Genomic DNA, 288,358 nt, shown 5'->3' with positions numbered 1-288,358 from the left:
AATTAGATTGCAATTACTTATATTTATTTAAAGGATGAGTATAGAATATGTCAGCTTTTGTGTATATCAAGTTTAATGAACCTTTTCAGTGAAAAATATTTGTACATACCACATTGGTTTTCATGCAATTCTTTGCACTGATTAAGAAGACATTTTTCCCTCTGTAGTCTGGTGTCTCAGTCATCCAATGAGGCTTAGCATGGGCTTGCATTTTTCCATGGACGGATTCACATCAGTTAATACAGATTAGGCATTTTCTTTTATATCTTCTCCAGAAGAGAGCAAAGGGAAGACTGTTGGATGTATGTATCTAACTTTTGTTTCTCTAATTAAGGAACTTTTACATCACCTAAATGCTACATCTGTGACTCCTTTGAATTCCCAGTGGCTGTGTAGATCTTAAGGAGATGATCTCATCCCAGAAGCAAAGTGTTTTGCCATTTATTTGGGAGAAAGGTTCTTCTCACAAATACCACCAACAGATGAAGCTGTATAACTTTTAACATGTAAATCACAGTGGAAGAATTTTCACAATCTTTTTCACTATCATGAAATGTTTTTCTTTAGTCATGGAAATATTGACAATGAAAGCTTCAAAAATACAAAAATGGCTAACGGAAACCAGAAGCTGACCTCCTGCCTTCACTGATATTTACAAAATACCACTCCTCACCATTTCAAACCAAAAGCCACAGTTGTCATCTCCCACCCATTCAAATAAACAAAATAGTACTTTGAGAGAATACAATTTTAAATACAAATTTTAAATAAAATTTTAATATAACTTTAAAGTGAAAATAAGTAGAGAACATATTTTATCCTTTGGTGCTATGAAGTAAAAATTTTCCTAGTCTCATAAGCTATGAGTTAAATTTAAACCACCCTTTATTTATTTTCTCTGTGATTAAAATCAGGAGATCTCAATGTGCCAGTATTATTTACGAGTCTTAGGGAACCACAAAGAGGGTTAAACAAGTGAACTGTTCTGTGCGAAGTCACATGAGTCCAAACTACAATATCAAATTCAGAATTTTAGTTGTAACTCTATTAGTTAATAAAATGTCCAAGGGTCATTACCTGTCCCTAAGTGTGAGTGGCATGGAACAGAGCACATCTTCACAGCTAAGCTGCCTTAACAGCCCGTCTATATGACCTCTTGGGAAAGATCCATGGACCATGATATATCTTTGACAGTGGTCAAGCTTTACCAGTGTTTGCTGGCATCTAGTAGAAACTGAGCCGAAGAACATGGTACGCTTATAAGCCAGACTGATGATCACAGGATAGTGCTGAAGTGCCTGGGTCTGTTAATTTATTGTTATAGTTATAGCCCTTGTGTCCCAGTGCAAAGCATTAGGTATTAGGTTATCTTACCTCAAAAGTTATCCTATAAGATAATAAAAATACCTAGTTCATGGATCAGAGTTCTGGTCTGTAACTAGAATTTGCAGGTATAGAAGAATTTAGATGTTTCCCCAGATTGATACAGTTTCTCTGAACCTGCCTTTTATGTTGGACATAATACAATTGATGGCAATTTTCTTGTCACTGGAAGTTTTTCACTGGGAGTTTCTTATGTGCCATATGCATCCTATTCTCACAAAACAAAAGAATTAACAAGGATTTTATTTTTTGTATATGTGGGGTTTTTTTATCACTCCTGGTAAAAGAAAATAACAAAAACACAACACAGTAAATTTATGCAACTTTTATTTTGAACATGTAGTATATCTGGTGCATGATAATTACTATTAAACTTGAGTTTCATTTCAGTTTAGTCTTAGTTCAGTTGTAGAAATTGTGAAAAAAATCCCAAAGATCAGATTGTGAAGCACATCTTCTAACATCTTTTAAACCAACTTAACTCTTTAAGCAAATTGTCTTTGAAAGGACATGCCACTTGCTGAGCAGACTGTTCTTCCTTACACTGCCCACTGATATTTACACTAAGGTGATCTTACTGTAGTGTTTCTTTGATGACCAAGACCCCTGTGATGATGGTGGCAGAAGCAGTGACCTTTGAACTTGACATTGGTTATAGCCTGTAAGGCAAGCTTGATCTCCACAACATTTGTCCCATTAATCTTTTGTTTGTGATTCTTCTGTCTGGGCATGTGCTTTCATTTTGTTTTGGTATGATGCTGTTTCTGTTGTATCTTTTATACATAACAGTTGGCAAGGAAGTCTTGAGAGATACAGAGATCACACAAAGCATGGGGGGATGGAGGAATGGGAATGCTGTGGTGGGTTGCTGGTTTGAGTTGAATCGACTATGCTATCAATCACAGCTTTCACTGACACCGATCCACTAAAATACTTTCTATGACATCACTGAATTTCATTCAAAAGAAGCAAAATTTTAACAATGAAACTGAAAAAAGAGCTACCATGGACAACTATAATTTTGTGGGGACCAATAGGAGAGATCTACATGGGAGATGATATCCTGAACAAGAATTTTTGGACTGGACAAATGTAAAGCAAGATATCAGAATTAGAAATCTTAACACAAAATGCATAACAGTACTGAATTTGCTAGTAAACATATAACACTAGAACTATTCTGGTAAGCTCTCCCAGCCAACACACAACAGAACTTTTCTTCAAAAAAAGTCAGTCACTTCCTGAATAAAATGCATTATTTTGCCTTATTTTATGAAGATCTAGACTGTATAGTTTTGTGACCTGTACAATTTTGTCCACATTTTTAAATTAAGATAGTTCAGCTTGCAAAACTTATGAACATGGATCATGGTTGAGAGAGAGACAGGAGACCAAACAGTCCTTCCATTATAGGTACCAGCTGCAGAGTGATAGTGTTGACGTCAATAAGACTGGGAAACTGCTAAAGCAGAAGAACACAGATTTAGAAATTAAATCCATATGATTAAATCCATACACTCTTGAACAATGGATGAGACACAAGGAGCCTAAAATATGAACTGAAAATCTTTAAGATGAAAATGGGAGGTCTTAATATTTTCACTACTTGAGATCACCCTGTGCCCCGCAAAAAAAGAAAAAAGGACATAAGGAAACCAGTTGGCAATGTGTAGAATGCAATGCATAATGAAGAAAGTATTCCACAAAAACAATTAATAAATAAGTGCTTAGAGACAAAAGACAAATGAGTTAAAAATATCAAAAGGACATCCATTTATCCAGTTTAATGAAAGACTGAGCAAGAATGTTGAAAACCAGCAGGGTGGACAAGGAGAAGGAAGGAGTATGGGTCGTGAGATGCTGTTAGAGGCATTTCAAACAGCAGCTTCAGTGCATGAAAATGACAGGAACTGGTTTGGAAGTAGCCCAGATAAACTTGGTAAAAAGAAATTTGAGACAACAGCTATAATCAGAATGTTAAGTGATCTTACAAATGAAAGGCAGGGCACTCCTAAGGTGCAGGGTTAAATCTAAAAGGGGAAAACTTAGGAGAAATCTATGTGAATGCTAAAGGCCAAGAAACAGCAAGAAAGTCCAAATGAAGAAGTGCTGTAAGTCTGAACTCTGCAACAGCAGAATTGAAGAGGTCTCAGGAAAAATGATATACATCTTTTGGAATTAGTGTAATCACAGAAGATTATGAACTGATTTACATGAATTATTACTCTGTAATGTGACCAGTTCATGGAGTAAAAAAGCCCTTTTTTGCATACAGGGGGGAAAGAAGAGCTGGCATAATGAAACAACATAAGGGGTACTAAGCTGTTTTCAGGACAAAGCAGAGACTAACATAGCTGTTGTGCGACTGTAAGATGACCTCCTCTGAGACTGGGCTAACTGCTAATTTAAAGCACCGGACAGGTGGTTGCTTATTATTAAACGTATGTTCTTTTCTGTGCATATAGGTAAATCTATCATTTTTCTAGTTGAGTATCATCGGGTTATTTAGAAAAATTATGGTAAATCTAATAAAAATAGCATACTCTCTTTAAGGGAAGAGAACTACTTTTACTGTGATTCACCTACATTTATTTGCATTTCTGTATGTTATTTCAATGGCTTTAACAGTAGTCAAAAGCTCTTTCTGCTGCATTGCTTGGAGGGAAATGTAGGAATACAGAGGGAAGCGCTGAGGCCCTGAGAACAGGAGGAATAGGAACAGAGCTTACATAGCAGGTTACAAGGCCCCAGGAGAGCCTGCTCATGAATGCAGCATGGCTGGTATTACGCAGGTTGAGAGGCTGTCAGCTTGAAGAAGGAGCGAGCCTAGGGACAGTCACTTAAGTTAAATGCTGGAGAAGCCATTAGCAGCAAAGCTCTTGAGTTTGTGCTGCCAGGAGTAAAGGAAGGATGGGAACTAATCCTTGCACAGATACTCTACAATCAGAACTTGATTTTTCATAGATCTTTTATGCTTAGCAGGCATTGCTCCCTCTGCTTATCCATAAATATCCTCTCCCTTTTATTTCCCCCTGCTCACTTACATTCTTCTCTTGACCTTCACTCCATTGAAAACTCTTTCAGAGCCATGCAAGATCACACTGACTAAGAAGTATTTAGGGGAGAAAAATACATTTGTTGCAATAGACAGTAATTCCCCCCAGAAGACTAAAATATGTGTACCACTTTTTGTTCCACAAATACCCTTGTGAATGTCATTAAGAGAGTCTCTAAAGGAAGAAGGGGTTAACAGGTATCTGGCTGAGATCAGTATTCTGAAACATTTTCTAATCAGTTAACCAGTGCAAAAAGATAAAACTGTTCATCTGCATATACCATTACAGAAAAAAAGCAGAACCCTTTTACTGTACTACACAGTTATGGGTCACCTTCCAACTTTAAACACACACCTCCATGTTTCTTGAAAATTTCCAACATAACCACAAAGCCATATGTTTAGAGATTCACAGAAATATTCAGCTTAGATTAGAATGTGTTCCTTAATACCTCAAGTACATCAAACCATGTTCATTGTAGCTAAATGCCATATGAAACTAAATCTGAAATAAGGTAAGACTCTGTGAGTATTTCCATATATTGGAATATGACAAATCTTACATTGAGGGTATGCTTATAGCTTAAGTTTACCTTGTGTCCCTGTTTTCTGATTACAAAACAATGAGTTTCTACAAGAAATTCTCTGGTGCAGCAAGAGTGAAATCTCAGTGATTGTTCATGCGAGTAATAGTTCACTTGCATGAGGGTAAGATTTACAAACTGACTTTTCTCTGTTAATTTCTGATCTGTTAGCAAGAACTCTATGTGCGAAGTATCACCAGTTTAAAATACTTTTAGCATGAGCTTAAATACATTTGCAATAAGTATAATTTCCTTCAACAAATAGTCTGAAGGCTGCATTGCATTCTAGGTATGTCATATTCTTAGAAGAAAATAAATAGGAATGCAATAATTGCTAAGCTGGCCAGATGAAAAGGGTATATAACTCAAAAAGCTGTCTCAAGTAATGTCCAGTAATCGGTGTTCTGGGAAAGAGCATGAGAATTAGTCAGCCTGAGAGTGGCCATTTCCTGGTATAGCATTTTAGCTTCCATCTAGACACAATTATAGTCTCTTTTGTTTGTTCAATTACATAACTAGAAGTCTTAATTAAAAACAATAAGAAAATAAGTTTTCCCTCGTTGTTTGGTTTGGGTTTTTTTGTTTTTCTTTTTTTAATGGAGCATGTTTTCAGAACATAGAATTAACTAATTAGAGAAGTCTTACAGTTGTTCTCCCCCAATAAAGATGGAAAATTTCTTCTTTTGAAATTCTGTTTCATTTTCAAATCATTCTGACACAAACAGACATATTGACAATGAAATGGAAGAGTGTTATTCACTGTGCTCTGCTTCCTGTCATTCAACTGAGAAAATGTATGCAGCCCACTAGGGTCTCCAACTTAGAGAAAGTCTCAAATTGGGATAGAGCAGAGAAATAGGGAGAAGTGATATTTCTAACATAAATACAAAGTCTTACCAAGCAGATCAAAACACGAGAAAATTGCCAATAACTTTTATTTTGTTTCTGTAAATTTAAACATTTTAACTACTCTAAATGTGGCAGTATATCTTGAATGTTCCAATTCTATTTCCACTGTATTTTTCAAAAGATGTCAATCACTTCCATAAAAACAAATGCTGTTCCAAAGGGCCTGGTCTTGTCAAATATGCTCTGATAGGACATCTTCACCACTCTTTTTAGTCTCTGGTTCCAATGAGGTATAGGCAATGATAAGTACACATCTACAGGAATTGACTGCCGAGTTTCTTCAAAAATACAGATGTCAGAAATTTCAGATGGGGAGGCACCAGGAGTTTAGGCAGCTACTTGAATGGATTAAAAAAGGATTTCTTTGCCCAGGAGAGGAGATGACCTCTGTGAGCCTCCAGATGTTCCTCCCAAGGTCAATTATTCTGTGATTCTGAGGAAGGAACTGTGGGTAGCAGTTATGGACTTTGGGTTTTTTTAGAAGTTTAAGTATTTTTCAATGTGTCAAATAACTTGTAGTCAAATTCTACTTCAGACATCTGTCTACATATCTTCTGCTTTCCTAGCTTAGAGTTCTCTTCCATGTTCTGTCACACTCTTGAATATGCTATGATGTTACAAAAAGAGAAAGAGACCTAACAACCAATAGAGAAGTTTTAAAGATGAATGGGAAAGTACCAGAGTCTTTAGATAATGATAGTCCTTTAAGTGAACTCTAGCACTCAGGTGTCAAATCAGAAGATAAGAAAAGGCATGCTGGATCAGAAAAACGGTCATACAGTCCAGTAGAGAAAAAGCCCATGCTTAACTACATCTGCCATATTCCCAACTACTGTACTGCAAGGTACACTAACTGATTCTCACAAGTAAAAAAACAAACTCTGTTGGGTAACGGTTATGGAAAGACAACTATAATGCTCAGAAACTGTTCTTAAATATGGTAAGTGCTCTTAGCAATCTTACACAAATTTCATCATTTTTAGATATCAGGGAAAGAATTGTCAAGTTTAAATGTAAAGCTATATCAATATTTTCATCATCTACTAACTGATTGTTATTCAATTATAGTTCATCTTTTAGTGAAGGCAGTACATTTCTACTTAATTATTTCAGGTTCTGGCAGACTTACAAACAGCATACTTGTTCCAAGAAAACTGTACTACCTCTTTCAGCAGTCTTTTTTTTAGACGGTTCAGGTTTTTCATGATTTTTCAGTCAACTGTTAATTATCAAAATACAGTGAAGGATAACAAGCAGTACTTAAATTTATTAATTATTCATTTTAGAAAGATTATCTAAACAAAACATAAGCCTGATTTCATATAATATAGACTTCATCTTTGTATCCCATTACATTTGAGATTGAAGAATGAATGAGAAGAAAATATGTATTTTGAATAAAAGGCTAATTTACTAAAAGCAAAAAGACATAATACACTGTCATTAATAAATAACTTTCACAATATTGAGAACATTGTATTTAAGAAACAAATACTAAGTACAGAGAATTACCTTTTTATGTAACTTCAGACTAACATTTTAGAACTGGATGCAAAATTACTAATTAAATAACAGTATATATTTGAAAAGCAAGAAATATAATTTACAAAGTAAGGGCATAAGCATATAAATAAGATAGTACGGAGAAATCCCAGCTAATTTAAATGAACGGTTCCAGCTACATAATGAAGGCTACTGAGCTGCGGTAAATCTGCCTTAAACCAAGAAACTTTACTTCATTTCCAGTCCAAGGGAATTTAATCCTGAGGCAAGGAAGTCTCTTCCCAGAAAAGTCCTTCATTTGCACGCTGTTGCCCTGAGGCATTTATCTCTAGACTTTTGTCTTGAGATTCCCTATTTTGAGTTACTTCACTGGTGTATTCCTACCCTCAGTCTCAATTGACAGAAATAACAATATAAGAAATATTACTTAAAGAGACTCAATAGCAGTTGATAGAGTGTAAGGTTGGAAGCCAACAAGCTATAAAGTGTAATCTCAGTTATTCCACAGATTTGACATTACATAAATCTTTAGAAGTCCAGTACTTCAAATTTCTGTTTTTATATGGAGCTAATGCCTCACATAACTCCATGAAGAGTAACTGGAGTGTTTAGTAGTAAGTGACTGACAGACATCTGATTTCCTTACTTTATTACCCTGAACGAGTTAAACATTAGTTTTAGTCATTCCAAATGTTTAAAGGAGAAGACCAAAAACTCATGTAGCTCCTCATTATTTTTCCTTTTGAAGTACCTTATTTTCATATTTTTTTGCCATGTTGCAAATAACTAGAAAACCAACTGAGCCCCAGCATTATGCTGCTGTACACACGGCTGGTAGACATTTTTGGATTGTGAGATGGAGTGATGAAGGACAATTAAATAATCATGGGTTTTATGATACCACACTGATGACCTACCAACATCACAGCTGGCTGTAGAAATGGACATGCATTCTGTCATGACAAAAAACATACTGGTTTATGTACAATAGTTCTCTATGAGAAGGATGCTAGTTATCAGTGACAGTGAATTATGTGCAAATGTCTAAATTTACAAAGCAATTTTTACATTTTCAATTACATAGAGCATTTGACAATTAACATTGTTAATCATCAAGTTTCCAGTTTTGACTTTTAAAGCAAATAGGTTACTCATTACCTAAGTAAAATGATTTATCAGCTGTATCCCTAGTCATTCTCCAGTTTTATATCTGTCTTACTAGTGTGGACTCCTGCCAGTTAATTCATTCACCTCAGCCAAATTAAGTGACTTTTTCCTACATTGCTTGGCTTATTTGCAGACAAGGCCCCTAAGTGATTCTGATTCCAGACATCTTTCTAATATATTTCCTTCTCTTTTTTCTTTTTTTCATTCCCATCTCAGAATTTATATTACTTAATTTGGGCAGTTACTTTGACGTTGTACTCTTTGAATTACCTTTTTGCACTGTTATCTGCCTATATCCAATAGGGAGCATTATATCCCAGTGTATCAGAGCACTGAAAATCGTAAGTTGAGTTAGCTCCAAAAATAGTAGATATCAGGAGCAGAATTTTAAAAACAAACTCCCATATCTTGTTTGACATTCACAGATCTTGGCAGAATGGTTATGCACTTCAAGCCAGATGTAGGCATTGTTTTTGTATCACAGCAGACCACATGGCTGGAAAAGTCTACAGTCTCTGTTCCCTACCCAACATCTCTTGTTTCTGAAAAAAACTAGAAATTACATCAACAGTAGCATAATCAGAAGCCCTCAGTGTTGGCAATGCCCAAAAAAGCATCCTCTGGACAGGCTCCATCTTCCAACACAGCAGACCATCTCACTTTGCTGTACTTTAGACTTATCAACATTACCCACCCACCTCCTCAACAACTAGCTACTCTAGCCACAGCTAAGTCGTTGTCTTGTACTTAGCCACAATCTAGAACAAGAAGAATGTATGTGTAGGTGAGGAAACTGATGACTTTTACCTGTGAGAATGATTTATCCAGGAGCTAGTTTTGTAGCCCAGACCTCATGGTTTTGTACTGCAACCAGAAGACTAACCTGCCAATTTTCACCTTCACAAAAAATGTTTATGCATTTCATAGCTGTCTATGTGACAGATGCTGCGATTTAGCTGACTCCATCTGTTTCTGCTGCTGAGTTAGACACCCACTAGTGATAAGAGGTGTCAGGTTTCTCATCAGAGAAGTTGTCCTTACCACAGTAGTATGCAGAAGTCAAATGGGATGAAATCATCTGAAAACTTTTTACTCTGATACACAGAGCAATTTTTCCAGACATGTAACCACCTTTCCTGAATGCAAATTTCAAAATTCATTCCTTTCCTGCAGAATTGGCAGGTGGGTAGTTAGGCATTTTTTTCTCTGTAGTCTTACTATAGCAACTGGAACCGCATGTAATACTATGTCATGTCAAGGTAATTGAGTTATTCATTGCAGATCAGATTATCTGATTAATTTCACCATTTTTTGCAAAATAAATTATTCAGAGATGCATTAGATGAACAGATCTAATTTCAGGTACAAGTGTTCTATAAATTTTATTCTTTTTCCCCTTTTGAGAAGCTCACAGTCTAATAACTCCATACTTGAAGATAAGAGTAAATCTATGACTCACACCTTAAACATCACAATTTAAAGGACACGGGTATATATCCAAGTGAGGCAAAGGACTCCTATAAAAAAGCAGTGGGTAAAACACTTAAATTTGTCTAAATGTTTAACTGCTCAGGCATTCCGCAGGCTTCTTGTATGCAAGAGAATATTATTTTATTAATCATTATCATGAATATGAGATTAGACCCACCAAACAACTGAGGCACCAAATGTTGCCTAATTTCCCCCTCTTCATCAGATGAAATAAACAGTTCAAATAGGCAAGTAGCTACTGTTACAAGTAGCAGTGACCAGGACAGAGACCATCATTCAGCCTAACCATCATAAAAAGACATACAAAAATGAATGGAAGTTTTTCTGAAGGAGGTAGAAGCATGAGGCAAAGATAGTCAGTGTGGAAATGATTTGCATTCTGAATTAACAGCCCATGTTAAGAGTATGCTTGCAGTTTGTTCAAGGAGTTTTAATCAGAAAAGCAAACTCTAAGAAACCTAACAAGGAATTTATTGCAATGTTCCCTCAAAGAATCAAAACTTTTTGTTTATGAGATAGGGTTTTTTTAAAAAAGGGGGAAATTGATTTTTTAATGAAAAGAGGGGCATCTGAAGTGTTGCATGTTAAGGAACAACTAATTAAAGAGACATAAAAAGGACCTCTGAATTGTTTTCAATTTACAAGGAGAATGACTCAATCAAGTGGTCTTGGCCTTAAAATTTCAGTTATGTTAATTTGTCTCTTATCTTGGGAGTGAACATAATATGAATTCAAATATTGAATATTTCTGTTTCAGATTGATTCAAGTCAGATACTTTTTGGCAATAAAAATGTATAAATTGAATATTTTTTTTATTCTCCTGCTCCCATAGAAAAACTACTTCACAAATATTTCAATATTTTAAAAAATAAGGTAGTTGATATATTTTAAAATTCATAAATCTTAAAGATGGTCAAATCATTAAAAACAAGTTTCAATATTTACATGATTTTTAATTAGTTATAATAACTACATTTTAAATTTTATATTTTTTAATTTTCGCTTGATTTTTAAGGAAGAATGAGAATGCAAACAGAAATTAACATTGTGCATAGCTCATCTTTTATTACAGTCTAAAAAGCAGCTTTCCTTGTTGCACTTCTGGTTGAATATTTTAAGAAAAAGAAAATACAAACTCTACCATTGAGGGGAAATTAATGCACATTTCAAGACTCTTTGTTGCATAATATCTTATTTGACAATAAGATAAAAGTTATTTCATGATGTAAAAAATCCCTTATTGTACTTTAAATTTGAGGTATTATAAAGTTTTCATACACACAAATCATAGGAATATTAAAGTATAAATTAGCTAGCAATTGAAAACTGTATTAAGGATTGGTCTCTCAATGACCTAAAATGGAAAGATGGGACTAAAATATCACATAATACTTTTCAATTTACTTTGTGGAATGGGATTTCTGATAGATATTTTATAACAAAGTCATGAAATTCTGTTGGTCTTCTGTCCTTGGTTGCTTTCGTGCAGTGTCCCAAAAACTAGAAATTTTGCATTTCCTTCAAACAAGTTATAATTTATGAAGCAAAATATAGACTTAAATATCCAGTGAAAGAACTTAAGCATCTAGAAGAAGGTCAAAGTGCACAAACTGAAATACAGGACATTCAACTTAAAAGAAAAAACAAAACAACCAAAGTATTTTATTGTGAGGGTGGTCAAACACTGGAACAGGCTGCCAAGATATGAGCCTGTGGACTCTCCATCATTGGAGATATACAAGCTAAATTCCCCTTGCTACTCAAATAAATTCTTCACCTTTCAATCCCTATAGAAACAGACAACAGGCTATTTCCCTAAGCAATTTTATTACATATTTTTCTGTTGTCATTCATTCTCTCATATCAAGATGTAATGATTCACTCCTTTCAAACTTTTCTTCTATATCTATTATTTTCTAAACTTCTGGTCATTTTCACAATCCTCTGGATTGTGCCTAATAAAGACCATTTGTGGTCAGTGGAAGGATTATTTTATTTCTTACATATACTTTTCTATTTATGTATCACAGAAAAATGTTTTTCACAACTGTGTGACACTGTTGACTGATTATCATTTTAAGAATTAAAGTATCTCCAGGATTACATTCTGCAAAACTATTTAGAAAATCATTCCACATGTTGGAGGTGCAGACTATTCTTATTAGATGTAATACCTTGCTTTCTTTCTTACTATATTTTTTCCTATTTTTCAAGCATTTATGCAGCTTGTCATGGTCATTTTGAATTATAATCATGCCCTCCAAACTACATATAACTTTTTCAGCTTGTTATCATTAAATAAAAATACACCAATTATTGTTAAAAAAGAAATTGTATCAGACCCAGAAGAGATATCTGCACATCCCAGCTTCATAAAGTCTTTGATAGCAAGCAGAACAAAACTATACTTTTTCTGGTTCTCTGTCCACCCACTTTAAATTGTTTCATGGATGAATTTCATGAAACAATTGTTTTGTCCATACCATATCTAACCTACTTTGATTATGATGTCAACTAAAATTGTATTAGAAGCCTTAAAGCAACCAAGAAAAACTACATATTTCACTTTTCTCTCTTCAAGTAATTGTTGGAAATTGTATTGATTTAACATAATAGTTCTTAACAAATCTATGTTGGCTGTTACTTTCTGCCTTATTATCTTCTAAATGTTTACATTATTTTTTTTTCAGAGCCTGAAATTCAGTATACACACATCATCTTACCACCTGACATTAGGCACTCTTTTTCCAGTTCTCTGATAATTCATTTGTCCTTCTTCATTTCCCAAAGATGACTGTTAAGTAGTCTGAAATTATTTCAGCCAATTCCCTAAGGCAAAGTAAATTCAAACTCTAGTTTATCTAAGAAGATGTAAAATTTTTGCTATTATAACCTGAATTTTCATCCTTATATGATTGATGCCAATTGTTAGTCATATGCTACAGTTAAACTTTATGAGAAAAAAGTACAGAAGACAATGGCACTTCTGGTGTTGTTACAGATGCCCTCAAATAAACAACCAAGCACCAAAAATTAAAAAAAAAATATTATTAACACAGTTAACTAGCTCTCCATAAATTACACGTTGTAATGTTTGTGAGAGGAGAACAAAACAGATTTCTAGGTTTTAACGGCAACCCAGAATGCAGAACAAATCCCCACTCCCTGGGGCTTAAAGGCAACCCCAAACACTATACAAAGCCCTGCTACCTAGGGTTTAACAACAACCCAAAACACTTTATCACTCACCTGACAAGTGAGGACTCTCAACCTTGAGGACCTGCTCAGGGCAGTGTCCCAACTCAAGGCACCTCGAGGAGTTTACTTGGGTGGCATCCCGACCCAAGGGAAGAGTCCTCAACCACAGGGTACTGCTCCAGGGGACAAGCTCAAAATGGCTCCCCAGGCGACTCCATTTATCCCCAGGCCGAATGTGACCTGTAGTCAATAGCGGCTCCCATTGGCCAAAAGCTCCAATTGCCATGAGGCCCTGAGGGCAAAGGAAGCCCCGAGCTGCTGCTCTTCAGCAGCCAAGAAGCTCTGCTTTCATTGGTCGGGTGCCCCTGCCACAGGTGTTCTCAGTGGTTTTTCTTACTCGCTTTCCACCCTGCTTACTAAATGACCAATTTCTTTTACTGCTAGTGTACTGAATCAGAGAATTTTTATCTTTGTTTAAAATTCTGTTAAGCTGTAACTTTCAGTTTCCAAGTGCATTTTCATTTTTGATTTGAGCCTTTTCTCCTCTTGGATAAACACTTTGGATTCCACATTTCTGTGTTGCTCCATTAAAATCAGTGGAAAGATGAAGATTTAGTCCATAACATCATATTCATCTCACCTAACATTAGCTATTCAGAAATCCAGGTTACTCTAGGATAGTTCCATATATTCTTCCTACAATAAATGATGAGAAGTAGACTGAGATGAGGAGATAATTTTATGACACATCTCATCCTAAATTTGGTCTCCAAGATAGGGAGGATAAATTGTCCTTTGGAAACGCTCATCGCTGTTGCTAGTCACAAACTGTGCTCATCACACCCACGACATGGTTCTGAACTTCAGCAAATGTGAGGGATCCAGATCCAGTGTTTTATTTCTGCACTCGCTGTGTAAGTCTCATGAAATTATCTTAAACTGCCTTACAAATATTAGTTAACTTAGGTCACAATATCTCTGTGAAAGAAGGAAATAAAAACTGAAGAACCCATCTGTTCTGCATCATAAAACAATGCCACTCAGTACTTCAGGACAAGAAATATTTTGCATCTAACTCAATATATAAACAGAATACAGGAGAGCTGTTCAGAAAACTACCTGAAATACAGTGAGAAAGACCCAAAATAAAACATAATTATTATTTAAACCTTAAGTACTTTGTTCTGAAGAATGTAATCTGTGATTTCTAATGCAAAATTACTTTTGGGATTTTGTTTTTCTGCTGTTCCTTAGCTAGGCAGTTCTAACAATGTACAAGCACTTGGTATCATTTTTTAAAAGCATTTTTGTTTTAATGCCTGTATTTTCATAGTTACTCACTCCATGTCACTAATAAAGCAGTTAGAAATTAATTGCTTTAGTGAACCTGTCTTCTTGATTCATGCAGATATGGGAAGATGTGTATACTATACCACCAGTATAAAATTTTGTCATGCCTGCATGATCTTTATGGAACTTTCATGATTGGAACATCACATTTTTCTTTTCAGAAAAAAAAAAACAGAAAAGCAAAAGACTATATGTCTGTTCCCACCATTTCTAAATGCTCACTAGTAAAGAAACATGACACATAATTCCCTAAACAGGTAAATTACAAAGTATGTCAGAGTACAAAATCAATGGTTCCCAAGTGTAGGACAATGTATTTGCTGCCGAGCATTATGATGAAGCACCTGATATGAGTATCTAGCTGTTGTTGACATAGCTGTCTTATTTAAGATAAGGTTTTATTAAAATATCCTACTTTTGTCTGTTCTGCTGATTAATAGTTCTTTTGAAGGTTTCATGCTTAGGAACTGGTTATTTACAAGAGAAAGACATGTACATATCTATGCTATAACATATACAAAATTCTATAACCTATTTAAAATATTTTACAGAGGAGGACTCTGGCTATATACTCAAGACACAGCTAAATGCAGTAGAACTCATGAGTCAAAACTTTCCATTTGCACCTCTATAAAATTAGATTATAAAACTTCTAAGTTTCTGATATGTTCTACAAGGCTCAATTGCTGTTTGCAAAGTGCTTTGAGATACTGTGATTTAAACAAAGACTCATATACATTTCACTACTTGTTATTATCTCAGTGAATTTTCTTGAATTTTATGTATGGGAATATTTTCTTACAGTCCTGGCACAAAATATATAGAAAAACCCAGATCAAATATAATAAATTTTTAAAAATATAAACTACAGTGGGTGTTTGGAACATCAAATGATGGCAGAATTTAGACTTTTCAGCTTGAAGCTGATAAACATATGTACAGATTTTTAGAAGGAGGATTCATAATTCAGAAAGAATGCTTAGATATCAAACCCAAACAAACAGAAAACACAGTTAACTGATCCGCATGCTGCAATGGTGGATCTGAAGTGGTATGTGTCTGTCCACCCACTATTGTACTGGCACTCAAGATACTAGTCATGAAACTATTTTTACTATCATGAGCTTCGTCTTTTAACCACCCACATTTGTCTTTTAGGTTTTCACCTGTCAATGATGTAATTCACGCCTTTACTTACAGACCTGACCTAAAGCCAAGAATAATATGAAAGTAACAACATTTTTTTTTTTTATTTCATTATTTCTTCTTAGGATTTATTTTCCTCTTTACTTTTTTGAGAATATTTACATTAAATTAGTCTTGCAACAGCATTTCTAAGAAAACCGAGATTTTTAAGAAAAAGAAAAAATAATTATGTTTCAAATATTCCTGAGGAAATAAATTGAGTACTTTCTTTTGAGTTGCAGCCTGAAAGAAAAGAGATAATTTTTATTCCTGTTTACAGCATGATTCCTACTTTGCACTGATTCTGCAGGGGAACTCTTCAAGAATGAAAGTAGCTGCTTCACCCTAGTGTCTGTCCACTTTTCAGAACATGGTAGCTATCAGGATCCTTTGTTCACTTGTCCAAATTAATATGCTTTCCAACTGATCCATTTTCCAAGTCTCTAGAGAACCTTTTATATTCTGTGTTGTGTTCAGATATCCTTTTCATAGCTCTTCATCTATCTTTCAAGTGGATCGAATCCATTAGCTCAGGGGTAGGAAGTTCTGTTAACATTTATACAAAGGGATCATTAATTAGGACTGAGTTTTCTTGGAAAGAAGGTTACTTGACAACTGCGCCCTAATTATGCTCTTGAACTTTATCCTGGCCTTTCTGTCCTCAACACTGATAATCACAGATTATGATATCATAAAGAACCATTGAGATTATCCAGTCTGACCTTAAGGTAGAAGTCATCCATGAATTAATTTTTGAACTAGGACAGCAGGTAGTAACTGTAGTCTGAAAAGTGCTAATGGCCAACAAGGCTAAATCAGGTAATATATATAGTATTTGCAGAAAAATTAATTTATATATAGTAACATATTGCAATAGACAAAAAACATGTTGATTGGCTACAAAAGCCAAAAGCTCAGCAACTTCTGAACCACAGTTAAAAAAAAAAAAAAAAAAAGCCTTGATTTGAAAATTCAGTCATGCAACATCTACCATAAAATTCAGAAAGTTAGTGTACCAGTCAGTTACTTCATTGATTATTCTGCTGCTGTCACTGTTAAAAAACTGTGTCTTGTTTCTAGTGTAAATGCATGTAGTTTAAACTTCCAACCATAGGCAAAAAGCCCTAGTGATGTCTAATTATGTTAAATGTAGCAATCAGCTATGAGCATGTTCTTATATCTCAAAGGAGTTCATTCAGATGTTCCGACTGAGTACGCACTGCCTCTATTTTTGCTGAGTACATGGGTAGCTTGTGCAGAACTCTTACATTTATCTCATTAATTTCTCTTACTAGAAATAATTTTTAAGAGGCTCAAGATTCTTTCCAGCTACTATGAAGATCCAGAACTGTAGCTGCTACAAACTGCTTTAGAAAAATTTACAGAAGAAATTGCCATCTGGATTACGTTGGAGGCTCCGTTGTTCAGTTAAATACATGTATAGCAAACATTGCATGTCTTTGCCCTTCTACCCAATGTGTGTTAGTTCTAAGGTGAATCCAAGCTATTATAATAACTTTCCACATTGTACAAGATGTCCTGTTACCACCCCTAGCCTGGGGTTGAGTGACATCTATAAGAAACAACTATATTACTTAGGGAGGAAAGCAACTCAGTTGCTATCCTGCAGCTTCCAGGCACATCATAGCTTTCAGAGTGGACAGAAACATGGCATAATATTAATATATTTCTGATGATACCTGTGCAACCATCAAGGAGCTACATTTACTAATAGCAGCACAAGCACTTTGTCAATCACTGCACACAGACTCATCCACAAATCTTGATGGTTCCATGTCAACAACACTCCTTTAGAAGGGATATGTAAAGATTTACTGTCACCATAAAAACACTTTTGCATGAATTACAATCTATATGCTTACTTACCAGTCATTCACCGTTGTCAGGTGATTTGAGAAGTCTGTCCTTTAAGTCTGACATGTGAAATATGAATACAGAAGAAAATAGCCCTAGGGAGAGTGTACAAACAACATGAATCCCACATGCTGTGAATCCTCTGCATGATGGCTTATGGTGTGGATTCATGCATGTTTATGTTAGAGACAATGTAGTGCAGGTGAAATGCAATATGTGGGATTCAGTGCTCAGTAATCTGATACTTTGGGCTAATAAATGTAAAACCCAAGTTCAATATCCCATTCAAAAAATGAACATTTCCACCTTTTACAACCACAAAACTATCCACTTCTAACACTGCAAAATGCCAAGAGACTGAAATGTTGTTACATTTTACTTTTTCAAAAGCCATAACTCACCTAGCACACAACCTTATTCATGTGTAAAGACAGAGCGAGTTGCAGGGAAAACTTCATGAAAATACATCCAAATAGTATTTTAAATATGCCTGCTTACTCTAGAAATGGGACCCCTAATAATATACAATTATCTAGTCATATATAGTTACTTATTTTGATTTCCTCCAAGCCTATTAATTACCTCTCAGCTTTCAAATGCCTCACTGCTTCCCACAAAACTTTGCAGCCTCTCTATAGCACATTGCATAATGAATGTCTCTTTTGGCACTTTCTTCACCTTCACTCTGCAGCTCCAGGCCTGCCATTACTGAGTTTTCAGCTGGAAAACACTCTTCCTTCATGGCCTGCCTCTACCAGGGACTAGCCTAAGATTCCGTTCACCAAACTTTGACATCTACTCTAACTTATTCAATAAGTATCCTTCCAAAGTCAACATGTCATGTAATCTTTCTAATTAAGACAGTGATATTAAGTCAGCTTGAACCCCCTACTGGCAATGACTGTCTCTACTGAGATGAGAGAGACTGGACGAGGAGGCTAAGACTACAGGTATATCAGTTAAAAAAAAGGATATGGACTGTTTTCTGACCTGCGCCCAACAAGTATGGCAGTTTTGAGTCCTTCATTCAATTATACACAACTTCTTGCTTGCTAAAACTGGGGACCTGCACCCAGACTGCTACTGGAATGATATCTGACCCAGGCCGTCCCCCAGCAGTGCCTGGATATTGTCTGGGAAAGAAACAGCTGGCATGAAAAAAAAACCTGTGCCAGGATCCATGCTTACAGCTGGACACTGTGGATGATTGCATGCTGGTAGTAAGGCCCATATCCTGGTCTTCTGTGATTTACCAATATAGGTATATACATGTAAGTAATGTCTACACAGCTTAAAATTAATCAAATTAATATACATTTTGGTTTTGAATATATTCTGTATTAAACAGGTGAATTATGGTAAAGGAAACATTTATTTTTTTTTACATATAACAAAAAGAATTACTGAAACCTCACTAACCAATCCACCCACTGTGCTAAAGACATCACTTAGAGAGCATTTAGCCAAAAGCTACATATCTGAGTCTTGTGTACACCAGAAGAGCCTCTGCCACTATAATCATGCCAGTTACCAAGGCTGGCTCTGTAATCATGTCAGATAACAAGGTTGACACTGCTGCTACAGTAACTCTTTAATGGAGACCTGGTTTTACTGACAGGCAATCACTAAAGATAAAATTCTATATTCTGGACAAAATTAAGAAAGTTTGTCTTATCGATGATTAAACTGAATCTGCATAGGGATTCTTATTTGAAAAATAAAAATTAATTCTAAGATATATTTGCATCTAAAGGGCAATCGAGATACACTAAAGTTTATATATTGTAATAAAATAAATGTTTTTATTATATAATTGTAAATCTTCTCATACACACCTATTCTTTGAACCTTTTTATCTTTTCCTATTGACACAGCTATAGATGCCTTCTATGAATAACTATTATGAAAATTATATTGTCTGATTAACAGCTGTGTAGCTTCCCAATAACCTAAGAGCTCATCATGTAATCACAGAAATAGTCTTTCTGAGTGCAATGGGGCTATTTGCATGAATAAAGACTTGCAGCCTCAGTCCCTAAATTTGTATTTATAGTATCTTTAAGTATAATAAAATTAAATTACAAATGACTCACTGATTAAGTGTCCCTTCAAGTGCTATAAAATCTTGCATTGAGCTAGAGCTCCCTATTGTTCCTGCGATAAATAAATGTTCAGAAACATAACACCGGAGGGTCCAGAAGGCATGCAGATTGTGGGATCTGCTTTATCCCAGTTTTTGATAGAAAATGGCTTTTCAGGTTTACATATCATCTGAAAAGATATCCAGGGACACCAAACCTCATTCTAGTTCCTCTTCAGACACTGCAACTACAGCTTTGAAAATGAGGTTTGGAAGGATTTGAGGAGATCAGTTCTCCTCTGGCACCAAATAGGGGACAGTTGGGCAAGTCACAAGCCCCAGAGAAACAATAGGCTCTTGACAGGACACGTTAGTTACAAATAGTTACAAAGACATCTGTTGAGAAAAGAAAATTTGAAGGAGATTTTGAAGCTGTTGTGAAAACATCCCACCAGAAAAACGAGGTAGGCAGTGAGGACCATGATACTGTGCTGGAAGGGCTGCTGTCAGTATTGCATTTGGTTAAAGCACAAGTGCTCCTTAGTTTCCTTTTTATTTCCTATCAACTTTTACCCCTCAAATATCTCTGTATTTCCTGCTCTTAAAGTAGCTGCCCGTCCATTCCATATCTGAGATGATGCACGTCTCATTTCTTTTGTCTGACTCCAAAACATCTTTCTTTTCCCTCTCACATAGCGGAAGGTACAGAGAGATGGTTTTCCCAGCTACACCCACCATTACCACCCAGCATTTTTCCCTGGCCCTCAGCTGGAGCAGGCTTTGGGGAGGAAGAATGCTTGAAGAGAAGGAATGAAGTGTGTTTCATTCTTCTTACCCCCTGCCTTTTCCTGCCGGCTGTATGTCTGTCCCATACCCCTTAAACAGTTCCCATCTAAGAAAACACTGATCAGTTGTTTAAGTGGTAATTTTTTCTGTATTTAACCAAAACCTATAGAGTTCTAATTTTTATAACCTTGGTTCTTGTATTCAGAAAGTATCATGTTCTATCCGATGAATTGGAAAAATCCTAGTTGCTTAGGGTCTCAGTATGTCCATAAGAAGACACCCCCACAACCAATTTACTTTTTACAGTGATTCATGAAAACAAAACAAAACAAAACAAAACAGTCAGAAAAGCGGTTCTATACTAATGCTTCTCATATTAATTGAAAAAATACCCAATCTGTTTCAAGGCAAAAAAAGAAAAGTTGGGAAAAATATCTGCACAATATAGAAGTATACAAAATGCATGCATAGGAAACATACATAAATCAAGCTAGACTCTTCTTCCCCTCTGTTTGGAATCTTACAGCTGTAAAAACATATTAGCCTGAAGTCTATAACTGGGATTTCTGGTTGGAGAGGGGGACACTAGGCACACAAAAATTTATGAAGCTTTTCAGTAAGAATCTGATTCAAGGCCTGTCATTATCATTTCAGAGCCTGTCAGCAATTTTAGTGGTATTTAGATATGTTACAAGAGAATAAATACTGTATTTATTTAGTTTACTTCAGGATGTTGTAGAAGATCACTCCTTGGATTGTACTAATGCTGTTAGACAAATATATATATATATATATATGTAAAAGCATTTATCTCAGAAAGGATTGTGCAAATGAATAGTCATTTGTTGCTGAAGAAGTCCCACTGCCTCAAAAATTAGTTCTGTAATAGCAGAGCCCTGAGATGTGAAGGAGCTGCTTCCTAAGGCTAGCAGGACTTAGCACTTTGCCATCTTTTAACTGGAAAAGGTAAGCAGGGAAGATTCAAAAAATTACTTTCCTGTGACTGATAAATGCCTTGCACTCCCAAAATTCAAGAAAGGTAAAAGCTAGAGTGAACAACATGTCACTGCTCAACATGTCACCGTAAATTTTACCTTGAATATCACCTCACTCCATCTTGGGGTTGACAGATGAGCACAAGTAGATTAAACTTGTCTGGCTGAAGCAGCTATTTCCTGCTGTTATTCACCTTGCCTCTTGCAGAGGTGGCCAGTTGCAGACGGGAAGGATAGTCCAACTCCAATGCTATTTCTTGAACAACTTAACACTGGCAGAGTAAGGCAGAAGGCCAGCTGTTCAGTGATGCCATATACAGAAGCAGCCTCACATGGAGTCAGCTGTCCTAGCCAAGGGGACAGAGCCCACAGAGAAAAGGTTAAAGCAGAGTGCTTTAACATTTCAGCCACCTGAGTTTAATCGTCCTGTGAGTCGACACCCTCAATCACCCTGAATATCCTTTGGACTTGTTGCTCCTATTATTTCATTTATGCACTACGCTATTTTCTATGTCCTGCTCTGAAAACCCTTGCACATGCAATTTCTCTGGTGTTTCCACTTTCAGGCTTAGCAGAGACCACAAAATTTACTCTCTGTTATTTAGCACCTCAAGCTAGACAGCAACTTGGCCATAGAAAGGAACAGTCAGTGTTTTATTCACCATTAAACAGAGACACCTCTTAAACTGTTCACAATGCATTTTTATTAAATAAAAGGCATATTATTGGCTTAAAGCCATTTCACATAAATATTTCTTGGTCAAGATCTAATAATGTAAAACATCCTGAAAAACATTAAAAGAATCGTATAACAAGATTTGTATGTCAGATCACATAAAACTCAAGAAATTTAATGTTGATTAGTGGGAAATTATTGTACTGTATGAACTGAATGTTGCTGAAATCTATAAAAAAAACATAACACGAATATATAAGCAGAAGTTCTGATATATATTCCAGATGTATCATTTTAGTCTGGTTTCTTGGTGTAGTAGGGCTTATGCTGCCATGCTGTCTGTCCTACAAATAACTTCTGGAGTCACTCATCTATTTCAAACAGTTTAATAAAGAATTTAACTTTTCAAACTTCATACAATAATTGGAATCTGGATAGAGGGAAGACCCCCAAATTATTGTCTTCCCTGAGGGAAAAGTAAATACAACTTATCCCTTTACCTCTGAGAAGAATCAGATATCTGGCCATTCAGCATCAGCATATTGGCAAGCAGTCATAACAAACATAACATTAAACCACCTATAGCAAGTAAAAAAAGCCCGCTGAAATGAAGGTGAGGAGGAGGGAAATACTGTCTGTGGCAAGAAGAAAGGATAAAATTCACAGGATAGAATTCAAATGAAAGAAGGCTTTGCTCCTTCCACTATCTGTTAGAACAACATTTTCCTTCAATTGTTTCATTTTGGTTTGGGTTTTAAGGAGAAGGAGTTTGCATTTACAAGCTAGTAAACAGCAACCATCAAATAGGGGGCAAAATTAGGGGCTCTTCTGTGTGTGTATATGTATGTCTTGCTATGAGTGATGGGAAGATCTTAACAAATTACATAGTATTAGAGACGCAAACCAGAAAGAGGTTCAGGATGTTATTCATGGATATAGTGAAACAAGATTTTAACTTGGTTGAATCTATCATGGTTAGTTGGAAAAAAATGTCAGGTTGACCAAGTTAAAATATTTTTCTCATGAAGATTAAGAATGAACCAACCTTTTCAGAGTTTCAAGGACAAACACTGAAGATGTTTGTTCCAGGTTTGGGATACTTCCATGAATCACTCTTTGAAGTGATAACAGCAATCTCCATCTCTTCAATGGCACAGATACCTAATCGCTTTCTAGATTCACCAGAAAATATTGGGTACTTACTGGGTTTCTTATGCTTTTACTAATAGATGATCTCCTCCATCTCCAGTCCTAGTAAAAGACCTCAACAGAAAGGACAGTGAAATGAAAAGCAGAAAGTGAATCACTGGCCACCAAACGACTTGATTTTTCTCAAGGACTATGCTCCAAGGTAAAACTAATTCTGGAAGCTGTGCTGGAGAGCAGAACTAAGTAGGCACTACAGGTACCTACACATAGACACATCATCATGCCACACAAACATTTACTGCAGACCTTTAAACTATATCATATTAAATTCAGTCATGTCTGGGAGTGTTTCCAGATGCTGGAAGACAATTGTCTGTATGAGTAAATGCTTAACTGTTCCTTGGCACTAATTTCGCTCATGCCAACTAGCACGGTCTAGATCATGCCCAGAGATAGTTCAGAGATAGATCTCATTTCCAATAAACAGTATATGTGCAACACCGTGTTCTGGAGCTAAGAGTTTGCTACCAGAGATGTAGGCAGCATCATGTCAGTTGACCTCAGCACCCAAAAGTGTTCTCATGCACATTATAATTCACTAGTATAGACATAGCATTAGTAAGAATGACAAATAATGTTGTGTGTAATAGCTACACCATCTTGAATAGTGAGTAGCTGGCTGCAGGAAGAGAAGTCATTTAATACATCCACAGCAGGAACTAATGAAGAGCAGATATTATTCCTATACTTGATTCTTGCTCTGTGACTCTTCTGTGTATACAGGTCCTAAATCGTGACATGAGCATACACAAGTTAAAGCATACATTGCCATGCAATTTCTTGTATTTCAAGAGAAAAATGGTAATCAAGGATTTCTACAGTAGCTTTTTAATGAAAACTGGAATATTCATTTTAAAATTATCTTCTCACTAGTAATCAGTAAACATAAAAAATAAGGCTCATCCAGTAAATTAGTCACTACAAATTATTCTTCCACTCTGGTATTAATGATTCAACATCAGCTTGGCAGAAGTTATTAAGCTGGGTCTCTCAGGGATCTATTCTGGCTTCAATATCATTCAATATTTTCATTAATGACTTGGAGGCTAAAGTTGGAAATATGTTAATTGCATTTGTAGATAAATACAGTGCTGAAAGTAATCAAAATATCATGGTGGTACAGGGCAGATGTAAATGGCAGAGCTTCTGTCTACTCATCAGTGTAGAGTATGGCAGAAGCCTGATAACCATGACCAGAGATTCTGGATATGGCTGTCCTACCAATAATAAAAAGTAACTACAACAATGATAAATAGGATAGAATTGCTGAAAAATAACACAGACTCAAATGAGATTACATGAAGTATTCCTGATAGGCAGAAACAAACAAATGCACACATATAAAACATGAGAAACAGTAACTTCACAGTTAGAGAGAAGGATCTAAGTACTTTAGCAGATGATGAATTAAATGAGTCAACAACATGACATATTTCAAATACCGCAAATGCTATCTGGGTTGTATTATTAGGAGTGTCATGTTAAACAAGCTAGGCAATTATGCTGCATTGCTTAGCAGTACATCAGTGCACTTTAGAGTACTATTTTCAGTTCCAGTTACTCCTCAAAAAAGTGCAGGAAAAAAAGGAGAAAAATTGGAGCAGCTTTCCTAAGCAACAATTTAATCAAATTTGGAAGAAAGACTCAAGTGGAGGAGTTTGGAAATCAGTAAAATACACAGATTTAATAAATGTTAAGTTAAATAAATTGATTCTGTAAATACTACATGGCTCAACTATCTTTGCATTAACCAGAACTTAACATAATGTTACATGATTAAATTTAAGGATTAAGACAGAAATATGAGCATAAATATTTTGTAAAGCTTTGACTTCAATTTGGCAGTGAAAAAAACCTGCCAGTTGAGGCAATGAAAACACCAATCAGTGTGAGAAAATAGGCACATTATGTGGGGTTAATGGGAAAATCATTCCTTTGCTACAGAGTTTGGGAATCCTGGGACCATAAGCAGATATGTGTCGTTTGCGAAGAAGCCACAGCCATTCCCAGCAGAAGGGCTAGAAACAGTGTTAGCCATGAACCTCATTGATACTGAAAGTGTCCCTGAAGGAAGTGCATTAACACGTATAGTGAAAGACATTTCTAGTCAAAATGCATAGAGAAAACTTTACATCACCAGTGAAGAAGGTAGAACAGAGGCAGAGCAATCCAGAGGATTGCAACTAAGAAAAACAAAAAAAAAATCAGGAAATGTGACCCACAGTGCTCCATGTCGGATCAGAAGAAAGGGTAGATGATAAACAGGAATAAGAAGCAGTTTGAGAGAGGTAGTCGAGTACACCTAGTCCTATGAGAAGTCTCACAAAAGTTTGTTTCGGGAGTGGGGGCTGTGGGGAAGGGAAGAGACAGTGTAGCAGTGCAGAAGTGAAGACAATTCCTAGGAGAAGAAAAAGATTTTTTCCTAAAGAATCTAAGTGTAATGTTGTAATTTGACAAAGATATTTTAAGACAGGATGTGGGGAAGGATTCAGATAGTGTGCCTGTGTATAATCTTTCTACAGGGCTCTGCGGTCCATTGCAATTACAAATAATTTTACCATGCTATACAGGACAAGGAGCTCCAGAACATATGATCATGTGGTCTACTGCAATGCAAAATAATGGATCTAAACACACTTCTTTTATCTCGCGTCTGAACACTATTCCACAAAGACTGAAAATTATCTCATATTTTTTTAGCTGTCTACCAATCAGTTATCTATAGTTAGTTAATTGTTTGGAACCCTCTCTAGTCAGCAAAGAAAAATAAACTCTCAGAGGACCTTCCTTTTCTCATTTTCTCATTTTCTCAATTTCTCTCTTTCCCTCCTCCCCTCTTTACCACTTTCTCTCTTTTTCCTTTCTTCCCTTCTACCTTTCTGTCCTTCTTATTTGGTATAGTTTTCTGCACCCTCTGTGTATTGAACTGGCTCCAAAATTATCTGATGAACACCATAGCTGGGTGCAGTTCTGAGTGAGAAGTGAAGAAAAATGGGTATGTATCTGTCAGTCCACAGATAGCTACCCAACAGAAACTCATGACACCACTAAGTAAAAGCTACTTTTACTTTTTTCTTTAAATACTTACTGAATGCTTCCCAAAACCACAATATACCCCACAATGTCCTCTCCTCATTAACCAGAAAAGCCCATTCATTTTTTTTCCTAGTATCTTCATTATGTTTTCTCTTTCTTTTTCGTGCTGTCGTCTGCATATAACATTCTCCCTAGACTGGAAACTTGCTATTATAGACAGTTCACTAGGTGGCACATAGGAAAGTCTTGCACACATAATTATATGTTTTAATTAATACTAAAGGGAATTATTATACATGTATAAATACCACATACTTCTGGAACTCTGTTTAACGCAAAGCTGGAAAGTTACTGAACTTCTCCTCTACTAAAACAAATGAATTCTTTCAAGAACAAAAGGAAGATATGTTTTCCTTTTGATGTTAAAAATTTTTACATCTTTGTTACAGTCCCTAATCCAATAATCTGTATTAAAGTAATGATTCTATGAGGAAGAAAGGGACTCAGCTTCTCACAGGAACAGGTTATATTTTTGCATTTCTTATCAACTGATGAATTATTTCTTTATATCCATTTAAAAAAACAAAAACAAAAAAAAAAAAAACAAACAAAACCAAACCCCAAAAAACAAAACCAAACATGGAAAGGTCTGATTTACTAAGTGAATAAACACATACTTGAAAAATCCTTATGCTCCCTTAGAATTTTTATGATTCTTATTTATTGCAACCAGAAACATAATTTATTGCTTACAGTATTTAGAGGTCATGACATGGGAGAAGACAAATGCAAGTTGACAGAAACATCAATGTAATCTGAATATAATGGCAGTCTTGTGTACCGTAAACTAACAGAAAGGATTGATTAGTTATACCATACCATTTGAAACCTTGTTTGTTCTACATAGAAAAACAAAATAATAATAGAAAGAAAAATATAATTTTAAGCAACATATGTGATGAATGATAGAGAGCAATTTAGTTCTTCAGTGATATTTGATCACTCATTTGGAGAGAAATCTTAAAATTCCGAGAGGAAAAAAAATTCTCATTTATTTGATGGTTGTTTATTTAAAGTTAGAAATTGAATATTAATCAGAAACATAAGTATGTTTAATAACTGATAAATTCAGACATTTAATGGAACTTTCATGAGCAATATGAAGAGAGGAAAATAATTCTATGATTTCAGAATAAAACTTACAAATTTCCTCTTACAAGTTTCTGAAAGAAAACAAGTCCTTTCATGACTGATTATACCTTGAGATCTCTTAATGAGCATCTACAGAAAGCAATTGATTTTACAAACTAATCTTTCTGTATGTATTCCATAATCTATGAAAGGAAATGCTTGGATATATCATAAAAAGATCCAATATACCAAGCTGTAGATGCATTGTTAACTTTAATCACAGTACTCACATACACAAATGTTTACAAGATCAACACTCAATTAAGTATTTAAAACTACAAGGACTGAAGCCATATGATTTTCAAACACTAATTATTTTTCATTTACAATTGTGAAATCCAATATTTTCTCAATTAATGTGGATAGCTCATTACACTGGTAAAAAAAAAAATAAAAAGAATTTTTTTTTTAAATGTCTTTCTCTTGTTAAAAGAAATATGAAAGAACTCAGCACTGGAATTTCACTGAGCTTAATAGATAAGTGACATGGTTAAATCACACCTGTCATTTTACAGATGAAAGGATTTGCCAGGATGTGAATTGCAACTATAAATCTTCTATGTATGAATAGGATAGTAGACAGTCTCAGGTTCAGATTTCTAAGCCATGATTTGTTGACAATAATGGCCTGATAATTAGCAGCAAGATTTTATAATATTTAAGCAGCAAACTTCGAGGGTCACTGCTTTTAAATCAAACCTCAGGGTTATTTGAGTTACCTTGTGTTGGGGAATCAGAAGGCTGGCACCTCATAAATCCTTTTGTATTCTTAACTGGTATTGACAGGACTCTGTTGAAGTATTACATGACTTCTGATTTATTTTGTACTTGCTGTGGAAGTATTGCAATACTGGAAATTCTCAGAGGGTGGCTTTATTGTATTAATAGAGCAATACAAATAGAGTTTAAATTGTCTATTGTTCCATAACCTGCAAAAGAGGAGCCTGAAAGGGTACTAAATGTTTCTTTATACCAGACGTGGAAGAAAGCTTATTTTTATGACTACAGGCTGACAGATAGATCCTGCATTTTGAAAGCTACACTTATAGCAGATCAGCACCAAATCAGGCAATAAGAACTTTTTTCCTTCAATGTTCGATACGCCAGGAACTGCTTCCTCCTACACAGCCTTCTCTCAGGGGCCTAGGTTCATCCACTTTAGCATCAGAGAGAAAGAAGCTATTTCCAGAATTAATAAATCACTCTTTGAAAGTGCCTCTCCCTAAACCAGCTATAAAGGGATTTTATAAAGGGGTAAAATATGGTGAGAGGACTTCAAGCAAAAATATCAGGACTGCCAAGCTTAGACTAGAAGCTTTATCTAACTGACATTGCTGTTCCCAACAGCACATGCCGATAAGACCTTTAATCTCTTTGGGGTAACTATGTTCCCTATTGCCACCAAAAAGAGAAGTCTTGCAGAACTTCTGCTGCGCTACCCTTACCTACATGTGTAGATGGCAGAGTTCTTCTTGACATATGGAAGAATGGTGTCAGCAAGACTGGAGACTTCCTGGACTACAGTCAGTGAGTATGCATGGGCCCATACTGCCTGATGTCTGGCACACAGCATTTCCGCATTTCCCACTCTCTGCTCCAGAATATGAGTCCCTTGAATCCCTTGATCCCCTCCTCCCTCAGGCAAGTCTTGTAGGAGAGTAGCCTCCAGGCACGTGTGACTCTTGGCTACACAGGTCTCTTTACTGGGTTTCTGCCCTTATACACCTTTCCAGACAGCATGAGCACACCACAACCCCACATGAGCAGGCCTCATGAGATGTAGCTTCTCAGTCTCTAAACTGCACCGTGAAAACACTTCCTCACACGCATAATTCTTTCACTCTGTTTCCTTACTTTAGTGCATCATCTAGACACTAATTGATAGGCTCTTTAACTATCAAGTTGGTAAAATATGCCTGTGGGGTAGCATGCTCCACATTTCACTGCGAGTAATTGGAAAATTGTCCACACATGGACATGTCCATGGACATGGAAAAGTTCTTGGTGTCCCCTGCATTTCTTGCAGCAAAAGGGAGACCCTTGTGCAAACGTACACCATGTACACCAGCTGCAGTCCCTCTTCCACCTCTTCAAGAACCCCTTGTTCATGTTATCTTTTTCTCTTTTTCCTTTCTTATATATCTGTGAGGCTTGAGGCCCCACCATGCCCTGGCCTTCTCTTCATCACCTTCCTGTTGGCCCTGGCCACTCCTAGCACCAGGAAAAGGAAGATGGACAGGAAAAGGGGACAACTGCAGACTTTATTTCTGTTGACTTGTCCTGTCACATCTCCAAGCATTGTATCAGCAGACAGTGCCTGCCTGTCCTTGGATGATACTTTCAAGGAATGATGAGTGCTTCTGGAGGATTCTGTCTGGTGTCTCCTGCTGTTTCTTTGCTGTTTCCTGCTGTGTTCTTATTTTCCTCTTTTCTTCATAAGTTGCCTCTCCTACCTGCTACCTGGATTCTGGAAGTCATCAAAGTTAGAGATTTTCAGATTTGACATCTATGCTACCATGATTAAAACTGTCAGTTGACCTCTTCCTCATTTTGACCAACCTACACTTCAGCTTTACAACTGTGTATAGCAAAAAGTAGTGTAATATGACAATATTTTGTGTAGAAAACGTCTTCCTTTTCTTTGCTTTATACTTGCTATTACATCATTTCATTGGATTGTCCCTAACTGCTGCATTATGAGACTTGGTGAATAACAATTCCTGATTTATTTTGCTATACGATGTATGTATTTATAAGTGTCCTTTACATATTTTTCTTTATATACCATCCTCAGTTCCCATAATTTGTCTTCCAAATGAGGAATTAAAAAGTATTTATTTTATTGCATGTGGTACTGATAGGTTGGGGTTTTTTGGGTTGGGTTTTTTTTTTTGTTTTTTTGTTTGTTTGTTTGTTTGGTGGGGTTTTTTGGTGGTTTTGTTTGTTTGTTTGTTTGTTTTTCCCCAGATGGGATAATGCTAGAAATGAATGTGGTATTCATTTTGGAGTCTCATTATTCATTTTTGCAATACATGATATTTCCTGTTTATTTTCTTCCCTTCTCTGAATAATTACCCCCTTCTTGTTCTAGGATTTTCCTGAATCATCTCAATCACTGTTAACTCCTTGATTAATGTGAAGAGAGATGACCTTTGCATATAATCGCTGTCCTATTGGTAGGCTAAATCTCCTATGTAATTATAAAATTACAAACAAAATAATTCTGTGCCAGTGATATATATTTATTTGCCTTTCAAGTCATTACCAAAAATTTTTCTTACCTTCTTGTTGGTATTTTCTCTTCTTTGTTCACTTCTTTATGTTCTTGTTTCATATATTATCTTATTTGTCTCTATTTACTTTTGGCCATATTTTGCCACATTTGTTCCTAGTGAGTACTCATACTGAGTAAGATGTTACTTCTCAATCCTACTAATTTACCTCATCGGAGCACATGTATAAGCATTGAAATAATGATATTGTTTGGTCCCTACGTTGTATGTTCTTGGACTCATAGAAAATCTCTCTCTCTGTTTTTGTTAAGTACTATATCAGTTTTCAGAACTTTAAAAAATAATAAACAGTATATTTTTTAAAAATTACATCAATTTATAAATAGAAATAAAGACAATTAGTATCATTAGTCATTATCCTGATGGTCTAAAGAAAACAGCTTAAGACAAAAGCATGAGTTTTTTCTCTCACAAGCCTAAAATTTGTGAAGCAGTATACTGCATCTCCTGAAAGAGTTTAGGAACGGTTGCTTTCCTCTGGGGCATTGCAACTTCATACCACTTTCTTCCTCTGAGCTGTGCCTAAATGGAATAATTGAACCCATAATTTGCAGTTATACTAGCGGGAATACAATTATAAAGATTCTCACTCCTAAAACAGGTCTTTTTTTCATTTGATTTAGGCACTTAGGAGTCTAATTCCTATTGACTTTCAAATGTGATTTAGCCTCTTGTGCCAGATTTGTAAAGGTATTTAGGTTCCTAATTCCTGTAATCAATGGAAGATAGTAGCCTTTAAAAATCTGGCCCCGAGGTGCATAATTTCTATTGACTTTCCTAAGTGTCTAAGCCACTTTCAAACTTCTGAGTCACGCAGGTGTTTTTGAAAAGTCACTAAGTAGTGTCGACCAGAACACCCTCTCCAGTCACTGGGTGAGTGGTGACTGCAGTTACAGTGCAAATACTCTTAGCCTTTTATGGAGGAAGCTGACACCGCCTGCAGATGGAGAGATGGCACAGAAATAAGTGATTCATTGATTGGATGTAACTACTATATAAGGCATGACTCCCAGACTTAATCTTGCTCATATACCATGATCACCATTACTGCTGTTGCAGCTAATGACATTCATGTAAGCAGCAACTTTTACCCTTGTCTATACAGGAAACAGAACTGGAGTTTAAGGCATCAGTGATATTTTGCTCTGGTAAATTTAGTTCTTTGTCAGCAGTTTATTTTATGCAAAATGTTACTTAGTACTCTCCCTGAATGCTCAGTTAAAAAACAACTAAATCTTTCTGGGTAGGGATCCAGATTAAAATTAAGAATATAAAAAAGATATTTGCTAATTAAATTTCTTACATTTTGCAGCTGGCAGAAGTACAAAGCATAGGCTTCGTGTGTGTGTGTCTTTTAAGAAAACTGTGGGCAGAACACTTGTTTTCCACAAACTGTGGACCATATGCTAATTTTAGTGCATGTACTTACACTGATGTCAAATGGATTTTCTGATTCCTATCTGAAGATGTCTGTGGCTCTTTATATGCAAATAAGAATAGACATTGTCCATTTTTTATATAAATTATGCTCCGAATGAGTCAGTATGCTTTGAAGCCATATGTGTCTTCAGGCATTGATGTAGAGGCACATATTCCATAGCAATATGTTGGTAAGACTCTATACAAAAAGGTGGTGTGGATGGAAGGTTAGGCTATAAAACTTAATAAATTTAAACATTCTGTGTTAAACATTTTATAATAAATATGGCTCTGAAAACTGAATAAAAATTTTGTTTCAGACACATTTCTCTTTTCTCAAAAAACAACCAACCAAACAAAATCCCACGCACACGTGCACCAGAAAACAGCTGTGATTTTTATAATGAAATTTTGCAGGCAATTAGCCTGGAATGTAGAATAATCAGTTTAAGTAATTTAAATTGGGCAAGATGTTGTGGTTTTAAAGCAACTACTGCGCATTCTCAGAAGCTACTTGCCATTGGGATATTTACTTTGCATTGAGTACTGCAGGTTCATAATATGCAATCTGTAGTATTATTATCACAGTGTGTCCATGTTCAAAGGAGCCATTACCTTAATGCTGCAAAGTAACAAAAGTAGTGATTGCTTTTCATATATATAAATCATAAAAGATACTGATGTTGGAAAAGTGTTCAGTGAGCTTGCTTTGTAACTGCAGTAGAATCTTCAGAGCCCCTATAGCTATTTTAAATTATTGTGCATACACCTTCATACTATACGTGATAATGACCCTTGGGAAGAGCATGAAAAATATGACTCCATATTATAGAAAATATTGACATTGAAGAAGCCTGCAAACCTAATGCATTGTAACAGAACATCCCTATGTCTTTTTTTTTCTATTTCCATGATAAAAGAGATAAAATAAACAATAAATAATTACTTTAAAATCACATTGACAAGTGTGACACATTTCCCGCACAAGACAGAGAATGCAAAATACGCAATTTATTTTCATGCACTACTTCATTGTTAACTATTCTGATTGTACTAATGTTTCCATGCGTCCAGGTTTTTCCCGACATGTCCTCTTTTTCCTCCCAGAAATGGTGTCCAGGTGGAATTCAAGTATTTTGGACACTTTTTTTGAGAATTCCAGATGCTTAGCAGCTCAGTTGGAGGAGCAGCACAGACATATCAGCTACATATGGGCAGGTCAATGCATCTGATTTTATGCACACATGCAGGCCATCTGTATAGCTCAGGTGCAGCAAGTCCGGTGCTTTCTGGATGTATTTCTTCTGGGAAATCCTGCAGAAAAAGAACGTCAACCTATAAATTACTCAGGCTGAAAGCATACCTCCATTTATACTAAGTTAGAGAACTTCAGAAACGAAGGATTCAGTCCCAACCAATGATCTGGACTGCTGCCATACTATAGAGCTCCTCACCAAATAAATTGTCATCTCCTGCAGTGTTGTCTCTGCAGCCTTGTTGGGGTGCTTACAAAAAGATGAAGATTGTCGCTCAGGGCCAAAAAAGTTGACCTTTGTAAAGCAGTGGATGGCCTTTTAAAGCCGTCATAGCAGAAGGACACAGCTCGGATAGCTCAGACACAGCTGAGAGCATACCCTAACTGGTAATTCACTGTTTAGCATCTTCACTGTACTCCACTGTAAGGTGTTACAGCAAAGACTGAATACAATATACTACTGTTCAAGATGACTTCAGTACTCAGTCACAACAGTGTGAGAAAATTATTTATAAACTTTAGATCTTCTGCTCCAAAGAAATCTAAATCAGGTTATATATAAAGTTAGGAATCTATTCACCACTGACAACCTGTCCCAAATCTAGTCTGAACTTTAACATTCCTGACTATAATGGGTTAACACCAGCTTAACACAACTTTTTTAACTTAGTGATTTAATAACCCATGGGGTCTTCAACTCCAAAATTAGTAACAGATGGTGAGGCGGGATTCATTCCCAGTCCTGAGGAACACTTTGCTATACCTTCTTTGCTCCAAAAGTGATTGAGAATGAAGCCCAGAAATATAGGTGTGCAGACTGCTTCTCACGGGGAAAGCCTGGTTTGTGCAGAATCCCCTTAACCATTGCTGTGCCTCACTGTTTTCTAATATGTAGATCTAAGCTCAATACAGTTGTAGATGAAAATTAAAGAGATGATTTCAAAAAATGTTAGATACTTCAATATTTATAGCTACCTCTGTGTCAGTAACATACATTCTCAGTGCAGCTACAGCACTCCAAGAAATGCTTTAGCACATTGCTATGAATAAATGTTTTTCTAAAGAATTACCTGGTTATGTGTTATATATAAGTGGGAAGTAAAAGTTAGTATTCTTTTTTTCTCTTTTTGTAGAATTTTTTCCAAAATACTTCATGATACCACGCAAGAAAATTGTTACAACTCAAGGGAGTATTTTAAGGTAAACTGTTTTTGAAGAAAAAGATTAAACATATATACATAATTTTGAACCAGTATCTATACAGAATATCATCTGATAAAATACAGCATCACTTCCTACCTATCTTCTTTCCACTATCTTGTCTCAAAAGAAGCCCCTTTCTTCTGTTCACCTTCTGAAACACAGGCATGCTCCGATCCCATAAGCCTATCATTCATTTCTCTTTCTTCCTGTTATCCACAAGCTCTCAATTCCATTTTGTTTTTCTCCTAATGACACAAACATTAATCTTTCCACTAAAAGAAAAAAATCAATCTCTTCTTGTACTCTTCCTGAACTTTCTTCTACTTTTGAGTTAATTGATCATTGTTTGTAAGATCTCTCTTAATTTTTTTTTCTCTAACCTAAACTCTGTATTTTCCAGCTTTTCCTCTTACGTACAGTGAAAAAATTCTTACTACAGTTTCTAATTATTCTTTTTTGCCAGACCCTGTTCTATCTTAATCTGTCAAATATGTTTGATATTACTGACCTTTCCTTAAACCTTGTCTCGCTTAACTTCTCTGATGTTTTCCTGTATCCTCTTCTGCTTCTAACAACTGTCCTTTCAGTACATTCATCAAAGGAGAAACCTCAGTATGGTATATCTACACTGTGTCCTAGATTACCTCTTTTTCTCTATCATTCTCTATCTACAGGTAATTTTATCTTCAGATGCCAACTGATTTTACTCTTTCTTTGCTATGACAAATCACAGTTTTATTTTGGTCAAACCTATTTTCTGCTGTACAAATCAAAACACTATTTAATCTCTCGTACATTCTTGAAGAGTCCATATGGGTAAAATAGGATCTTATTCTTCCTCTTAAAGACTTCCTCCACTTTTTCCTTTCTATTCAAAAAAGCAACCAAAGACATATGTCTCAATCAGATCTATTATCAAACCATCACAGACACTGGTATGAACAATTAAAGCTGAGCAGTCATTTAGACATCCTTAATAGCTAATGAAGATTAATAGATACTTCTAGGTCAACTTTGACTTTTCTCTAGATCTTTGTTTCCAGACTGTGTCTAAAGCTTTTGAAATATCTCTTGGTTGCAGCCTTTTCTATCCTTTCTATCAATTTCAGCAAGTTCCTGTCATCTTGCATTTCAGTTAGCATAACATGCTTTTCCCAGGCCCTAAGACAGGTAATTTTTCTCTTTCAATATGTTCAAAATGGTTCTGTAAAGATTTTTTTGATAGCTTGGCACTTCGACCGACTCAACCCATCCCTGTGTCCCATCCCTGTGTCTTTCTCATGGCTTTCCCTTCCTTCTTACACTGAACTCTGGCTACCTGCTTTCACATTCAAAGGGCCTTTCATGGCTTATCTTAACCTTTTTCGTTCTGTGAAACGCAGTTGTTTAATTTCTCTGCCAGGTCCTTTATGTTTATTTCTTTCTTTTTTTTTTTTTTTTTTTTTTTAACTCATATTTAAAAAGGTATTATAGTGAACATCTGCGATCTTAATTCACTATCTTCCTTTCAAAGAATCACAGAATCAACTATGTTAGAAAGGACCTTGAAGGTTTGAAGGTCATCTAGTCCAACTGTTAACTGAACATTGACAGTTCCCAACTACACCATATCCCTCAGCTCTATGTCAAACCAACTCTTAAACCCCTCCAGGGATGGGGACTCCACCACCTCCCTGGCAGCCCATTCCAACGCCTAACAACCCCTTCTGGAAAGAAATGCTTCCTAATATCGAGTCTAAACCTTCCCTGGTGCAATTTGAGGCCATTACCTCTAGTCCTATCACTTGTTACTTGGTTAAAGAGACTCATCCCCAGCTCTCTGCAAACTCCTTTCAGGGAGCTGTAGAGGGCGATGAGGTCTCCCCTCAGCCTCCTCTTCTCCAGACTAAACACCCCCAGTTCCCTCAGCCGCTCCTCGTATGACCTGTGCTCCAGACCCTGCATCAGCTGCGTTGCCCTTCTCTGGACACGCTTGAGTCATTCAATGTCCTTTTTGGAGTGAGAGGCCCAAAAAGGAACACAAGAATCGAGGGGCGGCCTCACCAGTGCCGAGGACAGGGGTCAGATCCCTTCCCTGTCCCTGCTGGCCACGCTATTGCTGACACAAGCCAGGATGCCATTGGCCTTCTTGGCCACCTGGGCACACTGCTGGCTCCTGTTCAGCCGGCTGTCAATCAACACCCCCAGGTCCCTCTCTGACTGGCAGCTCTCCAGCCACTCCTCCCCAAGCCTGTAGCGCTGCTGGGGGTTGTTGTGGCCCAAGGGCAGCCCCCGGCATTTGGCCTTATGGAAACTCCTCCAGTTGGCCTCAGCCCATGGCTCCAGCCTGTCCAGGTCTCTCTGCAGAGCCTCCCTACCCTCGAGCAGATCAACACTCCCACCCAACTGGGTGTCATCTGCAAACTGACTGAGGGTGCACTCGATCCCCTCGTCTAGATCATCAATAAAGATGTTAAACAGGAGTGGCCCCAAAACCGAGCCGTGGGGGACACCACTCGTGACCAGCCACCTACTGGATTTAACTCCATTCACCACAACTCTTTGGGCCCGGCCATCCAGACAGTTTTTTAACCAGCAAAGCGTGTGCCCATCCAAGACATAAGCAGTCAGTTTCACCAGGAGAATGCTGTGGGAAATGGTGTCCAAGGCCTTACTGAAGTCAAGGTAGACAACGTCCACAGCCTTTGGCTCATCCAATAAGCAGGTCACCCTGTGGTAGAAGGAGATCAGGTTTGTCAAGCAGGACCTGCCTTTCATAAACCCATGCTGACTGGGCCTGATCATCTGGTTGTCCCACATGTTTTATATGACGATACTCAGGATGAGCTGCTCCATCAGCTTCCCGGGTACCAAAGTCAAGCTGACAGGCCTGTAATTTCCCAGATCATCCTTCCGACCCTTCTTATAGATGGACTTCACATTGGCCGATTTCCAATCTTTTGGGACCTCCCTGGTCAGCCAGGACTGCTGGTAAATGATGGAAAGAGGCTTTGCGAGCACCCCAGCCAGCTCCTTCAGCATCCTCGGGTGTATCCCTTCTGGTCCCATAGACTTGTGTGTGTCTGTGTGATGCAGCAGGTCACTGACTGTCTCCTCCTGGATTGTGGGGGGGTCATTCTCCCAGTCTCTGTCTTCTGGCTGAGGAGGCTGGATTCCCTCAGTACAACTAATCTTGTTATTAAAGACTGAGGCAAAGAAGGCATTAAGCACCTCAGCCTTCTTCTCATCACTTGTTACCATGTTTCCTCCTGTTTCTATCAGGGGATGGAGGCTCTCCCTGGTCCTTCTTTTGCTGTTGACATAGAAACATTTCTCATTGTCCTTGATTGCTGAAGCCAGATCAATTTCTAGCTGGGCTTTAGACCTCCTGATTTCCGCCCTGTAAACCCTCACAGCCTCTTTGTAATCACTCTGTGTGGCTAGCCCCTTCTTCCAAAGGCTGTAAACTCTCCTTTTCTCCCTGAGTTGCAGCCAAAGTTCCCTGTTTAGCCCGGGTGGTTTTCTCTGGTGCTGGCTTATTTTACAGCACCTGGGGACCGCCTGCTCCTGAGCCATTAACACTTCCTTCTTAAAGAGTGCCCAGCCTTCCTGGACCCCTATAGCCTTCAGGATCATCTCCCAAGGGATCCTTTGAAGCAGGTGCCTAAACAAGACAAAGTCAGCACTTTTGAAGTCCAGGATGTCAGTTCTGCTTAGCCCTCTCCTGGCCTCTCTAAGAATAGAGAAGACTAGTATTTTGTGATCATTGTGCCCTAGTCATCCTCCATCTACCCCATCATCCACCAGTCTTTCTCTGTTCACAAAGAGGAGGTCCAGCAGGGCACCTTCTCTGGTCGGTTCTCTCACCAGCTGTGTCAGGAGGTTGTGTCCCACACATTCCAGGAATGTCTGGGACTGGTCCCGCTCTGCTGTGTTGTATTTCCAGCAGATATCTGGGAAGTTAAAGTCTCCCACAAGAACAAGGGAAAGCAATCATGAGATTTATCCTAAGTGCCTATAGAATATTTCATCCACCTCTCTGTGTTTAGGTGGCCAATAGTAGACTCCTACTACAACATCTGCCCTGTTGGCCTTCTCCCTGATTCTAACACAAAGACATTCTACCCTGTATTCACTACGCTTATACTAAAAGCAATCATAACAGTCCCTAACATACAGAGCCACCCCACCGCCTCTCCTTCCTTGTCTGTCCCTCCTAAAGAGCTTGTAGCCATCAATTGGCACACTCCAGTCATGGCAGACATCCCACCATGTTTCCGTGATAGCCATGACCTCATAATTTTCCTGTTTCATCATGACTACAAGTTCCTCCTGTTTGTTACCCATGCTGTGTGCATTGGTGTACATGCACTTCAGATGAGCTGATGTTTTGCCCCCTTCAAATCTAGTTTAAAGCTGTGTCAGTGAGGGCAGCTAACTCTTGCCCAAGATCCTCTTCCCCCTCTGGGAGAGGTTCATTCCATCTAATGCCAAAAGGTCTGGTGCCCTGTGTACCAACCCACGATGGAAAAATCCAAACCCCTGACAGTAACACCCGTCTTGGAGCCACAAGTTCATCTGCTGAGTTCTCCGCTATTCATCTTCATCCATCCCCCCAACTGAAGGGATGGAGGAGAACAAAATTTGTGCCCCCAACCCCTTAATCAGTTTCCCCAAGAACCTGAAATCTCTCTTCATTGCTTCAGGATTTCTCCTGGTAATGTCGTGACTACCTACCTGAAAAAAACAGGATGTAAAATGTTTTTAAAGAGTATTAAATGTTAAAACTCTCCTTCTCCCTGATGCCTTCAAAACACTTCCCAATGGTCTGGCTACTAGTCCTGAGCCAACTGCCTGCAATGCCGTTCAGTATGCCTTATTGTTTCTTTATTTTTTATTATAAAAATATGAGCTTGAACATTTTCCCCAATGGTGAGTTTAGTTGTTCAAAGTGGTAAAAAATTCAATATATTAACTGTTTGAGGAAAATGGTATGAAAGTGGGGAAAAAGTAAGTTATTCAAATGACAAGGAATTTTTATAAAGCTCAGCACTTATGTGAAGACTGGTCTTATTAAATACAAGGATTATAAGACTGAAATGAACCAAAACTAATTTTACAAAAAAAAAAGAGTCTAAATATTTAGTGAAATAGTCGGATAGCATATGCCCTCTGTAACCTCACTTCTCAAAGCTTTGAAAAGAAAATTTTTTCTTTGGAAAGAAAATCTTTCTCTGACTCAGTAGAGAGCTGTTGTTGTTATTGTCATCACCAAGACTCTTCCATTAAGCACTCATGATCAGCAGGATGTCCACATTAATGACACCTGACCAGTGGTTGTCGTGGTTCGAACTCAGCCGGTAGCCAATCACCACATGGTCAGTTGTTTAACATACCCCCACCTCACCCCCCACCCCGGGTGAAATAGGGGAGGGACAAAAAAATAAATTCATAGGTTAAATAAATTTTAAAAATTTAGTAATAGTAAAAACCCAACAGCAACAATAGTAAGGCCAAACAGGTAATATACAATGTAGTGGCTCACCAATCAGGAGGCAGCCTGCCCCCAGCAGCAATCCTGACCACACCAAAAATCCCGCCACACTGATTGGGAAATGGAAATGGAAATGGAAATGGAAATGGAAATGGAAATGAGAGAGCATGTGTCACCTTATATACTGAGTATGACATAACATGATATGGAATACTCCAATGACCTGTCCAGCCTGGCCCTCTAGCTGTGCTCCCTCTGAGCCCAAGGAAAGTTAACTCTATCCTGGCCAAAACCCAGACAGTGGTCCACACAGTTACAAACAGACAGAAAAAGAGATACTCATACTCTTTCATTCCTTCAGCATATTTCTGTGTTTTCCCTGGACTCCTCTCATTGCTGTCCTTCCTTTTTTTCACTCCCTTTCTGCTTTTCAGTCTTGAAAGCAATCACAATGGCAGCAGAAGTGGAAAGGGCCCAGATGTTTCAGCCCAGCCTCAGCAAGAGCAGTGAAGGAGATGAACCTGGCCAGATCACTCACACAACATCCTGGAGCAGCTAATAAGTGTCTGAAGCAGAAACTGTGATATTAGAACTTATAACCTCTTGAAAACATTTTGTAAAGATGAACCTCTAAAAGATCTATTATGCCCAGCTTTTACTGTCCCATCTCTATTTTCATTTGTGTCTTTTTAAAAGAGGAAAATAGGAATTATCACACTGATTAATTCAAGATTCACAAGCAGAGAGAGTACTATGTTTTCCAACATGAAAGAATGAGGCTACAGCTAACTTATTGAAGGTATTCACCCTAGAGAGCAATTCGTGATCTGCAAGTCAAACCATGCAGAGTGCCTCACATCCACCCAGCTCAAAGCTAGCTTCCTCTAAAGCAGACTAGTCTTGTTCACACAATGTTACACTTCGTCTGAATTTCCTGTGGGTCCTATTTTGTATACCTCAGAATGAACAGTGAAAAAGGCTATTATTTTCTTCCTTTTTTGTGTGTGTGGTGTTGGGTTATTTTCTGTTGTTTGGAGTATTTGTTTTTGCTTTTGATTTGTTTGTTGGGTTTTTTGTTTGTTTGTTTGTTTTTCTGGAACAAAGAGCTTTAAATAATGTAAAGGTCTTATTGCACTGGTGATTTTTATAATGTAAATCAAGACTGTGTTAGGTCTTTTCTAAATATTAACTGCTTTTTAGTGACTGGATTATGTTAACATACTTGATTTTCTGAGCCCATTCATTCATTTAAAATGAAACCAGTGGGTATTATTTGTTGTTCCTTGGTTCTAGACCTTGATTCTTGGTGCTGTCTTTGAGGCACAGACCTTCACTTATGATCATGCAGTGCCTTACCATGGAGGTCCTGCTCCACAATAATAAAAATTGTTACAAATGGCAGTTAATGATAGCTAACTTGTTTAGCCTTGTTTAGCCTGCTACAGGATTAATGTTATTGGCATTGTGGGAACAACTTTCAATTACAATCAGAGCCTGTGTGTTTTGTTCTTTACAAACAGTCCCAAACCTTACTACAGAGAGTCAACACCTTCTTCCCTGATGGAAAGGTCCCTCCATCTCTCCTCAGCAGGCAGGGACATATATACAAAGCCAAGGCTACAAAGGAACAAGCTGAAATAACTCTCTTGAGCTAAGCAGCCCCAGGTTAAGGAACAGGTGTTTCCAGGAATTAGGAATTTGGGAATGGAGGAAGAGGTGAGCTCATTTCCATGAAGAGAGCTTGCCTTAGGCAGTCCTGTAACTCACTGTTGAAGGCTTTCTGAGGGACTAGCCATCTGTCTAAGGCTGACCTATACACTGAGTATGTCAGTCTCCCACAGAGCCATGTGTCTAGCCATTGAGGGCTTGCTTGTACAACCCAAAATATATTGCTGTATCTGACTCATCTGATTCCTTTTCCATAGGAAAAGTGAAATTTTAGTTTTTGGATTACTTTGAGGCCCAATAATAGAACAGAACAACATTATTTTATATGTTACCAAAGGCAGATAAATCTATTAGGCAAATATTGAACATGTAATTATATTGTTATGTTTATTATATAACCTTATTTTAACAGAAAAGCTGTGAAATGGAAGACTGGAGGAAGGGAAATGGATTGCTAATATCCACAGAGTTTGCATTTCTGCTTCATTTCAAAGAGATAATGCATCAAAACCTTGACCTCCTAGGTCCCAGATGGGGTTTCAGCAGTAGACTGACCAGAAGCAAGTATCACCACTTCTGCCATAAGGGGGCTTTCTTGATTTTCTGAATGTTGCTCACACACAAAAAAGTTTGTGTCAGGAATGCTAAACTGGACTGTCATAGGGTCTCTTTTTTCTCCTTTTTTTCCTTTTAAATTTTTTGTTTGCTTCAGCAAAAAAAAAATAAAAATAAACTTAATCCAAGTTCAAATGTTTTCCAATGCCCTAAGGTCTTACTTTTTGTTAGAAAAAAGATCCACTAAAATACTTCACCTACCTCTGAAAATAAGTGTGCCAAACATAGCTGAAAGATGACCAAAAATATGTTCTGTCTTGGAGACTTTCCACTGTCCAAGTGAAAACATGGAGATAATATCTAAGATCGTATCACTTTTTCCATCCCTTTAGCAAAAATGATTTCCCCTTAGTCTGATGCAACCTGGTAGCATTTTGGTAGTTTGTATTCTTTCTTACCTTTTGAACCATTGGAGCTTTTAAAATCCTTTGCTTCCCTTGTCACTTGTCCATGAAAGATCTTGAATTATTCCTTATGACTTCTTCCTTGAGCAAAAGACTTACTGGTGGCATATCTGATAGATGGACTCAAATGCTGGAAATTAGTAATAGAAAGAGCAATCTGAACACGTCGGTTTAATCATCCTCAGGAGAAGCAGACCATGCTTTGAGCCCTGCTCAGTGATCATTAGCTCAGCAATCCCAAATTTGGAATACCTTCTAAGCTGTAGACCTCAGTCTTAATGTTCTTATGATCCTGCCATAATCCATCACAGCTAATTATATTCACTTTCTCAATTACATGCCATATGCTTCACTATTTCCATAAGAGAAGTCAAGATTTCCAAAGGTCAGACTCTTATTTAAGGTTGAATGTACTCAAGTTGGGTTTTGTTTATTTTTTTAAATCATTGTATCCCACTTAACATATCCATTTAATGATATAGTCACATTACCATCAGTACCTAACAAGAAAACTATTTTCTTCTGGCTTTTTATTTGTCCTCCTTTTGTACAACTCAGTTAAAGAGTGTTTTCCCTTTCACAGCTGAGAGCCCTGCCCAATGACATGGCTGAAGTTAAAACTAGTTGAAAGGAGTGTGAGTTTTTGTCGGGATCTGGATGGAAATCGTTGCTTAGTGGAAGGCAAAAGTGTTCCTACTTTTTCCACAAACACTTTACCAGGCAAGGAACTTTAAAGAAGAATGACAGCAAAAACTATTGGAAGATTAATGAGGATCCCTGCAGCCTGGTCTTTTATGGATCACCAGCTTTTCTTTCATCAGCTATATTTACTCAGCAAGTAAATCTACTGCTAAAAAATATGAAAAGCTCTTCCACAAGCCTCCTTAAAGGTAAGAGACCCCAAACAAAAGAGTTAACAGCATTCTACCAACAAAGAAAGCCTTGAGGGCGGGGAGAGGGAAAAAACCCTTAGGGAAACCCTCATTTTGCCTGTCAATTAGTCATTTTGCTATTCACTGCCCTGCAGCTCCTGAACTATCTTTTCTCACAAATGGAAAGAAAGCAACACAGGGTGGTTAATCATATTACTGCATCGATCTTTCATTAGGCAATATGCTGAACCTCTTGGATTGTTATTAAAACTAAAATGCATTTATGGCATACAGCATGTATATCTAGGCTTTTGATTCAAAATGTCTCCTGACGCTGTCATATACTAATGAGGGGAGTTGAGCCTAGCAAACTTAACATTTATCAGGGGAAACAAAATTGTGTGTATTATACATTTTTAATGACTTGTCTCAGTCTTGATGTTAACTTGTAATAAATTACATTTGTAACTTATTACAGCAAATGCGATTTGTAATGATAGAAAATAGTTCATGGAAATAGCATTCTATTGACAGAATTTTCTCATGCGTTTCTGCTATATTCTTGATGACATGGTGGTGATTCACACTCTATTAAAAATGATCATTCAGAACAGACCCCTCCTATTTCAGGTCAAAAGCTATTTCCTGTGCTCTGCTCATCAGCCACCAGGCTCCCCAACATGATAAAATCTCTCTAATCGCTGAGGATCAAGACCAGCAGGTAAATTAAGCTCTTAGCAAAATTTTAGCAGAAATCCAGTCCCTTTGCTACATCCTTACTAAGAAACTAAGCAGGGCCAGGGCAAGGCTTTAAGCAGGGAGCTGTAATTGCCAGCAGGGGCTGAGAGATGGGGTTGCTGGGAGTGGCCAGTACTAGCTCAGGTGGGTGACAAGGCAGCCGGGACTGGTTGAAGGGGTTACTAGTTCCACCCTTTTTTAGGAGGGAGGAGATGCGAGCCACGTCATGACACTTAATTTCAGGAGCAAAGAATAGGCCATGGCCCATTTTATTTATTGTGTGGATGTAGCTTCTGTTTCTTTTCTGCCATACATAAAAATACATATGTATTTGGTGATGTTGCTTCAGTTTTCAAATCACCTTTATACCTATTTAGCCTTTCTTTTCGCAGTATTTTCCCCATAATAATGCTCAATAAATAAATAGAGTTGGTTAGGGGTTTTTTGTGGTGGGTTTTTGGGGGGTTTTTTTTTGGTTGGTTGGTTTGGTTTTGTTTTTGTTTTCTGAAACAAACCTTCTTTATTAAAATTAACAAATAAGCAGATAAATAGTTTCTACCTAAGGTATTTCTCTGGAAAAAATCCGATTTTATTTTTCTCATTTCTCTTTGGAAGAAAATAAAATTCCACCACCATCAAAACACTTCAAATATAAAAATATTTTCGTTTTTTTCTTTTGAGTTTTCCTACAGAAAATATGAGAAAGCCAAAAGCGTGGAATTTTCAGCACAAACTAAAGCTTCATTTTTATGCACAACCATCACCCAGGTGACTTTGAAGATAGAAAATCCTGCAGAGTACCAGGTTCCCTACAAATATGCCACCATAAGATACAAAAAGCTATGTTTGTGCTTAGGTCCAATGGTCTGTGACAAAGACAATGTGAGATAAACAAGCCAGCAGAGTTTATAATGTAACATTTTCAGTTACATCACGTGGCTGGTGAGACTCGTGTAAAAGCTATGGCTATTTAAACATTTTTTGTTGTTCAAAATGTGCAACGGAAGGCACAATCAGAGAATCTACTGCATTGTCTTCAAAGGCACATCAGAGTTTCTCTCTTCTCTAGACTGCCTTCAGTCAGCACAGTGGCAGTGCTGTACCCACAGACATGCACAAGTGTGCATACCAGAGAAGAGTGGCAAATTAGGCACAGCCTACTAGTTATGGATCAAAATCAGCTGAAAATAGACATCTCACAAGCTAATATCGTGCTTTCCTATCACCCCAAGCTACCCCATAGGGCTTTTTTAATTCCGGTTTTGCCCTTAACTTTAGTCCTATTCATAGGCAAGAAAACCTTTAACATATGTTCATTGATGCTTTCAGGTTGAAACAGTGAGCCTGATAAATAATACAAGTAAAGATTCAAAGAAACACAAGTCAGCAGCCACTCATACAACCAGGCTGGGGACAACACAGATGAATGTGGTCAAGCCTGCTGAATCTCCAGGGTCTTGTAATTTTTCCTCTATGTCTGTAAGAAGAAATTTCACCATCAATATTTTAGGCACACTTATGTTTCTATCCCCAAAGACTTGCTATCACAGACAGCAAGTACTGGACCAGTCCTGACTACTCACATGCTATTACTATGTAATATACACCTTCAGTCAAGCTAGGCTAATCAAAAAAAAAAAAAAAAAAAAAAGAGTAATTCAAATGCAGCTTTCAAATGAACTCTGCAGTGAAAGAATGAGCTAAATGACCTTTCTGATAACATTTTCGTGTGAGTCATTAAGTGGCTGCAATGCTTAGAAGGAACATTGCTCTTTATTTCCACTGATTAGACTACTGGTTAACAATAGTCCACAAACATTTAGGTGCGTTTTGACTAATGAATCACTGACTGCTTTTGTAGAAGTTTGTATGGATAGATAATTTTCAGGCCAGAAGTGATGTGTGTGAACTTCACCCATTATGAAGTTACTTCTATTAGACGATATTGTCAGTAAGTGACTGGTCATCTAAGTCCCACAGTATTAATTTGAGTCCATGACAGACATAGCTGAAAAAACAGAATCAAGGGAAATAATCCTCTTTTCATGAATACTTATATGTGTTAAAATATATGTAACATCTGAAATCAGTAAGGATCTGCACAAATAACCTTTACATTTTTCACATATCACATCTTCTAGTCTCAAAATCATCAGCTATCACAAGTTAGGGCATGTTTACCTTTGAATGTTTATGAAAATTTACTGTTTCACCACTCTACTTCTGGTTACACCCCAAAACACAGAAGACACCCACTGCATACTGCAAACAGGCCTGTGTTCCAATTTTGACTTTTACAGATGTTCACTAAGTTTATCTTCTTAATGAAATACTACTGTTTAAATGCCTGGAAAAGAAGAGAATACTTGCTAAAGAAAATTCTATTAAATACTCACTGATCTGTTCACTGGACCCACTTCCCATTACTATCATTTTATTTGCTTTCACCCCTTTTTGATTTAGTTTTTATATTCTCATGTTATAACATAATATTTTAGATTGTTTGTACTGTCCTCAGCATGGCCAATATTATATAAAGACAAAGAGCAAATGAGAAAAAAATAACACAACATAATTACTCTCCACCTGCAGAGAAACTGTAAAATTAAGTAACTTATTCGTAAATAAAATAAAAAGGGGTTTTTTTCCTATTTCTCTACAATACCTTAAACACAACTGTTCAAATGAATCAAGTTATTAGACTAGATTTTAGCCTTCAAAAATGTTACTTCCTCGGTAAACTACAAGATTATACATTTTGTTCTTTACATCTTCTGTCTTATACAAAAACAACAGGTTTCCAATTTTCAGTACAACAGTAATGATGCCATCAATAATAATGCCAATATATTTTTAATATCTTCCTTCTGTGAGTATTCTTTTCTTTTTTGCTACCTATTAAAATCTAGTTTCTTCCTAATTCAGCTTGAATCTTGGCTCTAGGGTTCCTATTTCCCATCAGCCGGCCAAATTTACCACACAAGAGGAAGTGAGGGATGTGTTTAGTGGAAGCACATACCATATGGGTTTACACATAAATTACACAGGCCAGTCTCTTATTCAGTCACTCAGGAGGTTGTCAGGTTCACTTGTGGTAGTCAGTAGGTTCATTTGCAGGCTGATTTGCTAGGTAGCAGGCAGTGATCTTTAGTTTGTGCCTATTCCAAGGCTACTCCTACAAATTTTTCAGCAGTAGTGGATGAAAGAGTATCTTATTTTTCTCTTATGAAAGCACACCCAGGACAGCCAGACACATACTGTATCTTTCCTGGAACAGTGTTTTTGCCTGATAATATACCAGGAATTTGTGAGATATATGACATGCAGATATCAGCATATGTCTATGCACTAGTCATTCAAGGCTACCGGCTCTAGAGGTAACTCAGCTTGAAGGTCTGGCCTTCTGAAGGTGGATTGCCCCCCATTTAGTGCTGGCAAACTTCAACTTGACTGCAGATTTCAGTTCAGTCCAAAACAACCTCTAGTTGTTTCACCAGTTTGAATGGCCTCAATGTCTATGTCTGTATTAGTAAATAAAACAACACTGGGGAATGTTGCCCAACACTGATTAATTACGCTGTTAGAGCAGAATCTGGCCAGACCAGCTAGCACTTTCCTAAATGACTCCTGGGCATGGGCGGGTACAATTCCCCATGGGCAGCCTGGATGTGTCTGCCTAATTTGGTGGTTCAGCCAGCTGAGGAGTGGGGTACAGAAGCTCCTCAACCAGACTAGTTCCAGAGAACAGTCACAGATATGGCTTACCAAGACAGACACAGCCAAAGTGGCTAAAAAACATTGCCAGATCCCAGAAAACTGAGATCTCCTTATTGTCTTCTCCATATCACAGAAACATAGAATCATAGAATCATAAAATAGTTTGGGTTGGAAGGGATCATTAACATTCATCTAGTCCAACCCCATATGCAAGAAGCAGGGACACCTTCAACTGGACCAGGTTGCTCAGAGCCCCATCCAACCTGACCTTGAATGTTTCCAGGGATGGGGCATCTACCACCTCTCTGGGAAACCTGTTCCAGTGTCCCACCACCCTCATCATAAAAAATTAATTTCTTCTATCTAGTCTGAATCTACCCTCTTTTAGTTTAAAAGCACTAGCCCTTGTCCTATCAAAGGACATATATTGTGGGTATCCTGTCTCACAGGTAGGGAACAGTAACAAAGAAATACTGCAACACCTCTAACATCCTTGAGTAGTGAGTACGTACTCATGGGTCTCAAAACATGGTTCTGATCCTCCTCAAAATGCCCTTAAGGAATTCTTGCCATCTCTGCCTGAGACTTCAAAAGCCTAACAGGACATCTACCTTCCTGAGCCATAATTCTAAAGAACCACAGCACTTCTGAGCTTTACACTGGCCGGACTTTCTAGCAATACTTATTTTGCACCCTACAGAATAGCTTCAACTTTCAAAGGGGAGATAGATGAAAAAAGTTAACTTAATCAAAACATCAAGAACTGCTAACCTTATTTTAGATTGTCAGTTCCGCTGAAATAGTAGACTCTGCTTTAAAGCCCTTTGCAATCCCAGTGGCAGAACATGTTCTGGGCTAGCATAAATTTGAATGAGCTGGAAAACAGGTGTCAGATCCCTGATTAGTAATGAAATTGGAAGAAATAACCCAAAGGAGTTAAAAGACTGAGTACAGAATTTCAGCAGCCCTATTACAAACTAAATATACACTAAAATGGGTGATCCTTTCAAAGACAGAAGGAAAAAAAAAAAAAAAGTGAGTTAGACCCTTTATGCCATTGAATCTTAGTCTTCCTAAAATATTAAACTGTGTCTTTTTTTAAAGTTCTACAAACAAACAAGTCATCCCAAAGGTTTTACTTCTGGTCCCTTTGCAGCTGTCCAAATCAAAAAGATAAAATGGATTTTCTTAAAGTTTTGTGAGGAATATATGATCCCATAGTGAACAGTGAGAACACCAAATTTCATCCCAGACTTAATTTTTATAGCCCATTTATAACTCTTTGTAATATAGGTTTGTAATGGAAATACTGACAGACCCTTAGCAATAGTGTTACTATAATAAGATTGTCATTTATGATTAATTGAGGAGTCTTAAAACATCTTTTCTGAAAGCATCTTCTTTACATCTGCTTTATTTCCGATAGAACTATATAATAAAAATAAGTTCTTCAATTTTGTCAAGTGCCAGAGACATTCTGTTTATTTACCCTTAATGATAATCCAAGCTTCTGAAACATAATAATTTCCTGTGTGATACTTCAATCAAACTGATTTCATTGAAAACCTACAAAAGCAGGGTCTAGGAATCTGCAGGGGTTTTAATAATGTATTTCAAAATGCTATATTGTGTTTAAATCTGTGAAATATAAATGGATTTAAAATAGATGTGTGCCTAATTACATGATTGAACTAAGAATACAAAACAAAAAAGAATGGTTAGCTGAAGACTATTTAAAAAAAATGTTTCATTCTAAATGTTTCACTTAGTGCATTAATACCACTTCGTGAATGCAGTTCGTTTACTCTAGTGTAATTGAATTTGCTTGTTAATCTGTTTCCAAAAGGTGTTTAGAGATACGGGTGTACAAGCAAATGGAATCTTACAAAAATGAATATTGATGAAGATCCAGATTTCCTTATTCCCAAAGGAATGTTAAAATTTTACCCTAAATCTTTAAAAAGATTTTTTATCTTGCTTCTTGCGTGTATTAGTGATGCGGGCTGCTTATTAATCAATGTTTAACAATGTAATTACAGCTGGTTTTAGTCTTACCAGATAACACAGATTAATAAATGACCTGCAACTAGTGAAGTGTGTAGAAAGGGTAATGAATTCCTTCCATCAGCACATTAATTTATTAGTAATAAACAAAGACTATGATGAATTAGAAGAATTTGTAGAGTTTCTGAATACTGCAACGAAATTTCCAGATGAAAGCATTTAATCATGCAGTTTTCATTCATTTATTTCACTTTGCATGCTATACTGTGCTGGGATTTGCTTTTCTGAGCTGCATTAAGTATCCATTGAAAGCTAGGTTTCCAGAATTTTTTATCAGTTCACATTGATTCAGCTCATACTGCTACACACCAATTTCACCTGTCACTGAAGGTGGTATAACTTTGATGTGAACTAATTAAATTCTTTCCTTATAGCAAAACAACTTAATGCAGCTGAGCAAAGCACCGTTGCATTAGCCCCGTCTCTCCACTGGCCATAAATGTGTGGAATTCCTTTGGAGAATGATATGCAGTTGAAGGTAGAAAGAAGCAGTTATGGAAGCAGCCTGATTAATGTGACCGAAATGTCAGTTAAGTGGGGTTATCACACATATCTGCGTGCTAGAGAGACATAACAGTTAAAACCATAAACAAATGTCATTTGAAAATAATCTTGTTATTTTAGCCTCCTTATGAACTTTTCTGACTTTCCATCATTTGGATACAGATAAATGCCTTTTGAAATCAAAGTTATACTTTTGCGAGGATTGGATAATTCCCTATGAATAGCAGAACTGAAGGTGAGAATAGAAGATAAGGCATGAATAATACACCATACACAATGGCATCATCAAAAATTACAACAGTATCAAAACTGTTTAAGTGACTATTAAAGTATCCACAGTGATAATCCAGTACATCCCTCTGCTCCGCACAGTACAGCACAGCAGCCTCCCCTTTTTGATGCTTTACTCCTGCTACTCCCCTTCCTTGAGCTGTCCCTCTGAAACAGAGCCAGAACAGGGAGCAAGTGGAGTCACACAGATCTGCCATGCCCTTAGGTGAGAGAGGGTGCTTCCCAGGGACACGCAGTACTATATCTCAATGAGGATGTGCAGAAGAAGGCAGTTCTACCATCTCAAATCTTACTGTAGATTACTGTCTCAACTGCAGGGCAAATTTCCCCAGGAACAAGTCCCAGCCTCCTAGCAAAATCAGACTGGTGGGAATTTAATGGGAGAAGAGGTGGAGAGAGAGCTCCCTATTCCCACAAAACCCCGCAGAATTTTTGTTCGCCCCCCCCCAATCTAATATTATCCGGGTTCTTGATATTGTAGATTTTTTTGTTATATCTGTATAAGCACAGTTTGAAAGATTTAAATGGTATAAGTCATCTTAGCAGGTGCATGCAGACACTAACTCCAGGGACTTACATCAGGAAAGGCTCAGGCTCGCAGCGGTTAGTAATCGGAAGCATGTGCAGAGGACTATTAGAAGAGCTCAGAATCTACCGTGCTTTGACCAACATCCAGCCCCATTACCTATGTGCATCTAATCCTGCACTGACTTCTGTGAGAACTGCATAGATGGAAGAATTGCAGCCGTGAGTCTAAGTGACACAACAACAGAAGCATATCCACAGGGAACCTGAAGGCATGTCTAAAGGGAATTCACAAGCAGAAATCACTGGAACTGTACAAGCTATGCCTAAGAATATGCATAGATTTCAGTAGGTTAGAATATGTTGTAATGAATTATGTAACTGCCATGAATTCATGCCAAAAAGCCCCAACTAGCATAATGTTGTTGCAATTATGTCAATTCACAGGAGATAAGGGACTGGCCTCCTGCACACACTATTGTGTACATGGAACTGTATTATCTCTACATTTCCTTTTTCTACAACTATTGAATTTATGAGGAAATTATGTATGTAGACAAATACATATGCATATTTGACAAATAAACATACTGAGAAGTCTCAGTCTGAACAGATATAGTACAGTACTTGTTTTGAAAGAAAAGTATCTTAATCTCCTACCGAATCTGTATTCACATGAAGCTCTTGCCAGCTGACAGCAGTTACTCACAGGTACAGTAGAGGCAGTGCAGACTTAAAGCTATGTACTGATTTCAGCTGGAAGGAATGTGACAAACTATGTTATTTTGCTGAGCCTGATTAAGCACATAAAATCTAGCTTAATTATGCTACAGCTGGTTATATGCAAGGCACATTATATGGCAGGACAAAGAGGCCGGAATAGCCTTGACATCCTACAATCACCGTTTCTGTCTGAGAGAGACACGCTAGAAGACAGCCTTCAAAGCACTGTCTTGCAAATCATAGCAAAGGGCAAAGCTAGGAGCAAGCTGGGGGACGGAAGAGTGGGTTGGTACAGGGCTGCAGAAGGCAGAGACTGAAACTGGTCTTGCAGCAACCAGGCAGCCTTAGGAGTGTGCCATAATTTCACAGGCCCTCAGAGCACTTTTGGATACACTAAGGGCATTTTCAGCTTACCAAATCGTATGACACGGATGACAATGCTCTCTCAGCCTGCCATGCCCCTTGACTGTAAATGTTAAGAGGTACACTATGGTTTTGTTGGTTTGGGTTTGGGTTTTTTTTTTTTTTTTTTGTGTGTAGCAATATTCATTGAGAGCTCTGTGCCCATTCTGGGGAAAAACAAACTCCCACTACCCATATGGGATGATTATGAAGATATGTGTTAACTCTGAAGAAGGAAAAAGTAGCGTGAAGTTTTTCTCCTAAAATTCAGGAAGCTGATTTCTGCTGAAAAGTCCTTGGCAGATGCTCTGGTCCGGAAGACTATCTTTTCTCTTTTTTCTTAACACTGGGCATTCAATTACTTAAGCTGATTTCTTACTATGGGGCTTACTACTGTAATACAACAGCTGCAGAAATTTGCCTGGTAGTTTGTGCACCAGTAAAATACATGAAAAAAAAAAAAAATCGTATTACCTCAAGGAGAGCATAAATCTGAATTCTTTGTTTTTAAGGGTCAGTCTGCAAGTTATACTAATTAATTTCCTTTCATGTAATGTTATTTGAATATTTGGTTATATTTGAAAATGGGATAAAGGACAAAATTTAAAAGCAAAGGGAAAAAAGTGATGTTGTTAATTAATGTATTACATTTGTCTTTCAGTGTTTTGGATTGTACTATTAAAAAGGGAAAAATAACATTTCAAATAAAACGATGCAAGGTAGTCTGTTCAGTTGCCCCAGAGATGACTGTTAAAACCTAAATAATTGCAGAGTGTAACGTAGATATCTGTCAAGAATTACAGTCTGGCTGTGAGATGGAAAACAAAGTGCACTAACAAATAGATGGTTGATTTCATCATAAAAACAAACAAATTATAGGACGTTTCAAGATATGTTCTATGAGTAGCACAGTTTAATATATTTATTACATACTGTAGAACTTGTGGACAGCAATGTGGCAAAAGATTATTCAAGTTAGCCAGGATTAAGAAAGGTTATACAGTGGATTAGAAGGCCTACCTAATGACAAATGAATTACTGTAGACAGCTTCAGTGTTACTCACTAGAAAGAAGAAGAGAAAAAAAAAAAAAAAAGAAAAAAAGAACTATTCAATCACATTGAAGGGCTTTAAATTTATTGCAGCCACTTAAGAGAAGGACCTAGATATCACTGGCAGCACTACAGCTCGGTGACAATTGCTTATTGTGCCATCACTGGGGGAAAAATCAAAACAAAACAAAACAATCCCAAACAGAAAAAAATCCCCAAACCAATACCAACAAAAAATTTTTAGAAAATCAAAGTTATGGTCTTAAAAAGAATTGATGTCCAAAAAAGCACCCCCACTGCATCAGTTAACTCTGCTTACTGCTTACAGTTCAGATCACCTCCACAAGAAAAACATGTCCAAAAGGACAAATAAAGGATTTCTTAAAATGAAGTGTTTTCCATCTGAAGGAGCTTTAAAGATACTTAGTGTTTACCTCATTCAGCTTGAGTAGTACCTAACTCTCACCTAGATCAATGGAACCACTTACAAGAGGAAAACATTATCTGAACAGAGGCTTTAGACAGGAGACAACTAAGAAATTACTTGGTAAATGTACGTGAAATAATAATTATTAAAAGAAAATAACCTACTCAGTGGTAACTTGGCTGAAATTATCCATTTTGTGCCGCACATTATCACGGGAACAGAAACAGCTAATCTGTTTGTATGAGGAACAGAAGGGGTCCAGAGGCAGTGTTGCAATACTGTGGTTTATTTCCATCTGCATTTACTGATTCAGAGAGGTGTTAGCTTGCCCTTTAGGGTCAAATATAGCAAAACCTTTTTTCTTCATTATACAGTCATGTAGCTTAATTTTACAGAGGATTTACATCATCCCTACATTTGTATTACAAGATTGTAACTCTAGATAAACCAGACTCGACTGTACAGTCTGTTACGTACTTTTACTAATCTTTGTTACACTACAGTAAATATTAAAGAAATCACATCCTGAAACCACAGTTGGCAAATTCAAGTCAAAAGTAAATGCATTCTGAATAAAGCATTACTTACACATGAAACTCACTATCACATGAATTTCCACATTTGGAGGAGATAAAATTAAGTATGTAAGGTCTTGTGATTTAGCATATCTGCTAAGCATCAACTATCTTAGGATAAAACAAACTTTCACAAATTAGTATGTGTATTACTTGTCAGAAATCTGGTTTACTTGCAGTGGATAATGAGAGATCGGGGAGGTAAATCTACAGACCAGGATAGAAGTGGCAGTATATGTGCATGGAAACTTGAGAGTATGAGAATATGTGAAAGATGGCAAAGAGGGAAATCTGCAGAGGGTTGTACTCCTGAGGGATGCAATCCTTAAGTTATTCTACTTCAAGGAACACCTTCTCCCATACACTTTGGCAGCTTTCCTCTAAGTAGTGATGCTCCACATCACTACACTTCCTGGATCTAGAGGTGAAATCACTGGAACTCCTGCCATTGCAATCTGTAGTTTATCTTTCAGAACTAAATAAGGGTTATTGCATCTGTTCTTTCATCCTTCCCCCTCCTACCTCCTAACACAGAAGGGAGATTGAGAGGAGAGATGCTTCCATGCGCTTTCACAGAACCATAAGGAAATCGGGAGATTGAGACTGACTGTAAAAGGAGGTAATACATGGAAACAGGAAATCTACTGGGTCTGATTTTTCACCTCAGCTGGGCTGAAAGAAGAATCTATGACTGTCACAGATGGAAGTGATCAGATGTTACTTTTACTAAGGAAGAACAGGAAGATAGTAACCTTACTGGAGCAGATTGTTAGAGTTCATCTGCTACTTACAACTAGTTAACTAAAATAAGTATTAGCTACACTTATGATAAGGCTCTTCTGTGCATAATTTTTAGTATGACAAACATCCTAGGAAAACTGGAACTTTGAATCTTACAGTGTTGAAATCAACAATGTGCTTATGTGTGTGGTTACTTCTTGTTGCATCTGGGCACAAAGGCTTTCCTTTAATTCATAGATGAAATGGAAATTATCTCCTTTGAGAATATCTCCAGATGCTACTGCAGGGTGATGGCACTGTCTTGCCCTGCTCAGGCTTCCCAGGGAAAGTCCACAGCACAATGAGATATACTAACAGACTCTGAAGAGTGATCAACACAGAGACAGTATACTCTCCAAAGGCTCTTGTTCCTCAATAAAACAGTTTTCAAATTCAGATTTATCAGGGGAAGCAGTCTTATAGGACCAGATGCAACATATTTTTGGATCCCGTACAACTCTTTGCTACTGTTTCTTGGGAAAGGCAGAGGCATTTCATGTTCACATATATAATTAATGTGAATTTAATTTGTATTGTTCTATAGAATATATTTCATTTCCATTAAATGACAAGATTACACACCGTCTTACCTCTATTTCTGGACAGTGTTTTTCAAGTGTATTGAAAATGCATAGATTTAGAAAACAGAATCTAAGTAACTATTTAGCATAGTGTATATCACTAAATCCCCTGAGAGAAAATTTGACAGTGAATTGTTATTACCATTCTGATGTATATGAAGACTTTAAAGTGTGAAGGTTTATAGCACTATTTTTGATTTGTTCTAACTAAAATAGTTTTTATAAAAACAAAACAAACCAGAAATTTCAACTATAGACAAGACTTTTTTATGAGCATGCTTTTCAAACAAGCCAGTCTCAATTCTCTACAATTTCTTTATGAATCAGTAACATTTATTTAATGCATTGACTTTCTTAATATAATAGAGCTACTCTCACTTATAAATAACCAGAAGATCTGAAATTGACACCATACAGAAAATTAATCTCGTCCAGATTCGGAATGTAAATGCCATACATCTGGAAGACTAAACGCAAAGTCTCATACACATATTACTTAAAAGTCAATTTTCATGACCACACTGCATTTTTATGTTAAAAATTCTGCAAAAATTGTACAAAAATGTGTACTGCATATTTCACAGAAAACCTTGTGCACAGGTAAAGGATTGCTTAGAGATTACTTAGATTATGGCCACAAATGACCAAATTCAGGGTTCAAAAAATCTTCTGTTACTTAAGTCTAATTTCTACTTTTACTACTGTAAAACACAGTAGTAAATGGTTTTGGTCAAAATCGGTTTGAAGGATGATTCTTGTGTGGACAGAACCAAGACTCAATATCATTTTCATAAACTATGTCTGAGACTAACCTTCAACACCTTTTTGAAGCTATTGAAATTCTGCTTCAGCCCTGCACAGGGTAGCCAAGAAGAGATGTTTGAATTCTACAAAAAGGGAGTTTGTGAAAATGGAATTTTTAAACTACTTTCAAACCATGCTAATTTCTTTATGTAATCTTGTATAGCCTTAGAATTCATTCCATATTTCTTGTATCACAATTTCAGATTGAGTTATGTGGTAAAGATAGAGTAAGCCAGTTTTAAGGAGAAAATTCTTTAAATGTTTCTCCAAAGTCTGCTTAGACAACTGCAATTCAATATCGGGAAACTCGGCTAGTATCAAGATAGTAACAGTATAGGAAATCCAGGTATATCAAGAAAGCCATTCTAACTACATACAAGTTTAAATAAAAGGCAGAATCTGGTCTACAGATTTGGAGTAAGAGAATATGACAAAACAGAATAAAACGAAAAAGCAACATTAGTATCTTTGATGACATTGTTCTGTTCCAGTTAACCATTTACTTTGATGGTGTCTGAATTGTAACACGTTGAGTTGAATGAAGTTCCCAGTTGCTTTTTTTTTTTTGCTTTGCTTTTTTTTTTTTTTCTTTTCTTCTTCTCTCAGAGATTTTGATACCAAATCTGAGGGCTGTAGTGCATTTAACTTGAGTATTTTGGTTCAGTTGTAATATCTCTCTTTTCTGTTTTTGTTCACAGAAGATCCAACACTCAGCTGGATGAGATGCAATACAGGCTGTGCATCCTACAGAATACAATGAAGTATTAGAAAACACTACAAAGAAGCACAGAAAAAGGAAAAAAAAAAATGATAAAAAGGATTTCAATTTCTGAATCAATTTCACAAAGATTTAATGTGCAAGAAGCACAATTAAAAAACCCCACACTAATATACTCTCTCAATGTATATGGATTGTTTTGGTGTAACTGAATACATGAATACATCCATGACTCTTTTAAGGAAGCAGTACACGTGTCATCTTTAGCTCAATTATGATTATCAGGAAGACGGGGCACTTAAAATGAGTTGATCGGAAAGAGAAATATACACTTTTTTTTTAAAAAAAAAAATCTCTTAGTTTCTTTATACACTCAGTCATGTGCACATATATTCTTTGTGTGGTTAATATATTTACATAATTTTAAGTATCCTTGCATGTGCACAGTCCCTATATACATATAATATTAGATTATACAATATAGTAAAATATAGCCTGTGTAAATGCAGGTGATGATGGAAGTAAGTGTCTGGCCTAATACTATATGCAGGACATGGTTATATCTTATCACCATTTGAGCCTTTCTCCTGTCAGTTTGTTTATTTAGTAAGTTCTTGCATTTTTATAAACATAGTCATTCAGTGTCCCAATACAAATCACTTTTAAAAATAGAAAAGCATTCTGTAGCTTAAAAATTGTCTTTTGGGGTTAATGATGTTGTAGTGAAATACCTGCACTTTCTGCTAGGAAATCGTAGAGGACTAACTAGGTTAAAGAGTTCCTACATCTGCTTTAATCACTGCTACAACATATGCCGCATGAAAACGAAGTTTACCTATGAAAATTTGCAAGGAAGTTACCAAATACTGCATGTAAGTATTCAAAATAAAAGTCTTTTTAAAAGAAGATAAGCAAACTCACGGTTCTGTACAGCTCTCCTTTCTGAGTACACACGTATGAGGATGGGAGTGACAGATGAGAGAGATTGAGAATCAAGAGCGCATACTCTGCCTCCACTCATCATGGTATCCAGAGTATCAAAAGAGCGTTCTGAATGAAATGCAAAACCTGTCATATTCTAAGCCGTGAATATTAATTATTCAGCAAGTGAAAGGAATACAGGACATTTCTGAGGCTACCTACACACTATTCTCAGAAGTAACGAGGAGACCACAGGGAAAGTGCTCAAAGACCGAAGTATGGTGGCTGTTGAGCCGACAATGCTGAGCATGTTATTATCATTCATTCTAATTTTGCTTTATCTACTTGAAGGTCGCATAAACAAATCCCTCGAATTTAAATTTCCATTGGTGGCATAACATTTTCTGTATCAGCGTCCCCCTTTTGCGCGAGGATGGTTTCAGATTCATCTTGCCACCGAGTTACGATGACACCCCCTGCTCTCCTCTGCCCTTCGCCTGCTTCCAAGACAGTAACCACTTATTCCCTTTACATCGCATTTCTATCCTCCGACAGGGCACAGAGATGCACTTTTGGCGGAGCTGTACGAAGCCCCAGGAAGGTGCGCAGGGAAGAGTTTGGGACAGGAGCCGGGCCGGGGCTCCGCAGGGGGCGCGGAGCGGGGAGCGCAGCCGGAGCCGCCGCCTTCCGCCGCGTGGGCTGCGCGGCCACGGCCCCGGCCCGGAGCGCTCCCACCGAGGCCGCCGGGGCACCGTGCCCGTCGCAGCGCCCCGGGCTCTGCAGCCTCCTTCGGGGAACGGTCAGCTCTTGTGTCGCTCTGTTGTTTCACTCGTGGAAGGACCAAGGGTGGGCTTGGGGAGTGGAGAGCGGAGGGGTGGAGGCATAACGGATCCCCGGGGAAAACACTCCCGGGCCCGTAGGGTGAGCGCTGACAAAAGAGATTTGCCAAGTTCCTCTCCCCCTTATTTCCCCCCCCCCCTCCTCCACCTCCTGTTTAAATTGTCTCATTGTTAACAGATTACCCTCGCTTCAGGTTACACCCGACGGGGAGGGGGGGAAGCAACCGCCCCTTCCCAGCCCCCCCCCCCGAATACCTATCCTGTCATTAACCTGTTCTTCGTATTTGGGGAAAATCGGAGACGCAGGACGGAAAACCCAGATAAAACAAAGGGAAGGGAAGGGAGGGAGCCCAACTGATGTCAGCCCTGAGCAACTTGACTTTTGGCAGAGGACTGTCTCGGCGCTCCCTCCCGCAGCTCCTGCCGAAGTTTCCCTTTCGGTGGCAGCGGCCCAGGTGCGCTCTCGGGCCGGCCACGGGCGGGCATCGCGCCGGGGGCAGCGCCGGGACCCGCCGGGGGCGGCTCGGGCTGGGGCCGGGCCGCGGCTGGGACAATCCTCGCTCCCTACCCCGGCAGCTGCGGCACGGGGAGGGCACACAGAGCCCTGGGAGCCGCTCGGCCGCCACGCTCACTCGGAGGACAAGCCCGCCGGTCGGCCGCCTCCAGGCGTGCGGGGCAGCCCCGGGGGCCGACAGGGCCCAGGGCCCGGCTCCCGGCTCGGCCCCACCGCCGTCGCCCCGCGCACAGCCAGCGGCTCCCCGGCACCGGGAGCAACCCGACACCGCCACACGCTCATTGGGTAACACCGGCGACCCCGCCTCCCCGGCCGCGACGACTCAGGCTCCTGCTCGGCCTGCCGGGCGCTGAGGACTGCTGTTGTTTGGCCGACGGTGGCTGTCAGTCAGGTTGAGGGACGGGCCACCCTGCCGCTCCGGTCCCGCCCCCTCGCCCTAATTGATATTATCGGAGCGCGGCGCGGGCGGCCGGGCTGCAGTCGGGGCTGGCGGGCGGCCGGCCCGGTGCGGGAGCCGGGCAGCCGCGCGGAGGAGGAGGCAGAGGAGGAGAAGAAGGAGGAGGAGGAGGAGGAGGAAGAAAAGGAGGAGAAAGGCAGCCGGGAGGGAGGGAGCGAGCGAGCGCCGAGCCAGAGACTAGCAGAGCAAATTCTCCACCGTCCTCTAGCACCCACCAAGCGGCGGCAGCGGCAGTGTCTAGAAATATATAGCTAGAAATATAAAATCACCCCGCTCCTGCACCATGATTTTCCAAAGTAGGCTCCCTTCTTGGATTATTTTGTGCTCAGTCTGGCTGTTCCGCTTTGCACACACGGGGGAGGCACAGGCTGCAAAAGAAGGTAAGGTGATGCGGAAAACAAAAGTTTGGGCTTATTTATTGCTTTTGCACACGAAGTCTGTGTGGCGGTTTAGCGGAGGACCTGCCTGCCACGGCGAGCTGCTTGTCAGCCCCCCCGGCCCGCTGAAAAAAAAAAAAACCAACATTTTTTTAGTTGAGGTGGGAGGGAGGAAAGAGCAAGGCATTTGCTGGGGTGTGTGTGTGTGAGAGAGAGAGAGAGAGATCGGGACAACTGCTTTTGCTCTCAGGAATGAGGTTTGCGAGGCATCTGCACGTGATGAAAAGGCACGGGGCTGGGGAGACAGCCCCCGGCCCGGGATCCGTGCAGGGATGCCTCACGCTCCTGTGGCAGCCTCAGTCCTCCCGACGAGGCGCAGGGAGGGCGGCTTACCCCGCTGCTGCCCGAGCGGGGGCTGCGGGGGCCGAGGGCCGAGTTTCAGGGCTCGGGACGTCTGGTGGGAGGCGAAGCACGGCGCGGGGCGGAGGCTGCGGGACAGACCCTGCGGGGCAGCTCCGCGCCACTGCCCACCGGGGGCCTGCGGCGCTCCGGCCCCGCGGGGCCGTGCACGGACCGCGGGAAGGAGCGTCGGGGTGCAGTTGTGCACCTCCTGGCCATGCAAGCTGGGCGTGCATTTAGGGGGTACATGCAGCCTGGCGTCGTGTGCCTGCAACGTGTGTGCTCTCCCCCGGCATCGCGGGAGAGAGAGAGAGGTTTAGGGATGGATGTTTAACACCATCTGCGTTATCACAACGGGGCTTCCAGATTCCCATCCATCCAACACCGGTACCTGTGTAAGGCGAACCCCGGACGTTTGTTTCCCCCGCGCACAGAGACAAAACAGGCAGTTTTTTTATCAGAGGCTGATGGAGGTGCATAAAATCATTCACAAAGTCCATCTGAGAATCTCTTTTCTCACGCTGAGGAAATCCGAAATGATTTAAAGGAGCGCCCTGCTCGCGTTTGACAGCCAAAGGCGAAGGTCCATCTTCGGGGGAGGGGTGGGGGGGGAACGGACGACGACGGGGGAGTCCGTGTTTTTTTTCGGTGTCTCCATATATGTATGCGTTTGGGGTTTCCCCCCCTCAGCTGAATACGTCAATATTTTTCATCAAACCGTTGGCATGCAGTAAAATGCCATATCGAGCTTGTAACCGGAGCTTAAATAAAATATTCCTTCAATTAAAATGTCCTCTGCCCTTAAGAGAAGGCGGCGATGGCGAGGTTAGAGAGGGAAAGAGGAGAGAGCCTTTCGTATAGCAGCCTTTCGAAAGTTTATTTGGAGGGGCTGTAAAGCACAGAGACCCCCACACGGGGTGTACTAACGCGTGGCCGTAGGGCGGGGAGCGGGGCAGGGCCGGGCAGGGAGGGTGCGGGGTCCCTGCCCCGCTCTACCCTGCGGATTGCGCCGCGATCGGGGCTGCGCCGGTGCCTCCCGGCGGTTGTCTGCCTCGTGTTGGTGTGTGCAACGGCTGTGTATAGATATGCGTCTATACATAGTCTGTGTGTGTCTAATGTGTGAATGCTTGGGGAAAATCAACCTAGCCTAGGGAGGGTCAGGAGGGGGCGAGCGGCAGACAGGGATTGATAGCGGCTACCTGCTGCAAGCGCAGAAAACTCGCGCGTAAGAAAGAGCGAGGGGAAGGAAAAAAAAAGTAAGTTTGCAGCTTCGCCCCCGCCAGCCTTGCCAAAGGGCCGGTGGCGGGAGCAGCCCCTCGTGGTTTCCCACCGCTCCCCGCTGGGTACGGCAGAGGGATGGGAAAAGTTTTCCGAGTTTCCTTTCTGTAGCTAAACAAAAGCCGCGGTGAGATGCCGGAGAGGAGCGGGACAGGGTCTGCCCGCTTCTCCGAGCGAGGGGGTGGCCGCGTTACCTGCGGAGCCCTGCGGAGCCCTTCGCCAGCGCCGCGGCCGGGACCCTCGGGGCGAGCGCGGGGCCGCTGCGGCCGCTGCCCCGGGGAAGGGGGGGGTGTCGGTCCTGTCCCTCCGCCCCTTGGCTACGAGAGCTCGGGGCTCTGCTCCGGGGCCGCTGTCCCGGGCGCTCCCTCTCGAGAGCGGCGGCCGCCGGGCTGGGTGTGCGTGCCGGCGGTGACCGCCCTGCCCCGCTTCTCAGCGCGAAGGCGCGGCCGCCTGCGCTCAGCCCCGCGCAGCGCCCGGAGCCGGTGCGCGGCTGCGGCTCCCCGCGGAGGCGAGAGACACGCTCCTCCTCACCTGCGCGGGGCCTCTCGGAGCCCCTTCCCCGCGGCTGCGCCCCCGCGCTTCGCCCGCCTGTTTTACGCCTCCTTCCGCGCTCTGTCCCGCCGCGCCGCCGAGAGGGGCCCTCAGCGGCGTCTTCTCCCCTCGCCTCGCGCGGAGCGCGGCCAGCTGCGCCCCCGCGGAGGGACCGCGCCCGGGGGCTCGGCGTGCTCCGCACGCGGGAGCCCCATATCCGCGGGAGCCTGCGTATCCTCGCGCGGCTGCGGACAGGGTGCGCGGAGCTCGGCGCCGTCCTCCGCATCTCTTCCCAGCGCCGCACAGCCCGGGCTGGGAGCAGCGCGCCAGCCGCTGGCCTGGAATGCTCTTCCCCAGCAACTTTCGGTGCCACGCGGAAACGCCACGTTTTCTTTGCAGAGCAGGGTTTGATGTTTGTTTGTTGCCTTTTCTTTCTGGGATGTGCCCACCCGTTGCTATGGGATGGAGAATAGCTGCCAAATAAAAAGTGTAATGAATTGCAGCCACGGGACGTTGCGCTGGTGCTGAAACGGTTAAATTTTTCGTGGTACCTTTTTTTCCAGGACCATTATAAATGTTCGTGTTTAACAAACCACCACATACACCACCTGTTTTTCTATAGAAAGTGTTACAAAGTAAAATCCCTTGAATCCAAGCTTGACGAAATAAGCAGATAATTATTCTAAGAGAGAGACTATCAAACTTCTTTAATGAGTAGTTGCGCTTTATTACTGAAATACAGGCCTGGAAGCTACCGTTTTGTGTTCAGCTAGCATTCCGGATATTATTGTATGAATCTTTAAATAACTTTTGTAGTCATCTCATCTTTCTAGTAATTCACTGTTTTTGTTAAATGCTACTAGGAGAAAGGGCTGAAGCCAGAATTATAATCATTTCAAAAGACCTAACAAAAGTTACTTCAAGTTATGGCCTTAAATTATGCGCTGAAATATCAGTGCTTCAGTGCTGTGTATAAAGTTATAAATAGCTTTATAGCTAAAAATATACTGAATAGATTTAAATTAGAAATATTACTTTTTATTTAATCAAGTAGAAATACGAAGTTAAGTGTGCAGCTTTGAAGGAATCTTCAAAGTGTACCAAACCTAGATATATGGTTGATCACTCTACAGCTTTGATTGTTTGAAAGAAGGTATTACAGCAAACTATTTCACTTTTTAAAATTTTATTTGAGCAATTCAGATTAACATATGTACCATTTGAAAGTCTTACAGAAACTTACAATAATATGCTAAGAAAGAAGCTTATAGCTATAACTGAAATATAAGACATATAGAAATGTATGTTCGGAGGTAACAGAACATCGGTAATGTAACCTCCAATATGTACTCTAAAATATGTAAGACTTGGTTTATTAGACTGTGATTACATTTAGCTGTAAATAACTGTGGTGCTACTAGAACTGATCTCTTTTTGTATAGAAGTGTCACTGGATATGATGACGTGAAGATTTTAGCAAGCCATTACCATAAAGTGAATTAGTCTGATTATTAGTCTGAGTATTTTAGGTATGCAAAGTGTGAAGTAATTGCAGAGTCTTTTATTTTCTCTATTCCTGGTTGTCATTTGTTTATAGAATTACTGCTTTATCACGTAAGGGACATATTTTTTCCTTTCAAACTCAAAAAGACCATTGCTTTTGCAGTGCAACTGCCGGTAAGGTACAGACTAGTCCCATCTAAATCAGTTTGGAAAAGTGTTGATATGTATTTGTTTTAATCTCATTGTAATAACCTGCATATGGGAAATGTCCTTCTTATGACAAAGGAGATGAAGAGAGCATGTATCTTAATGACTGATTACTAACAGTTTAGAGCACTAAGAAAAACAATACACTTTAAGCAATCAGATGGCTAAGATTAATGTATATCTGCTTGTATGTGGATAGTACATAATAATTTAATAATTTCTGCACAAGTAAATGCATAGTTGTGGTTGCAGATAATTTTTTTAATAGTATGAAGAAAAATATTAATTTGTACAAAGGTTGTAATTTTGTAATCGCTTTTCTATTCAGACTTTGTTTTTTGGTTTTATATTCCCACTTATTTAACAAACAGTGGATTTTTTTTTTTCTTTTTTAGTAATATTGCTGGACTCTAAAGCACAACAGACAGAGTTGGAATGGATTTCCTCTCCTCCCAATGGGGTAGGTACTCCAGGCAAAAGTTGAATTTCTAAAGATGTGTAGTTATTTTACCAAAGCAATTAAACTAGCTTCCCCTCATAGTTCTATCAATAATTGTACTAAATGTTTACAGCTTTTTCATTTTTAGAATGGAAAGAAGTGTACCTCAGGTTACAGTGTACAAATGTACAGGCTAATTAAAAGGAAGACTCTCTTCAGAAACTCACCTAAATGTTCTCCGTACCTTTATATTTCGTAGTGTAATCCTTTGTGCTGTACCAGAAAGCTCTGTATATTTATGACATGGTATTTTAAATCACTTTTTCCTTCTTCTTTTAGAAACTGCAGATTTAATTCTGTGTGGAAACTTTCTAAAAATATGTTTTTCATTTTCTGTATAATGGGTGATCATAAATTTGTTTACGATGTTTTCTTTGTAATTGAATAGCACAGATTGAAGTGCTCTAAAATAAAAACATTTATACTGCAGATGTGTTTGAAATGACATTCCAAACTTGAAATGTCCCCAAGTCTCGAGGAGCTTGCTATCCGGAACTAGGCATGAATTATGTGGTTAAGGCCTCCTCCAGCTTGCTTACAAATTATTCTCATGGTACTCCACGAGATGTACCATTGTAAACTACATCATTATAAAAAATAAGAAGTTGAGAAACAGCAGTGTTATTGTCTTATTTACTATTTATGTAAAATTGATAAATACTGCTTTCAATCTGAATTTGAATCCTCAAGCCTCGAGGAAGAACATTTTCAGAAAGATATAATAGGTATATTTTCCTACCATAGCTCAGTCCTACCTTAATTCAGTCTGGAAAATCATAAATAATATGGACAGTTTTTACTCATGGAAGCGGTCTCGCTGAATCCATTGCAACTCATTCCATGAACAAGGACTTGGGGGGATCAGGCCCTTAATCTTCAGTGCATTAAGAAATCTGGAGCCAGAAGAGCGTGAAGTGTGAGTGGGGATATAAAAGTGTAACAAATCCTTTAAATAAGAAGAATGAAAATCCGAAAGTGTCTTTCTTTAAAAGCAAGATCGTAAAATCAATACAAGCATAAACTGGAAACGAATCTAAGGACTTTAGAAAGAATGTAATGTGAGCTCAACACATATGATGGCTAATAATCTCGGCATTAGCGTTTTGCACTGATTGAAGCCTTCACCAGAGGTGTTTGAAAGATTAGCTTGGTGGCAATTATATTAGGCTAACCTGTAGATAATGGAAGACATGTCAACACATGTTACACATGTCAGCATACTGAAAGATGAAAGTAGAGTCCAATTCAACAAATAGTAAAAGTCAGTTTTCAGAGGTAGAAGCCAATTACAGTCAGTAATTAAAAGTGAATCAAAACTAATAGCTGGATTTGTATGCATGAAGATGTTCAGAAAGTTACTTGTAAACTAACATAAAAGTGCCATTTTAATAATGTAATTTTGAAAAGAAATGTTTTTCTAGTGAATTTGCTACTACGCAGTAAAGACTTCATGGAAATAAACACAGAAAATCTTTTTCTGGAGAGAAACTACTGCACCATCACAGTACAGAATATATCAGCCAAGCAGTTGTTAAAAACCTCATTCAGCTGCAAATGTTACATCTAACAATGATCTCAAACATTGTTAAGATAACTAAGAAGTTAAAATATCATATATTGAAATCAATAGAACAAGACATATTCAAATGGAATTAGATGTATATTACCATGTGTTGCAGCAGGACAAAGAAAAGTTGAGTTTTCTTGCTATAAAAGCTATCATGGAATTGATCACTTGAAAAATACTTTAATGATACATGACCTCAGATGGCATAGATGAAAACATATCTTGAAATACTGATGTATTTTTTTCCCTGCAGAGAAGCAGGTACACCTCCAGTGGACTACTTGCAGTAATAGTTCAGTATTATATAATTGAATCATAAGCCCTATTTCCTTATGTTTTTAGGAAAAATCTTATTCCATGGCTTTGGGAAAATATGGAGGAAGGACATTAGTATTCAGTGTTAGGGGTAACGTAAAGTAGGGCTTATCTGAATTTAGTGTTTTGTATTGTCTTCCTTGACTGTAGCATAAGAATCTCTCTGATACTCAAGTATTGGGCTTTTGACTCCAAGAAGACTCATTTGTGTTGTATTACAAAAAATGTTAAATATATTTTGTTTGTTTGTTGTTTGTGTTTTTTTTTTTTTTTTCTTTCTGGTTTGTTTGTTTGTTTTTTTTGAGGGGGTTGTGATTGGGAGTTGTTTTGATGGAGTAGTCCACACCAAAACACGAGGAGTCACATTCTGTTGTGTGGTGTTTTAGAGTTACTTTCACTTCAAAGATACGATACGTCATCTGACTGGAATATCTCCAGCAGAATCTGGCTTGATGTTTTGAGGGAAGACTGCTTACATAAGATAAAAAAATAAACAAAAATCCCAATCCAACTCAAAAAACAGCCCCAGCCCAACACTACCTGATGTGAAAAGGAGAATATAAAAATCAGTAAAATTTAAGGCTGCATGCCTTCTTTGTCATCTTTGTGTTTAGGGGTTATTTGTTTTCTTTTCTTTTTGTTTGTTTTGTTGTTTTTTTGTTTGTTTTTCTTTTCCAATGTGGCAGAACCAAATTCTCAGTCCAGGGCCCTTTTTTTTTTTTTTTTTTTTCCTTTTACTTGCTTGTATTAGTTCTTATAGAGGGGGAAAAAAAATCTTACTCATTCAGATATAATACATCTATTACGAAGATGGACTTTATTCTGTTCTGAGGTTAATACAGTTCTGTATGTGATCAGTTCAATTAAATCCATGAGCATTTAATAATATATTTCAATCATTTAATATCATATGCATATATAATACCATACATACCATGTCTAAATTAACTGTAGGTCTTTGAAATGCACTTTGATATTTACAACTTCTGTGCATTTCAGCATCTGCAGCCGTGAAATATTTTGTGGTGATAACTTCCAGCATCCGTTCAACCACATCTGCTTTTTCTTGGAGCAGTAGACCAACATTAAAATGATCTCATTTGCTGTCAAATAGGCTTGCAAAGTATTGTATACTGCATGACTCCTAGTCTGGGAAACCAATGCCTGCCACGCTTGGTTACTCGTGTCAGGAATGTCACTGGGTGCTCCATCCTGCAGAGGTGCCGAGTATGCTAGTCCCACAAAGCATTTAAGCATATGCTTACCATTAAGCTTATAAGTACTGTCATTGATCTTAAGCGTGAGCTTAAGTGCATTATTGACACAAGGCCAGAGGGCTAAGTGCCATACGGAGAAGTTATGGTTGCCTCTATCATCGGGAGAGGATAGCTCAAACCCACCCTCCCCTAATTTATTACAGCTGTGGTTTCTTCAGTGAATTAGTTGTTACAAGAAATATAAAAAAAGGTGGGAGACAGATAGTTTTGGTTACACGTGAACAAATCCGCCTGGTTGATTTCAGTGAAAGGTTTGCCATTGCCAGAGGTGCAAATTCCCACGCCACCAAAGGCTGTTAAAGAATATGGGACTGTTACAGGCTTACCAGTTTGTTATGTAGTTGGTATCCTAAAGAGGGAACAACAACAAAACCCAGTCTTTGAACCAGTGAACTTTCAGTCATGTGGGTTGTTCTTAATTACGTATGTAATCTCATGGTTCATTTGAACTCTCAACTAAATGAAGTTTACTCCTTTTAATGTGGATGCAGCCACTAAACAAAATCTGAGGTGAGGAACTCTGCTTGCCGCCTTTGATTTGTAAGTAGAACTGAAGGTGGACTGAACAAAAAGGGGACAATCAAAATGTTTTCTTGATTTCAGATTTTTAATTCTGTCTGTTTTCTGTTGCACACTCTCTCTATGCCATTTTCATTGTATAGGAGTGAAAATTGTCTGACTCAGAAGTTTCAATACTCGGTGCCATGCTTTCTGTACAACTGAAAGTTCCACTGGAAGTTTTATGTACTGTAACACTAGGCAATTTCGGTTTCTAAGACTTCACTGACCTTATGTTCTTCTGGAAGTGAACCTGCCTCTCTTCTTCTGGTCTTTGCTTATCCAAAACTGTCATGATCTTAATGAAATGTGGGAGAGCCCAGTGTGTAATAAGAACTTGGTACACTGAACCGCCTTCTCTGAAGCTTCCCCCTTACAACTGTGTTGATGATGTGCCAATGTTTTTTATTTATTTATATGTGGGAAAGAGATGAAGTGAGAGAGAGCCTGCAGCTGCTTTAATATGTATTCATCTGGGTGCTTAAGAGCATTTTAACAATAACCTATGTTTTATGAAGCAGTACTGTTAAAAAGGAGGGAAACTTGTATGAGGCCTTTTAAAACACACACAGTAGTTACATCTGGTGGTGTACTTGTTTTATATTACTAACTGTTTGTTATTGTTTTAGTGGGAAGAAATTAGTGGACTGGATGAAAACTACACTCCCATACGAACATACCAGGTATGCCAGGTGATGGAATCAAACCAAAACAACTGGCTTCGGACTAACTGGATTGCAAAAAGCAATGCACAAAGGATTTTTGTAGAACTGAAATTCACTCTGAGGGATTGTAACAGTCTTCCTGGAGTTCTGGGGACTTGTAAAGAAACTTTTAACTTGTATTATTATGAAACAGACTACGACACTGGCAGGAATATCCGAGAAAACCAGTATGTAAAAATAGACACGATTGCAGCAGATGAAAGTTTTACCCAGGGTGATCTTGGGGAGAGAAAAATGAAACTTAATACAGAGGTGAGAGAAATTGGACCTTTGTCCAAAAAAGGATTCTATCTTGCATTTCAGGATGTAGGGGCCTGCATTGCTTTGGTCTCTGTCAAAGTCTACTACAAGAAGTGCTGGTCCATCATTGAGAACTTAGCTATTTTTCCTGACACAGTGACTGGCTCCGAGTTTTCCTCTTTAGTTGAAGTACGAGGAACTTGTGTCAGTAGCGCGGAGGAGGAGGCAGAGAACTCACCGAAGATGCATTGTAGTGCAGAGGGAGAATGGTTAGTGCCTATTGGAAAATGTATCTGCAAAGCAGGATACCAACAAAAAGGAGACACGTGTGAACGTAAGTAAACGTACAGCTTGCTGTAATATATACATTATAGGTCATGTTCTACCAGCTTATTAATATTTTTGCAAGATAAATACATCATCAGTCTGCTGTTAAAGTTTTTGAATCCTTAATCTGTAAACTTCACACTGGCTAATTTAAAGCAGTCAGCCCTTCTGGATATGGAAATCAGTGGTTGCATACTGCATTTTTAAATTTAAACAAGAAAAGTTAAAGGTGTATAAATATAGATTCAGGACTAACATTTTAAACTGGTTGAGATGATGTTCCTTGTACCTCTTGGTAATGCTGAGGTACAGTGCTTGGAAATACGGAACATTGTATCAATAATCTCAGATATGAGTAGTCAAACTATTTGTTCTTTCACTTGATCTGTGACAGAATTATAAAGAAACTAACACTGAGGTTAGTTCTTTCTAAACTAACTAATTTTTCTTTCTAAAGAAAATTAATCGTTCTAAACTAATTCTAAACTAACATTTAGAATGAGGTGTGATTAGTAATGGAAAGAATACACACACAATCAAAACTGAGTTAGAGGTTTGTGTTGTGTAAAAATTCAATCACAAGATAGATCTTTCAAACAGAATACCAAGTTTTCCAAACAGAATAAAGTATGTTTTCCTTTCTACGATATCTTTTTGTATAAAACTAATTCTAGACTTCTGGCCCGCTGTGGGATCATGGTGGTTAGTATAAAACACTAGCAAATCAGAGACTACTCGGTTCTAATTCAGACTGATTCAGTTATTCTTATTCTTAGAATGATACTTACCCTTAACATTGTTGTCACTGGGGCTACACGTGTAATAAATTTTTGCTTACCATGAGAAAGGATATTTCATTGTCTTTTCTTACAGTAAAATCAAGAGAATAGGCAGTTTGTTAGAAGTCAGGTGTTTTCATGTACATGTAACACAAGGTCTATAATTTTTATCACAAGATAACACAAGGAGTTAATATAGGACCATATTTTTATTGTAAGATAGGCAGACGCTTGTTGGTGAGAAATGTTGTTAAGTCAAAAGCTGAACAAAGCCTGTGAAGAGGAAAAACCTACATAATCTCAAAAACAAAGCTGGCAGCAGTTACGGAGTCTGAGATGTCTGTGTGAGGATTTACAAATCTGTGTAGGATTAGGGACACCCTAAACCAAAGTAAATGAGTCTCCTTATTAATAATTTTTCCTCAGAAAAAAGCATGATTGTGTTCTTGATGAGTTTTTACAAGGTGAAGTGAGTGGAGTTGATCTGAGGCCTTTGTAGCTTTGCACACAAGTCTTTCATTGTTCTGTTGGGAAAGGATGAGGGTTTATACACTGTGGAGAGTGATCTCATTAGGTGTAATTGTAATGTGAAAAACTGCCCCCACAAAACCAGTAGACTGTATTAAAGCTCTGTTAAAAATATTAAGCTCTGTGTCCCGTAGAAGACTGTTTTGAGGTTTTCAAATGTGGTTTTTTGAGTGACTGACTTTTTTCCTTTTCTTAGTTAACTTGCTCTTGGTTACAGACCTAGTCATGGTTGATGTCACTAATCTACTAATTTTATTTGACTTTCAATAAAGGAGAGAAAGTATTCAAAAAAAGGAAGCAATGTATTTTGGGAAGTGGGTGGGGGACAGGACCTGAGTGAGCATGAGGAGGATGGATAGAGAAGAAATTGTTGTTTGTTAACTGGAATTCAAGTAACCTGTTTATTAAATAGGCTTCTTAATTTCTAACTGTGCTGATGTTGACAAAAGAATTAAATGATAACTTGTACTCGAGTATAGTATCGTGCTCATTTGCAAGAACACTTCCCATTTTTTGGCTTGCTTCCAAAGCAATTGCTAAGAGAATACGCTATCCTGGAAACAGTCCAGAGGATCATTTATGGTATTTTTCCTCTTTTCTTTCAGTGATCCCGTTAAGAGTTTCAAAACAAACTCTGGCTCTATATTGAGGCAAGTTAATGTATTGGAGAGGGAAAAGGTGGGAGGCAGGCACTCGCCCAATGCATGCTGTTGGCAGCTCCCGAGTCAGAACAATCTGTGTGACTGTGGCACACGATAGTAATTGCCGTCTGTGATACTTGTTAGCCGTGTCTGTGCTTGAGGATGTTATTAGGTATGATCAGCTATGTAGTGACCGATAATACAGCTGGCACACTGATACTGCGTCTGTTTTTTGTGACAGATATTGAGAGAAACTTATCTGAACGTTGACACTAATGCAACTGGCTATCTGTTACTGTCAAGCTGTGTAACAGATCAAGCAGAAGCAAGTTGGCGTGTGCTTCCTTAACCCAGAGCTTTTATAGCCCTGTCTGAGGGCTCACTTCTGCAAATACTTTGTACGTGGCATGCTGCGTGACTTCTTTGGGACTACTCATGGCAGAAAGCATTGTGCTCTGTCAGGACGGGCAGAAGCCTGTGATTCCTCTCTCACACTTGCTAAAGCTCAGCTGAATTAACTTAACACAATAGGAAGGTCCTTTAAAGATACAGAATAATACCTTATCTGGCTGCATTGTAGCAAAGGTAGGAGTAGATGGCCACATTGTAGTTCCAAATAGCTCTTCAGCCTGTAACTCAGTGGGGATTTTCATTTGTGTTATGCTAGCTTGATTGGCTGGCTGTGATTGAAGAATGTGTGCCTTTTGCATACAGCTTCTCTCCTGTGTGTGAAATTTATTGAGTTCAGATAATAAAACAATTGAATTTTGATTTATAGACAACTCTGCACTGGATGTGTTGCCAGATTTTTTTGTTGCATGAATGTAAGTAACTGGTAATGCTAGGAAGGATAAGGAAGAAAACAGTTGTGAGCAGTGAAACGCATGACCTGGGAAATGAGCTCCCCTGTGTTCCTTCTTCAGTGATCAATCTTTCAAACTGAATTAATCTTTTATTTTTTTGGATGTATGCCAATTACTTTTCACTGTAGATGTGCTGAGGAGTCAGCGCCATCTCAGTGATCTATCGTGATAACACACATACATAAGAGAGCCAAATTCCAAAAGCTCACAGTTGTAATTTAAAGCAAAATCTTAAATCTGAACTTTGAATTGCAGATTCTTTTGCTTATGTGCAAGGACACTATCTTCTCAGTCTTGATCTTATGTTTGTTGGTGCGTGGCACTAGGCTTAAGTGTGGAAGTTGTACATTCTAAAGGATTGTCTTGAAAGGTACCTAGCAAAGGTACCAGAAAGGTACTTAGAAATAACCAGTTTTTACAACATCATTTACTGCATTTCTTCTGGGGGGAAAACAAAACAAAACAAAACCCATGAAAAAAAAACCAAAACACAACCCAAAAAAACCCAACCACAAAAACCCAATAAAGTTCTCAGTAACTGTGGTGGATTCCAAGTAGGTCTAACTTTGATTTTTTTTCTCACAGTGGAGTTCAGTCGATACGTCGTACATGTAAGGAGAACACTGTGATCAGTGATTGGTATTCAAAGGAGAAAATAATTCTTTGAGAATTTCTAATGTGATGCATTTTCCATCTGTTTCATGTTAGTTGGAGGTGGGGAGGAAAATAATTAAATTTATTCAGTTGGACTAGTAGAGTGATATTTCAGAAGGTAGGAAGCATCTCTTAATATGACTGAACTGAGAAATTACGTAGATGATTGGGCACCAAGTCCAAAAATTCAGATTTCTAGGGAAAGCCAAATGGGTGCATTTTACTGTTAAACATTTTACAATACCATATGCATTAACAGTTGTTTCATTGCCCACAAAATGGTGAGGGGATTATAGCTATTTGCACATTTTGTCGTGGTGAGGTAAAAAGGGAGCTACAGGCTTTTCCTTCCAAACTTTGTCATGTGCTGTACACAGTGCTAGACTGCCAGCTGCATCTGTTCCTTCTTTTTTTCCTTCTTGGGATAAACTTTTATCTCTTGACTTTATTAAATATTACTTGATAATGTATCCAGAAACTGAATTTGCCTTATACTTGGCATATTCGTGGTAAAGTATGTGTGGTTGTGTGTGTGTGCTTGTTTGTTTTTTAATTTTGCTCCACTTAGGAGCTGATGTGCCACAAGTTTATTAGTAGAGGGTGATGAATTAAGGGGGGGAATGTGAATAAGTTGTCATTAAAGAAATGTTACCACGCTTCAAGAAGCCCAAGTTATGCATACTGTGAATTGGATGTAGAGTTTAGCCCAGGTAGTGTCCCAAAAGCTTTGGGTGACCTGCAGCTTGAGTCACCTATACTGACATTCCTGCATGTTCAACTTGAAAATGTTTTGCTTTGTGGAGAAGGGGAGAAATGGTAGAAAACTTTTTCAGTGGCATTTATATCATTAAGACTGTAAATGTTTCTTTTTTGGAAGAAGAATTCCCTTCCATTTGCCTCCAAATTTACTCTAGGGAAGAGAATGTAATTATTTTCAGCAAATTGAACCAGAGCAGAGAATGGGGATATCTTTGGGTATTCTAATTTTCTCTGAAGTCAGTGGACATTCAACAGAGTGTGTCTACATCCTTCCCTTTTTATCTCCTAACTTTAAATAAAGGTCAGTGTGATCTGAATCAGGTCCCATATACAGCTCCATAGGAGCTATTTGATTAAAAAAAAGTAAATATCTTTCCAAAGGATCCTAGCAGGGTTCAGAAAAATATACCAGATACTTACTTTTAAGGTAAAAGTAAGACCTTCTAGCCAAAAGGTTAGGGATACTGAAGGTGTTTCTATTATGAAATGCACAGCTGTGATTCCTGCTTCCATCCCCATTTGGAGTTTCTAGAAAGTTGAATGTCTTGGCTTTCTTTCACCTTGGAGTCTTCTGACTGCCCTTCTTGTCAGAGACATGTGGTAGAAAGATATTTTCTTGTTATATCTTTCAGAGCAGACTAGCTAGCGTTCATAAGAGGATGATTTTCACAAATTTGTCAGTCTTCCTGTGTTATTCGGGTTTTTTTGACCTAGTTTGTTCATGTCCTTCAGCCTTTTGGATAACACAGAGAAGAGAAGGGGAGAGGAACTATGTCTACCATTAAACATGTCCTCTTTGAAAAGTCATTTCCAAATTAAATCATACAAAATGGCTTGTGCTTTCAGTGATGCGGACTAGCCATCAACTGAAGAAATTGGTGCCTTTGTGCTTCATAGCATTTTTTCAAGGTCTCCTCGGGTTGCCTTTTGTCCCTAAGATACAATTATATTTTTGTAGTGTTCCTTTGCCTGAAGAGATAGAATTAGTTTGATTAGTATGATTATAGGCTATCATAGTTTCGGTGATACATCATCCCCTCTCAAGTGTGACATGAATGTATGTGAGAAGTAAGGTGGTGTTAAATTAAAGTGGTCAAGTGGTAGGGGCAGTTGAAACTGGTTCTCATCCATAATGCCATCAGAGTGATCCCTCAAATGAATTAACTGCAGAGATACTGATGGGTTTAGTTTCCAATGAACTAGTTGTTTTGCTCCAGAAGAGCTGACAGGAGTGAAATGGCACATGCAGGTGGGCAATCAAGAGCTCAGATCCTAGAAGTGAAATTGTTGGATAATCCAGTTGAATGTAGAGCTCTTCCCCTTCTCCAGCCTCTCTTCCCTGCCCCCTGCCCCACCATCTCTTTGTTCCTCTTCCCAAATTCAGTCGTCTCTAGGAATTAATTTTATTTTTGCATTGTGCTAGACGCTTACTGAATATCAAGTTCTTAAACTAAATTTGTTGTACTTTTTTTTTTTTTTTGTGTCAGATTCACTGCTGTGCACAGATTTTGAAATCAAAACAAAGACAGCAATGAAATCTAACAGAATCTTAGTAATTTCTCCTTTAGTTACAGAGGAAGCACTAAAGCTGTCTTTTTATGGGCCTGGGATGCCACTGCTGAATTAGCTGTGGTTGCTCAACAGCTGGGCCATTAACTCCTTAGCCATAAAGTCTATCTTCTGTTTGTTCTAAATGAAGCTTTAGTTGGTATTTAGAAATTGAATCTCATCGTGTCAATTCTGTTACCCAAAACCATACATCTTACTTCTGTAACAAACTTTTCTGCCCAGAAATCTTTAGTAAAAGGTGAAATAGGCATGATATTAATAACATGAATATTCATAGGCTTTGTTATAACTTTCTAAGTATAAAAGATTTTCATAGATGAAAAAGTAAATGGCTTGCTCGGAAATCTTGGAAATTCTTGGGTGTTTTTCTGCTTTCTTTTTGATTTGTTTTTGTCCAGGGTTTCTGTCAACCTCTGAGAATTAAGCCACTAAAAAGAAATTTAAATATTCTTTAATTTCTGAGTACAAATAGGAGCAGTTACACATTTAATCCTTGTTAGGGGAATCTCCAGTGTACATGCATTCCATTAAATATGAGTGTTAGTTTTTTAAGAATAAAAAACCCCTAAACAAAACACACCCCTCACACCCCTCACTGCCTGCCCCCCCCCCCCCCCCCCCCCCCCCCCCCCCCAACAAGGTTCCAGGAACTGAAAAAAATAGTAGGTTACAGAGAAACTGAAACTAGAGATCATTTAATGGAAGAAGTGATCACAGAAGAGAGAGGAACATGTCAATAAGTCTTTAACTAATCTACTTTATGTATCTGTAAGACATCTATTATATGGATGGTGAAATGCTGTTCAAAGTTGTTCAAAGTATAAATTGTTCTCTGAAAACAAGGAGCCTTAATCAAAGGCAGAAAGAGGAGGCTCTTATATGAGAAGTGGGACAACCATAAAGAGAGAACCATGTTTGGTACTGAAGTTGAAAGAAAATAAAATTATGTGAGCAAAATGTTTGCTTAACTAATTAGCTTTTGAATTTTGCTTCATCCCAAACTTCCCTTGTTATTGTGAAAATATTTGCTCCCCGCCCCCTCGTTGGTTCATCTATATTAAGCACTATTAAATCTCTGAGAATGTGTTTCTGTTTTTTACTTGGGAAACTGTGGAGATAGTTTTCTCTTTATGTGGGTTTTCAGTTAGTATCATGCATTTTATGACTTGAACTACAGTGTAAAAATTAATTGTTGCTTCTTGACTTCTCAGCATTAAATCTCGGTGTTTCCCCTGTACTCTGCAAGGTCTGTCTGCGATGCCAATTTAGTTATTAAAAACAATAAACTGTACACAGTTTGCAGATTAACACTTTTTAAACTGAAAACAGGTAAAACATTTTCAAATTAATATCTGCAAACCCAAAATGAATCTTTTAAAGTGTACTCAATACATATACTTTGTTTACATAATGATTGTGTTGGTTCCCCTCTACCCCCAAATACTATAAATACTACTTTATTAATAAAAACTCAAGGCTGGAACCAAATTAAGAATAAAACAATTTGTAATAAGTTCCCTTAAAAAAAATCAGAAAAGTATGTTCAGGGAGCTTACTAAAAGCCAAACACAGTTCACATGGCAGGAAAAATATGTAGGTGTTTTCAACTGTAACCCTTCACAGAATATTGTGGCATCAAGCAGAAAAAAAAAAAAAGAAAAACACAAAAAAACCCAAACAAACAAAAAAAGGCAGGCTCACTGTTTAATTCATCATTATCCATCTTTAATTTCATACAAAGTAACCTCTCTTTACGGGATGATGTATCTAATTTCTTCTATCACCTTACATTATTGAGAAGAGAGCAGCAATAGCAAATTTATTTAAGACATTTTTATGAACAGTCTTTTCCATACTTAAAGAAGCTTTTATCCCTGTGCGCTTCCTAATCTTTCTGTTGCCTGTATCTGTCACAGTGAATTCGCTTGTCCCTAATATTAATGAAAAATATGTTATATATGAAAGCAAATAGTATCCTAGTTAATAGTTCACAGCAGAAACTTTCTTTTCGGTGGGAATCTCATATTTAATTTTTGGTTCTCAGACATATGTCTGGTGTCTGGTGAAGGAATATTCTTGCATACTTTTCCGTTAACAACTCTTTCTGACTTCATCAAGTCCCCCTAATAAACACAACATGTCAAGATGCTGGAGAGTGTTCAGTATTTAATGCTTTTTTCCTTTCTTCTATTTTTAACCATTAGGAAGAGATTTCCTTTTAGGAAAAATTATCTTTCAGAAGCTATATGCATTTTAGGAAATTTTGCTTAGTATTAAGCTAATTTATAAATATAATTCAGAGTAGCAGAGGCAGTTAAGTATAAAACTTGTGAGATAAGAACTGGGCTCAATTATACTTCTAGAGTCCTGATCCTGTCAATGCGTGTACCTGTATAGCTTTATTTAGCTGGGTGGCCCTGCTGCCTATCCTAAGGAGGATAAAGTTGCTCACATCTGTAAGAAACATCAGGGTTTTTTTACCCAAGGTAAATCAATACTTTAACTTCTTAATTTTTATGGTTTGGATTAGTTACATGTGACTCTTGGCAAGACATGGCTCTCCTGAAATAATGATCAGGCATTTTTCTAATAAAAGTCTAATTAATTATTATTGTATTCTGACACCTGACATACCTTAAATGTGTGTGATTGATGGATAAAAAGGAAGTACATGATTAAGGAATATAATTACTGTTATTATTTTGCAACGTATTTAATATACATAAATGCAAAGATTATTTCTTGCTGTAATTGTGAAATAAGTTAAGGGTTCAATTTTGAGAAATTGGTGAAGTCTAGAGCCCTGGCTTGCTGGTTGGCTACTGATTTTTTCATTTTGAACAAAAAAAATTTGATAATATATATCATAAACATGCTGTACAAAAATGGGGCTCTTACTGTTCAGTGAACAAGTTATGACTATTTTAAGGAAGTAATGCCTGATGCAGAAAACTATAGGACTGTGGGCAGAGGTATCATCCCTAGAATTTAATGGCAAGAATCCCATTAACCTGATGAGAATAACATCATGTGTTAATATTTTCCTGCTGAGGAAAGTGCTAATGTTTTAAGTAACTGTAAGCATATACATAAACCTAAAACTTCTACATTGATGAAATATATTTAAATGTATGTTTGATTAGATGTGCTTTTCTGAGTTGTTGGTATTGTCCTGGTACAAATATGTACAGAGAAGCAAATATAAACAGGACCCAAAAATTCCACCTATGGTAGATGAGGTATATATTCTCTATCATAATTAGTGGCTATAAATTAGTACTATTCTTTCCTTACATTTAGTGAATGTGAAATATCACCCGGTCTAGATGACTGGCATTTATTTTTCCATTAGATTGAACACAGTGGATTGAACTGGGGTTGCCCTTGAAAGTGATACTGAGTTCTTTTGGCAGATGACTAATATGGTGGCTTGATGTAGCCATATACATGTGACCTGCTGTACATTCCCTTCACCTTACTGGATATGTCCTCATGATGTGACTAAATATCAAGTGTCCCCTGATGCTTGACAGAGGTGTTTTTTTACTTGAATGACCATGTTATATGCTTTTGTTCTAGTCTTGGGACATAGTGTACATGTGCATATTTCTCTGTAGAAGTTTAACCCCCTGTGTAGGAGAGGGGCAGGATGTCAGAGTTCTCCATCCATTTCTGATGAACCATCGAGGAAAAACTCAAGAATTGCCTGGAGCTTGGCTTAATGACCTGATCCATTCCACCCGAAAAGTTAATACTGCCTGTTACCTCCAACCCTCCAAACCCCCCGTTTTCTCAGTTTAGTATCTAGTCTTCATTTATGAGAGGTAAACATAGAATTCTTTGAATTTCTTGAATGTATCATTGTCATGGTTTAAGCCCAGAGGGAAACTGGGCACCATGTGACCGCTTGCTCACTCCTCCCACCCAGTGGGATGGGGAGGAAGAAATACAACAAAAGGCTTGAGGTGTGGAGACAAGGATAGGGAGGGATGACTCACCAATTATGGTCATGGGCAAAAACCAGATTTGACTGGGGAAGAAATATTTAACTTCAATTTAATTTGAACACCACCACCACTAATTTACCAATAAAATCAGAGCAGGATAGTGAGAAATTAAGCCACATCTTAAAAACAGCCTCCCCCGACCCCGCTCTTCTTCCCAGGCTCAGCTTTGTTCCCAGTTTCTCTACCTCCTCCCTCCCAGCAGCGCAGGGGGGCAGGGAGTGGAGGTTGCGGTCAGTTCATCACCTGTTGTTTGTGCCAATCCTTTCTCTTTCATGGGAGGACTCATCACACTCTTCCCCTACTCCAGTGTGGTGTCCCTGCCATGGGAGACAGTCCTCCATGAACTTCTCTGATGTGAGTCCTTCCCATAGGGCTGCAGCTCTTCACAAACTTCTCCAGCATGGGTCACTTCTGTGGGCTGCAGTCCTCTCAGCAACAAACTGCTCCAGTGCAGGCTTCCCTCAGCGTTCTGGCCTTCTTTGGATACAGCCACCTGCTCCAGCATGGGGTCCTCCATGGGCTGCAGGTGGGCATCTGCTCCACTGATGACCTCCATGGGCTGCAGGGGCACAGCCTGCCTGCTCACCATGGACTGCAAGGGAAACTGCTCCAGCACACCTCCCCCAATCCTTCTTTACTGACCTTGGTGTCTGCAGACACTTCCCTCACTCCTCCTCCTTCTCCGCTGCAGGTTCCCCTTCTTAAATATGTTTTCACAGAGGCACAGCCACCATTTCTAATTGGCTTGGCCTTGGCCAGAGATGGGCCTGACTTGGAGCTGGGACAGCTTTGAGAAGCTTCTTACAGAGGCCACCCCTGTAGCCCTTCCCCCACTACCAAACCCCCACCACACACAAACCCAATACAACCACATTTTATTACACTAAACTATTTTATGGGTAGATTTTGATAACAAATTATATATTTCATGAATGACTATGTAGTATCTATTTGAATCTATTCATTTTATATCCACAGAGGGACATAGTTGGTGTTGAGAATCATTAAAACTCTAATTTAAACCCTTGGAGCCCTTGCTTAGCTACCACGAAAGTGCTTGAAGAATGTTGATAATTGAGATTCTGTAAGTAAAGTTTGTTGTATTCCTAAAAGTTTGGCAGTTTGCATGCCAAACAGCTCAGCTCTGTTGACGCTGGAATGAATTACTGTACAAAAATCTGTCTGTGGAACATGGTCTGAGTGGGCAACATGTGGCTGTGATCACTGATCATATTTACATGATCTCATTTAACTCAAGTTTTCCAGACTTAGGTCAATTGTTTTTCTTACTGAGGAGAATCTGAACTCAGATCTCTTCCTTCAAATAGGACATGCCTATTAACCAACATGCAGTCACTGTTAGAAGGTTTTATTAGCCCCTGCTGAAACTTGCTCTTCCCATAGTTTAGCAGTTAGAACCATTCATATGGAGCGATGGGTTCTGGTATCTTAGGTTGTGAACTTTTTCACACACACACAAACATATATAAAAAATATAAAACATTTAATCTTGGATGTTTGAGCTCTCGTGCTTCAGAATGTTAATGTATTTTTGTCTTGATTGATTTTGGGTTTTTTGCACAACATATATGTATACATTTCTGAGGTGAATGATTGAACTGGAGAAAACTTTCTACTGATTTTTCATTTGTTTATAAGGGTGATGTGTTTGTATGTCAAAGCAAATGAAGACATTGATCTTTTTTCGTGTTTCTGTTAGACTGTATAGTTTTGTTTGAAGTCTTAAAATATCAAATAAGAAAATGTAATTAGAAAGAAAAAGATTGCATGGAACAGATTTATGTTTCTTAAAAACATCTTTGGTATTTCTTTTTTAATTGCTGCATACAGATAATTTTGAAATGTGATTGGAATCCGGTTGGGGAGACGGTATTCTTACTTGATTTTGTTGTGGTGGATGAGGCCCATGATACAGTCTCTTAGCTGAAAGCAAACACTGGATCTTGGATGCTTGATTTCTCATGTTTCAAAATGTCAGCATGTTTTCTCTTGATCAATTTATTTTCACATATAATAATTCACATCTAATAAATTAGATAGCTCTCCATTTTCATTTTTGTCCAACTTACTGAACAGTTATGTTCCATACCAGTAGTTTTTCAGTAAAAATTAACATTTTTTTTTTCTTGAGAATATTATAATTGTGATGTTGTTTTGTGCTGACTGTGTAAGGCCAATATGTTTATACAGACAAATGGAAAACTTTCAAAATGAGTGCAGTTTTATTGACACTAACTAGAAAAAAGTACTGATAAAGTCCCCTCCAAATGCTACCTAAAGTAAATGGACATTGTTTTAACTGTTAGCAAATCCCAAGGCTCCACATTGTCACCTAATTATCTCACCTATGGAAGCCTCAGCCAGATTTAATCTGCAGTCTGCTACTGGGAAGTGTGAAAGTATCATGTGCTTAAAATTATAAGCAGTGTTGAAAATCATGTCCCCCAGTGCAGACTGAATATTCTAATATGTGACTGTCTCTTCTGTTCACCTTCACTTATCATGTTGCGTATCACTTAATTTTCTGATTAAAAAGGGCAATTCTTTGGCTTTACAATGTATATGCTTGTCTGTCTGCTTTAGTTTGTCAGTTGAAATAAGTCTCTATTTGGCCTATTATTAAAAAAGTCTTGTCAGTGGAATTGCTAGGGAATAATGTCAGTGAAGAAGGGAGAGAAATAACATCTTTTTAAAACACACTTTTCCCTTTTCCTGGATGAGTGCGACAGAGGAGGAGACAATGACATACCTACTTTTGATCTTTTATCTTAAAGATTTTCTGTCATATGTAGAGCTACACACTGTATTGTGCATTACTGTTGTAAAAATCATGTATCTAGGAACATGAGATTCATAATTTCATGACATGAGTAGACATGAGTGGTTTTTAGAAAATAAAGCACATGTTGATAGCACAAATGATGTGCAATCTTTAAATGAGGAATTTCATTTCTCTCCTTAATACAAGGACTTAATGAAAATACAGTCCTTGTTCTCACAGAACAAACCTCATTTTTTAAATTCCACCATTTAAAGACATTTTGTGTATTTAAGCAGTGACAAGGGTATTCATTATTAATTAACATTCAGGAGATAACTGACTGTCAGTTGCCAGTCAAAGTGGATCTTGGAAGAATATTGACATTGATTGATGGATATGTTCTGGAACTATGCACAAATAGGCTGCTCAGGTCATCTGAACACATAAAAACATTACAGATTGGCTCCACATACACAAAAAGATCTTTTGCTCGGGCTGCCCTTCTTTAGAAAAGAAGGATATCCTTTTATGTATCCTTGTTTCACTTGATTTGTAACTTAAACCTTAACTTTCTAGCACCATGGTCACCACTTAGGAAGAGCTTAGTTTAGTCTGGTAAATATTGGTAACGTGTCATTGTGCTGTTTCTAGTTGTGAGTGACTGAGGTGCTTAAGCATTCAGGTTGAAACAATATTTTTGATGTTGCTTTATAAAGTACTATATGTACTTACCTAATGCATATATACTAATGTAATTTATTCTTTAGGTAGTAGAAAATCCCCAGACTCTAGTTTGTTACACTGAAATGCAGAGATGGATAAGGCTTTTCAATCTTGCAATCTGTACAATCTCTTCGGAAGCAAGTTTTAAATATCTGTGGTCGTACCAGTTGCCTCCATTTCCCTGACTTGGTAGTGAAATGAAGAACCAGATTCTGGTACCCTCACATATCCTTTTAGAGGAGGATATAACAAGCCCTTTGTGTGTCACATACAAATTACACTTGCACTAGGCTGGGTAGCCTATGCCCTGTGGGAAGGCTCAGCTCCTCCTGCTTCTTGCGCTGGGCATGTGATCATAAAACAGTGGTAGTCGTTAGATAAACACAGTATGGCAGTTTATGGACCGTATATCCCATATAGAGAGATGATACTTTCCTGTGCAGGTGAACACCCTGGTCACATTCAGCATATGATAAGCACCTGCTTCACAGGTACTTATTTCTCATAATTTTTCTTCATTTTAATTTTCAGAATATGCTTACAAATATATGATGGTTGACTTGGATTTGTTAACTAAAGGAGAGTTGTTCATTAAGGTGATGGAAGAGAAGAATATCTTCTGACTGGAGCCCTTTTCCTGTGATTATCCATGGGGGGAAAGCTCTGTAGGTTAAAAAATGGATCTGTCATATCTGTCTCTCTAAAATCCCTGTAGCTATCTGCTTTTGGAGATGCTATAGTTCCACCAGTCCAGATGGAAGTAGTGTGATGCTGGGGATCCCTTGCCAATCTCCATCCCTGATAGCGGTTTCTAAAGCATATTGGGGAAATCTGTTGAGAGCTGTCATCATTTCATACTTATGTGCCAGTTCCCTCTATCCCTGTTCCTTCCAAGTACCTGCAACTGGGGTGCCTTAATGTTTCCTTCAAGGCTTGCAGGATGCACTGAAGAGGCAGAGCTCCCTACTTTTTTTTACTCAGTGGAAAAGGGGACTGCAAAAGTCTTTGTTGCAAAACTGCTTATTTTCCCCTGGGTAGTATCTTGCTTGCTTTATTAGTAAAAAAAAATAAAAAATAATTAGCCCCTTGAGACTACTTGTGAGAGTAAGAAAAACAGGAATTGGCCCCATGTCATAACCATCTGTTATTAACACAAAGAGCAAAGGCCCAGTCTTGCAGTCCTTGCTAAAAGCAGTTTGTTTAATAGGAGTTACTACAAATATGAAAAATGTGTGTTTTCCTCATTACTGTGGCAAAATTTTCTACCAGCAGTGTAAAAAAAGAGAAAAAAAGTCATCATGAGTCTTGGTGTACAATCACACAATTGCATTATTTTATACTGCAATAGGCTGTATGCAATAAACATATCATTCCAAGAAATATGTGTATTGCTGTATTTTCAAAAATCACTTCAGCTACTTTCACACATATTTTTTCATAGTACATCTTTTCATTTTATGGCTGAATTATGACTGGGTTTTCTTTTCTACTATTTTTATGACTGAGGTAAACTTCCTTTCTGATTGCAGTTAGTTTGAAAATGGTGCCATTTTCCCTCTCCCCCAACAGAAAATGTTTGCCTTTTTAACGTGATGACCTACCACTCCTTCCAACCCCCTCCCTTAATTATAACTACAAACATTGAAAAACTGAAATAATTTGATGCATCCTGTCACACTACGTCATGGCAGAGAGGTAGTTTTGGTGGCTGATAGTTCCATTCACTGTTATGGGCTGTACTGCCAGGCTGGATTATGTTTTTTTCCCCACCTTTGTGAACTCCCCTATATCTGGCATTTCTACTTTAATATTTGAGAGAATTACTCCATAATGTTTACTACAAAACCCATAGCTCTGTAAAAAATAAGTTTTGGTGCCCTGTCACCTTCTCCCTGCCCCCCCCCCCCCTTTTTTTTTTTTTTTTCCCCACTAGTTTTTATATGAATGGTTTTTAGATCATCCTTAGTTCTGAGAGTTGTGCCAGTCCCTGCTAGATAACTTGAACCATAGGCTTTAACAGGGGTGTTTCATCCATGTTCCTTCACTTCTGGCTATAAACCTATGTCAGGCAGAGCAAGGGTTACTATAATCCTGTTGATTGCACCTAGTGGGAGACCAGTTCTCTGGGCAGCTGTAATACCTTTAAGGGTGGCTTTGCACAATCAGCCTGGCACAGAGTACATGCAGTGCAGCCCAGAATCTGGGCAAATATATAAATTATGATAGAAGGCTGGGTGTTTCCATGGTGTATTCAGAAAGACAGGAATTGCTGTATTGGATCAAACGAGTACCATGTCAAATCCATTACTTTTTTTGCCAGCAATGTCCAGTAGCAGATGTTTAAAAAAGAAAATAAAACAACATTAGTTTTGTTTTTCTTCAACACGAAAGTATTCTATTCAGCCCTGTTACGTTTCCTTTATATCCTTTCTTTGGTCATTCTGTCATTCAAATGTTAGAAGAGGTCTGATTGTTTTCGTTCCATGTAATAGATATGTTCTAATCCATTTAAGGTCCCAAGGTATTTTTTGTGATTTTTATTAAATTTGAGGCCTCAGATTTAAATAGGCTGGAAATTCTACAAATGTTTACATTATTAACTATTCAAGTCTTATTATTTATAAAATGTATACTTTGAACTTGACTGAGAAGCCCCTTGAGGATTTGGCATAGAAGCATACACAGTAATAACACTAAACTGATTTCTGTGCATTTAGATATGTGTATCTCAAATAGTTTGATTGGAAAAAAATAATTCATAATTTGTGAACTGTGTGTAGGGCAAATGCACTAGAATTTTATTACCACCACATTACAGCAACTTCTTTTTCTGCATCTAGACACTTTGAGCCGTTGAAGGGTTAAACATCCCCCCGCCCCCCCCAGCAAACAGCGTATCACTTTCCTTAAAATGCCATTGGGAAACTGAGATAAATGCTGAAGCATTTTCTGTGTTGACATGATGTTCGCCTGTCCGATTGCATCCTTCCCAACAGACAGCAGAGAAGCAATTACAAAAAAAGACATCTGTGCCAAGGTTTGGCTAGCCAGGAAGGGCAAGCTCTTGTGTTTAAGAGGTAGGGAATCCAATCGATGAAAATGTCTGGGCCTGTTAGCACCAATAAAGCTGAAGGCCACTGGGAAGCTCAGAGAGGGTCTTTTGTTGTGGAGATAGAAAAGAGGCCAAAGCTGTGACACTTGGGGAGGAATAGGGTCAGCTAGTAGGATCATCCATCTTCCTCAATGGCAGCTTTCTGTCAGTTTTTAACCCTGCTCAGCAGAGGATCTAAACCTCTATTGTTGGCACCAGCCAATTCTCAGCCAAGTGTAAATGAAGTTAATATTCACTGACCTTATGCATAGCCAATGAAGGCCCTTGATGTCATCCTGGAAATAATGTTATCTGACACTTCAAAAAGCAGATGTTGGCAGGTTGTTTGTGGTTTTTTGCTGAGCCAGTACGCAAAGACACATTGTTTAGCCACCTCGCATTTAAACTGATTTCCATAATAACCACAAATAGGCCTTTTTGACCTTAAATTGACATAGTTATGGTTTTAGTTTGCATATCATTATACGCTGCTCACAAAGCCTGGCTAACCTGCACTAAATGATCTGGGAGAAGTAGCTCAGTTCAGTCAGATAAGAAATATATGGGTCAGTGAGCAAATTTTATTTATGCTGATAAAACAGTGAGTAATTAAAAGTTTAAATAGTTCAAAGCAGACATTTTTAGAACACAATGAAGAATGGTGTTTATTTTGCAATGTACATTCATGAAAGGAAATATATCACAGAAGTAGAAAAAAATATCACTTTCATGGATATCATTTTTATTTTGAAAGGCCTGTTACAAGCAATGGTTAAGGTTTTCTTTTGTCTCCAGTAATATTTTGTCATGGTGAAACATGATTATTCTAATATTTTTTTAATTACAGAAAGTTAAACAGTTTTCATAGGTTCCACTTTGCCAGAAATTTTTCTAAGACAGAAGCATACTGATGATAACTGTATATTTATACAGCACATTTAATCCAGATAGATCCCCAAACCTTCCACAGACTTTTATGAACAGATGCATCCACGCTCCTCCTGTGTAAAAGCCGATGTCAAACATCTGTTGTAACTCTGGGTTGACACACTATGGCTCTTTTTAAGGCACAGTGGTGTTTCTCCGCAGCCTGTGTATATGATTCAAGGAAGCACATAAACATGTATCATGCATGGGAGGAAAAATGTACTTTGATTTTTTATTTTTTATTTTTTTTCCCTGTAAATTAGCTGTAATTCTGGCTCATGTGTGCTTACCTTATGAAAGATGAGCATAATGACTTATGGTAATAAAGTGCAGATGCAGGATGAGTCGTCATTATTAATCAAAATTTTCAGCTGTATCCAGCAATGAACTTCATACAACCATGTTTTTCCCTGCTGTGTACAGAATACAACAGCAGGTAACAGAAAACTAGAAAACTCTCTATTATGCTACAGTATTGGTTTTAAAAATACATTTGAATGATGACTGTAGTATGTTTAGCACCTTTCAGGCTTCAATCCATAACTGTCATTTTGAAAAAGATCTCCAAGTGCCATGGCTTTAATTTTTTTTCCCTTCAAAGAATGAGTTAATGGTTGAACTGAGAAAACCTGCTCACCGGAGTTACTTGGGAGGCAATTATCTGACAAGCTGGCAAAGATGAGAAATACCAGAACAGTTCTTCATCTGATTGAAATCATTCAGATCTGATCTTAATATAAACAGTTTTAGGATTTTTGGAAACTATTTTATTGATTATTTTCTTCCCATCAGTTGTGTTTGTTTGTACCTATTAAAGATGTGAACATGTTTCATGTAGTAACAGATTTACTTAGCAACTCATCAGCAAGAGATTTTTCTGTGTGCCTTTGCTTGATATTAACTTTCATTAGATGGGATTTAAAAAAAAAAAAAAAAAAAAAAAGAAATAAGTTTGCTAGTTTTCTGGATGAAATTTTAAGAAATTAGTGATTGATTTTGTTTGAAGTGCAGCACTGTATTTCATCAGCTTCTGGTTACTGGTGTGCTGGATGTGACGTATGATGGCTCAGTCATGTAGCTCAGATGATTAAAAGGGTGCTTTTAGTTTGTACTGATTTTAATGGGGTATCTGATAGGACTAATTTGTCCAGATAGATTAACTCAGATTTTCCCTCCACCCCCCACAAATCCTATATTCAGTCCATTCTGCAATCATTCTGAAATTCCTTGAAGTTAGAAGAAAATTTCTGAAATACAGAATCTCAGCCAGCTACTGAACAGTGTGGAAAGAGCAATGAGCCAGAGCATTGAAAGCAATGAGCACCTTAGTGGGCCTTTAACAAGCCCTAAAACTGCTAAGCAAGCAAATTAATATGTTTAAGATTTTACAAAGACCCATTTCTTTCGTAAGTTATATTGAGCAATAACCAGATTGAGCCACATTTTGATTTTACTGCACTGCTGTAAATCGATTTATTTCTGGCTCAGTTTTGATAGTCTGTCCCTTTGTCAGGCTTTACCCTATGAAAAGTGTAGAATGCAAAAAAACCCCACCAAACTGACCCAATTCTGCCCTCTCCTCCAGCTGAAGTACAGAAGTTTGTTTCCCATTTCTGGGACAAGTCTGAAAGAAATTTGCCTTTGTGAATTAAGCCATGGGCAGATTGATTCATTTCATCCTGTTGCTATTGAATATTGTTCTTGATCTAGTTGAAAGTTTGCAAAATGCTAGCTTTGCATTGCCAGGTCGCCGAGGAAGTGATCCAAAAATAATATAAAATGAAAGTCTTTGGTTTAATGTACCTTCCTGTTTGTTTGTGGGTTGTTTTGTTGTGTGGTGGTTTTGTGTTTTTTTTTTTTTGTTTGTTTTTTGTTTTGTTTTGTTTGGTTTTGTTTTTCCCCTTTAAAACAAAAGATGCTTTGGACTAAATGTCAGCAGAAGATTTGTTAGGAGGGTAGTGACACAGCTAGCTGTGAGCTGTGGGGGTGTGGGGAGGTGGTTGGTGGTGTCTCTCTTGCTGTCTGAAGGCAAGAATAAGCCCGGTGATACCAACAGCTGGCTTGCTAGTGACATTATTGCCGTGTTTGGCGGCTCTCGTGGGGGAAACCTGGCAGGGACTGGGAATCTGATGTTCTTGCTTGGAGCTAGGTTGATTTTGCCTCTGATTAATCTCATCCGTAAGGGGTGAGGTCTTCAACAGCAGAATTTTTTGGCCAGTTCTGTTGTTTATAATAATGGATAATTTTCACCTCTGGACTCTGGGCCTCTGCAGAAATAGTCTGTATGGATCTGAGTTCATTCTGTATTGCGCTGTCAGCATAGCTGTGATTTTCTTTGACAGTTACATCAGTGGGGAAGAGAAGAATGGAATTAGGTATGAAAAATTGCTTTCTTCTCCAGAGTTTCTAGAAAAAGGTCTTTGAAGCTGTAGTGTGAAATCTCTAGCACATCTGCAGATGATTTATACTAATAAAGACTAGCCAGCAAAACTCTGTTGGAGAAAATAATATTGGAAGAAAAAAAGCACAAAAAAATCAATTGTATGAGGAGACAGAATATTTAGTACTGAGTCATCTTCCCCAATCAGTGGGAGAATGGATTACATGACTAATAAAAAATCACCTCAAAGAGAACAGTTAAACCATGTACCATTTTGTTGGGCAGATCAGAAATACTGTAAATAACCTACCAATAATGGAATATGTGATTTTACAACAAACAAAATTTGCCATATGTGGAAAAAAAATATCTCAATTAAATGTATCACTTTATTCTTTTGTATACTAACAAGGCTATCCATTTGGCTTTTTTTTTTTTTTTTTTTTAAGTCAGTAATATAAATTGGTCCACCCACACAAAACATTGAACCGCTTAAAACACCTGCTGTCAAACTGAAGCCTGGGGATATATCCTTGAGGAGAAGGAATAGGAGGGTATGTTGATGATTAAGGATGGCAGACACATGAGGAGATGCAATCTGAGGGCAAAATTTTGGACGGTGGCTGAGCTTGAGGATGAAGATGTTTCTCTGCCTCTGCACTGTACTCCAGAGTGCCAAGCAGTGGATGTGTCAACACATGAACATACGTGTAAAGCAGGAGTTTTCATCACTGTGGTAGGCACAGCATTTAATGTTTCACATACCACAGCAAAGTGGTATCTGAATGCTGTGTAAATAGCCAGTGTCTTAGCCAGTGTGTGGTGCATGGCTGGGAGCTGCCATCACTCATGACACAGGATCATGAAGGCATCCTTGGTTTGCATGATGAGTTCTTTACTTAGGGCTTTGCCTTTGTTTCATAAAGTCAATAATGCAAATGCATGAGAATAAAGGTGAGGCCTGACCTTGTCCCCTTCAAGTGACTGGGAGAATGTCTTTGTCTTTCATAAGAGCTAAGGTCTACTTCCTGCTTCTGTTTTGTTCTTTTCATAACAGTTTTCAAAGTGCCTTTCACACACAAAAAGATAACAATTTTAATAGATTAAATATCAATAGTAAATGTTGTAGAAATAACTTTCATAAATAATAAAAAAAGGCTCATTTGTAAGTGTGTCCATATTCTTATTTAGTGGAGGACAATAAGGTGAGTTCTTCCTCTTCCCTGATGCATGCTGCTCCTCTTTCTCCTCAAATGGCAGAGGGTATGACAAAGCTTAGATTTTTGTACTACTCAGACAAAAGGCTTCACTGTGTTTTATCCACATGGCAAGAGAAGCAGAAACTGTGTAATATTACTTTGGAAAAAAAAAAAGACACAATTTAAATTTATGATCCGGACCTAAGGTGATTGAGCTCTGTGCTTCACATTAAGCAAGTTCGAATATCTCTTTTCTCTCTCCACCATCCTGAAGCACCTGCAAAACTGGAGATTAAAAGATGAGTTCAGTAGAAGAAGGGTTCTGAATCTGGGAATTTACTGGGGTTTTTTGTTTCGTTTTGATCTGGTTTTGTAATTTCTTAACCTTTAGATAGGTTTGCATAGCTCATGTAGCTGAAATTAATTTGCTCCTCACAAAATCAGGAATATCTGAAATCATCATTACTCTTTAACCTCTGTGAATGCATCTTTCCAGTCTCTGAAATGTAGTTGGATCATCTTTCCAAACTGTTTTCTACCATTGCAAGGACTAGAAGCCATTTTTCCTCAAGCTAGAGTTTATATGCTCGTTCAGAAACAACACTGACAACAAAACCATGTGATTCTTAGAACTGGAATTTAAAATAGGCTGTCAATTGTGTTAGGATTAAGAATTAAAAAAAAAAAAAAAAAAAAAAAAAGGAATTGGCAATTTACTATGAACGAGCATACTTTGATTCTGAAGCCCGCATTAAAACCCACAGTTAAAACAACTGCAAAGTTATCTTTTCCGTATTCAGTCAGATCAGTTTGGGATTCTTTTGCTGATTTTTAAAAAACATGCCTTCAGTTCTGATGAATCAGTGTATCTCAAAAGAGTAAACCAAGGATCCTAGCTCATCCCATACACCAGCCACAGGATTGCTTAGGAAGTTGTGATAGCATAGCCATAATGACTTTGAGTATCTTAAAACCATCATAGACAAAGTGTCTCAAAGTGTGGGAGAATGTGTGTTTGTTGCATAGGTGTGATCAAGGACATAATTTAACTTGTGGAAACACTGTTACCACTGATGAGGAATGGGGCGGAGAGAAGCCTCTTGGGGCTTTGAAATTCCAAAAAGCATGAAGTAAAGACTGAGTTTGTATGGCTGGTGAATAGCAAAACCATTCTTTTTCTTGCAAACTAAGTATATTTGCTACCGAATTCATCAAGCAGACCATAAGCATGGACGGTTGTCTCTCTCCCATATGACTGTAGAGGCCATTTTGGAGTGAAATCTTGCTACAGCCTGGGTGTGTAAAATACCCTCAATGGCCGGACTGCGGAGGACATTGAGTGCATGAGGTACGGCTCTTTCACAGCTCCTTGTATGCAGCACATCAGGGAGCACAGGACATGAATTCCAACGTCTGTGTAATTGGAGTCTCCCTATGGGCAAAATTTAGGTTAAGAGTAAGGAAATACCCTTCTACAATGAGCAGCAGGTTTCTAGTCAGGGCACACCTGTTCCTCCATGCTGAAGAGTGCAGGATAAAACAGGAATTGTTGGTGGAGAACAAGCATGTCAAGGAGAATCTAGGTTTAAAAGCAATTTAAACTAAACAGGAACAAGTCTTATTCTGTTTGCATGGATTTAATCAGGAACAACTACATGTGAAAACCACGATGATCCTCAGCTTGCAAATGAGATGTTTAACTATGAGTTGCAAAGTCTGGTCTCTTTACCACTGACTGCTAAATGGGAATAAATTGTTGGATATGCAATACCGATCTCATTATTTCAGAACTGTATTCCACTGCATTTTCTACTTTGCATGTAATTTTTTACTTCCACTTAAGTAATGCACAGTACTCTCAGTATACAGCCCTAGAAGTTTACAGCCTTGCTGCTGCTGCTCATTTATGTTATGACATCTAACACTGCTGGAATGATCAGCTCCTGCTCTGCTGTATTAACTAAAATGCTCTATCCTGGTGATACCCCATCATTCACTGAATTTCTTTGTACCACTGGGGAGAAACAGAAAGGGTAACTTTTAATTCTGTGCTAAAAATAAAGTACAGGATTTCAGTAAAGTTATGCTGGACAATAAAATAAATCTGAATTTGTCTCATTGTGTGAAGTGCCAGCTCTTGTAGTGTTATCATGAGCTTTATGCCTATTTGCTGCTGCACAGTATCAGCTCCTGCAGAAATATATTTCAGTTTTCTTTTCTTGAATTTTTTAAAGGGTAAGCTGTCAAACACTTCTGATGTTTGACAAATGCTGTGTAGTTAAGGATACTAAAATAAGATAATAACTGATAAGGGATAATCAAAAAGGAAAATGGAAATGGTCATATTTTAAAGTCTCCAGTGCAAATAAGTAGAAATCGACCTCCTGTTGTTAACCTTTCTGTATGCCCATCGTTCATTAGGCAGGGAGTTTAAAGTTTTTTGTTGAGATGTGTTTTTCAGATGTGGGCTATTTGTTTGGGGCTGTGGGAGAGTCCAAAGTAATCTGCTTGCTCCAGAGGAAGAAAGTAATGCCTTCTAGGGAGTATTCTTTTAGGGCTAAGAGAATGTCTTTCTATTTTTGTCGCAAAGCTATCACCTATGGTGTACTTCAGACCTTAAGAGGATCATCTTGATGGAGGAAAAAATGCTTGTTCTTTTATTAATAAAACACAGTGTATTATGTTTGTGCGGGTCCTTGCTGCTGCACAGAGGCATCCATTAAAGTCATTAAAAACTCATTGATACGTTTATTCTCACCACAATACACTAATAGCATTCAAAGCCATTAGTATCTGGCTATTGTGTATTTGCAAAAAGTTGCAGTGCTAGGTCAGCACACATGCTACTTTTCTGTGATAAATGAGCAATATTAATGTATCAGGCCAGAAACAGATTAAAAATATCTGTAGCGTCAGCTTTCTGTCTTACGTTTCACTTTTTTCTTTTCTCTTGCTACAGTTCTGAGGTAGGTGCTAATTAGTGTATCATAGGTATAGTAATTTTACATTATTATTTTCAATTTGAAATAATGATTAAATGTAGTTTGATAAACTTAGAAAATGAAGTGATGTAGTAAAAGATAGCTCCCTAACATGGTCAAAAGTCTCATATTCCTCCTTGCTGCTTCAGTAAACACAAAGAGTTAATATCTCACAGCACATTGCTAGAAATTGAGAACAAAACAAAATAATGTGTAATTCAGCAACAAACAAAATAATTTTCTATTTGTAGAGTGATCCCTTCTAATTTGGCCACTGGAACAACTAATAAATTCCTAAAATCATAAGTTTTCTCTGGAAAGCATCACTTTCTACAAAATATCCCAATGTATGCATGCTCTTCTGCCTCCACAGCTTATTTGCATGAGGTAGGTTTGTCCATGTTTCCATGAAAACAAATGCCAAACCTCCTGCTGAATTTATTTATCAAATGTTGCATAAAAACTGGATGCCATATTCTGTTCATTTATTCCCACTGGATTTTCATTGGCTGAAGTTAAAAGGTGGAATTTTAGCCTGGCTGAAGTGAATAACATGTATCTTAGTTTAATTGCTCCAGGATTTGACCCCAAGTATTCTGCTTATTATCTCATATTCATTTCCATGACAGCTAATTGTGATGTCACAAATCAGAGGCATCGTGGATAAGACAGACATCAAGAAGAGGTACATTTCAAAGCAACATAGGTAGTGATTTATTTTAAACATGTCCTGTAATAAAATAAATGGTGGAAAATCAGTGATGTTTAAAGATATTTCACAACCTTCTGTTAGAAAGAGTTGGTATTTTTATTAGGTAGAGGTGAAAATGAAAAGGAAGTTTATAAATTTCATCACGATTTTTAGCATAATTGTAACTACATGTATCACTTTGCTATGCTAAATTTTGATCTGAACGATGTGCAGGCACCAACCGATACAAGATCAAGGTTTTTCTTTCTATTTTGATTCCAAAAGTGTTGTCCACTGTCACAGGAGAAGTGAACTTAATCAGATGTGACTTGACTTTACATCTGCACAGGAGGTTATCTCTTGTAAAAGGGTAGAGTTGTGAATGAAACCTTTGTCTTCAGCTTCCTTGTAATCCTGCAATACAGGTGAGCATGTTAGCTCAGTTGGAATAATGGGCTGATTTTCTAAAGATGAAAAATAATATTAACCCCCTTCCTCTTTTTAAGTTCTCAGTTCTGTACTTCCTTAGATTTCACACTACCTGCCTTGGTTTTAGCAACTCTGATTTCAGTCTGTCACCTTCCCTGGCTAAATACAAAAACCGATACTCTTCTCTCCTCGAAGAAGAATATTCAAGAAATACAATCCCAGTGAGAGTGCTGGTTTGTAGCAGCAGGGATTCTTTTTTCTTGTCATTTTCTTAATTCGGTCTCTGTTTCAAATCTTTATCAGCACCTGTCCTTTTAAGGAAACAGATTAAAATGTCTGAGGGTAAATGGAGGATTGATTTGGTGTGAATGTACAGCTCCTGTGCTTTTACAATACATGCAATTATGAACAGGCATACCACATGCTTTAACATTCTTACCGACTCTACCTGCTTTGCTCCCTTGCCTTTGTGCATGCTGATTTTAGTTCTCCTTGAACCATATTAAGCATAACTTAAATGTATATTTGAAAATAAATTATATATTTTTTTTCTAAGAAAAGGGAGCAGGTGAGGTTGTTGTATGAAATTTTGGATCATCCAGTCAGTGCTGGAGAGAGCTTATCTGCTAGGAAACTATGGAGGTATACAAGGAGTAAATACTAAAGATACTTGGTTTAATAAAATGATAACAATATTCTGAAATATTACAGAATATATTGCTGTAGCTCAAATATATTGATGACTGTCTGACTAGGTTAGAGATAAAAGCAGTAGACATGCATTTGCTCTGTTTGCTCTCATTTAATTTCATCATAGTGAGTCACATAGGCATCAAGATTTATATGTGTCTGATAAGTAGTCAGGATAGAGAGTGCTAATGATGGTTGTAATGCTTTCTAGAATTCTATTTCTTCTGACTTTGGTTGACATTGTGACTCTAAATACTGCAGACTCTGTAAATTAGAAAGTGGAAGACAGGGGAGGGGAGAACCTGCCTCAGAATTCACACCATATTCATCAATATTTAGTCATCCATAGGCTGATTTTTAAAATTTATTTATTTCCCTGTGTGTCTGGACAGGCAAAATGCATGGTGCTCCTCAGGGAATATTTATCAGATTGGTGTGCATTATCAGGAAAAATTCAGGGAAAGTAAGTCATAAAACATGCTGAGGTTTTTTGTACACTTATAACATTTATCCTTCAATTCAAAGAAAATCCTTTTCGCCAGCGATCAGTACAGAATGGAAAGAATTGGCTGAGTCTTACTGATTCACGTGGGACAACTGTCTCTAGCACAATCTGTTTATGCTGATGGCCCTAGCGCTGACACGACAGATGCTTGGAAAGCTGCTGTCTCTACTGCCGCTGTTGTTGACACCATTGCAAATTCTTAAAAGAGACTTGCAATGAGTCTTACTCTGGTTGAAAAAAAGACCCACAGTTAAAAACAAGGCAGTCTTTTACAGCCTGATCCTATGGGATCTCTCTTGCCATCTATGAGCTTTTGGACGGTCTTAATTGTAGGTATTGTGGGTTGGAGGTCTTCACCTTTTTAAGTGTCTGTGGTGTTGATTAATAGGAGAATTCAGAATATTGTGAAGTTTTTACACATTTCTTACTGTCTTCATTTATATGACTTGTGTGTCTGCTGCTGTTGTAGCAGTGGTCCTTGGAGGAACTGCTTTTCCAGGAGATGAACAAAGACAGGAGCAGCCAAAAAAACCATGGAAAAAGATAGCTATGGGCAGTTTCCACGGCTCTTAATAAGTAGCAAGTATAGCACACAAAATCAATAAAAGCCCCTTGTCTACCCTCTTACTTCCACAACCCTCTCCTGAAATCCAAAAGAAAAAAGATGGAAGAATAAAATGTTTATCTTCAATGTGCCTGTCTGTTAGGTATATCCTATGGCTGACAGCAAGGTTCTTTTCCACTTTATCATTTCATGCTTGTTTAGGTGGAGGTGTAGAGAAGTCAGTACTTCCATTTAATTCTATCGGCTGTTAGAAAGTATTCTCTATCCTCGTGATATTTTCCTTTGAGCAGTGTAAATTTTTCTGAAATTGCACAGATTTTGCTGAAGGCTGTTGTTGCTGTTTAGTGTATTAATGCCTACAAGTTTCAGCCAGACTCGAGAAGAGGAATCACTTGATTCTGAGATGCTAGTGTGAATGGGAATGTATCCCCCTTTGCTCCTATTGCTCATTATCTAACCAGAGAAGATAGAGAAAACAAGAGAAATTAAGTGAGTTGTCTATGGCCACAAAGCTCTTAAGTGCCAAAGTGGGAGATAGATCCCAAATACAAATTTCAACTTAGTACCCTTATTCCTGAGCAATGCTACTTCTAAATTTTCTTCTATGAATAAAACTGTTTAGCTTGCAAAAATGGCCAATTATCTACTGTAGTTAACAGAGTAGTAGAATGACATTTCAAAGTGAAATAAAATCAGGTGTGGTTTTGTCCCACTTTTACTTCAATGTCTGTTTAGAACAGAACAGAGGTCAGAAAAACTAAATTTTTGGGCTGTACCATACCTCATCATGACTAATGAAAGTTGAAAGAGTATCCACCTTTCTGCAACTCTTCCTATGAAAGCTACTTCAAGTCTGATTGTTACCATTGCAAAGAGAAGGATACAAAATAGACATTAGGCTTATAGACATTTGAATAAATTAATTTTCAAGAAAAGCCAGTATTTCGAGTTTTGCTCATATTTAAACATACACAACCAGCTGGAACAATGTCTGAAAATAATGACTAAATTTATCTTTTCAAACACTTTTCATGATGTGACATAAGGACATTGTACACATATTGTTGTCAACTCAGTTTCTTCAGAACAAGGGCCTATGAAGACAGACACAGTGAAAAATTATATTATGTTCCCTGGTGAGGGAATAGTCATTTAAAATTGGCAGACAGGTTCAGTGTACTCAGTGACAGGAAGTCAGTCTGAAGAAGATGAGGCAGTAAGATGCTAGAAAGCCTGGAAGAACAGTATACAGATCCTCTGATATAAAAATGAGAAGCTAGAAAAGATAAAATGAATTATTATGAGAGCAAGTTAGTATGGTCATCTTCTTTCAAGAAATAGGTACTTCAATGGAAAACTTACTCAAGTTCTTTGAAAATGTAATATAATTTTATTTAAAGAAATGAAGAATAAAGAAAATTATTTCAGTTTTAATCTGTCTTTGATGAAAAGAGAAAATTAAGGAGATAATGCAGATGTATGGGTTGCCAAATGTTATGTTACTCTTTTCTGCAGAAAAATTGCCTTTTCCCATCCCACTGAAGTATTTAAGGCTACAGCCTTAATAAAGCAAACCTAAACCCCACAGAATTAAGGTGTCTGTCCAGAAATTTAACAACTAAAAGCAGCAGAAGTTTTCATCACCTATTTGACCTTCATGAGAACAGCAGTGCAATCAATCTTCTAAGTTTAACAGAACTGGTATAAAACTTGAGCAGGAGACATAAATTTTGCTGCATATGCAAAGAGCTGCATGTAAATGGACTATATACCTGTCGAATCTTTAGCTGAACAATATAGACTGAGATAATACCAAAAGTCAATCCCTTCCTCAAGTTTTGTGTTATTGGATTTGATTTACTAGTAAAACCACATAAACCCTACATAATCTTCTTGCATTCTGAGTCTGTCTGATGTTTTTCTTTGTCCCCTGTTCTCTTCTGATTTTCTCATCTGAAAGAGGTGTCTCACTTCTTTATATTAGTGGGAGCTACTCATTTACCAGCATGACTTGGCATTTGTTGTCTTCATTCTTAAGATTGTGAGATTTTGGTGTTTCTGCTTTTTTTTTTTTTTTTTTTTTTTTTAAAGCAGGGCAGAACACATGAACTCTTTTTTTTTCTATATAAAAACGCCAATCTGTTATAGAGTGTTACAAAGAGAAAAGGAGTATTTTATTTTCATATGCCAAGGGTCATAAATAAAAATGCTATGTGCTTAAGCACTGTTGGGAATAAATTATATGAAGTTTTAGGACAATTACTATATGATTGATTAGACTATGGGCTTTGCTGCCAAAGGATGTTGTAGAAACATCATCATGGAAAAGGTCAAGAATCTGTATTTCTAAATTGTACAGCAGTAGCCCTTAATTCTGCAAACCAGCTATGGATGGCAGAAAATTTTATAGCAGCTTCACTGCAAATAAAAAACAGAGGCTGTAAGTGAATTCAGTACTAAAAAAAAAGAAAAAACCCCCAAAAACCAAAACCAAAACCAATCAGTACAGCAATGCTAGCATTACGTATTTTCACATTAAATTCCATTTCTTTTTCGACTAGCTCCCATTTTCAGACCTTGATGAAACAGTTTTTTTGATTGCTAATCTACAATACGTGCGATGTTCATGACTGAAAACCCAGCACTAAGTATGGGCTGTACTTCTTGAAAAACATAAGTGCAAAGGACAGATGGGAAGATATATTGGTTTAAGTCCATCCAGAGGTACTTGTCAGGTACCTTACTGATTGTAAACCAGTATGCAGGCAGTGATGATATACATTTGGGCTCATTCCTGCAAATATGTACAATAAAGTCACCCTGTGTGTCACTGATGTCAAGTGCGTGGGTACACATAGTCAAAACCTCTCCCTGCATTTGAGAAAGATTCCAGTGAGCTTTGCATTCCTTTTACATCTTAGTCCTCCTTGCTCTGAATGGCATTTTATTTTGACAAAGTTATCAGTAATCATCAAATATCTTAAAAGCTGCAGGTTAAATGCGGAATAGAGTGTCAACTACTTATGGGCCTTATAAGGTCCTTATAAGGAAACCAAAAGAGCCCAAAAATGCCTTATTAATTCAACATCAGAATTAGTGGCTGAGCAAAGGGGTTGGCACCCTTTGTCATGAGGGAAGTGGATTGTTAATTAGGGATTCCCAGATCCCACAGAAGTGCCCATAATTAATGCTTATTGTTGCTTCATGCATATAGTGGCAAAAAGCCCAATATATGGCTTTGCATCTGCTATTTCGGTTATGTCATATGTCAGTTTGTTCCAAAGTTTGAAGAAAGATGAGACATGGAAAGACAAATAGAGGGTGTTGGTTTTTTTCCCTTTCTTTTAAGAATTAGTGTTAACTTGGTAAAGTCATTAATAACTTAGCTTTCCTCAGTCACTAATAACTAATTGGCTCCACCTGAACTCTTGAACTCTTTGCTACTCCTACCATTAATTTTTGGATGCATAATAGGTCAGTATAGAGGTTTATATTGTTGACATATGAATGCTTGTAAAGCATGCACATGTGTACGCACGTAGCCACAAACATAGACATGCTCACTTTCTTCAAATGGGTGTTCTATCTATACTGCTGCTGTAATGCAGTAAATTGACAGCTAACGTTTGCATTCATATCAAATTAATTTTCATTATCTTCCACATAAATGTCACAATAGCCTAACATAATCGTAAACAACCTAACTTCACCAGTATTTTATTCTGAATTTAGATAACTAGTTACAGTACACCGGTTCCCTACTCAAAGGCTCAGATATGCCAACCTCAGCTTGATGTCTCATTCCCTGTAGGCATACATTACTCATTTCAGTTCAGTCACTGAGACTTTGTGTGACTAGCTATAAAAAGCTCTACAATGCTATGTCTATGGATCTATTTGGTACTTGATAGAGGCAGATCTGGTAGAGAATTGTGGATAATCTACTGTTCTTATTTCTCATCACTACCCAGCTATCATGGAATGCTAGATAAACTGCTTGCATATGAAAACATATGGAGATAAGGAGATATTTTATGAGGCTATGCAGTTGGGTGCCATTTGAAGATTACTGGTAATTTTTATGACTGGATGCTTTATATGTTGGCATGCCAGGACAAGTAACTGAAAGCAGGATTTATTTTGAAGTTGTCACCTGGAGAGCTATTCCACTAACCATTTGCAAGAGGCTCAGGCTGGGTTCATAAACATTGTTTGTTTGGTCTTACTTGAGGTGGTGTATAGTATACAGGACATCTGTGTGGGCTGGCAGATGTGTTACGGGAGCCACAGAAGACCTATACTCTTTAGGACCACTAGCTGAGGACCTGGCAGGATAGTCATTCTCAGAATGGACTAGGCAATTACATTTAGGCAGCTCAGAATTGAGCCCTGGGTCTCCATAGACTCCAGTGAGAACTTAGGTACTCATTACGCAAGTAACCACTAACATATTGACACTGAAATTTAGGTGTTGTAATCTTGGGAGAAATCACATCCTGAATATTTAATCAGTGGCCTGTTTTCAGCTAGGCAGTGGAGATCAACGGATTAATTAGGATGACTTCTCCAAAAATATTCCCACTCTGTATCACATTGCTGCAGTTTCTGTTGTTGTTTCTCTCTCAACAGCCCTTTTTTTTTCCTGCTGAAGTCCTCAAGTTGGACTCAGGATGCCCAGGTTGCAGTCTGACTTTGTATTTAAATCCAGTGTCAGAGTTGGCCAATCTTTTTTCTTTGTGCACCTTTTCTGTCACTGTCTCAGAGGAAACCCATTTCGGATCAGTAGGTCTGTTGGACTGGTGTGCTTACTGGTGATAAGGAGCTGGGTTGCATAATGGGAATTCATCTGGCTGAGCAATTAGAATAAAATTGGGAAGAGAAGGGGAGGAACTGATCCCTGAGTGAGGACTGCATGACTGTTTTGTTTCCCATTGTTTAGCCTTATTCCTTGACTCCTAGTGGGACCTCCACAGGCACTCTACTCTCTAAATTTGTTCCATCTTTGTTTTTCTTATAAAATTATCTTTAATTAAAATTTATTTATATTTGTGTTTTTATCATTCAGAAAAAATATTAATATTTAACACAGAAAATTGCAAGAATGAGGAAGAAGGACAGTGGTACTAGAGGACCAGGATTCTTTTGAGTAATGTAGCAGAACTGAAGATGGAAATGTATCAGAGGCCAGGGAGATATCGGGGAATGATTTCTGTCACTGACTATATCTGCTGTCCCCTGGGCCATTGCCATGACTTTCACGCCTTCTTGAGATACGTTTTATTTCTTTCTTGGCATTCCATCCTTTTGAGAATGAATGATTTTTGAATAGAGCTGCCTAACTGAAAGCCTTAAATACCACCTTAAGTGGAAAACTGAATTCTGCCATGGGCTGTGAGGGCAATTCCCTAACATGGACAGTATTTCTTCTGGGAGCTACATACGTATTATATGAGGACAAATCGGAACCCATTGCCTGTTACTGAACTTTATATGAGTTTACTTTTTCTCCCCTCAGTTCTGTAAACCAGCTTTTTTTTTTCCCTTTTTTTTCTGTTTTCTTTTTTTGTTTGTGACTATAACAACTTGCTTCCTTCATTGTTTCTCTTTCAGTATCTTGTTCTTTTTCAAAGAATTGTGCAGTTTCTTGGGCGCTGATGAACCAACATCAATGAATCTGTCTTTTTAACAAGCTATACATAGCTGTTTGAAGAATTACTTGCACAGAAAAATAAATCATTTGAGTTACAAATTGTTCACAGTTAGGATGCTGAGTCAGTTCTACATCTGTTACATAATTTATGTACTGATTTGTCAATCAAAGCCAACAATTAAAGCTTCTCCAGATAAAGAATTCTTGTTTTCCCCTCATGATGGTGTCACTAGCAAGGAGCATGGAATGATACAAGTGAATCCGTAAAGCAAAACAGTTACTCCTCTGGACTTGATGTCTGCACTAAATAAATTTCGGGGGAGTTTGTTTGGGGTAGGTCTAGTGTGATCCAGTTGTGGTTGAAGTGTATTAGTTTCACTCTTGGAACATATCTTCTGGTTATTTTCTTCTGAAAGCAAACCAGTTCACATACTCTGAGACTACTTTGATGTGAACCAAAACATGGTAAGCAGGTATGACTGGGAAATCACTTCAAAAGTGCACTCTGCATCCAAACAGAAGTGCTAATATTGATGCATTCATGCTATATTAGCATTCTTTCTATTCCCTTTCAGTTTTTGAAGTTGAAACCCCAGAGACAAATAAATAAAGATAATAAAAGACACAAATAGGAATTCTAACATTCCAGATAATTAAAAGTTTTGTAAATGCCTTGGAACATCAGTGTTCTTGGATATATGCATGACAGCTGGTGAGATGCAATGGAAATTACTCATGTGTCCATACTGCAGTCTTTGTTATGACATACCTGAGCTGGCTACATAGTCAGTGACACCTGCACATAGACCCTCTAATAGTCAGTGTTTGGAATGTGTTATTTACTCAGCTTCTTGGGCTTTTGAAAGCCACACAGACTTGTCTGCTGCAGTGGCATTACTGTCAGCATTACTCAGACTCAGTATTGGTGTGGCTGAATCTGTACAAGCTACAGCTATGCAAGGAATTGTGTGGAATACACGTGCAATGTGTATACTTGTAAGAAATAAAACATGCTTTAACATTCAGGTGAAGAGTCACTTGGATGATGTCTGATAGTTTATGAAAATAATTTGATAAATTAATGAAATAAAAGTTTGTCAGGGAATATTAAGCAAAGAGACAAAGATGGCTGATAGCTCAAGATTGCTAGCACCTGGATGTTGGGTGTGGGTCCCCTCTGCCTCTGCCCTGCTCTTTCTTTCCTTTTGTAAGCATCTGGCATAAGTCATGGTCAGAAACAAGCAAGTGGTCTAGGTGGACCTTTGATCTTCCTCATTTGCCTTGTCTTTGTTGCATGATTCAGGCCATGCAACATCCATGGTCCAAGACACCTATTATTTCAGTGTGTTTGGATCAAGCCCTCAGGGCTGTAATTGCTCAGCTAACGCCACTAAGTTTTCAGAAATTTGCACATGGTGCTAGTGAACCTGGGCATTGTATGTGCACAGAGCTGTTCCCTTAGGGATTTTAAAGGATTAAATATAATAGTAGTGTACACTGAAACAGAAAGTGTGATAATCTTAGTTAAAGCACTTGATTAGGTGGCAGAAGCAGTATTGGAAGTTCACGGCATTTTCAGTGAAAAAAATCTTTTGTATGGTTAGATGAATATCCTCTTGTCTTCTCTAAGAAAAAGAAAGTTCATGTTTTAAGATTACTCCATGCTGGCTCCATAAAGCTTACTTGGGTATGTAGCTCCTTTGTTTCGCAGTGGCATTTAATCACTTGCAGTATCATACACTCTTCAACCATGCACATTATCCCTTAATTATATATGACTAAGCCCCTGGACTACAAGACATATTGTTTGTTCAAACGCACTTACAAATCCATTTTCTTATCAGTTCTTTGCTGAACATTTACACAACGGGGTACTGTTTAAATATGAAAATAAACCTTTTTTTTAAAAAATTGTTTGACCCACCCACCTGGCCTCCATCTGTGATTGTTCTGTCTCTGCAATCTGTTGTCTGCTTTTCCTCAGCGTGTTCTTTATCTTTTTTGGATGGTTGCTATCTTTGAGTGGCTTTATTGCCCCTCCCTATTTTCCCTGTGCTTAGTAGAAAGTGACATTTCCAAATCATAAGGATCAGCCAGGCAGATATGATACACTCTCTGCTATAAGACACACTTCTGCTCAGAGTATGCAATTAGTAAAGACAACTTCATTTCACAGTATCACAACTTATGCTGTACTATTTGGAACTAAAGCATTGCGTGAATCTGGGAAATTTTCTCATAAAAACTTGTAGCAGATAAATTTGTCGGAGTTGGCAATGTCTTTTCTTGCCACAGACTTACTGAAGCAAACCCAGAAGTTTCTTCATGTTTTATTACAGTTCAGTTTTGTATCAGTGAATTACTATGGTAATGCTTTTCCTTTATATTTTTATTTTTCCATTAAAGGGGAGTTGTGTGTTTGTAATCTCTTAATAAACCAATACTCTAATCTTTAGATAAAGAGGTTAAATCCTTTTTTATTTTGAAATATTACATTTAAATACTTACACAGACAGTTTACGTTTCCAGTCTGTGCACCGATAAAAATTTTGTTGGCGTCAATGAACCTAGAAGGGAATCCCTTCTTAAAGAAATTAGATTGTATTTTTTATTTCCTTTCTGGAAGTATTTGTATTTCTTCCCATTCCAAGGCAAATGTAGCTGCTGAGAACAGTTACTTTTTTGCATTAAAGTTCCTCCAAAAGCAGCACAATGGACGGATAGGCATGAGCATATTTTTCTGAGTAATTAGGAACATCAACATTAAATGTAGGAATATCTGAAACCAGGATATGCAGCTGAAGTTATTTTTAGATTCTGTAGCCATTGTGTGGAAATGAAGTCATTTCTCTCTTGTGGGTTCTTAGAAGCTGGTCTTTTGTTTGAATGGATTTGCCTGCTGTATAATGATGGCCTTGAGGAATGTGTTACAGAAACCTGTGAAAAATTTCTTCTGGATTGAGGCCTGGAATGGTAATGGTAGGTCATTGTCCAAAGGAAACAAAAATGTGTTATTAAGTTATTTTAATTTAATTTCAATTGGAAAGCTTATAGAGATGCCTGCTTCTGTTCTATTTTATGTGTAAGCCCTCCAGGTTTATTTCTTGCCAGTGAAATTATTAAGCACCATTAGAGCTAAATTAAACATTCACATCAAGTTGATTGTCTCAAAGCTTCAGGAAGTCTACGGATGTATTTGCACTACTTCTTTTACAGAGAACTTTATCCTTGAACCATACGATCTAAGACTCCCCCAAAAGACATCCGTTATTTTGCAAGGGAGAAAACAATGAAAGGTTTTCAGATTATCTGAGGCCTTCACAGGAAACTCTCCCATTATATTTTTATCTGGACAGTTGTTGTAATGCAGGATTTTGGGGCTAGGAGGGAGTCATCTGTGTAAAGAGAGTTTCTATGGCATAAAGATAGACAGAATGGGTAAACCTAGTACTGTTCTCTCCACGGAAGTACAAGAAGCTACTCAGATTATATTTTTACTAACTGCATTTTATTAGTGCGTTGATTAAGCATTTCTGATGAAGGAAGTGTTTCCACCATTTCTTGGACCCCTGTTCCTGTGCTGTGCCTTCACAGACATTTAGTGGCTGTAGAGTTAACTGGACTGAGGAACCAATAAAAAACCCAGCACAAAGTTAGTTTTACAGTAGTATATCAGAAGGTTTTGTAAATAAGGCATTAGTGACATGTGAATGATTGTGCCTGTATAATAAAATATTTTTTATGTCTTGCAGAAATAGATTGCCGTTGGGGAACTCCTTTGTCAGCATAGGTGAATTTACATTGTACTTTGGACATCAGTGTTAAGTCTTTGAGCAAAACCCGACTGACTGAGTGTCCAGGCTTTTAGAGACAAGTGTTACATGAACTATGTGGTATTCCGGGAAGGAAAACTTGGCCTGGTATCATCCAGCTGTCCTGAGCCAACACTGTCCCACTCATGCCTGCCCATGGTTGGTGTCAGTCAGGAAGGTCAATATATGGACTCTCCTGGAAAGTTGCAGAGGAGCAAATTCAGTCTGTAGACAGCCTGAGAAGTTCCTAGTTGCAGGCATCTGCTCTTCCTGGGGCAGCATAAACTGTCTGTCCCCCACAGCCGTGGGACTTGTCCACTGAGGAACAGCTCTGAGAGATGAGAGGCAAGTTGGAAACTTTGATCTCTGCATACATAGATCTCTTTGGCTGGAAGACCTGGCTGATGTGTCTATCATAGACCAAAACTTATCCCTATTTCCATTATCCCTCTGATGGTAATTTAGAAGCACCTCCACCAGAAAATCTATCAACATGAGTCTTCCCTTCACCATTTCATGCTGCTTCTTTTGAAAGTTTCTTGGTGTTGCCCCTGGGAAAGAATAAGGGTATCCAGGGATTGAGAGTGTTTTTGCAGACATTTGGAAACTGCTTTTGTGAGGTTTGGTGAAAAGCACCGTGACTTCCTGATTAGAGGACTCTGACAGCCAAATTGACAAGACTATGACTATTCATTTGGCAAGGGAGATGAGAGCCTTTGGGGGGCTTAATAGGCATTATCGACGCTCATGTCAGGAGATACGTCCACTGCTCCACACAAAAGGTTGTTATATTGTAGTTGTGTGCAGTGGTGCTGCACAGTGAGGTTGCTATTTAGACAGAGGCAGGTTTGGGGTTTTTTTTAGTTTGTTTGTTTGTTTGTTTGTTTGTTTTTGTTTGTTAGATTTGAGGTAATAAAGCTAAAAGTCTAAAATAATGGAGTTCCTTAAAAACATCAGTAAAAGAGGAAAAAAATAACAGGTCTTACATTGTAACCAATATTTTCAGATTCCACTGTACAATTATACCTTTAATATTATAGAATCATAGAATCATTAGGTTGGAAAATACCTTAACCTAACCTCTTAACCTAACACTGCCAAGTCCACCACTAAACCATGTGCCTAAGCACATCTACATGTCTTTAAACACCTCCAGGGATGGTGACTTCACCACTTCCCTGAGCATCCTTTTCCAGTGTTTGACAACCTTTTCGGTGAAGAAATTTTTCTTAATATCCAGTCTAAACTTGCCCTGGTGCAACTTGAGGCCATTTCCTCTTGTCCTATCACTTGTTTCTTAGGAGAAGTGACCATCACCCACCTTGCTACAACCTCCTATCAGGTAGTTGTAGGAAGTGATAAGGTCTCCCCTGAGTCTCCTTTTCTCTAGGCTAAACAACCCCAGTTCTCTCAGATGTTCCTCTTAAGAGTTGTGCTCTAGACCCTTCAGCAGCTTCATTGCTCTTCTTTGGACACACTCCAGCACCTCAACATCTTTCTTTTAGTGAGGGGTCCAAACTGAGCACAATATTCAAGGTTAAAGATTTATTTAATTAAATCCAAAGACCTTTGCTACTTTGGAAAGCCAGACAAGAAGACCATGGGAATCTCATTGGCTTTAAATTCAAAGATATTTTTTCAATTTTTTTTTTTAATATTTTCCAAATTATTTAACAATGTTCAGATTTTAATGTATTTTTATTTATAAAAGAAGCAAATCCAAAATACATCCCACCACTGCTTGGAGTTTTTTTGATGTATTTTGTTCTCTTTAGAAAGCAGCAAGAAACCTTCCCTAAGACATGTTAGCAATCCCAAAGCCTGAGTGCGCATTAAACACCTTGAAGTGGTTTTTTGTGTATGGACAGACAAGGTATGTCTGTACAAAACCTGTACGGTACCTATATTGCCACTGTCAAAGTCACTGCTGAACTCAGTAAACTCAGTTTATTATTTAAGTGGCAACACTGTAAGTTGACCTAGCTACACTGGAGACTATAAGGAATTTTTTGGAGCTTCATTGTTTGAGCTACACCCCAAGAACAGGGAAGCTCATGAAAACAATCTATTGCATTAAATTAATCAACAGTATATTTTATTTTCTTATGGCTGTTAGAGTTTAATTTTGTACAAGTTCAGGAAAAAAAAGAGACAAAGACATTAATACAGGAATGTGACAAATTTAGCATAAATTTTTCATACATGTGTTTAGAAAAAAGCCTACCACTTACACTGTGGTTTTCATAGCCAATTTCTTTTCATTGAAGCAATGTTTCTTGTCTACTGATGCATCTAAGGGATGTGTTATTCTGCTCAGTTAATCATACAACTTTCCTATCAATCAGAGCATCATGACTTCCATATCATAAGTTAGTTGGTGGTCTTAGATTTGCTGAATTCTTAGTCACTGTAGTTTTAACAGATTTTTAGTAAAAATTTAAAAAAGTTCTTAATTAAATATTACCAAATCAGTAAAAGAGGAGAAAACAAAAAACAAAACCCGAAGATGCAGAAGCTATGAGCAAATCAAGTGCATTTTTTTCATTGATTCTCTGACTGGTTGGGAACCTTCTGACAAGACAGGTAAAATTTCTACTGCTGACAAAACTTCAGGCATGGATTCATTTTATTTGATGAACCTATACCTATTGGAGAACCTACACCATGTCCTGTAAAGTATGAAGCTTTTTCTCCCAGTCTGACTAATCAGTTGAGCTGTCACTCAACTCTGCACAGAAGCTCCCTGAGCACCTTGCAAACCTAATCTTGAAGGAAGGGCATGGGGAAGGAAAAAAAAAAGGAGAAGAATGAACAGGAAAGCAAGAATATCATTTCTCCTTTCATTTCTCTAACCCACTTTTCAACTCTGTTTAGTAATAGAGTTCATCTGTCTGCATTTTTGTGTCTTTGTATCTCTCGCATGTTAATTTCCGCCCAGTTTTCATGGTGGCTTTATATTTGTGGTTCCAGTGAAGTACATGCTCAAGTCCTTGCAAACTCTGAAAATCTAGAGAAACATTATGTCATAGCCTCAATGCACAACTTTTAATTTACCCATTTAATTAATTCTGCTCAGACTACGCTAGAGTTTCTTTAATTGCTATTTAAATGTAGTCTTTTATGTACTTATTCAGGATCATTAGACTCAAAGTAATTTCACTGTTACAGTATAGTGACATTGGGTATTTTTTGATTTGTGAGATATTTTCTTCAGCTTGCTTACCCTGTCCTTGTGTATAAATTAGCCAGGCAAACACCACAGTATTTCTTTGTGCCTGTGTTTCTTTGCAACTAGATAAGTTAAAATGGCACAGATAATGACATACTCAGTTTGTGGGTTTTTTTGGTTTGTGTTTTTTTTTTTTTTTTTTTTAAGCAAATTTGTAGAAAAGTAAAGGTTTCATTTCATTCAGTGGAAAAATTGGAATAAGTTACTATTACTTATCAAACATTCTATTTACATATCTCTATTTGTGTGAACAGCAGCATCTGAACATCTCTCAAAAGACATTAGCAGGACTTGGGACAACAAGGGCATATTAGGTTTGGGAAATGAATACGAGGTCTGAGAGATTCCTGACAGGCAACAGCAAACATTCAGTGGATGATGGTATGCAGCCATGGGACAACCCTATTTGGATATGTCATTCACACTATAGCTGAGGCACCATTAAGACTCTTGAGTTTACTCTGGCTAAACCATACAAAATAATTCCTTGGTTGAATCAGGAATAATCTTTAGATGCTATTGCAGTTTAAAAATCAAGCTAAAATAAACATCTTTTTCAGCTAGACATTTATCATTGCATAGTAGTTAGACAAATAAAATACTACAGTTTAAGCTCCTTATAAAACAATATATATTAGGTGCCTGAGAAGGCATAACAGATGCCATTTCTCACTATAAAAGTAATTTACAGTTTCAAACATAGTCATGACTTGAACATACACAAATTATATGGAAAAAGGGATCAGAGGTTATAAAGTCTCCTTTTGTTACTGGATTTCTTATGTCTAGTATTTCACACTGAAATCCACATTTGGGAATTATTTTATAATGGTCTGCTTTCAGTTTATCTAAATCTTTCAGATACTTTGGTTAAAAAGTGCCTGTGGCTGATATTGTGATCTAGCAGCCAAGGATCCTGTAAGAGAACAATGCCCCCCAAATTATTTTCAAATTTTTATCTTTGATACTGTGGAAGATTAAACATTTTGTATTTTTGGTGTCTCCCATGACAAATTGTCATATGTTTGTAGCAGGTTAATAGAGTAGGGGGTTGACAAATCCTGCTATAATCACTACCCCATGTTGTTTTCATCCTCCTTGTCTGCTGCTCATTTTTGTTGTGAAAAACCCTAATATATCAGTGACAGGAGGTATGTATTTGTGGTTGACTGTTATAATTACTCCCACTGAGGCACTGTCAATAGGATTAAAATAAAGATTCTGGACCTGTCCATCGCAGATGAGGTCAGCAACACTAGCAGTGGGAGTACTGTTTCTGCAAGCTGTGCTTTCAGTCCTGAGTTGCGGAACCACAGACATTAATATGAAGCCAATATTTGAAAGCTCCAGTGGAGAAAGACCAGCCTTTTTTTCTGCATTAGCTAAAATATCCATCTGTAATAAATAATCTAGCAACATCCATCTATGTCCTTAACATACATACCTGCATGTTAATTTTCAAATGTATCAGAGCCCCAGAGATTTCCAATTACAGAACAATCCATTTTGCATTTTATAATTAATAAAGTCTTTGCAGCTGCATAACTTCATCGAGGAAACATCTGCACAAACTCCTTGTATATACATAATTTCTGTGGAAAGGGGGTTAGCTGAATTGTCTTTAATGTTCACAGGTTTGGTGATGGTAGAAATAGAGAGCTGATAATGCAAAACAAATCACAAGAATGGGAGCTTATGTCCACACAGACATAAAACAAACTCTAGCCCACTGCCTGTAGGAAAAAATACAATGTATAGCATCACTTTAACATATAGCCATTTTACTTTATTCAAGTAAAGAGGAGGGAAGAACCCAAGGGAAAACCTGAGCTCTCCCAAGGTGGGCAGTCATTTTGCTGTGGTTCTCAGTGGGACCAGGCTGTTATTCCAAGTTTGTAAGGAATAGTGCTGCTGCTGAAACTCTGTGAGTACTCCTTTGCCATCCTTTGATGATGACTTTGAAAAAGTATCTGTTTTTAAATGTTAGTCTCACCTTCTTCAGTGTGCATGAAACTATGGCATGTATGCCACTTAGTCGTGACGGCAAACTCAGAGAATGGCAAGGAAACCAGAATAAACAGACAAGCTCTCTTGCTCTGCTAGAGCAGTATGTCATCTTTATTTTTCTCCCCTCACACCAGTCTACTTTTTATAATGGGATCAAACAGTAATTAGTGCAGTCACCTCCTTATGTTTAATTATTTTCATATAATCTCAAAAATTATCAAAGCCATGTTCAATCAAGTGTCTAACATGCTGAAACAATTGCATGCCCTTTAAGTCTTAAGCTGTTATGCCACCTGGAAGCCTTGCACTTCTACAAATGGAGATTTATTTTTAAAATTTTATTTAGATTATTGTAGTAACAAATAATTTTCTTGATTAATGTGTCATTGCCATACAACTGTTTACTCTTTCTCCTTTGGTTATATAAATATCGGTTGTTACACGTCACTCATAGCCCTCACCATATTTACATCATCCCTCCCAGTTTAAGTTCCCTATCTCTCTTAGAAGCAAAATTAATCTTTATAGTGTTTATAGTGAAAATGTTACATAAAAATGATCAGTACTTAACACGTCCCCTTTATCCTTTTTCCGGTCCTACCTGTGGGACTCCAGACTGCTGTTTGCTGGTCTCTACATCTGCCTTCTTTCTGCCTTCCAGAGTTTTTTGGATTTATTTTTTTATAAATATGAAAAGAAAATAGACATTGTTTGGTCACTACCAGGCCACTAAGGCATATGATGAGCTCACAGCAGAGAAGCTGCTGTTTTTCTACATAAACTGCAGTCAGCATCATCTATTTACAACAGCTAATGCCTTGTGCCACAGATGTGGCATCATAGTTCTTATTAGTGTGTGTTCATTCCTCAGTATTCACTTGTTGCTTTGCAGTATTCCATTATTTATGGTATTTGTACAGGCCTTTAAACAATACCAAACACAATGGCTCAAAATGTTTGTCATTGCACTGACTGCAGTGGCATATGCTAAATGTGTACTTGAATGAGTACCATGCACTGACACTGCAACCTTGCCCAGCTGTGTACTGGACCCTACTGTCACGATATGTCCTTGTTATGTCTGAGTGCTACTCGATCTGTAAGAAAGCAACATAGTCCAAGCCAAGAAAGACTGCTAGTGTCATCTTCACCAGGGTCTTTCATCATATGCAGACAGAATAGTGTACCACTTTATCTAGGGCTTCCAGGCAAGGAAGTTAAATATGAAACGACAATGCCCAGCTCAGTTTCAAACTGCCGCTCTGCTCACTCATCTGAGGGCTGTTCACATCGTCTTTGTATTTCACAGTGGAACTCTGCCAGCTTCCCTCTTGCTTCGTAGAGGAGGTGGAAAGATTTGCTCTGGGGTGCAGGCATGCCTATCGCAGACAAGTAAACAAATCCAAGGTGTTAGGCAGCCCTGGGAGGGTCACTGATGGTCAATCCCTAATGGTTGTGAGGCTAAGGTATTAAGCAAAGGATTGTGCCTTAGCTGAAGCATAGCTTTCTTTTGTATTTATTGTTGATTTTGTGGTATATGGGGAAAGAATTAGCAACTAACTTTTGCATTATTTGAAGACTGGGTTAGGTTAGCTGGTAGATGTTATTCTGTGTCTTTGTGCTGTCAGTAAACTTGACTGTTCTTGGTTTGAAACCCCTTCCTGGAAGCTAAAAGACTTTGGAGCAGCTGTTTGAACAAAATAGGAGCTTCATCTGGGAAGAGCTGTTCTATTAAATTAGCAGCTGTAAATGACACACCACAGTGAATGGAAATAAATTTATGCTGGCTTTCTTCCCTTTCCCCCTCCCCATCTTTTTCAGTACCCCAGAAGCCCTTCAGTAACAAAACTACTCTGGGATCTTAACTTGCTTGGGGAGGATCAAATGAGTTCACATTTTACTCAGATCAACAATAATGAGGATTATGGCTACAACATTAGAGTGCTGCCTCGCCAGTTACACCCTCCTGCATATCTTCCATGCTTGGGTTCTGTACCTTGATTTACAATACAGGCTCCCTTTATAGGGAAGAAGTGCTGCTGCTGAGTGCTCTCCTGCACTAATGAAATATTAAAATGGATGTGATCAAATGCAGTTTGAGTTGCCTCAAGCTTTGCCATGAGATACTTTCATGGAACAGTACCTGTATTTATCACATTCAGATTTGCATGTACAGAGCTCTGAGTAATGTTTGGCTAATGTGTTGGGGTTTTTTTTACAATTAGCATTTTCTTAATGTTGCTTATGCAGGTAGGGGCAGTGGGGATTCTATACCACCTGTTCCTGTGATCTTAAAAATATTACATAAAAGACTAAATTGGATCAAAATAGGTGGATTTAAAATAGTGTAGAACAAAGCAATGTATTTAAATTACTTGTAATATAAAAAAATTCACCATGGCCATTTGACAAGATAAGACAAAAGGGAGGACAAAAAAGGATCAAAAATGTATTTTTGAATGGTTCTTTCCCATCCAGGATCTGTAATAGTTCACTAGCAAGTTATCACACCTTCATAAGTGGTCCATGTAACAACCTGTCTTGGTAGAGTTTTCAGTTGTAAGTTTCTTGGCAAGGACAATGTTATGTGTTAAAAAAAGATAAATATTCACAGGTCACCAATTTTTGAGTAATAGAAGTATTCCACTGTTAGGCTGAAAAAAACAAATTTTTGTGACAAATTTAAATTTATGAGGAAACATGGGAAAATAATTAAGTTGTATTCCTCCCATGAGTACTTTTATTTACGATATTTACTCCTGCATACCCTCCTTTCTAAAGAACTATTAAAGTTTTTAAAAATCCCTTTTAAAAGCACTGTTTTCATAGTGTTAAAAATTTCAAGGCTGGAATATTCTATCCCTTATATTTATGGGGTGTATAAGTTGAAGGGATGGTTATTAAATGTCATCAGAAGCCTCTAACTAGAAAAAGACTAATGGAATGGTAGCATGGTACGAGTGCCTGAACCTGCTGCTTGTGGTATGCTGCGCAGGAGAATAAATGGCTTTCAGTCATGTAAACTAGTTACAGACATTCAGATCCTTTGAACTCTAATAAGAAATGCACTCTTACTTTAAATAGTAAGTGACTAAGCATATAAATGTCTTGATCAAGTCATCAGGAAAAAAAAGAAAAAAGAAAAGGGATTTTCTGTTTACATTTTGTTATTTCTGTCTGAAATCTCTATTTTACCCTCTGCGTCTTTGCTTTGTAATGTTCCCTGCTGAGAAGGACAGACTGGAAACACAGTAGGGATCTTTGCCTTTTAAAATGCTCTTTGCTTTGCAGAGGGCTACGTGCTGGAAGACCCGGTGTATTTGTCCAGCATTTTGCTTGGTATGAGAGGAACATGACTATTTAAGGAAGGCAGGAAACTATTATTTGGTAATTTTATCTACATTTCAATTGCAAGTACTGAAAGAGCAGACAGAAGTTTAAATATATGTTTTAAAGTACATGCATACAAATCAGTTCAGCTTTTGTTCTCTTTGTCTTTAGTTGGGAAATTCTGAAACAATCTTGAATGAAGGTGTAAAAGGATAATTATGCATTACATTTGCCACAACCATGAATTCACAGGTGAAATTTATCCAAAGTATTTCTCCCAAATTCTTTCTGTCTTTTTATCTAAATAGCATATATGACAGCTACTGTGGTAGAATCAAACTACACCATGTTTTACAAGCAGGGCTAGATTTTCTTCTAATGTAAACTTGTGCCCCTTTGTCAAAGTCAAAGAATACATGCTTTGCATGCTAATTTTCTTTGCCAGGTAATTTAGCTTCCATCCACTGTTTTTTTCAGCATAACAAACTCTAAATGTTATGGCAATTTCTGTCCTTTAGGCATATTTTTCTTTAGAAAGTTAGTATATTGAGAGTAATAGCCAGAATTTCCTAGCATTTTATACTGGTATGATCCACCGTTGATTTACCTAATTCATCAACTTTAATCTACTGTTTTCTTAAGTACTACCACGATTTTTTTTCCTCTCAGTTGCATAAAATTAATCAGATTTATAAATTATGTCTCTGTGGCTGCACTGTGGGTCCAGTCCAAAGGCTATTAAAGTCAAAGACACTCCTCGTTGCTTCAGTGAGGTTTGGATAAAGCTCATTGTTTTCATGCTCTTGCCATCACTGTGATACCAGACAACTGAAATAACAGTTCCAAATATCAGTGTCTTTGGATACTTTGCATTTCTGTTCTGAGAAAATATCCAAGCAAATATGAGTATAACCAAAGTAAATTCTCTCTCTCTGAATACAGAATGACTATTTAACTAGCTTTAATATTTTGATACCAAATAATACTGTGTTCCACTCGCTGGCCCTTTTCTTTGCATACATGTAATGGCTTAAGAAGGTTAGACTGTCTGTTAGGGTTAGAAAAAAAGCATAAAATAGTATGGTTGAAAAAGCCTTTGCTTTATTAGAAAATTCTGGAGGACATTAGTGTTATTTTTTTCCTGCTGATAGTGTCTGTAAATTTGCCCATAATCTCAGTGCTGAAATGGAGTCTTAATCTGTTTCCAGTTTTAGTGTTGTCTGATCCCCACTTCCCTCTTTCTCATCCCCTACAGCTCTCATAGTTTATCCATTCTTAAGCTGGCTGTCTAGGTTGCAGTTCTCTGCTTGTAAGTGTCATTATAAGTGTGTTTTATGGGTGTTTCTGCTTTGGGAACTGTGGAAGTAGCTAAAAAAATATTTTTAAACATCAGTTTCAGAACTCAACATATTTTTTAACTTGCATGGGTTTGCAGTGGCCAAACCAAAGTATGAAATTATCTTATAAGAGTATTTCCAATTATCTACCTTTTAAGTTTCCTTTGAAAATTTTATTAAAATCATTTCAGCCTAGTTGTCTCTGTGAAACTGGAAAAACCAATTTTGCAGCTTACGCTGTCTTCCCTCCTCCTCTTTCTGCTTGTTCCTACCAGTGTTGTCTGTCCAACAAGTGTTCACACCTCATTCTTTTCCTTGGAATCAGGGTTCACTGGTGGGTTACAGCTTCTTTGTGCTTCTCAGACCAGGGAAGAGTAACTTTTGCTCCATTAATTCCAAATTAATTCAGATACCAGAAACACTTCAGTAGCCTTAGAGCAAAGCTTTAGGACTGCCTTCCCCTTGTTTAGGCCTATTGCAGGCATCCAGCTGTTTCACACCATTATTGCACTCTTCTTTGGTGAAAAACAGATGCTTGTTATACTTCCGTGGCCCTCTGTGTTAAAATATTGTGCTGCCAACTGCTGAGGTATTTGTAGTGTATGCTCGAACTCAAAAAAATGCCATAAAATCATTACCAGCATCAACTGAAGAAAAGGAAATTATGAGCATAATATCTTGCTTGCGTCAACATAACAGAATGGTAGTTTAGAAGTTTACAGGAATGTGTACCTCATGTGACAGAGACAAAAAAGCTCAGGATAATAGTCCATGAAAATTTAAACCTTAATTTGTTTTGTTCTGCCTTAGCTTGTGGCCGTGGGTTCTACAAATCCTCCTCACAAGATCTGCAGTGCTCCCGCTGCCCTACTCACAGTTTCTCTGACAAGGAAGGATCTTCAAGATGTGATTGTGAAGATAGCTATTATAGAGCACCTTCTGATCCACCATATGTCGCATGCACAAGTGAGTCAGTCTTGAATTTAATAGTAGAGGACATTACTTAACCAACCAGGTGCAGCCACTTGTAGCTAGTAGTTTTGGTTGGATTTTCCTATATTTGAAAAGTACATTTACAACAGTAAAAGAATTTGAAAGACATAGAGGAAGAAAAGTTGACAGAGAATATAGAATCAACATAAATACAATTTTCATGTTTGCTTGATATAACACTGGAAAATATTGCATGTTGTGTAAGCGTGTAACTAACCTATTGTAATAGATAGAATACAGACATAGTTTTCCCATGGCTGTAAAACTGTTGTAGACAAAGTGCTTTCTGTGATATAATACCAAAATGAGTAACATGAAGAATGAAACCTGTGCAGATCTGAGCTTTGATTGAACTGTAATTGGATCTGGCTTAACCTTCTAACTGCAAATGGACTAGTTTACACAGATTGGTGGTTCAAATAGTGGAAATCTCCTAAATCCAAAGCAGCACCAGATAACTCTGTATATCATATCATAGCTGATAACAAAGAACTAGATGCAGTTGGTGCAGTTTTTTTAGAAGAGATGAACAAATCCCATACTTGGGAAACCTATAAAAGACATCCTTTAAGGTACATTAACCAATCCTTTTAATTGCACAGAAGAGAAATGGCTAAAGTCAGTTGCAGTAAATATACAGACAATTGTTATTCTGATGCCTTAATGGAAAATAAATAAAGCTTTTGCCAAGTGAGTTCAAGGAAGCTTTTATGCAGCTTGTACTAAAAATAATGAAATGTTTATGTGGAGAAAAATGCTTCTACTATTTTCTGTCTCGGTAATTAAAATGCTAGCTACACATCCCACTGTGGTTCTGAACAATTACCGTGGACTTTTTGTTTGTTACGTAGGACCTCCATCTGCACCACAGAACCTTATTTTCAATATCAACCAGACTACCGTGAGCTTGGAGTGGAGTCCTCCTGCTGACAATGGGGGAAGAAATGATGTGACGTACCGCATTTTGTGCAAGAGGTGCAGCTGGGAGCAGGGCGAATGTGTTCCCTGTGGGAGCAACATTGGATATATGCCCCAGCAAACTGGATTAGTAGATAACTATGTCACTGTCATGGACCTGCTAGCTCATGCTAACTACACATTTGAAGTTGAAGCTGTGAATGGAGTTTCTGACTTGAGTCGTTCCCAGAGGCTTTTTGCAGCTGTCAGTATTACCACCGGTCAAGCAGGTAAGTTTTCATCACTTATGAATCTCAACACCATGAGACTGAGAGAAATTGGGAACATGCAAACTACAGATGCAGTAAATCAGGAGCATGTTTGGTGTGTTCTGGCTCATTAATCTTTTCACCTTGCCAACTAGTTAATTGGAGCTTACACTATTTCATGATAACCTGTCCTGTTTCTTGGCCTCAGGATTGCTTTTAGAAAGCATTCATGAAAGACTTAAAGAAGACATACAGCTTTATCATTAAATAGGTTTTCTTAAGTCTGCAACTTTTTTTTTTCTTACGCCATTGTAGGTCATTCCCTAGTATTTGAAGATTAAAAAAGTAGCCGTGACAGTCATGTGCAGGCTTCCTTTCTGAATTTTTTAAACCTAGGCCACTGGAAAGTGATTTGGACATCTGATGGTGTTTTCAGTGTTAATGTTTTCCCTCAGGATATTTTTTCTAATTTATCTTATATTTCCAGATATGATTCTGAGATTCAGTGAGAATGTGATGATTATTCTTTGTTTCTTCTACTTACCATAATCTGACAGGTGAAATGTCAGGGAAAATAAAATCAAAGTAGCATGACGCCTAGGGGAGAAAAGGACTTTAGTTGTGTGCATGCTGAGTGAAAAAAAAAGGAATTTCTTGATTTAGGTTTTTGAAATGATGAGCTGCTTGTTGATAAAAATTATAGGCCTCTGAATCTACGGTAGTGCAATGTGGGCTTTAAGAGAGGATAGTAAAACTAATCTTTTATGCATTGAACGAAAGATCTTAAACTGAACATTAATTAAAAGATCTGGTTTCTGAAGAAATACCTTAAAATATGAAGTGAATAACAGATGCTTGCTGTAAGAACAGCTGACCAATGTGTACTTACACCTTGGAGGAAATTTTAATGCCTGTGATCAAGCTATTCTTTTTTAGTGCAGTAGAAATGATCCCCTACAGTAATACTTTGAACTGAGGACAAACTCACCATATAGGGGCAATGAGCAAAGAGCAAAAACTGTAGTTATTTTGCACTTTAAATATGGTTGTATCAAAAAAAAAAAAAAAAGAAAAAAGGACAAGAAATTGAATTCAAAACATTCCCTCTCTCCCCCAAACCTAGGATGGTTTATATAGTTGTTAAAGTTAGGCTGGAATATTTATGGGTTATTTAATTTCCCCATAGTGCTTTCCTGGATACCAAATGCACATTTTACATTATTTTGGAACCATCCCTGTGATTGAGAGGATTGGTCTCTGTGCTCATTCAGTTCTTGTAGTTTACAATGAGATTTTGAGCACAGAAAACTTACCTTGAAATTATTTTTGCATCAGAGATTATATTATTTTGGCACCTTGATCTTTCATCTTTAAAATAATTCTCTGTAATTCTTCAAATGTGCACAAGTGGACAGTGGTCTGCTCTCTGTAGATGTCTGCAGAGAACTACCTAATGAAGAAGAGGGCTTGGACTTTTTCCTGTTTAGCTAAATCAAACTGGCTTTATGTGCTTTGATGGTTCAGTGGCACACAGGGTAAAGGCAGAGCCAGTGCAAACTGGTAGCTAGTACCACATCTCAGGGAGATGAGAAAACCTTAATCAGAAGTTTGTTGTGTTACCCCCAAGATAATTCATTACAGTTAATTCTCTTGTGTTGTCATAGTCATAGATTTATAGGGTTTTTCAGACCAGAAGTCATAATATGGTTATCCTTTGTTATAATTAACACAAGCTATATGATTTCATGAAATGATCCTCACATCAAGGCCAGAGATGTTAGTTAAACTATAGCTTGCATATATATTAGAGACAACATCTAGACTTCACCTAGTGATTTCAAGTAATAGAAAAGCCTTCACCCTCCTTGATAAGTTTTGTAAGAGCATGTAGCAGGAAGCAGACGACCTGACTCTGTTCTTTCTCTGCTCTCCAGTCTGCTGTGGGATTACGCACAGGCAAGCCTTGCCCAGTGCTACAGAATTTAACACTGTCACTGTTGAGAGAAAAGGTATTTGTAGAACTGAGGCTTTGTCTGTTTAGCACTTCTGAATATCAGGATTTAAAGGCTTCCAGTTGTGCATCTAAAAGGAATATACATAGGAAACAGATTTTTTTGGGGAAAAAAAAAAAAAAAAAAAGGCTTTAAGCTGTCTTTGTTGCAGTTTTTTCTCTCTGTAAAATGAAGGTAACCCCTACACTTCCTTACCAAGCTCTTCAAGATTTTCTGATTAAAGGTGCCGTATAAATGCAGCATTTTTTTCTCCCAAATTACAAAATTCATGTTAAAGAAAATGCAGTCTTTCCGAACAAATGCATTCACCAAAAGGAAAGACCTCTTTTACATTATTTTCACAACAGCATGTTTTGGATCCTAATACTGATTTCTTTGGTTTCTCAAGGAGGAAAGTATTTTAGGTGGAACAGATTGATGACTATAATTGAACAGAAAGAGACTGGTTACTCAAAAGAGACTGTTATGCTTCTGTGCTCCTATTTTATTTTACCATGGAGAGAAAGAAAATGTTGGATTTATTTATAGCCAAGTAAACTAGGATTCATGCAGCTCTCATTTGTTACTGTGTGAGTGTTCTATACTTTTGGCAAAAATTACTTTTTCTATGCCCATATTGCTTTTTATGTCTGTAAATGTGTCTAACTAAACCTTCTTCACAGGTTATTATGCTAGCACAATAGGTGGCTATATATAATTACTGGGTTCACCAGTTGTACAGAGTCTTGCAGTGAGATTTTCCCTTTGTAGTTCTGATTTAATTGAATTGATCTTTTGTGACCATATTCACAAAATTCAAATCATTGTGTAATGATAACAGGAAATTATTGATAAAAGAATGGGGTGATGGAATATATTCCGTTTTTCTTCACCCACACACAACAAGTTTCTGATGAGACAAAGAGAGCATGTCACAGTAAAGAACCAGGTGGTTGATAAAAACTATTTATATTTGTGGAAATAACAATAAAATGACTGTAAGGGGGTAGGTAGCATTTCTCATTGCTCATATATATATGTATATATATATGGCACATCACTATTTGTTCCTTGTGTTATAAAGACTTTGTGACTAGGCTATCAGTTGTCATATGGCATATTTTTGATACTGCAGCCAAGAACCATGAGGCGTTTTGTTTTGTTTTGTTTTGTGACAAAAGCATGAAAGAACTGAGCCAGAATCAGAGGTAAAAGATTAAGTGCACTAAGTCTCCCAGGAGTAAACCATCTTGTTTCATATCTTGCCTATCCAGCAGCATATAAAGAATACAGGTTGTCATCCCAGTATTGCAAGCTGATCTATGGGAACTCCTGCATCCATGTAGAATTTAGATTTAAATGTGACTAAGCCCCAGTTACAATAGGTGAATGTACTGAAGAGCTGCAGCTGGCAAACAGCTGACAAACACTACCTTTGCAAGCTTATCGAATGGTTGTTTACCAAAGAGAAAATTTATCACTTCCCTAAGAAGTTATTCACCTTTCAGTGGTACTGGTAGTTTCTTTTGATCCATCAAATTCCTTTACGAATTTTACATTTTTTCCATACACCATTCAAAAGGCTAATGGAATTGGGTAGTTTTCACAGCAGATGAATATTGGTTGGATTTTTTATTTATATACTTTCAAACCTTTAAAAAAACATGTGTTTCAATAACAATTATATAATTTTTCTGTTGATGCTTTTGCAAAGATAGTGTGATTTTAAATCTCTCTACATTCTTTCTTTTGGAATTTGTCTGAATGGGCAATGGACTTGTTTCTGATAAAGGCTGATATTCACCCAACCTAGCCTGACTTTGAGAAAACTTAAGATAGTTTGGATGGATCCCAACATTTATCAGAGTTTGAGAAAATTTAAGTATCTGTCCTGATCCAGTTTAAGTTACCTTTATAGTAATTGGAAAGAAAAAGTCATATCCAAGGGGACACACATCATGTCTTATTATCGTAACCAAACATGACAAACAGAAGTTAAAACGTAATGCCAATGCCTGTTCCTAAGTGTACTCTCTGGGCTTATTGCAGGGAGCGCTTGCTAGTGCTCGCTACCTGTTCTACAGCAAGACAAAAGTGCCCCACAGTACTCTTAGGTCATGCTGCACCTTCAGATGCACTTGATGCTGACAATTCCATACTCAAGGCTTAGTCTTGAAAAACGTTTTTTTAGTAAAAATTTCTTTATAGTAAAAATTTCTTTTATATATGTTGATTTGCTTTTCCTTTTTTTTTTTTTTTTTTATATCTTACAGTTCAATTTTCAGACCTTTTCCTACAAAAAACAGATTCCCAAATTTAAAAAAAAAAAAAAAAAAGTTTAAAAAAAGCCCAAAGGAAACGGAATTTTTCAAAGTTGCGTTATCCCAGCGACTTGAACAGAAAAAATCAATACATGCTACAAAATCTTGACTATTAGCAGTAGTACCACTGATATACACATCAAGAAAAAAATGATTGTATGCATTAAGGAAATAAGCCATCCCCTATGCAAAGCTGTGTGATGGGTTCTGCCTTTCTTAGGTACTTGTGAGGTCTTTCTAAATAGGGGAGACATTTTGCATTCTCCTCTAGTTTGCATTCTCCTTTCATTGTTGATGCTCATCATTTTTCTCTTCTTTGTTTCTCTTCACATTTTCCCCAGCTCTCAATTATCTCTACTCATTTTTTAAAGTCTACTCTTTCATAGTCTCTGCACTATTGACCATCTATTTGTTTCCTGTTCACTGTCAGTCTCACTGAAGCCTGACTTTTCTTCAGCAATGAGCTGTCCCCCAGCAGAGGCAGCAATCAAGAAGATTTATGCCTGTGGCTTTCCCAGTCACTTTGACCTCACCGTTCTAGTCATATTCTCACTTCTCTCCTTTCCCCAGACCATTTTGGTCTTCCCATTCTGCCACCAAGTTTTAATCAACCTTCATCTACACCTTCCATTCAATATTCACTTCTGGTGATAGATGACAGCTTATTATAGATAGTCAGTGTCCGATTTAACAGTTTCTATGTTTTTCCATATCAATGGACTTCTTTTAGCTTGAAGTTTCATCTGATATTTCCTGCTAGTGATTTCACTTCTTGAGCTATGCTACCTCTTCTAACCTTGAACTATAGAACAACTTACTCACATTGATGACTACATCATCTTTATATATATATATATATATATATTTTAAAAAATGCTTCATGTAAAAAGAATTCTGATTATAAAAATAATGTACTTTTTTTCTTTTCCAAATGTGTTTCACCTGTTGAGCTGGGAGAATTATTTTATATAAAACGTCACTTCTCAAAACTAACAATAACTGTTTTCATTAAGATGTGGTTTTTAGAAACATATATGTTAAGTTATTGTATTGTGGATTACTATTTTGCTTGGATTAATGTTTAATGGGAGCTACAAAGATCATAGAATCATAGAATGGTTGGGTTGGAAGAGACCTTAAAGGTCATCTAGTTCCAGCCCCCCTGCCATGGTCAGGGACACCTTCCACTAGACCAGGTTGCTCAAAGCCCCGTCCAACCCGGCCTTGAAAACTTCCAGGGAGGGGGCATCCGCAGCTTCTCTGGGCAACCTGTTCCAGTGTCTCACCACCCTCACAGTAAAAATTTTCTTCCTTGTGTCTAATCTAAATCTACCCTCTTTCAGTTTAAAACTGTTACCTCTCATCCTATCACTACACTCCCTGAGTCCCTCCCCAGCTTTCCTGTAGCCCCCTTTAAGCACTGGAATGATGCTATAAGGTCTCTCCAGAGCCTTCTCTTCTCCAGGCTGAACAACCCCAACTCTCTCAGCCTGTCCTCATAGAGGAGGTGCTTCAGCCCCCTGATCATCTTCATGGCCCTCCTCTGGACTTTTTGAGCAGGTCCATGTCCTTATGTTGGGGGCCCCAGCACTGAACACAGCACTCTGGGTGGGGTCTCATGAGAGTAGAGGGGGAGGATCATCTCCCTCGACCTGCTGGCCACAACTCTCATGATGCAGCCCAGAATATGGTTGGCTTTCTAGGCTGTGAGCGCACATTATCAGGTCATGTTGAGCTTCTTGTCAACCAGCACCCCCAAGTCCTCCTCCTCAGAGCTGCTCTCAGTCCACTCATCCCCCAGCCTGTATTTGTGCTTGGGATTGCCTTGACCCATGTGCAGGACCTTGCACTTGGTCTTGTTGAATTTCATGTGGTTTGCATGGACCCACATCTCAAGCCTGTCAAGGTCCCTCTGGATGACACATCCCTTCCCTGCAGCCTGTTGACTGCACCATACAGCTTGGTGTCATCAGCAAACTTGCTGAGGGTGCACTTGATCCCACTGTCCATGCCACCAACAGATGTTAAACAGCACCAGTCCTAATACTGACCCCTGAAGAATGCCACTCAACACTGCTCTCCACTTGGACATTGAGCCAGTGACTGCAAATCTTTGAGTGTGACCATCCAGCCAATTCCTTATCCACTGAGTGGTTCATCCATCAAATCCATGTCTCTTTAATTTGGATACAAGGATGCCATGCGGCACAGTGTCAAATGCTTTGCACAAGTCCAGGTAGATAACATCAGTTTGTCTTCCCCATTCCAGAAGACCAACAAATTTGTCAGGCACAACTTGTCCTTAGTGAAGCCATGTTGGCTGCCACCAATCACCTTATTTTTCACCTGCCCTAGCATATTTTCCAGAAGGATCCCGCCACTTTGTCTGCCAGTTCCCTCAGGACCTGCCGATGTATCTAATCAGGATGTTAGTGCTTATTCTTAATAATATTTAAGATATATTTTAATCTGTTTCAACTTTTTTCTAGACCAGCAGACAGACAGCATAGTTTGGTAAGTGTTTTGCAGTCCATGGCCACCAGCTGAAAAGGGTAAAACAAAAGTAGATATTATTTACATGTGGTAGTTATTATTCTTCTAGCTTTTTACAGCTTTTTACTGTCTTTTCAGTACATTTAAAAAATGGCTTGGGTTATTTCTGTGGAGCTAAGACTGTCTATTGTTCTGCAGTCACCTTACCCTGGACTAATATCAGAGGTATTTTGACAGGAGGCAGTAACTGAATGTATGCCTGAATTAAACTGATGGATAAAAACTTGATAAGAATTCCAGTCGCTGTATAGCAAATACCATTGGATCAGGGAAAGCAGTTGTTCATTCACTGATTGTATCAGGTCATATTTAATGTAGTGAAATCCACAAGGTTATAGAGACACTGTAGATTTGCTAGGTTGGGGCATTATTGTAAAATTGCTAAATGTTAAATTGTTGGGGTTTTTTATTTTCACAAAGAAGGAATAATCTATATCAGATATAATATGGTATGACATATATGATAATTGGCAGTTTTGATATTTCATATACATATTCAGAATATATATAAATTTAAAATGACAAGCAATATGTTTTATAAGAAAACTTACCACAGAATAGCCAATTGAAGTAATTAATTTTTAAAAATATTTAGTTTTAATTTTTTTCTAATATTTTGCGCTGAAAGATAAGAGAGAAAGCAAGAAAGCAGATGTTAGATGTGTTGCTTAGGGTCTGATCCTGCACCGCTGAAGTCAATGGAAGTTTTGTCATTGACTTCAATAGGAGCAGGATTTGAACCTTATGCTCTATCAGAACACACAGGAACCAAAGCAATGGGCACTCTGTATCCTGAAAGGAAACTTTAACTTCATATCACATTTTGAGTCTGATGGTAGCAGGTTTTTGCACGTCAGTTTGTAGCTGAATATAATTTGATTTTTTTTTAGTATACTAAAAAGATTATGTTTTATTTCCAAATGGGTATCAGAACACTTGCCTGTCCAGCTTTACCATAAAAACTTTTAAGAAATAGATGTAATCATTTTTGCTAAGAAACTAAATAAGTTTTTCTAGTAGAGACTATGTGAATTTTACAATATTTAGAAATAAAAATAGTGGGAAGCTACACTCTAGTGTAGCTACACAAAGACAAAGCAAAGCTTCAGCTTCACAGAAGCAAAGCTCTGAATTAGAAATGGCCAGATTACACTTCTATGTATGTTAAATGTTTGGTAGCAAGCTGCTAGGAGAACCATGACAGCCACAAGGCTGTTAGCTTTCCTGTGCACTGAGCTATCGAAATAGCAGGTTATGTCACCACAGTGAGATGTACACTACTAAAACATAATTTCACTAGCTGCGCAATAAATAACTATGTACTTGGGGAAGAAAATTAGTGATATAGAGTACAATTTAGCCAAAGAGAGGAGAGATTGGTTTGCCTATGTGACACAAAGGACTAGGACTAGGAGTAATTTTTTGTTCTATTGTTACAAACATGGGATGGACGTCTCCTTGATGTTTATGAGTTACACCAGTTGTCTTCTTAAAAGTAGTGTTGAAAAATTAATCCTGACCTTGAAAAGAAAATATGTGTGTTAGCATCACATTTCCTATGACCAATCCCAGAAAGGACTGTAAAATAGAAGAGCTCTACTTGTGACACCTGCTGGATGGGTTTTTAGCCCCTCATAAATATGCCTGGCTTCTTCTTTCACTTCATCCATAGTTAGATTATTTCTCATGGCCGTAAGTCCTTTTAAACAGAATAGAAACTAAATAGTGCTCTTTGAGCTTTATTACACTCTTTGGGGACTACTGTACATAGTTCTACAAAGACCTGGCCAACCTCAAAGACTTCCAAGATACCTTTGTGCAAAGACAAGAAGTCACTTGATTTATTTACACATGGTGATACATAGTCTAGTGTAGCTGATTAACTCATGTGCAAAGAAAAAAGTTTCATAAGACCTTTCATTTGGCAACAAAACTGTATCTCCAGATCTTCCTTTTTCTGCTTCCTATGAACTGTAGTATAGTAACTGAATGCAGGATCTAGATAAGTGCTGGACACCATCAGTAGGATCTCATGAACTGAATGTTATTTGTTTGGTATATTGGCCATATGTATCATTCTCTTACCAAAATAATACCATGATGATGATTATGAAATGTAGGCAAATATTTGTGCAGAAACTTTACAATTTTCATAGGAAATCATTTTAGGTGAAACGCTCGCATGGCTGTACCGTGACCTAAGAGTAAAAAAAGAAAAACAGTGGGGAAACTGGCCAAAAGAAATACCTGTTCTGATTCTGTCATAAAATTTCTTGATTATATCTTTCATTTGTTCGGTTGAGCTTCCTGTTTCTTATTTGTAGATAATAACAACACATAGCTGCCCTCATAAAAGCACAACAAAGATTTGGTTTTCAAAACAGATTTTAACTCCTTCAGTGAATAAAATTGTGAAATACTGCTATCTGTAGGACAGAATAATATGTAGTGTTTGAATTAATATAGCCAAAACCCACTGTGCTCATGAGTTCTGAGATCTTACTTCAGTACAGCACAATTTATTATGAAGGTGTTTAATTTCTTTGTTATATTGCCTAGAAAGAAAATTAAGAGTATGATTACATCTGTAGCAACATAAGACATTAGATGTTTTGTCCCTGAATTTCCTAATATTTGATGGTTTGTTTCAGACCTTTTGAAGAATTCAAGTACCATTGTTGTTAGAACAAACAAAACGCTGTAAGTGCACAGACCTTTTTTTGATGAGAAGCTACCATCACTACTGAAAGGTGCTATTGCAAGTGCACAAGTGCCACCAAATGTGAAATCCTAATTTAGGTTGTATATAATAAATTAAAAAAATAACTGTAACAACTCTATAGAGTTAAGCATTTGACAACAGCATGTCATGGAGCCAACCTACTGTAATGACTCATGTGGAAATCTTTAAAAGAGAGAAGGTGGCTTATACAGGGAGAGCTAAAGAAGCTTCTCCATTAAGCTTCAGCGATAGAATAGCTAAATGTTCAACTTCTATATGGGAAAGATTGCACACAACACTGCCTATTTAATAGCCAGAAGACCTTCATTGTGAGTCTGTGTGTAGTTAGGATGCCAAAATGTAGTATGCTAGTATACTTAGGATGCCAGAAATGGACTGCAGGAAGGGACGAAGAGTATCTTCAATCAAGAGCTTTCTTAAAGCAAGGTTCAAGTCCACCACTTAGGGCTGAAGTTCAGTCTCATAATTAACTGTGTAGAAAGAGGTGCTATGTAGATTTGTCCAGCATTTGAAGACAATGAATTTACAGTTTGCTATATATTTGTATTCTCATATTCTGCTGGGTTTTTTTTATGAACCTATCATATTTTATTCAGTTACTTATTTTTTATTTGTTGCATGTGCCAGCAAGGTTGGTTTTTAAGAATGAAAAATGTTTTGGCTAAATGGGCCCCAGGTGAAAAATACAAATCTTCCCCTTCTGGCCTATGGCCTTCTGGCAGTTTATGGAGTATTAATGGCCCAAGAATGAATGTTTCACTTTTGTTAGGTAAGGGTGAAGATAGCTGGAAATGGATGGCTTTGAAAGTCAAGGCGAAATAAAGGTCTGTGAAGAGCTGGGCTTATTTGTGATGCTAGTGGGGTTATAAGAAGGGGAGACATCTTCCCTAACAGCAGTAGCCATTGCTGACTGACTATGATAGCACCATGGATGGCAACAGATTTTTCAGCTGCTGGAACAGTCTGAGTAATAAATAAGTGGACAATTTTTGCCATCTCTTACACATTGCTGCCCCATGTAGTTTATTCTGCTTTGCATGTGATAGAACCATCCCTGACTCCATAGGGCATGTTCCTAATTGAAAAGTTATATCTACTACTCTTTAGTGTATGAATTTTTTTGTAGTTTGGCATTTCTGTAGTCTTGTTCCCATTATAGTCAAAATATATCATTGGATCTATTTCTAGAGGAAACTCTCAGGGCAATTTAATGAGGAAGCCATGGTTGAAGGCTGCAAATTGACAACAATAAAAGTGTTATCCTGAGTTCAATAGTTAATGTTAATATAGGAGATGCTGATTATCTTTTTCTTTGCTTCGTTAGTGATGAATGGAAGCAAATTTGATGCAGACAGCAATCTGGTGGAATGATGCAGAGCTATCTATGAAAACATCTGTACTAATCCACCAATGCAGTAAATTATAGCTACAAGCAAAAGACATTGATCCAAGAGGATCATTAACAGCTTTAACCAACTGATCCAAGTAATAGGGTAAATGAGAGAACATTAACAAGATCTGATTTTTACAGCTGTCAACTACAGTTGCTAAAACATGGTTACCGCTTTCTCTCAGTTTCAACCATTTTATGACTTAAGTTTAGCATATTCTGTTATGGGCAGCCAACAAGGATCAATTAAGTGGTAAAACACGCAGGAAAAAATTGCCCAGCTATCATGCACTTCATTTACCAGGAGGTCAGTCACAAAGGGAGAGATAATTGCTGCAAGCCAGCAAAATTAATCGGGGATGAGCCAGAAAGGATGATGTATGTTCTGTGACAAAGTACGTGACAGAGATGTACGCATAAACCTGTAGCTGCTTCCCTTGTTGAGGACACAAGGACAAGAGAAGGAGACCTGTGAAAAACAATTATCATGGCTTCAGAGTGAGCAATTCTTAATTATCCATAACATGTCGACATCAGATAATTAGTGTCCCAATTTTTAACAATATTTGGTCATTAACTACAGTAGAATAGGGAAGATCAAGAACAGAGCCATTTGTCTGAGCTAAGTGTTACATAACAGTGTCTGCATGCGAACATAAGTCAACTAAATCATGCTCATGATAATGACACAGAAATCTGCTTATTGTGAGACCAATATAAATGTCCTAAATTGGAGCTTATAGCAAGCTGCATTTTGTGTTTCCGTAAGGTAGTTTGTTTGTGATAACAATCCACAAAATAAAACAGGCTTTAATGACAGTCGTAGTTTAAACTTCCTAACTTGCTGCTTTTTCATCTGTACATTTAAATTTTCACAGCAAACAGCATAAGTCATATGACTCAGGCTGTTTTAGTATTAATACTATTTGAGAAAAGGTTATTTTTACCTAAATTTTCTAAGCATGCAAGGCTACATGAGTGTGCTAACTGTGTATCTCTTTGGACAATCTTCTTTCAGCTTCTTTGTCCTCTTTCAACAGCTTTTGACCAGTTTTAACTATGACAGAGAGGTAGAAAACTTAAACTCCTATGTAAAGGCAACATGCCAGTAGAGACTTGTCCTTACTGACTGAGCTAAATTATGTATCAAACATAAGAGAATCCACATATGCAGAAACACAGAAAACTTTAAGAAAAATTATTCACAGAACTGCTGATATTTTTCTGATGCTAATGAAAGAAGTCTTAGAAGAGGGATATTTCGTATCTTACTTCCGTCTGGTTTCTGCCATATACAGGCACAGAGAAAGGGAAAGAGAAGGAAAGATGCACACACACATGCATACACACATGCATGTAGCTTGATCTCTCTTTAATCTTGCTTTTTTTCTAGCTTGTTAATGTATTTTTCAGAATTTATAAGCCAGATCTCACTTCCCCTCAAGTTAAACTAAGACTCTAGGGATGAGGTGCTGTCACTGGGATTCTTAGCATTTCTTTTTAAGAATGACCCTCCTAAACTTTTACCTACATTTCAACAGTTTGTACACTGTTATCCATTGAATCTGGGGTTACCTCTCACCTGTATGTGTTTGCAGCAGCAGACCCTTCAGTTTCTGTATCTCTCATCTGATACCTGCTGATGGATCTATTTACCATCTCTCCTTTTGACCTTTTCTGTCCGTCTCTCATATAAGCATTTCTCTTTTTTGAGTACCCCATTTTCTAATGTATCATTTTTTTCTGTAGAACTCAAACTTCTTTCAGGCAGTAGTGGCTGAGTCAGCAGGCCAGATTCAGAGGTAGTAAACCCTGATGCTTACGTGGAGAAATGCCATTTACTTCACTAAAAAGTCTATTTAAGTACATAGAGCCTCTAATCATGGCTGTGAAATGAGGAATTGGATGTTAATATTTCAGAGCCAATACTCTAATGATCTGTCTCTGTGGACCTCCTATGGAATTATTCCAAATATTCCCTTATGTAGCTGAGATCAAAATTTCACCCTTAGTTCTAATTTTTTGTATTGCAGCTTAACTGGTAATGAAGAGGGAAAAGTGCCATTGCTCTTCATATTGTGTAGAGTTAATCACATGAAGCATTTTAGGGCTAAACGTTCTGCTCTTTGATGCTGGCATTAAACATTAGCATTTAAATCTTTGGTGGATATTTACATTGTTGTAGTCAGTGGAGATTGATAGGTTTCTTTAGGGAGTGATTTGGAACTGGAGCCAAATTTAGGAATTGTCCATTGACTCGTCCTTAATTAGAGAGGAAGCTTTAGATTACCTTCCCTATTTAACCACCTAAATTAACTGCCAAAAGTTGATGACATGAATGCCCTCTTCCTCCCACTCCCACATATGCAAATGTTAATTTCTGCCACAATGTTAATATTAAATATTTACATGCTTCTATTTATTTTCAAGAAAATAATAAACAAGAAAGCAAATTGAAAAATAATTTCTTCAGTATTTTAAAACTCCTTAAAAATAATTTGCTTGTCCTATTAGTAATTCATGTTATTAAGACTCTTTGAAACCTTTTGCTATTGACTGAATTAACGAAGGTGCTTAGTGAGGATATGCATATACATGTGTGTCTTAAAAATAGGGAGCTTTCACCTGACTGTAGTTTATAGCATTAATGTTAAAAAAATTTTTAAAATGTAAAATACTTACTCTATGTTTGTTTGTTTGGTTGGTTTTTTTTTTTTTTTTTTTTTTTTTTAAATTCTGGTTAAGAGTATCCATTAGGAGGACTGCAGGTGCCGTACAGTTTATCTTGCCTGCAATAATGCAGTGATGACCACTCATCAGTGTTATATACTTTTGTGTAAGCAATAAATTAACTCAGCCATGCAGCAGCACAGAACAATTACAGATAACCTTCCTTGAGCAATAAATAGAGCAAGTGAACTTCTTCGTCATCCTCCTGGGAGCTGTTGCTCAACCTTTGCCCTAGCAGGTATCCCAGGCTCTCAGAATATTATCACATCCATGATGCTTTGGAGAGTAATTTCTAGATGCCAAAGAGGAAACTACCTTTCACGCCTCTGCTGGCTACAGCAGCAGGTTTAAAGGATGGTGGTGATGCTTCAAGCAGAAAAATCTCATCCCATTTAGCAATTTATAGATCTAAATCAGCAGTTTAAACCTCACTTGGATACTAGCAGACAGGCAGTGAGACTCTAAAGACGCTAACGTCTGTTCCCTGTTTACCAAAGCTATACCAACACAAAAGGGGTCAGGGTCCATCCTCTGTTCCTGGCATGTCAGTGCTTGCACTTGCAAAGTTAGACCTCTTTGTCTTCCAAAACCGCATGCATACATTGAGATTACCACAACTATGCCCAGTTAGCTAGCCATGTTAACAAATTAACGTATGGGCAAGCATGTGTTTGTACTCCATCCTCAACTCTACCACACTTACTTTACTAGACTAAGTTTACTGAGTTTACTGAGCTATATTTATATATTAGGAAGTCTATAAAGTTTGACTTGGAAAATATTGTAATAGGCTAATCTCGAAGTGATAAAACTATACACAAAATCAGCACAACTCCTTCTCTGTGGAAAATGCCACAGCTGCCAACTGTGTCTTTTGTCACGTGATTGTATAAACTTCTATGAATATAGAATACTCCCCTGACTGGGAACAGTCGTGGCCAGTGTTACAAATTCTGTTTTGAAAAAAAGTTTAAGATTTCCATTGGGAACACAGAGAAGGCTTCAGTTTGTAGCTTATAGTTTTGAAGTGTACATCATTTTTCAGTATTCACTTAAATTTTCATTTCCCATATGAACTATGAGGCCTAGGAAGGGGAAAACATTCAGAGGGTGTAGCAAACAGTTTTGAAGTTATTTATAAAACATGCAGAACCGTTGTTTCAAAATGTGGGAAAATCTTACTTATATTTTTTTTGAAAATAAATGAAAATATTTTTTAAAAGATATCTTCTTGCCTGTTTATGTCCTGACTCAAAATCAGTGGTAAGTTTTGCTTTAACCCTGGTAGGTATCTAAGCCCTTGAAAATGGCTATTTGCTGTAAGACAAAAAGGGTGATGCAAAGTTGCTTTCCATTTAACTTCCATTGAACAGTCAGAATTATCCTAATGTCACAACCTAGAGAGTTAGCACACATTAAAAAAAAAAAAAGCGAAAGTGGTAATTATTCAACTATCCATTTTCATACTTTTTAATAATCATATGTTACATCCCAAATAAGGTTGTTCTGAAATTCTCTGTAAGAATCTGGGATCTGGGAAATGCTTACCCATGTAGACAGCTCAATTTTTTTCAAGTAGGGAATAAATAGTTAGGAATTTACATAAGATAGTGGTAAGAAATTTCTTGATCCTATTTTGTTTTGTTTGGGTTTTTTTTGTTTTTTTTTTTGTTTTTTTTTTTTTTTTCTTTTCTGTGATCAGAAATGCATTTAGTTAAATGTTTTGAACTTAGTACATCTCAAGGGGAGGTTTGGTGTTAAAGGAGTGCAGTTTGACCCTTGTAGCTGTAGAAAGTAAGAGTCAGTGATCTCCATTAGATTGTATATCCCACTGGGTAGTATCAGTTGCCCTTTTGTTATTGTAAGCTCTTTCTCTAACTTTTACTGTTTAAATAAATATATTGAAGCTAAAGAGTTAATGACAAATTCAGGAAGTCTTGACTTCAATCGTGATGAAGTGAGATGCATTTTGTGCCATTCAATGTACACAATTTATAACCCTGTTTGATTACCGCAGCATGTCCTCTGCCTATAAGGATTGCACCCAGGGGACCAGTCAATTTATTAATTCATCACTTGCCGCCTTTTACGGTTGCAATACCTCTTTATGGCATACAAGCAAGAGATCTAGTAATCCGAAGGCTGCCAGCCGACTGGTTCCACTCTAGCTGACCCTTTGTCTGCAGGCACAAAGCTGATAACTTTTCTTCGGGTTCGTCTTTCTTGGAGGCTGCATTACCCTCCCACCTTTTGTCTTATAATAGGAACAAGCAGCTGCGGTTACCACAACTTCCAGGGAGGAACGGCCTTCCACAAGTTAACCTGTAGCTTTTTTAAGTGCCTTTTGATTTATCTGTCACCTGATCCATCAGCAATGAATAATTTTCATGGAAGGTGCACTTTAATTACCTTCCCATTTGACTAGCATTATCATGCCCTATCTAGGTAATTAATCTCACGAAGTATCCAATTTCAGTCTTTATTGCTGGCAGGCAGGCCTTCTGAATTATATGTGCTTGAATGGGTATTGGGTCTGTTGTTAAACCAAATAGGCCATGAAACAAATGTTGGGTCCCTCTTTTTTTCTTCCTTAATGTGTCTGTAAGGATATTGTGGTCTAGTTGCTTTGGTTGACATAGTTGAGATATATTTAAATGTAAAGCAGGAAAGGGCAGTGGTAGAAAATGGTGGCTGATGCAAAAATAATTAAAATAGCACAGATCATAAAAGTCAGTCAGTCTCTGAAGAAATAGTTACCAGGTTGTGAAACTAGGTACTGAAAGTGATCATTTTTTGCTCTTAAACAATATATCGTTTTTACAGTATGAACTCGGTATGTCGAAGAGTTACTTTGTGGAGCTGGTGCATTCAGAGGATAAATTAGAAGTCCTCCCCCCGGTACCAGATTAGGAATTTGCAATTGTATTCAGTTTTGTGTTTCATTGCTCTGTGGGTGAAAGATAGACCTTTAAAAATGTACTGTTGAACCAGCAGATTAAATAACATGTTAGTAAATTTGTAGGAGAGGATATTCTTTTTTCTTATGCCAGTCTCATTAAAAATGGTGAAGAGTTAAGGTAATTGGAAAGCTGAACAAAAATGCTATCTCAGTGGGTAAAAATAAACAATATCATAGTGCAAACCTTTCTTTCAGTTGCCTACACTTTAGACACACTACGTCTATTTTGGAAATTCCCTTGTAATTTTTCTGAAAGTGTTTTCTCTTCTCTGTTTCCTCTCAATTCCCTTCTCATTCCCCAATGAAAAAGTTTAACAGGTTAAATTTTACAAAGGTTTTGACAGAAACATCTTACAGCTGAGAATTCCTTGAGAATTTTTATAAGTCCATTTCCTGGAAATAAATTAAATGACCTTATCACTTGACCTGAAGAATGTATTCGTTAAGTTTTGTGTTTGAGTACAGAATTTTTAGATTAGAAAAAAGTTTTTTAAAGGAATTAAGAAAGAATGAGGATTTGTGAAGGAAATTATGAAATCTTAAAATCATAGGATTTTTCTTTGTTGTCATAATTTTTAAGTTAGCCAAAGGAGGCTGTTTGATACTCTTAACTAAAACCCGTTGAAATAAGCAGTTTTACAAAGTCTCAACGGAACTTGCAACATTGTTTTTTCTTTATTGTTTGCAGGACTTCTTTAATATCAAAATTTGATTATCAGCCAAAGATTATTTCCTTATTTAATGAAGGTACATTTTTTTTAAAATCGGAAGTTCTCCATACATGACAAAATTTGTTATAATTGTCATTTATGCTTAGAATAATTTTAAGGGAAAAAATCTGAAAATATTTAACTGGATAAAAAGTTGAGGCAACTGTGTTTAACCATGTAATTCTTGCTTCTACCACTTTGAACTTGAGAAAATGGGAACAGTGAACCATGTGGAGATTGATCCTGGAATGCAAAATCTTTCACCTTTAGGTCACCAATTCAAATTCAGTCAACTCAAGCAGTGTCCAGAAATTGTAACCATATGAAAATCGTTTGTGAACTGTGTGGAATTTAAATTATGATCTCGGTTCAGTTTCTTTTTCATAAACATCATCATAAGCGGTATTTTTGGCAGTCACCCAAAAGAGAAGGTAAGATTAAAAGAGTGTGACCTAGTAAACTTTTCACTCCTGGTCATGAACCTTTCAGGTGAACATAGTGTAGTGGCCAGAGAATTTTAGGTTGCTGATGTGAATTGTACTTATTCTCTGGATTAACATGTAACTTCTGTAGTTTTTTCTTTAAATATAATATTTAAATTAATTTGAATCTTTAAAGGCTGATACTGACCCAGGGTGTTAGACTGCCAGTCTCATGGATGATCCTGCAGCTTAAATTACATTCAAACCAAACCTTTTCATTGTATATAAAAAGAAAACATTTGACTTCCTTTTGTTTCTAAGCAGCTTTACCAAATGATATACTGATCTCTTCAATTTTGTTTGCAGTTTGCCAGGAAAGAACATATTTTGGCACTTACTGAATGGATTCGGCCATATATTCAGACTTACATATTGCTAGTGTAGTAGCTGTTTTCAGTCACAGGAATATAAAAAGCCTTGAAAAAAACGTGTAAATTACTTTATTAAAGTATGGTCACTTGCAGAGCACGAAGGATCTTTGCCAGCTGCCAAGCTGCTGAGCTTTAGCTTTGCTGCTGACTTTGGAAAAAAAAGTAATATTTAGTCTGAAAAGTGTTTGTGTTCCCAAGTTTCACAGCTGACGTTGAGACAAGATACAGGGTGCTTAATTAAGCTTTCTCAAAGTCTATTGCTTTAACAACTTTATTTAGAATGGTGATAGAGAAAAAAAAAACGTGTAAAAAAAATAGACATTTTGAAAGGTCATTTAAGGTACTGTACAGCAGCTCTTGTCCGTTAAGAAGAGAATGGTCTACTGGTTCAGGCACTGGACTGGGGCTCTAGAGATCCATGATAAATTACATAGTCATTCCCATAGGCATCTTGTGTTACTTTGGATAAATGACTTAATCTCTCCATGACGCGATTCTTCATGAGAAGAATGAGGATAATAGGACTTCTTTGCATCAAAGGAGCATTGTGAAGAAAAATCCATTAGTGACTGTGAGGCGTTTAGATACTATTTTGCTAGTGGCTATATAAGTACTAAGATAGGTTAAAGTTATCTATCTTCCTGTGTTTTGGTTTGGTTTTTGTTTTTTTTTTTTTTCTATTTGCTTGTTAAAATGTATAATAGAATTAAGCCCTTTCTTTCATGTTAATCTAGAGCCGTTGGTCTCCTTTGTTCAGTAATGGCCAAATTCTTCTCAACTGTAATTCCTGAAAACCTCCCTTAACAGACTTCTTTATCCCTCTATATTTTCCCAGAGAACTGCAATGCAAGAGAGATTGCAAACAGAACTAGTTCAGTATATCATCAGCTTTTTAAGAAAGCTCAGGTCTCCTGCAGCTCTGCTGGATGCACTGGGTAACTGCCAGTGTTGCATATGAAAGAGAAACGTATCTCACCAGGAATCTCCAAGTTCTCAGACAGTGAGCAGGTAGCAGGGTAAGCCCTTAAGGATGTTTTAATAATACATTTGCTTATTAAAAAAAAATTCTGAGATTGTGACCCTTCTGAAATAGTTTGTTCTTGGTAGAACTTTACTTTTAATCACTAATCATTGTGACATTTTTTTGGCAACCTAACCCTTGTGAATCTTTCTTCGCTGTTCTAGGTAAGTCTCCCAGGGGACAAAAGCGGGTCTTTAATACAGCACTTTTTAAGCTGTAACAGTGATGCATTTCTCCATTCCCTAATTGCACCTGGGAAGATCTGGTTCTTGTTGCAGTTAATAAGCTGTTCACCCAGTGCTCTAAAATAACAAGATTGGTCACATTAAAGTGTTTTTTTTATGGCTCATGTTTTTTCTTACCACACTATTCCAAATGAGAGGAATAATTTTATGTAGACCGGCACCATTACTCTTTATCTTTTGTGTGGAAAGATCTTAGGTTTGTTTTATATTGGAAGTGTTCTAAAATTTAGGTGTCACCTTTCTGCCACATTACAACATCATTAAAGCTCAGGAGGTTGTTCAGACATATGGGCATAAGGTTTTTTTATCTTCTGTTCTAATGGCCTCAGGGCAGGCAATTCTAAATCTGATGGTCTTCTAAGATCACAGAAAAGTAGGTGTAAAGAACAACAGAGGATACAAAACTTTGGGGACCAATTTTGTTATTTTTATTTTGATATGAAATATAATTAAAGTAATTTATAGTCAGCACAATCAAACCATTAATAAGGAGATAATCACAGAGTAAGTTTTAGGTACAAACACTGAGAAAAATGTCGCACAGCTCCAGATGATGGTGAGCAAAGGCAGAACCATGAAGCCTTGGCCTCCTGGTTCTTCTTCAACACTATCTCAAAGCCACCGTCCTGCCTCATACATTTGCAGTGTGATGCTGTGATCACTTTGCCACCTTGCTCCACATTACATTTTGTTAACCTAACCATAAGGGAAGAGGGAAGCTCAGATGCTAAGCTGAAGCTTTAAGAGTGCAACCTTTTTGGGTCCTGTGGTGAAAGGACTCCCACTCAGTGGTATATTTCCCTGTTCTGGCCAAGCACTACCATTTTGCTTTTATTCATGAAAGAGTAACTTAAATGATTCTCACTAGCTGAAACAGGGATCTTCAGAAAGCCATTTCTTTATTCACCTTGATTTTGAAAACTTTGGGTAAAAGACTGAAGGGAAGGTAAAATGTGTACTACTGAAGAATAAATTAAACTGATAAACTATTGTAAAAACGTCCTTTAGATTCATGTTGAGGTCAAGGAAATTTCACGCATTTGGACAATGGGCTAGTAACATCTATGTTATAGCTGGGTTTGTAATGGTGCAACCCCAAATGTTTATTAAGAATAGATAAAACTCTTAAATGAATGTCTTGTCTACATTCCAGGGTTTTATAAGACAACTTGCACTGTCTGGTCACCATGGGAATAAGAAGTCCTTGCACATATATGTCTTAACCTGAAATTTCACTGGTGTTTTTCTGGTCCTCTTTCCTTTGCGTTCTCAAGCCCCTCTTCTTGCTGCTTCTCTCTCTTCTGACTTGTCTCAGTGACACTATGAAATAACAGTGCATCATCAGTATTGCTGGCATTTTACAATTACTTAAATCATTAATTTCACTCAGAAGTTGAAACAGAACAGTCCACTTAGAGGTCAAATTCCAAAGGTTTTCAAAATTACTGTTACTGCAGTTGGAAATGAGGGTTTTAGCTGACATCTCTGTCAATTAATATAGTTCGTGTTCTTGCAAAGCAGTTAGGATTTATATGAAATAAAGAGCAATATCTTCCTCATGGTTTTTGAAACACAGAGAATAAAACTTGCTAGTCCAGTAAATACCACATTTTCTAAAATTTTTACTACTGTAGCGAGAAAAGCCATTATTTTTTAAAAAGAAGACAGGAATTGTGGCCTCTTTATCTTTTCCTGTGCAGCACAAAAATGTATTCAGTTTAATGGAATGCCATAATGCACTCCTAAACTGTCAGATTTCTAAATATGAGCCATACATCATGACAGTGCAGAACAATGTATTTTGTACCAAAGCAGTTCTATTAGAGAAGGTGAAAATATGTTAATCCTACCTTAATCATCAGGGACCCATATGAATTTGCATTATTCTTTTAACCTTGAAGTAGGTGATATAATTTTTGAATTTTTAAAGAAAAATCTGCTCAACTACAAACAATATTTTTTGTTTGAGAATATTATTAATGACTTCATAGACATCAGTAATTATTATTTGCACATATGCAAAATATTTAAAATCTCAATCTTTTGTTACACCTTTCTAATTTTTTTCCAGGGGAATTCTCTGAGGGCTTTCATTTTTTTTTTTTTCTTGTAATTTGTATCCATCTCGATTTAGAATACCAACTGTTGTATTATATTTTATAAAGTCTGGATATAAAACTGCTCACAGTTTTTGTTGCCCAGAGATTGTGTTGGAAAATCTGGCAAAGATAGGTTATATAGATTTATAGATTATTGCATTGAGTTGTCTCAAATATAATTTCATAGTAGGGACATCTGAAATTACCATTCTAAAATCTATTTTAACCTTTCAGGAAATGATCCTGTTAGGTCACCAGCCACTACTTGTATTATTAAGTCTGTTTGGGGGAGGGGTGTGAAGAAAAAAACAAAAAGTAGTAATGTAAGGTGATAACAAGTGTTACAGTGGATAAAATCCTTAATTTTTTTTTTTGAGTTTATAGATTTGAAGTACTGCTAGACAGATCTAGTACTTCAAAATATGAAAGTAGTTAGATTTTGATAACTGGTTATGAATTAAATTAAATCCATGCTCATATCCTCATCACATGAAACATCTTGGCGAATTTTCATTTGAGGGTTTTTTTTGTTTGTTTTTGTCATGAACATACATACAGCAGAAAAGCTCAAGATAAATATGGCTGTGGTACAGATTTAATATAGTGTAATATCTGCAGAGATTAACTGTGATAAAAAATGAAACAGAAGAGGCTCAGACTCCTATAAGAGTTGAAAGCAAATTCTTCACTTCTGTGGCATTAGGGACAGTATTGTTATTGTTTTGTTGTCTTCAACTGACTTTAAAAAAATAAAAAGCAGTTTGAAACGAGAAGCTTGGTAATGGCTGTATGATTAATAACAATGAAACACAGATCAGTTTTTAAAAATATGCATAAACCATTTATACTTTTAGTTTTTTAGTTTTAAAAAAATATTTTTTTTTTATATTAAGTATGAAGTCATTTATATTTTAGAATTTAACAAAAATTATTTGCTTCTGAAAAGTCTAAGCATGGGCACTTGGAAAATAAAACTGTCTTCAGTATGAGTAGTGTGGACTCCATCAAACGTGATCCTCGTTGCATTGCTTCAGCACCATAATCACATGTGAGCCTGGAGAAACCTCAAACAGGTAGTTTATTCTACATTAAGAAGTACTGATTAGCTCCATTTTACAGTTGAAAAAGAAAGGATACAGAGTACTTGAAAGGACCTGAGTGCTGATTGCTGAGTCCTGTGTTCATAATCCAGACTCCAGTGTTAAGAAGTCAAGGGAACAGTTTCCTGTTACTCTCAACTGTGGTTCCACAGATCTCATGTAAATGAAATGATGAAATAGTGTGGGTTTGAGAACAGAGAAGAATAGGAATGTTTTATCAGTAGCCCATTATTAGAAGGGCTCAAGAATAATATGAAATTTCAGCCTCTGCTTGTAGAAATTCAGGTGCCTCAGAAAAGCTGTTGGACCTGGTTAGCTGAAAACATAGCTCCTTTCCTTCTGCCTTTAATTTGGCACTAGAAAGTTTGTGGGATTGAGAGCCAGAAAACCTGTCCAGAGGTGAGTGTGCCAGTATTTATGATTTTTTTTGAGAAAAGAACAGGCTCAGCTTTCTGTTAAAATTGGGTGCTGTGTCTCAGACATGCTGCTCCAGCATTATTCTGTAGCCTGTGAAATGGGAGAGTCAGGTTTGTTCTCTTTAACTGATGAGTTTAACTGTGCTGCTTCTATTCCTCTAAGAATATCCTAATTTTTAGGCCACAGAGTCATGTTTATGTGTGTTGCCTAGTTTTCTTACTCTCCTGTTGCCTTTCTTTCATATGACAGAGATTCAACAGGAATAACAGAGAGAGACTCCTTGCTGCTGCAGATTTCACTAGTATTCAGAAATACACTGGGAAGAAAGATGGAGAAAAAATCACGAATGAAATGCCAAATTAATGGAATGACTAGTGCTGATGTGAAAACAAATGGTTGATTTTGTAGCATGAGATATTTAGGCTGGAAATTATAAGTTTTCTAACCATTAGACCAGTGAGATTCTGAAGCAGCCTTCTGATAGGAGTAGTGGTAGACATAATCTGATTTTAAGATGGAGCTTGGTCATTCTTTTGGAAGGAATGACATCATGTGGCCTGAGATGACAGGTGACTGGACACATTGATCCCAAAGTACCCTTCCACTCCTACCTTCTTAACTAGGAAAATACTTTATACTTTGTTATGTTCTCCAGTTTCTCAGAAACATTTCACCTGTAATTTGATGGTGGTATTTTTTATTGCTTAAGAGAGGTTGGACATAAAAAAGAAAAATCTTTGTTGAGATTGCAGAAGTCTTGTAATTGATATGTGAACTGGAGGAGATGAAATAGCTGCATGCAGGGTAAGAAACAAGGAGGACACTGTTCACATTGAAATGGCTGGAAGGGATGTATAAACAATTATGGCAGTTTGAATAGCTGTTTTAATATCGATGTCAAGACTGATAAAGCATAGAGTAAGTGTTGTTTCATTGGATAGCATACATTTAGAAGGCAAGCAAAGACTTATCCCCAATTTGTTTACTTTTAAATGAATGTTGCATTTGTTAACAGTTTAGGATCTGTAAATTCTGCATCATTGATACTAAAAAGTCATCTGACTGTATTCTGACTGCACAACTTTTTAATCAAAACACTTTTTTTTCTAATTTGTGGAAGGAAAAGTCATGTTGTAGTCAGTAAAAGGAGTACTCCAAGATATTGCTTTACATTGGTACTATAGTTAAATGAGCTCAAATCAGGTGTTTTTTTTAAAAAAATTATATTATGCCATCAATTGTTCAAACCCAGAAGACAAATTTATTATCCTTAACAGTAACTGATTCTTACAACACATTTTCAACAAGTTTCACCTCCTTTGTGTCGCACAAAATCTAAATGCTAAATGGCTTTCTGCTACAGGAAATAATAGTATAGTCTTATGTAGCGTCTAAGTTTAAGGGACTCTTTGTCCCTTAAGATTGTGTTTATGTTAGCTTTCTTAATGTTAAAGCTTCTGCTTTCATATGTTGTGCTGCTAATGCCTCAGCACCTTACTGGCAGTGAAACAAGAAGCATGTAAATTCATAATCAAGGTGTTAAAATGAAGTTTTGAATCCCATTATAAGGAGGTATTTTGCAATGGGTCATTAACTTGCTCTATGGCATGAAACCCCTGGAGGAGGGTCTTTAAGATTACAGATTATAAGTAATGACATAATTGCCTGATGATGTAGAAATATGACCAAGGTTTTAAAATGTGGTTTCTCTGGTACTGGATGCCCACTGACTAATGCCCATGGCCTGATTTTCTGAAGTAATTACTATGGGGAACTGTTCCTTTCAAAGGCTCAGGAAGGAAGATGTGCTACGAGGACACAAGTTTACCTCGCACCGAGTTGTTCAGTCAGGCTTCGGGGACACAATAAAGTAGACACCTGCCAGACTCCTTGGCAGGAGTATTTACTGCATTACTGAAGTGCCACTGGACTTGTAGGCAATTAGCATCTCTGAAAATCATAATGTGAGCTACAAAAATGAAGGAATTGAAAAGTAAAGTCTAAAGTAAAGGTTTTTTTCTGAAAAATTTGGACATTGGTATGAATTGCTTATGTACATATTTTTTTATTATATATCATTATTTGAAGCTTAGATAGAAAAGAAAATGGATTTCTCCATTTCTGATTATAGTTAATTTATCAAAAAAGCAGAGCTCTGAAAGGAATTGCTTTTTAAAACATTGTGGGTTTTCCATCCATTTTTCTTCCTTTAACAAATTGATCTGTCATTCTTGAATGATCAGCAAAATTTCACAAAGACATAGTCATTTTTGTACAGCCTTTAAACATCATAAAATGGATTCTTTTGCGTGTATGAGTGTGTACATCTATGTGGATTTTAATAACCTACATTCATCTGCTTACTACTCCTGTTAAACCTTAAAGTAGCAACCTAGGCATTTTTCAGGATCTGTTCTCCAGTGTTTAGTTCACTGTGTGTTATTTAGTGTGTTAGTTAGTTGGCAAGGTTAAATTACACTACCATTTGACTCATGGTCACTGTAGCTATACTTCTTCAAGCTGTTTCTCTTCACCTATCAGACTTAGTAGAGTTATACTGGGGAGTATTACTACCTGAATGGGATACCTGCAGTGAGAATACAGATGTTGAAAGCAGTACTAAGGATGACTTAGAAGACAGTTCTTTCTCACTATATTATGCTGAACCCATTGTCCCTTGTGGGAAAAAATAATTTTGCAATTGGATTTGTTGTTTATCAAATGAAATGAAAAACCTTAAGTCCTGTCAGCTGTAGCCTTGGCACAATTTACTAGAGGAGAGGTGTTAACCTCAGTGTCCTCAGCAAATTCCAGTTTGAATAATTATGTCTCACATCCCAGTCATTCCCCCTATAGCTTCAGTTGGATTAGCTATTCATTTCCTGTCCCAAACCTTTGTGTAGCATTTCCATGTGCTCTATAACAGTTTCCACATTTCACCCTAGAGCTAACTGTAATCATCTTTCTTTGTCTGTCCCCACATAGAGACACAGAATAATTGTGAAACTCTTTGCAGGCTCATAGAGAACCTAGCCAAAGGCCAACTGCATTAACTAAATTAAGATAAAATTCTAGATCCAGCACAATCTGAATTTAAAGCAGAGCATGAAATGGCTTTAGTGGCATGTGTAATAGGTAATCTGCTCCTGTCAGTGGAGAAGGTACAGACATCTATTCTCATCACTTTAGACATATCTGAATCATTTAACACAGTTGATCATGAGATAGTACTTTCTCGCTTGAGAGAGGTAGCAGGATCCAAAGTAATACACTAAAATGGTTGGCAGTCTTCCCAGACAAACACATCCAACAAGTAGTCAGGGCAGACCGCCTTTCTGTTCTTCATCCTGGTGTCCTTCAAGAATCAGTTTTATTGCTAGCTCTTTTCTGTGTCTGTACTCAGCTACTGTGTGAGCAGGTCAGATGGTATGCTTGAGAAATATGCAGATCATACACATTTCCTTTTGTTCTTTAGGACCTGTAACCATTCCAGATTCACTGTGGTGGCAACTGATTGCAAGAAAACAGCATAAAAATGGAGAATAGTTGGTTGAAACTGAACCCAAATGAGGCAGAGATGGTACTAGCAAGAATAAAATGACAAGTCAGTGAGTTTTCAGGCCCAGTATAGTGGCATCTGGTGAAAGTTACACATTGTTTTTTGATCAGTGCATTCCATAATTTAGAACAATGTCTGCATTCTGTGTTGATACTATAGCTGCCACAGGGTGACATCTGATAGATAAAACTGTCCATCTTTCCTCTTTGGGTAAGAGAGTCTACCTCATCCTTCTGGATGTTGAACTGTCTGCAGTTTTTTGTGCATTTACTGCTTTTCCCTTAGATGATAGCAACAGTGTATACCTGAGCATAAAGCTCTTACTGGCTAGGGAAAGTTACCTAATACAAAAGGCTGCAGCAACTCAGACTACCATGAGCACATCAGACTGCCTTACACTGGCTTTTCAGAGAATTAGGCTTAACTTCAGTCTCCATTCTTATCTTCAAGACTCTCTGGCCTGGGTCCAGATATTTAAAAGGCTATCTCAAGCCCTGGTACTTGATACCTTCACTGCTGGAAGTTCTCCAGTAGATTTCTTCACAGTAAATATAAGGCTTATCTGTAGGAGAGAGCATACAGCAGTACAGTTTGCATCAAAGTCTCTGAGTTAATTCCCAAGGAATCTGATGACTATCAAAATACTGCCTTATTTCTCTGTGTGATGCAAATTTCTTGGACTTGCTTCTATCTTGATAGTTACACATAAACAGTCATAGCAGAACAAAAAAGCACTTTCCAGATTAGCTGATCGGTTAGTCTTTCTTGTACTCCTTGAGCAAGGATGAGAAATATGTCATATATTTATATGCTTCTGTGTTTGTAAAGATCCCTAACTTTATAAACTAGTACAGCTCAAAGAACTACAGTGAAAATATGCCAGATTATAGCGGATGAATATATAGATGGGAAATCATTATTAGAAGAATTTGCTGGATTATATGGCTCATAAACTTTTCTTCTAAGGAAGCTGCTAGACTACTTTTTATTCTGTTGTAAATTACAGACGTAGATAACAATGCAATACTACACTGAAGATGAATACCAAAATAATGTAATAAATGTTATTACATATGATCTAAAAAAAAAAAAATATTCCTTAGTGTTAGCCAGTAACCAGAGATGCTGGCTACCCAGTTTACTTGTGTACAATGCTGTATATTGATCTTAGTTTTAACATTCTTCATAATTTTGTTTATTTTACAAAAACATGCTTCACTGTTATTTTGTGACTGATGCTAATAATACTTCTTTTGGAGAACTTCAAAATACAGAAGGTAGTAAAGTGGGTTATTTACCTGTACCTCTGCACATAATTTCATGATATTTGGCTTATTTCTGGAACTCATGTCTCTCACAATTTGATTTATTACTGAGATTCTTCATAGTTTTTCACGTAAAAAAAATGTGAAGGGACAGATATTTATTTTTCACAGTTTAATTGTAATAACTTTTTAGATACCACAGCACTAAGTATTAGATTGTAATGTGTTCGTTAATGAGAACTGTTAGGTGATAACTTTATTCAATATAATACAATACAATACAATACAATACATTTTTCTTGCCCAAACTCCTTTTCTACTGATACATTTGTATTCATACAGATAGACAATCATTGCTCAGTGAACCAGAAAGGGTAAAATGTATAAACCTAAATCTTTATGCAGCATTTGATACCTTTCTCATGACTGTTTTGTGTTATTTTATTTCAGCAGTTGGAAGAACTCTGGGTTTCCTGTGTATTAGACTTTGGTAGTAAGAATAAACTCAGAATGAAATAATGAGAAAGCTGTATCAAAAAGGCTCAGAAGTCTCTGATATGGAGTCTAAACTGTTAATTGTTTGCAACATCTATTAAAAACACGTTCCTCAGTAACATTTTTTTTTAATTAGAAAAAATTATTAGATGTAGCAAGATATATTTTTTTCATTTTTATAAGGGACATATGTAACAGAATAGAAGAAGGTGTAATATCCAAAGTATTATTTAACATTCTAAACCAGAAACGTATTCAGTTGTCAAGGAATGCTTTGGAGCCAAATGTGTCTAATGTCTCTTTAATATGAAAATTTTGGCAGTACTCCATTCATTTCAATAAAATTACCCTTGGCTTTCATTAACAAAAATTGCAGAAGTATCACACCTCTTCATCCCTCTTGAGTTTCTACTAGGATGTCTTTGAATTTTAAACCACAATATAATCTATTCATCCATTATTTTGCTGTTTTCTTGCATCCTATGTTACTACAACAGTTTAAAACCCGCAATGGACTGGGGAGTTCTGTTTTGCCTTTAAGATGACACTGAACAAAACAAATGCCAGTCTGAATCAGCTTGTCTTTTGCATTAAATATACTTGTATCCATAGTTTTCAACTTGTTGTTCATGAAGATGTAAGATTATCTCAGGACTCTGACATGTGCAATTGAGAACTCTCGGAGAAATTTACAGGCCCTAGCAGATATAGCAGGAAAAGCATACTTGAGCTTCTTGGGGCTAGGATTAGTTTCCTCCTCCTGCTCAGCCATTGTGCTATCCCCATTTCACAACAGCCGCTTAGGCTTTCATAGTGACAGAATTGTGGCTGCCCCACCTGAACTTCTGTCGGGTTCCCAGCAGGGCAGTGGTGAGTGAAAAGCACTGGCAATTTAAACCTTGGTCCTTGTTCAGACTTAGTATATTGGGATTCTTGCCCCAGCACAGTGGCAGGTGCTGTTCCTCATGCCCCCTCATTACCACACTGAACTTTCTAACATGATTTGACAGTTTAACCAAGAGCCACAATCATAGTGCTGCTTTACCTTTTCTTGAGGACTTTTATTTCTTTATTCAAGAAGATCTGAATGTTCAAACGCAAAAAGGGGAGATTAACAGTAGTGGGCTAGACCCTTATCTGATACAAAGTCATGTGCACACTTCAGAGCATGCTGTACATGTGCAAGTCAGTTGAGACTGGTAGTACCTCTAGGATTCTGGTAGGATGTTGGCTTTACTCCTGCTACAGGTATCCCAGATCACAAAAAAGGGACATCTTTTGTTTCCCTAAAAAGCTCTGAAACACTGCAGCTATCATGCTAGTTTACTGAAGTAGCAATTGCAACTCTGGGTTTGCAACTGCAGCGCTTTGGGAGCAGGCTGACAAACACACCAGCCTTGCCTGCCTCCAGGGTGGGGCAGAGGGATCCGGAGCTATTTATAGCTGCCGCTGCACACTGGTCCGGTCGAGCAGTCACGTAGGCATTTGGAGGGGCTCTGCTAGAGACAAAGTGACGGTTTATCAGCTCTGGATTTCTGTTTTATTTACCTGTTCTCTTTGCACCAAATTCCTTCCAGTGGATATTGTGGGTTTGAGGAGGCAGACTATAAATAGATGGTTTTGTTTCTTCTAAATATATTCATCAGAGGAATAGAAAATTGAAGGGCCACCTGGAGTTAAGATTTTAATATTTCAGTTGTTACAAACCAACTCCAAAACCAATATTTTTTTTTCCCCGGCAGATTTGGTGTGAAAATGTTTAGTTGAGCAGATGGAGCCACAGCTGGTAGTGTACATGTTTATCGGGATAGTTGGCATTTAGCTGCATCCAAAACTGATGTCAGGCTCAAAGATGCTAAAAAGCAGGAATGACTGGAAACTGAGACGGCTCTTCATCAGATCAGCTAGGAGCATATTTCTTTAATTCTTAGTACTTTGGCCTCATAAGAATAATTTTAATCCATCAGGAAGTTAAACATTTCAAATTAAAATTTAAAAATATGTTAAAATAGGTAAACACTTGCCACCACTATACTTTAATAAATAGCCTGAGGAGTACAGAAAATAACCCAGACGTGTTGATGTTTAAGGCCTAGTTAGCAAATAGCACGCATCTGCTTGATGTTTAATTATCATGTATGCTTTGCTGGCAGATTTCAGAATCTGCATAGTTCATATTTACCAGCATAGTCTCTTTCACACATGAGAACATTTAGACAGAAGTTTGAGAGAGGAGAAGACACATGAATAATAGTGAGGAACCAAAGAAACAGAACAGATATGTGTAGACAATAATGTTTTTACAGTTATGTCTAACGCACACAATGAGGTTCCATGTCCCATTGTGCTAGTCACTGTACAAGCAGTGGGGGAGAGTCTCTCTGCCAGGGAGCCTAAAGGAAGAAGATAAATTCAGACACTTCATTTCAAACAAGGATTCCAGCTTAGAGCTCCTTAGGACAATCTTAATATGTGCAAATGACAGAAGTGTACTCTTTCTGTGGCCCAAGCCATGCAGCAGTCTTATGACAATGTGGGATATTACTCTGTTTAGGCTAATAATATTGCATACATTTATATCAGGTATGAATCTGGACACCTGATTTCAACAGTATTTCTGGAATTAGTTTTTTAAAAGGATAAACAGGTTCATAATTTTTTTTTTTCTGTCCTGTGTGATTATGTTTCCCAGTAGAATTGTTATTCCTGTGCAACTTTTTCCCAAATATCATAGATTCATCTTGGACTCTGAAGAGAAATGGGGTGTGTTTCTCTCATCTCTGTAATACACAGCATTTGATAGCACTGGCATGGTAGAGATCTGTTCCAGTACCCATGCAGATGAGGTAACGTATTGCAAGTGAGATTTATTAATGTATATATTCCATCCTGTAGGTGGCAAAGAATTTTTGCCCGGTTTTTGGCATGTGATGTTCTGAAGCAGACTCCTTCGTTTGTTGTCATTGCACAGGTAGCATAGAAAAGTATCTCTCCAGGCATATAAATGGCTGCATTATAAATGACAGTCTAAGGGGAACCAAACTGCTTTACTAGATGGCCAGTGATGCCTGTCACCTCTTTGCCGGTGGGTTGTGAATGTACAGTGTACTAAAATGTAACGGTGCCTTCAGTAACAAAATAACAGCATGTGGCATTGTGCAAACTCTGAGCAATTCTGCTTACCTTAGGGCATCCTTGGAGTCTGCTATAATACAGAAAGCCCCCCTCAGCTGTCATCTCCTGGGGTCCGTTCCAATTTCCATCATAGTCCAGCCTCAGAAACATGAAAAAGTGCCAGAAAAGCTTCCTAATCCTACATTTCACTGCACTGGGCTTCTTAAAAATGTAAGCTTGTACAGAATTCGAGTGCCACGTTTCTTCCTTATTGGAAAGTTGCGTAATAAAATAATTATGTAGCGACATTTAAAGATGTTTCCATCATAGACAGTACCTGAAAAAAATCAGTCAAACATTCAAATTGGTGAATTCAAATTTTTAAAGCAGTGATGTCCATTTTTAAGCAGATAAGCACTCATGCACTCCAATGCACTCACCCAAGGACAGGGCAGTAGCATAAAATGAAGTTATAATTATGCAAGCTTAATGATAGTGAAACAGTAGTACTTTACAAGATAAACAGCCATGGTGTTGTATAAGGCAATGGGTTTGTTACACGTATTTGACTTGTCCTAATTCCACAGGACAGAAAAATACAGTTTCTATAATACAGTGTGCAGAGACATGTGGAACTCCTTAGAAATGGGATTGTCTCCTAGCTATGTCCAGATTCTTTTGAGGACACACAAGTCAGTAAGCTTATTCTTTTCTCACTTTTTAGTTTTTTAATGCTGTCTCAGGGCTTTAATACTTGTGTATTGTGTGGTATAAAACCTGATATAGTATAGATCTGATAACTGGAAAGGATATACCTTTTTTTATATTATTATTTTTCAATTTGAGCTTTATGTTTATTTTTCAAGAATATATAGCCATTGTAGCACCTAATTATGAAAATTATATGACAACTAATTATAATGAAAATTTAGGGGATGTGTTCTTACGTTGTGTAATGAACTTGGACAAAAATGGTTTGTACAGTAATGGCTGCACTCCTGTAAAAAAAATAACAAAACAAAAAACAACAAACCCACAAAACACAAACAACAACAACAACAACAAACTCAAACAACAACAAAAAAACCTGGTCTTCATCCCCAGGGTATAGAATAGAAACATAAAGCTCATCTTTTGGAACTCCTTTTTCAGTGGGGAAAATGATAACATACATACAGTTTCACCGAAATTAATAAATATTTTTACTAAAATTTTGCTATATTAAAAACACACTTGCTCTTAGTCTCTGGTGAAACCCAGAATTTAATAAACCATTATTCTTTAAGGGCAGGTGTGAAACAAAGGAATTTTCTAATCTCAGCTGCTTACTTCACAGTAAATCCAGATGCAATTTTCGCTAACAACTGATGGTGAATATTAAAGTATAAAAAGATAAGAAAATATATATCTGAGATTTAGGACCATATCTTTCTTCATGCAAGTTTTTGTATACAGTATGCCATCAGGATTTAGCCTTTTCATTAAAGTATCATAATCAGAACTGCATTCCAAAATACTGGATAGCAGAGACAATAAGAATTATCTAAACTAGGAAAATGGTCATACATCAATTGTGTTCTAAAAATAGATGTAAATATTGGACTACCACTGAGAAAAACAGACTAGAGTGGTGTAAGGTTCAATTGTTATAAACAGAGAAACATAAAAATCCTTGCATAATGTGTTTGTTATGATTAGGAACTGAAAATTAAAATTTAATATAGCAATGCATAAATAAATGAATATGAGTGTGTTCTGAGACAGAAAATGCTTTACATAAAAAATATTATTGCAAGGGATATTGTAGTCCTAGTGAAGACATAGCAATTTATTTTGCTTTGACAAACATACTGATACACTTGACTTACTATTGCTGTGGGAACATTAATGATAGAACAATGGGCTATACCTGTAAAGAAACAGTGAAAGTCAGTAGATAAAGGGAAACAGTCTGCTAAGTACAAGTCTTAATATATATCTGAACATGTTGCCAATAAAACAGACTGCACATTTTTCTCCTGTTGCTTGAATCTTGAGACACTATTGTCCCCATATCCTTTGCTTTCTTCTACCAGTTGTGTACTTCTGAATGCAGAAGTTACAGGCGAGTACAGATTAGAGTTACTGTGTACTGCTGCTTTCACATTTTGACTCTCCTAGGAAAACAATCCTGTGGCTAGTTTGCAGTGTGTTTTATTGTGTTTTGGGAAGTCAAAGTCATAGATAGTTTTGATCTATCTATGATTATGAATTATGAAAGTTTGATCCTTCATATTACCATTTTGTTTATTATAGTTTTTTAATTCTTATAGAATCATAAAATGGTTTGAGTTGAAAGGGACATTAAAGATCATCTAGTTCCAACCCCCTGCCATGGGCAGGGACACCTTCCACTATACCAGGTTGGTCAAAGCCCCGTCCAACCTGGCCTTGAACACTGCCAGGGAGGGGGCAGCCACAGCTTCTCTGGGCAACCTGTTCCAGTGTCTCACCACCCTCACAGTAAAGAATTTATTCCTTCTATCTAATCTAAATTGACCCCCCTTTCAGTTTAAAACTGTTACCCCACATCCTATCACTATACTCCGTGATAAAGAGTCCCTCCCCATCTTTCCTGTAGCCCCGTTTAAGTACTGGAAGACTGCTATAAGGTCTCCTCAGAGCCTTCTCCAGGCTGAACAACCCCAACTCTCTCAGTCTGTCATAGGGTGAATACTCCAGCCCCCTGATGATCTTCTTAATCACTTCTCTCTGTTTGCCAATTCAAAAGAACTTGTTTATCTCCTTTTATATATTATGAAAAAGAAATAGGCATCAATAGCGTAAATGGAAGTCCTTGCTGTGTTGATTTTTGTTGTACAGAAAGAATAAGTAATTTCAAAGATGTTTTAAGCTGTTGTTCCTATGTCTTGTTTCTTCATTCCTGGTCGTGTCATTCACTTTAGACTAACAAATGTTGATTTACTCGTATTAATTCTATTGGACTGAATTTCAAACACAGTATCTTTGGCTGTTGTTGTACATGTCAGCACACTCAGTTGTAAAATATCTCCATCTACATAAAATGAAAGGTTAATCGTTTGAGTAAGTTGGGACAAAATTGAAGGAAGCTTCTTCTGCATCCTGGTTTGCATAGTTTGCTTTGTTTTGATAAACAAAGATTTTTATAACAGTAAACAGCCTTTTCACAACCTACCAATTGTGGCATGATGGATTCATTCATTTTCAGATTCTGGAACCAGCTGCTCCTATCTACTGCTGCTGCAATTAGAAAATCAGTCTGTAAAAATATAATGAATTTAATAAATCTCATGCTTTCAGATTTATGTATTTATTCTCTAGTAGTCATGGTAGAACCTATAGCTAATACAGTTTTTTCAAAAGCTAAATAATAATAATAAATTAATCAGAAGGATGCCTTGTATTACAACGCAAGGCCTTTTCATGGTTGTCATCTCTGGGAGAAGAAAAATTGCTGGTGGGTGTAGAGAGGCAAGGATAATCTCACTGCCTCACACAGTTGCTAAATACGGACAGCAGTAATAGTCTTATCTTTGCAGAAATGTTCTTATTAAATAGACACTGTTGGGTCAGTCAGTGACCTTTTTGTTTAATGCAGTAATTACGTTATGTTTTTACAGAGATATGCCTTGTAGGGTTCATGTCCTAAGTACAGGAAAATCCTTAGGAATGTACTGATGTACTGATTAGTTTCTAATCTTCATATGCATCATAAATAAGGGTAAGAATTATTATCCATTGTTGCAGCAGAAATTTATGGTGGAGAGATATCAAGCGTTACTGAAGATGTGAAAGGAAATCATTGGCAGAGTGTAGAAAAGAATCCAGACATCTCAACTCCAACTTTTATTCCTAATCATTTAATCATACTGATTACTTAATGTGAACTTCATGGATAGTTTATTATGTAATCACATTTTCTTATGGCATTATCTGGTTAAACTACACATATAGACTGCATTCACCTAAACTGTTAGAAATGGGAAGGAAGTCTGGCTGATATATTTTTCATATTTTGGGTAGACACCTGGAAATGCTGTACATTTGCTTTCAGTAAAAACCCCTTCATCTCTATTCCTACTTTTTTTTCTTAATATTATTCTCTACCTTTTTTTCTCACCTGTTCTGAATAGACTATCTACTTTATCTTTCAAATAGTGGATCAAGAGCCACCTGGCAGCCAAGACCAGGCCAAGATCAGGAAGGAAAAAGTTATATGCACAGCTAAAGCCACATTATCCCTTTTATCACTGCATTGATGTTGGCAGATGTTTGTTCTAGTCATAGAGCAGATTCTCCAAGGGAAACTCAGAGCTTGAACAGACTTCAGGAGCATCCTGGCCACTTCTGTTCTGCAGCTGGCATGCTGTGCAGAAAAAGAGAATTGTAATTTGCCTGGATATATTCCACCTCTCTGCACCATTGGAAAAGCCTGTGTTGCAATAACACAAGGCAGTAAGAAGAGAAAAGGATTGAGACTGCATTCACTTCTTTGGGATGTCTTACTTTAAACTTGCCTTCGGCAGAACTGTCTATCAGTGGGTTGTCCAGAAAGCAGCTTTGTAAGAATACTTCTTTTTGGGCTATTTCATATACCACAGCGGTTTGGGTCTCTTAAAGGAGAGAGAGTTCAGATTTTACATTATACTGCTTCCTTCACTTTCTTCCCCTCCCATTGTCACTTCTACCTCCTACTCCTTCACCACAGCACTTCTAGTGTCAGGCTTCCAAGGCAACAGTTCTCTCCCACTCAGATTTCTCTCCCACCTAAAAGATTGTTTAGTGACTCCTCCCTAAACATTTTAGGGATATTAGATATATGCATTTCGCCTCACCTAAGCAAGGAGAAATGAAAATACCTGGCTTGTTTAACAAGAGAAAGGCAAATAGAAAATGCTCAGAAGTTAACTATGATGCAACTCATTCTAGAACAATCTTCCAGTCAAAAAAGCACCAAACCCCCTGATATTTTGCATCTTGATATCCTGACCACATGATGTTATCTACAATGTAGTTAATGAGGCATTATGTTTTGAAACCCAGAGATCTCTTTCCAGTCATAGAAGCATGATAATTTTGTCAGATAGGATTTGTTTACTGATTCCAAGAAATTCTAAAAATTGAACAGCATATTACCAAATAGAGGAAGGACAGAAAGGATCTGGGAAGTGTGTCAGGCAAACAGACATATCTCCAGGTTATCTTAGCCTGTTCCATTAGAGATGGAGAACTTCCCAAATCAGAATATGTAAATCAAGCTCTGACCCTCAATGGAAGTGGTATTTCTTAAAATGTTTATCCATTGTGATCAGAAACATCAGTATTCCCTGGATGTTAGAGGATATAAAAAAAAGAGGAAAATAAATCTATTTTTAATTCAGATGTTCAGCATTTCAAAGGAAATAGTTTATGATTACCAAAGATTGATAAGCATGTTATTGGTCAGGCTATGTAAACATGATGGCAAAAAAAGGCAAATTTATGCCTTCTCTCAAAAAGTATATAAAATACTTACTCCATAGAAACTATACGGTTGCAGTAGAAGCTTCTGAGGCTTCTTTTTTGAACAATTTCTGATCTAAAGAAAAGTTTCTCAAGAAATAAAAGAGAGGGTGGAGAATTCAAAGTCCTAGTGTGTTAAAGTAGAAATTTAACCTGGATATTTTTTATTTTTTTTTTAATGCACTCTTTCAGCCCTTGCACTTAAGCTTTGACCCATAAGTAACCATAATTGCCGTTGACATCTTCTGTCTGTGTTAATTTTAGTTGAGTATACAAGAGTAAGGGATGATCACAGCTACAGCTACTCCTCAGTCTAAGTTCTCCAGATAAAATACTCACTCCTTCCAAAGTGGCAGGCAGGTTCCATTCCAGAGATGGAAAAACAGTATTTGACATGAGCTTCTTCATTTTTTCTTTATTCCTGTTTCGTTTTATGATGGAGAGACAATCTCTGCCAGTTTAAGAGAGAAGACTAAAGAAAGGCAAAACCAAATTACTGATAATAATGAGAAATAAACAAAGCCCCAAAATGAATGTCAAATAAGTATTTTACCAGATAGTTTGCAAAAGAATAAAGAAGGGAATGAGCAAAATGGACAGTTCTTAGCTGGCAGAAGAAAGAAGGGTTTGCCAGGGGAACTAGATTCCCAGAAGCAAGATAGTATGCATGCCTCAAGAGTCACTTTCACATAGATTTAAACTTAGATAACACCATCAATTTACATTTGGTGTGACATAATAGAAAAGGCTAGTTTAAGGAATACCTCTGTTAAAGAATTCTGTTTCATCTAACCCCAAACTACAATAAACTCAGTATATCTATATTCTTATAAGTAAGATCTTAAATGTTCCTTGGGTTTTTTTCCACTTTCCCAGTGTCAGAGTAGTATATTTAATTGTCTTTTTCTGTGATCTCTAATTATTTTCTTCATTTAAAATCTATTTACTCCATAGATAATTTTTATTGGCTATCACAGCAAAATAACTTTATTCCCAACAATATTCTGAGAACATTATGCTCAATTATCAGAGGGCTGCAGTCATAATAAGGAATGTTTTTTTCTGATATGCAACCATTCATCCTTCCAATATAAATGTAGCAATTTAAGGGATGAAACAACATGATTGCTTCCTCAATGCATTGTGTGCAGCTATTTGAAATAATAGTGCAGAAATTTTCAACAATTTTGAGTTTGGTACACTATCTGAACCTGCATTATGAGAAGGGAGGCTGAGTGGTCTTCATTTGTAGAAGAGCTTGGTGGAGTAAGACAAAGAACATGCACTTTCTGCTGCAAAGGAGTTACACATTTCATGGAGTGCCACAGATAGCTGACTTATGGGTTTCACCTTCTCTATTCAATAGTCTGAATTTTTAAATGTCTCTGTGGCTCTTCTTTGTCCCATTCATGTTTCTTGTAATGCAGAAACCTTGTTGCAGCTATGACCAATCCTTCTTTCCTGAGGCTAAGGAGGAATGATAGACAGAATCAAGAGAAGTTTAGCAAATTTTTATTTCATTCCTCATAACATTGTGGGGACATTGAGGAGGAGGGGTGAAGAGCAGTTAATTAGAAGTGAATAACCAGGTCTGTGTAAGTGTTTAGTTAGTTAAGCTTGTGACTCATGTCTACTGTGTGCAAACAACTGAAGACTCATCTTGCAAGAGGCGACACGGTATTTTAATAGTTGAGCTTTTTTCCTGTGAGAAGCACAGAACAAAAGATTTTGACAATTGAATTCCTTCTTGAATATCTTCTATTCCTCTCAAGAAGAAAGATGAGAGAATTTAAAGATTCATCTGAATCTTTAAATTAACTCAGTCAAGTTCTCGGGGGTGGTAGCACTGTTATCTCTAGACAGGGTCTTCTTACATGCCATGTAAACTGAGTTAATAAAATGATAGCCTGCTACTTCAGGAATGTTCCTGTGTCTGTACTTGTTCTCCTCTGAGTCTGAATGCCAGTTATGACTTTTGGTTTCTTCAGGTTACTGAGAATAAAAATCTGTAAGATGATGCCTGCAGAAGAGTAATTTCACATTACAAAAATTCGTATTTTTGGGTTAATAAAACTAGCTGGGTATTATAACTATTAGCTATGATTAACTATTGAATTAAATTCGAAACATTGCTGGCAGTAGCAATCATGGGGTTTTATTATGATCTCAGGACTTTTTTGGATATCTTGTCAGAGACAGAGCATGTCATGCTACCAGAATCTACTGGCTACACCGGGGCACAGAGGTCAGCCCATGCAGGTTTGATCAGAGCTTAAAAAAAAAGCGAAAACCCTCAAAATTTCCAGTCATATCATCTGAGTCTTTGTCATGAGAATTTAGATAACACATTCCATAATTTCTTAAATTATATTTTCAATCCATGTTTAAAGTATTGTACTCGATGTAATTTCACATCTAAAAAATCTGCATAGTCAAAGAAAAGGAAATGAAAAAGAGCATTAATCTGATCACACACTTGTGGAGTGTAAATGCTGGAATCCCAAAGGTATGCTTAAGATACAAGACTAACCCATAAGATTTTCATGGCATGGATTTTTTCTTATAATTAATAATGTTGATGAGCATTTATATATCTGTATATATCCCTTTGTGGCTTTCCTAACAGAAGCTCTCTTAGTGTAGGTTCAGCTGAACAGAATCAAAATATGTTTGATTTAAACCAAGAAAACTCTTTATAAACCTCAGTGGTTTAAGAACAGTTTGGGGTTTTTTTCTGGGGTTTTTTTTTGGTGGTGGTGGTGGTCATTTTGTGTCTTTAAATGTATTGAGACACCTTGAGAACATGTAGAAATGAAATTTTCAAAATAATTTAAAAATTGACTGTGAGAGCAGGAACAGTCTACTAATCTGATATATATATAATTTGAAGCATCTGGGACCTCATATAGACAGATATTAAGACCTGAAATGGGTAAATATGTGTCTTATATATGAATCCTTGATAATATATAGGACTCTTGTAGCATTAACTGTCTTTGTCTACAGAAAAAATCTTTCCAAAATAAGGGTAGTATGCCCAGTTTATATAGGAAATTATGCAGAGTCTTTCATTTCTTAGATTTATAAATGTGAAACTATTTAATGAAAAGTTAATAGTGATTCTTGCAGATTTTCTGGTTTGGCCTAATCCTTTCTTCACAAGAATTTGTATGTAAAAATGCCTCCAAGACTCCACTCTTCTTCCTTCCAAGGCTTGAGACTTGAAAGGGAGAGCTAAGGAAGTATAAACCACATGAAGATTCATCTTGAAGTTAATGTGGCAAGAGGTATATTCATTTCTAGATGGATTCCCTTCATACTGGTCTCTCTGCAGTGCATATGAGACTGATGAGACATGAAACAAACTGCAAGAAATGGGCTCTGAATGGAAGAATGCAGCAGAGCCAAGAAATGCCAGGCAGACCACTTCTACCAAGTGCTTTTGCATCCATGTATAAACCCAGAGTGACTTCACTGAGAATTTGCCTGAGCACAGTTTGCCTAATATTTATTACACTTGGTTAAAATACAGCTTTAATCCTTTGTCTGCAAAGGATTCAAATATATAGGAGAAATGTGTCTGCTTTTTGTTCATTCATCTTAAATGTAGTGAGAGCATGGGAATGTAGTAGAATAGATTTAAAACAGGCAGTTGACTATGGGTGGGTTATTTAGTTTGGACTTGATCCCACAAAATATCCATTTTTAAGAAAATAGGGAAGCAAAAGTCAGCATATTCTTAAATCTCATTGACTTTAATTGGCTGAATGTTTAGGTGCAGGCTTGAAGAATTTACAGAACTGAAGTTTGTCAAGGTATTCACTGACAGATGGTCTGGTTAAAAATATGTTTACCTCTCCTACCTATTTCTTGCATCAGATTAAACAACTTCAGAATCTGAAAATGAAACTATTCATTTAGAATGGGATAGCTTCTAAAAATACGTTTTATTTTCTATCAGTGTTATCCCTTAGGAATAAAATGGCAACAAATAAAAAAAAAAATCAAAAGCAGAAAACTCTTTGTCTGGCTTTGTGACTTATTTCAGGTAAACGATTGAATCACTGTAACTCCAAACCAAATCTAGTATAACCCCGGGTTGTATTAGGGTGAATTTGGCTATAAAGTATCTCACATTGCTGGAAGCATGAGTAGCAATAGACTGACTCAACAAACAATCTCTGTGTTAGTTTATATTAGAATTAGCATTTCAGCAAAGTAGCAAGGTTTATTAAGAAAAAGGGTGTTTGTGAGTTTATTTATTTATTTGTGCATTTATTTTTTGCCCACACTGATCTGGGAGAGACGGTAAGTGTAAATCAGCTTTCTCTTTGTGTATTCACTCCCAGTTCGTTTGTTGAAATACAGAGGTAAGGCTGCTTTTCAGAGCAACCCATACTTCAGCATATTGAAGACTTCCAGAAAGTAAAGATTTTCAAAATGTAATCTCTTCCAGGAGTCAAGGAGAGAAAGAATCTTGCCAGATATTCATCTTGTTAAAGAATGACTGAATGATTTATAAAGTAGCATCCAAACTGATTTCATTGTTGAGGCTGGAGCAGATCACATTGTAAATTTATTGAAGATTGGGCTAGATTAATCTGCAGGCCAGCATTTCCCAGCTACTAGCTTTGCTGATCCCATTTCTCTCTTCTTTCATCCCTCTTTCCCCTCTTCCATTGCCCCTTTCCTCTTCCCCTTCCTCCTTCCCTTTCCCCCCATATTTTTTTTTTCTCTTCAGCTTCAATCAAAGTGGATTAATTCTGATTTAGTTCAAAGGGGCAATGGAAGTCACATTGTTCTTTTTAAAGTTTCCTGCTAATAAAAGACAGTGCTTGGAAAGGTCTTTCTTTGGGTTTATTCAAAGCTCTCACACTTTCAGAGCAGGCGATGAAGAGTGTGTATGACTTCAGTTCAGTGGGCCATTGAGAAATAGGTTGTAGTTTTCAGCAGTAATAAAGGTTTGGTGTTGGTAGATCCTGAGATGGAGCTTTGAGTTATCATATGGCACATCACTCATTAGTGATTAAGCCTCAAAGGCTTCAAAACAGTCACCATTTCATGGAAGATAAAGAATATATTGTATACTTGCACCCCTCCAACTTCCTTTGTGCCTTCAATACTGTTTTCTTGTCTCTCTTTTAAAACAATATCTTTAGAAAGTTTCTCTTTGCCCATTTATGCTGTCTGAAATGAGATCCTACCCCCCCAAAAAATCCTCTTCAACTTTCATAAAGAAAAATGCTGAAATATAAGAGCTGCAAAAAGGTTTTCAATATTTTCATATGAATACAAAGAATCTTCATCCTCTTAAAAAAAAGTGTTCTACTTCCCATTTGTCAAAGTGCTTATCCCTGATGGTAGACAGCAGAAAACTAGTGAGAAACTACATGTAGCTTTTCATAGCAGTAATTGTACAGTGTTTGAAAGAGTTGACTTGCATGACGTTTCATTTGCACTTATAATCTGGACGTGCCTAGCAAAACTTGAAATTTATATATTTAATGTTACTGCAGATATTTAAATTTTGATACCTTGACACATACAGATTTCCTTCTCTTAGAGTATTTCTTGTAATATTGGAAGCTCAGAGAAATCCTGAAAGTTTGTCATATTTGAGGTGTCTAAGTAAAGCGAGGATGCAATAATGCATTTGTATTTGCATTTGCATTGTAAAAAACTCTATTTTGTTTTCTGAATGTTGTGCTGTATGTACCCTAGATGTCATTGTGACGTAATGAGTAGGAGTGATTGTTTAATCCCCTCTGTGTTTCCATGCAAACAACTGTGTTCTGGTCTAAGAGCACACATACTTTCAGTAAGTGCATTACTAGAAGGCGTCAGGAAACAGGAGCGTGGCCCACTTGGCAGCCCAGGATCTGGGGCTCCCGTTCCTACCCCTCTGTTTGCATGTGGAGGCACCCAGACCACTGAACTGCAGCATGCTCTAAAGGCTGGTTAAGCTTTCCCCTTCTTCACTGTTGTTCTCTTTTCTGCCCCTCTATGCTACAGAGTCAAAATAAAGCATTTGCGCAGAAGTTTTGGCAGATGTAAAAATCCAAATCTTTCACCCCAGCCTCAAAGCCTGTAGGGAGAGAGGGAGCCACTGATCCACAGAGAGGGTTCGGAGCCACACTGCTCCTTAGGAAGACTGCTGGGGCATTTCCACATTTCTCTTTGTTTAAAACTATGTCAACGTTTGAAATCTAGCTAATGTGAAGAGAATTCATAAACCAATAGCACGCAGTGCTTCCCTTGTTAAGGGCTAATTATTATGCTTCTTTCCTTGCACCATATGGTGGACTTTTGTTTGCTCTAAAATACCTCTCCTTTCAACAGCTCTGCAGATTAGAAAGTAAAGCTCATTAGCTAACAAATGCTATAATTTTACTTGCAATTTACATTGTTTTATATAATTTTACATACACTTGACTCATTGTCAAAGATAACTAGATCCAGTTAATGAAAATTAGTATTCATTTTTAATATTTCTGTTTTAAAAAAACCCTGTTGTTTTTTTTCTTTTTTCTTTTTCTGTACTCTCTGTATTAGGAAAGGTTTTCTTTCTGTACCTAATTGCTGTGTTTACGATTAAGTATGACCATGGGCACATATACTCTTTGAATGACAAAAATTTAAATCACTTGTTGCTGCAGGATCAGTACCAAGCATCCCCAAGTAAAATCGGTTTTATGAAGTGAAAGCTGCCTTAAACATATTTAGTTTCATGATAATCCTAGCCTTCCTAGCCTAGATGTTGGTACAGATAGAACCAAGATTGAGCAAAATCAATTAGGCTTATAGTTGCTTAAGCAGTTCCATTCCAGCTGTTTTTTGGCTAAAATTTTTGAGACTGATGGGATTTCCATTTTTTGCTTAGTTTGTGGAAGAATAAAACTGGATTTTTGAAATAAAATATTAATATTTTCTATTAAGTGAAAAGTGTTATTCTTGAGTTGGTTTGTTTTTTTTTTTTTTTTATGACTTACTTATATATACATATATATCTGAACCACGCTTGCAGGCAAATAACCAGGAATAGTAAGTTGAAATCTTGTCAGTGAAAAAGTAATTATCGATTATTAGTTTTTCTTTTAATATTCTGATGAAATTCAGTTTTGATCTGGCATAATCACAAGTCTTTGGACAGTATACATTTTGCATGCACCTTTTATGGAGGTATGCCTTATTGAGTGTTATGTAGATGTTAATGAATATTCATGTTGATGAATTCTGACAATCATGTGATAATGGAAAATTTTAAATACTGCACATATGTTACCATGCCCCTTATATTCTTTATATAATATTAAACACAATTTAGGAGCTACTGGAAACAATAACTACTCTAATATTAAAATATTTATGCCATTGCTGTTGCCTTTACCATGCACTATTGGTAATATCTCTGTCTGGATATACCACTGACATTATTGATTATTAATGGTAGAACAAGAAAGTGAATTCTGACAGTACATTATAAATAGAGAAACAGAGTATGAATTCGCATAGCATACTTGTGGTACAGAGTTTTGGAAAACACACCTTCATTTGAACTAGCTTTAAATTATTATTTATCTCGTTTGCCACTCCATTTTCACTTTTTTTTTTCTGAGTATTTTTATGTTTTTTCTGCTTGTGACCCATCTTTTCCTGGCTTATTGTTCAAAGAATCTTTACTCCAAAATCTGTGATAAGACCTGTTACACTGAACATTAACTGTGATGTCACAAATCAACTTTATGCTTTATGATTTTTCTGCAGGACTGAATCCTGCTAACCAGGATGGAAATAGATGTAGCCTATCTTGCTTCATACATCCATTTCTGATAAAGGAAGAGAATGGCAAGGAATGATGTATAAAGCAAGGGAAAGTAGATATAATTCTGTTATTTTTCAGCTATCGATGTGCCTTATTTCATCTGTGGAATCACTGGATTTTTCACCTTATTTTTTTAAGTATACTTAAAATTATATCTCATATGCAGGGCCATATAAAACTTTGCTACCGAACTAACTGAAAGACAGTGTCATTATTAAGAGGTTTTTTGCATACTGTTTTCTCGTTTCTTTTAGAATAGTGTTGAAAGGCTCCCATTACACTTCAGGCTGACTATGTTAGTCATTAGATACACATATAAAAATGTGTTCTCTAACCCAAAAAGCTTTTACTCTAAGTAACAATGGCATGCTTTGCCAAGGACAAGGTGAAATGCTAATGTCCTGTTTACTGCTTGTTCAGATATGGTGAAGTAGACAGATGTCCTTACTGTGAAGGACAGCTTTATGATTCTAATTTCTGGAACTTCCTGAGTAATTAGGACATGCTCATTTATTATGCCAATTTACAATGGTTCTGTCTGGAAAACAATATGGATTCTTCAGATTTCTTTCCACTGTTTTAGATGAAAATTTTTATCTTCTGGTTTCACACACATTTCCCATGTCTTCTTTCCTAAATCTCTGCTGTAGATATTTTTTTTTTATTAGGCATGACAGAGAAGACATTATACAGCTTTTGAACTTCAGATTAGGAAAAGCAGTCAAAAGTTAGTTGAGTGTCTGCAGGTTTATTTGAGGTGGATTTGATATACGTCTTATGTGAAATTTCTGGGACATGGAAAAGTTTAATCCATAGCATTTCTGTTATCTAGACTAGTTAAAATATCACTTCTCTGGAAGACTGATGAAATACTCATTTAACCAGACTTCATGTTAAAAACCCTACAGTGAAAACCAGAAAAAGACATTTGTGCTTTCTAAACAAGTCACTACGCTAGTAATTTTTGATTGTTGTGGGTTTTTTAAGAAACAGTTCTAATATTAGAAACAGTTCTAATATTAAAATAGTAGAAATAATTACCAGGGAAATATTCTCATGACAATGAGAACTTTGCTGAAAACAGATATATTGCAAAGGATTGAATTTTATTCTTACTTTTGGTTTGGGGGTTGTTTTGGAGGGAGGAAATTGAAACCAAATAAATAAGTAAATAAACCAAATACATTTTAAATAGAGATTGTTGTCAATATATTTGTACCTAGATTATTCATTCCTGTATTTTAAAGATGTATTATTCATTACATGTATATGCATTATATATTCCAAGTAATATTATATAAAAGCACTAATATATTAGAATAGATTAGCATTCATTCTAGAATAGCATTCATATTAGAATGAAATAGCATTCATTGCTGTATGTTTGCCTTCTATAGTGCTGATTTTTTGATCTTACTATTATGAATCAGTTGACTTATAGTAGTGCAGAATTTTCTTTTCAAAGAATACCCTAGTGTTTCAATGTATCCATGTGTAACAGATGTGTGCCTTATTAACCAAATACACTGGGTTACTTCTAAAGATGGTTAAGTTACATTACTGTATTATAAACATTTTTTTATTCATATTGTAATGAAGAAAAACAAATCTTATGTGCTACATCAGAACATGTGTACTTAAATTCTGGTCTGAATTAGTCATTCACAGAAGTTGTATTAACAGTGGGCTTAGTTTTGTTCATGAAGAAAACCAAAACAATTTACAGATGCAATGCATAAATAGAAATTGTTACAGCATTTCCTGGCACTCTACTGATTTGTGCCAGCTAAAAAACTAACCTTATATCCCCATGGCAAAGGTATATATATATATAAAAAAAAAAAAAAAAAAAAAAAAAAGAGCAGAGAAAGCATCCCTTAAGTCATCACTTTTCAAATAAAATTATGGCAGCCACTTTTTCTTCTGCCTTGTAATGTCTCTTCTGTATTAGGTGGCTGGATCTCAAGAGCAAGATTCATTTTTGGTGAATAAAGAGAGTTGTAATGACTGTAAATAAGGGAATGTATTTCATACACCGCTGAGTTATGGAAGTATCAGGGCATCTCACCCACCCACGTGCTGATTCCTGAGATACTCCAGCTCTTCACACTCAGTGTCCAACTGTCCTTTCCTTTACAGAGTAATTCTCATAGGTGGTGCTAATAGTTACTAAAACATGTCATAAATTTTCTCTACAGTGAAGGACTTGTAGAGATTTTACTATGAATTGGCTTTAACCTGTAAAAGGAAAGAGCAAGAATAAATGTGTGTAATTAGGAAGTAAAAACAAAGCGTTTAATATTCAGCATTGTGTAAGCTAGAATCATACAAGCAGTAAATGTTAGAATTTCTGAGTCAGCTTCTTTTGAGTGGCAGGAGCATTTTCCCCTTGAGCTGTGGCCAAGCCCTAGATATATAGAGGAGAAACCTATTGGAGGAGATATACAGTGAGCTCATGATCTTGTTTTCCTGCATTTTGTTAGCATATATCACTAGATTGATGTTTACACTTGAACAGACCCAGCTTTTAGCAGGGACAGCAATGTGATTCAAGTGCTCTGAACTTTTCTCTCACCTTGTTTTAGAAAGGGATGCTACCATTTCCACAGTTAAGAATGAAGGAGTAAGGAAATAAAAAAAATGAGGAAATAAGCACGGTTAATTCCAGTCTGAAATATCTTTTTGTTAGGCTGTTTTTTAGTGTTTTGTTTTGCTTCGGTTTATCCCATATGCTATCTTTGTTGACCTTTGTGGCAAGTTTCGGCCAACTGAGATTATAATTGCACAGTAGATCATATTTTGATCAAACACCTGCTTTCTGGACTCCCTGGGACAATATATCTGTGTAAATTCAGTCACACACACTTTCTAGATAAGGACTCAGGCCTAGTTTTAATCCTTTTCAGCTTAGCACCTAACCAGAAGTCTGTATGCTAGTGATAAAGTGTTTTTTTTCAAGTCTCCTAAATCCAACAGCAAGACAGGGATGTTAGATCAGAATGTGTCTTTACTCTAAGGAATCTTGGAGACTTTATCTTTAACTTTGGTGTGACAATTAGTGCCTAAAATTGCATGATGGGGTTTCTGGTCCAAAGTCAGAATTAGAGAATGAGGCGTCCAGACACCTTCCAGACACTGGTGCAGATGCTGATGCTTCAAGTTTCTCAGCTCCATTTTAGATGGGAAACTAACATCTAAGAAGGCTGTATTTCTGTTAGTAGTGAAGTTTCTTTCTTCCTCTACTTTCTTTTGATCAATATGCTTTAAAAGTAATATTTCACATAATATTTTAATGAATCTTAATAAACAATACATACTTTCAGTGGAATTATGCCTAAGAAAATTTAGATCATTAAAAGATAGAACCTATTTAAAATATGTGATACTTTCTATGGTAACACCTGTTTACTATAAAACCTGTATTGAAAAATTCAGGCTTGGCTTCACCTGGACTTATTACCTTTTTTTCTTTTTTTTTTTTTTTTCCCCCCCAGGGAAACATAATGTGGTGATTTATTTTATTATTGGCATCACTTTGGTGGATTTTATTTGTTTGGTTTTTTGTGTTATTTGTTCTTGGTGAGTTTGGAGATGAGAGTTATCCCAGAAAATTCAGTTCACTATTTCTCATGAATAAAAGAACATTAAACTGAAAAATGACAGTGTTTTTCCGAAAACATCTCTGTGTTTTCAGGGGTCTCTATGCGGCTCAAGAAAGAATAGTATTCTCTCAGGATGCAAAGATTATTTAATTGGAAAAAATCAATGTCCTGGCAATATAAAACTCCAACAGCGTTTATAAATATGCTGTCATCACCTCAATAAAGATGTGATAATTAGAGGGTCATCAGTTTAACACGTTTTGTTTCTTTTATGTCTTTAATGCAAAAGTCATTTGTAGTATTGATTGTTTCTGGTGCACAGAATTATTTAACTGGTGAGCAGTTAAAACAAAGCAGGTATATTAGCTTCTATTCATGGCTGATGTTCCAATGAATTAGACCAGAAAATATGTAAACCAACCAAACAAAAACAGTGCCAGGTGATATGAATGAAAACCCTCAGCAATGCATGCAGCAGTGCACAGCCTTCATTGTGCAGAGAGTCTGCGTTAAAACGACATCTCCTGATATACATAGGTGAGGCTATTGTTTACCTCAGGGCTGTGAAAGAACACAAATAGTAAAATAAATTTAGAAAGTTAAAAAGAAAGATGGAAACACCAAGTCAGTAAATAAAAGTATATGTCTAAGAGAGAAATAGTTTTACAGAGTACATTAAATAAACCATTGTTGAGGCTGGCAATTTAAAAAAAAAACTATCTTGAAAAAAACAGATCTTCTGAGAATTTGAATAAAAGTGAAAAAAGACACGTAAGTTTTATTTAGAAAAAAATTGTGTTTGAATACTATGACAAAAGAGTCATAAAAAAAAAGAATGAGGACAAAAATAATTTAATTAAGATCTCTTTTATTCGAGTATTTATTATTATTACTTATTTATATCTGTGATTTAACACAAGACTGGATGGTTCCAGTGATTAAAAGACACAATCTGTTTTTCCAGCCCTTGGCAGCATTCGACTCTTGGGGCCTATGCCTCAGGTGGTACATACCACCTACCTTCTAGACACTTGAGGGAATTACAGACTAGTAGTATAGATGCTATCTACTTGGCTAGATTTAGGTCATTGTTCCAAAACTGAGAGAGAGAGAGAAGGGTACCTTGTCCTATTTATTTTTTTAAAGTAAATTTACCATTTGCAATTAGAAGGATGAAGATAATCATAGAATGTAAAAGCAGCCCCTATTAGACAATCTCTGTTTAACCATAGTTGTCTCTTAAGCAAACCACTCAACACCAGTATATCCCTGTTTTACTTATGTAACTTCTAATCCTTTATCTGCCATGGGCAAACATCACAGAGAAAAGTCTTCTGTAGTAAGATTGTCTGTAGTAAGTAAAAGTTTAAGTTAGGTGACTTTCAGTTAAGTTACAGTTAAGTAAAAGTTTTCTGTAGTTATATTAGAGGAGACCTAGGGGTGTTGTTTCCTGAGGTTGCTCTAAACTATATGTAAATTTGGATCACCTCTTATACCCATCCTTCTAGTGGCTTGATATAAGCTTCCTTACAAAGACTCTTATTTTGCTACATTTAAGAAGTTTGTCTTTGGTTCTTCTACAGTAGAGACACTTAAAGTCTTTGTCCCCATTTCATATAGCAAAATCTGTGGAATTTAGGTTTCATTAAGCTCTACCAGTTTGTTGTTCAAACTCCACAACTTTATTTTAAAACTTTGAGTTCATTTAAGTGCATGAAACATACCGTAAATGATAGCTCAATCAATTCTGGGAACACTTGTTCGTTGTTTTTATTTTTCAATACAGACAAAACAAGAAAAGGTGGAATGAAGACAGGAAGCCTCTAGAGAAGAAAATTCAGATCAGTCTCATCAGGCATTCATAGCAAAGAGATAATAGGATAGCAGATCTATAGAAGGAAGACTGACCTTTCTTCTTCTCCTGTCTGCTTTACTCTGTAAAGAGAAAGAGAGGCTTGACCATATCAACTTCCATTCAGGAAAGACTGTGGCTCTACCCAAGAAAAGTTGGTGCAGTCCAGGGGACATTTCTGAACCTCAAATTCATGAATTTACTTCTTTTTATTCTCTTCTGAAGTCCTGATCCCTGGCAAAGAGATTTTGCTATAGAGACAAAGGAAGGAAGGGACATTCACTCTCAGTCCCAGAATGACTGGGTCAAAGAGCGTTGTTTTGGCAAAAATAACATTCCTTCAAAACTGCCACGATCTGGATAACCAGTGGTAATCTGGAAATCTGTATGTGGAGCAAAAGGTAACACTGTTGATCCACCTTTCACTCTGCTGATTAATGGCCTAATTAAGAGGGTAGTGTGTTCCATTTGTTATAATGTGAGTGTTGTGGTGCCATGTTATAAAGTGCCAGTGATTAGACTATTCTTCATTTCTGCTTAAAAATATTACCACTGGATTTTTAAAAAAACATTAAGTTCTACTGTCACCATTTTTTTTATTTGTATTTTCTGCCTTTGAGCTTTATTCTTTTAGGTGTACCATTAAAAACTAGTCACCTGTTAATGTCCTGAAGGCTTTAGGTACTTAGATGATTCTTTGAAGAGAACTAAAGAACACCTGCAATATCTTAAGGTAATAACCGTCAAACTGTCAGAGGCAAAAGTAACAAGCAAAACTATTTGCAACAAAAGAAAGGAAAAGACAGCCGTTGGAAAGAGAAGCAAAATATATCTATAAAGCAGATTGTAAAAGTGGTTAATGCTAAACGTGTGACGTTTATGCCAATAGAATGAGTCAGCTATGCTTCAAGTGAAATACTGTATTTTGAGCTGCCTAATGTCACCAGCGCCTGCAGGGACAGTTTGCTAACTCTCTATGAACACACAGCCAGCTCTTCAAAGTAATTTCCATTATGCAACAGTGGAGCTTTAAAGACTTCCTCCCTTATTGATCTTGTTTTTGCATGGTTCAACTTGCTAAGAACAAGATAAAGTTCCTCTGATAAACATTGATATTCTATAGGTAAGGAGAATTTCTTTAGTCTAACATTTTTATTGTCATTGTTTGTATCTATTCAGACAGCTTAACCTGCTCTGAGACTCTGGTAAGTCATTAAAATGGTGCGTTTTTTTTTTTTTTTTTTTTTTCCCCAACAGTTAATCTTCCTTTAAACTGTAGCCAACTGCTTGCATTCCTGATGTCCTGGAAGTACTACGCCAGTATTCAAGACCAGTCATGGCACTTCACTTGCATACAGTCAGGGCTCAGCGAGCATTTTTCCAGATTTGGCTTTCTTCATGTTAAAGTCAATGAGGCAGATGCAGTCATCTGATTTCTCAGAAAGCAAGCACTGATTGAAAAAATTCCCTTCCCTTCCCTTCCCTTCCCTTCCCTTCCCTTCCCTTCCCTTCCCTTCCCTTCCCTTCCCTTCCCTTCCCTTCCCTTCCCTTCCCTTCCCTTCCCTTCCCTTCCCTTCCCTTCCCTTCCCTTCCCTTCCCTTCCCTTCCCTTCCCTTCCCTTCCCGTCTTCCTTCATGTGCCATATTCCCTGGGCTATGGACTAGCATAAATAGTAAAGGAAGGGAGCAAATAGGGTAATTTCACACTAATTGAATTAATCTTCTGCAACGATGCTGCAGATTTGAATTTTCTGTCTTGATTTTTTCTTTTTGAGGGGACAGGGGCATTGTGACCTACCTTGTTATTAAATACATGTAGTAAATATATACATATAAAAATTTATTCTAAAATAACGTATTGATGATCTTTTTTATTTTTTAAATTCTTTTGCCAACAGTTTACCACAGAGTTGAAAAGGAGAGGAGAAGTACATACTTAACACTAGAGTATGTAATCTGGATATACTACTGGCTGTACAGTAAAATGTAGGGTTTAAGCACAATTTTGTGTGATCCTGTAACTTCAGTCCAAGCTCAGTTACCTAACATGCATGTGTATGGCTGTTGTGCTGTGGGTCAGCTGGCTAGCTGTTCGCATGTTGGACCTTACAAGCTTGCATTAGTCACAATCCTAATTTACCATGTATATCTACGTATCTTTTATCTAAGTGTGTTTCATAGAATACAAGCTTGTGGAAATGAGTTGCAGAAACTCAAAGTCTGTATCTAGGGGGTGAGAGTGGTTTCTAGGAATCCTGGTGAAAAGTTAGTGACTACAGCAGAAAGGTGGGTAGGTGGTAGACTCCATCTGCCAAACTCCTCCATATATTGCATATCAACAGAAGTTTTAAGCTCTAAGTAAACCAGACTCCTTAAAGGACATGCCTTGATTGCCTCTTGAAGAGTGGCAGATGCTTCTGAGGTCCCTCTGAGGGAAGTCCTGCCTCCCTAGCTGGGTGCTGAGCTGTACCAGATAGCATGTCTCCCTGGAGGCCTTTCAGGGCAGCCCCCTTCCCTGATTAGATTTCTTCCTGGGAGAGTTTTTCACTAGGCATCTAGGGAGGCTAGTTCCCAGCTCTGGGTAATAAATTGATACAAATACCAGGAATTATCATCTCTGTATTTCTGTCAGAGAAAACAGATATTAGACTAACCATTTAAAACTGAATAATGATAAATAATTAAAGAATCCCAAACCCTATGAAAGATGTAGCATGAACAAACAGTCCCGCCAGTTAAGTGATGTAGGTTCCATCTCAGGACACATCTGGAGCAACAAAATCTAGCTTAAAGGCCCACCTAAGATGTGCTTACCATAACATCTAAATGACCCGCAGGATCTCTTTCTCCACTAACTGAAAGAACCTTAATGAGGCTAGATTTGTATTTTAATATCTCGAGTGCAAAATTAGATGGGATCAGTCGAGGCAGGTATTGCACACCTGGGGAAAGGGTGAAATTTGTAGTCAGATGAGGAGAATTATATTTATTGATAAGTTGTACACTACCTTAAATATTGCAACATATTCAGCCAATATATAGTAAATGCTCTTTTAATAAAGATAAACCTATCGGTTACTCCACTCCTAAAATCAGTTCACAATCATGTCTGTTCAAAGGTATGTCTCTTATTAATCTGCACACATACTGCATGTATGAAGCTCTGATTGGTTCCTGTGAGATACAGATGCCATTATAAAAGTGCCATGAGTCTTTATATTATCTGACTTCATATGTGTATTTCATAAACCTTTAATTTAGTTTGGATTAGAGAAATTACAAGGTTAGAAAAAGAAAAACCCTTCAAATATAGATTTAAAATAAAACATGTCCTTATTATTACCAGCTTTATTCTATGACTAATTCAACCACTGTTGGCTAATCAGAACAAAGAGGGAAATTTTTTTTTCTTTTTTATTATCCCTGAGCATGTGTGCAGTACAGCTTTGATTAGTTAAATAACCTCTCTACTATTCCACCTTTTTTTTTTTTTTTTTTTCAGTGTGGCTTACGTAAAGAGCTACAGAAACTCATATCTAGTTAATGAGTAGATTGACTATTTTTATCATTGAATGATCACGAGAGGAGTTTCTAATTTTCTTAGCATAGCTGTTTCCTAAGGCAGGGTTTTCACATGCACATTTAAGGGAGAGTAATGAACATTCAGTATATTTATTATCATGGGAAATTCCAGTACCAATAATTTTTTTTTTTTCATTCATACAGTAAGCAGTGTTGAGACCATATTCATTAAGGAAACAAGCTGTAGATGTTCATGATTCTGATATATATCCATCTTAATATGTGTATTATAATACATTCATGAGCATAAATAATTGCACTGGAGCTTTTTCAAGTGAATAAGGCAATAGACTGATATTCAGAGGCTATAGTCTTATTTCTGTTTCTGTTCACATACTGTGCAACCTTGCACATTCTGATATTTAATACACTATTGGTCTAAATGATGTCATATTGTTTGGCTAATCTAAATACGAACCATATTGTACACTATGCTCACTCACATAAATTTACTTGCTCAACGGGTGATATGCCTTGGAATCACTAAATTTAAGTCTTTTCATGTTGGTGGTGAATACAACTTTTGTGTTGTACATATATGTAGGTAGCAATAATTTCTACTGTAGACTTGGAGCCTCTCATTGAAAAACAGTAATTGAAAAATGATCTACACAGTCTGTGTAGGAAAATAGTGATTTTCTTTAAAACACAGGATAGTGCTGTGGTTAGGACTCATGTTTAATTTTGTTTGAGACATTCCAGTTTTACTGTCTTTTTGTTGTATCCTTTACAACCTGGAAGGGCTCATATATACAGACACCGTTTTTCGATACTTTTATTTAACAAGACAACATATGTTGCACACAGCCTGAAAGAGAGACCAATCCTTCACTCTCCCAATACTTTTCACTATGAGTGAGGGAATGGAGAATCTGATCTCAAGTTTATTATTTAGGAGAAATAGAACCATAATAAACTATTCAAGGATGCTTATGCAATTTTGTTTATTTTTACAGTACACTGCGTGATTCTGCAATAAAACAGAACCATCTTTGTATCTTCTTTTTGAATTTAACCTTTCTGACTAAACATTGCATGATTTTGTGTTACTGCAAAGAGCTCCATTTTCATCTCCTTTATCCTGGATATTGATTAAAGCTAGACATCCAGGATGAAAGGAGTCAGTGCAGTCACTACTTATTCATGCCATTAAAAATTGAAAGAGAATCAGACCCAGAAGCTGTTGTTCTGGTTTTGTTGTTTTGTGGACATTTTTTTTAATAAAAATGTTAGTTCACACTTTAATTCTACTTAAGAATATTTTCAGCATTAAATTGTTTCCCTACAATTGTGAAGTTAGTTAAGTAAGTAGTTAGAGTATTTAGCTAGCAGCTTGTTAAAATACCTCTAAGCTCATCAAGAATTAAACTTACACTATTGGATGTAGAAACCTGGACAGTACAAGATTTGCGTGAGAGGTAAGCCAGAGCAGTCTCCAGACTAATTGTCTTAAGGTGCTTTAAAGATCAAGGAATGCACCTCCTTAAATTCACAAGGAAAATTTAGGATATTCTAGGAAGAAATTCTAGATAGTGTGTGAGGAAGATGGGGTCTACCTCACCTAAAAAGTATGCAAAAGTTACATTTCAGGTTTATTTGGTGTACCAGGTCATCTGTTTCTCCTAAAATCAATACCTAAATTCACTCTGTAGTCAGTGGAGAAAGTTTTTCAAAGACCTTAAAATGGAGATGATTTCAAATTTATGGCTCTCAATTTAAAGAGGCAGGATCTCTTTCTGGATCTTTCCAGTGCACTTACCTCTATGTCACAGGGAGCAAAGCTATTTGGAGGAACTTAAGCACATAATTTAGGAGAGCTGTGGTCGCCTAAAGGGTAGATGCACCCAGGTGCCTGAGTTAGATTGCCTGGATGCCATCCAGAACTATTTCTGAAATAAAAGAGTAAAAAGCTACCTCTGTGAAATTAGAAAAGAAATTTTAATCTTTTTGTTAAAAAAAAAAAAAAATTGTAATCAATTAATGATGTAGCTATGTTGCATGATCAGTTGTGGTAATTACATTTTTAATTACTTTACCCTTAGGACCTGATTCTGATCTTATTTCCAGTGGTATAAAGCAAGGATAACTTAGATAAAATCAATGCAGCTAAACTAAAATATAATTGATGAGAGGTCAGAACAGAGCCCTAAATGGTATGCTAAAAGTGGAACTAATCAGAAAGCTAAATGGGTTTATAATTTGTGCAATTGACATTTTCGTAATCTAAATCTCCAAGAAGTTAACCTTTGGATACAGAACTTGGGTTTCCCTTAGAGCCTCATAGCATTCAGGGAAGTGAAGCCACTAGAAAGTCTGTAAAAAGATGATGATTCTGTACAGCTTTTAAAAGCACATAGTAAGTTCTTTCATTAAATGATTGATTTCTTTCCAGTTTAATAAGTTTCTGTATCAGACAAGTCTTTGTGCAAAGTTTTCCAGTGAGCAGAAGTTGGAGAAGCGTCGAACCGTAGCATGTTCTGAAATAAGAAAAAAAATCCCCACAAATCAAAGATTATTTTAAGCAGTAAGGAGATTTAGGAACGAATGTCTACTCAAAGTCAAGAATATTTAAGAGCTTTTAGAAATTATGTTTAGATTTACTGTTTGTATAATAGATGGTAGGGATACTTTTTAAAAATCATGCCAATTTTTAGTTTCATAAGCCCTAGAAATGGTTACTCCTCTTACAAGTTTTAATATTATTAGTTTCAAAAAAGAGAAAATATAAACAAACCACAGATATTTTCATACAAATTTTGTGTATTTTATTATTAAATATGTACATTCTATCTAATTACTATTATTTAATAGGCAGGTGTTAATTTATATTGTATCTTCAAATCAAACAACTAGCTTCACTTTACGAAATGTGTTCCCCCTAAGATAAGAGGTTTTCTGTCTGGTTTTGCATGACAGTGTTTTTTGAACAATTAATGCATACTTCCCAAATTATTTCATTTGGGACTATCAACATTGTATCAAATGGATTTTTTCTCAGTTGTTGTAATGTACATGAATTTTTACGTCAGTGGCAGTTCTCCACAGTGGTGATCTCACCCTGGTTAGCAAAACTGCTTCTTCCTCAAGCCCTGACCAAGGGAGTCACAGGCTGCCTGCTGTGCCTGACCTTCTTCTCATGGACATGAGTCTCACTCCTGTGCATAGGCACTAACTTCAGGGTTGTTACTTCTGATATTTATCACTGTAGCAGAGATTCCCAGGTGGTTATCTCCTTAAATTCTAAAGATTTAATGCTCTTTGAGAGAATAAGTACAGACTGATAACACCAAAAAAAAAAAAAAAAAAAAAAGCAAGCCACTTTTGAAAGGAATTCTTCCTGCGGTCCCTCCAAATACCACCCATGCTGCTTTCAGAAATATGTCCATCGTTAGTAGTGCCATTATAATGCATTTTGCAGGAATTTGGAAGGCTGGAACAGCAGTTGTACCCATTTCAGGAATGTTAGTAGAGTAATATTTTTTTCCCCACTGAACAATTATGTCTTTGAAAACATCAATTTGATCAAACCTCTAGCACAGCGATAATTATTGTTTTGTGCTGACATCTTTATAGAATATTTATATGTTTTTCTGTTAATATTTGATCAACTGTTTTTATTTTGTTGGCATGTCACTTTGTTTCCAGATTTTGGTTGGCTATATCTGAAACAAAACGCTTTGTTATGGGGCTGGAATTCATTTAGTTGTCTCTTGGGCATCCTACACTAAATAAACATAATTTTACTGGTCTGTAGGCCTCCAAAGACACCATTCTAATCACCTCATACCCTCTAGCAAAAATGACTTTTACTTTTAGAGAAGTCAAACTAGTGTGGCAATATTAGCTATACAGTAGCAATGAGAATGTATTAAGGGATTTTGTTGTGGGTTGTTTTTTTTTTTTTTTCCCATGAGTAGCATCCTTGAAGCTGACATCTTTTTGTGACTGAACAGATGACAGCATGAAATTCAATTACAGCAAACAGTCTCAGTCATTACACCTGTCTGCTTCCAGAGGAAAGTATTTGTAAATTGTGCTTTATACTTCCGTTCCCTAAAACCTAAGTCTGTAATTGACACTTGCCAGCAGAGATGACTGGAAACAGAAGGAGAACATAATGTGTCTGAGTAGCCCACCAGGGAAAAGAGTATCCTCATCTTTGGGGAGTTTTGTGGTGTTTTGTTTTCTTTAATGAAGAATAATACCTGTGTGCCGAAGATTTACTGCAAGGCTGGTGGCAGATGTTTCAGCTAAAAAAAAAAAAAAAAAGTTATGAAAGATGAATTGCAAAAGGTAGGACAAAAGAAAAATCTAATTAACATAGACATATTTCTTCTGCAAAGGAAAACAAATGCTTCAGGAGGACAAAAGTCCCTCTCTCTTATTTGTAAGGCTGGTTTGTTACTCTAAGACATTTGTAAGAATCAGGTTTGTGCCTGACATGTCAAAACTTATTCACAAAGCAAGAGTTGTGGATACCTTGGGAGTCGATATTGTCACTTGTTACGCAACTCAGCATCCGTTCAGCACTGATTGATGCTCAAATTGCCAGTTTTGGAAGAAAGGGGATAGAGACATGACAATAATATTTGTACCAAATGTCAGGCAGGAGAAACAGGGGAGTTCATAGAAAGTGTCTAGATGTAGGCTCTGACCAGGAAAAAAAAAAAAAAAACCACAACAAAAAAACCCCAAACATGATAGACAAACTGTCAGTACTGATCTTTCTAAACTGTTTAATTTCTTTCTGGTAAGTTATTTTTCTTTCTTTTTATTGGTTTCCTTCCCCAGAATTTTGCCAGAGTAGACAGCATATAAAACTGATCCAGCTGGTGTGTTTTGAGCTTGATGAAGGAATTACCAAACCATTAACTTTTTTAAATGCATCAGATACATGAAAGATATGGGCAATTAGTAAATCACTACATATTTGGTAAGAAAGCTATTTGAGCATAAGCTTTCTTTGAAATTTGCTAATAATATTAGGTCAGATCAGAATGTATGAATAAATTTTTCCTCATTTTTTGACTTACATTTATTAACTGATTTGCAAAAATATTTGGGTAGCTACTGCTTCTGTTCATCTCTGTAGATCAGCAGGTAATTTGAGAGTTTCTCAACCACAAAAGCAATGGCAAAAAATGTAATGGAGTAATGCAGTCAAGTATTACTTGACTACATTGCCTGTTACCAGGTACTCAGGACATCCCAAGTGGCCCAGATAGCTGTGTGTGCTTCTGCTCATGGTTTACAGAACATTGTAAGCACACTGTGTTATATTTATGAGCTGGAAAGTAAAGTGTGTCAGAGAGGAAGTTAAAATGGCTTCTCTGTAGGATATTGTTAGTGTAAAATATCTCATTTATTTGGGTCTCTCTTTGAATGCTGCAGCTTACAAACACAGTGGGGAATTTCTCAGTTATTGATCCAAAGCTATGGGTACTAATGACATAATATAGTGGTACTCAATAACCTTTTATCATGGTCTGCTTTGTCATGTGGAGATTTAACTGAGGGGAGAGAAATACACTGTAACAAAGAAGAAAATATTACGAATTTCCATCTATCCATTTAATAATGGAGGTATCGTATTCTTTTCTATTATCTTTTTGCATGAACTATCATATAAAATAGCATAAAAATTATTGTACATACTAATGTAAACATGAGACATGTTGACATTTTTTTCCAAGCATTCAAAAGACAAGCTGTGGGAACTCTCTATCATGGCTTGAGTAGCACTGCCATATTACTGTGCTCTGAGATTTTAAGAAAATTAATATTGTAATAAATATAATAATTTATAGAAATATATTTTTATATATACCACTTTTTTTTTTTTTTTTTCCCCCACACAAAGCCTTTGTGTCTTTATAGGAAACAGAATAAACAAATAAGGGATATATCTGCACAGTAAAGTCTTAAAATTTGCCCAGTACCTGCAAAACCTTGTCGAGGTTTTAAGTAACTTCTATGTGTATCAGACAGCTCCTTAGAAGTGAGTGAGGGCATGCATCCTGAGGCATACTGCTTCAGACCAGCATAAAAACCAGTGTGATGCCACATGCTGACCCCAGGCCCCTGACAGTGATAGCTGCAATTCCTCAAGGTGTATAATCTGTTTGCCTAAGACTCTTATTTAGTAATTTTGGCAATTCTGATGTCTAAGTTTCCCTTTGGAGCAAACCAGAGCATGGTGGGAGGCTAGGTTATGACTTCATTTACACGCTTTCTCTTGGGAGTAAATCAGTAAGCAAGCCAGTGCAGAAGGGTGCCATTTGGGTAATCTTGGTGTAGGACTGTTAATAGAGTATAAGGAGTTTTGTATTCTCTTCCTGAACAACCATTTAAAAGCTAACAATGGTCTAATTTCTGCTACTATTTTCATATATATATACATGGCTTCATTTTGTATTTGTTGCTGGTAAGATGCCAGATTCCAGTCTGACTTAAAATAGATGTAGAGTCAAAGCAACTCTTATGTAAAGATTTCTTCCAAGAAAGGAGACAGTGAAGACATTTTAAAAAGAAATAATAGAGGAGCTTCTAACCACTGGGATGCTGATATCTCTGTTTTTCTATGGTTTGCATCTGTTAGCAATGTCCCCTTCAGGCTGAATACTCAAAACATCCCCCGACTGCTGTAGAACACTGTTGCAGAAAAATGTTAAAAGTGTTAATGCTTCATGTAATGTAAAACTTACATTGGGCTCCAAGATACACTTTTGCAGGGATGTAAAAATTGATCTCTTTGCTGCTGTATGAAAAGCCAGTGATTTCGAGTGATTGCAACATATCTTTGTCATATGAAAAGGCAAGAGCCCAAAAGCCAAGTTTCTGTCCTTCAGGAAGTGCTGTAAGGGTCCTGTGCTATGAAAGTGAGTATTGCTGTTGATTTCAGCAAGTACAGGATGAAGCTCAGATTGACTTAAGCACATTATTGCTATTATAAGGTAAAGAAATACCAAAAAAAAAATGGTTAAGGAAGGCTGATAGCCCATTCATTGATTAGTCTTTTTATATGAAGTCATGAAGCTGGAGTTGCAGACGTAGATTTGGCAGCATATTTTAATATAGGGTTTGGTCCTGTGCTGGGAGCATTTACTCATGTTCATTTCTGAAACTTTCTGCATGAGGTGGGACTGCAGGATTGAAACCCTTATTTCTGAGGATTTTTAATAGTTTGTTTTATACCCACGAACTACTAAACACACAGGATTCTTCTTCTAGAGACACTTTTTAAAAAGTATCAAAATAGAATTCTCCATGACTGATGCTGTTGGTGGAATTGAGACACATTCGAGATGCTGGACTTTAAGAAATCTTAGAGAAATGGCTAGGTATGTTTCTTCCGCTGAGTTATCTTTTTTTTCAGTAAAAAGGTGTTACAGCTGATTTTGTGTTAGCAGTTGGTGCATTATAGTTCTTATATGTGAAAGTCCAGCTTCACATGTTTTCATTTTTAATTTTTTATTGATTTGTTTTATTATTTTGTACTCTTTTTTTCTTTTTTTCTGATACAAAGTGCAAAAGATTTAATTTTGCATCTCTCTTTGTCTTTTGGAAAGTGCACTGTGAAGCAAGGGAAATGTTAGTCATTAAAACCAAAGAATAGCTAAGAATGGTGATCAAAAGCATGAGCAATATAGTATTATAACATTTTCAGAGGACTCTGGACTAAAAGTAATGCCTTCCAAAACAATCATCACAGTTTTCTCTACCTAAGTATTTGCACATATTAATAATATAACATCTGCTTGGCTTGTACGAATGTAACATATCAGTCTACCAGATGCAATATTTTCTTGGGAACAAAATATTTCCTTGGAATATCCTGCTCTTTTTGACACCTCAGTTTTAACTTTTTCTGTAACTTGATCTGAAAATGATGACCACCTTGAAATCTATATAGCTTGAAGGCCTTATCAGTAAAGCTCAGCAGAGTTATATTTCCTTGTGCCTGTGATGTTGAAACCTGGTGAAAATCAATTTTTTCTTTTGGTGAATGGTATATTTGAGGCATTTAAAAAAGGTGAATGAGTGTGCTGAGGGCCTGTCATTCTTGAAGTACTTTCTTATGCAGCATGTGTAGGTACATCTTCCTGTTAGCCCTGAGAGGCTCTGTGTGTCTGATGCATTGGATATTGTGTCAGCAGGAAGGAGAAAAAGAAGAGATGAAGTATATCAGAAAGTAAGTTGATAGCAAATGGTGTTTTGAACAGCCTGTATCCTCCAGTGTAATATATTATGGAAATAATGATTCTGACAAGTGATACGTCTTTGTAACCTGAAGTGATACAGTAGGGATTATGCATGCTCAAGTCATTCAGGACTGGGTACTTGTCTAGAAATGCTGTAAGAAGTGTCTTTATCACAAAAAACTTTGTTATGGATGCAGTGGAAATAACTAGACTACTAAAAAAGAAAAATACCTGAAATAGTTTGTTGTTGTTGTTCTTACTATGTTGTTTTGGCTAGCAATGGGAACAAAAATAGTATTTTTAGTTCTGTTTTTATAGAGTTATCTGTTTTTGTTATTTAATACCATATTTTATCTTGTATTTAGGGATGAACTGTATGCTTTAACTCATTGTCAAGCTTGCTCAAACATAGTTGTTACAAAACCATAAATACGTTGTTAATTTATTAACATGGATAGGCAATGAGAAGTGGGCTCAAGGTTTAAAAGGTATCAGGAAGCCAGAACAAATAAAACATGAATACAAAACAGTCTGTAAGAAAGGCACAGAGAGAATATGGAGGAAATTATTATACTAGAACAAAGAACAAAATGCTTCTGGTCTGTACACTTTCATTAAGCACAAATCAGGAAATGCGACCAAAAGGCAGGATAAAGGTAGCATATACATTTAGCCTCTCATGTCAATAGACTGGCTTACATAGTTGCTCTAGTTTACAGAGATTTCCTTGCAGTGACAACAACTGGTTACCTTGCCAGAGGAGGATACTCTGCCTTCAACCAATTTGATGATTCCCTTTTCCCCCACCGAATGTGGGGACACAAGTTAAGTTTATGTAATTTACTGTATTCTAATAATATCACGGGGTATGGTAATTATATACAACATAATTGTCTTTGGAGCTACCAACATATACAGTCTGAAGGGTTGGATTTTCTCTTCTTCCTCATGTTGTTCTTCTACTAATGAAAAATAGCACAGCATTTTTAGGGGGGGCGCGGGGGGGGACATACCAAAACACAACAACAAAAAAAACCCCCAATCCAAACCCAGTTTGTTTTTAATCTGACCATTTCTAAATGAAAAGAATATTACTTAACAGGAAACATATTTGAGTGTATTTATTTAAGAGTTTTGAATTCTGTATTGTAATGATGATAGATCAATGAGTTTTTGTTTTGAATGGAAATTCCTTAAGACTGGAGTATGTCTGGTTTTGGTGTACTTTGTACAGATATTAAGTAGGAATCTCACATAGTGTATTTCATTTCCCTGATTAAAATCTTCCTCTTTCTCTGTTCCTCCTTCTCTATATTGCTGTTCCTTTCCCACATACACAGAGTTAACTAATACCAGAGGAAGCGAGTTCATTTTGCTTCGCTGCTTAAAAAAAATGAATGCTATGACCAACGGAATGAAAAAATTTGATAAGCTAAAACAAAAGGCAGCAAATGTTGAGAAAAAACTCCAGTGACCTAGGTAATATAAAATTGTTTCATGATAAGTATGAACATTAATAATTTTGGACATCTAAAAATGTAAAATTAGCAATTTGAAAACATTTATCTGGATGAGATAGAACGTTATACGTGAAACGTAATGACCTCTCTGAAATTCAGCCAGGATGCTGTAGTATTCATTTAGACAAAGAAGAGAACTAGTTAATCATGGCAAAGAAAACTAGACAGAGTAAATTAGTTTGCTGCATTCCAGACTCTTAGCTACAAAAGAGAATATATTTCACTAATTAGAGAGTGAAAACAGTCTAAGCTTTTAGAAAGAAAATGCAAGAAGAGTGAAAGGGAGTGATCCTGGCTTTGGAATGATTTATCAACCCATGGTGTTTGCAAGATACAATTTTATGATTTTATCAGTAAGGCAGCCTACATTAAGGGGTCTTCAACTTTGATTATATTGATTATATACAACATAATAGTTCATAATTAAAATTATCATGCATGGCTTCAATCGTTAACTTTCATGCACTCTTGGAGCCTCTAATATAAATTAGTTTTAAATCCTACATGAACATACATGTTATAAAATAAGGCTAGAAACTTCACAATTAAAATAAAAAGTTAACAATGAAATTTCAAGTTTTTTAGAATATTATTATCTTGATTGTGCTGTAGATATTTTTCCTTTATCATTATATTTTTATCCTTAATGCTATAGGAGTGTGCATTCTAGATGTTTTATTTGTATAAAATTAAATATCTTAAATAACGTGAGGTTAACCTGCTTGTTGCATGGGATAAGGATACTGTTTTATCTGAAGACTGTACATCATTTTACACAATGAAATCTTTATATAGAGTTCTGAAATAAGGTTGTTCTTTTTCTTACCTAGAAAACTTTTAAAATTTTCAGAATTTTTCTTCAAACAAATATTCAATTATAGAACCAGTACTACAGTCTATACTTGAAAAAGATATAAATAAATTAATCTCTGATTTTAATTTCCTTTCCTGTGTCTGAATCTGCTCTCCAAATATGACCACGTTCCTGTACCTGTAAATGTCATTTGGCTTTTAACTGCAGAGGGCTGAGGATCAGGTCTTTTCCATGAGCTGTGTTACACCTTTGAATTATTTCCATTGAACTGAAAGAGAACAAGATCAAGTTCTGCATGGTTCCAATGCCATAGCTGTTTTTTAAAGAGCTATGGTTTTACAGGACTTCTGTACTACGTTCATAGAGGCAATATGTATGTTTGAGGATAACTGTGATGTTTGGCCTCCTTTGCAACTGCACATCAGCAGAAAATCTGCTGTCTTCCTCTTTTGTTAAACATGAGATAAGCTGATGAAGCAAATTACTTTTTCAGTCTTTCAAATTTCATGACATTATATCTTAAACATTTCTAAATGAGAGTCAATGGCTTTATACTGCTTATACACTGTTGGTGGTTGTTTGTTGTTTTTTTTTTTTTAATTCCAAAAGGTGCTTGTTTATAGGTGATGTTTATTATGAAACTGTGTGTATGTGTGCATACTTCAAGTGTGCATGTATGTGTCTCTATAGAGTGAGCTGGAAGAAGACAGTGTCTCATCTCACACTTTCAAAAAATGCCAAGACCAAATAAGGAAACTTCATCTCTAAAGGGAGAGTGTCCTGGAGAGGTTTGAACTAATGGAAGAGTGAGGGAGTTAGTCTCTTAACAAAGTTGTTTTCATCACCAAGTCATGTTGTAATCAGATACTGTGGTAGATTATTTTTTAAGCAGAATTGGAATCAGTTATATGAAATCAGCCTAAAATGTGACTTTGTTTCTAAACATTTTTCTTTTTATGCACATTTTAGAAATCTATGCAATAAATATTTATTTTTAATTTACTACACATCAATGTAAAAATCTGCTTAGCTATCTTAATCAGAATTAATTTGCTTAATCGTTATTCCTATCCCATCAATCTCAGTTTTGCACTAACTTGAACAATGCCACTTTTTGCTGTTTGCACTTTAATTCAATTTCCATTCTAAGATTATGGACAGTAATAGGGTCCTGCTTGAATATTCATTAGCTTTGAATTGTGAGCTATGAAAAGGTGCTTTCTTTTACTGTAATGAAAGTGGCTCGGCATGGGGTGGATCTGTAATGACATTTGATTTTAGGCATCTAACAAATTTGCTTTTTATTTATTGACACATCTTGTCCAAACAGCTCCCTCGCAAGTTAGTGGAGTAATGAAAGAGAGAGTGCTGCAGAGGAGCGTGGAGCTTTCCTGGCAGGAACCAGAACATCCCAATGGAGTCATTACTGAATATGAAATCAAGTATTATGAGAAAGTAAGTGCTAAGATTATCTGTAATGTACAACAGTGTGCTGTTTGCTTCATGTTGGCTTGCTGCGTTGGGGAACAATGTTAAAACTATCAGCTATCAACTATCCCATCTCTTCAAAGTCATGGTGATTTTGCTTGGTTTTAATAACTAGCAGATCCCTGCAATTATTATTGCTATCACATGTCTCATATATTGTATTTAGGTATCCCAAAAATGAAATATCCATTTGAAAACTGCCTTCTTTCCAGGTTGTTTTTTTTTTTAATTGTTAATTTGGACTTGGATATTTTACCATATTTGTCATTTTTCCGTCTCCTACATTTTGTTTAAAGCTTGTTTCATTTCCTTCTGTGTCACTGCAATTCCAGACTTGATGTGGTATATCAAATACAACTCTTTAGTATTTGGTATTTCTTTATGAGCTGGGCAGCTTCAGTTTGGTGTCTGAAAACTTCCAAAGCAATTCCTCCAGTTTCAGCTGATAAATATTCCTTATTTGTCCTTTTAAAAAGGCCCAGCATTGTGAAATTTATTTTTCACTTGTTCTCTCAACACAATAATGAATCGAGGGCTGCTTTTCAATAGTAGATTAAGTGATCTCTGTTTCTAGTAGAGTGAAATTGCAATCTTATTGATGTCAGTCAGAGTTTTGCCATTCATTTCAGCGTGTCTAGGGCTTCATTCATGATAACTTTGAAGTAGTCCAGAATAAAAAAATTCTGACAAGCGTATAAGTAGGGCCACATGCAACCGTAAACTGGATGAAAGCAGAGCAAAGACAGGTTGTGCAGCTACGTGTTTGTCATGGGACCCAGTCTAAGTGTGGCTTCTCCAGATTCTCTGGGAAATTTCCTGCAGCATGTAACATATTCCTATCTTTTATAAAACATTCTGGGAGAAAAAAAAATAAATCAAAGAAACGAACAAAGGAACTCCTTTGTGATCACTTGTGAAGTCATATTATCTCTGCAAACAAGGTAATAGTACCTCTATATCAAAAAGACCATGTCAGTTTACTAGGTGACATATAAATAGATAAATTAAGACCAGATTGGATCTAGTATCAAGTGTCGCATTTAATTTTCAGTGCTGAATTACACAAATGTACTTATTAAAAGATCTTTATATGATTTGGGAAGGGAATAAAATGTTTATTTGTTGACGCTAACTCACTTTACAAAATTTACCAGATATGTACAGATAGCTAAACAATTTTTAGTTAAAAAATTTACTGATTTTAGCAGGTAATTTTTGTTCCTCAAGCATGTGTGTGTACACACACCCATAAGTAAAGCCCATACATATAAAAAGTTTGCATATTTACTGAAGGCAAAACTCTTCTCTGCATGGAAAAAAACACAAACAATTTTTTTTTTTTTTTTTTTAAATAGGCAGAATAGTTTCTAATCTGATAAAATAAAATAATTTCAGTAGGTGGTGGAAAAATTATCAAGACACTAGACTTTTCATATAGTGATAGCTTTTAGATTGTGGCTTTTATTATTTTCCCTATATGTTCATTGCCAGTTTCCTATGTTTGCAAAGACAAGAACTGGTGTTAAAGTTCTTTTGTAATGAAAGGAAACCTACCAGTATTACAGAGAATAAGAATCTTATCTTACAAACAGTCACAGATAAACTGGACTATATACCTTTAATTCAGTGAGACAATTTTAACACAAATACTTAAATGCTTGTCTTCCTTCCAAAATAATGTAGTTCAGCTTGAAAACTACTTCATAAGCTTCTTGCTCAAAATGTGAGAGGCAGTTTAAGTTTTGTTCCTTTAGTTTAAAAGGAAAACAAGATGTGAACTTTCAGCTCCTTTTAGAAACAAATCAAACATTTTTGTGGTTCTGAAATATTCTGATAAGTGTTTTTTTCACCTCTCATTTCTGGCTAGGGCTGGAATGGAAACTGCCTGAAATCTCCCAAGTAAGCCTCTCCTGTGAGATTTCTAGTGCAGGTTATTTTTATTTCTTTGTTACTTGTTTAGTTTGAATACAAGAACTGCTGGCAATTCAAATATGGCTCATTTATGTATCAAAACCCAAACTCTGAAGTTCCAATTTGGCTTACAGTCATGAACTTGACTGTTTACAGTTTCCTTACACTTGTTTCTCATCTCTCAGTCATTCTTGTTCTTTCTCACATACCAACATACATTCTACCATGGTCCTCACTTACAGATGATTTAAACCCTCTTGGAGAAGATATGAAAAATTGTTGTTAGCCAAGCTGGCTTGGTCAAATGACAGACTGGGCAAGACCCAGGAGAAGCCATTACTGAATCTCTGGGGAAAAAAAAAAAAATCATGCATTTTGTATTTAACTCTGTATTTCAGCAAAAGCTTTTGCTGCTTTACTGACTGCAGAGGGGAAGGTTCTCCATCATTTTTAGCTGGTGAAGTACTACTGAAATGAGTTACAGATTTATTCCTTCCTTCTGTATCCATCTCATTAGCACTGCCTCGTACGGCTCATGCTTCTCTGGTCATAGCGTGCATTCAGACGGTTGGTTAATTCATCTCTTCTGCCCTTCAAATCAGGGTTGCATCTGCTGCCAAAAATCAACTGGGCTGCACATATCTATGATGAATGATAATCTGGATCAGTAAATGTGGTGAATAAGTAGGGCTTTTTGAGTACTGTAATGATCTGTGATACAATTTTTGTAGTATTTGAGAGTTATTACTCATAGGTTTTGTAATCTTACAGCTGCAAATTGGGGGGTGTCATACCGAGTTTTGTTCCGTAGGTTCTTCTTGGTGACATAGAGTCAAAACCTGAGAAAGATTAAAAGCCAGAAGAAAAAAAAAAAAAAAAAAAAAAAAAAACTAACTGAAAACTGAGTTAAGGACCTCAGAATTTGGTGCAAAATCTAGCCAGTTATACATTGGCAGTACTGTATTTTTTAAACGTATTGGAAGGTAGCAAGGAAAGATGTTCTGACCATGAAAGAACAGAGTTCCCTGTCCTTGAACTGCTTAGACCCCACAGATCCCTCTGGAAAGCTGTGATCAGGATATTTTCTCATCAAAATTTCACAAAATGTAATCAGAGCCAAAGAAGTAATCATTTTATGTCTGGATGTTTTATGACTAACAACATGAGCATCCCATTTGAGTTTTATGTTACACTTACAGCTCCTCATTGCATTGATAGTGTTTTGTAATAGTCCACAGAGTATGCTTTATTTTTTATGTTGGGAAAAAAAGCATTCAACAAATTGAAATAAACTACCCAGAGTGGCTGTCAGTTGCTGGTGTGCAACCATGATTAAACCTGACCTGTAAATGTCATTTAATCTTTTGTCTTATTGTTTCCAGGATCAAAGGGAGAGGACCTATTCAACAGTGAAAACCAAGTCCACTTCAGCTTCTATTAATAATCTAAAACCAGGAACAGTGTATGTTTTCCAGATTCGTGCTTTTACTGCTGCTGGTTATGGAAATTACAGCCCTAGACTGGATGTTGCCACACTAGAAGAAGCCACAGGTAAACAATTAGATTTATAGGAAATTAACACTTTCAGTAGAAGTATTAAGTAAACCAAGAAAGGAAAAAGTCATAGGCAGTACTCGAAAGAATGAAGTTCTACATGAACGTGGATTTTTGTCACTGTATTTTGAAGCATGACCTTCAGTTAGTTAGAACTGCAATTAGAACTACAAATTACAGTCATAATTAGCTGGAGAAGAATTGTAACATATCAGGTTCTTCCCCTCTGATGCCCTTCTAACACAAAGAAATCTTTTTTTTTTTTCATTGAAATACACACCTCTTTCCCCCTACAAGAGAAGTGAGTAGCGGTGAGCTGAATAACTCTATTAGATTCTTCTGTAACTGGGGAGAGAAGGGATTTCAGCCCACAGAGGCATTTCCGGGTCATTTTTTCCCTGTTTGATTTCCTGAAAAACCTCTTCATGTTTTTATTTATGCGTGTCTTATTTAAGCTGTATGTTCATCCTTAGCATCTTTTTATTTCATTGGCTAGTTTGTACTTGATTTTAGTATAGAAAAAGAGGTCTCAAAAGTACTAGGTTTCTCCAAGGCTCATGTAATATGTTGTAAGCTGTGTAAAGAAAATAATTTCTCAAAACTCCTCACAATGGAAAGTACAAAGCTGAAGTACAAGCTCTCTCAGTACAGTACACCAGAGAATCTGGCTGAGACATCTCAGAAGAGAGGTAACATTTTGAGAGAGCTTGCTCTTTTCACGATGCTGAAACCAGTCTTGTGCCCTTATTAGTCTAAATTATTTGTCTAAAAGTCACACTGATACCTTTTTTCCTCACCGGTGTGGATATGTGCATGTATGCTTAGAGAAAATCTTCCACATTTTGAGTCTTCAGAAAGAAACACTTCCATCACTGAGACCTGACAGCCATGAGCCCATTCACAGGAACTGCCTCTTCTGCTTGGGAGCTTCACTACTCTGTCACAGCCCCAAATTTGGTTCCTCTGTTTTGGGTCACTTGCTTCAGATTGACCTGTCTGACCTCCTCTGGTCAGCCAGATTTGGAGCTGAGAATACATAGCCTCTGCTCACTGCCTCTATGCAGCATGTCTACGGTGTGGACACACACTATTGCATCTTATTAACTGCAGCCAGGTGTCACCTCAACAATTTGTGGGTATTCTTAAAACACAGTGGTTAGGTCTTGATTCCACCTTGCTTCCACACAGAGTATGAAAACTCTCAGTAATGAATAATACAGTATATCTAATAGACATAATGGAAATAGTAATTAACATAATATCACCAACAAACTGCTATAACTAATATTATTAGTTCTGTGTCTGATAGCATACTTGCCATCTGTGGAGTTCTGCTTTAAAGTCAGTAGCAGAATCCTCGTTTTGCAGAATGGGAACCTGAGGTATAGCCAGAAGTAATTGCTTATTTTGGATAGATTTCTGGAAAACAAATTACAAGTCTGTCATAATCTGTCATAAATTTCTACTAATTAGCTAATCTATTGTCCATAGTGGTTTAAAATTGGTAGACTAAAATATTTCCTCAACATTTCCACAATTACCTGAGTATTTTTAATATACTGAATTTAAGTATTATGCTAAGATTAGAAAAGATAATTTCAGAAGGAAACAGTCTTGGCTGGAGTGTGGTCACCATATGGAAGATTAGGAAATCCTAGAATAAATCCTAGAATAAATGCAACACCAACCACACTTATGTTACCTTTTTCTGATTTAGGTGATGAAAAACTGCATATATACCAGCAACATATTTGGCCAGTATGCACAGATTTTTCTCGTGTCACAGGCCAGCTTTGTGTTTTGACATGCCATGTAAAATGTCATGTGCTATCATTAAAGAAAATTTTAAAAGTGTCATATTTTCCATTATCTTGAGAAGATATTATAGAATATAATTCCCATCAAGGATAAGCATTCACAATCTTCCATATATGGTTTTCAGAAATAATTAAAATATTGATAAAAAGATAGTTAATTCCATTGAATTCTTCTAGAATTGTTTTACACAAAAATATTTGTTCCTCATATTTTAATTATAATTTTATCAGAACTTACAGGCTAATCAAATTAGTCTTTTGTTAACATTAAAGGAAGACCTTTATGGAATCATTTTTAGGAAATATATCTCAAATGAAGTAATGTACAGATGAGCAGTAAACCAGTGTTATGCTAAAGTTTAGAGATATTTGCTCCTCGTTATTCCAGTGGATTTCTGCATGCAGCTTTTAAATATGTCAAAGTATATGTCAGAATATATATAGTGACCATCACAGTCAGCTAGTCATGTTGCCTACCTGAAGTTCTCCTGGCACTTCAACCAGTTGGCACCTTTTGGATGGTGCTATTGATTAAGTAGATTTTCATATTGTGTTCCAGTTTCTGAATTGTGATAGAAGCTGCATGGCCACTTTTCAATATTTGATGAACTATGTCCATTATATTAATATTATCTGATATGTAAAATGTACATATTTTGTATTTGTATTTGCACATATCATACATGTTGGGCATTGCATATATATTTATGTAAAAATTTTGCAATTACGAAGTAAAAATGCTATAGAAATGGAGGAAATTTTTATTCTATACTGTGTTTTCCCCAGATAAAAATATTTTAATAATTGTATTTTTTTGTTTGTTTTTGGAATCATTGCTGGTTGTTAGAGACAGAAATGCCTCAGGATGAAAATATAAATGCATAAATTATCACTTAAGTGGGAATTTTATCTTTCGAGTCACTGAAATATTTAAAAGTTATGTTAAATGTCTTTTAGTCAGTGGATCTAAAGATGATTCTGTGCTTTTTGTAATTGAAGGGTATTGTGTCGCTTGTTACAGCTCTCAATGTTAAAGTAAAAGGACTCATTACAACCTGGCATGAAGAAGACTGCTTTTTCCTTTTGCCGTGAATCAATTTAAATCAAGCAATATTGAAGTAATATGCAGCTGTAAAATTTATTCCTAATGTCTGAAATAACACTGCTACAAATTTTTACTGAAGACATAAAACATAATATTTAAGAAAGTAATATTTATCATAGAGGCTTTCATGGTGGACATAATCAGAAGTTCTTTTCTCCAAATCATAGATTTCAGGTTGCTTGCATGACAAAATGTCACTGGAGAAGCAGCACAGCTTTTACAGCTGATCTTTCCTAAATCCTCCAGGGTGTTTGGATATCCATTCCACATCCCTACAACCATGTATTTAAAAGGTGGTTTTAACTCTTTTAAATTAAGCATTGCCTCATTCACCTGGATATGCAAATATCATAACATCAGATTAGGTATCGGCTGAAGCTGATTGCCCAAGCACCAGGTCCCTGTCTCGCCCTCTGAGTTTGAGTAGAGTTTAAGCAGAGGTAAGGGCAGTCTTCCCTGTCCTGCTGGTGGTTTCCTGCCATCACCGTTGTGGCAACACCAGTGACAGGTAACCATGCCACACACCCCCTGAAAGGATCATCTGCACCCCAAAATTATTCCTCTAAGAATGCTCTGGCATCTTTATCTCTGCGAAATCACAGTGATCATTACAGAAGCTGGGTTCTGATTCACCTGTACACTTAGACAGCTGTCACTGAATTCATAGCAGACCATGCCCACAATCAGACCTTCTTTTTTTTTGAGATGTAAAAATACATAATATATTGCATCTCACCTATATTACCAGTTGACCAGTGTACCATGTCCCCAACATTTTCCAGAGCCCAAATCATATCCTTGGCTTCCTTCCAGAATGTGCCAGTACCCAAGATCTGTAAGGCAATTATGCAGAGCAACCCACTCACATATGTCAACCTCTATGCACTCAACATGGTTGTTAGATTAGGTGACAGGCTGGGCTAAGTATTTTTCCAGACTCTGTTAGACTGGAACATCTAATGCAATCAGCTTCAGACCCTGGCCATTGTGATAGGATGATGTCTCTTCTTGACTTCGAAGTGAGGTTTGCACTGAAGTTCAAAGAGAGAAGGGAACAGTTTTAGGAAATGCTGTATTTTACATAAATTTGACCTTGTTGTCTTGCTTTGATGGCCTAGTGATGTTCCAGGAACTGAGTTGTATTACTCATGCCCCTACTCTCTTGCACAAGATAGTGACCATTCATTTCCTAAGGTTCCACAAGTGCGATATATGCAGGCCTGCAGTAGTATCCTATCGACCTAGGTATCTCAGAAAGTTATAGTTACTCAAGCATTTGTTCTTTTAAGTTAAAGACTGATATGAATAATGAGATCCTCCTCACCTGCATTAGGTAGAACATAGCAAAATTATAAAGTTTCTCTAAGAAATAAAATTAAAGGGGGGAGGGGGAGGTGAAGCAGTTGATACAGGTCAGTGACAAAACAAATCATATTGATTGGCTCACTTCTCCTAGGACAGAATTTATTTTTTTTTTTCCTGTGGGAATCTCCTAAGTCTGCAACAGGAACCTGATTCTGTGGAATTCATAAAATCCTCATATGGACATTCTTGTTCAGTTACCGCTACCAGCATATTAACATACCATCTACAATTTAGTTAATCAGCTATCAGTTGGTTTTAATTTTTTTTTCTTTTATTGCTCTGCTGCTTCCAGATGACTCACACTTTCACAGTCCCTTCCTCAGCATCACTGCCTGATTCTTCTCCTTTATTCTTAGTCTCTTGAGCTAGATCCTTACTGTTGAAAATCAGCATAGCTCCACAGAGTTCAGTAGAGCTGAGTACATTTAATGTGACTGAGTACATGGTCGCCCTCATTAGATGTTGGGCAAGCAATGTGTCTAACAAACTTTAAGGTTTCTCAGGTTAAGTATTTACATCCTCAGTTTACATTAATGTGACATGCATACATTTGCATATATTAATAGCATTGGCATACCTGAATAAAAAGAGCAGTAATGTGTGGATATTTTAGCATGTAAATTCTCTGAAGCATGGAGAATTCCATTTTGTATATGTGGAAGCACCTTTTCATTGCTAACAGAAACAAATGGTAAGTAATAATAGCAATTTACAATGATTAATAACAGTAAGAGATGAAAGTGTGCTAACTAGGAAATCTGTGTTAGTAGTGCTTCATCTCAAACATTCTTCTTATAGTTAAGATACTATTTCCTTAGGTAGCCTCAAAGTCATATCAACCAGTTTTAAAGGGGAGGCTAGAAGCAGAGCTCTTCAGGAATTATTCTCCTACTGTCCACCCTTACTGGGATATCCAGGTCTTCCCTTTTAGGAAGGAGTCAGCCACTGAGCAAAACAGAAGGCAGTGCAGCAATAGGAGGGAGTGGAAGTGGCTGGTACTGGCCTTCAGCTAATGGCTGTACCACTTTGGCCAAGTCAGTTCCACCATAGCTCCTTTTTATTCCCTCTAGATGATCATTAACTCATGCAGTATTTGGATGAATTTCTAGTGGAGGCCCTTCTTTAGACTAATTATATCAATGTAATACTTTCAGGAAAAGGTAAAATAACATCTGCAGTACATGATGGTTGACTTAATTTTTTGCAGTTCCTTTGTAGGGAATAATTTGAAACTAATCTCTGCTCTGTGCTCTGTTTGTAGCCACGGCTGTTTCCAGTGAACAGAATCCTGTTATTATCATAGCTGTAGTTGCTGTGGCAGGAACCATCATTCTGGTCTTCATGGTGTTTGGATTCATCATTGGGCGAAGGTATTGCACCTTGCATAGGCATAAGCACATCTAACCCCACTCTTTTGAGCTCTGAAGACATAGTCTAATCTGGGATAGTAATTTGCAAAACTGAAACAGAAGTAATATTTAGTAAAAACAATTTTAATTTAAATCCTGTTATCAATTATACTGGTTGTCCTCTTTGGTAAGACACACTTAAATCAAGATGTTCTTTTTGTCCTATATAAATGCACTGTAAAAGGAACCCCTAGCAGATTCTTTACTTATACTCCTTAAAGTCCCTCCTTCTGTTCAGTTTTCTCACACAGAGGTCTGACACTTTATCTGATCAGCCTTTAATTGACTTTACATTCAAGAAAAAGAGGCACAGCAGTAAGTTTAAGAGTACTCTCATGTAAAACAGTATTCTGCTTTCAAGTCCTTTAATCCTCTGTTTTATCCGTGGAAGCTTTTCACCAGAACTAGAATTTTCTCTTTAGGACCTGTCCCAACTGGTATTTGATACAAAAGCTTTTTGATTGCAACTGCTCATGATTTATTTAAAACTCTGCTGCCAAGAGAACTATAGCTGAAACTTTCAAAGGGCCTACAAGGAGTTAGGTGCTCAGTGACTGAAAATCCCAGTCTGCAGAACTGATGTTGTCAGGACTTTAGCTGTGAGGAAGTAAATAATTATTTACCAGTAAAGCTGGTGTCTTTCTTTTCAGACATTGTGGCTATAGCAAAGCTGATCAAGAAGGGGATGAAGAACTTTATTTTCATTGTAAGTGTTTTGCTTTTTTTTCCCCTTTCAAAAATTCCCAACTGCAATGGTGTAGACAATAGTAAAAAAACACTCCATGAAAGACAAAGCCATAAGAAATTCAAAAATGTTGTGTAAATAGCAAGTGGGAAGTTAAACACTTTAAAAATGTGACCTACACAAAAAGAATGCAGATTAAAGTCAACATTGCTCACACAGTTTTATTTCTATACATGTGTATGATATACTGTTGTTTTTATTCTGCTTTCTTTTTCTTTTGGCTGCTCTGAATATATGTTTCACACCATCCTAATGATCCCTCTGAGGTGCAATATTTGAGAGACCTGAGTGACTGTATGATCTTCACCTCAGTCAAACATCAGATTAAGAAAGCGTGGGTCACTGCATCACCCTAACAATGAAGCTGTTCTGCTCAAAAGCTGTTTTCTGCTACTGTGAATACTGTAGCATCAATATTTACAAAACATAATGTCCTTAAAAATAGAATATTTAATATGAAAAGAAAGGTCAGCTACTTCATTACTGTTCTCTGTTCTAGAATCACTTGCCTAGCTAAGATTAGCACCTAAAGCCTCGCTTGTTAAAATCACAGCTACTATCTGAATTTATGCTAGAAATGAATTTATGCTGAGAAAATTCAATGAAATACATCTTTCTTGTGTTAATGACAATTGAAAATTCAAGGGGAGAGGAAGGCTTATGCAAGCATAGTTTCATTTTTATCAAATTTTTTTTTAATGTCTTTTTTTAGCCCTTTCTCATTTCAACTGTAATATTTTGACATGAAAAATTAAAAATGTTTTAATTTATTCTAGAATCAGTCATTAACTCAGGAAGTATGGTAAAATTAAGTTTCAAATTTATTTTCAGCATCCAAAATAGCAAAATCACATAATAGAATTAAACTGAATATAGATTCTGACACAGAACAATGCCTGGGTTTCAAGTCCTCTCCCATACCTGGTGTTGTGGTTTAGCTCTAGCCAGCAGCTACCTGCCATGCAGCTGCTTGCTTGCTCCTCCCCTCTCCCAGTGGGATGGGGAGGAGAATCAGAAAAGAAAGTAAAGCTCATGGTGTGCAGCTAGCTCAGTCAGTAGAGCATGGTAGACCCTTAATCCCAGGGTAGACGTGGGTTCAGGCCTCACATTGACAATGCCATTGCTCACCACCATCTGACAGATTCCCAAACAGCAATCCACCCTTCACGGCCAACTCCCCCCAGTTCATATATTGAGCATGATGTTCTATAGTATGGAATATCCCTTTGGCTAGTTCAGGTCAGCTGTCTTGGCCATGCTCCCTCCCAGCTTCTTGTGTACCTCCTCACTGGCAGAACATGGGAAACTGAAAAATCGTTGATTTAGGATAAGTGCTACTTAGCAACAACTATAATATCAGTATATTATCAACATTATTCTCCTGCTAAATCCAAAACACAGCACTGTACCAGCTACTAGAAAGAAAATTAACTCTATGCCAGCCAAAACCAGGACACCTGGTAACTCTCTTATCAGTAGAACTTGCCGTTTAGTCATGCTATTTTGTATGTAGCCTTTGTTGTCTACCAATAATTGCAGCTGTAGCTTAAATCCATCAGATTTTTTTTATGGAAGCAATATGGTTTATCTTATTTTGCATATGTTAAAATCTTGAGCTATTATCAGAATGTAATGAAGTAGCCGCTAGTCACAAATTCATAGCATCTTCTCAATGCATGCATTGTTAAATGAGTAGTTCTAGCCAAAGCTCCACTCAAAATCAGATCAAGGTTTCTGTTTCACATTTGTGCCCTGAAAAAATCTGACTAGCTGGAATTTGTTCATGCTCCCTGAGTTTGGGTGTGTTGCTACCTGAATCGTTTAAATTCAGTGATATTAAAATAAGTAGTGACATCATTGCAGCTTTAGTCAATCAATTCATAGTCTGTGCAAGAAAGGTGGAAAATAATAATGGGATAAGAATTATTTATCATGCACTTTGCAGTGCAGCTGATTTTAAAGAATTCATCAAAGATCTGAAGCTATTTAAATGTTACTATTCTGGGAGTGATGGATTTGAAATTTGTCTCTCATAGATGCATTATAAGCTTTTCATGTCTTCAAAAGGCCTACTACTTTCACTTTTTAAATCCCTGTTACATCCTTGAAGGAAAAGATCAACTATGTAGTCTTGTATGTAATTATATAAACAAAAGGAATATGCTAGCTAAATAATTCTTTTCCTTGTCTCCATTATTGGTGACATTTTTTGTTTCAGTGAAATTGAATTAATATGAAAGCTGCTACTTAATGATTAATAGTTGATCCAGAAATGTAAGATTTTCTAAGTGTTCATTTCCCTCATTTTACTTTCAAGATATCTTGTTATCCAGCAAATCAGTCAGAACAGTTAGCACACACAGTCTTTTTAAAATCATAGTACCAAATATAAGTCACTTTTTGCCAAGCTAGTTTTTCAGTCCGTTGATTGAAGGTGTATTATTTAATTTTATTTGATAACCATGTACAGGATGAGAGTCTGTTGTAGTCACCACCTTGGTCACAGAGCTGTGAACACCAGCTTGGTGTCATTTTGCTCCATAACATCTAGACAACCTTCTTCTGTGCTGAGGTGCCAGATTGGATTTTCAGAAATGCAACTTACAGCAAACACTTGCTTAACACAAAAATTTACAAATAACCATTTTTTAAAAGCAGTCTTTAAAGCATTGTATTTAACAGAGTATCATACATTTCATTTTAGTCCCCCTCTACTCTCTGTGACGTCAAGTGCTACACTTAAAGATACAAGTACGGTGGAGCAGTTTAGTCAAGCAATTCAGATTTATATTTTAGTTTCCTCCTACCATTTTCTTCTAACAATGTCTGCAATCCAGGACAGCATTATTTCATGTTGGTATGCCAGGATAGCCTTGGCGTGTCAAAATGTTTTATGACAGCTGGAATAAAGAACCATCAGAGGCCCACTTGAGATTCACAATTTTACCTCCAGTCCAGGTCCCTTATCGCAAACACAAGAGGGTGGCTCCTTCTCTGTCTCCCTGCCTGAAAGCTCTATTACAGGAGGTTAACCTATTGCCGCCTTCTAATTTTCTGTAGTCTTTTTTGGTTTTAAGAAATAAATATTTATAACTTCAAAAATGTGTAGCATAATCAATGCGATTAGAAGAACATCTATTTACATACATAATATGACAGATAATAACATCTGAGCAACATTTCAAATAATTTCTCTGGATGTAAAGTCATTAGATTACTCAAAGAATTTCTCTAGCTTTTTCCTTCTTATGAGGATCTGGAGTTTTTTTGATTAGTAATACCATCTGAAACATAAATACATATGATTACCAAGCTATTCCTCAATATATTTTCAAACTTAATATATTTTATGTTCTATTAAAAGATTAAAAAGAACCATAAATTATTTATGTTTTGTATTGATTTTTGATCCTATTCTTGTATATCAATATAACAATTAGCAGAGGAACATTCTTGCATTTTCATATGGAGTTTTAATTCACTGATTTAATTAAAGCTTAAGAATGTAATCCTTGTGAGATGAATTTATTTCATAAAAATTGTTTGATTAATGGATTTCCAGGGTTGCTCTACTTTCACCAGAAGTTTTCTACTTTCACCAGAAGAGCAAAAAATAATTTTCCTCAATCAGCAGCAAACTAAGGGAAAAAACCTCATGCCGGCCAGAGCGCTGCGCTGCCTGAGTTGCAGTAAGTGCTGTACTGGAGGAGGGAGCAAAATCCAAGCTGCTGCATATTATTCACTTAGGGGATTCAGAGAGGGAATAATTGTGACACAGACCCAACCTTGCCTTCCTGTGCCTTTACAAGTTAACTACAAGCGTTTCTCATGTTCATATTCTGGTGCAAGAAACATACCTAAGGATATAAATTCTAAGTGCTGTCAATAGTTTAGATTGGCTACTGCCATAGTCTGTAAATAACATTATATTCAGTAGTTGAAGCAAATTGAAGTAGGTGGAGGAGCCTTTCAAATCCCACTAGAAGACAGAGATAACATAAAGAAATGCTGTTTATGCAACCTGAAAAAAGACAGATAAACTGTCCTTACACAGAAAAGAAAGTTTCACCTCCTCTGCTGGTTTTATACCTCTTCCCCTGGTTTATTTTTACTCCTACTCAACACTTGCATTTTATTCCATTGAACACTATTTAATATTTATTACTTCTTTCACTTCAAGGTGGAGACGCAGATGCTAATGTTAGTCATTTTTAGAGATGGGATTGTGTACTTGTGTCAGCATGCTTGCAGATGATGCCTAAAACTAAGGTTGCCTCTCAGAGCAGCTCTGACTCAAGCAGTGTGGAAGCAGGTTCACTCTTCCAAGGAGCACTCTGCATAATGAAATTCCTGGGCTGACTGCACAATAAGTGCCTTTGCTTCATCACAGTCATGCTTTCTTACATCATTACAGTTAAATTTCCAGGCACCAAAACCTACATTGACCCTGAAACCTACGAGGACCCAAATAGAGCTGTCCATCAATTCGCCAAGGAGCTAGATGCCTCTTGTATTAAAATTGAGCGTGTGATTGGTGCAGGTAAGGCTGCTGTGGCTTCCTGATTCAACTGTTTCATTTAGCCGGGATCGAAACTCATACATCATAATGACAGGCAAATAATTATACCTCAAGAATAGAAGAACTTCTTGCATTTGCCAGAGTGGTTAAGAGCAATGAAGCTGCACTCGCTTCTAAAATGTAAAAACAAACAAGGGGGAAAAAACAACAAAAAACAGATAAGTAAATGAAGAGTCTTGCTTGACATTGAAAGCTTGTGAGTTTCTAATTCTGTATCTGCTGTTAAAAATTAATTGGGGGGAGGGGGCCAGTTTTGCTGCCTATTATTTACTGTCAGAGTAAAGGTGTTAGGCATGAGTGCAAATTCTGCTCGGTTTCCTTTAGCAAGAGGGCTTTTTGACCTCTGAATTTTTGTTCATGTGAATAAGGAAAACTGGCTGCAGCACAAAATCTTAGAGACTAGGACGGTCCTGTTTCTGTATAACAAAATCTTCCCTAAGGCTGTTTTTTGTTCTACCGTTTTTCTTTTTGATATTTTACGAATACAAAAAGTTATTGTTTAACTTCTCATGACTGATTGTAATTGCACCAGCATTACATTGCTTTTCTTCCTCTTGAACTGTCTACCACCTACTTAAACCATGGTGTTCATGCTTTAAAAAGGCAGTTTCATTTGTTTGCATTAATAAGATATGTGACATTTTTATTGCACTACTCTGTGTAGTGAAATTAAGTTTCCATGGGTAAGAAAAATATCAAATACTTTGGATTCCTGGAGGAAATGTTCTTTTGCTGTCCTGTTGTTTTATAAAAGTATTAGCAGAATACTTTTTAAATCACCCTGTAGTTTGGCATGCACTTTAAATTACATACTGTGGTATTATTTAAAGAGAAGAAATGTCTCTAAAATATGCTGGTTTACCTGTAAAAAAAATCTTTACATTTAGAATTCTCTTATGTTTAGAAATGCCTCTTTAAAGTAACCTCACTCATGTTGAATCATGTCTTAATCAAGGAATAGTACCGTTGAAATTAACAACACTGCTGAGCAAATTATTCTTTCAGATGAGTAAGAACATAAGAATCCAGCCCTTGCTAACTAGTAATTTTTGTGATCCTGGAATGGTAACATCTCTTCTAATAAATACACAATATGCAAGATCTAAATTCAAGATTAGCACAGAAAAATTACGGAGCTTTTTTCTTTTGCTTTGAGTTAAAAAGCTATCAACGTAGCAACAGTTCAGAGCACAAAGATATATTCAGTTGGACTTTGGAGATGCCTTCTGAGCAAAATGCTGAAAACGCTTCAGTTGCAAATACAATTTAAAACATATTTTCACTGTTATGACAGAGTCATTCCAGAATGTTAATTTTCTTGACTGCAGATGAATTTGGTCTTGATTTTAATAACTGATACCAAAAAACCTAATGTGTGTCAGTAGTCATTCTGAAGAAAGTTAATTAAAAGTGCTATGGTGAAAGCATATTGTGTATGTGGTTTAGCTATGGCTTTAACCTGTTGATGCACATAGTGAATATGAGTGAAATGTAATGCAGTCCAAGAACAACACAATGTTAAAGACCCAAGGAAGCAGCTGAAAGTCATACATCAAAGAAGAATATGCAATTTCTACTAGGGACAGCACCAGAAAAGCCACTTAGCAGTCTCAATATGCATCAACAATGCTGGCCACGTCAACTATTGAGTAGTGCCATGTCTCTCAGACAAACAAGGTGCATGTATGCTTGTACTCAGTTTGCATGAGGGATATGTGCTTTCCTTGCCAACATTTTCATTACCATCCCGCTGTGGCCACCTGTCAGATACAGAATACGGTGTCCACTGTGTTGAGTCCTTGTTCATACCACACATCCTTTGTTTTAGCCTCTTCCATGTTGACATGCTGAGCTAGTGGCTATGTGTCTGTGCAATCTTTCCACTCTTGTTGTCATATTTTCTGGATCATTTTTGACCATAATTTCAGCTGAATATACTGTTTTCTTGGGAATAAAAGTAGTTCGTTGGCTAGCATCCTGGCCTGAAATGCATTACATTCAAGTTTCTGGTTTGCCTGAGTGTGAGTGATCTGCTTTTGGAAATCAGTCAAAATCAGATTACAGAGAGCTGGAAAGGAGTTAAGCCTTAGTGTCTCCTGTGCCAAGTATCCTAATTACCTGGCTCTGAAATATCACATAGACGCACACAGACACTTATACTCATGTCTTGTTTTTGTCTTGAAGTGAAAACAATTTTGGCAGATACTGCTAGAGAAAATAGTTATCCTTTAGTAAGTTCTCGTGGCTAGGAGCTGTGAGTGAGGTGAGTGGTGAATTCATTAATAGTCATCCATATTGCTAATGAAGTGCAGGAGGGAGGTTAAGGCACCACGCTCAGGGCATGACCACCTAGTTGTTATGTATGTAGCAGCTATGCCTCATGGTATCCATAGCTATGACATGGATATTCAGACCACAACTCCAGTGCCCAGGGATGGTTGAGGCTAATGCCTCACCTGTGCAAACAGGGACAGTTGTATTCTACTTGGCCAATTACCTCAGGTACATCACGGTGTTAACAGAATTATATAGAGTTGATTGGAGCTAACCTTAATTCAGCTAGCGTGGAACGAGAGGGAGAGGACTTTTGGTTCTGTGTGCAGTCATCTCCTGTGAGATTTGTAAAATGAATGATGCTGAGTGAAGATTTGCCCAAAATCACCCAAGGTCTGTTGGAAATATAAAGGTCCAGTCAAAGTTCTACCCTTCTGGCTGGAGAACTGTGACGCTGAGGCCCAGGTACTGCTTTTTTTCCTTCTCTAAGCTCTGCTGCTGGGGGTTCCAACAGTGACTGTTTCCTAAAAAAGATTTCTTAGAATTCATCCATTAGGACACTTCAACTTCTACCTCTTCAAGCATGCAGCCCCATTTCCAAGCATATCTCCATTGCCAGCCAGACACCTTGCCAGTTTGTATGTGCACTTGAGTCCTGACCCCACCAGGTTTCTCGGGACCTCGGTCTATGCCCCAAAGGAAATCTCTAATCAAACTCTCTGTGTTATTCTTCCCTAATTCAATAACTTTTCAGCACTCACCCTAAAACATGTCTTGGATGTAGGCGTGTCTGCATACTTGTGTATACTCAATAGCTTAATGTTAAGACACTCCACAGGTATTCAGAACATAAATTTCAGTCTTGATTTGATTTGGAGAAGGGACTTGGATCTATATCTCCCACACTCAAGATAAATTTGCAAAGTACCAGATTATTAATTTTTTTAGAGATGTTCCCCTTTATTCACCGTAAGATATGTTATTACCCTTTTCTCCTATATACCTCAAGAGATTTTTCATCCTGTTTACAAAATAGGGGGGCTTTCTTTCTCTCTGCTGAGACAGCTGTGAGGCAAAAGGACAATCCTTACGTCTTTCACAGTCTCAATAATAGTGAGGTGGTAGATGTTTTGCCATTCATATCCATATCCATCCAGCATGCTTACATCCTCTTTCCTGTCTGATGGAGTACAATTACTTTTCTCCCAAATTATGGTTGTTGAGGCTTTTTTTTTTAGGTATTCTTGCTGGCTGTTTGGCCATTTTTTCCACATGCTTCAGGTTCCAATTGTCTGTTAGTTTAGTAGCCTTTTACAAACTTCCAGCCTTTCCTTGTGTTTGTTTAGTGTAACAAAATTATTATAAGTCACACCTTTCATTTCATAATCTGCAAAGTAAATTATCCTGCTTGAAGGTAATGGTGTAGTGCTTCATTTAACACCATAATGATGTTAAATTAAAAGCAGGTCTGAAAGAGCTGCCTTTTGAAAGAAAAAACCCACATTGGATCTAAAGATAGCAAGGAAACCATGTAAAACAGAATGACATTTTCATTTAGAAATGATATTACTATTTCTGTAATAGTATTTTCTTATGAAAGCTACTTCATATTTATGAAAAAAAATGTAACAAATTACTAACAAGTCTTTTAAAAGATTCAAATAACAGTGATGAAGACTGGCTTAACTTGAAGTGTTTACTCTGTAAGGTACTTAGTCAGCAATTCATTTAAAACACGTGCCTGTCTTTGTGTTCCTAAGTAATCTGTTTTGAATATGAACATGTTAACTATAAACACACACTTAGGTGGCTAGTTGAATTGAGGCCTAAAAAGAATATTGATATTATAGTCAAAGTAATTCAGCATTGATCTTCATTTTAGGAGAGTTTGGTGAAGTGTGCAGTGGGCGTCTAAAGCTTCCTGGCAAGAGAGATGTTGCAGTAGCCATAAAAACTCTTAAAGTTGGCTACACTGAAAAGCAAAGGAGAGATTTCCTGTGTGAAGCAAGCATCATGGGACAGTTTGACCACCCCAACGTTGTTCACTTAGAAGGGGTTGTTACCAGAGGTAAGCAGCACCTTGATCTGTCAGTCAAATAAAATAATGGCAGAAATTACTTTAGCTTACTCATGGTCAACGTTTCAAATTATAAACAGGCTGCACACTCCTAATGGAGTTTCTCCTGATGCGTAACTAACTAAAACAATGCTTACTTTATGCTACAATCCGAGGAAAAAATTTAAGATGAACACATGATTAAAAGATGAAGTATTTTGAAATACACTATTTTTCTAGTTTCATTTAGACTCAAAGACTGTGCAGAGAGATAAGGTTTCTTATGTCCCTTCATATTATCTGAAGTGTCATTATCCCGGAGTCCTGTTCACACATCAGGAGTTAGGAGAACACACTGACATTTTGATTTGTATGGTTTAATTTTGTGAATCATGACCACGTTCCATGCAGACATTTAAGAACTTATTAGAGCTCAGTAACAGTGCTGGAGGCCTCAGAAATGTTCGTTGTCTCAATAATTCAGTCCTTCAAAGGAATAACATGTGTTTTATCAAAGAAAGGCACTCCATTTGTGTTACAGTTTCTCAAACAAAATATATCTTATTTTCTTTCAGGGAAACCAGTCATGATTGTAATAGAATACATGGAGAACGGGGCCTTAGATGCATTTCTTAGGGTGAGTACCAAAATAAAAGCATAAAAATATCTTTTAAGTGACATATAATATTATGTGTTGCCACTTTGCAGAATATGTTTTTTTATATGTGCATATATATATATATATGTATACATGCTTAATATTCATATAGTTAAATGGTTTTCAGGATGAAATGGAGCTTGACAAATACTAGCAGTTTTCTCCATTATTTCAGCCAGACCAGATAAGAAATGAGAGGATCAGACAGGATCACATGGGAACATTCTAGGAATTCAAGTGGGTTAATGTGGCATAGACATGGTGGGTTTTATTATTGCCACTAGCTGAAGTTAAAACCACTGATACCTGATTGTCTTTCGGGAGCAAAATTTTATTGTGTCAGCATGGTGGAAATCAGCACACAAGAATCCCTAAAAGAACTATGGTTGTGTTCAAGAGAAGAACAAAGGGAAAAGGAATGCAAGTTCACAACATTTAGAATTTTGTGTGTTCTGAACCGGCCAGTTCTGGCTCCTTACCAGGTGTACAAGACAGTGAGATGGTTTATAAACACCCTAGAGAGAAGAGAAAGATTATGTTTGCTTGATAAACTCCAAGCTATGAATAAAATTATCAGTAGCTGGGGTTCCAGAAGGAGATAGTTCTTATTTTATTGATACAAATAATTATGCTGAGAAATTAAGAGCATAGAGGCAAACTATAAAGAGCTGTGCATCAAGTAATCTCTCTTAGAAGAGCTTTTCCATGAATTAGCCAGAAATTTATAGTGATTAACAAGTTTTCTTACTTCTGTTTAACTACTCACACATTTTTTAACTGGATGTACTGCTTTATCTTTGAAGGAAATAAAACTTGTGTTTGAAGTGAATTTCTTTGCCCCAGGATGAATTGCCACAGAAGTAGTAAAGAAGTAGAGAGCTAACATTGAAAAACTAATTTTTATTTCGCTTCTCAGCTATACTAACAAGAATTGCTGCTCCTTTCTTCCCTCCAGAAACATGATGGCCAATTTACAGTCATTCAGCTAGTGGGAATGTTGAGAGGAATTGCTGCTGGAATGAGATATTTGGCCGATATGGGATATGTACACAGGGATCTTGCAGCACGCAATATTCTTGTCAACAGCAACCTTGTTTGCAAAGTGTCGGACTTTGGCCTTTCCAGAGTTATAGAAGATGATCCGGAGGCTGTCTACACTACTACTGTAAGACAAATCAATGGGTTTCAGTAGTTTTGAGGTGTGGTTATTAAGAAGCAGCATATCTTCTAGAGACTATAAATAAGAGAAATACATTAATTGCTTCAGAAATGTTAACCAGTCAAAAGGAAAAGAGTCTCTGCAGAAATCTGGCTCTAATTAGGGACTGATATTTTTGTAAGAACATACATTTTTATTTGGTAAAGTAATAAAAATTTTGCACAGTATCTTCTTTACTCCCCTCCTCATTATTTTCTGTTTGAACAATACAGAAGTTTTACCCATAAAAGTTTTAATCATCTCATTTACTATGAGTCAATTAAAATATTTGTAGGCTATTACTATTATTCAGACTAGATTTTATCTCACCAAAAGTTTGACTAGCTTGAGGCTAGACTGTGACGAAGCTTAACTCCTGTATTTTCCCTTGCTTTTGGGTGGGACACTTTTCTTAAATAAGCATTCATCAGGCTCACTACGCTTTTTATTCTTTTGTTGAGCCAGCTTCACTTTCCCACCCATGAGGCCTTGCTATGCCTATTTTCTCATGCTAAGGGAAGGAGGGGCCCCTGGAATCTGCTCTAGCAGGCGCCAGGATCCGGGAAACCACACTGGTGTTCAAGCTGTCACTCCTGCCACTGGGCTCTATGTGGGATCCTGGCTTAAAAATGTCAGACCAAGATTTCAGATGAGCCATATGACAAGTCAATAGTATTTCTATGCACAGGATTAGATTCCCCTCACCTAGCTTCAGCCAGCCAGGGGTTAAATGATGAGTTTAAATCAGACATCTAAGTAGCCCCTTAAAATCAGTGGAGAGAGAAGCACTTCCAGAGAAATGCATCCAATTTAGCTTAGACAGGTTTCTGTGGTTCAGCCTAAACTTCATTAGACTCCTTTGAAAATTCTGCAGTCAGCTATAGTAGATGATATAAGTATTGCTTTTGATGTTGATGGAAATATAAGTTCACCCTATGGAGGATGATACAAAAGTTTTGTGGAGAAAAAAGAAAACTTTTTTTTTTTTTTTTTCATAGGGTGGAAAAATTCCAGTGAGATGGACAGCTCCAGAGGCCATCCAGTACCGCAAATTTACATCAGCCAGCGATGTGTGGAGTTATGGAATAGTTATGTGGGAAATAATGTCTTATGGAGAACGGCCATACTGGGACATGTCAAATCAAGATGTAGGTTATACCTTGTCTTTTTGTGAGCATGTGTCTATGTGTGTGTTAGAAAAACAAAAATTACATATTGTAAACACATACATGTGTTTCAGTATACATGCATAAAATATTGGTTTAGAAATAAGATATATCAAAATACTATAGGGTTCTGACAAAATGAAAAAGTTACAGAGCTTTCACTTTTTACCTATATCTCTAAATTGTTCTTCTGCCATGTGGATGTTGTAGGCTTCTGTACTGAGTATCAAGTAAAACTGGAACGTCAAAGATAGTACTATGTGCTCTTCACTTTATTACACTTAAGCATAGAAGGAATTAATTTTTTTCCAATAAAAAATAATTCTGAGGTTTCTGACCTCAGAGCAATGATTAATCAGTTGATAAAAGTTGTTAAAAATCTGAATGGCAGTTAATGAACTACTCTGGCTTTTTCAAGTTAATTATGCTGATTTAACAATACCCTTGTTTGCATAAAATATGACCCAGAGCAACAGGTCATCAGTAATAGAACAGATAGGTGTTAATCTTGATTTCTGACAAGAGTATCTATGAATGTAGAAAGTACACAGGAAAAAGCCATGCAGGTGAGAAAGATGTCAGAAAGACTCTCATTTAAAGTTCTTCAGGTCGGAGGCTTGACTGGGGTTTTTTACCATTTCATTTTTTGATTGAATGATCGACATCAAAGTTGAAAAAAAAAAAAAAAAGATAAAAGTGTAAATGATGAGTCAGTTTGGCACAGTGCAAAGTTGTTAATATTTGACAGGTCTCAGTGTCAAAGATTTCATGGACTGTCAAAATATGGGCAAACAAGTCCTTGGGGCAGAGAAAGAGAAATATTTACATTCCCTAGACTCCCAGCAGAGTTTCATTTCTTTTGACACCTTCCTTCTGTACTAGATTCAAACATAAAAGAAGCCTGACAGGAATATAAGATGCCTCAAAGGCAAACCTTACCTATCTTTTAGGGAACAATAAGGGAAAACTTCTATTTAGGGGAGAAATTTTGGTATCTTCATGCTTGTGGGATATTAAAAAGTATTTCCTCTATTGAAAACTGCAAGTAACGCAAATGAATGAACCTTTTTCATGAAACAGCTAATTACCACTTCTTGCAGTTTCATCTCTTTTTAGCCTCTTACATAATAATCTTCAATAGCACATAGTTAAAAGGTGCATGAATTGCTTGCTAAAATAATTTAAAATAGTCTTGTATTCTGTGATCTTCAAGCGTGTGCTCCGAAAACATATACACGTCCTACCAATCCCGTGGATAAATCTATGATTTAAAAATTTAGAATCTTCATTAGCTATTTTTTATCCTTCACAGTTACCAATGAGAGTATTTAACTGAAATAAAAAATGCTATATGTGTGTCTTCTTATTTTGTATATACACTCAAGCACTTTATATATCTTTAGTGTATCATTTTGCCTAAAAGCGGATGGTGGGTGTCATCATAGACCAGATTAGATCTCCTAAAAAATATCTCTCCCTGACTTTGGGTCTTTATATGTCATTTCTTTAATTCTGTCCCTCTTCCTTTAAGTCATATTTTTAGATGGATGGAGGATACAAATTTGTGTTGTGCTCTCTTTTTAAGCAAAAGTGCTCCTTTTAGCAGCAACCTGGAGCTAGGGTGCACCAGAGGAACATTCATCCTACAAGGTCTCCACAGAGGCACAGTGGGCAAACCACGGATGATACACAGAGTCCCCCCAGCTTCTCTGAGCAGTGGGCTCCCCTCAGCTTAATCCTTGCTGTTAACAGTGGCCCTCAAGCCACTGCACTTTACCCTATTCCCCTGTTAGACTGCTGGTGTTTGCTAGTTCTTGCTCTCATTCAGTTACTGACCCTAGTGCAGATCAGTTCTATAGAAAAGGGCAAGAGTTTAGGCTTACATTTTTTTTTCCTTGCTTTACTCCTGGATTTATTATCATTATTATGATTATTAATTTGTATCCTTATTATGTACCCAGAAGCAGAGTGATAGCATTGTCCTGTTACCCATATTTAATACTCCTTTGTTGTCAACCAGTATATACAGTGAACAGACCTGGCCCTCTTCTAATCTGCTTTACATCCTCAAATAGCCTGATTATGATAAAAGTATACTTGACTCTTAACAGTATTCTCTTTTTCTCTTTTTGCAGTAAAAGCAGAATTTTTAAAATGAATTGTGGGAGGTGTAAATAATATAAATCTATTCTATTAGTAAGAACTCCAGCTGTGTTCTCTTTGTAGCTTTGCTTATTAAAAAAAAAAAAAAAAAAAAGAAAAATTCTTGCATCTATTTAAATATCTCCAAGTACTGATTTTTGAGACCCCACCCCAGCTTTCTTATCAGTGTAGACACTTGTAACACCCTTCAAAGTGCCCGAGTTTTGTATAAACACTTTAAAAAAAAAAAAAAAAACAAACAAAACCAAACAAACAAAAAAAACCCAAACAAAAAAAAACAAACAAAACCACCACACAAAACTAACCCACACTTCAATTATAAATATTTTAGATGGTTTTTTAATGTTTTGGATATTCCGAGCAATTCCATCCATCTCTAGCTAGCTCATTATTTTATATTTCCCAGTTTCATCCTTTTTGCTTGTCTTACACATCAAAGAAATTGATTCTGCAGTATCCCCAAAGCCTTTTAAAAATATTAGCATCATCTTGATTCCCACCTCTTTTCAGGTTTCTCTGCAGATCATAGTGAACATAGAAAAGTACTGTTTGTGATCCTTTTATTCATGTTTTCACTATCCCTTACACTCTTGGATATAGTATTATCTATATGGTTTGCCAGTTCTAAGGGTCTTAGATATTTTTGTGGCTGTGTTGGTGTTACCTACTTTTTCATTCCTCATTGGTCTCTACATTCTGACCTCTTAAGCAACTGCTTTGTTTGTAGTGAATAATGTGTAGTATGCACAAAGGGCCTAAAAGGTAAAAGGTCAGGAATTTCTGCATTACTTTTCATAGCACACCATTTTCCTATACACACTGTAGCTTATTTTTCACTTTTATTCCACTGCTACTTCTAAGTGTAAGGAGCTGTTCTTTTGTTTTTCCTCTTAATACTGTTCTAAAAGATTTTACTTCTAATGTTTTCTTTCCTGTATAGTACTGCTCTTACAGTTTCCCCATTCTTCTGAAGAAATCTTTTTTCCCCACCCTGCCTGACAGATAACTTCACTGTCTCTAAAAGGTCACCACACTCATTCTTCAAGGTGTAGGTGTTACTGCAGGAATTGAATATTTCTCCATCATTTTTGAGTTGTAGGACAGGACTGTCATTCTAAATGTTCAGATAGAAAGCTGAGGCCCAGGGAGATGAGGCAACTTTTCTGAGGTCAGAAGGACATTCTGTGACACAAACCTGCAGTAAGTGCCCTACCACTGAGCTATGCCTCCTCTTTTCACAAAACTTCTTTTCTGCAAAAGGTTTTGATGCCATCATGGATTTCAGCCAGCTTTTTGAAGGTCATTTTGTATTCTTTGCAGTTCTGTCTACTTTTCAGCCCACTGCTTTTGCATTTTCTCACACAACCAATGGAATATTTTCTATCTGAGGTTATTATTTTCACTAAACCCTGGATATTCACCAACTTTATCATACCAGATCTACTTCCTAGGGCTACATCCAGAACAGCTTCTTCTGATCTTGCTTTCTATACAAACCAAGGGAGAAGACAGTCCTATGCACTTCCCTGCAGGAACAAGCACCTTTCCTTAGCAATTCTAATATTTCTATGTCAGTCAATGTCAGTATACTTGAAATCCCCCATGAATGTTTTTTTTTAGCGCTTTTTCACAAGACTTTCTTATCTGCCTTGCTTCCTGATGTGCTTTCTTATCCTGCCCTCAAGGTTTACAGCAGTTGCCTGTGATTTTACTTTACCCATTTTTATTTTTTACTTAAATCCAAATGGACTTGTCTAAGGAAGTCAATGGGTGGGTGTAATTCTTGGTTCAGACATTTACACTCTCCTTCGATCATATCATCATCTAGCAGCATGTCTTATTAAATCTAACTTTCTGTTTAGGTGATATATTAAAATACCATTCAGCCAGGTCTTCCTCTCTCATGTGGCACATTTTTGATACTTTATCACTAATATAACATGGCTAGACATAGAATACAACTTTTTGCCTGACAATTTATGTCTGCTAAACATTTTTCTTGGATCCTTTTATAATATCTTCAGGCTTTTTGTATTTTATATGTGCATGCACAGATCCCTATCCATTTACAAGTGAGTTGCTTCTACCACACACTCATAAAAGCCTTGGGGCAAGTAATAATGCTTTCTGAAATAACTCCATTTATCAATCTATCTGTTGCTCCCTTGGTGAATTTAATTGTTGTTCCCTGCTGCTCACTTGACTAGGTAATATAGCTATGTTCTGCACATATACAACAATATGCTTAATAAGCCCAAAGATAAAGTCAGGGAAATTATTTGAAAACATGAAAGCAAGTGTCAAAGCAACAGACTCATATTTTTGCAACACTGATGGCAAATTTTAGTTTATTGATTTTTTTTTTCTTGAATCGGGTAGCAATATATATTCCTTAAATATCCCTTGATGAAAAATGATTAACTATGTTGGCTACTAGGTTATAAAAGCAATCGAAGAAGGCTATCGTTTGCCAGCACCCATGGATTGCCCAGCAGGACTGCACCAGCTGATGCTAGATTGTTGGCAGAAGGAACGCGGTGAAAGGCCAAAGTTTGAGCAGATAGTTGGTATTCTGGACAAAATGATTAGAAACCCAAACAGCTTGAAAACCCCACTGGGAACCTGTAGCAGGTAAGAAAGGCTGTAATGTGTGTTATTATGGTGCACGTGGCTGGGTTCTGGATGTCATGCTTGGTGGCTAGTTCCAGTTCATACTTACTCCATGTGTCTCAGTTTCTTCTTCCTTCTGTTCCCCGTTCTTACCTTCCTCATATGACCTTCTTTTTTACCATGCTGAACAAAGCCAAAAAGGACTTTTTTAAAAATAACCAAAATTAAGAGGGTAAATATCATGGAACTAACACATTTCTCAGTAAACTACTGCCCACTCATCACTCTTTCCATGCTCTCACCACTAGCAGCCTTTGTTTTCCTTATTTCTTAAAATTGTGAAGTCTAGAGGGCAAGGATCATCATCTATTGTAGTTTTATATGATGCATCCCTTGCCCTAGGAACTGCTACAGTAGAAATAGTAATTAATAATACTCATGCTTGGCCAGTGTACTTTGACATGCTACACTCTAGATTTTTACCTTTCATTTTCTGTCTTTAACTCCTTTCAGTGATTGCATCTCACTGTATTTCATTGTGTAGCTTTTAATGGCTTCTTCATAAATTTCAGGTGAATTATTTAATAGTGGTAATCTTTTGTTCTGCTAGCTAGATCACTGCACTAGGGAATCAACTGGCCTGTGTTCTGCTCCCGGTTCTTCTACTAACTGATTTGCTGTGTGACCTTAAGCAACTTACTTTGTGTCTCTGCTCTTTCCTTGTCTTTGTTTTGTCCCATCCAATTGAATAATGGGAATAGCTACTAATACACTTTCTAAGATGCTTAAAAGAATACCATCTTCATTTTACTCAGCAACTTTAGTTGCAGCTGCTGTCATGCTAGGTAATAAGGTTGATTTTATGTTGATAACAATAGTCCATCAGGCTGATGTTGCTCACTCTGACCTTTCATCTTTTAAATGAATAAGCTTAGGAAGTACATATTGTGAGCTACAGAGTAGTCAAGAGCTATTCACAAATTAAATCTAAATTGTGTATAAAGGCCTATTACTTTCTATTCTTGACATTTTTAATACCCCAAACTTATTTGACTCTCACCTTGCTAAATACTCCCTAATGTTTTACTCTCTTTGGAAACAACTTACTTTCCTTTTTCCTTCTCCGTAGACCAATTAGCCCTCTTCTGGACCAGAACACTCCCGATTTTACCACTTTCTGCTCCGTAGGCGAATGGTTACAAGCTATTAAGATGGAAAGATATAAGGATAATTTCACAGCAGCAGGCTACAACTCTCTTGAATCAGTTGCCAGGATGACTATTGAGTAAGTTAGTACTGGGCATGTTTAACTTGCATTTAGGGAATTTCTAGGTAAAATAATACACAATGTTCAACTCCAAAACTTTACTCTGAGTACAAACATGGTACTTGGGGTTAAGTCATCCGGTTTAGAAGCTGATGATGTTATAGAATCCCATGAAAGGGCAAATACCCTGCTACCTGTGTGTGGCATCACTTTTTTTCCTTGCTTTGGAGACCAATTGAAATAACACCAAGAGGCTTGAATTTGAGGGAGAATGTGGCCCATTTCAAAGTATGTATGTGTAGGAAAATAATCACTTTGCCTCCACTACCTAATTGGTACCTTTCTCCAGATGTGTACTAGGAATATGTGGAATTTTCTTCTAATTGACTGGAGGCTGTCTGTGTCCTGCAAGAAATGACTTTTCATCAGGATAAAAGTCTATAGAAGCAAAACAATTTTCTGAAGGCAAGCATGGCCTGTATTGGTACTGCCATCTTAAACAGGTCTTCTTGACAACCCTGCAAACAATGTTTTTGTCCTGGTGGTTGCCAAACACATGTAATTCCTCGTACAGAGAGCAGTGGTTTTCTAAAGAAGTTTCTAAACAATATTCTCAAGTTTGCAACCGTACTCTTACCTGTCTGGTATCACTAGAGGCCTCAGCCTATAGCTTGGGAACTGTCATCAGAGCCCACAAACTTCTACTAGGTCAGTAGCACTAGTAGCAGTGGAATTGAAACAGCTGCTCCTCTTCTATTTGCATGATGGGTATGGGTCAATATGCAAAGAGCTTCCCTAGGCAACTCTTTAGGAAGCAGAATGTGATCCCCAAAATCTCGTATTTATACATAACTTTGTCCTGAAAGCCACCCGGAGTATTTTAAGAGAGGTGTCTCTTTCTTCGGGTGTCTTAAAAGGCCACAATAAAAGATTAGTGTAGTGCAAAACATACTGGCCTTATTCTCAGATGTGGAGACACATGCAGTGTAATTACATGACACTTGCCATGTCATTGCACTCCTCGCTGAAAAGTTGAACAGTGCCTGTATGTACTTCACAGTACTGAGCTGAGGTTCCAGTGTAGCTTCAATATTAGAAACCTGTAGTCCAGACCACTACGTAGCTTTGCCTCACAGTTGAATACCATACAATAGCAGTCTAAGTTGAAAAATTAACAATGTACGCATTTATCTTCCCCAGGGATGTGATGAGTTTAGGGATCACGTTGGTTGGTCATCAAAAGAAAATCATGAGCAGCATTCAGACTATGAGAGCACAAATGCTACATTTACACGGCACTGGCATCCAAGTGTGATAGACATTTCTCCCTTATGAGGGAGGTGACAGACTGAGAGAACAGCACTGGCCTTCACTATATATGAAGTGCTGCTAGAAGACACTTGATTTCCTGGGTCCTTCCTGCAGTGAATAGAAGAGCTACAAGAAGCACCTACAGACTTGAACTCCTAAGTGCCACCAGAATTTATGAAAAGGGAATTAGGATCCACCAGTGGTGGCAAGGAAAACAGCAGTGACAATAAACAAAGTACTACCTGAATAAACATACAAACACCTTGAGCTCTCTAACCTCCTTTTTATCTAATAGACTTTTTAAATGTACATAAAAATTTAAAAAAGAATATATTTGTCAGATAAAATCATGATATTATTGTTGAATTCAACAAAATATTTTCCTTAAATCTGTGATTTCTGAATCTTTTTTTAATCATTTGTGTTTATTCTTCATAAAGACTTTCTTTTAGTATGATGTTTATATCTTTGGACCTTTTTAGTGCTAATTCTATGACACATTACTACACTGGGTACCTCTGAAGGATTATTTGAGTTCCTAGAGATCTAAGAAGCATGACCAAGCAATGTATATCTGTCCGAACTTTGGTATCCTTTTATGCCATTTACTTTTGTTAAATCAGCACCGTATTGACATGGCTAGCTAATTGGCAGGGAGTCAGGAAATGCAAGTTGCCAAGAGCTCTGATATTTTTTAAAGAATTTTTTAAGATTACACATATACTATCTTTTAAAAGAAAATAAAAGAGAAAAAAAAAAAAAAAAAAAGAAAAAAGAAAAGCAATAATGACCCCTAAGTAGTTCTAGGCACTTTTAGAAAATTGTTTGCAAGATTATTTTAATGGACTAGAATTAAAGTGAGATATATTCTAAGATGTAGTTCTACAACTGTAAACCTGCTGAGACACTGCATTGAATGGACAAGTGATTGTAGGAGTGTCTCAGAATACAGGTACAGTTCTCCAGTGTTACCTAAACCATTTAATCTGAGCACATCACATTTTTTTTCAATACTCTGCATTAGCAAATCTGAGAGAAATATCTGGCATATATTTTATATGAGTTTAAGCCGTAGGCAGTCCAGCTGTCAGAATAAGGACATAGATTTTATGTGAGAACTGTAGAGCGTGAGGCAAGGGGCAGTTCAGAATTTTCAATTTTTTTTACAAGCTTTTGCTGCTCTGAACGAATATGCGTGTGCGTGCTCACACAGACACAAGAGTCATTCATCAGGAATGCAGATGCAAGAGTAGTTGCTCAGTGGAATATCTTTTTACACCATTTACTTACATATGAATATTGTTTGATTAAAATATTTAACAACCATAAGCAATAATGAACGGTGTCTTTACAGACACTGCAGGAATGTATATGAACCAGAGAGAAATGCTTTAAAAATAATTTGAAAATTGTGAACTACCCCAGCAATGAAATGCTGTACTTCCAAAGAGAATTGGGCTGCTTCTATTGATTTTGATAGAGAAAGATCCCAGGGATCAGTCATAAATTGGTCTTGGTTGATAACGTGGGCATCCACACAAAAAAAATAAAAACAAAAGAAAAACCCTGTAAATGTTCCTTTGTAAAACTTGTAAATTTTATTTATACTGTCTTGTTTTGTACACACATTTATGTGTAGTGAGCTCTGAATACATTGAAAATGCACTATATTTTTCTATTTTACTTGCAGAGCATCACATACAAACATGTATATTCAGTGCTACATAATGTGTTTTCCCACATTTAGGACCAAAGATAGTTATCAAAAACTTAAATGCATCATTTTCCCCTCCTTTTTTTCTCCCTGTTTTTAGATCACTGTACAGTGTTATATTTGTCATTTTATTTATTTGTTTCATTAGAAAAATCAGTTTGGTTACACTAATTTTTTGTCCTCCCTGCCTTTGTTGAAGAAAATCTGTAAAAAACTTTTAACTAGCTTAATCCCGTTACATAGACACTTCCATTTGTAATCTTTGTAATAGACTGTAAATATATTTTTGGAACTATAATGCAATGTGCATAAGGGTTATTTTTCAGTGTCCATATATGATTGTTTATACAATTCACAGCACTTTACAGTCATGCTGAGAAGCCTAATTTATTGCCTGGATTTGGGCAGAGTAAGAAAAAAAAGGTGAATATTCTTATTTCGTACTAGATTTTCATTCAGTAGAAATGGAATTATTTTCATGTATGCAGCTCAAGATGGTTTTTTAACAATTAAAATTAATTTTCTAGAAATGCTGTAGAAGCAAGATGCAGAGTAGACTGCATGCCCAATATTGAAATTAGTGCACACAAGCACTTGGCCAAGGCACTTCAAGTAGCCATTGGAACACTTAATTAATAAACATCCGGTTTGTGTTATAACAAATGCTAAGTGCCTCACTACTGGGGTGAGCATCTGTGGGCAACTGTACAGGGTGCTTGTCAGTTTTGCTGCTTCTTTAGGCACCCAGCTATCAATTTAGGAGTCTTACTTCAGACACCTGCTTCCTTATAAATCTTAGCTACTGTTTCTAAGGGCTTGGAGATTAAAGGTGCAATGCAGCAATGCTGGTATTGCTGAGAACCCACAAACACTAAATGCAAGAGAGTTGAGGCCAAGCTTCACCTTTAGGACCCGTTCAATATTCTGAAGCACAGAGGCCTCAAAGCATGTGTGGTGACCTGGGCTCACACATGTAAAAGTGAGCGCCCTCGTATTTCTTCCTTATTTTTCCTTCTTTGATTTAAGCCATCTTCTTTGAATAGTAAATATTTTTTAGCATTCGTCTATATACCTTGACTGCCTTAATGTTGCCACAGATTTTTACACATATGAAAGTGGTAGAGTAGACCCAGAAAGCACAATCACTATCAATATTTCTAATGTATCCATCTGTTCAGAACATTACTGCAATTTAGAGCACATGCATGTAAATGGGTTTGTAACTGGTAGCGCAGCAACATATTGACATTGGTTGCAGTTCCCCAGGTTCCAGCAAAACATAGTCCAGTGTAAGAGTAATAAAATGCCAGAGAAAGTTGATGTTCATGGGAGGAACTGAGGATAAAGTTGGGTCAGAGGAGGAATTAAAGGCTAAATGATGAGACAAAGACATTATCTCAGTTCTGGCTTAATTTCATTGAATTTCAAAATTGTGCATCATTAAAGACAGATTATCAGGCTGTCAGTGAGGCTTATCTTTCTTGACTTTATACATCTACAAGCATATAAAAGAGAGATGCCTAAGACAAGCAGGATGAATCTCCCTCTGGGAAGGCTTATCTCCATTACCTGTAGAGGGAACCCAGATGATTCGCTTAAGTTAGGCATCTAACGTCTAGATAGTTGAAGTTAGATGAGCTGATTCCTACCCTATATGTCCTTGGCTGCTACAGTTTCCCCCACAAGCTGAGTGTCGTAGAAAGGTAGCTCCTCCACTAGTAATACGTCCCAGAATGTATTTAAACTGGGCTTTATCACAGAGAGAGGTGATTTTTTTTTTTTTTTTTTTTTTTTTTTATTCGGAGATTTGTACCAGATCATCTAAATGCTTTTTGTATATGGGTATTAATTCTTGAAAAAAACTGTGATTGTTCTGAGGAAGACCTGCCTAGTAAATTACAGTTATTTAATATTTTAAATAATCAGAAATATTTGCTGACATACTGCTTCAGTCCAGAGGTTATGTGATCAGATATGATAGTTGCTGTTTTCGAAACCATGTTTATCTAAAGCCTTGTCATGTAAAATTCTCCAGGAGGCAAAGATGCTTAAATGTATCTCAAATTGAATGTTGCCCTTAATATCTCAATAATTGAGCTTTGTCTGTATTATTCTCCATTTAAAATGAGTTTTTATATTGTTTAAGCTGGAGTTATCTGGCATCCACTGAGGGAGTTTGAAAAAATGATTTTAAATTAAATTTGCTTTTCTCCACTGATACTAATATACCGTAAATAGTTTCACTGTTTTGAATGTTACAAAACCTATTGCTTTAATGTGGGGGATGAAGGGGTTTATTTTTGTTTTGTTGTTGGTATTTTTTTACATTTATTGGTTAGTAGTTGAAATAAAAAAAATAATAATCTGTCCTTAACTTTCTAAATAATTCATATATAGCAATTTTGAGAACGATTTAAATTCCATGACTTTCGGGTTACTACTGAGACGGTGATCATGTCACTACAGCCATAATACTAAGTGATGGCAAGACACCCTGCCACAATGGCAGGTTTGGCCAGCATTCTGTTGCCTAGTATGGCGTGAAGCAGTCCACTGGCTGTGTGTGAGGAGTGAAGGCCAACTCAGCCAAAAAAGGGTCATTTCATCTTCTATAAATATATATATATATATATATATATATATATATGACATGTTAGAGCTAACACATCCTTAATGCATTCCTTCCCTGCATGCAGTTAGAAAGTTATATGCTCATGATATGCACTTGGGTTTTGGTGGGTTTTGTTTGTTGGTTTCTTTGTTTGTTTGCTTTTAAACAAGTGACATTGTACTTGTGGAAGAGAACAATTCCCAGACAGGATGACAAGTCCAGTTTAAGAAAAGTACAATACAAGTTCTTGCCTCACAGTAATTCTGGCAGCAGGTGCTGCAGGGGTATTCAGGCAGTTGGTGCTATGATTTGCTGAGCAACTAGCACAGCAGGGTTTCCGCATGTTCAGGACCTGTTAGGATTGTATTTCTGATGAATTAACTAACGGATATGTAGAAACAGGCAAATATTTTCCCCAGCCAGCTTGGAATGGACTTGTAGATGGTAGATTTGGGATTCGCAAGACTACTCAAAAGTCTTAGCCTCAAACTAATTTCTAGTAAAACAAGAAATTCTGGGCAGAAGCCTATATTTTCTCTCCTATTCCCTTAAGGGTTGTCAAATGTAGCCAACAATTACTCTTAAACAGAAATCTTTATTGTTTGCATAGTGATGCCTTTTATTTACTTGGAAATAGACAGTTCTGTAATTAAATTTCCTGTAAAAAGGATTGGGGAGTGATGGGGAAGGGGGAGGGGAATACAAAAAGTTTGGAGAAAAAAACCATAAAAACAAAGAAAGAAAAGCCCAATCCAACAAATGACCTGTGAAACCCGAAGTATGATGGGGCTCACCACTTCTGTAACACATTCCATATAAGAATTTGAAAAATGTAAGAGATTAAACCGTAGGCATAAAATCTGCAATATCCTGACAAAAGAGTGGTGGCAGAATGCAAGCTATGTTTGTGAGAGTTCTTCCTCTCTGGATTTGATTCTGTGAGATTTTTAAGTTAGTATAATTAACACATGCATTTAGACTAAAATCTGTTGGGACAGGCTGAAGGACAAAATTAGTACATCTATAATATCCATGAAATTCTCAGTGCACTTTCAGGATGTGTAAAGGTTAGGCAGTTTGAAAGTGAAAGGAGTCTTGTGGAGTTTATATGCTGTACAGACTGTGTAGGTTATGTCCAGCGAGATTATGAAACCCTCATAATATGAGGAAAACCCTCACTTTTGTACCTGGTGAAGAGTCAGAAGGTGGGAGGGAATGGATGGAGAGATGTGTGAACCCATTCAGAATATGTGAGTCTAACTTGCAGGGCTCCCTAAGACGTTGCTGGCAGGGGAGTTAAGGATTGTCAAGATTTTTTGTTTAAGTAAAGAGACACTGTTAATAAAATATACCTAATAATCTGATGTGGAGTGGTTTCAGCACTCTGATTTTTCCTCAGGCCAGATTGGAATTTGTCAGAGACTAAATTGAGACAGATGGGAAAGCAACTGGTAGTACACAGCTCATTCAGGCAGACTTGAAAGACATGAAAGGAGAATTTTACATTAAAAGCATGAAAAGAAAACATGAACTCTGATGATATTTACTCTTGGAAGGTTTTAGAGTCGTATTCTTTAAGTCTGGGGTAATGATAGATTAAGTCTTTAAGTATTGGGTGAAATTAACACCTGGTTAGAGTGGCCAAGAAAGAACCACGAGTCAAAAAGTAGTTGATGTCTTGATAGACTCTGAAAAAATATGCGATACAGCCATGCAAAACTTGTGTGGCCGGCCAAATGAGTTTTGGACATAACAAGATATAATGCCCAGTGCCAGAAGAGCTAAATCAGGAACAGAAAATCTATTCATCCATGGACCAAGGCTGCTGTATTTAATTGAACCAAATAACCAATTGTAGAACTGTGGTGCTAATATGCTAATAATAATTAATACTAATAATTAAAGACTACAATTTAGAAATAATCTGATGAATCGTAATGTAGCTAACACTGAAAAACACACTCAGTGGTTAAGCCGTAGCTATGCCCAAAGAATTATGTGCTACTGGTATTAGAATTTCGTGACTCTGAGTATTTCAAGTCATTTATAAACTGGAGACATTATAGCCCCAAGTCCATAACTAAAACTTTCCCCTTTTGTGCTAAAAAAAGAGGAAGAACTACTCAGGAGTCTGTAAGGTTTATCAAGTTCAATAGACATTCTCTTCTGATTATTTCCTTAGATTTACCAAGAAAACCATGAGTTTCTCTCTTACATAAAGAAGTAAACTTCCTGCTCCAAAGATGCCATCTCTCTGAGAAGAAAAATCATCTGTTAATTTTACTAGGATGACCAAATCTAGCTTGAAAGAGGCTAAACTGAAGGATGATAGGTAGAATGTATCCACATATTTCATGTCTGTAGAAACATTACTCAGGCAATTTCTTGACTATCATTCAACCTGTCTTACTATTCCAGCTTCCATTGGCTTCCTGATGAGCTGCATCTCCATTTTTAAGATGTCTCCTGGAAAACATTTCAATTTCATTTCCTCAGGGACCAAACAGCCTATGCCAAGAATGCATGTGTAGCTTAAGAGTAAGAAGGTGCAGGAATCTCAAACTGGTTCTCTCCAGAGTGTTCTTTTCAGTCACAGCCGTAAATTAAATTTGTTCTCCCACTGAGGTTGCACATAGTAAACTGCATGAGAAATCTGATTTGCCTGGAATAAACTTAGTAAAATCATCCAAATAGCTCCTGAAGGCCACTCAGCAGTTTTTAAGTGGTGGTTAGGATTTTGTGGAGAAAGTGAAAGAGGTGAGTCTATGGGAAGTCTGTGTGTGCAGCTTTCACATTGTAAAACGCTCCACTAACCAAACTATGGAGCTTTCTGGGTAGCAGATATCCTCAGTCACTGTCACTGAAACTAGACCACAAATGCAAAATCTATGAGTCCAGAAGAATAAACAAGCAAAAAATAATAAACAAGCAAAAAATAAATTATGTAACAGAATTAGACCAAGCCTTCACCATTTAATTTTTGGTCTTGGCAGCACTGGTGCTTCCATGTGAGGTCTGTGAAAGAGTAAGATGGGTCCAGACAATAGAAGAGGAGAATGATAATGGATGGAGTGAGGGGAGTCTCTGAGTGGGAAAGGATAGCAGTGTCTTCTTCCCCAGTAGCTAGGGCTTGTACCCTCATGGGCTGCTGGAGAAGAAGACAGGTTTAAATTCAAATCCAGGACAGTATGTCTACAGGAAGAAATTGGGCCATCAAGGCACTGAGAGGGATTCTGAATGAGGATTTTCCTTTAATATTACTGGGCCTCAGTACTATGGACAAGTGGCTGATTGCTATTGATGAGAGAAAGGCTGTGCCTTACTATATAGCTACCCTACATATACCAGTTCATCCACTGCCAAGAGCAGGAAAGGGGGTGTGGAAGAAAAAAAAAAAAAAAAAAAGCTTTCAGGCATTTTTTTGTAGTACTCTTTTCAAGATAAATAATTGCCTCAGTGACTACATTTTGCAAGAGAAAAATCCTCTTTGATCCTTCCTATTCACTGGCAAAAGTATCCCAGATAGACTATGTGCTGTCTGTTGCAAATCTCAGTCACAGGCTGCCTCCTATCCCATGAACTCCTTGCCTAACATCGAGGTGTCTCTCAGAGACTACCTTTCTTGTGGTAGTTACTCGAGTATCACACCACCAAAGTGCCTCTGCAGGTGTGCATGTTTGTTTCCTTATGCAGAGCTACCTCTGGCTTTTGAGGGATATTTCCCCAGCCATGAAGAGGGAAACTACTTTTTTCACTCTACTCCCATTTCTCCCCAGCTAGCATTAATCATTAATACTGACCTAGCAGTACCCATGCTTCACTGGGGGGTAAGAGGAAGACGACAGTGAGGAAGGAACATTTAGTACCCCAGCAACAACAAATGCAACATCTATTTACAACCAGCAAACTATGGGTCAAGGAGTAAGTGCAGAAACCATTAGTGTTAAAAATTAAAAAACTCTGTGTATGGGTTGTTGCATATAGAACTGCTGAATCAGCCACGCTTACATATGAACTGCTCAGTAACATTAATGATACAAGCTACTGGAGTATGTTTAAAATAATATCCAAATCTTTCGACTGACAGTACAATCTAAGGAAGCTGAATGGCAGAAATCAAAACACCTGATGAGGTGACTATTTCAGGGCAGTGGAATGAAAGAATTACTTTCTGTGATTTTATACTTCCTGTAATGAATGGCAGAAAAGTCTCTTTTCATTTTTTTATGCTATTATAAGCCTATTTCTTATGGATTTTATTAAATTAATATAGCTGGATTAATGAAAAACATATGGAAACCAATGCTTTATTTGTGTTATCTGCTTCTGAATTATTTGCTGAAAAATAATTAAGATATTACCTAGAAATATTACCTGTTTTCAATATAGTAAAGTATCTTAATAATTATGGAAAAGGAAAAGGAAATTCTTATAAAGTAAGCCTTCAAAGCAGCTAATACTATTTTTACATTTGTATTTTGAAATAGGATTGTGTAAAGCTGGATTTATCTTTTTTTTTTTAACGTCAGATGCTGTCAAGTTATTTAAATTTAAAATCCTAGGGGAATGGATAATATGTATTTCATAATGCTTTTACAAGTGGTTGCATGATATTAAAGGTTGAATTTTCACATCTAAATTAACAGTGCATCACTTTAGATACCAGAGAAACAGAAACCATGTATCTCAGCATACAGTTATGCATCTGCACATCTGTCATTGAGCCATTGCAGAATACTTTTGCAAAACAGAATATTATATTTGGCAGTGCTTAGACCATAAGTTCTATTGTGTTGTTGCTATTGATTTCGTATTTGAGGCCTTTTGGTGATGGAAGCCCTTGTTAGCTAAGGTCAGTGAGCATTATTAAGCAGATGAGTATGATGTAAATTAGTAGAAGCCATTTGCTTGAAAGTATGGAGATATCTCACAGAGATTACGTCCAGCTGTTACTGAGCTCACTCCCTCTCCTTGTCTAGCATAAATGCTGGAACAAGCCAACAGACTGACTACCCTCATGCTTATTGACAGCTGAATCATGGCTACCCATGGTTCAGGATAGATAGCTGATAGAAATGTAACACCTGTCTGGAATCCTTTTACCTCTGTTTCCAGGAAGGCTCACCTTATTTTTTTTGTGATTTGATGAATGGACTACTTCTTTTCTGACAACACATGGAAATTTTACATAGCTCTTAGGGGAAAAAGGCATAGAAAGAGTAAGAGAGACTCTACAGCTTTGGGCTGTGGAAAGGTATTACAAGAAGGCCAACATGATACTTTCAACATCTGTGTGGGAATGGAGAGACTCTGTATGTATTCATATATTGCCAAACACTTTGAGCTGCAGCTGCTTGCCTGGGAAAAGGTTGGTTAGGCTAAGCCTAATCCAAAACTACCTCCAAAATTCCTTCCTGCACTGTACAATCTCTTTCCTTCCTGAAGCCCCTTTCCCTTCCAGAAATCCCCTCCGTCTTACTCTGAAATTGTATTTAGGCCACTTCTCTCGGAACGAGGAGACTTATTTGGAGTAAAATGGAGTTTATTCATGGAAAAGGTTGAGTGACCTGTCATGCCCCAGGAGAGCTAACATCTTGGTCTGCAGGCACTGCACTTCCCATACCATTCAGCCATTGCTCAACTATTAGATAAAATGCATATGACCTCTGCTCCTTCTTTTACATGTGTTTCCTGTTGAAAGGATGCATTTAGGCATCTACTTTCAGAGAAGGTTTGGGGCTGTGAATCCCTGAAAGTAGTTTCCTCAGGACACATCCAGATTTACTGCTGGGATATGTGATGGCGTGCCCAGGACCCTCTGAGGACTAGCTCTCATTGGGTTTTCTTTCTGTGGAATTTACAGTGTGGATGGTAACTTGTGCCTGTGTTAGTTTTGTTCTATTATTGACTACAGGTATGGCTTTGGCATGCTTCAGAGACTGGGTAAATGATTACTAAATCCAACTGAGCACTAAATCGGTACTAAATCTGATGAGTACTAAATCCAACTGTACAGACATTCCAACCAAGAACTGAAGCTCTCAGCAGGGCTTGTCATCTGGTTTATCACTGTCTTTGATTAGCCTTCAGTTTCTCTAAACTGGTTTAGGTTTCTATCTCTCCAGGGAGACAGAGTATCTAATCCAGGCCTGGAATGACATTGGACAGCAGGACAGATAGGACTGAAGCATTATCATAATGAATAGCTAAATCATACAGATTCAAGGAAATTATCAAATTGGTTTGCCATGTGTCACTCAGGGATACTCATCTCCCATTTGCTGACATTTCATCCTTGTTAGCTTGCACCTGGTCTCTGCTCTGGTGAAACCAGTACTTCGCAGTGAGAACTAGGTACAGTCCAGAGTAAAGCCATGCCACAGTCCAAGGTATACATACACTATCTCATTAATTTCTTGATCTGGAGATCTTAGTCCTGGTGCTTACCAAAAAATATCAGCAGAGACAGAGCCGATATAAATTAACCCGAGGTTTTAAATACCTGTGCATCTAAGTGCTATTTGTGACTACCATTTGCCTTTATCTTTGAATAAATTCACATGTCCATCATATTTACTAATTGAAAGACTTACTTGCCTTCAAAATAGTAAAAAGAAACTATTAGAGTCAAAAAAATCTTGCTTTTGGAAAGGATTTATCCTCTCAGAGTTCCTTTTAGCTGCATTCTTTTCTCATTAATTCTTTACATTACTAGGGTTTCAAAGGGCAGGTGCAAAAAAAAAAAAAAAAAGAAGAAATTAGATTTAGCTTACTTGGCATCTTCCCTTCATGTAAAATTAGTCCCTAGGACACTACACTAGAGACAGATAAAAACATTCTATCCCTCCTTCAGATTTCTTCCTCTAGCTTTCTTTCTTTTTTTTTTTTTTTTTTTTTAACTGAACTTCAGACATTATAGCTATTAATATTGTCAAATCATCTTCTCAGCCTGTCATAAAACATCTGCTCCCATTTTGTCCAGTTTGGTGACAGAGATGTATGGTATGCTACAATATATTAATAATGCTCTTCTTCTGAATGAGTAGCTTCCTTTTGATTCACACTGTTAAATAATCTAATCCATGTGCTAGAACGACAGATAGTATTTTGGAATCAACTGTAAGAATATTGGTTGGTATGGCAGGGGGACATTCCTCTGCTGGTTTATTTTTATTTAGTATTAGTTCTACATTGGCTTTTCTAAATGTCTGTAATAAATTTGCTTTTCTCTCAGGAATTTTCAAATAATTTAGTTAAGAGATTGTTAACCATATGTAAAATAATTTCTATTCAGTCCTGACCTACATCCATTAGTCCTAAAGCTATATTGTTTTAGAGATTTCATATGGCTATCCTGTCACTAAATGTACAGTAAAATCCACATCTTTTATTTTTGCTTTTCTTTTCCAAACTCTGGGGGGTTTTTGGCAACACAGGTAACATAAACATTGTGTTGGGGTGCCTAATATCATGTAATGACTTAGGCAAGTCAGTTAAAATGTTTTATAAGGTTTTTCATTAATACTGAGAGCTTCTGATAATATGTTAGGCTGAAGGAGAGTCTACTTTATGAGTTTACATGATAGAATCTAGCTACCATATGTATGCTTTTTTAATTAAGCAGAGTTTAAATTGAACACACCCATTCCACCCTTTTCCTTCTTCTCCGTTTTAAAGAGTTATCTACATCTTCTCTCAGTCCTTAATTTTATACCCAAACAGCCATCTGAAAAAACTGCACCTCATTCATTTCGTTCCTTTATTTCCAATACTGAAATTGTCAAGTATAACCCTGTGGCTCACTGAGATCCAGTGTGAAACACAACTATGTTTCCTTCATGTTAGAGGTGTTTGCTTGGGAATCTTTGGGTTTATTGATGTTTACCTAGCTAGTCGATGACGATTTTTGTCAAGTAGTGGTGTATACATGGCAATGACAATGATAGTGTAATTTGCCTCTATTACTTCCTGATATCAGGATTCTGCTGCACTGTCAATTTCATATATGTTGTTATTATTTGTTTGACAGAATCAAAAACATGCCAGGTGCTTTGCAAAACAGAGAACAAGAAAAATCCCTTTCCAGAAGAGATGACAGCCTGAATAGAAATGACATAATGGCAGGAGACAAAGGAAGCAGAAAGGGGAAGCAAAACAAGAGTTATAACCATAAGATCATGAGATTGGTTTGGAGGCACAGTGAACGCTATGAGGCATTTTTTTAAAGCGCATAAGGACTGTAGTTGGGATTAGAGAATGGAAATGTAGAAAAGAAGCATGGAAAGGAATGGAGAAGAAGGGAGGAACAGACTGGCAACAGGAGGAAGAGTAAACAGAGGTGTATGGGAGAGGCCAGAACACACACCTGACAAACTGAGGATTATGACTAATGCCAAGAATGAAAGACCACATCTGAAGAGCATGATGATTTCAGGAGGATGGCGAAGCAGGACGTGGCGATGCTGCTAGGGAGAGAAGAGCCAGCAAAGCTGCCCTGGAAGCCTGCCCTGGAAGCTCCTAACACTAATATAACCCTGCTTCCCCATCTTCTTTCTAGCTCCCTTCTTATACACAAAATATGTATATAGAAGAGCAAAGGAGAAGGAGAAGCAGCTAAATCAAACATTTCCAAAGATCCTGCTGGGGAAGAAGTTTAAGCTGGGATGATACAGATTTACTCCTATTCATGTTGCTGCTGGTAGCGAGCAGCAGAGACCATCCTGTTAGCCCTTCTCATGCAGACAAATCAATGGGAGTCTTTGCCACTACTTACAAATAGGCCTTGCTGAGAAACACTCAGCAAAATTATAATACTCCAGCCAATCCAGGACATTTTAAAATGTCCTTTCATTGTAGATCAGAAAGAATCAGAAATTATAATGTTCACAGTGAAATGGAAACAGGGAAGAAAAATATTTGAGCAGTTTCTGTTAAAGCTGAAAATAATCATGTCAATATTACAGAAAATAAGGGGGATCTCGCTCATTAAAAAATATATATATAACTTTTCATGTAAATTTATTATAAAATTGCAAATTATTTTAATTATGTTGGATTGGCGCGCTTTTTTTCCTTCTGGAAAATTGGTGTTGGTTTTGGAAGAAAACTGGAAAATTGCCATTTTGTCTGACAGACATTTTAAACTACCCTGATTTCCAAGGTAAGAATTATTCAGGAGTAAGAAAAGCCGAAAAGTGGCCAGTTTAATCTCTTCCTCACTTCCTTCTCCTCTGCTTCGGTGGTCAGACATGTCTAATGATTAGGCTGCAAAGAGCAAAACCAGTTTCTATGTCTCCCTGAGAAAACACATTTTGCCAGCTTCTTTAAGAATCATTAACTAGATCTACTTAGAGGAAGTCACTTTTTTGCTACAGACTATGTCTCCATTAAAATCATCCTCACACCTCTTCCGTTTTTCCTGGGAAAGTTTATCAGAAGGCATGCTGGAAAGGGTCAGATCTTTCTGTCTCCTGTGAAACTGAGTTTAGACACAGCTATAACTTGCAGATGTACTGATATGACAGTTGAGAGACTACTGCTGCTAATGGAGTATTTTATTACTTTGGCATATATAGACACTTTTCAGTTGGTACTTCTGACCACAAAGTATTGAAGTTTAGGGTACTATAGGTACTTATTAATTGTATTTTTTCTTATAAGTTTTAGAGGACAGCACTGGGTAAATTTTTCTTCTCCTTCAGGGTAACACAGCTTTGCATGAGTCATTCATCTTGAACAGAGTGATATCAAGTTGGTTGTTGTGACACCTTATCAATTTTTAGTCTTTACCAGTATTGGAATGATTTAATTATTGTTTAGTGGAGACAATGGCCTTGGTTAAGAAAATCTTGGTGACTCTGGATAGGATTCAAATAATTCATCTAAGTAAGGAGGAGACGATTGAAAGTCATAGCTGAAATATTACTAAAAATCCTTAACTGATTGGATTTATCCATCATTTATTGAAAGATTTTGGTAAATGGTGGCTTACTGAACGCTGAAATTGCAGCAATGGCCAAGTATATCTTTTTTATTGTCTTCAGTTTGAACTTTGCTTAAATTAATTAAACTCTTGTCACCTCAGGATAACATTTTAGCAGTGAGGTTTACGGGACCTACTCTGTCAATGTAGAAACTTCAGCTACTAGAGAACATACCAGGTATAGACAGTTAACACAATGTTCAACAGTGCTTGAAGAATCAGGCCCACCTCAGTAATTTTTCTTCACTATTATTGGAATAATACTGGATTTAAATTATATAGTGATGGTGTCAACTTGCAAAATCTACCCTGCTTAAATTACTCTTACAATCAAATGTAGCTCAAAGTTTTATAACAGTCCACATATCACTAAAAGAAAGAGATTGCAAAGCAGTGTCATAGTGTCTCCCCATAACACAGAATTTTATACATATCATTTTTACATGTTTGAAAGAACCCCATTAACTCAGTTGCATACAACTTTTTGCAATAAAAGACTCAGCATAAAGCAATATCAAAACATAGTTAGTATTTCTACTAATTATATTTAGCCAAGGTCCAGATTTTTTATAATTTTATCCCTGCTTCTGGTATGATAGAGGATATGGAAGATATCTGTACCTATCTTTCGGCCTTGAGAGATTCCACTGTGTGGCACCTTCCCACCCTCTGCTATCAAAAAGAAAAAGATAATTGCAATTGAGAAAGGTGGCATAACCTCTGCAGTTTGTCCTACCTTCTGAGTTCAGACACTGAACTGGATGCATGATTTAGGAAGGGATTTAATACCAGCTACCTCAGTAGCCATGTGGTGTTAAAGGAAAAAGGCTGGGGGAAAAAAAAAAAAAAAAAAAAAAGAGTATTATAATGTATTCTGAGAGTGAAGGACAGCATGGTTATTTTGCCTATAATTTTTTTTAAAAACTTGCCTATACTTCTCCTGCCAATCCTCTCCTATTGTTACCTATGAGCTTTTCCAAAAAGACACTTAGTTCTGCATAAAGTAAGAATATCTGCACTGACTCAAATCACAACTCCACATCGCCCTGTGTACCTGGCAGGCACTCTGCCTTGGTAGGGGTACAGTACTGTTGTTATAAGGCCTCCACTGTCCCCTGCAGATTAGGGGCAGCTTCAGCTGTTGACTTCCAGACATCTTCAGGGCTCTGTATCCAATATGTACAGTTCAAATGCTTCCTAAATCAGGGGGTGCACTATGTTTAATAGTCTGAATTTGTCCTAGACCCTGTGAATTTACTTCCTCTTTCTGTCTCTCTCTCAGTCTTGCCCTTCTTTCTTCTGAAGTAGAATGTCCAGGGCTGCATGAATTATTCAACATAAGAGTGTATGATGTATTTATACAGTGATATAGCTATACAGTGTATTTATACAGTGATATATATGTTTTCTATTTTGTTTACAGTTTCTTTCTTAACCATCCAAATATCCTGTTTCACATTTTTACTTGATACTGAGTGCTTGACTCTGTGTTTTCAGAGAGCTGTCTAATGTTAATTCATTATTTTTTTCTTCTCAAAAACCAGCTAATTTGTAGTCCCTGCCTGTGTATATATAGACTTATTTTTCCCTTGTGCATTTCTTTCTGCTTTATTAAGTTTTATCACCACTTTATTGCCAATGGCATTCAAAATTGTGAAATAATTTTGCAGTTCCTTACAGGCAGCTTCTGATTTAACTTTTAAAAATAATTTTGTATCAGACTTTCTCATCTGACAGTTCTTAGATATCACATGTCCCTTTACTACTAATAAAAGTACTTTTGCTTAAATCCTTTGTTTTAATTCATGCCTCAGTCCAGGAATCTTTGCAAACACTTGAGTGCCCCATTGCTATAATTCACTTCATTTTTCAGGATGGGGGAGGGAGGTCTTCAAGCTATTGTCGTTTATGTTTTATTAATTGGAAAATTAAAAGTAGAAATTAGACCTTATTATTGCCTACTGGTTCTGACAGTGGTTATACAACCTTCAGAGTGAAAAATTGCTAATCCATAAAGTGCATTTAGAACAAGCCTTTAGACTCAGATGTCCTGCCTCCTCACAGCAGCTATAAACCCAGATTAGGCACAACCCTCCACACTGAAAGACAACATCTGGGTGTTTAGCAACAGCCTTTACTAACTCTGGCATACCAAGAAGTGAACAGTCTGAGTGGACCGGAGAAACACCCAAATGGGTGAAATAAAACAAGTGAATGAATGGTGTGTTGATATTGGTATATTTTTCAACACCGCCTTACTCGTGGGACTACAGGGTATTGCGAGGTGAGGCTTTCAGCTTCTCTCCCACAGCAGCTGTTCCTCTTGTTTATCCCACTATTCCCTGCAGTGAGCTCTAGCATTAAACTGCAGTGCTGAGGTGTCAATCCCTCTCTTTCCCAGTAAATATTAAACTTGCAGGGTTAGGCAACAACTGAGTGGACTTTGGGGAATTATCCTGTCAGTGTGAGCACCCAAAGCTGCATTTAGCCACTTCTGTTCCTTTGCAGGTCTAAACTGAGGTCTGTGTTACAATACCAGTGAAAGTAGTGAAAATAATTTGAACCATGATTTAGCAAATCTGTTAAACTTGCTTGTGTAAAACAGAATCACTTCTGGTTTTCCCATATCTTAACTTCACTGAAATGGTATTTTAGCAATTGTCCAAATCCTATTCTCTGTCTACACAAGCATTATGTCATGACCCGTGTTACTTTATGTGGATACAGAGAGTATGTAATTGTAGACAGGTGAGTATAACCTATGAGTTATTAGTATTCATAACATACCAGAAATCTTACATAGTGGGGGAAATAAGTGGATAAGTGGGTGACGACTGATATTTAGTGTTTCTAAAACTGAGTTGCATCCTCAATATTTGAAAGAATAATGAAGGGCTTATTTATTTATTTATTTGGTTTTTAGAAACATCTCTACTTGCATATAATTAAAAATGCAGAAATATGCAGTAATGTGTTTGATTTTCCGTAGTTACAAAAGTAATTCTTTCAAGATCTATAGCTATACTCAGCTGGCCAGTGACAAAAGATAACTAGCTGTCAGAGTAGATCTGTGATGTTCCTAGAGAAAGTGTTATGAATTTCCATCCTTTCCATTACAGTGTAGATTCCTGTGATTCTTCCTCTGAATCAGTAGAACTCTGGACACTAATAAGCCAAAAATCAAGAGACTGCACAACCTATCAAATCAAGCTGATATGCAACATTTTAAAAATAAATAAATGCTGAATGACTGCTATCTCTATGATCTAAGTATCTATATTGATATAGGCTAATTCCCACATTTATAATTCATTTCTTACTTTCTTAATTTATTAGACATATATGTTGGCCCAGTGTCTCAACTGCTTCAGCATTTTGTTGTACTGCTGACGTTAACTTTAATGGGTTATGTTTTTTAATTGACAGATATTAATTAACAATGGCAGGCAACAATAACATAAAAGAGAGTGAACAGAAATCTGGGATTAGAGGAAAATTCATAACAGATCCCAGGTCAGCCAGTCTTTCCTGGTATGCACTGAACAGGGACAGCTCTTTGCATATAGAATGCCAAAATGGCAAAATGGATTTTTATACACTGATGCCAAATAACAGTAAAGCTATTTCTAGGAGATGTAATATGTTCAGTGACACAAAGGAAGGAACTGGTAGAAAGACTGTGGCTTTAAACTTGGTCAAAAAATTCTAAGTAATTAATCTGATGAACTTTTTTGACAGTTCTGCCATTGTGTGTTCACACCAGGTCCTTTAGGAATGCTCACTGCTTGTTCACGGCCCATCTCACCAGTCCTTTCTAGCTCTTTTCTTCCTATGTGGACTGGGATCAAAGACAAAATGTTCACACTCTTTTTCAGTACAGTCTCTAGCCATTCTTTTACCTTCACTTGGACTTGTTCTTGCATCACTTCACTGGTTGCTGGCCTCATATTTATTTAAGATTTTCTGTCTTTTTAGTTGCATTTTGAAAGTAAACTATAATTACATTGTTGAAAGATGGATTTGGTTCAATCTTTTGTTCTAATCCAAACGTCCAGAATATAGCAAGTGAGAAATGATTGATTCTTTAGAGAAGGAAAAAAAAAAAAAAAAAATTGCCTTCTCTAGTTCTGTAAAAGCAAAACTTTTCCTGTCACATAACTTTCCACTCAGGTTTCCAAATATTTGAGAACTCATCTTGAAACCATTAATGGGTGTTTGACTTATTTTTTAAGTACTGGAATGCTCAGTTTATTGCAAATTGCAGAAATATAAAATAACTTTAAATTAAAATAAAAGTAACAAACCTAAGTTAGTGACTTTTCCTTGAGATTTTTAAATCTTTGTTTTATGCTCAAGCTCTTTCTTTCTTGTAAATGTATACAACACATATATTTTCACTTTCATAGAATAGAATCATAGAATCATTTATGTTGGAAAAGACATTTAAGATTATCAAGTCCAACCATAAACCTAGCATTGCCAAGTCCACCACTAAACCATTACCCTCAGTACCACATCTACACAACTTTTAAATACCTCCAGGGATGGTGTCTCCACCACTTTCCTGGACAGTCTCTTCCAATGCTTGACAACCCTTTTGGTGAAGAAAGTTTTTCTAATATCAAATCTAAACCTCCCCTTACACAACTTGAGGCCATTTCCTCTTGTCCTATCTGTTGTTTACTTGGGCAAAGAGGCTGACACCCACCTCCCTACAACATCTTTTCAGGTAGTTGTAGAGTGATAGGGTCTCCCCTGAGGTTTCTTTTCTCCAGGCTAAACAACCCCAGTTCCCTCAACCACTCTTCACAGGACTTGTTGTCTAGACCCTTCACCATCTTCATTGCCCTTATTTGGATGTGCTCCAGCATGTCAGTGTCTTTCTTGTAGTGAGGGGACCATTCAAGGTGCGGCCTCACCAGTGCCGAGTACAGGGGTAAGATCCCTTCCCTAGTCCTGCTGGCCACGCTATTTCTGATACAAGCCAGGATGCTACTGGCCTTTTGGCAACCTGGACACACTGCTGGCTCATATTCAGCTGGCTGTCAACCAACACTCCCATGTCCTTTTCCACTGGGCAGTTTTCCAGTCACTCTTCCCCAAGCCTGTAGCGTTTCATGTGAAACGTTAGCATTGTGACCCAAGTGCAGGACCCGGCACTTAGCATTGTTGAATCTCATACAATTGGCTTCAGTCCATTGATCCAGCCTGTCCAGATCCCTCTGTAGAGCCTTTCTACCCTCAAATCAACAGACCCTCCCAGCTGCCTACAAACTTACTGAGAGTGCACTCGATCACCTTGTCCAGATCATCGACAAAGATTTTAAACAGAACTGGCCCCAGTATTGAGTGCTGGGGAAAACCACTTGTGAGTGGCCACTAACTGGATTTAACTCCATTCACCACCACTCTGTTGGTCTGGCCATCCAACCAGTTTTTTACCCAGCAAAGAGTACACCCAACCAAGCCATGAGCTGCCAGTTTCTCCAGGAAAATGCTGTGGGAAGTGTTTTCAAAGGCTTCATGAAAGTCTAGGCAGACAACATCCACAGCCTTTCCCTCATCTGCTAAGTGGGTAACCTTGTCATAGAAGGAGATCAGGTTTGTCAAGCAGGAACTGCCTTTCATAAACTCATGCTGACTGGGCCTGATCACCTGGTTGTCCTGTACATGCCATTTGATTGCACTCAAGATTCTACTCCATAACTTTCACCAACACTGAGGTCAGACTGACAGGACTGTAGTTCCCCAGATCCTCCTTCCAGCCCTCCTTGTAGATGAGCATTACATTTGCTAACCTCCAGTCAGCTGGGACCTCCCCAGTTAGCCAGATCTGCTGATAAATGATGGGAAGTGGATTGGTGAGCACTTCCACCAGCTCCCTCAGTACCCTAGGGTGGATCCCATCCAACCCCATAGACTTGTGTGTGTCTAAGTGAGGTAGCAGGCCACCAACCGTTTCCCCTTGGATTATGGGGGTTTCGTTCTGCTCCCTATTCCTGTCTTCCACAAAATGCAGAAACCTCCTGGATTGTTTCTTTCCCAGTGTATTGTATTTCCAGCAGACATCTGGTAAATTGAATTCTCCCACAAGGACAAGAGCTAGCAATTGTGAGACTTCTCCCAGCATCTTATAGAGTATATGGCCTGCCTCTTCATCTGGGTTGGGTGTTCTAAAACAGACTCTCACCATGATAACTGCCTTGTTGGCTTTCCCCCTGATTCTTGCCCATAAATACTCAACCCTATCATCACCATCATTAAGCTCTAGACAGTCAAAACACTCCCTAACATACTGGCCTACCCCACCACCTCTCCTTCCTTGCCTATCCCTTCTGAAGAGTATATAGTCATCCATTGCAGCACGCCAGATGTGAAGTCATGCCATCATGTTTCTCTGATGTAAACTATCAGTTTTCCTGCTGCACAATGGCTTCCAGCTCTTTCTGTTTGTTGCCTATGCTGTGTGCATTGGTGTAGATGAGTAACAAGGGAAGTCTCTCCACTTTAATATTACAAATGAACTTTTAGCTAGTGGACAGAAATTCTCAAAGCTGAAGTATCAAGGAAAACAAATTAAGATGGTCACTTTGGAGGCAGATTTTCTAATTAATACAAGGATTTGGTTATATGCTTCATTAAATATTTCAGCTAAGTGAAACTTAAAAGATCCACTGTTGTTAAACATAATTAATACTAATTTGGACAAGAATATTTCAAAACTTGGTGTAGTCCATTGTTGAAATAACTATCTCCAGAACAATAACATTTCAAAACTGTAGCTCAATAACCAGAGCCAGCAGAAATGTCTTTAAGCATTTTAAGATCTAGAATTTTCTTACTGTAAAGTATTTATATTGTCAAAAATTTGATAATTAATCTGTAGAAATATAGGGAGCACATTCTTTCTGAAAACTTCATGGTGTGGTGTTTTCTAATTTCTGTTGAAAACGCAGTTTAAACATAACTTATAGAAACAATAGGCAAGGCTCATAGCAAAAGAGCAGACTTTTGTAGATGAAGAAAAGTTTTGTAGGGAGAGAACAGTGCAGAAGTTCTGAAACTCATATTTTTCTTTTTTTATTTTTCTTTCTTTTTATCATGATTGCCACTGGGAATGGATTTCGTAACAAGAATGTAACCAGGATTAAAAATATCAGGTGCTATTAGGTGACATTAAATGTAATGAAATCTCAAGGTCAGTTTAATTTCTTCCCTCTCCTTATCTCTTTGACATATAGTACTTTATCTCAGTAGCTACCGCCAACAGCCACCATCAGAACGCTTGGGTAATTAGTGATCAGTCATGTCACTTGGGGCACTCTTATCCAGTCTGACTATTGAACCTGAGTACAACAACAAAAAAAGAAATTGGAAACTCTTAGGAACTATGTGTTTAGTCCCCTTATTTTCAGCAGTATTATGTACCTGCAGTTCAAGCTTTCATTATGCTACACTAAGAGGCATGTTTGCATTTGATGGCTTTGGTGGTTATCCATTTAGGAATAGTCTGTAGCACTAAGAAGCACAACATTTAACTACCAGCCAAATAACCCCATCAAATGCTAAAAGATAAGATTTCTTGGCAGTTCAACAGCATTAAGATAGGGCAAAAAATTTTGACTAAAATTCCTAATCATATATCCTTTCTCATCAGTACCCATTTAACCATAGAAAAGACCCATTATAGCTGGATGAAACCAGAGAGCATCTCATTGCTGGGGCCTTATCCAGCAAAGCGCTTAAGCACACCTAGAATAAAAGTACAAGAATATCCTATCAAAGTTACTGTGATCACCCACATGTTTAAAATTACACAGAAATGTTAGTACTCTTCTGGATTAGACTTTTAAGATCAGCCTTTCATGTAGGAAAAATATTTACAAATCTTTTTAAGAGATGACATAAATATTTACAAATCTTTTAAAGAGATGACATATAAATAAAAATTAAAATCTTGCCATTTGACTGCTAGACTCAGGACAGCTTCACATGTGAAAATCCTGTGTACTAAATGATCACTTTATTCCAAAACTAAGCAGCTGTCTGAAATGTCAGTCGTAAAGTACTAATCTCTGCTACCAATAAACAAAAGTAAATCATGACAGAAAACTCGTTTATGTGCAGTAATCTCCAGAGGATTAACATTTCAAGGGATCAGATTTCTTAAAACTCTTCTTTCTGATAACAGCCTCTGCTGTGAGGTGACACACCAATAGGCATAAATTATCTAGAGCTGCAGATAAGCAGAGGCCATTTGGGGGTTCGAAGTGCAATATAAATAGATGCAAAACAATCGGGAAACTGGTGCTCATCACAAACCTCAAAAGGATTAGCGGTTCAAGCTCTGATTTCCTAGCTGTTCTTAGCTGCGATTTATCATCAGACAGTGGCTGAGAGTCTGTCTTATCTGTGATAATTTAATGGCTTAATGGCAGTTCCTTTATCTGTGGGTCATAATTAAGCTTGTTTGATCATTTTCCTAACAAGCACCTCGCCTGTATTTTTAGCTATGCCTAGTTTTTCTCTGGCTGTAGGAGCATTTTTACTAATTAGTATTAACAGTAGTATTGTTAACAATTACTGGTAATGATAATAATCTCGTAAAAGGTTAGCATTTATCTGGAGGGAAAATGCAAAAGAAAAAAATATGCAAGATTCTCTGAGTTTAAATACACTTATGGAAGATTTTAACTGCAGTATCTCAGCAAGTCTTTGGTTTGTTGGCTTCAAATACATAACCAAAATTTAAAAAACACAGCATAAAATAATTTTCATTTAAATAATTTTCTCTGGTACAAAATTAATATCAATTTGAAAGTAAAGATAACTGCTATCTTACAGTTCATTTACTGTCCTCTCTGTCATTCTGCTAATGAGCTGTTTCTTCTATGGTCAGAAGAAATTTCTGTCTGTTGAGAAATTTCTCAACAAAAGATGAACTTTAAGACCTTATTATGGTTCTTTAAGAACACAGGTGTGATCAAAATGAATCTTGTGACACATTATCTGTTAGCATCACTACAAAAATAACCTTTTTTTATTTTATTTTAAATGTACTATATATTAGATATTTGAAAACTAAGATTTAAATTTTTTTTAATACAGTGCAGTGACAAGCAAACTACTATATAAAATGTAAGGGTTTGGTTGTTTTTTGTTTGGTTGTTTTTTTTAGGGAAGACCAAATTAAAAAAGAAATAAAGTCACATTGACCGTGTTACTTTCTTAATCAGTGATGTAAATTTTCTTAATGAAATGCCTAGGAGGCCACAAGGTGAGGTGAACAGGTTACTTACTGCTATTTAGCAAAACAGAACGACTGGCTGTTGAAAGACATCTAAAAAACCTGATCACTCATATATAGATGCAGGAGGTATGGGTACAATATATATGTATATATATGTATATAAATCTATTTATATGTGCATTTGTATATATCTGCACATCTATGTATGAGTTTATGTATTATATATTTTATTTAAGAATACTTTATTCATATACATACATTTATGTATTCACAGATTTATTGAAGGGTTTTTTTAGAATAGATCTCATTTCTCTTGAAAAAAATAATAATACAGGGACAGAGAATCTATGTGTTTAGCCTAAATTAATTATTTAGGTACTATAGTTAATGCAAAAAGACAAGGATGATGAGAGGGTGAGTGATTCCACTTACCGGAGTTGCTTGTTTTAGAATTGGATGTGTTGCTTTTCTTTCTGGTAGCTATAGATAAACCCCAGATGACGTGACTAAGTTTGTAGATGACTGAAGGTTAGATGAGATGAATTCCACATACATGAATAAAAGAAACAGTAAATTTCAGAATGAGAATTCCCAATACTTTCTTAGAAAGTTACCTCCCTGAGCTTTGCAAAATGAAAGAACTGTCACAGGAGAAGCACTATATATAAATATATTTCCTGCCTCATATAGATCAACTTCACCTGAGACCCTTGAATATACCAAACTTTCCCTCTGGTTATTATCAAATAACTTATAGTAATAAGTAGCTTATTAAATAGACAAACACTTGCAGGTAGCAGCAAAGAAAAACAAACCAAAAAACAACACAGCTGTTCATCCTCCTATCCTAGTAATGTAACGTTACTGACTTTTGCTGAGTTTTGCAGGTGGATCAGAAATGGCCTGAGTTCAGCTGAGTTCTATCTGACCAAGAGTATGGCAGAGGAATTTACTGGATTACAGAAAACAGTCTTGAATGAGCTTTGTTCCACAGCAAAACTTTGATCCAGATCTTGATGAGATCAATAAGAAACTTTTCATTGACTGTGGTAGGATCAGGGTGAAAGTGTCAGCCATATTGCAGCAGCAGCTGGCAGTTGCCTGGAAGCTGAAATTTTACTGAGATATGAAAGAAGCAAAATGTGTGAAAGATAGAAATGACAAGGTGTAAGGGAGATTGCAATATAACACACTGAAATCCTTACCCAGTATCTTCAGCTAAGGCCCTTGACACTTGGGTGCTGAGCTGACTCTGGGAGGCCTCGATGAGATAAGCCCACACAATCACCAAGAATTCTGCTTTGTACATCTAATTTCTCAGATAACTTTCCAAAACTAACAAGACAGAAGTATTTCTTGATGGATATTATTTTTTGTTGTTGTCAGTGTGTGACAAGTTTAGTAGATTTTTTCGACCACTAGAACAAATTGTTAAGGATACATAAAACAGGAATCTTTGCCCAGCTCACAGTGAGAACAGAGACAGCATTGTGCAGTCACCACTGTGCTATGCTTAGTTGTTCGTCAGATAGTGCCAGATATAATACAGCCAAATAAATCTCCAAGAACAAAAACATCATGAACCTTGTGAAATGCTGAAACCTTAGTTTTAAGTTCACCAAAGGTTTCACTGGATCTTGCTGTTGTCAGTATAGAAAACAATACATATCCTAAATATATCTCATTGGTTTAATTTTGGTCATTATTTTCCATTACTTGCAGACCTAATGCTCTTTCTGAAAAGAAATCATAGATCACACAAAACAGCTGTTCACATATCTGAAAACTGAAATAAGTTTTTAGTTGAAATAATGCAGCTTTTTGTCTCTGGGTTCATGGTCAGGATTCCAGCTGGATTAAATTTGCTGTTTTGATTTTGTGTAGTTTTGCATGAAAATTGTCACTGTCTGGTCACATTTTCAGTCCCATTGTTCTTCCTGTATTTGTAGCTTTAATAATATGATTTTATTGCTTATATGTTTATATAAATACTAATATATTGGTATACACATACATAGATATGTATATTTAAAACCATAAATTCTCACTTGTTCTTTGATGTACAAACAATTTTCAAGAATCTATTTTCACCCACAAACACGCATGTTATTACTGGAAAACAGTCCCAAATGTGATTTGAATACTTCCATCATAAAGATAAATTTTGTTCCCAGTAGCATGCAAATGTTGTTTTCACTAGATTGGATCCAATTATATATCTATAACAAACAATCTACTTGATATTTAAGACATTTTTTATTTCATTATGTAAATTTTGCATAATATGGTCTTCTCATCCAAACTCTTGAATTCTATTTTCAGCTCTTCCCCTGATTTACTATTTTATTATAGAGAAACCCTTTAATCTCTCTGAACTTCAGTTTACTCATTTGAAGTAGATGATGAGACAAGTGTGATTTAATTGATGTTTATAAAGCACTTTAAGACCTTGTAATGAAAAATAAGACAGACGTGATAAATCTTCTTAAAGGTATACTCTTTTTTCTTGCTCCAGTTTTTCTGAAAAATCTATATATTATTGCTAAATTTATGATTATCTGTTGAACTCATACTCTTTTCAGAGTCAGGATTGTTCAAAATATCACAGCATGATGTATTTTCATACTCAAATCACCATTTTCACAAAAATGTAAAACATTGTGGGCATGGTATGGTTCTTAAAAAGTGAGTATTTTTCATTAAATATTTCCTGTAATTTCATGATGGTCTTATTAAATTCCCAGATTTGCAATTCACTGTGCATTGGCAGACTGCTCTATACATATGGAATCCCAGTAGTATAGTATATGGCTCAAAACATTGAGCGGAGAAATCTATTGAAAATTCAGTTGTGGGCAGGCAATGCAATAAGAATGAGCCTTATGATAACATAAACCAGCATCCTATGATCTGTATACACATTAATAAATATTTATATATAAAACCCAATACATATAACAATCTCTATATATGTACAACTAAGGGATTTTTTTCCTTTAAAAAAGTAATAATCTCATTGCTTACATCTGTTTCTGAAGAATAATCATTCAGTGTCACAAGGTATTTTTTAGTGAACTAGCAACAAAAATTCAAACTTTCCTCTGGATTTTGTGGTCTCCAGAAAAGCAGGGCAGGCAGTGACATATTTGCAGTTTTTATCTTACCATTCCAGATGAAGAGAAAGTGTTGGGTCTATTCTGGGTCTATTTTGTATTCCGGAATAGAGTTTCTCCTACAATGACTTAATTGCATAGTTGCAGGATACCACAGCCATTGGTGCAGAGGACGAACATCTGCTACCGGAATTTAAGAATGGACAGATCAGTGAGGCAGGTCAAAATCTGGTCTCTCATTCTTATAAATAGCCCCAAAACCCTACTTCCTTGGGGAAAAATATATAGAGTTTTTTCCTATAATAGGTCTTCAGACCAAATGCGGCCCCTAAACAAGGCAGTGGTGAAGACACATTAACTCATTTTATGGTCAGAGGTTTTTCTTATGTTTTAAGCAACAACTTGCCATTAAGGAATACCACAGAAAAGATAATACCATCCACAACCGTGTTGTTATTTCCTTACAATTTCTATTATGCTGATGAGGGAAGCAATATCTCTCTCAGGGACTGAGGGAGATGACATGTTGGAGAGGATTATTAATTACTAGTTACTATTCATGGGTTTTCTGTTTAAATGGGCAGGAATATGAGATTGGGATGTGAAATCAAACTTACATCTCCCAGGCAGCTGTGCAGAGCAGTATCACTGGAAATGCGTAATTTAGAGCACTTCTAACTTCAAATTCTTGCAAGTAATTTTAATGGCTCCACAAAATTATGCAGGGGGAAGAACAAAAAATATTAGCTCCTCCCAGATGAGAATCGGGAAGAGAGACCATTCCTCTTTTATTAAGGTGTGCAGGGATACTGTTCTTAAAAAAATGGAGAGTACAAGTTGTAAGTATTAAGTAAAAAATAAGTCACTATAGCTACCTTGGTAGGTGTCAACTACTCTGTGTAGCACATAAATAAGATGAAACTTCACTCTCATCAAGATTCTACCCAAAACACAAGAAAACTGATACACTCCTCTAAAGAACCGTGTTTATTAGTTAAAAAAGAGGCCACCACAAAAGGTCAAAAAAACAATGCACAGAGGACAAATGCTTGCTGTCTTAAAAGTAGTTAAAGCTTTATCAAACCTTGGTACAAGGTATCAGTAGAGCTGGCATAAGAATGAAACATTGCTTGTGTTATGAAAAGATTATAAAGATCAGCATTTACTGAGAAGCCTCCCTGTGTAGTAATGGGGAAAACCTCAAACCACTCCTTTATAATTTAACTTTACTTATCTCATTGACCCTTTTCTTCTTATTGTTGTTAGTGGGTTTACCTTTTTCTAATTTGACAAATATCTCTAGCTTCATACTATTATTTAATTAAAGATAACAGCTTCAGAATGCCCAGCTATACCTGTTCTTCACCTCCTTTGAATTATTATAGATTCTTGCAGGTAGATAAGTTACTGTTAGTGGCATAGCATGTTCATTTGGGTCTAAATTTACCTATTTCCATGGCCAAAATAAGTTGCAAGGAAGGTCAGAATTCACATGCATATGCAGTTTCTCTTGCATTCATTGACTGAAAAGCATAATTACCTCTTCCTTCTATGCAACTGAGATGATGATCATTTTTTTCACAAAACCTATCAGTGTCCTGAAAGAAAGAAAACTGCTTGGCCATGTTAGTTCATTGCCTTTACTACATGCATGTAAAGTTGCAGATATGTTTTCAGAAGCTTTTTCACTTTTCTGACAGTGGAAAAAGATCTAAAGTTATTGAAGGCTGGTGACAACAGCTGGTGATGGATTGTGTTTTCATGTGAAGGGAAAATATTGAGATCTACAAGCTCCTTTCATTCTCTTTTAGCTCAGAATTTTAATTTAATGTAGACAATAGTTCAACCCTACAGAATTAGGAAAAAAACTTATCTTAGAGTCCTTTCCTCTCCTGTGCAAGAAAAGAATAATTAATATCAAATGGTAGATTAGGTGTGAGTTGGCTGTGAAGTTCTCTGCAGTTGTTTTTCAGGCAGTGTACTTCAGTGGCAATTTTATTTTCACAGATACCATAGTACCATACGTAAGGGAACAAGCCTTCTGGTCAGTTATTAAAGTTAATACTGTTACATACATTGCAGTTAAAATGTTCACTTTTGCACTGTTCATTTCTTTTCTATGTTTGCATTACCAGTATTTGATAGCGCAACTAAAAATAGAACAAACACAGTTTGTACTAAAGATGTTCTATAATCTGAAGAACTTCCAAAGTGATTAAAGGAGAACCTGCTTGTGGTCTACTGAGGACTGTTTGGTCCAAGTTCTTCTCCATGTTCTATTTCAATTAATTAGAGATCTTTCATTTAATTTGATGGGAATCACACTTCCTCATGTTTTCAGATATTATCACAATAAAGAAAGCCTGAAACACATTAGAAACATTTGTCAATATTGTTTTCATTTTTAGACATCCGTGTAGAAACTCAGTCCTACTTTTGGTCAAAAATTACAAGAAGGGAAGTGTGACAATCCAGAAATTATAAGCAATGGAGCCATTCTTAAGGCAATCTTTCCATTAAACAGGAGAGATAATTTCAAAAATTCATTACATGCTCTGCAATCTTCTTTCAATTGTCTCTTCAGCTATAGGAAGACATGATTTATGACTGATGTTTCAGCAGTTGTCCTTTCTTGTTAAGAAATAGTTTTAGAGAAAATTCAAGGGAAGGGAAGGGAAGGCAAGGCAAGGCAAGGGATATAGTGATACTTTGAACATTTAAAATATCATAGCAGAATCAAATACCATCAAAATAAAGAGATGCAGATGACTTGTAGAATGGCCCATTTTTTGTAATTACATGATTAGATTCATTCAGTGCCACTGATCTCTTCAGATGCATGTGTAGGTCTATTGATCACAAATCTGCCTCACTGTTATACTAACAGATGCACAGTTATTAGTCTTGGAAAGAATCCACATCCCCTTTTCAGAAAGATCAGAGAAGCTAATTAAGGATGACATGACATCTTGTGTGGAGGAACTGCTCTGCCCTTCCTATAAATGGGCAAAAAGGATGCCAGAACCTGTTAAAAAATTGCCAAGATAACATAATTGTTCCATACATCATAATCTTTTAATTCTTCTCTGCCATTTTAAGCCAATATCTTTCTCAGATTACATGTTTAGTGTAGCAAGTGCAGCTCTGCAAATTCATGACACCTGCTAATTGTTCTTCCCTTCGCAAACTTCTCATTTACCAACCTTTGTTAAGTGCTCCAGTGGGTTGATACAGCAAAATAAATGCCAAAAAATGCTCTCTACAAGAGCACTAATAGCTCAACAGTATGAGCCAGGGCTATTAAACCACATCCTAAGCAGTGTCTGGGCTGTTTGGAAATATAAATAAATAATGAGGAAAATACAGGAAATCTGTGATCAGACAAGATTAGTATTCAGGTTGTTGGGGTTCAGTTAGTGCCAGGAGCTATATGATGTACAAAACATACTATTTGTGTATTCATTTTGCAAGCTAAAATCTTATATCTATGGCAGAATTGCCTTGGTGAGGAACACTGAAATAACATACTTTATTAATAAACCAAATCAAAGGTCATATGACCTTTCTTGTCTGCTTTTGAGATTTTGTCCTATCCTATTCAAACAGTGTTTTTTTTGTTATATTTATACCTGTTAAAACTTTTTTCATACATGGTTCATGTGCTCCCTTGGAGATAACTCCTTCAGACGCTGAAATACCAAGACATGTCATTGGCAATAAAATGACTAAATTTGCACTGAGTGAACAACAAAAACCCTTATGAAAAGAACATAAGAGCCATTTTTACCATCATTTTGGTAATTTAAATGCTGGTAATATTAACTTTTTTTTTTTTTCTTTCCCATTTTCTTTCATAACTAGGACAAACCTTAAGAATATGGAGGTAAGTGATCTCTTGGACTTCCAAAGGTCTGGGAATGCCCTTCTCATGAATGTGGTTGTTTTCGGTAGGATATCTGAAAGAACTTACTACTCCTTCCTGAAGGGGTAAGGTTTTCAAATTACCTAGCATGAGCTACAAGGTCAAGGAGACACTCACAAATTATTTTCATGACACAACTGCTATAGTAACATTTTTAGAAGACATCAGTGTCCTACACTGCTTTTTCAATGACTGATCTTATGAAATTCCTGGAGGACATCAATGACATTTATATGGTAGAGGCTTTAAGACATCTGGATATGTGGTTAAGGAGGTAAGTAGAGAAAATGTAGTGTCTTCAAGGTTGGAGTCCTGCAATGAGGAGGTAAAAGTACAGTAGGATGGCAAAGATATAATCACAATATTGTAGCTCAGGATTATAAAATGAGTTCTCGGAAAGAAGAATAGATGACTAGCAGACATTACAGGATAAATTAGGGCTTGGCTTCTCAATTTTACTTGAAGTCTAAGGCTGATAATGTTAAAGTCACAATAACCTAAAAAAAAAAAAAAAAAGGAGATGAATGAGGGGCATTAGTTATAGTGGAATACCAGCTTGGGTACAGGTGCCAGCTCCAAAGTGTTTGTTTCAACATTCAACCCTGAAGAGGATGGTAAGTGATTTCACCCATAGAATCCACATTCCTAATTCATCTGTTTTACTTAGCTCAAAAGATTATAAATTCGAACAGCAGTTTGTTTTGTTTGGCTAGGAAGTAGAAGGAAAAGAGGAAGAAGTAAAGGGCAGGGAGCATATAAGGCAAGATTGATTTTGGAGGCTGTAATGGCAGGTTTATTGATTCTGACTCATGAAGTATGAAGTTATAGATTTCTGTGATGTTATAAAGCCAGCTAAAACAGCTACATAATGTCACACACTACCGAAGTATTGGTCAATTAGATTCTTGCTTTATATCTTTTGGCTGGTTATGATACATTGTAGACATGATTTAACAGTTGGGTCAACCACACAGCTTTTCCTTTCTGGTACCAAACAATGTTTTGTACTCTACAAATATAGGAGCAAAAGAGCAATATGATTCTCCTAAAGATAAGATTTTAACATCAAAATTAAGAAGAGAGGCAACAGTAGCATTTACGCATTCTGAAACATTTTTAGTGAAATGTAAAGCGTACAGTATTAAATAAAATGTTTTCTTTACTATAAATAAAAAAATAAATGTACTGTGCATACCAAAGATTTGCCTGGGAAGTTTAAATCTCAGGAACTAGGCATTTGTCAGTGTCCCAGCTAATGAGAGTCATGCAATGGCCAGATGATTAAGAAATAATTTCAAACAAAACTCAAAAAGTTCTTGTACAAGAAGAAAAGTTTTCATAGGTAATATTTAGTGCTCCAGAGGTGTTTCAGTTAAGCATCATGATGACAGATTGGCAGGAAAAAAGTCATTCAGCTTGGCTTATCTAATGACTCTAGAGTCAATGGAGAGAACAAGAGCGATATTTAAGTTAGGCTTCTAAAGTAAGCTGTTTGCTGTTTGCTTAATTTAGGTTTTGAATGTTTTTCTTTTCACTGACAGTAGAGCTGGACAGGTATGCAAACATTAGCCAAGGTGATAAAAATTCTAATTTTTAATTTGACTTGGGATGCAGAAGTATCTGTAATCCTTCTATTTGACACCTCTAAAAGGTGGCATGAATAGAGTTGTTTACTATTTTGTAGCTGTGATGACTATAAGGTGCCATTAGAAGAGTATGGTTACACAAACATGTAGGGATTAATCTTTGCAAGGTCTTTAAGAAATCTCTATGCATGATTGAGCATCGATGCACAAGTCTGTGCCATGTTCAGCTTGCTAACATGGATCTAGTTAATATGGCCAGAGTAGCAACAGTCAGTACCTAAGCACTTATTACAACTGCCAAAAATTATTTAATTCTCATACTAATAAATACTTCTATTTATTTCTAAAACTGTCTGCTGCAGCACTATTGTCCTAGCCCTGCACATGCACGTGCACAGACGCACACATGCACACACACAGAGACACACTCTCCTTTGGATATAAAAAACTTAAGGTAAGAGTTTAAATACAGAGAAAACACAAAACTGAAATCTATTACTACTATTCCTATTTCTGGATTGAATTTGGTGACATGAAGAGATTACAATTACTTAACCGGTATCTCACAGCAAATCTGAACAAATCTGAACTATTTTATGTCCATGTCTGATGTATTTCAGATTTTCATTCATCTTCAAATTACAGAAACAACTGTAGAAACTTTCCTGATGGATCAGGCTGGCTGTTTCCATGAGGACCTGCTTAGAACGTACCAAGACCTTGTATATCCATGTTTCTTTTTTGCAACAGCAAGGATATAGAAAGTGGGTGTTGTGACATGGTCAGAACGTACACCATAAGCTCAGATGCACCTGTAGGGCACTTGTGGGTCCCCCGGTTTAGAGTCCAGAAATCATCTTTTCTGGGAACTGCAATTGTTCTATTCACTGTCTAGCAGAATAAAAATTGTATTTCAGGGAAACGAGACCCCAAAGGTAACAATCAGTATAACTGCATTCAAACTACTACTTGACATACAGGTCATAAGAAAATTGGTTTTGTTTATAAATACATTCCAGAAGTATTGCATTTAGCTCTGTGAACTCCATAGCTCTCAATATGAAAATATACATGCAAATTATTCTATATTCCAACAGATTTATCTGAAGATTCTTACCCATACATATATTAATTTCTATGCCCAGTGCAATCCTCTTTTTTAGGGTAAAACTAATAAGAAGTACTTCCCAGAAGAGTTTTCCCACAATAATAAAATGAAGAAATGCTAAGATTTTGTAGGACGATCACATGGACATGTTGACTAATTTGGAATAACAGATTTTCTAGTTGTCTTAATTTAAATGTGGCAGAGTAAGTTGAACACATAAGAAGCCCCAGAATCTTCAAAAATATTTTTTCCATATGAATTCTGGCTGAATACCTGTCTAATTTTATTCAATTTATCTCAAGAAAACATGGATTAGAATTTATGAGCTCCTATCTCTGCACCGTATATTTGTTTCATTAGGCTTCATTGCTCCTGAGCTAGAAGTATCTGTTTCTGTAAGTGTTCCTTTTAAATGGATCCAAAAAGAAGTTGTTTCTGAGTAAATTTTATACATTCACTTCTTCAGTTAATGGATTTGGGATCCCTCCTTCTTTTCATTGCCATCTGATGAACACATGTATATGCTCCTCAGTGTAATTTAATAAATGAGTTATTGTCATATAACATTTATGCCGAAGCAAAATAGTAACAATACTTACATGATATTCCACAAAATAAAATTTGCTGACACCAGCTGTTGAACTTCTCTCTAGCTATTAGCTACAACATAGTCTGATGCAGAGAAAGAGATGCCCCAGAGGGAAAAAAAAAAAAGAAAGAAAGAAAGAAAGAAAGAAAGAAAGAAAGAAAGAAAGAAAGAAAGAAAGAAAGAAAGAAAGAAAGAAAGAAAGAAAGAAAGAAAGAAAGAAAGAAAAAGTAAACCCAGAAAATATTTGGGTGACAACAATTTTATTAATTGATATTTTTGCTAGATAACATATCCTGCTGCATGTGGGTTAGGTAAGTGAGATAAAAATACATGTATCCAATGAAGAATTTACTGATTTTCCAGAAACAAAAACATGTTTTTTTTATTATCTCTGTATCTCAACTAAAAAATATGGATCTCTCTATTTCTTTCATTAAATTATCATGACTAAAGTCACAGTGATTATGAAAGAAAATTTGGAAATGTAATTAAAATTGTAGGAATACGTATGTAACTTGACTCTAATTTGCTGGTCTCCTCCAAAATATCTATGATAACGATCCTTCAATATTAGAAGCATCTGAAGACAACAGAGAAGCTGAAGAACAGTAAGGATCAAATTCTCTTTTCCCAGCTGATTTTTGTACATCATTCCTGGGCTTAGTACTCAACTAGTGATACACGATCAGCATGATCAGCAGTCCTGGCTGACCGGGGAGGTCCCGACAAACTGGAAAACGGCCAGTGTGATGCTCATATGTGAAAAGGGTTGGAAGGATGATCCAAGAAATTACAGGCCTGTCAGTTTGACTTCAGTGCTCAGGAAGCTGATGGAGCAGCTCATCCTGAGTACCATCATACAACACATGTGGGACAACCAGATGATCAGGCCCAGTCAGCATGGGTTTATGAAAGGCAGGTCCTGCCTGACAAACCTGATCTCCTTCTATGACAGGGCGACCTGTTTATTGGATGAGGGAAAGGCTGTGGACATTGTCTACCTTGACTTTAGTGAGGCCTTTGACACTATTTCCCACAGCATTCTCCTGGCAAAACTGGCTGCTCGTGGCTTGGATGGGAACACAATTCAATGGGTAAAAAACTGGCTGGATGGCCGGGCCCAGAGAGTTGTGGTGAATGGAGTTAAATCCCGTTGGTGGCCGGTAATGAGTTGTGTCCCCCAGGGCTTGGTTTTGGGCCGGTCACAAGTGGAGTACCCCAGGGCTCCTGTTTAACACCTTTATTGATGATCTAGACGAGGGGATCGAGTGCACCCTCAGTCAGTTTGCAGACGACACCAGGTTGGGTGGGAGTGTTGATCTGCTCGAGGGTAGGGAGGCTCTGCAGAGAGACCTGGACAGGCTGGAGCCATGGGCTGCGGCCAACTGGAGGAGTTTCCATAAGGCCAAATGCCGGGGGCTGCCCTTGGGCCACAACAACCCCCAGCAGCGCTACAGGCTTGGGGAGGAGTGGCTGGTGAGCTGCCAGTCAGAGAGGGACCTGGGGGTGTTGATTGACAGACGGCTGAACAGGAGCCAGCAGTGTGCCCAGGTGGCCAAGAAGGCCAATGGCATCCTGGCTTGTGTCAGCAATAGCGTGGCCAGCAGGGACAGGGAAGGGATCTGACCCCTGTCCTCGGCACTGGTGAGGCCGCCCCTCGATTCCTGTGTTCAGTTTTGGGCCCCTCACTCCAAAAAGGACATTGAATGACTCGAGCGTGTCCAGAGAAGGACAGCGAAGCTGGTGCAGGGTCTGGAGCACAGGTCGTACGAGGAGCAGCTGAGGGAACTGAGGGTGTTTAGTCTGGAGAAGAGGAGGCTGAGGGGAGACCTCATCACCCTCTACAGCTCCCTGAAAGGAGGTTGCAGAGAGCTGGGGATGAGCCTCTTTAACCAAGTAAGAAGTGATAGGACAAGAAGGAATGGCCTCAAATTGCACCAGGGAAGGTTTAGACTAGATGTTAGGAAGCATTTCTTTACAGAACAGGTTGTTAGGTGTTGGAATGGGTTGCCCAGGGAGGTGGTGGAGTCCCCATCCCTGGAGGTGTTTAAGAGTTGGGTTGACATAGCGCTGAGGGATATGGTGTAGTTGGGAACTGTCAGTTTTAAGTCAATGGTTGGACTGAATGATCTTCAAGGTCTTTTCCAACCTAGATAATTCTGTGATTCTATGATGAGACCATGGCAAAGTTGATGAAATTACTATGCCTTCCTTACTCATTTACTGCTGCTGCACTTCCAAAGCACATAGATCATTATCTATACTGGACTTTCCTGCTGGACCTGATAGACCTTGCATGAGGCCAGGTTTCTTTATGTGAAATGGAAGAAAAATCACAACAGTGGTTCACTTCTTTCCCTAGCCAAAATAACTGAGTCAACTCACAGTAGGAGCATAGGTACTTGGTGTTGGGCCTCGGTAGTAATAAGTTATTAACTCCTAGGATGTAAAAGGAAACAGGGGAGAAATTGGGTCTGTGAGGTACAATGCCTCCTGTGGTGATGGTGAGAGTGGGGACACTCTTCACTCAAGAGTTGTGCTTAAAGTCGAACTCCAGCCCCTGGTACTCTTGCATGGATCTCATCAGTTTAATGTTACCTACCATGAACCACAGCTACAATCTTCTTTTGAAGGGAAAATCAAAAAATGTTATACTGAAAGTAAGTTTTCTTTTCTTTTTTTTTTTTTTTTTTTTTTTTTTTTACATCTGAATAAGTTAAATAAATGTCATGGATCAGACTCACAGCTTGTGTAAAGCAGATCCACTCCATTGATTTCCGTTCAGTTGAGAATCTGGCCCAGTAATTTTTAAGTCAAACAACATAATCTGATTTGCATGAAATGTTACATGCAAGAATAAACTTGGAAACATGATGTGGGAACCTTATATTCAGCTTTTTAATTACTTTTCTATAATTCTATAAGGCAGAGATTATTACATTCAGAGGACAATGTTTGATCCCCTTTGGTTAATTCAAATCTCATTTAGAAGTTCCTATGGGAGGGCTTTTGATCAGAATGTCTGACACCACAACTGTGTTTATGCCAACCGCAGTAAAAACATTCAAGATATAGAAGACAAAATAAACAAATACTCTTTCAAAGTCAAAATACTTTTCAACATCAAGCTACACACATATATTTACTAATTTTCCTCCTATCATTCTTATGAGGCAAATAAATACTTATCTTCAAATTACAGATGGAAAAACTCAGAGAGGTAAAGTGAATTGCTCACTGCTACAGCAACGTAATTTTCAGACGTAAATTTGGAACTTGGGAGGTTTTGGCTATAAGATTTTGTTCCTCTCTTCTAATTAACTAGAGCTTGTTGGTTGTTGTGGTTTTGGTTTGGTTTTGGTTTTTTTGGGGTTTTTTTTCAGTTAACAAATGAGAAGAAAAAAAAATTTCTTCTGTTCTTTCACTTTCTCAGCATTTTTACATTATCCTCTCTATATATCATTCTTCAGCTGTATCTCTGTTTCTGGTAGATTCTTCTTCCTCACTTGTACATCTTCTTCCTCTTCTACTGCACACAAAAGATGAATGCTTATGATCTACTTTTAAAAATAAATTGGATTATTTCCTTCCTATTTACACATACACAACAGCAAAATGAGAAGATTGTGTGAGGACTAATAGGATGATTAAAGATATATTTAAAAATTTCTTCATTAGATAGTGTCTTGCTATTACACATAACTTTTTTAAAAAAATATTTTAATTTTTAATATATTTTATATTTTAAAAAGACTTTATATACTAGAGTAGTAGTATGGGCACCTTGGAATGAATGTTTGTTTGTATGTATGTAAGGTATGTGCAGACATATTCTTAACTACTCTTATCATATCTCCAGACTCTCCCTTCTCTTGCATCTCACATTCACTTTAGCCTATTTATCTTTTGATGTAATTCCTTCACTTACATATTTTTATGTTCAGGTTACGTTGGGGTTTTTTTTTGTTTTTTTTTTTTTTTTTTTAATGTTGGAGGATGGACAGGAGAGTCCTTTATAATATATGAAATGAGTGAATAATACAGGACTTATCCATTCTGGCAGCTGTATCCTCCTAAATAGATTTAGATATATAATCTCATAATTAGCCAAAGATCACCATCATGTTCAGGCATGTCTCGAGGAGAATCATTAGAAGCCAGACTTCTATTAAATATTGTCTGAATAGTGGAAGTATATAGGTACCTTAAAAGCAGCCCTAATAGGCAAGCCAAAACTCAAGAACTGACAAAATAACAGTGGACAAAAAGAGGAAAAAGAAACCTCTGGAAATATTTTCAATACCTGTAAGAATACTCTAAGAATATTACAGCATTTTTTGGGAGCAATTTGACTCTTACTAAAGGTTGCTACAGCTGATAAGTTTCCACAAAGCATTAAAAATATTTTAAAAACCCACATTGAGCAGATAAGCCATCATGGCTAGTGCCCAGGAACCCATTGTGAGATCCTCTGACTTCATGTATGTCCTGGTGTTCAACCAAGAAAAGATTCACACAGGGCAGCCAAGAACTATACTACCCAGCAGATCTGGAGATTACACAGAAACCTTAGGTGGTCAGCTAAACAGAAAATGCTGCACAGGACAGCCCTGCCAGCAGTCAGCAGGAAAAACCTGCATAGGGGACCTCTATTAATAACACTTATCTTTTATCATGATTCAACAGCAAAGACAAGACAAACAATCTGTATCTGTGAGTATCTGTGTACTGGATATCCAGTGCCACCATTTAGTTAAGGAAGAAACTCTGGGTGGGGTTCAGTTTGAGACTAAGATACCTAAATCTGTGTGTCTATCCTAAGGTCTCTCTACCACCTTAAACCATAAGATTGTATTGCACCTAACGGACATCTTGTCAGTACACTTAGTGGAGGTGATTGATTCTGCTAAATTTAAATTAGATACCTAGATGTTGCTAAACCACAGGTTTCTGAAGGCACTTTAGAAGCACTGGAATACCTAGTATCCATCCAGGAAGACGATAATCCATAGGTCTTCTGTCATATCTGCCAGCTCACGCAAATGCATTAGGCATGTAGTACACCATTATTCTCTTATAGCTGAGACATATACATGTTTTGGAAGATCTAACACAGGATCCATGGGAGACACATGCTTTCCTGCAGCAGCTCCTACCTGGGTAGGAGCAAAAATATGGCTTCTCAAATGGTTCTGGATGCTGATATGCAGGAAAGTACCCTGGACTCTTTCAAATGGCCATCATCGCATTTGCCCGTGTTGCAGCTGTCATCACACACAGTGGCATTCCCACCAACAACGCAGCAATGCAGGGCAGGGTGGGCAATGGCAATGTGCATCATTATTCTGAAGAACAACTCTGTAATTTTTTCTTTCCTTGTCTCCACCACAACGCCTTCCTTTGTCATTCATTCCCATTTTGTGGTACGTTGTTCTTCCCAGTCTTTAAAACTGTGTCAGAAAACCATTCCTCTATAGGTCTACCTTCCAGTCTCTGTGCTAAGATAGATACCTGACTCATTAATACATCTTTCACATTCTTTTTTAAAACCAGAAATTAATCAGGGTCTCTAGGAATAATTAGATAAGACTCGAAAATTATATAGAGCCTTACAACCATCATAACTAATCCTCCTTACACCCCTGTAAAGACATAATTAAAAAGTCTTTAACCTATATACAAGAATATTTCTTATTCTATATATAAACAGTTACTGCAAGTAAATATTTTAATTTTTGAATATTTCTATGTTTTATTTCATTATTCCCATTTTTGAAGGTGAAGACAGACAAAGAGAAAAAAAATTGTATAAAATTGGTTTCTATGTTAGTGGGAACACATCATTCAAGTCAAGGGCTTTTTTTTTTTTTTTTCTTTTTGGTTTGATGTTCACAGGTTGCCCTGTCACTGATTTACTGGAAGCCTAGCATGCCTGAATTTCACAAGAGGCATTGAAAAACTGAAGAATCTAAATTTGAAGGCTGTTGTTAATGCATTTCTTCTAGTATTTTTTCCCACAGTACAAATATAGCTAGATGAAAATACATTTAAAAAAAAAAAAACAAAAAAACTCCAGTCAAAAAGCATATGGTCACATGGTAAAAAAAATGTGAGATCTAAATAAAGCTTTTTCCTTTCGGATCATATAAGATAACTCTAGTCTTAATACTGGAATTTATTTTACTTATCTTATTCAAATATGAAGAGATAAAGTGAAAATTAAGTAATAAATACTGAATGAAGGATGAAAAATACAGTAAAATTACCTATTTAGACTTAAATGGAGCACAATTTTACCTTTTCACTCAGCAAAGGATATCAAAGGCACATAAGTGAAAGAAAAGCTTATTAAGAATGAAAACATTTTTTTACCTAAAATGAGCATCTAGAGAGTTAAAACTTGGCTTAGTATTAGCAAACTGTTTATTGGTCTTAAGACTAGTGACAGTCCCAGGGCATCATCTGTAATCAGAGACCTGTTTGCAAAGGTAATTCATTCACTTTATTTTCTTTCTCTTCTCATAAACAATAAAAGCTTTCTTTATCACTGCTCCTAATTCTTACTCTTATAACTATGTGACTGAGGGAAAAAAAAAAAAAAAACAAAAACAAAAAACAGAACATAGACTTTTAGACTGGTTACATTTCATTAAAAATCCTCACTGCTGACAATTTCCAAGTCTGAAGAGACTTAAGAATATTATTCCATTATAAGTTCACCACAGAATTATTTGTAAAAAAACATGTAAAAGCAATTTCGTAACACCAAATTGAGCAGGTAACATTGTGGGACTGGATTCTGTCCCCACTCTCTGCTCTTATCACACTTTTAACTGTTTGCATGGTCAGGGATTCCTTAACTCAACATTAAAATGAACTGCAAGAGCTAGTATGTCATCAGAAGACATTATCTGAAAATATCTGTCCAACAGTCATGAAGGGAAAAGAAAGTTAACAGCAGGGAACTGGATTAAGGCCAACGATGCTAATAACGTTGTTACAAAAGGGTACCCTGTATACTGGCTTCAAGCAGCTTTTAACTTCTCAAGTGAGCTGTGAAGGCATGCTTACGAATGTGTGTGACACACCTATCATTTAAGGTCCAAAGCGTATAGCTGTATCATGGCTTGCAGTGAAATAAGAAACCATAGTGATTTTCCCCACAGACTTCCCCACATTTGACAGTTTCCAGGCTGCAAAGCAAAAGCTGTACATATAGAACTTCCCTTACCCTCAGCCTATAGTAAAATAGTTAGCAAAGCCAAGGGCAGAATGATGGCACATGGGTTGATGAGAGGCATGACTAGGAAGCTGCACGTTAGTGCCTATACACTGTCTGCTGACTGATTTGCTCGAAACATTGACTTTGACATCTTCTCACTTGCTTCACAACAAAGACTGAGATAAGAGTACCAGCTCAGTGGGTTAGTGTGCTTTCAGTTCATGTATTTGATAAACCTATTGTCTCCATCCTTTTGTGTTTGCACACACAAGATCTCCAAGAAAGCTCATAGCACTGTTGGAGTTCACCAAAATCTAGCTCAGTAGCTAAGTTGAGGCACACAGAGAGGCAGTTCAGTGTGATACCTGACCCAACTTCCTTATACATATATATACAAATAATATATATGTATATATGTAACCTTCAAAGATAAAGGTGCAGCTTTCTGCTATTTTTCAGATACATTTCTGTATTCTATGTCCAAGACAAGTCTGTCAGATGAAAGGAAGAATATTAATTCACAGCCTTTTAGCTGGTGTTACAGGTGTTTCTTCCATATGATTGTCTAGTGATTGGTGAACAAGCTTCTGCAGCTCAGCAGAGAATCCTTGAGTGGCTTCTGGTGTTATTTTGATGGTATTAAGACAATGGTGCATTATAGCATGATCCATCGGGCTTTTTACTTCTGAAGGAATGCTCATGTTTTCTAAATGGGAATAAGTCTTTTAACTTACAATAGAAACTGTCAAAAGGAATGTCTTTTTTTTTTTTTTTTTTTTTAGTTTCAAAACTAAGTGCATCAAATGGAATTGTAATTTTCAGTGATTGCAGATTTGGGATTATGCATGTTTCTCTCAGAGAAAGCAAAACACTTTTCACCAAAGACAATTCTGCAGTAGTACATTAAATGCTAAATGTTTCGAGTAAGTAAACTATTTTCAGATTTGACTTCAAAATAATGTTCAGTAACAAAACTGGAAATGGTCATCAATATCTTCTTGTAAATAAATATATGACAGCATTTTATTTATTGAAGATAAAAATATTATATGACTTGAAACAAAAAGGGTAAATGTGTTCAATTAATTAAGAGAAATGGTTTAAAATTAAAACTAGAGAATCACTTTAATCAACATTCCTAATAACACATTGATATAAATGTCAGGGAAAGATTTATATTTTTTCCTTATAGCTGTGGGCAATATTTTCACAAGGTAAGATGTGAAAAGGTTATTAGGTGGGAGAGGTGTGACTAGGTCCAAATTTATGACCCTGAAAACCCACATTCAACTGATACCTGACTGTCAGGGTGCCAAAGTATATAGACACATTAGCACTTGAAATTAACATTCCTTAGGTGCCTCTGCATTCCCAGCAGAGGTTCTGTTTTCATGTGCCAGAGCACCTTTACATCTTAAACCCAATCAAAATCCAGAAAGCAAATTTTTTCTCCACTTGAGTCCACTATACACCTATATTAGGAAACTTGCACTACAGGGAATGCTGCAGAAATGGTTGCCATTTTCTTTTAAGACCCAGACACAGGAGGAGAAAATCAAGGAGGTAATCCTTTTACAATAACTTTCTTCTGCACAGTAGCCAAGGCATAAATCTGAATGTGACTGTGAAAACATTAGAGAGACTACATTAGTGGGGTAAGCATGAAAGTAGTGACTTTAATTTTAACATCTATTTAAGGAATCGTTATTTTCTTACATTATAGAGTCATTCTTTAAAATATATAAATGTTCTTTGGAAATGGATTGGAGTCCAGGTGTCCCTAACCCAGAGCAAGTGCCTTAAGGATTAGAGTACCAGCCACACTCTTGAACATCTAATTATTGCAGTCTTTCCCCCAGAGTAGCTCAGGTTCAACAGGGAGATGTAGACAAAGCTAGTCCTCCCTAGCCTGTTATTTGGTGCTTAAGTCTCTCTCCTGGTTGCAGGAGCTGTAGCTCTGACACCTCTCACAGTGCTGAAGCTTTAGTATCCATATCCATATCTTTCTGTGTAAGTATCTGAATTATCAGACTGAATTGCAGTAAGAGTCTTCATCTGGCTGTAGCTTTTAATTAAAACTCTAGACTGTCTGAGTGTATTGTCTTGCTAAGATCATATTTTACATACTGAGAATTCTAAATGAGTAGTTTCTTCCCAAGCCATCTGTGAATCATAAAGGGGGTTAGGTGGGAATCAGTTGTTACTTTCAAACATATGTTAGAGCTTAGATTTAAGCCCATTGTGAACTTTGTCTTTCAAATCAAAGGTGTCCAGAGTTTCATGCCACCAGCTAGAGTGGAACGGATCATTCTCAGACATAAATGTTTTAAATTCTATCTGAGTATTGGGTTAGAGGGAATTAAGCACTCCGAGTGTCAACCTGAATGGTAAAGAACATTTTCTAAGCTTTAAATTTCACCACACAAGAGAAATATTTTTCCTTTTGAATCACTTTCAGATTTCTTTTTTTTTTTTTTTTTAATTTTGTATCAGACAGCAACTAAAATTATAATTAAATAAAGTACTTTGTTGCTGATCCATTCCTAAATCAAATAAATATTTCTCTACTAGCTGTTCATTTAATGAAAGATGTGAGAATGGTACTGAGAGGTTAGGCAGTAGTGAAAAATCTGCAATTCTCTTCATCTGTAAACTTGTAAACCTCTACAAATCTGTAACACTCATTCTCCCTATGTGAGAGAAAAAAGATAGTGAAGAACAGTCTATGTTAATTTCTGAATGACCACACATATCTCACTCGTGAGTGGGTGTTGATTAAGTCTAGATGAACATCAACTTAACCCTGATCCAGCCCCATAATTAGGAGGGGATTTTCAGGTGTATTACTTTGTGTTTAAAACTGTCATTATGGAGGGCTTAATACATTCCTTCTTCTAAAAAAGATTAACCTTCTTCATTAGAGGTGGCACAATTCATACTTATTGGCAATACTTTAAGTGTGGAGTTATGATACTTACATGACTGGCTTGCATACAGAGGAGCAACAATACAATCTAAATAAATGGTCAGAGAATGTTTCTTTTCTATAGTAAGCTGCACCTCACTCTCATGACAGAGCAAATGAATATACAATGAAGGTTTTGTCTCTTTCACAGTGACTATACAATAAATACTTCCCTGGTAATGTTAAGTGTCAGCAGGCATGTATTTTCTGTCAAATTATTGTTTCATTTTTATGGAAGACAGAACCTCTTCTAAGTTTTTATAAAATTGTCTCAGTGTATCTGCTTTCTTTCTTGCTGCTTTCCTTATTATTTTATTTTGTGTGTGTGTGTGTGTACAACTACATTTGGGAAAGATGTAAGTGATGAGGTATTAATAAAAAATTATAAGACTTCACTGTAACTGTGTAAGCTTAGACCATGTTCTTTCTCTCTCTCTCTTCCTCTCTATACACATACCACACACATACATTTATATACAAAGACAAAGGCATTATAAATAGCAGATAAAAGCTAGACAAAAGCACATATAAACAGTGTCCTGGTGACAATTCCTAGAAGCACTGGTTGTATGTGTACAGATATGCCATAAAGCGGTGAGGCTGCTTTCAGGTTTCACATGCACTAAATTTATACTTCCATACTATATATCTTACTGTCAAAAGGCTAGATATTATTGTTCACAACAATTTTGTGTTTAGTTAAAATGCACAGTGATGCACCTGACCTATTAAGTCAACTTTGTCTCCACCATGAAGTGGCAAAAAAATTCCCAGGCCTATTGAATTGCATTACCTCTTGTAACCCCTTCAGGAAGAAGACAGAACAACTTTTTAACTGAGGTCACATAAGGTACAACATTTCCTCCCCTTTGTTGATACACTTATTATTTTTGAATTATATTCTTGGATATGATTGGTATTATCTAGATATAGGAGAGTATGCTGTCTTTCTAGCAGACACTTGGAAAGTTTATGAGGACAGGAAGCTCCAGATTTCCCTGGCTGTTGTTAGCAGATGTACTTGAATGCCAATGAAACAAGAATGAATAAAGAGTGGCTATTACATGTCAGAGGTTTGTCCAAAGGTGTGTCCAAAGTGTGAAGTTTTAGGAAAGGCATAGTTTTTACACTGTTAAGACCAAGCAAAGTCAATAGGGACAAATGGCAAGCAAAGTGTTTATTACAATTTGGCTTCTAAAAATGAGTGCTGTGCAAATGCTTAATGGACTCGGAGATACTTCTGGTCTGGTCTGACTCTTGGCAACTTTTTACCTGCATATGGTACGATTAGCAAATAAGGACTGCCTGCCAGTATTCCTGGAGAGTTTGAAGGGAGCTTGAGGTTTTTGTGTTTTGACACAGATCATACATAAGTCTTTAGGACAGGTTAAATTGTCTTCAGGCAACCTGCTGAAATGGATAGAGACAATCGGGAACACATTACATGGGTGCGCTAACAATAATAATATTAGGAAAGACCTTGTAAACCATATAATCCTTCCCCTCCTCCCTCTCTCCTCAACCTTTATTCATTGAGTCTATATTCTCAAAATCTACCAGCAAGACGTTGTTCAACCTGTTCTCACTTTTTTATTCAGACTTTATTATTGTGGGCCTCATCTTGATCTTAAAAGACCGATTATGTTAAGTAAAACCCAAGCAATAAAAATGTATTCACTGTTAAATGCAAATGTTATTCTACTAACATCATATACACAACCATATTTTTGGATGTTTCCTTAGGAAATGCATGGTCCTCCTTATTCAAAAACGTAGAGAAGTCATAACATTCTCCCATAAACTGAAAGTATTTAATGTCATATTTCAAAGTGTTTTGCAGAAATTGAACATGACTGAAAAAACAGGTACATATGTGGTGGAAGAAACTACTTGCTCTAGGTTGGCAATGTTGGAGAATGAAGTATAAAGTATGGTTTAACTGGACTGAATTTTCAGATGAGTGGATTTACATTTGCCTCCAATCTTTTTTTCTTTTTTTTTTTTTTTTTTGGTTAAGATATCTTTTAATATACAGTACTCTTTTTCTAATGAGATTCAAAACCAGGAATTATGTTCAAAACACAGCAGAGCAGGACCAGTCCTGGAAATTCCTGGACTGTGTGGGAGACAACTTCCTGACACAGTTGGTGAATGAACCGCCCAGAGAAGGTGCCCTGCTGGATCTCCTCTTTGTGAACAGAGAAGGACTGGTGGATGATGTGGTGGTTGGAGGCCGACTTAGGCACAGTGATTACAAAATAATAGAGTTCTATATACTTAGAGAGGCCAGGAGAGGGGGCAGCAGAACTGACATCCTGGACTTCCAAAGGGCTGACTTGTTTAGGCACCTGCTTCACAGAATTCCTGGGGAGATAGTCCTGAAGGGTATAGGGGTCCAGGAAGGCTGGTGTCATGTCCTGCTCAGATGAGGAAGACAAGTAACTCAGATTTGCAAATCCTCAACGGAGCAGACAATGGTGAGACACTCTTTAAGAAGAAAGTCTTAATGGCACAGGAGCAGGATGTTCTCAGGCACTGTAAGAGAAAGTGACGACAGAGAAGATCATCCTGGCTAAACAGGGAACTTTGGCTGCAACTCAGGGAGAAAATGAGAGTTTACAGCCTTTGGAAGAAGGAGCTAACCACTCACAGTGATTACAAAGAGGCTGTGAGGCTTTGCAGGGCAGAAATCAGGAGGTCTAAAGCTCAGCTAGAAATTAATCTGGCATCAGCAGTCAAGGATAACAAGAAATGTTTCCATAAGTATGTCAACAGCAAAAGAAGGACCAGGGAGATCCTCCATCCCCTGATAGAAACAGGAGGAAACATGGTAACAAGTGATGAGAAAAAGACTGAGGTGCTCAATGCCTTCACAGAATCACAGAATCATTCATGTTGGAAAAGACACTTGGGATCATTGCATCCATCCAACTCTACAAAGTTCTCCCCTACACCATATCCCCCAACATCTCACCTAAACGACCCTTAAACACATCCAGGGATGGTGACTCCACCACCTCCCTGGGCAGCCTATTCCACTGTCTGACCACTCTTTCTGAGAATTTTTTTTTCCTAATGCCCAGTCTGAACCTCCCCTGTTGCAGTTTAAAGCCATTCCCTCTTGTTCTATTGCTAATCACCTGTGAGAAGAGACCAGCACCAACCTCTCTACAATGTCCTTTCAGGTAGCTGCAGAGAGTGATGAGGTCTCCCCTCAGCCTTCTCCTTGAACTAAACAGTTCCAGCTCCTTCAATCACTCCTCATTGGATTTATTCTCGAGGCCCTTCACCAGTTTCGTTGCCCTCCTCTGCACTCGCTCCAGCACCTCGGTATCTCTCTCGTATTGAGGAGCCCAAAACTGGACACAACACTCCAGGTGTGGCCTCACCAGTGCAGAGTACAGGGGGACTATCACCTCCCTACTTCTGCTGGTCACACTATTTCTAATACAAGCCAGGATGCCGTTGGCTTTCTTGGCCACCCGGGCACGCTGCTGGCTCATGTTCAGCTGCTTGTCAATTAGAACCCCCAGATCCCTTTCTGCCAGACAGCTCTCCAGCCAGACCTCCCCAAGCCTGTGGCCATGCAGGGGGTCATTGTGATTCAAGTGCAGAACCTGGTCCTTGGCCTTGTTCATCCAATTAACGTTGGCCCACTGATCCAATCTATCCAAGTCTCTCTGTAGAGACTCCCTATCCTCGTGCAGATCGACACTCCTGCTCTAACTTGGTGTCATCTGAGAACTTACTGATGATACGCCCTGTGTCCTTATCAAGATCATCAATAAAGATGTTAAACAGAAATGGTCCCAACACCGAGCCCTGAGGAACATCACTTGTGACTGGCTGCCAGCTGGATTTATCTCCATTGACCACGACTCTCTGGGACCGTCCATCCAGTCAGTGCTTGATCCAGCAAACTGTTTGCTCATCCAGAACATGAGCAGCCAGTTTTTCTATAAGAATTCTATGGGGAACCCTGTTGAATGCTTTTCGAAAATGCAGGTAGGCAATATCCACAGCTTTTCCCTCATCCAGTAGTTGGGTCATTTTGTCATAAAAGAAAATCAGGTTTGTCAGGCAGGACCTGCCTTTCATAAACCCATGCTGACTGGGCCTGATCCCTTGCTTGTCCATTATATGACTTTTAATGGCACCCGAGATGATCTGCTCCAAGACCTTCCCTGGCACCGAGGTCAGACTGACAGGTCTATAGTTTCCTGGATCCCCCTTTCTGCCTTTCTTGTAGATGGGTGTCACATTTGCCACCCTCCAGTCCAATGGGACCTCCCCAGTTAGCCATGACTTCAGGTAAATCATGGACAGCGGCTTGGCGAGCACATCTGCCAACTCTTTCAGCACCCTTGGGTGTAACTCATCCGTCCCACAGACTTGTGTGCATCCAAGGGGTGTAGCAGGTCTCTGACCACCTCCTCTTCAGGTGTGCTGACCTCGGTCTGCTTCCCCTCCCCATCTCCCAGCTCATGAGCTGGGTGTCCAGGGAACAGCCAGTTCCACTGCTAAAGACTGAGGCAAAGTAGGCGTTGAGCACCTCAGACTTTTCCTCATCCTTAGTTACCATGTTTCCCTCTGCATCCAGTAAAGGAGGGAGACTTTCCCTAATCCTCCTTTTGCTGTTAACGAATTTATAGAAACATTTTTTATTATCTTTAACAGCTGCAGACAGGTTGAGCTGTTTAGCCAGGCTGGTCTCCTTCCCTGCCTCCTTGTTTTTTGGCACACGGGAACACCCTGCTCCTGTGCCTTTAAGACTTCTCTCTTGAAGTATCTCCAGCCTTACTGGACTCCCATATCCTCCAAGGCAGCCTCTCAACGGGTTTTGTTAATCAGTCTTTTGAACAGGTCAAAGTTAGCCCTCCAGAAGTCTAAGGTGGCAGTTTTACTAACCCCTCTCTGTTTCTCCAAGGATCAAAAACTCAATCATCTCATGATCACTGCACCCTAGACAGCCTCCAACCTTTACTTCCCCCACAAGCTCTTCCCTGTTCACAAGCAGCAGGTCCAGGAGGCACCTTCCCTGGTCGGCTCACTCACCAGCTGTGTGAGGAGGTTATCCTCCACACACTCCAGGAACCTCCTGGATTGTTCCCTCTCTGCTGTGCTGTGTTCCCAGGAGATACCCGGGATGTTAAAGTCCCCCACAAGAACAACAGCAAGTGACCACGAGATTTCTCCCAACTGTTTATAGAAAGCTTCATCCACCTCACTGCTTTGGTTAGGAGGTCTATAGCAGACTCCCACAGCAAGATCTGCTTTATTGGCCCTTAACCTAATCCAAACAGTCTCCACCCCATTATGACTATACCTGATTTCTGAGCTCTCACAGCTTTCTCTAACATAAAAGGCCACTCCACTGCCTCTCCTTCCCTGTCTATCCCTCCTGAAGAGCTTGTAGCCATCAATTGCAGCACTCCAGTTGTGTGAGGCATCCCACCACGTTTCTGTGATAGCTAGTGATAGTTCTCATGCTACATCATGGCCTCAGGCTCCCCCTGCTTGTTGCTCATACTGCGTGCATTGGTATAGATGCACTTGAGATGAGCTAATGAATCCAACACCTTTTTGTGAGTGTGGGCCCCATTCCCTAACAGACACTTCTCAGATGCTTCCACGGTTTCTAAATATCCTTCCCTTCTCTCAAATGAAGTGGCAGAGGGAGAGCCCTCACCAGTCCACCATCCTTCAAGCCTTGGCATGCCTCCCTTGAGCTTATTCCTAACATGCCCATTTATCTCCCCATCCTCCCTCATATCTAGTTTGAAGCCCTGTCAGTAAGCCCTGATAACTCCTGCCCCAGAATCCTTTTCCCCCTCTGGGATAGCCGCATGCCCTCTGTCTCATTTGTCGCCATGAGACCAGGTGCCTTATAAACTTCACCATGATCAAAGAACCCAGAATTCCTATGGTGGCACCAATCTCTGAGCCATGTGTTAATCAGATGTTTTCCACCCTCTTTCAGTGTTTGTTCCTTCCACTTGAGGGGTTGATGAAAACACCACCTGAGCTCCCAAGCCTTCAACCAGCCACCCCAGTGCCTTGAAGTCATTTTTGTGTGTCTTTAGACTTCTCTCTGCCACCTCATAATTACCTGCATGGATAATCAACAAAGGGTAGTAATCAGAGGGCTGCACCAGAGCAGTGACGTTCCTTTTTCACCTCAGTCTTTAATAACAAGACCAGCTGTACTGAGGGAATCCAGCCTCCTCAGCCAGAAGACAGAGACTGGGAGAACGACCCCCCGACAATCCAGGAGGAGACAGTCAGTGACCTGCTGCATCACACAGACACACATGAGTCTATGGGACCAGATGGGATACACCCGAGGGTGCTGAAGGAGCTGGCTGGGGTGCTCTCCAAGCTGCTTTCCATAATTTACCAGCAGTCCTGGTTGACTGGGGACGTCCCATCAGACTGGAAATTGGCCAATGTGACACCCATATATAAGAAGGGTCAGAAGGATGATCCGGGAAATTACAAGCCTGTCAACTTGACATCGGTGCCCAGGAAGCTGATGGAGCAGTTCATCCTGAGTATCATCACACAACACATGTGGGACAACTAGATGATCAGGCCCAGTCAGCACGGGTTTATGAAAGGCAGGTCCTGCTTGACAAACCTGATCTCCTTCTAAGTCAGGATGATCTGCTTATTGGATGAGCCAAAGGCTGTGGACATTGTCTACCTTGACTTTAGTGAGGCCTTTGACACCATTTCCCACAGCATTCTCCTGGTGAAACTGGCTGCTCGTGGCTTGGATGGGCACACGCTTTGCTGGGTAAAAATCTGTCTGGATGACCGGGCTCAAAGAGTTGTGGTGAATGGAGTTAAATCCAGTTGGCATCCAGTCACAAGTGGTGTCCCCCAGGGCTCAGTTTTGGGGCCACTCCTGTTTAACATCTTTATTGATGATCTAGACGAGGGGATCGAGTGCACCCTCAGTCAGTTTGTAGATGACACCCAGTTGGGTGGGAGTGTTGATCTGCTCGAGGGTAGGGAGGCTCTGCAGAGAGACCTGGACAGGCTGGAGCCATGGGCTGAGGCCAACTGGAGGAGTTTCCATAAGGGCAAATGCCGGGGGCTGCCCTTGGGCCACAACAACCCCCAGCAGCGCTACAGGCTTGGGGAGGAGTGGCTGGAGAGCTGCCAGTCAGAGAGGGATCTGGGGGGTTGATTGACAGCCAGCTGAACAGGAGCCAGCAGTGTGCCCAGGTGGCCAAGAAGGCCAATGGCATCCTGGCTTGTGTCAGCAATAGCGTGGCCAGCAGGGACAGGGAAGGGATCTGACCCCTGTCCTCGGCACTGGTGAGGCCGCCCCTCGATTCCTGTGTTCAGTTTTGGGCCCCTCACTCCAAAAAGGACATTGAATGACTCGAGCGTGTCCAGAGAAGGGCAACGAAGCTGGTGCAGGGTCTGGAGCACAGGTCGTACAAGGAGCAGCTGAGGGAACTGGGGGTGTTTAGTCTGGAGAAGAGGAGGCTGAGGGGAGACCTCATCGCCCTCTACAGCTCCCTGAAAGGAGGTTGCAGAGAGCTGGGGATGAGCCTCTTTAACCAAGTAACAAGTGACAGGACAAGAGGGAATGGCCTCAAATTGCACCAGGGAAGGTTTAGACTGGATGTCAGGAAGCATTTCTTTCCAGAACAGGTTGTTAGTTTTTGGAATGGGCTGCCCAGGGAGGTGGTGGAATCCCCATCCCTGGAGGTGTTTAAGAATCAGGTCGACATAGCGCTGAGGGATCTGGTGTCGTTGGGAACTGTCAGTGTTAGGTTAATGGTTGGACTGGATGACCTTCAGGGTCTTTTCCAACCTAGATGATTCTGTGATTCTGTGACCTTGGAACATTAGGAACCAGTTCAAAACATACGGACTCCAGTAAGCTTTGGACCAGAGTTGTCAATGAAACTATGGGAAAATACTGATGAATAAAACTCATGCAGAGTGAGGTGAAGAAATTACGTTTTGACAATTAAAGATATTTTTCATGCCAAGATCTCTCACTTTTTTTCCACATGTATATTTGTAACCAGAAGCAGAATAAAAGATTTTGATATGCATTGCCAAGTATGGTCCATCTATCAAACACCATTGAAATGCAGGTATTCTAACAATGTTTTTACTGATGAAAGCTTAGGAATTGTATAATACAACACAGAAATGTTAATCTGAAGCTGTTTTCAAGATAGCAACCTACGCATCTGATATAGAATCAGGCCCACAGGGGAAATAAAGAAGACTTTAAAAATAGATTACATGTATTACTACTGTTCTACAAGAAAAGATAAACAAAGTAATATTTTATAACTGTCTTCATGCCCTACCTTTGCACAATCACAATAGACACCTACCTAGCATATGTTTATGCCGTTACGTCATTGTGTGATTCTTTATTTTTAGAATAGAATGTAAGAATGTTAGAAACTAGAATTTTCAGTGCAGTCACATCAACAGCAGAGTTACACTTCCTCATTAACAATATGTGTTCAGAGGAGTAGATAAATTAAAAAAATCAAAGACCTGTGCAGGAAATGTTAGTGCATTTAGCAGTATTTGAACTACAAAAAGATGACTTTTACAAAAGCAGCACAGTTAACTGACACCACATTTTGATTTTTTCTGTGAGCGAGAGCAGATCTTGTATGAATTGTTTGTATTTTTCATTATCTAAATAAAGATGTATAAACAATTTTTTTTAAAAAAAGGAAGTGACATTTTAATATATGTGTATATTTCTGTTATCGGCACATTTTATTTCTTCCTAATTTGATATGTCCGTGGTTTATGTAGTTATAAAGCCAAACAGATTATCGCAAATATTTATCATCCCAGAAAGCATAACACTTTCAAGAAGTCCTTCTTGCCTTCTCATTTTTAAGTAGATCTTAAAAGAATGAATCATTATTCTCATCAGTAAATGGATTTGTATTTGTAAATATGGTGACCATGAAGGCAATGCATTACAAGTTATAAACCTGAAAATCAAATGTTCCTGCCCAGCAATGATTAATATTAAATAATTTCAATGTTCTATGATGGAATACCATTCTAAGTAAGGCATAGTTCTACATAAAACAGAAAGAAAAAAAATAAATAAAAGAAGAACAAAATAAGGAAAACCTATTTCTGTATGTATAACATAATAAAAAAAGAACTTGTTTCTACTGTCTTCATGTATGTTTGGTAAAACCTGAATTTATCAGAGATATTACTAATTTTAATGGGATCTCTGATGGAGAGAAAGTCTCAATGTGACTCAAAATCATTAAATGTTATTAGAAATTGTGCTTTTGTTCCTGAAAATACCTCTAAATAAACAGATTCTGGTGAATGGTTTTTAGCTAATCAGATTTCTTTATAATTTGTTTGGTGATTTATTTTTCTATATATTTTATGTATGAGGTTTATTTGTTATGATGTTATGAATAGCAGAGAGCATTGTGCAGATTCAGTTGGCATTGGCCATATGCACAGAAGCGCATGTGTTTGCATAAGGGCTGGACCAGCTTACATTCCACTAACGTTTTGACTCAGGATATGCGAGAACATTGCTTTTTCTTTTTCTACAAAGATATTAAGAAAAGTTTCCTTATTCAGCAACATTAAAATTGAATGTCATGTTATACTCATGACATCATTGGACATCAAGTATACTGGTAAACAGCTGGCATAATCCTGAATTGCACATCTGGTAGGTGTGGATGGAATTCATTAGAATAAGTCTTCCATAAATAATGTGCCAAAGCTTTGATATAACAAGTGCTTATGCCTGATGGCAGCCATTTATTGTTTGCCAGTTCAAATGTGCTTCCAGTGTTGGAATTCATCCATACTGGCACTTGAAATATTGAGAATGAGCTCACTACATTTTGGAGGTGAAAGATGAAGTAAGGGAGCCATATACTCAGCTAATACGAACTGCAGCAGCTCCAGGGAGGTGAGCAGAAGTACCTTACCTTGCAGCTGAAATTTTGGCCTGTATTATTTCCAGTTTTAGCCAGTTTAGTACTATCTTAGGGCAATTAATTATGGGACATATGATTCTAGAAAAGTGACCTTGAATAGAAGCTGCCTTAGAGGAAAGCCTAAAACAACAAGAGAGGAAGGACTTATGTGTTAACATAGACCAAGAGTACATCTGGAAAGAACCTTGAGGATTCACCTACACTGTCTTTCTGCTCCAAATGTAGCTACCCCATTCCTGATGGTTGCTTGACTAATCTGTTCATGAATCATTTATCATTAATCTCAGCCCAGCATTATCAGCAGAAAGTAGTACACATAGCTCCCCTGTGTCGCTTACCCCAGATGCAGGGAATCGTCTGACATTTTTTCTCTTGATAAGACATATAAGCAAATGATTATCATCCTTGCTGTTTGCAAATGCAACAGAAGTGTTCAGCTGAAGTGCTGATGAGAGGTTGGAATATTTAAATCTGACCATGAGGCTAGTGAAAGAAAACCACAGAATTGACAATTCACATATTTTTATTTGTGATATAGAGGATAGCCCCATCTAAAAACTGATCAAAATAAAGCATCATTCCCTCCAGATATTTCATTATAATGTATTCTTATTATTTGTATTTTATTTTAAACAGGCTTCCTTTTCAGTAAAAAATCTTTTATGCTGCCTCATATATAAAAAATAATTTCCAAGTACTATTAAATCTCTCTTATATTTGCCCTGGCAATAACAGAAGGCTTATAGAATTTAGTACTCTGCTCGCAGTATGGGCACATTAAAGAAAAAGAAACCAAAATGCATGACAAATACAAAAAAGCATTTACTTAATATCTCTGGGTAATATTTTCACAGGCATGTACGTTGTTTAGTATCATAAACCAAGAAATTTAGACTCATAGGTAATTTGAGCACTTCCAGAAAAATTAATTTCCCAGAAAAATCTTGAAACAACAATTTTGCCCCTCAAATGAAATACTTAAATTAGATTTTATCTGAATTATAATCATTGATCAAGGCCTTACACAACTGATTGCTCTTCCTAGATAGATTGCACATTATCTATTTCTCTGCAGAGTAATTTCTTTTTATGCTTTTATGCCCTATCGAGCCACAGTTGATCAGAACATCCTTACCTGTGTAAGTGAACTGTAAAGCATTAAAATGTCACCCTTCATTACACCTTGAAAATGGATACAAGCAGCCCGATTTTATTTATTCTTGTTGATGTATTTTTATTGTTGCTGATAAGGATTCTGTATACATTTTATTCTTAAATTTCTTACTTTCATATCACAATCTTTATTGGGATGACCTAGGATCAGAACTGACGTACAAGGCACCCATTCATTTAGCAAGATCAGAGCAGCAAAAAGCATGTTCATGAAGACAGAACAATTTTTACTCATTGGCAACAATTGTCTCATATTAAAATTGGCAAGAATGATGCATTCAATGCCCCAAGAATTTTACGGTGACATCAGAAATTTAATAGAGGGGAACAGGAAAAAATGCCTGACAGAAAATAGGTGAAAGTCAGAGCTGTGTGGGATAGTAAGCGTCTAATAAGAGTTATCTATAAGCCAAAGTTGGAAGGAACAGGACAATGTTTATCTCTTGACTTGTATCATCAGTTATTAACTGTCTTTAAAAGTATTTGGATTTCTTGTCATGTTGACAAGCTTCCATGTTATTATCTCACCTGCTGACTGTATAGGAGAACAATAGAGGGGAGAAAAGGAAGGTAAAGTATTTTTGAATTAGCAGTTAACTTCTCAGTCTTCTTCCACTTAAAACTCAGGGGAAAAGGAGACACTGTTCTGGTGCTTAGAGTAATAGTGGTTTCAGTCTCAGAGAGGCAGTGTGGAATTAAAGATTTACATTTGTGCTTGTTGTCATATCACTACTTTCTAGTTCCTTTTAATTCAATGAATGTTCTCATTTACAGTTAGCTGTAGTTTCCCTCTAATATATCATTGTCATTTAATACTATATGGTTCAAAAATAAGAAAGATGCTGCAGAACCGCTGCTTAAGATTATTAAAAGCATTTTACATCAGCCTGAAGATACTACCTATGATATCAATAGCAGAACTTCAACAGATTTCAAATGAACCACAATTAGGCCAATGTCATAATACACTTTAGAAAATCCTAGCCATCATAGTTTGTCTTCATCTTTTTGAATCCTTGCACAGTGACTATGTTTACAAACACAGTGGATGTTGATCAAATCTAATAATGTGGCAAGTCAGCTGTAGCTCAAACTGTGATTCGATGTTGAATGTACATCTGCAACGTACATGTACAATGTATATCTACAGTGCAATAATGAGGAGAGAAAGCATCTAGCATCTCACAAAATAAAAAAAGAAAACCAACCTTTATTGTTACAGACAATAATTTGTTACAGTCAACCTTTATTGTTACAGAAAATAATTGTCTGTAGATTGCAAATAGAAAAACATTGTATCTCAGCAAAGAGTTGCTGGATTTTCTGAATTTGTTTTTAGTTTGAAGAAGTCAAAACTCAGTTTTGTTCTAATACATCTACTGAAATAAATTGTGTATGCATTTAAAAAAAAAAAAGTTTATCCATTTCAAGAAGATACTTCTAATAAAACAAAAACCAGAACTACTTCTAGAATTTTTCTTGAACACATATATAAGAGAATAAGAGATTAACAAAAATTAGGCCAGAGGGAAGATTGGATCATCTAGCCTTACTCATTTCACAGAATCACAGAATCACAGAATTTATTATAGGACATTATTATAGGACATTAAATTTCACCCTTTACTCCCATACTGAAGCCAACACAGTCCTTATTTGACTAAAACATGCCTTGTATTTAGTAAAAGCATACTTCCAAAAAGGCATCCTCTCTTGATTTGAAGATATTGAGAGACAGAGAGTTAATTTCTCTTCTGAGTTGTTCATTTGTTAATCACGGCCACTTGTTTTTAAAAAGTTTTATTCCTAATTTGAATTTTTCTGGCTTCTTGCAGCCATAAATCTTGTTATGGCTTTCTTTACTAGATTTTAAAATCATCAATACCCTATGTTTTCCACCAATGATGATATTTGTAAATTAAAAATGCCATTAAAAAAAAAAAAAAAAGTCATCACATAAACACCTTTACATCTCTCACTGTAAGATATTTTCTCTAGGCTGCAAATAATTTCTGTGGATTTAGCTACCTCATCTTCAACTCTTAACCTCCTTTCAAATTTGTGACAACTGGAACTGCACACACAGTTTTCTAATATCCGCCTTACCAATGCTTATGTGTTTATAAGCCCTTAGAGAGATGCATTTTCTATTTCCTTTATTTTTTTATATCAGTTAGAAAAATGAAATATATTAGTTCGTTCACTGGTTTCGTGTTTAGGCATTATACAACATAAAACTCAAACCCCTAAGAAACATTCCTAAGCGGATAGGTGGAAAACATCAAAATAGTCACAGAAGTCTTCCTTATTCTTTGCCAGAAATCTGCTTAGAAGCACAATTTAATTCCTGGAGATTTTGTGTGGCAGAGCAAGTCCTTTAAGGACAAGCTAGGCTCATGACTACATGACTGCCACAGCTGCATTGTTCAGATACACCTGCCCTGAGTTTACATTAGCTACTGGGAGAACACACAGAGAGAAAACATTCCAGTTAAATTTCCTACTTTTCTCTAATATGTAGCTTCCTTGTCAGGGAGGTGAGGCCAAATATAAAACAAGGGAACTTAGCTTTGACTGGAGTTGAGTATGTATTTTTCTTTGAATAATTTAAGCAACACAGTTCTTTTCAGTGTATCTAAAATGTGACGATAGGGTGGATAACCCTACAACTGTCATCACTGAATGTTTTCGGTCAAAACACTGGCATTTATTCCTAGGCCAGAGGAAACATTTGCCTTTAAAGCTCTGACACAGATGCTGAAACCTGCCTGAAGGGACAATTTCAGGGAATTAGCAGTAAACTTTATTTTAAAAAATTATTAATTTCTTCTTGGTCCCCATATTGGTGCAATTAAGGTAGATAGCTGCACCCCTGTTACCAAATAGTTAGGGCTTCTACCAGACTAGACCAGATTTTACAGGAGACAAAGACAGAAGCTCTTTGACCTGTTCTAAAATTCTATAATGACAATGTCCATTTAATTAAATGGATGGAAAAAAGAAAACAATGCTTCACCTCCTCTTTCCCTCTCAAGTCCTGTTGCAAATCACATTTCTATAGTGAGGCACTAATGATACCATCCACAGCCATGAGCCTGCTGCAATAAAACAGACAAGTGTGGCAAAGTGTAGCATCCCTCTTATTAACGTCAGCTGAGTTTCTTGTTTCATCACGGTGAAAAAATCTCCCTTGTCAAAGAACTGCTGTAAGACTTGTAAATAACTGACTTCAAACTGAGAGAAGCTTAGCACAGCTATTAGGGCAAGGTTCCCTTTTGACTTACTTGGTAAACCTGCTTTCTATACACCCCCAGGGTTCTGGTTCAAGGACTGGCTGAGCGCACACACAGCAAATTCAGTCACCAGATTTAATCTGTCAGATGCAAACAGCTGTCATATCCATCTGTGGGACATGCTGAAAGGTAGAGATCAAACCCCTGGATTCCCTGTAAGTTTTGAGAATTAACAGCCCCTGAAGTACCAGAGATCTAAATGAACAAATCTAAGTGAGCACTGGGTGAATCCAGGTACTTTGGCAAGTCTGACACAGGCATATGACAGGAAATATTGCAGAGCAAGAATAACATTTATGTTTTTCTTTTAACAGTGATTGTGAAAAATGTTAATTTTCCCTTTGTGCTTTCTGTTCACCTTTGACAACTGGCCAGGCAGTTGTCTCAGTGTTGCTGCTGTTGTGTTACGCCGTCTGCAGAAATGCTCCTTGGTAGCATTCCTTTGACCGTCTCTGACACTTTTGTCATAAAGAATACCCAGTCCCTCCCTTCTGTTGTTAAACTAATTCATGCAGCACCATTAAGACTGAGATTTATCCTCTGCCTCATTTCCTTCATATCTGACCGCTGAGCTTTCAGCCTATCTTGTCAATACCTCAACTTGACTGCATGAATGAGTTACTACCTTATAATTTTTACTGTGGGGAAGAAGGTATACATTGACATTCATTCATAATTTGCATTCAGATGGACAAAAGTTTGTTTAATTTTCATGACTTCAGATATGGCTGATTTAGTGCAGAATGTTTAAAAAGGTGAGTCATAGAACAAAATTTTAAATTTATTTTAAATTGTTGAAGACCTCAAATCTGCGATGAAGTAATAATATGCATATAGAGAGAGTTCCCAATAACTAAAGAGACAATCTTAATTAAATTTATGTTTGGAGAGGAGGATCAACAGAGTGTGTTTGTATAGCTGAGTTGCAGTTTCTCTGCAAGTACTGAAGACATTTCAAATATAGTTAGTGCAAAAAGGGGAAGAAAATATATGTAGCCTGTCTTGTTTGAGATAATTCCCATATACGCTCATGCAAAGGAAAATTAAATGGGAAGAATTTACTTCATATTTGAAAACAAATTATTTTAAAGAGGTAACAGAGATCACATTTTGTAAAGTAACCTTTCTTTAATAGGCACATCCAAGACACTAGACATCACACTATGAATCCAACCCTAATCATATCAGTCTTTGCAAATGCATGAAACATGCTTGAATTTAACTAGAGGCCAACAAGTTAAAAAAAAAAAAAAGAAAAAAACCTCTAAGCAAGGTCAAATGCTTCAACTGAGAAACTTCTAACAAATCAAAGCCATAATGTTTTAACCTTCAAGTATGCTCAGTTATTTGCAATCTTTGTCAGTCTTTCTTTTAAAAAACTTTTGAAAGTTTTGAACAATGGCACAAAATTAAGGCTGTGATGAGCAGTTCCCCAGAGTTTTGAGTTTTGTTAAGAAAGTCCTTCAAAACTTGCAATCTAATTAGAGCTCCTAAGGAAGAAGCATTCTTCTGTGGATAGTAATTGGAATATCAGTCACAAAAGCAAGGGTAATATGTTATAAGCATAATCAAGTTAGCTTTAAACATGGTAGCACAGGCACCCCCAATAGTTTAACCACAGCTATAAAGAGTCTATTGTGAGCTTACAGCCATGATTTATTACCCGTTTTGAAGCCCACGCTCATCTGTATGCTGATGTGGCTTCGAATGTTTTAACCAGTTTTAAACTAGTCAGTGAATATGGAGTTGATCCTACTGTGACTAACACTTCAGACTTAGCCTTGAATTGCTCTCTTAGGTCTATCATTCAAATATGAGAAATAATTCCTTTTCTCTGTGTCTCAGTTTTGCCATTTGTAGACTAGGAGCAATAACGTCCCTTTCAAAATTGCTTTAAAGGCTATGGATATAAAATATAATAGAATATTCTCAGAACGACTGAGGGGAAAATAAGATTCTGTGGCATGAGGAGCAAATACAGTTGGGTCTGGCCTATGTTCCGTGCATAAATTTCAACCAGTCGCTGTTTAGTATCCTAGCTACTCTGCCTTGCTTTAATTAGGCCTTCTTGAGAATAATGTAAAGTGCCTGTAAGCAGGCACCTGATACATAAAGCAATTCTATCTAAGCCAAAAAGTATTAACTGTGATCATGCAAAACCTGCATGACTAAAATGAGTTCTGAATCAGTCCTGTAAAACATGTTAACAAAACATTAAGTCATATGTACGCTGTGCTTTGTGTACATATATGTTACAGATTTGAAAGGAGTCACAGAAGGCAAATAAAGCAGTTGTCAAGAAAGAATCTTATTCATTTTCATTGGCTTGATATCCATGATTTCCTTCTCTTCTCTCATCTACCCTCAACCAACATAAACAAAAGGACAGACTAATATTTATGTTCTTCAGCCTCTCAAACAGACCAAACAAAACCCCCCAACCACCCCTGTGCAGACATTTTGTAGAGCACAGCAGATGTCCAAAACAGCTGACAAGCCAGGAAAACGTTAACACTAACACTGTAACAAGTCGAGTAGAATTTTGCTGGTCACAGGCTGCTCAGCAAGCAAGTTCAGGGAGTTAACAGCAAAACTGCTGCATATATTTAAACTTTGTGCTGCAGGTCATGTAAACATTCCTTTCATGGAAACTGTGCTGGGAATGTAGAAACTCTCTGACCCTGCTGTGTCTTCCCTATAAGGATTATCGTAATGCTGTGACATAACTACATACTGTATCTGTCAAAAAGATGGCATCCTGCTGTTTAAGAAAACCAAGCTCATGTTTATCAGTGGAATCTGTAGAAAAGCAATAATGTAGTCTTATGCCATTAGAAATATTTCCATTGATCTTGACATTTTTTAAAACAAATTGTCATTTGAAAGAGTGACTATAAACTATAAGACTGTAATGGTTGTTTTTTTAATAGTAATAAAAGCAGGTATGGAATAGGCATACATGGTCTTGAGGAGTTTAAATCTCAGTGAAACTTCTCGATTGGAGTACTAGTGCTTCCACAGATAATCAGGAAAAAAAACCCCAAACATTTAATTGTATGCATCATTTCCTTGCTTTTTCCTTATTTTTTAGAGTCAGGGAAGTTGGAGATTATACTACAGCATCCTAGCCATTTCACTACAGTCCTAAAGCCATATGTCATTGTCAGACAATTTATCTGTCACTTGTACTCTTGCCTGTAGACAGCGGTAGCCTTCTGGGAGATTTTATGGTGACTTTTTCTTTTTTTTTCAGGCTGCAGCAGGTGTGAAGTCACCACAACTCTATTATCTCCACTGTGGCAATGAAAGCCCATTATTATAATGGAATTAGATGTCTACTCATTACTAGGGAAGCAACTTGCTCCAGGACTTGCCCTTTTTCTATGTAAGGCCACACTTTCCTGCCAGTTCTTTTTCAGAAGAGGCCTCAAAAATGAAGACATCAAACACTCAGCTGGAATCCAACTGCATTCCACCCTGCCATCCTCACAGACCAGACCTGAAAAGCCTGTCTTCTCTTATTTCAGTCTTGACAAAAACAAGACAATGGGTGGCTATTGGTAAAGTCTTTTTTTTGCAGTTAAGAGCCATAAGCATTATCCCAGGAATCTCCATTCACATGAAGATAATGCACGGTCACTCTCTCCTTGTTTAGACTACAGCTCAGCCTATCTCAGACCACCTCTTATTTTCTTTCTTGCATTTTAATCCTTGGCTTTACCTACTGAGCTATCCAACAACTGAACAAACTAAATAGGAAAATAATTGTGATAAGTCTAAGTGCATCGAAGCCTTAGACAAAGAGGCCTTGCCTTTTCCCCCTCAACTTCTAAGCCGTATTGGTGGGAAGCAACTTCCAAACAGACATGTTTAAGACCATTGAATGAGCTTCTGGAGCCTGGAAAGGGTCAATGTATTCTGTGGAGAATCATCTATCCTTCAGGGGTAAATGGAGTCGATCACAAAACTTCTTAGCACTCAGCTTCTTAATGGACTTTTTGCACACTAGTCTGCATTTACACATGAGGTTATTACTATTAAAAAAATCCTTGTGTGCTGTTTAAGAATTTCAGTTCTTAGTGGCGGTTCTTTTGGGGGTTGGTTGGGTTTTTTTCTTGTTTTGTTTTTAACAAGGACAAAGAATATTTTGGGATGTTCAGAAACAAACTTGCTGAGGTTCTCTCTAAAAGGGTGGCAGAGAAGGCATGATTATGACAAAGAAGAGATTGCTTAAAAAAAAGCTTTCTTCTTTAGCAAAGATACAAACTACCTGGAGTGCACATGAAAGAGAATTCTTTTCTACATATATCTTCACATCTTTAAATTAAACAAATATTTCAGCTAGTAATGTTTTTCTTTACTGATTCTTCTGCTCCTTCCAACCTCTATCCTGTCCACAAAAATAGCAATAACAAGTACTGAAAGGCCTGAAGTTTCATTCCCTATAACACTTTGGATCATATTCCAAGGAATAAACCTTGCAGATGTTTATTTCCTTCCTCTACTATGTTTTCTATGTTTCTATGCCTTATACCACTGCTTTGACAGGCTTCTGTTTGCCTGTCACTTGGATTTGACTAAGTCACATCCTCTTATTCCCACCTGAAATTATCCTAGGAACTACCAAATTTCCAAGGCATGCACAGGATTCAGCAGTTGTTGAACCAATTATCTTTCTGAAAGGTTATCCAATGTCCTCTGTGAACCTAACTCCACCAATGTGACAATCTTATCCGCGGAGTTATTCTTACGTATCCTTACATCCTTACACTTGTCAATACATTTACCAGATACACTTGTTTCAGAGCACCGTTCACTGCAGATGAATCATTAGAGTTGTTGTATTCTACTTAGGCAGTTACATAGGCTTAGTACAAATTCTGTAAGTGCACTACGTTGGAAATCACCTTTGTTTCATCACTGGCCTCTCAAAAATCAAAACTATGTGGGACTATTTTTTCCAATTTATTAAGTATATTATCACTATATGTATTTATGTTAAGATAGAGAAGGTTGAAGAAGTGTTTTGGTTTTTTGCCTTATTTTTCCCCCATGGAAATGTGTTCTAGTAATCTCCTTTTGAAGGGTAATTACAGTAATTAACATGATCAGCTCTGTTAAAGTTATGTGACTTTAGGAGAGGAGAGTTTTGTTTTTGGAGATTTTTGCCTGGACATGAGGATTAGAGTTGTCAGCAGTGATGTGCATCTTGGAGAACAGCTATCCTGGATACAGACCATTTAGCGTTTTAAAGATATTAATTGAGAGCAAGATCCAAAACAAGATTTAGATCTCTAAGTCTGTAAAACCAACACATCCTGTTCAGGGAGCATATTTTCACCTCACATTTTGCTTAGGCACTTAAGAGTCTGCTACAAATCAGGCCAGAAAGCATTTACCTCTTATCTGATCTAAGTATCTAGGTGCTCACCAGCTGCTTAAACCACCTGAGATCTACAAGCTCTTCAGCCTTTTGCGGAGCACTGTTTGTGGGCTACCTGGACTAATGTGCTTCAACAATACAAAATGCAGCAGCCATGGTCACATTCACTAAAAGGAGAAGTCAAGAGGAGAAGGCCCGATGTCAGTGTAGGAGCTCTGTGCATCTGTCTAGCAGCTGGTAGGCTCCTCTGGGAAGAAGAAATCGGTCAGTTCCATTCTTGGCATATGGAGTTACAAATTCTCAACTTTCACTTTCAAAACAGTGCAAAAATTACATGAAAAATAGTTACCAATATCCAATTTTATAGAAATTCCAAGCCCAGCTGGTGTTTGACAACTGTGTCACTTAAAGTATAACGTAGTCCAGATGTGCTCCCCATCAGGACACCACGGGGCTGGGGTCTCCCCAGGGGATACCAGCCAGGACCTGTCCCACCACCCCAGCCGGGAGCAGGGCAGCTGGGGGCACCAGAGAAGCTACAAACATGGTCACTGGGCACCTCCTTGAGGAGGGGGTGGGCTGAGTCTGGGCTGGAATGTGGACCTGAAGATGGACCTGGCTTGACAAAGCCCATGGCTGGGCAGGGCAGAGCTGTGGGCAGCTGGAGACAAGCCCTGCTGTGGCATTGCTGGGGCAGGGGCTGATGGCCCAGTGTAGCTGAAATGAGGTCCTGGGCCATGGGCAAGGTGTGGGGAGCCCTTGAGAGAGTCTGAACAGGGACAGTCAGTCCCATTAGTGCTCTTGCCTTGAGACATCTGCAACACAATGCATGCACAGGGAAGACATGTCTTTTTAGGCTCGGGTTTCTGTGGTGACAGAGCATTTCTGACAAATCTGAGAGGTGTCTCATCTCTGACATGGAAGTCCTGATTATGGGGATGTAGAGCTGTGTCCTTGCTGTCTCCCTTTCTTCCTTGGCTAGAGAGCTTTAGCTGGCAGTGCACAGATATGGTGAGCTAGGTAGCATATGCTAACACATCTTTCTACAGCTGTCTGCACATCCTTGGGCCAAGTAGCTCTCACAGCAGGTTTTCTCTATACTGACCTATCAAGCAGGTACAAGTTGTCACTCAACCACTCCCTTCTTTTTTCATACTATTTTTCTGTAAAAAGTAAGTGTTGGTAAGCTGTGCTCGGTGGCAAGATTTAAGCGTCTAAACTGAGACATATCTGCATTTGCAGAGGGGATTTTCAGTTTCCTAGTGACGGTATCTTACTGAAGACTACAGCTACAGAAGAGTCCATCAAAGACAGAATTATAGACATGGCCTTATTGTCTCACCAGGTCATTTCTCTGCTTGACCTGTCATAAACTGTACGTTTCATTCTTAGGTACCAAGTAGCAATCCTACAATATATAAGCAGCTTGAGAGACTAACTTGGTGCTAAGAATTTGAGACGTTTACCTGTTAGGTGCCAGTTAGTACTTTTTAAGATGTCAGTATTCAGACCAGGCAATAGATGGGATATGTTTTCCTGTTTGTGTATCTGTTCTTCCATTTTTTATTATAATCATATGCTTACTGTTCAAAAATAATAGCAAAGGAAAGTACACAATGCCATTTGCTTAGAATAGGCAAATTAGATTTATATTCCAAATTAGTCTGGAATAAGTAAAATCCTCTCAAATTTACAAAAAATAGAAGAAAAGAAAATAATTTCTCTGATATCACTGTGGAATACAAATATACTGTATGTCATTAGGAACAATTAAAAAATAGAGTGGGAAAACATAACTGAATATACAGCACTGAAAACTGTTGTTCTAGCTTCCATTCTAAGTGTCCATGAAATGGTTTATCATCTTTATGTCCTAACTCTGCAATAGCTGTGACTTATGTCACAAAACCAAATGTTCATCAGATTAACATTTTACAGCAGTTCTAGTGCTGTCTTTAGAAAGCAAAACCAAAACAAACCCCTGTAGCCCTGATTGAATATTGCAATACATTTTCATTGATGTTTGAATATCTGCAATTGCTCCCTTTCATTCGGCACTTTTTCTTCTTTATGGTATGTTAGCCATGGTAATTAATAGATTCTTTAGGTGATCTGATTTTATCAGGTTTATATCAGTCAGAAAAATTACATATAAACAAAGTAGTCAGCAAAACTATAAGCTACAAAATATTTCCAACTGAGTTAATTTGTGCTGGTTAAAGTTGATGAATTTTTAAAATGTCAGTAATCTGTCAAATGTTTTTCAACATGTGAAAGAGAATATACATGAGAAAATCCTGATAATGTTCTCATGGCCTTTTATTTCTTCTCTTTCTTTATGTATACCAAAGATGATAATTCTTTGAGAGATTTGAAACAGAAAGTCATTTGAATTATCTGCAACTGATATTAGACTTCTGTCAATAATGGAAATAATAAGTGAAATATTTTGTTTAATTTATGGTATTTAGCATAAGAAATATCTGAAAAGCAAAGTTATGAGAGATCTATGGCTGAATATCTTTAGAAACTATGTATGTTGCTTACTAAAGGACATTCATTACCCTACTCTGTCTCTCAGCAGAGTCACTAAGAAATGAATCTAAGATCTTCATCCATAAAGATATACCAGAGACATCATGAACAAAGACATTGTTTCTTTCCACTTCAGTTCCTTGATCTGGAATGACTTGGGATTTATCTCATCTGATGGCATGAACTATAGATAGGTAGAGAAGGGTGAAAAACACACCACTTCTCACAACATCGCTGAACAGCAGAAAGCTATATTGCTTCAGCTAGAAATACTATTCCTCCTTCAACATAATCTGGAAATGGTGGAATGCTCTACAGCACTGTATCCTCTTCATAGAGAAGGCAATCATCTGTTTCAGCAGTGCATATTCAAACCCTAGTGGCAGCTGGAATTAAAGAGCTGCATATTACAAGTCTGTTATACGATATTTCTGTAAAATTGAATATTCAGGAATGTTCCTGTCCCTGTCTTTCTAGTGTATTTTTTCATCTGTACAGTTATTAATTTATCTGCTTTCTTTTCCTGTTTATCATTATCTTTTTTCTTTTTTTTTTTTTTTTTAATATTAGTTCTTAGATCCATGGTATTAGACTATTTTATCTGGGTTTAGGGCACAAGAGGCCCTAAAGTCATATTAATATTTACTGTTTGCAAAAGTCATATTAATATTTACTGTTATAAAAGGACATAAATATTGAAAACATGGAAAGAAATATTTCAAAGCAATGAAGTAGTACAAGTGTTTTAAATTTTCAAATAAAAGACAATCTGCTGTTTTCTAATATAACCTATTAGTTTGGATACAACTACATCAAAAAAGAAAGTAATTTTCATTTTAGGGAATTTGCATGAACATTACAACATTTTGATGTTAACGTCTTCTTAACTTTTAATAATTTTAATGATCTTTTCACTTCACCTGAATAATGACTGACATCTGGATCTCAAAGCCATCTAGCATAATAATCTAGAAAATGTATCACGCAAGAAACTGAAAGCTTCATTAAAGAATCTGCTTAATTGACCTACATGTCTACAGAAGTGCTATCGATATTTTAAGAAGACTCCAATGAACATAATTCTGTCACAGGCAGAGAAACATTCACAGGGTTCAGGTACGTTTGGGCCACCTTTTACAATTTCCAGCTTGCCCTCCTTCAGATCAGTGACTTCTAGGGTATTCAAAATTGTCTATTTAATTCAGTGAAGTCAGATAACAGTGTCAGGATGACTGAGTTACTTTCATTTGCATGTGTAAAGGAAGAAACTATGTATTTTTTTTAACAGAAATCTTTCTTAATATCTTTGTGCTTTTAGTAGTTGTTCACATGTCCCCATCATGTTAATCTGTGAAGACTTTATTAAAGTGACACATCTTTAAAGAATCCCTTTGTTTGAAAGTAATTATTTCCTTGTAGCTATGGCTATTAAAATCACAGTTGTACCTATATCTACATGTAAAATGAAATACAGTGTAAAAAAAATGATAATTTTTGAATAAAGAATCTTAGGAAAAAATACAGTATTGCAAACACCAAATTACACTAATAACAGAATATTAATAAAAATCCATTTGAAAAGTTTACTTTTAATTTGCTTGCAATGGATTAGAAATACATTTCCTCAGTCTTTTTCTTTTTTTTGTGTGTGTCTTTTTCTTTTTTTCTTTTTTTAATGAAAAACCTGGCTTTATTTAAGAAAAGTAATAAATTTTAACAGTATTAACACTCAGAGTCCTAAAGTACGCATGAGAAATATATACTTGTTTAAGCAGACAAAATTAAAATGGTGTGAAAAATTAAAGTAGCCATTCTTCTATTCATTGCCATCCTTCTTGAAAATGTAAATGCAGTATTTTCATCACAAGATTTGTTTCAAATCCATATTATTGTGTATTTTTAATATTTGTATAGGAATTAAAAAAAAAAATGTAAAAGTAACAACTAAGTAATTTCTTGAATGTCATATTGGGAAAAAGTACTGTACTTCAGCATGGGACATCTTTGGCAAGTAATTTCTGTAGTGCACTTTAGATGTAGTTTTTCGTGGTTTAATTAATTACAAAAATATGTGCTGCAGTTTGTAGAACTTTGCCATTTTCATAACATTTCTTGACGCTCAGCCATCCTGTGATAATAAAGCTGTCATGAGGCCAGAGGTTCTCCAACTCAGTGTTCCTGATAATTTTTGTATAACACATAGGTATCAAATGAATATGCAAAATTATATGCTTCATATAAATTTAAATATAAATTTACTTTTAAATGTATATTTTCACCTTTAGACATCTTTCTTTGCCACAGCAAAGAGAATGAGATGCAACCATATTTCTCCACTAGTATTTGCCATCCGAATAGTTGTGGAAAGTCAGGTCTTAAATGTTAGGAAACGTTTTAAATTTTTTTTTTTTTTTTGAGAGAGAACATGGATCAAATCATTCCCAAGGCTATTCCAGCCTCTTCCAAAATAATTCTGCCATTATGAGTAGAATTATCTGTTCGAAAATCTCTTTTAACAGTGAACAAAATGGCATCAGATGTTTAGCAGTGAAGCTTTTCAGACTGTGTCTCCTCATGCAGCATATCTCCTATCCAAGACACATTTGTCTATCTCTAGTACTCATTTCCTTTACTTTGATTTAAAAAGAAAACAAACATAGAACCTAGAAGGATGAGTCTTCCTGACCCGAACTCTCTTCCTCATGTTATAATTCCCAGTAATATGGAAATGATCACTTTGTAAAAGTTCAGCAAACCAGTTACTGGCTGAAAGTCCTTTCTACCCTTTCATCAGCTAGTATCACCAGGCACTTCTAATACTTTTTTCCAGTGTTACCTGAGGGTCATCAAGGTCTCACTGTCTGAGTCTTCATTCCTCATTCTTCTAAACTGACAATATCAGACATTCTGAATTAGTTAATATTACACAAATGGTATTTATGTTAATTTTACATGCATGCACACACACATAGATAATAGCTAGGCAGCCGGTTTGCTGGTATGCATCACTACTTATCATGCTGATTATAATCATCTCATTGCTACCTTATTCTTCCTCCATCTGTTTGCTGCATCCATCTGTTGTCTATCGTCTTATAATGAGATTGCAAGTTTTTGCGGCGGGGAGAATTTCCTTGCTATTTTTTTTGCATGCAGTTAGGAAGAATGGTTTGATGCTATTCAGAGTGTTATTGTTGTTTAGATGATGGTAATAAGAATGATTGAAATAACCTTTTTTCCTTTCAGAACAGTTTGCAGGAAAGATTGTTAGTCATTTTAACATAACAGTGTGGTAACATGACTAAAGGTGAATTGTTTTTAGGAAAGGTTTTTTTGAAAAATGGCTCTTTCAAAATAATTTTCCCATCTTTTCAAGTTCATGGACTTTCTAGGAAAAAGGAAAATTTAGCATGCAAATAAAACCTTTGAAATTCTTTGACCAGAGTCTGTGCAACAGATGTCTACTCAGATGATGCAAAGATATTTCGATTTTTTTTCTATTGTGATAGCTTTGTTGTAATCCTGTGTTAAAGGAAAAGTAAAAAACATTTATTATGTTGGTTAAACCCAGTTTGTCCAGTTAGGATAATATTTTTTATTATTATTATTATTTTATCTCTTTAATCTGGTCTGTTATGAAACAGTGGGGTTTGGTTTAAGGATATCTTGGAGCAAAAAAAATCTGATTTCCTTGGAAATTTTTATTTCTTCATTTATTTCTTTCAATTTTTATGTTTTTATGTAAACATGGAAGCTGATGCAAAGAAGTGAAACTCAGATAAACTGGGCTATTACTCTCTGCCACTTCCCAAATTGTCTGCCCTTACCGTGCTTCAAGTGCAAAATATAGTGAGTGAGAATCAAGCCAGACAGAATTATATATTGCCCTGAAAACACCTCTGAAGCATGGAGAGCACAGGTAACTTACAATTTCCATGTAACTGCTTGCATTGGCCCAGACATAATTCCCACCTGCTCTGCTGTCATTCTCAAACTAGCATGTAGGTTATCTCCTTTAAAATTTCTTTTCCCACTCACAGTGCTATATGAGGATTAAAAACCAACAGTATGTAAAAAACAGAAAGGCTTACTTTGATGTATAAGAGCACACAGCAAATTTAAACCTTGTAGGTTATCAAGTGACAATGACTTTTAAACTTTTGAACAGCGTTATGAATAAGCTGTTACAGACTTCACAAACTTTTCATTTTATTTTAGGATTAATTGTTCACTGGGAAAAGGCCATTTTTCTCATGTTAAAGTAGCTGCCTACTGCTGATACTGATGAATTTTATAAGGAATTTCAAAATCCTGTATAATTAGTTGATAAGAACCTATTAGCTGCTATTTATACCATATGCATTAGCTGATGAAATAAAACCTGACTTTTTCTTTCTTATCTGTTATGATTTATTTAAGAGATCATGAGTTCAGTATAAAAAATAGTAAATAAAAAATAGTGAAAACTATCCCTTTAAGTAAAAATTACAGATATTTCTTTCTTTCAAACTGAAATTTGTCTTGCAGAGGTGGATAGATAGATAGATAGATAGATAGATAGATAGATAGATAGATAGATATGTAGATATGGATTTTCCAGACTTCTTTAATGTTACATAGAATTGAACCTGTCTGTAATATACTGATCTCTGAAAATCCCCACTATGTTATTATCTTACTACAGAAACCAGAAGTAATTAGAAAATGTTTGCAATATGGCAAATTCTCCGGGGATATAGTGTCTATACTAAGGCCCAAATTCTTACAAGAGAATGGGCTTTGACATTGCCTTTTCACATAGCTGTTACATTGAGCCAGCCCTCACTGCTAAACCATCAAGTTCAGTCTGTGGTTGGGGAAGCTCTGGAGTCTACATGGGGAGTGGGAGAGAGATGGTGTGTGTACATGTGCACGCGTGTGTGTGTATGCGAGTTGCATATGGGTGATACAGCTTTGGAGAGGTAGGAAGACAGGAGGTGGTGGGGGGAAAGAGGACTGTTCTTAGCTGTTGCGTGAGGAATAATTGATGATTTTACTGACCAAAAAAAACCCTATTCCAGCATAGCCTCAATGTTGACAATAAGCCTGCAATCTGCAGATACAAGTGAGGGAGCTTCCTGCTCCATAGTGCTGGGCAAGAATGGGGAAAAGTCAGCCAAGCTGTCCTCATCTGCATGAGTGACACCTGTTATGAGAATATTGGCCTGTTCTAAATTAAAGGGAGATTATCACATATGAAAGACAAACTGCCATTCATCTTTAATGAAAGTCCATTTTGGCTAAATTCAATATTTTTCCTTCTGTATTGGTGCTTGTAATACACAATAAAAATACAGCAAGCGCTCTAGAGGACTGAGGGGGATCAGTGGTGGTGGAGGAGGCTACGGGTAGGTGGGAGCAGGAGGTAGCCATCAGAGGAGGTGTAAAACTATGTGAAGCTAGTCACCTTTTAGACAGGTTTGCAAGGAGGGTTGAAGAGAGCCTGGCGGTGTGGACAGAGGGGAAGTGAATTTTAAGGGGGCTGCAATAATGTCAGCTGGATACTATGGATGTGCTTTCTCTCTTCTCAGCTCTCTAACTTAATTGCTTGTCTTATTTTTTAAAAATTAATGACCATTTTTCAGAAAGTTGTTCTTATGCTAAAACCCACTGAAAGTTTACTTGAATACACTATTTTTTGTTTGTTTGTTTGTTTTTTCTAACTGAAGTTTGAGTGCATGGTGTATTTTAACCCTTATACTTACAGCTTGCCTTTGATCCATCAGAATGTAAATATAAATCAACTGGATTAAAATATGCACACCTATGTGTTAATGTTAATACTGTTCTGGCATCAGTCTTATGTCTATAGTTTCTGTCCTCTTCATTTAGAAATAACAGAGCAAGTTAAGAAAGCAACATTTGAAAGATATATAAATGTGTTCTGTACATAGGCAAATACAAAGATACAATCAATATTTTTTTCTCCTAGTAATGTTGATTATTCCCGTAAGAAATCACACTGTATTTCTGAGAGGAAATGTACGGTAGTTTCTTCCTTTTTATGTTCAAATACACGTTTACCTCACGGATATTTGCTGCTAACCCTAAGATGGTACATGTCCCATGGCTAGTAAGTACATTATTATATTTCATAAAAGTGGAGTTAATAGTGGCCATGAAATTTGATCATCTGCTAATTCATCCAGCCATGGTCACATTAAATAACTGGTTTATTTTCACTTTCAAATCCAAAATATCACTTGACCAGAGTGAGAAAAGTCAACACAAGTGTGCATCTCTAATTTGAGAATCATAGAACCTACTCTTTAATCTGTGTATTGACTAATATTATTAAGTTGACTGTGGTTTAGGTACTAAAAAATTAGTGCATACAGTGTGAGACTTAACAGGGTGTTCAGGCAGGAGAACTTGAAATAATAATTGTTGTCAGACACTTAAATGCAAACAACTCCTTGCAGGGATCAAGTAAGATCCCTTAACTGTATATATAATTTATTTTCATTTCTATTGCTGTTGTTAGGGGATGGTTTGGAATGAAAGAGAAAGCTGTTCTGCAATTTTATACTACAACCAAGATAGTTGGTAAACAAGAACTTAATTTACACTGAAAGAGAACATTTTTAATTTGCAAAATCATAATTATTTGTTTGATACTTATGAATATTTTGTTTAATCATACATTTTGTTCAATGATGCATATTATTCATGGGAAGTTGAGAACTGTATGAAACAAAAAGTTCTATAAATTAATAGAGTTATAAAATCTCAAGCAGGTTTTTTGTGTGTGTTTTCAATCACTAAGTGCAAAAGGCTTAACGGAAAAAAATGCACTACTAATAACATAGAAAGCCTTGACTTTCAGTTGCATTTTGATGTGCATTTTCACATGACCTCTTTAGGTTGGAGCTACAATCTAAGGAGTTTTACAAACAAGGCAAACTATAGAGAGATGTGGAGGAGTAAAGCAGAAGTATAAACAAAGGTGCAAATGAGAGGAATACATTTGAATCTGAATGGCCAGTTAATGATTCAATTAGTTTTTCTCTTTGTTAAACTATGATAATCCTTTTCTACTAGCTCTCCATATTGAAGCCTGTTGAAAGGAAGAATGCAAAGTATCTTAAGAAAATTCTAAGAAAAAAAGTAAAACCTTTTGTAAACCACTGCTGTTTCTCAACAAAATGCTGCTTATGATCAATAATGTGGATGCCAGGCAGATGTTTTACTGGGTCTAAGATTCTGAACAGCCTTGGTCTGAATAAAAGCTATCAGTCTGAAGTGATTCCTTCAGCTATGCAGGCTGACTGAAGTGCAGGTCTGGCTTCAGGGTTGGTGATAACCTAGTAAGTCATGTGTACCGTGACTTATCTCTTCAACCTTTCCTATTCTCATCATTTCATGTTTACCTTTCCACTGTGCACATTAACTTCTTTATCCCTTTTCCACTCTTTCTCCCCTCCCCAACTTAGAAGCTTCATTAATACAGGTTAGATAACTTCTTAATTTCTCCATCGTTCAGAGATATGAAAATAGAGCTTTCAAAAGTACACTTAGATAAAACCATCTTTGTATGTATGCACACGTGGATATATCGACATATGAAGGCTCTTCGAAGATGGTATTCTGATTTGCAGCTTCTAAAAGGTGTCTGTGCAGATAGGTGACTGAGACTGTTTATTATGACTGGTCCTAGCATGTAAAAGGTACTGATTAAAATATACAACAGCAGCACTCCCCGCCCTTTTAAGTGTTGGGCTGCATTTAAGCAATAGTTACATGGAGTCAAAAACCTGTTTAGTAATGGCTTATGTTAATGGATCACTTGAAAATCCTGAGAAGATATCCAAGTACATTACAGGCCAACAAACAATGTTATTTACTTAACTAATTTTCTTGGCAATCCTGTCATTCCCAACCACTGTGTGAATGCATATTAATGATATCATAGTAGTCATGGTATTCAGTATGGCCTCAGTCTCAGTATGTAATTTGAACGTCTCATGCAAACAGAGTTAGACACTTGTGATCTATTGCTTCTATGAGAAAGTAATCATGAAGAGACAATTGATTCCCATTTTTGGATCCCTTAATTTATCTTACCCACTTTCAATAAGAAACAAAGTGATGTCTACACATAATCTTTTTCACAGGGTAGATGTTTGTGCTGGTACAGTGT

The 288,358-nt window shown here is 37.2% G+C and overlaps 1 protein-coding gene and 1 long non-coding RNA gene across 11 annotated transcripts; one reads left to right on the top strand and one right to left on the bottom strand.

The window, feature by feature from the left end:
• Window positions 1–57,716: 57,716 nt before the first annotated feature.
• On the bottom strand, window positions 57,717–60,262 carry LOC141968365 (uncharacterized). The gene is made up of 3 exons (XR_012634849.1): window positions 59,808–60,262; window positions 58,698–58,826; window positions 57,717–57,802 (listed from the first exon to the last, which is right to left on the bottom strand). It is a non-coding gene; the product is annotated as an uncharacterized LOC141968365 (long non-coding RNA).
• Window positions 60,263–60,569: 307 nt separating this feature from the next.
• EPHA7 (EPH receptor A7) lies at window positions 60,570–263,911 on the top strand. Of its 10 annotated transcripts, XM_074896069.1 has the most exons (18): window positions 60,570–60,887; window positions 65,198–65,262; window positions 67,489–67,491; window positions 69,648–70,317; window positions 117,249–117,404; window positions 118,283–118,618; window positions 184,408–184,532; window positions 187,859–188,027; window positions 193,579–193,687; window positions 194,377–194,432; window positions 198,886–199,011; window positions 203,207–203,392; window positions 203,956–204,017; window positions 204,994–205,203; window positions 206,235–206,384; window positions 211,003–211,196; window positions 212,305–212,460; window positions 213,643–215,792. In XM_074896069.1, the coding sequence occupies exons 1-18, from the start codon at window positions 60,791–60,793 to the stop codon at window positions 213,755–213,757; spliced, it is 2,985 nt and encodes a 994-aa protein (XP_074752170.1). In that variant the 5' UTR covers window positions 60,570–60,790; the 3' UTR covers window positions 213,758–215,792. The 10 variants fall into 10 exon arrangements, with proteins under 10 accessions (XP_074752170.1, XP_074752168.1, XP_074752162.1 ...); XM_074896067.1 differs by lacking the exons at window positions 67,489–67,491; window positions 213,643–215,792 and adding an exon at window positions 263,796–263,911; XM_074896061.1 differs by lacking the exons at window positions 67,489–67,491; window positions 213,643–215,792 and adding an exon at window positions 226,108–228,877 and having other exon boundaries at window positions 198,898–199,011.
• Window positions 263,912–288,358: the final 24,447 nt, after the last annotated feature.

Source organism: Athene noctua, chromosome 1 (genome assembly GCF_965140245.1).
Source record: "Athene noctua chromosome 1, bAthNoc1.hap1.1, whole genome shotgun sequence".
Taxonomy (NCBI): domain Eukaryota; kingdom Metazoa; phylum Chordata; class Aves; order Strigiformes; family Strigidae; genus Athene; species Athene noctua.
This window is presented reverse-complemented; position numbering and strand designations above follow the sequence as displayed.

Bases quoted from the DNA above. Each gene is read 5' to 3' on its own strand.
- EPHA7 (XM_074896059.1), top strand. From the start codon at position 60,791: ATGATTTTCCAAAGTAGGCTCCCTTCTTGGATTATTTTGTGCTCAGTC. The intron at 199,012-203,206 runs GTAAGGCTGCTG...TCTTCATTTTAG, and splicing joins TGAGCGTGTGATTGGTGCAG to GAGAGTTTGGTGAAGTGTGC. The intron at 212,461-226,107 runs GTAAGTTAGTAC...TTTGTTTGACAG, and splicing joins GTTGCCAGGATGACTATTGA to AATCAAAAACATGCCAGGTG.